Below are 277,274 nucleotides of genomic sequence, written 5' to 3' on the forward strand. Positions count from 1 at the left end.
ATAGTTCAGCATGAGATGTTTAGAAACACCTAGTTGAGACAGTCCTGGGCTTAACAACAAGGAGTTTGTGATTTGGAAAATAAGCACCACCCCCATCTCCCACGGCAGTATGTTAATTACATTGGCAGTTGAATCAAAGACGTCACAAGCACAGGCATGCATGCACACACAGACACGCACAAAGCCTATCAGTCCCCCAAATCTGACAGATTCCAGCATTTTGCAGTTCTCTTTCATATGTTTTGAACACTTACTTAATATATCTTGCAGTTAAATACCTTGTTTTCTAAATATCTTAAACAAAGTACATCTTAAATATGTTTCATAAACTGTGAAATATATTATCCTGCAGTCTTTCTGTACTTAGAGACTTCTGGATTCTTATCTCTCTGTTTGTGTAAAATATAAAACTTCTCTGGAAGTCTATGGGAAAACATCACTTTACAGCAGCAAAGAAAATGGTTGATGCTATGGATTGTGCCCTCCAAATTTTTGCATATCTTAAAACACTCTAATTTCTCCTTCAGAGAATTCACAGCTCCATCTTCAGTAAATGAAACAAGAACTGCTTACTAATACTACTGACAATATTTGTTTGAGAAACCTAATTTAATAATGTAAATTAAGTGGAAGTAGCTCTTAGCAAATATATCCCTTAAAGGCTATAGAAAGAGAGCTGCCTATAGACATAATATTTCTCTGTAGAATGACAGTTTTAAAACGACTGCAATGATTTGTAGGGTAGGCTATTAAGTTGTACTATTCGTATACAATGGTTGCTCTTAACAGCCTCACAGCATCTATTTGCAAGTAATTACCCTTACTGTGGTATTTGCCATGTGCCATCAACTTAGCTTACCATTACTTCTACCGGTAATACATACAGCTAGTGAACTCTTAGGTAAAAGGTAAATGTTGAAAGGTTTCGTTGTGGACCACCACACGCAAAATAACTGAGAGTAGAAACAGATAATGCTGGTGAGGTGTTTTAAGACTTCATTTCTTAACAATTATATCCCATTTCTTAACAATTTTCCAGTGACGTAAATAACAGTTGTTCTGTACCTCCTCTTCAATACTTACTCTGTTGGCACAGTTGTTGAATATTAAGAACACATGGCTCTAAGGCTTGGGGACAACTTCTGTTGTGGTATGCTTCAGGAAAACAGGTTGTTTCTTGCTGCCAATCCAGAAGGGGTTTCCAATTGACTTGTAAACTCAGAGTCCACCTATCTGCAGCAATAGAAACCTGAGACTCTTCAGTTTGCCTTATGGTACATATTATCATTCTGTGCACAGATTCACAGAGCAATGGTACAGGCTTTTTCTGGAAGGACATTATAATGTAAGTCAGCTACAGCCATGAATTTTATTAACTTTTTTTGTTAGGAACTGCATTAAATGGCAACACTAATGCACAGATGAGCTCTGCAATGTTCCTAATCCAAGGCTGAGCAGATGGCTGTTTCGATGTGTGCTTGCTTTCATGTTCTCCATTTCATGCAGTGTCCCTTATCTTAGGCAACCCACTTATATTTATGCTGCTGGAGAGCCTTTAAACTTGCTGAAAGTTTATGGAGTAAAGGGATGGTATGGTGGAAAAGCCAGAGGGAAAACTCAGATAAGACTCTGATCGTGCTTTCTCCTCTACTTGATTAGCTCAGGAAGCTGCTTAGATTTCCAGTCTCTTTTGTGGCGATGGAGGAACTAATTTGGTAGGGAAAACCCAGCTGAACCCTATTTCAAAACTAGAACAAACCAAGGGTCTAAAAATTTCCAGTAACACTTGCCTTCTTTCTCTCCCAACGTAATTTTTGTTACCTTTTTTCCTTTTCTTTTTTTATCTCTGTACAAAGACCCAATTTACATCTAACTGTAAAATAATTTTTGGAAGGAATAAACAATTCAAACAGTAGAGAACAATAAGAACCACAGGTGCACAGGTCCTTTGAAAAGTAAGTTACTGATGTTACAAGAGAGGTATTCAGACTGAACCACTGAACCTTTAGAGGCCACTGTTCTGTTCCCATTGCAGCTGGTATTTTCCTTCTAATTTGCATTTAAATGCAGGCAGATCCAGATATTCACTCTTCTTCCCATGACAGGCTTCTATTGCAGGTGGTGCAAAATGCCCAGCTTTTTTTTTTTTTGGATCAGTCTCCCACTAGTGCTCTGACATGTTCCTCAATGATACCTGGAATTACGGAGCTTTCCCATCTTCCACGTGGCCCAGCTCTCTCGCCGCTAACGGATGACCTTACAGCAGGAAGCCTGTGGATGAGGAGCTGTTACTTTGCCTTATTACCCCAGCACCTGACTGATTGCTGTGACATGAAATGGTCTGGTGCAACTTGCATACACTGCCAACTTGTTAGTGCAGACGGAGGCTATGCAAGCACTATGAGATGAGTGTGTTATGCAGCTCCCCAGAATCTGGCTTTAGTCTGTGGAAATCTGCACAGGCTGCAGATTACTGGCAGTGTCTGGTTAAACTGTCTCCTGTTAGGATTTGAGAGTAGAACCTCAGCCGCAAGGAAATTAAATGCATAAAACAGTGTTAAACCGTGTTAAATATAAAGTATGCTTAAATTGTAAACAGTAATGCTTCACTTTCCACCTGTGCACTCCAAATGTTGTACTTTATTTCCTTATTATCCCAGTTGAAGAAGTAGCACAAGAATGCAATAATTATGAGATTCAACAGCCAGTGAGGAGCTAGTGAAGGAATCGGTTACCAGCTCTGGATCCTACTATGTTTCAGTTTAACTCTAAAGATACTCTAGAAAAACATGCATCTTTCACTGGAATGAGCGTCCACAGTTCTCACCAGCTTTTTTATGCCATTAAGACTTTATATCGAGGAGAAGAAAATTTTCAGATTGCAGAAAGGAATATGGAGCAAATCATCAGTAAACAGTGCCTAACTCCTATTGCCTTAAACACTTCTCTGGCTTGAACTCCAGCCAACGAGCAGTTGTTAACTAGCATTTGGCTTTTATTTTTCTTTAAGAATCAAACTCCCAATGTCTCTTTATCCGTTCTGACACTCGTGATCCTCTCAGTCACACATACCTACTCCCCTTTGCTTCATTTCCTACTATTTCATACAGATAAAAAAGAAAAAGATTCACAACTCCTTGCCAAGGCCTGGAGAAATTAAACAACTTATTCAAGGTATGAAAAGAAACTGATAGAAAAGCTGACTGAGGAGTCTAGGTCCTGTGCCATAATCCCCATTTCAATTCTCTCCCTGACATACATGTATAACATATGTCATCAATATGCATAAATACTTTCTTTTATTTTAATTTTGAAATACTAATTTACTGTTTTAGCATGGCAGGTTTTCAAATGATCTTTTTCTAGCTAAACATCATGGATATGAGCATTAGTTGCACAGTAAGAACAGACAGAAAAGGCTAAAGGCAGTGCCAGGGAATCAAAACTGACACCCGTTACGATCCATATTCCTTTCTATGTAAGGGGGACAGTCTTTTATATGAGCTAAACTCCTTGAGGTCTTGTTCAGACGTGAAGCCCAATCAGCCAAAAGTAGCAAGGGGAGTAATGTCGTGTATTTCCAAAACTCCCTACAGCTGGTTGCGCACCCTTCGTATCACACATACGCAAGCTTTCACAGCCTAATTTAGCCTCTTTTTCATTTTAATATTTTTAAATCCAACTAGAAAAATTGTATCATCTATGCACAGCGGGATGTCCCATTATACATGAAATAAGCTTTACTGGTATTACAGAAATGACAAGTTCATTCTCGACTCTATGTACAAAGCGTAATTCAGTTCCATAAAGCTTATTGCATTCAGACAACCCAATAGCATATGTGAGCCTTATGTTATTCTGCCCTTTCACAACATTTACAAACTGATACATATCTCTTCAAGAGGATAAATGTTTTCCTAAGTCAGAAAATGTCAGCTTTAGCTTGGACTGCATTAGCTCTATTGAGTTCTTCAAATACACACCAGGTTAATGAAGACTAAACCATGGTGGGCTATGCTTTTTGATAAATATTGAAGTGCTCTTTGATCCTGATAACCCACAAATGTTCAGCATGAGTGAGTTTTCACGGTCAGCATGCAATGATTTTGATATTTGACTTAATCTGTAGCCCAGTGTGGTTTATTTTCCTTATCTGGATGGTATGCTTAGAACAAGAAAAGACGGAGAAATTAAAAACAGCACAGTAGTAGTGTTCAAAAGCCTTTTTTCTTTTTTGCCTGTTTTGCAAGAATTCTGAGTCAAGCTGACCCATGGCTTAAAGACATCTCTATACACGAGTCTTCGCAAACAAAAATGCACTGCAATGCCCCTCCTTATGCTGGACAAACTATCTCCACTTTTGCACTGGAGACTACAGTTCAGCTTTTCATTCACTCAGTGGCTTTGTATCAGACTGGGAATTAATAATAACAATATTTTGTACTTGTATCAGTGCTTATATAGCACCTTTTTATCCCAGGCTCTCAAAGCACTTTACAAACATTAATTAATTAAGTCTCACAACAGCCCTGTGAGGCAAGGAGCTATTAGGTGAAATAATTCCTTTTGGTTTCTTGCCTTTGCCATAGGGAAAAGAACCAGCATAAAGAGCTTAGTTTGTGCCAAAAAAATATGGCCTAGAAATAATGCTGGCAGGGCTGTATGTCTCATCACTGCAGGAAGCAAGTACTCAAAATCCTTGCGCATTAGCAGAACAAGGAGCAGTTCTACAATCCATGAGCTGATGGAGAGGCAGGGGCCAGTAGTCTTCACTAGCTGAGCACAGAGCCTTTGTAGGCATACAGGTTATTATTTTAATTATAAGAAATAAAAAGTGAAAGCTTGCCTGCTAAGTTTTCCAATGCTCTTGTGGATCCTCAGTAACAATGCATGACTCCTCAAATGGCAGTTAAGGACAACTGGTACATAATTGAAAAGAATGAGAGTTGCCACATCTCTAGGCATGAAGAATTACCAACACAAGCTGAAGTTGTTTCCTGGATCTGATAAAATTAGCAGTAACCAGGTTATTACACAGATAAGCCAAACATGAAAGAACACAAAGATAAAGGATGACGGATAAACATGTGACAAAGTGGTGTTAAAAAACGAACATTGATGTTTCAGGCAATGAGTTCAGATGCTGAAGCACAAAACCTCAAATACAGTGATCTTGATGTCTCATTTAGGGGCACATTTGGTGGTTTCAGGTTTTTTTGTCATTCTAAGAGGGTAGACAGGGAAAACAGACTTAGAACTTACAAAGAAAAAACACACAGTTTGCAAAAAAAAAACACTTCTAAAGCTAGACTTATAGCTTGTAAAAAAAAATAATGCCGTCTGAATTTAATGTTTAGCCAAGCACTGTTTATCAGAGTTCCATTCTGTGCACTAAGAACATAAATGGTTTCTTTTTTCCCGGGGCCAGATTTGGATCACTAACTTGAGTTGGGCCTGAGGGAGAAACACAGCATGTATGATGAGCTGATTAATTACCAGAAATCAAATGCCTTGCAGTCAGGAGCAATGTGCTTGAAAGAAAGCACTAGTACTGTAAAAGTGGTGCATATCTACATGCATGCATGGCCAGGCAAGAACACCATGGGGATTAGGTTTCACTGTAGCCTGAAACAAAGGATTTAGGAATGATTGTTTATCCTTGACAGTGTGACCTGTGCCAGTCTTTATTAACAAGGGCTTTCAGTATATGACATTTAAAGTAACAGAACCCTCTTAAATAAACCTCAGGATTTTACCTTCTTAAAACATCACCAGGATTTCAGCTGCTTTTCAGAAACCGTGGCAGTGATTCATAATTAAAGGTTAGGATATGTCTTATTTCAAGCCGTGTGTGCATAAATATAATCCTTTTGAGTCTGTCTCTTAGGAAGAGCTCATTTAAAGTGGAGAGCAAATCTACCAGGAAACCATAAATGAAGGAAGAATCATATTAAATATTAGGAATATTATATTGGTTAGCTTGCAAAGTTGTTGAAAAATAACGGGATAATAGGAGATGGGTCAGACCATTTCAGTAAATTTTCCCTGTCTCTGAAAGTCATGTGTATATGTATGCAGATGCCTACTAGTATTTTATGGTTTCTGTACAGGATTATTTCAGAATTACTTTCTCAATCACAAAACTCAGAGAAATCGCAAACACACCCGTGCCTTCTAATATATCATTTCATGCAGTCCTCCAAAACACAGAGTCATCTTGTCTGGGTGGAAGTTTTAATGGATGGCTTAATATAAAACATTGTTAGACTGATTTAAAGTGTTCTGTTTACAGTTGTCTGTTCTGCTATTTATTTGTTCCTTCCACTACTTGCTTGCCAGACAATAAATCGTACATTGTCATCTCACTAAGAGTATTTCTGCAGTTGGAACGTTTTTTCCTGTACCTATGAACTACCCTTTGAACCAGCAAATGTTTCAAAATAATATGGGTGCTGTAACCGAGGCTGTAGCAAGGATATGACAGGTTGACTGGGAGGCAGCAGAAGACCAAGCCAGATGATGGCTTCCTAGATACAAACCCTAGTTATATAACCCTGAAGGAAATTCTTGCCTAAACAGAGACCGGCATGATATGCCACTATTTTCAGCTGGATTTGTTTAAAACTAAACGGACTTTTATTTTTATTTTCTTTTTTTTCTTTCCCATGTTTCTTTGTCCTAACAGAAATATTACTTAAGAAAGGGCGTTTTGTCCAAAAATTCCCATTTCCCTCTGCTATATTATCTGAGGATAACGAGGAATTTTAGATAGCTGTCAAAGCTCCCCATCTCTCTTTCTAACTTTTTATGCAATAAACATTTATAGGTGAATTTTGCTTTTTTTTTTTCTGTCCTGATGACATATTTTAAATGGCTGATTTTGAAAACAAGTAATACTCTAATGCAGCCAGCCACAACTGAGAACATGATTCATCGTTTGAATATTGCGTGCATGTGTCTTGCTTTCAGACCCCATGACCAACATGTTGACCTGAACTGGGAAATCAACACATTTTTTGAACTTCTTTCCTCACCTGGGAGTAAAGAATCATCCAGCAGAATTAATTTGGCAAGTTTCTCCACTAAGCATGCACAGAAAGTGATGAGAGAACAGGGAGATCCTTGGGATCCCAAGGTCATGGTTCCCTGAATTCAGGGACACTGGGAAAGTTGAGGACAATCTTGGCTTTCACTGAAAAAAATCCAGGCAAAATACTGCTGCAAGACAGCCATGAAAATTATTATTTATACCTCACTAGTACATATGTGCCACCAGGTATATCTTTTCCAAATGAAAGCAGGTCTGTATGGCATGGCAATATGTATAGCAAAATATAAAAAAATTCTGAGTAACAATGGGCACCCCTGCATGTGGAGCAGCCATAAACACCCTCCGAAGTACTGGAGGGTCTCCTGAACTCAGGTTACCTTGTCAGCTACGCAGGCTGTGGCCACAAGCATGGAAGCTCTGTAGTATCAGCAGCAGCGCTGGGATAGAAATACTGACATTAATTTTCGTAAACCACTTCCCTTCTTCCTTAGCTTCTCCTTATACTGGTGGAAGAATAATAATAACATAACACCACTTGGCAAAGCTGTGAAATAAATGGAAGCAAGGCCTTCAAACATCGTTGGACAACATGCAAACAGAGAGAGAAAGGTGGCAAGAAAGAGAGCAGTTTCTCCCCACCCCCAACGACAGCAGTGTTGGGGTACAGAGCTCAAAATCTTCAAAGTACGCAAAACCTCTTATCTAAAGATATAATTTTCTTCCCCGAGAACTAATGCTAATTCTATTAGCATATTAGTGTGTGATCATGGCTCTAGAGTTACATACAACATTCATACCGAATTTGAACATACTGTGAAAGCAGCTGTGAGGGCTTGATGAACTCAAGATAAAAAGAGCCATATTCATGAGCTGCCGGCAGCAGCCCCACGCTAACGGGGAGACAACGTGGAGAGGAGCGGGGGCTGCACAGCTGCGGCTCCAGCAGGTCACCTTGACACACGAGCTGCTCTCGCTGGTGATACGTATCGGGCTGCAACAAGATCTAACGCTCTTCTTAACTCGTTGGTAAACATACGCTTGAGACCCTTCCTCCTGCTTCAGCATCTCTGTAATCCAGACTGCAAGTCCCTTGCAAAACTGTGCCACAGGTACGAGGACTGCGGGAAGACAACCTGAAACTAGGCACAGAGATAAGCATCTGTATTCACCTCCGTGTCATAATGTCATCCAAAGTCAAAGTCTGCTGAGATGAAAGGCAGATGTAAAGCCTTAGATAGATAGACATGCAACAGCTCTCACCAGGGTGGGGAGGGGAGCTGCCAGCAGTAGCCTGCGATTATCTTTATTGAAGCAAGTATTTTAAATTTTAAAGAAATGGTTCCAAAAAAGAATAAGAAATCTTCTTAATACATGTTTTATTCCTTTTTTTTTTCCCATTTGTTATTTAAATTTCCACAATTAAAACTGCTAAATGCCCATCTCAGCTCTCTGGTTTGGACACTTTTATCCTTAGTACCTAAGCAGCTGTAGTGATGATGCTTCTCCATAGGAGTTTGATGATGGAATGAGTCTTTGACTCACACCATTAATTACAGCAAATGTGGGGATTGCCTACAGCTCAGACATTGCCTCCCAGCCACCACCCTCTTCTGGCTCCTCACCACCATCACTACCACTTATATTTTTTGGCAAGCAGTCCATTTCATGAAAGAGTGCCTGTGTCCAAGTGTGAAACCGTGGCACTCATCTTGAATTTCTTCCACTGTTATTGTGCCACTTATCTCCCAATGAGAGTCTATGACATCAGCTAAGTGAAACAACACCTGTTATTCTTTTTTTAATACTTCTTTATTACTTAAAAGTGGAAACATCGAAAAATAATATGGAAGGTGATTTTAACCTTTATTATTTCTGCTTATTATTACAGAACTAATATGTTGAATCCAGTTGGTATCTCATTCACTCCCTCAGGCTTTGTACAGCGAGTGTCTGCTATTTCAGAGAAAGACTCTGTAAAGAAGGCATTTTCAGGATGCCTTACCCAAAGGAAGGGGTTTTTTTCTGCTCTCTCCCCTCCAATGTAATGGGTTTGCAATGAGACTTATATATGATTTACACCTCAGCACTATCACTTTGGATACTCTCACCATCCATATGATTTTTTTTTATTTGTTTTTGATCCTGCTAAAACCAATGCTGCCTTTTGGCAAAGAGTTCCATGGTACAATTCTTCTTCATTGTGGAGACAAATATTTCCATTCCTCAGCTTTAAATTTCATCTTTTAACTGAATATCCCTTTGTCTGTGTAATATGAGAAAGCTGGAGCTGAATATTCCACTCTCTGCTCTCCATGCCATATATTATTTTATAAAGCTTTATCTGGCCTCCCATGTATTTATCTTTTCTCTAAAATAAACAGTTCTATTCTTTTTACTCTCTTCAGAGATTTTTTTTCATGCGTTCAGTTATCCTCAGAGATCATTGCCAACTGTTTTCTATTTCTTCTTTCCCTCAGCTTTTTCAACAGAGGTGACAAAAATTTTTTACCACAAAGCTTGTCAATGGTTCATATAATGACATGAAATATTTGCCACTCTGTTTTCTATAATTTATAGATGACATTCCTTAAGGTACACTGGGCTTGATTAACATTGCAAAGAGCATTATTGCCTTAAACACAAATAAAAGGTGGGTTTTTTTAAACTATTATTTTATTTTATACCTGCATGCTTTCTTGAATGTGTCATGTTTATATGTATTTATATGATACATGTTTATATGATAACATCGACTGCCTGTAGCTCTTTCTAGGACCTGCTAATTCCAGGTAAATCAAAAGTTTACACTTTATTGATACAAAAAATTGAATTGCATTTGGAGTACTAATTTCTACAGACACAAACTGTCTATGCTGTTTAGCTATATTGGGCTATAAGATTAAGAGAGACAGAGCGACATTTCAAAATTCAGCTGAGAGGTACATTTCGGTACTTGCATTCATACATGTCTGGCCTTTTGGCTGCCTCCTCTTCTCCCCATCTGCCGCAATGGCTGGCTGCCTGCTCCCGCGCTGGCGAAGCCCTGGCCACTGTGCCGCCGTGCCACTGTGCCGGGCGATGGAGCCACCCGGGCAGTGCCCTCCCTGCTGCAGTAGGTCCTTACTGATGTTAATGCTGAAATATTGCCTTCACATGCCCCTTTAAACATTGTCACACCTGCCTGACATTTACATGCCAAAAGTACAAAATGGAAGCACAGGAAAAACTTGAAACACAAAGAGTGAAGTGCAGTTCATTACGCAGTGCTTTGGTCTTGAGAAAGCAGCCAGCTAACGGAAGAGGACTAACTCCTGCCGAGCCGTGGGGAAAACTGCAGGGACAGTGTCGTGTGCCCAAGAAATATCCTGGTATTTCCAAGCCCACTGGCACAAGCTATGGTCATAGGACTATTACACCTTCTCGATAGATTATAGACAGCACAAACCTGAGTCAGGCATGTTTGCCTGTAACCCTGTGCACTATTGAACCAGGCTGACTGGATTTGAAAAAACCTTAAAGACTTAGCTGGATGTTTCCTGTCTCTGATATCGGTGCATGACGATGATGGATGTATATATGTCTAGACATACTCTGATATATATTGCAGGCGGAAGAAGTGAAAATGAAATTCCTTGTAAAAAGGAGCAAAAAATGATGGTATTCGTTTCCACCAAGATAACGGACAAGGAGAAAAAGAGAAAAGATGCACATACGCTTACATGCATGTACACACGTACACACATACATACACATGTCTGCACTCACATTCACATAGCCTTTGTTGGCTCTGCCACCTCCTGGTCTGCTTGTCCCAAAAGAATGAAACACTGTTCAGACAGAAACCTGATTTCCAGTTTAATTGTTCTCCCTTATGTTCTGCAGGATATTTCTAAACAAAGTTCTGTTCGTTATCTGCTACAGCTGGTTAGCTGTATGCTATTCCATGCTGTTATCTTATCCTATTTATTTAAAAATAAATTCATCTACAAAAATTACTCTTGTTATAGAATCAGAGAAGCCAAATCAATGTGAAACACCTGTTTATATTTCTCACTATTTTTATTATTACTTCAGCTCCACTGTATTTGAAAAGCTGGTATGCACTGGCCACTGTTTTTAATAACTGCCTAACTGCTCAGTTGAAAACTTCCCAGACATCTTGTTAACACTAAGGCTCCCAACTTCGTCAAATCCAGATATTTTCAAGGTCTCAGTGAAAACAAATGGACTTATTCAAGAAAAAGGTCTGTAGTTTTTCTACCATCTTCGAGAAAGATCAAAAGTCTATTGAACAATGTTTCATGAAAAACTCCGAACATTTTTCCTCATTCTTATCACTATGATGTCCATCGTTTGCTTTAGTGAAACCAACCATTGCGTTAGCAATGGTGGCTATGTAAATCCTGAGATTATTTGGTTAGATATACTCCTCTTTTCTAGCATTCCCTCTTGCTTATATAACTAGTGTCTTTGAACGCCACACCATCGTGACTGGGCACAGTTTAAGTAACAGGCTCTGTTTCCATATAGGTCATGTTGACGTTAAAAAATTTGATAAATTCTAAGTAAAATATTTCTTCTTTCCTGGGAAGAGATGACAAAGTCCTTAGAGAGAAGTTATTCATCCAAGTAATCCTATTTATTTCAGTGGAATTGCTTGTTTGAGAATGTTTTGAACAGAGAAATCGGTCTACAGCACGGCCCATGGTGATTATAGCATTTTTTTTTAATATTATCACAATTTCAAGTATATGAGAGGGGAAGACTGAGATTTTAGGAGAATGCTGGTTTCCTTCCTCATTGCTGTAAAGTGTGATGTTACCTATGAAAGCAAAATAACCTCCATGGCTATCATGCGAAAATTCTCCTTTGTAGGGGACAAGACAGATAGATAAAAATTCGTGGAGCTGCTAGTTGCTATAATGCACTTGGTTCCCAGAAGCCACAGTTTGCAAATGAAGCTGTCCACTGGCCATTTTCAAATGTAACAGCTTTGCAACTCAGGAATTAAATGGAATCAATAAATGTTTGTTTGGGAGACAAAAATGTACACGCACAAGCACGGAGACACACATACGAGAAAGTTGTTTTCCTGGGACCATCCACCTGCCTGATTAAAAGGCTGGGAGGATTTGCCGTGCCTTAGAGAACTTGCTGATAAAGTGTAAGTTACTCTGATGATTAGTAAAAACTTTTAAAAAGAGCAAGTGTCTCTCATGGCCTTCCCTTTCCTGCCAGTTTCTTGTTAACTGTATTACAGCTGGCCATCATCTATGTCCCTCAAGAGAGACTTTACTTTCCAAAAAGGACTTCCAGGGAAAAAAAAAAGCCAAAAAACAAAAAAAATCATGCTCTATTATGAGACAGGGAAACAAAAAGTTTTTCTTGTGTATAAGTTTTTCTTATTGTATAAGAAAATATCTTTTACAAAAAAAGGACAAATCTTGTTTAGACACATCTCAAGCCATGTGTCTATGAATCTTTTCTTATGTGAAAATATATATATATGAATAAACTTATCTTAAATTGATACCATTCTAATGTTTTCACCATATTGCAGGATGTCGTGGTTTAACCTGGCAGGCAGCCAAATACCACGCAGCTGCTCACTCACTCCCCCCACCCCCAGCGGGACAGGGAGAGAATCGGAAGGGTAAGAGTGAGAAAAACTCATGGGTTGAGATAAAGACAGTTTAATAGAACAGGGAAAAAAAAAGGGAAAATAATAATGATAATGATAAAATATACAAAATGAGTGATGCACAATGCAATTGCTCACCACCCACGCTGACCGATAACCAAGTAGCGATCGGTACTTCCTGGATCACGCCTACCCCTCATATACTGAGCATGACATCACATGGTATGGAATACCCCATTGGCCAGCTGGGCTGGCTGTCCTGATTATGTTCCCTCCCATCTTGTGTACCTAGCTCAGTCAGTAGGCATGGGAGGTGTCCTTGGACTAGGAGGGCACTTAGCAACAACTGAAAACATCAGTGTGTTATCAACATTCTCCTCATACTAAATCCAAAACACAGCACTAGGAAGAAATTTAACCCTATCCCAGCCGAAACCAGGACAGTATCCACCCCTTATTCCATACCATTTACGTCGTGCTTAGGTCTCACATCTTTTTTTAATACATTTCAATTAACCACCACTATCTTTCTTTATATATACACACACATATATATATGCATGCACAGATATCATTCCCTCGGTCTATGGACTATCCCTCTAAAATGTCCATTGAGTTCATTTAGTCCATGACTTTGGGCTCCATCTGTTACAACAGTCTTTCAGGGCCGAAGAGATGGTGTGCGGTGTTGGGCCGTTGCATCCTGAAGCCAGTTCTCATTTCGGTACTGCTGCGCTCGTCCAGTTCTATCATCGTTGCACTTCGCTCGGTTTCATCGGAGTTAGTTCATTCTTTACTAATCTGGGTGATTTTCACTGCTATACCACTGCTATATCATAGAAATAATGATATACAATATCATGTAACAGTTGACATCAAAATTCAGTTCATTGGCTATTTTCACCCAAAATCAAATCCCCTTGAGGTACACACCCAACCTCCCCATCCTTTCGCATCACCCACCAGGTGTACCCAGGTCCTTGAGCAAAAACAATCCCACGGATGGGTTTTCCCTTGCCAGAGACAGGAGTAACCCAGACTGTCTTCCCCAGCATATTTCTCATATGCATGACAGGGACTTTATCTCCATCTACAGTACGTAAGAGTCTTGATTGGGCAGGGCCAGCTCGATTGGCAGATCCCCTGGTATTGACTAACCAGGTGGCCTTTGCTAAATGTGTGTCCCAATGTTTGAATGTCCCACCACCCATTGCTCTCAGCGTAGTCTTTAGCAGTCCATTGTATCGTTCGATTTTCCCGGAGGCTGGTGCATGATAGGGGATGTGATAGACCCACTCAATGCCGTGCTCTTTGGCCCAGGTGTCTATGAGAGTGTTTCGGAAGTGAGTCCCGTTGTCTGACTCAATTCTTTCTGGGGTGCCATGTCGCCACAGGACTTGCTTTTCAAGGTCCAGGATGGTGTTCCGGGCAGTGGCATGGGGCACAGGGTATGTTTCCAGCCATCCGGTGGTTGCTTCCACCATGGTGAGCACATAGCGCTTACCGTGTCGGGTTTGTGGGAGTGTGATATAATCAATCTGCCAGGCCTCCCCATATTTATATTTCAACCATCGTTCTCCATACCAAAGAGGCTTTACTCGCTTGGCTTGCTTGATTGCAGCACATGTTTCACATTCGTGGATAACCTGTGCAATAGCGTCCATGGTTAAGTCCACCCCTCGATCACGAGCCCATCTATATGTTGCATCTCTTCCTTGATGGCCTGACGCGTCATGGGCCCACCGAGCTATAAATAATTCACCCTTATGTTGCCAGTCCAAATCCACCTGGGCCACTTCAATCTTAGCAGCCTGGTCCACCTGCTGGTTGTTTTGATGTTCCTCAGTGGCCCGACTCTTGGGTATGTGAGCATCTATGTGACATACTTTTACAGTCAGGTTCTCTACCCGGGCAGCAATATCTTGCCACAATGCAGCAGCCCAGATGGGTTTACCTCTGCGCTGCCAGTTGTTCTGCTTCCACTGCTGCAGCCACCCCCACAGGGCATTTGCCACCATCCATGAGTCAGTATAGAGATAAAGTACTGGCCATTTTTCTCGTTCAGCAATGTCCAAGGCCAGCTGGATGGCTTTCACCTCTGCAAACTGACTCGATTCACCTTCTCCTTCAGCAGTTTCTGCAACTTGGCGTATAGGACTCCATACAGCAGCGCTTTCCACCTCCGATGCTTTCCCACAAGGCGACAGCACCCATCAGTGAACAGGGCATATTGCTTCTCATTTTCTGGTAGTTTATTATACAGTGGGGCCTCTTCAGCACGTGTCACCTCCTCCTCTGTGGATATTCCAAAATCTTTGCCTTCTGGCCAGTTCGTGATCACCTCCAAGATTCCTGGGCGACTGGGGTTTCCTATTCGGGCCCGTTGTGTGATCAGTGCGACCCACTTACTCCACGTAGCATCGATTGCATGATGTGTAGAGGGGACCCTCCCCTTGAACATCCAGCCCAGCACCGGCAGTCGGGGTGCCAGGAGGAGCTGTGCTTCAGTACCAACCACTTCCGAAGCAGCTCGAATCCCTTCATATGCTGCCAATATCTCCTTCTCAGTTGGAGTGTAGCGGGCCTCGGATCCTCTGTATCCCCGACTCCAGAACCCTAAGGGTCGACCTCGAGTCTCCCCTGGTGTTTTCTGCCAGAGGCTCCAGGTAGAGCCATTCTCCCCGGCTGCGGTGTAGAGCACATTCTTTACATCTTGTCCTGCCCGGACTGGCCCAAGGGCTACTGCATGAACTATCTCCCGTTTAATTTGTTCAAAGGCTTGTCGTTGCTCAGGGCCCCATCTGAAGTCGTTCTTCTTCCGGGTCACTTGATAGAGAGGGCTTACAATCTGACTGTAATTTGGAATATGCATTCTCCAAAAACCCACAACGCCTAAGAAAGCTTGTGTTTCCCTTTTGCTAGTTGGTGGGGACATGGCTGTTATTTTGTTGATCACATCTGTTGGGATCTGACGACGTCCATCTTGCCATTTTATTCCTAAAAACTGGATCTCCTGTGCAGGTCCCTTGACCTTACTTTGTTTTATGGCAAAACCAGATTTCAGAAGGATTTGAATTATTTTCTTCCCTTTCTCAAAAGCTTCTTCTGCTGTGTTGCCCCATACGATGATGTCATCAATGTACTGCAGGTGTTCTGGAGCCTCACCCTGTTCCAGTGCGGTGTGGATCAGTCCATGGCAAATGGTAGGGCTGTGTTTCCACCCCTGGGGCAGTCGGTTCCAGGTGTACTGGACGCCCCTCCAAGTGAAAGCAAACTGTGGCCTGCACTCTGCCGCCAAAGGGTTGGAGAAGAAGGCATTAGCAATGTCAATTGTGGCGTACCACTTGGCTGCCTTCGACTCCAGTTCGTATTGAAGTTCTAGCATGTCCGGCACGGCAGCACTCAGTGGCGGCGTGACTTCGTTCAGGCCATGATAGTCTACTGTTAGTCTCCACTCTCCATTAGACTTTCGCACTGGCCATATGGGACTGTTAAAGGGTGAGCGAGTCTTGCTGATCACTCCTTGGCTCTCCAGTCGACGAATCAGCTCATGGATGGGGATCAGAGAGTCTTGGTTGGTGCGGTATTGCCGCCGGTGCACTGTTGTGGTAGCGATTGGTACTTGTTGTTCTTCAACCCTCAGCAACCCCACAACAGAAGGGTCCTCCGAGAGACCAGGCAAGGTGGACAGCTGTTTAATTTCCTCTGTCTCCAGGGCAGCTATACCAAAAGCCCACCGGTACCCTTTTGGGTCCTTGAAATACCCTCTCCTGAGATAGTCTATGCCAAGGATGCACGGAGCCTCTGGGCCAGTCACAATGGGGTGCTTCTGCCACTCATTCCCGGTCAGGCTCACTTCAGCCTCCAATACAGTTAACTCTTGGGATCCCCCTGTCACTCCAGAAATACAGATGGGTTCTGCCCCTTTATAGTTTGATGGCATCAGGGTACACTGTGCACCAGTGTCTACGAGAGCCTTATACTCCTGTGGCTCTGATGTGCCAGGCCATCGAATCCACACAGTCCAGTAAACCCGGTTGTCCCTTTCCTCCACCTGGCTAGAGGCAGGGCCCCTCTAGTTCTGGTCATAGTATCCATCTCTCACTTCTTGCAAACGTGAGTCAAGAATTTCTTCATTACAATTACAATCCAAAGTAAGATCAGCCCTTCTACTCTGTCTGGGTTCTACTCTGTTCACTGGAAACTGGACCGTCGTGAGACAGGTTTTTCCTGACAACTGGAGCAGCATTTTTCCTGGGAGAACCCCCTTGTGTGATTGTTTTTCCTTGCAACTCACGTACACGTGCCTCTAGGACGAAGGTAGGTTTTCCATCCCACTGCCTCATGTCCTCTCCGTGGTCACGCAGGTAAAACCACAGGGTGCCCCGTGGTGTGTACTTTCTATATCCTCTCTCCTGAGGAGAAAAACACTGACTCCTAATGGCTGAGATACTGGTCCGTACAGGTGGAGAATAGGACATATCCTCTTTGAGTTGCTGGACCTCCCGGGACAGTTTCTCCACAGTCGAGACAAGGGAGGAGGAGATAGTTTCTTCAAAATCCCGAAGTCTGCTAACTACCTCATCCACCGTTGGTGCTTCTTCCTCTTTCCAGCACAGTACTGCCAACGAACTGGCATACGATGCTGGTGCGCTCCGTACCAACTTCCGCCACATGGGTCGGGTGCACTGGACGTCATCTGGATCTTTGGGTGTTCGGGTGTCATCCAGGTCACTATAAACCACCTCCAGCATGCCTAGTTCTCTCAGGTACTGGATACCTCTCTCCATAGTGGTCCATTTGCCTAGGCGATATATAACATCTTCCTTGAAGGGATACCTTTCCTTCACGCCTGACAGCAGTCGCCTCCAGAGGCTGAGGACCTGTGTTCCTTTTCCGATTGCTTTGTCAATACCTGCTTCCCTAGCAAGGGATCCCAGCTGTTTGGCCTCCTTCCCCTCTAATTCCAGGCTACTGGCCCCATTATCCCAGCATCGGAGCAGCCAGGTAACAATATGCTCGCCTGGACGACGGCCGAAATCTTTCCGCATATCTCGCAACTCATTCAGGGATAAGGATCGGGTGGTTTCCGTCTCATTTATGAGTTCTTCCTCTTCCTCCTCCCCTCCTCGTGATGTCCCTGCTTTTCCATCATCCTTTTCTACACGACCTGACTTCTGCTTCAAAGATTTCTTCTTCTGTACAGGGGCGACGGATACCAGCGACGGTTGGTCCTCTGGTTCAGCTGCAGTACCTGTCGCGAGGTTTTGGGTAGCTGCAGTGCCTGTCGCGGGGGTTGGAGTATTTGTAGTGACTGTTGCCGGGGTTTGAGTGGCTGCAGTGCTTGTCGCACTGGTTGGAGTAACTGCAGTGACTGTTGGCGGAGTTAGAGTAGCTGCAGTGCCTGTTGCGGGGGTTGGAGTAACTGTAGTGACTGTTGCTGGGGTCTGAGTAGCCATAGTGGTTGTTGTGGGGGTTGAAGTAGCCACGGTGGTTGTCGTGCGGGTTGAAGTAGCTACAGTGCCTGTCGTGGGGGTTTGAGTAGTCACTGTATCTGTTGCCGGGGTTGATCTCTGGACAGTATTCCTGAATAGTTGTTTAACTCTACACAAGGCCTGAACCACATTCAGGAGACATAGCAATATGACCATGCTCGTTTGAACATCCCAAGGATATTCAAAATTCTCAGGGAATATTGTGGACGTCTTCATGAAGAGGATAGAAGAAAAAGGAGTTTCTGAAGATATGGAGGGGAAGGTGAACAAGTGGGAGAAAGTGTCCCATCCTGTCTCCCCACTAAATTCATCCTCTGAGGTGAAGACGTAAGAAGTGTAATTATTAATAGTTTCCAAAAGATAGCTCCCAAAGAACAGGAATGATGGCAGCGCTAAGTACAGGCTCGTGACCAATAATTTTATCATAACATAAACCAGTGTCACACAGTATAGCAAAGCAATGACCTTAATCCATTTCCCAGAGATGACCAACCCCACATACAAACTGATAATCAGCAGTATAGACAGCCAGTAAGGTGCTACATACCAAAACTGCAAGAACAGATCCAAAAACTCTGAGAGCAAATAAATCAACATTGTGAACATCGAGTACTAAACTGATATAATGAATGCTTATAACAAATTTGTTTTAACGCGTTCGGGTCAGATGTGTCGTTATCTCAACCCTTCGTGCCCCACGTTGGGCGCCAAAAAGGACTGTCGTGGTTTAACCTGGCAGGCAGCCGAATACCACGCAGCCGCTCACTCACTCCCCCCACCCCCAGCGGGACAGGGAGAGAATTGGAAGGGTAAGAGTGAGAAAAACTCATGGGTTGAGATAAAGACAGTTTAATAGAACAGGGAAAAAAAAAGGGAAAATAATAATGATAATGATAAAATATACAAAATGAGTGATACACAATGCAATTGCTCACCACCCGCGCTGACCGATAACCACGTAGCGATCAGTACTTCCTGGATCACGCCTACCCCTCATATACTGAGCATGACGTCACATGGTATGGAATACCCCATTGGCCAGCTGGGCTGGCTGTCCTGATTATGTTCCCTCCCATCTTGTGTACCTAGCTCAGTCAGTAGGCATGGGAGGTGTCCTTGGACTAGGAGGGCACTTAGCAACAACTGAAAACATCAGTGTGTTATCAACATTCTCCTCATACTAAATCCAAAACACAGCACTAGGAAGAAATTTAACCCTATCCCAGCCGAAACCAGGACACAGGATGTTAATGAAATGGACCTATAGTAAGGTTCCTTATATCATATGTTTGAAGTAAAGTGATTTACAGATATTAACTGATCTTCAAAACACTTTGGAAACCGAAGCTGAAATTTTAAGTCAGTGTCAGAGGCTGGATTAAGTCTGAAGAGCTAATGAGAACCTTTAGACCAGAGGAATTAAGGAAGTGCTTTAGTGCGTTCTCTCTATAGGAATGGACTTAATTGAAGTAAAGCCTGCGTGGAGGTATCTGTGGAGAAGAATTCTGGAATCGGGAGTTTCAGATAGGACTTTGGCAATGCTACAAAATCATAAACAAAAAAGGGGGAGATGTGGAGAAGAATTAAGAGGTGGCCTAATGAGTGCCAGCTGATTCAAGAACAGAAACAGATGAAGGGAATTGTGAGCAGGCATGTGATTGTTGCTGGAAGGAAGATATAAGAGAGGCAAGGGAGAGAGGTGCAATGGAGAGAGAGATGGTGGGGCTGCCCTGTTTTGATAAAGGCTGTACATGTATTCAACAGTATCTATCCTCTTCCCTGGTCTACCTCCCCTCTATCCACTCAAAAGACTGATTAGTTTCGGAAGTAATTTAAAACAGATAAAAAAATATAGTCAGATTGAAACTGCCACATTGATTAAAGTTGTATCTTTATATTTTAAAATATTCAGACTAGAAATTAAAATATATACCGGTCTCATAATTCTCATTTACTTACCACATTTCTTTCAGCAATTTCTCTGCTGCCCTGGCTAATTTTTCCTTATGTGCAGTTAGGCATGTCACCCTGCATCATTCCTCCTTTCAATCTGCCTAATCAAATATGGTAATTTTTCTTACTGGTTTCTGTGTGGATTGAAAGGATTATAATTCTCAGTAGCATATTGACCACTTGAGTCCAGTATATACCAGTCAGGTCTCAGTGATATGTTGATAGTTCTTCTACATTTTACAAAAAAGTCTCCACATACAGTAATAAGCTCACCTAAGAGTACGTTTGCGTATATGATTATGAAATCTGTTAACTGCTTGAAAGGAAAATAGTATCTAAAATCTATATAAACAAGTATGCAGCCTCTTTATGCTAACTGCTGTACAAAGCCTCTCTAAGCTGAAGATCCTGCCATTCAAACAGAAAAGCAGGACCAGGTAAAGGGAATGGATAGGGATGAGATGGAGGTGAGAGGATGGTAAGAGGATGCGATTGCCTGATGTAGGGAAACTCTATGGCAAAGACATGGGACTGTGTTCCCCCAAATCTCAGCCTGAAATCTTTGCAATATGATTCTCTTTCTACCTCTCTCACATATTCCTGGTTACCTTGACCCCCTTACCGTCACTTTCTGACAGAGGTGCTCTATCAGTAACTCTTTTAGTAAGGAGTCAGAATTTCCTTTAATGGGAATGAAAACAATTTAATTTAAGTTGTCAAAACACAACACAATTCAAAAGATGAATTCTTGTGTTCCCCAACTAACATTCACCTCCTGAGTGTCTTATAATTAGATCGACAGTGAACCCTGGGAAAGGATGAAATTTAATGATATGAAGGGTGTGGGGGAATTGAGCATCAAGTTGTTAAATACTGCATTTTCTCTCTGGATTTTAACCTTTGGAGGGTACAATGCACATGTGAAATGTGATTGCAAAGAGAAGTGTGAATAGAAAAGCCTATTTAGTTAGACTATAATATTGTAGCTATATTTAAAATTCCTGAAGTGCTCCAGAGTTCTGGCTGCAGGATGTTTTCCCCGAAGTACCTAATGTAAACATAAGCCTGTTTATATTTCGGTAGGTGTGAATAAACTCAGCCAATACTCAGTGCCAAGAAAATGAAGCACTTTTTTTTCCCCATCACAACAATTGATGTAAGTAATCAACTTGCTGTGTGTTGTGAACGAGGCCTTCATTCTGCTGTTTCCAATAAACAATATTAATGCATAAGTGTTTGAGAAGCTCAGAGCGGATAATTTTCTACAGAGAAAAATCTTCATTTCTCAGTGTTTTTGTAGTAAAAGGAACCCAACAAAATGTTTTACAAGACCAACTCCCTGATGTTGTGATGATTTTAAGGGTTAATTCTTAATCGTGCCCATGTTATGAAAAGAGCCATTGTCCCAGAGGTGGCAGGAGGAGCAGAGGCAGGGGAGTGATGGTTCATAGCAAAGAAAATAGTTTTAGTAGCCTGTGGAGCTAGTGGCTTTTTCTTTCTCTTGGGACACTGCAGAGACAAGCCAGCCACAAAAACACGATTGAGCTTTTGATGGCGCTGCGGGGAGAAACTTGAGTGGGAGTGCAGGGCACGGGCAGGATTTTTCTAACATGTGAGGAGGCAATAGCATCAGGTGGAACAGAGTTCCCTGGGTTTGCAACAGCTTTTTTTAAATGAGATGTTTCTGGGGAACTGAAACATTTAATCTGTAGCCAAGAGCACAGAAGGGAGGTGGCTTTGTATTTTGTAAAAATAATGAAGCCATAGATCCAGAGCCAAAATTTGAAGAGGATTCAAAATGCTGTTTTGGGGAAAAGATTATGGAAAGAATTACCAGTAGCTGTTGTCACTTCCCAAAGCACCACTCCTGAAAGAAAGTACTGAATAGCTTTTCTAATCTTTTCTCTCATCCCTTTCTTTTGGATGAAGTCAAGCAGAATGTAGTTAAAGGCTCTATTTCCACTGAAATCTTCTGTGTTAAATTAGACCTTCTGAATCCAACCTTTCCCAGCAGACGCTCTTTTTCTTTTCTTCCCTTTTTTTTTTTTACAGTAAGTAATCAGTGTTTAATTACTTGACTTTTACATGGTACAACCTTTGAGACCTTCCTGACTTGCTGAGTATTCAAAGTGTACTGCTCAGAGTGTTCAACAACTCCAATTGCCGTGTTAACACTTACGATATGGGGGAGGAAAGGGAAAAGGTTCCAGCAGCTGCAACTCACACAGGTTTGTTACATGTCTTGAAATCAGGGACTGCACCGAAATCAAACATGAACTGACAAAGGCCTTTATGATTTGCAGCTCTGACCTAGCTGCATACGCATACACGTTTATGCATACCCGCTTTTAGTTTGCATTAGGACTCTGCACAACTTTCTGGCTTTGTGCAAGCAGAAAGATAGGTTTCAACCTGTGTGGGCTCACACCCACTTCTACCCTCAAATTTGACTATGAGGTTTTGAGTTCAAGCAAACTTAAAATTGCAAAGTGAAACACCATCAAAACCAATGAGTTTTCTCTGGCTTGGTGTCAAAATTGAGAGAAACTGCACATTTTGAATGCTTTTGGAATATGGCTTCATGGGAACATTTCAAAAACATTAATCATCCTTTCAGAAAACTTCAGGTCTCATGTTTTACATTCACTAACACATATAAATCACAAATCTGGAACACCAGTTCTGATCTCAATTATATTTGACACAATTCTCTTGTCATCAGTTGGGTTAAATATGTTTTATACTGGGTCCCGATCCTATAAACAGTTTAACAATACAGCTTTAAAATTAAGTATATGCATAAATGCTTGGAAGACTGCAGTCTCAGTTTCAGGCTGTGAAACTTCAGTTTTCAGAAGGTAAAATTGTTGTATTATGTGATCATTTTTCCAGTTTTCTTCTTATTGTTTTCCCTATCTATTTATAGCTTATAAGAATTTCAAGTAATGTCACACTAAACTTCAGCGGAAGCTTGAAACATTGCATTGTTTGACTAATTAAGACTAAAAAGTTTCTCTTGAACAAAATGTCATATCCCTCAATTATATCTAATGAGGAAAAACATAATTCTTAATAGGCCTCTTGTAAATCAAATAGCTCCTTTTGAAAATAAGTAAGAGGTGTTAATTATTTGATAGAAACGTGAGCTAAAACCCTATTGAAATTTATATAATTTATATATTAATAAAAGACTACTATCTAAGGAAAAATGTAATTAATAATTATTTAAAAAAAAAGGAAAGGTTGTTTCAGTTCAAAAAAGTTAATGCTTTTCTGTGATTCCTTATAGAAACACAGAAATAGGAGATATTGTCATAACACTTTTCTTAACTATAGAAAAAATTAAGATATTGTGTTTCTGCTGCTTCGCAAAAGAGAATTTACAAGCTGTACTTAGCATGCTGTAGATATCCTAAACATGCAGAAGAACCTTAAAAGCAAATTTTGGAAATACATGAGTCAGCAAGTTCACAACCAAAAATTTAGAGTTTAACCAAAGGCAAGTTGGCTTAGCTATGACAAAGGTAACTCCCATTTTACTGACCTCAGTTGAAAAAATCAAGGAATTGATCAGAAAAAGTAGTAATTCAATGTAGTTTTTCATTTCAAATCTGATTTTAACACTAACTGAAGAACATTTTGCCTGTCTTCTATTTCTCCCAAACTGTTGGAAATTGCAGTGGTTGTGTAAATTATTTAAATGTTAATAATATTAACATTTATTTATTAACATTTATAATTATTTAAATGTAGTAGTAGTAGTAGTAGTAGTAGTAGTGTTTATACAATGGCACTTTTTACCTGTATATGCACACAAAATCTTTGAAATAAAATCTTTAAACTGGGGACCTGAATGTCACACTATAGTGTCCATGAAATGTGTTCCATTTATGCTGTTACATAAAAGCTTCTGGGACTGGTCAAAGTTCCCTAAATCTCAAAATAATTTCCTCTGCAATAAGCTGGAAAAATTTTTCAAGAGTTTCTTCATCTACTGAAGAAATTACTTAGTTCTCCTCCTCCTTCCCAACCAGAAGCAAGGTTACTTTGCTATCTGCTCATGATGGATAAGAGCAGGAGCAATTTAACTACTCAAACATGTCTGATTTGTAGTCTGAAAGTAGAAGTCATTAGCAAAATGCTATTTGGCTAGTGGCAGCTTAAACAGTGATATATGATATATGATTTTCACTCATTTTAAGTCATTTCTGCGCAATTCTTAGCTCCTATTTAAGTGAATCTAGGAAATTTTCTCTGTGAAATGGAAAGATTTGTGCATGTTAAATGAGGGATTATAAATCATTGTTTTTGCAGCTGTCTGATCTCTTGTTAATTAACACATTTTTCATACACTTTCTCTTCTCTGGATTCTTGTGTGCTTCAGACACTAAACAGTTTCTCAGTTTACTCTGGTCTGGACCTAGAAATAACTTTTAGGAGTAAACAACTGACCTAATTACATATACAGTGAAGGCATTAAAATGCATATGGTCTGCAAAATGCAGTATGGTCGGCAAAATACTAGAGACTTCAAACAAAAAAGGTGCAAAACATAAAATTTGCTTCACTACAGACAGACACAGTCAGGTTAGTAATAACAGTGTGGTCTTAAAATCTAAAGGCAGCTATGTTTCAATTCAGGAGTCTGGAGAAAAAGAGAACGGCAGAGGGAAACCCCTGAAAAACGTACCTTCCCAGGAGAAGCAACTTTGTTTTCTGGAGGGAAATTAGTTATAATACCCTGGATACTGTAGTGAAATGCTTACTAAATAGGAACGAACGCTGTACTTCAAAAACAAATCTAACAAACAATCAGCATATTTTTTTTTTACGGTCACCCTTTTATAGTCTCCCAAAGAGATTTACAGTCTCTATAGCTGTAAACAGTGTGACTGAGTGATCTCTCAGTGAGAACTGCCATGGTACTGTTGCTTCCCAGCAGGCAGTCCAGTCAGATGATGCAGAGTAGGCACAGGGAGACAGATCCCATTTGAATGCATGAAAAAAACATGATGCTGAAATTTCGTAGCTGTTGTAGAGTATATTCTAGAGGCCTGATCCTCATTTTTTGCACTCTTGGAGCTTCCATTCAAACATAATGCTGGATTTGTGCAAAACTGCGCTCTGTCACTTGTTTGAATTTATCAGCATTTAATTTATGCCAAGTCTGAACGCACTGCAGGGCAGCACAGAAATCACAGGAACCGCACGTGGCTGATGACCATGCTGCTTTCGTTCCTGTATCAGCCGGGGCTGCAAAGCTACGCACCCTGGCCTTTCGGAAAGGCAGAGGCAGCAGCAGAAGTACTCCTGAAATTTCTTACCACAGATGCCTCATCTGTAAATTGGGACTAATAACACTTCACTGTTTTGAGCAGTCCTTAATGTACAGTTCAGACCTCTCTAATAGATTCCACTCTGAGCCTCAAGTGGTTTCTCCTGTGTCCAACAACTCGCTTCTGCAAAAGTTGCTGACTAGCTTGATAAGGAGCTGGATTAAGCTATTTGTTATCTGCCTGTATTGTACCCCAGATACTTATCTATCTAAGGTACTTATATCAGCACCTTTACACCTAAGCACTTCCCAGTCTATAATGGAAAGTATTTTCTTTATCATAGTTCTGGAAATAGTATTCTTTTCAATTTATAGATGGGGAACTGAAGCAGAGAGAGTAAATGACTGTCCTGCAGTTTTAACAAGAATCCTGGGGCGGAGGAAAGACCTGCCCCTTGCCTGGCTGTGTGTCAGGCTGTGCAACAACCGCTTGACAGGGGCAATGAGAGCAAGTCGGGGGAGAGGGAGGAAAAGATGTTTTAACAAAATGTATTATTTTGGTTATTTATGAGCCATGTATCCAATTCCATAAATTGCCCTGATCAAAAGGGGTGCGGGAAGTTCATTAAAACCAAGGTGGGGTTTGAGGGGGGGTTTATATGTTTTGGATCATATCATATCCATAATCGTATAATTTACAAAAACTTATCAAGAATGTGAGTATCTATTAGGAAAAGTTTTTGTTGCAACCTCTACATATCCCCTTGTTGGGGAAAAAAAAAAAAACAAACAAAACAAAGCAAACCACACATTCAAGTTAAGTAAGGCCTAACTAATTCTTTTGCCATCATATGTGCTTATGAATCCTCACAGAACTACTTTAAGTTCACGATATACTCTTTATTGTTTCTCAAGACAGAAGAAATTTACCTCAATTAGGGAAATTAACCCTACAGTAGAGAGAAACACCATCTCTTTTTACCAGAAACAGTCACAATTGAAGAGATAAGTATGGTTATTTTGAAGTATATTCTGATAGGACAGAATTCTGAATTACATTGAGAATAAAACCAGCTATTTTGAAGGAATTGGTCAAAAGCAATTAACAATTAACCAAACATTAATGCCTTTTGTTCTAGCTGGTGATTAGTAATTAGCCACTAGTTGGGACCATATATCACATATCTGCTAAGGAAATTAAAATGACTGACAAAGGAAATATTAGAATGACTGGGGTCAGTGATTATATTAGCCGACTGAGTATGGGCCAAGTTAGGGCGTGTGTATAGCATATTTTGTTTTATTTGAAGTGTGCTTGGAGCTAAGGGAGAAAGGCCCTGGGAGGGATGGGAGGAGAGAAGGAAAAGGCTCCTTCCCTAAACGCAGCAGTGCATGTGCAGAGGGGGCTCTCCCAGAGCAAGCTACTGCCAGGGAAGCTACTGCATGAGAATCGGAGAGAAGATACATGGCTAAGTCTACGAGCTAGGAGCTAGGGAGACATTTTTCTAGGGACTTAGTGAATACTGTGGAGAGTTTGGGCAACCTTTAAAGCCACTGAAAGAGTGAAGGATTGGTCCCACGAGGACAGACTGACAGGGAAAATATTGGTTTCCTGTCTTTCTTGTTTAGTCTTTCCCCTGTGGCATGTCTGAGATTTCTTTATCTGAAGTGTTTTCTATCTTATAGTTTTGTTGCCTCTTCTTAGTGGCCTTTTGTTTTATAGCCTGGGTAGCCATCTAGGTGTTTTATGTGCTTATTTTAAAGAAAAAGGGCAGGCAGTTCCACGCCGAGCTCTGGCAGGCATGTGGTCCCGCCACTAAGTTTCTTTGTATTGTTTCATCTCCTATAGTTAAGCAGTGAGATAGTATTCCATGAGAAGTTAATCTCTAAAGAATGACAAAGGTGAAAGATTTTTCCCTGGGGTGGGGTAGTAACTTTCTCTTCTGAGAGATGATACCACAAGAGTCAGAAAAAGTAATCCTGATGATGGGCAGGGTGGCTGAATACATGTAGGTGACTCAGTGAGATGTGAGATATTTCATTCACCTCCTAAGAAAAGTAGATTCAATTCTGTTACAAAATACTTTTATTTTCTTTTTTTTTTTCTTTTAAATAGTAGAATGGGCTATGAACTGTGAGCCATTCAGCAGAAATTTTAGTTTGATTCCTACCAAAATTGGTTTTAAATATAGAAAGGTGTCAAATTATTCCCTAATGTAAATAGAAAATACAGGGCAAAAAAAACCATGGCAAAGTGTAACATATGACATATTTATTTCATAACTATTTAAACTATTGCCATAAATTCTATACCAGACATTTGTTGTCTGAACTAACAGCAAGTAACTGATCTAGAGAAAAAGGAGTTTCTCTTTTATATCATCTCTATCACTTCATATTAAATGTCCCTGTCTCACTCTGTTGTAGGGGAGAGCACTGGCTAGTGTTCCATTGCAACATAGTCTAGGTGACATCATGCAACAGGACAATTGTGATTTAAAGAAAAAATGGGGTTAAGATAAATCAGCCCTTACTACAAAGGTTTTTTAGCAGGATTATAAAAGCAAAACTGTTTCTTCAATTACAGTAAACTGTAGTCCATCCTCTGACTCTTCTCTGGCTGAAGGTGCAAAGCGAAGCATTTGCACAGGCTTTGTTCTACAGAGAGGTTCCTCTGAAGGTGACCCTTGCACACGAACCAGTCCCTGGACACTCCCTCACTTATTGCAGTTAATATTAGCTGGAGAGCCTCAGCTTAGCGGCTTATTCTTTCAAAAGTGCTCAGGCTCTGTCGAGAGCTAAGGCGCCTGAGAGAAACTGCAGGTAGGAGTAATGATGCTTCCTTGAAGTGAAGCCCCTGAGGAGAGCGGCTCCTTTTCACAGGGGATTACATAGCCCGTGCTCCTCCTTGTATCAAGCCAGCTGGGCTGCCCGGTGCTTGAGGTGGCACTGGGCATAATCAGGCTTATTTTGGCTAGTACATGGATTGGCTTTGTGTCAATGACCATCTCCAGTATCTAGGTGATGCACTGACAGTATCAAAGGTAAGTCTCACAGCTAGATATCTTCAAAAGAATAGCGAGATTACTGTTGGCCTTGATGGTATGTGGAGAGAAGAGCAGGTCAGATGGGCAGAAGGCCCTAAGGAGGGGAAGTCCTCTAAACAAATCTGCTGGAGAGCACAGAGAACTCTATGGATATGCCAGACCTCATTTATATGATGGATATGAAGTATTTGTGACATTTTTGTTAAAACATCACTCTAGGTAACCCTGGAGTGAGCATGATGTTTGTATTCTTGTTTGGAAATGTTTGTACAATGTTTGGGGTCACCAAAAGCTCCGTCAAAGTCTTCAGCTATTGCAGAAAGGAAGTAGCGAGAAAAGAAAAGAGCAATGGAAGAGTTTTCTTTCAGGTTTTCCGTGTTTTATAGCGAGAACTGAGAGAGGGTCTGGAGTGTCTCTGATGTCTCCTTGAAATAACTATAGACTTGATGTATGGATTGTTAAGAGAAAAGGAGGAGAAACAGTTGTGGTGAAGCTCACAGGAGTGAGGAAACCAAAAATGAGATGGAAAGCAAGTGAGATCCCTTGGGCTGATTTCAGCAGTGAAGAGAAGGAACGCTGGAGGGGCCACAGCAGCCCTACCGAGCTCTGATCACTGCAGCAGCTCCAGGTAGATCCTGCTTAACACTTACATGTTCTTAACAGATATATGAACCCAGTGAACCACATGCAAGTTTAATCAGAGGAGGAAGTATCATCTGATATACCAGCATCTCTGTCCTGCTGGAATAGCCTGGGGCAGGTAGACTTGTTAATCTTAATTATTCAAGTTTCCCAAGTTACTGTTTTCTTGTATCTCCTTCTCATTTGTACAGCTTCCTGTTGATTAGTTCTGCTTAATAGTCCCCTGGTTTGGGGGGTTCATTTGTTCTTGGTCATAGTTGGAAAATTAAGAAAGATTGCTCATTCTGGAGTACAAAAATAGTTTAATCTCATTTTCTTCCCTGGATGTGGCTTGCTCTGTTATTCACATTTTGTTAGGAACACAAAATATAAACCCCTTTCCTCTGTACTGTTTGGCACAGGGTACCAGTGGATCCAGCATTCTTCCACTGCTGAGGAAACTGTCTTGGAGCTTATCATTTTTTAATAAAATATGTGAATAGTTATTCATGTAAATGTTCTACTTTAATTATTGATGGGATTTCCATCCTCCTAATGTTATACCTAAGGCATCTTTCTCAGTTCTTTTCTATTTATCACTCTATATAATATATAGAGAGAATATACATACTTCTCACTGTCATCTTCCTTCTCTATGAAACAACATCAAGTGTTGGTCAGCAAAGGAATAGAGACAAAATAGCACTGGCGTCTGTTGACAAGTTTTTGCTTTCCTAGTAGGAACCTTTGCTTGGTTTATGCTTTATTATTTCAATTAATGAGGCAGCCATATAACCCAAATATTAGTTAGCTTAAAATAATGTTGCGTTTATATGAGTCCCCAATTTTACGTTAAAAAGTGAAGTATTCTGTCAGTGATTTTACAAGAGTAGACAAGCATGAAATTAATTTTATATATTAGCACTAGGTAAGCTTGCAGCTTGCTCACATTGGTAGGAAATTTTACTAGAACTGTAATATAAGGCTGTGGGGATTTTGCCCCCTTCAGCTAGGTGAATTTCTTCAGCAATTCAAACCTCTAATAACTTTTTAAAATAGGATATCTAAATTTCTGTACTGGGACTTCCTAATCTAATTCTACTCTGCTGCCGTGTGTGTATGTGTAGCTGTGATATAGAATATATTTTTGTATACATAATACTATTATGGCACTATATAGTTAGATTGGTGCCATGCTGGGAAGTTTAAGACTCACTGAATTAGAGAAAGCTTGTTTTACAGCTCAGTTTAGACGGTGAAAGCAGGGTGGAATAAACATGGAGATGTTTGTCCACAATCCTAGTATATGGGCTCCTGTTTTAAAGCAACTGAACTGCCAATACAGCAGAGCTCAGGATATTCTTCAGAAACAGCTGTTTCCCTCTTCCCGTGGATACGCAAGGGAGAGGTTTGTATTCTGTGACTGATTTCTACCCACTGGATGGCTGGGTTCATCCTGACACATCCAGGTGTGGCTGATCCAGATTCTTGCACAAACCATTCAGCCAGCTGCAGCTGGAAACGGCTCTACCTGAGAAGCACCATGTCTTTATTATATCTTTCTTCTGAAGTCATTCTTTATTTATATGATTGTCTACTTGCATGCATTCCAGTACAACCATTCTAGGAATTTGTTCTGCAAGTTAAAAGCCAGATTATATTTTTATATCAGTGCATTTCTACCATGATGTATTTTGATAATGTCTGTCTTTCAGCAACAAAGCAAGCAGGCCTAAGTTTAACAGTAGATCAAGAAGTACTTGTAACTTGCTACTACAGTGTACCTTTGCATATTTAATTACAGCACATAAGGACTTGTAATAGGTCTAGGCACGGTACTAGCCAGCTTCTAATATAGTTGTATAATCTCATCTTTTTCTTTTCTCTTGAAAAGATAAAGTAAAATAATTTTTTTCTGCCTTTCATTGTAAATTAGAGTTTTAAATGATGTGACTGTCATCTGAATATGCTAATTATGCTGTATGATTTTACAGACCATTAGACACGCCTATAAAAATGTGTCTTAAGTTCTAAGCCTTTTGATTAACTTGTTGAGACTCAGTATTCCCCAGTACTTGCTTAAGACTGGTAATTGGCATTCAGAGAGGTAGCAGAATGCACCTGCCATTCTGACCACTGGTGACCTTCACTATGAATTAACTGCAAAATCCATGTCAGGCAGTTAATTGAATGAAGCTGTGAACTTGTAAGTGGTAATGGTTATGATTAGTGTATAACATGCCATAACAGTAATGATGTAATCTTGGTCTCAAGAGACTTAGGGTTGAAGTCGTGGGGGTTTTATGTGCCAAATTAAAGAGGGGATAAATGACAAGTGGGAAGCTTGAAAGGGTGGGAGAGGGAAAGGAATCCCTCTTCTCTTCTTCCCAAAGACAAAAATATTTAATTGGATTTGAGAGGTTGGTGAACTTTTTATTCCCATCAAAGTGCTTCATCTGTCTTTAAGGTAGAAAGAACTGTCAGCAACCCTTTCATCTGGGCTGAGAGGTATTTGTCACTTGTGGTTGGATGTGAGGAGTAGCATTAAAATGACTGGGTTTTGTCGTTGTTTCAGGGAGCCGGAGAACATCCGTGGCTCATTGGGGCACATGCTGCGCATAGTATGTACGAGTGGATTGGCTTATATGTTACTTTTTTGTTGGATACTTTCATAGCCATTACAGTAACGAGATTAGTGATGCAAAGCTGCTCATGCTTTCTTTAGACTTTACATTTTTGTATACTGGTGACAAATATGAACTGAGCAGCCAGAAAAAGACATTTGGTAAGGATGATGTGGGTATATCTAAGCACACCCTGTATGCAAGGAGGAAGAGCTTTTGTAAACTGGATGGATCCTGCTGGGCTTTTAGCTTTAGAGCCCAGAGATAAAAAGGAACTTGTCTTTTGTGAAATTTGCTTCTGACTCCATGCCCTGTTTATATGCTTGTTAGAATATGACATCTTGCAAATATATTCTACAAGGCATGTTGCTGAACCAATAAATGAGAGAAATGAAGTCTTTCATGGCTGTTGTATCAGGTCAGTAACTAGCCTGCTCATGACTTGAAATGGAGCATATGTCCAGAAATGCAAAGAAAGGCTTTGCAAAGTGCTGTCAGTCTAGTTCAAGCATAAGTTTAACAATAGTTGTACTACTGAATCACAAAAAGCGTATTTCAGAAATCTGCATATTTACACTAACAAATTAATTATGTAAATGATATTTAATAGGAAAGAATTATGGGAACGAAATTTAACTAGAGTTTAGGAAGAGTAATGGTGTAATAATCTAGCTATTAAAATGGTCAAAGATCTGCATCGTAGGAGCTATATTAACCTTACTAGTAATTTAGTGCATCGTAATGGAGTTAGGCTTTCTCTTGTCAGTACATTTGCGACCTAGCTATAATAAAACTCATATTCTGGCAAGAGAGACTAAGACATAACCATATGCCTTCTTTGTGTAGTCCACATGAAAGCTTCATTGTGATTGTGTTAATACATACAAATGCATGCACTGAGTAACATGACTAGACTGTATACCTGTATGTTTACGCCAAAAATAGAAATTAAGTATTAGGTAACATGATGAATCCACTCTCATGCATTACAGGAACACAGATAGGGTACACTATTTCCACCTGTTATCACCAGAGTGAGGATGGAACTATGCCTCTCTGGGGATGTTACTCTAAGCATTTTTTGTTGTTGTTTTTTTTTTTTAAGAATCTATCTTTTACATCTATCGTATCATCATTTATATGATTCTGAATGTAGTTTTTAGAGGTTTGTAATTTGCCTCCAATCTAGCATGACAAGCCTAATTTTATCAAATGTTTTTTTTTTTTCCCCAAACACCTTCCTTGTTCATTATTTGATCCAAAAATTATAAGGCAGTATGTGGTTTTCTATGCTCCCACACTTAACTCCAGCTTTGTTCCTTTTTGCTGAAGTTATTGCAGTTCCATGAGGTCTTGGTACATCTTGTAATGTAAGATCCTAAATAAAAGCTCACTCTTTGGTCTTGTTTCTGAGTGAAATGAGTTTAGTGCAGTTATACTACATGTCTTTTTGCAACCTTCCTGACAAATTTGATTGAAACTGACACGTGTTTTCACAAATTATGGACGGAAAAAGTCAGTTAATACAGGTCTTGTGATGGTAAGAGACCAGGTAGAAGAGAGGGGTCTATTAGCAACTTCTTGGAGGGAAAGATCACATGGAGCCTATATTAGGCATCAGAGAATTCATAAAGAGAAGAGATTTAGAAATCTCCAGACCTGGGAGATGCTTCAGTCAAGATTCATGTTGTCTTGGACATCCCAATCAACTAATCTGTAGGAATCCAGGTTGCCCTATCTGCGGGTCCCAGAGCATCACTTCAGCGGGTGTGCTCATCCTGTGAGGATTTCAGGGTCTTCAGTCCTAGAAGTGTGAAATTATGGCAGAGCAGAAACTGAACATGGTAGGAGCTTGGAAAACTAAGCATTATTTAAGATTGGGGCTAGAAGGCCAAAAGATATTTAAGCTTTGGGGCCAACCAAAGCTAAAAAGATATTTAAAAGAAAATGAATGCGTCAGGCCAAACCTGAAAGCTTGAAGAAACTTTTTTGGCTCTTTAAAACATGGGATTCAGATGACTTCTTTCCAAAAAGATTCTGAGACAGAAGTGCAAACCTATGCATGGGTAACTCAGTGTTCAGGAGTCCCGTCATTTTTGGCCTGTGTAATGCATGCACACATATCAATGTTCCATTTTTACACTCCAACAGAATCCAAGTCCATTACTTTTGTATGTTCAGACAAAGCTTTTGGCTTCTTTGCTTTATCAACAGACATGGTACAGTTAGTTATCATATGGCTGATAATTTTTCTAATATTTAAATTTTACATCATTTAGGTATCTATATAATAGCAAACATCATAACTGTTAAATGCAGTGAGCTGACCCCTGAAGAATCTAGATCTCAATTCTGATTGTACCACTAAAGAAAGATTTTTTTTTTTTCGGAGCCAATGTCTTTGTCCTTAGGACAAATGTCTGTATTTGACAAAGTTCATTTTTGGTTTAATTTCCAGCTCTGCACTAGAGTTTGAATGCCTGATCCTGATTCTGCCAAACATGGAGCTCGCCATGTGAAGTTCTTCTGCTGTTGTCATCGGTGAGAGCCGAGGGCACTCAGCACCTGGCAGGAACTGGCACTTTGATGGTAAGCAGGGATATTGCAAAGCAGGATTAAAGTGCACTTGCTGACAGAGCTGTTTGAAGAAGCTTTCAGAGCACCTGCCCATGCTGTGCCTGACTCTAGACTTTGCTATCAGCCCCTCAACCTCATTAGCACCAAATTCATTATCAAAATTAAATAAATAAGAGACTGTGACAGCACTATTTATTTCCTGCAGCATGCCTAAGATATTCCCAAGTAATAAAACATAACATCTTACTGTTCTTTCTCCCACAGGGCAACTTAAGGAATATAGTTTTTCTGGACACCTTGGCCCAGAACAAAAAGAGAAAGGATAAAACATTAAAAATGACTGAAGTTTCTTTAGTTTTCACTAAAACATAGTTTGTTTGTTTTTTTTTTCTCTTTTCTTTTCCCCAAACCAAGAAAGCAGACAGAAAACAAAGTAAAATTCATGGTTTGAGGGTTTTGCTTGTTCTCGGAGTTTTTTTTTTTTACTATATTTTGGTGGTGACCGTTATCATATTAAATCAAAAGGGGCAAGAGAACAATACATTCTGTATAGGTGGAATTGCTCCCTACCCTTTGGACTTATCTTTGAATAAAAAATTATTTCTTTGAGCTGATGGGTGAATTCAAATTTCTAGAGGCAAAGAACATTGACAAGGTAATTGGTTTTCTATAAAAACTTTCAAGATTGAGAAGAAACCTTGCCATAATAAATGAAACTATTTGGGCAGAAAGGAAAACAAAAGGGAAAAAAAGAAACATGAAAAACTGAAAAACAAGTACTTTGAGAAAGTTACTACTTTCCTGTAATGATGAATCTGTAGTTTAGGAATATTCCATTCATTTTTAATGAAAATTTCATATGCATGGTATTTTTGGTAAAAGACTACTGGAGACATCTATCTTTTTATAGAAAAGGGAGTCTATTCCACTGGTGACATAGAAACAGAGCAGTACTTTCATATGTTTTAGTGGTTATCATTGACCTCGGGCAAGAAAATAAGTTACTTCCCAAATTAACTTTGATATTCACTACCACCTCTTCTACCCTAGCAAGAACGGCACCCTCTTTACCCTAACACATCACACAGCTACTTTCCATAGAACTATCCCAGCTGAGACTCCTACCCCAAAATCCAAAGTTTTGGTGAATTCATAACTGATTTGCTGCTGTTATCTGAAAATCTTCCATGTAATTTTGATACCATAACAATGAAGAACAGAATAAACTTGATATATCAGGGAGGGGTGCAGGAGGAAAACTCCAGACTTAATTAAATTTAAGTTTCTTACATAAATAAAGTGCTTTATTTACAGATTTTTTTTTTTTATGGCACCTATAAAGCTATATGTAGAAAGGGATCATTGTTTGTTTCGTGTGATTTGTGAAGTTGCTGGTGCATGTGTGTCCACTGACTGGCTCGACGGCTCCTGCAACGTCACTGGATAACTGCTAGAATCAATTTAAATCAAATTACATGCATAAATCTAATTATCTGCTATTGTTTATAGAAGCGAGCCCTGAGGGATTTAACAGACAGGAAAGCAAAGTGTGAAATAAAGCTTTGAAGTGGGTGGTTCTGTTCCACTGCCCCTCAGCTTTCAGGTGTTCAAAACTACAGGAAATTAAAAAAAAAAATCACTATGAATATCACACAGTAAATCATTACATCAGGCTTCTGATTGGTTCTTTTTATTTATTTTGTGCTACAATGCCACTCAGACTAAAAATTACTCATTCTTGACTGGAACATATTTAATATTTGAATCACAAAAATAACATATAGCTTAGTCTTCCCCTTCCATCTCTCCTCTTATCCACTAAAAATATTAGGAAATAAAAATGAAATTTTAATTTTTATTTCATTAGTTACTATTTTAAAGATGGTTTTGTCAGGATTTTGTCTGTTTTGAACCTTTCACAATGTTATTCTTGTTCTCATTCTGTGTTTTTCATTGATGTATATAATTTCAAATTCTTCAATAATTTAAGAACATCTTGGGGATTGTCTTCTAACAGTGTAAATCAGGAGTAAATCAACTGAAGTTAATTTAAAACAGATGCAATGGGCTTGAAAATCAAATCTTTTTCTTTACTGTATTATCTTTTAAACAAAGTTGTTGTTCTTGTTTTTAACTACATGTGTTTATTTCATGTTTGCTCTGTGTTGATTAGATCTCTCTGGATGGCTAAGACAAGCCTTCTCAAGTTATAACAGGAGCAGTGCCTATGAGCCCAACGGATAGGAAATGCTTTCCAGTCTTGCTGACGATGGCAAGTCTTTTACCAACACTTTGTTGTCTGCTACAAGACACAACAGTTTTAGACAGAATTGCATTTCTAATTGATAATATCTAATTCATAAATTCAAACCTTAGAGTACTAAAAACTCATGCAGTTTATATGTTATTCTCTTGTTTTCTCTGAAGTTTTTTGTGCTGGAACACTATACCATGAATGTTTTCATGAACTTTCCTGTGAATTACACTGCTTGCTATTCAGAGATTGCTTTGTTCCTTAACAACCTTTGAACTTTTTTCTTCCTCAGCAGACTGGTGTGTAGTGCTATAAATTACAGTTCTCATAAGCTGTGCTACTCCTCGTTTTTAGAGAAGAATACTTGACATAGAACTCTAACACATGAATCTTAAAAGGAGTAGAGCATTTGCACTATTTTCTCCCTTGCTGCTTAGTGGAATAGGTGTGAAACCAATCCAGGGAAGACAAAAAAGAGGTGGTCAGCTGCTCTGGACATGATTTCTGATTTTGAGAGTTCTCTGAACTTTGCTATTCACTCTTCTACACTATAAACAAACTTTTATTGTTCTTAAGTACTTAGGTAGCTGTTAACAAAAATGAAATAAGTCATTGCTCAAAAAATGTCTGTAATGCTTCTAGCAAGGCTTTATCTTTATGACACTAACGATAATCCCTTGTGTAATTAACTGTAGAGTGGTTATGCATGCAGTATGCAGTCCATGACAAGCCTCATAGAAAATACATCAGTATTAGCCACAGGTGAATTCATTTAGAAAGATTAATGACTGCACCTGAATTTTAATGTCTGAAAAGGGATGGAGCACTGAATCCTTAATTAAAAAGTTGAATGACTGGTATGGTTTGTTTAACATCACAAATTTCAACAGGAGATTTTTATATTCAAATGAAGCCTGCAAAGGAAAACTTTCGTTAAAAGGTGGTGAAGTAAGGGTGAAAAGCAAAAATGTTTTATGTGCTTTACTTTATGTAAATCGATACATGGATCAGTAGCTTTGATATGGATCAAATGAAGTATAATTATGGCTCCTCTCTGTTTACAGTGAATGTGGGGCAAAGAATTCTTAAGAAATGCAAGGCTTTACTACGCTCCTACCAATATAAATTTAGATGAGAAGAGCAGTAAAATTGACGAGTGATCTTATTCTTTCCTTAATGAGATGACTTCCTCTTCATTATTATTTTACAAAGTTTTTAATGAAGAGAAAGTAACCTTGAAAAACACTGTTACAATCCCATTCCCAGAAGATGCTTAACTCACTTTTTTCAAACTCAGCTTTCAATTAGTAAGTTAGTTAAAAGTAATTCGGAGAACCACCATTATCAATGCAAACAGTGTCTTTCAAAAATGTCTTACATTTTAATATTTAATAAAAAGAGAGGCTAGATTTTGAGAGGAATAAATAATTGAAGTAGAACTCTCATACCTGTTCAGAAATGTTAACATAAGGGACATCTGGATGTACTGTTGCTATACTGCCTAAAATACATCTTTAAAAACCCTCTGCTGACTACTTTCAGTTAGTCTTAATCATGGGAAATGTGTTCTAAAAACTGGAGCCCTGGTAAAGCTTATTTGAACAGCAAAATGGATGACTGTTTTCAAAAGCAAGACTGTGACGTTTATCTACTGACCTGAATAGATACTGAAGGTCAGTTGTTTTGCTGTCTTATTCTTAACAAATGAGAGTCATCCAAACTTTATTTTTAATGAGATCTCCTTCTCCTTAACTGCAGTACCAGACTCCAGGAAAACAAGTTTCCAAGCAAAACCAAGAAAACTATTTCAATTGAAGATTGTCTTCCTAATAACCTAATTATATTTCCCATTGCTCCACTTTTATCCACTCGGAAAAGGAACACTTTGGAACTAGAGAGAGAAGAAAGAAATAGGAAATCAAAAGTCAAGGAAGGAGTGCCTGTGATTTGTCCTGGGAAGCGCCTGTGACTACTACTCGCAGCTGTAGTAAAGCGGATTGCGATGCTCTTCAGCTGCAGCACGGTGCCTGCTGTACCGCTTTTACTGCCAAGCAGAAGCATGGCTTTATTCTTGACCACTTTCCAAGGAAGCATATTTTTAATGAAATGTCATCAAAAAAAATGTGTACCTTCTTGTAAATCTTCAAGGAAGGGAGGAGGCATTTGGAAAGCTGCATGGGGGATGTGTGTACATGTGTGTGTTTGTGTGTGTGTATAAACACTCTTTCAGTCACTCATGTAAACTACCTGCAGTATTCGCCAAGACACAGAAAACTAGAATATTATACATACATACACATATCACATATATATGTGTGTGTGTGTGTATATATAATTTTTAGTTTTCAGGTATGTCAGCTGTTTGAATGCTCAGGTGAAGAGGAATATGTAACAAACTGCTAACATCTCCGGTTTAGTGTTCAGCTTGTTTATTGCTCCGTATTTCCGTATTCTTTGCTGCAAAACAATCACTGGCATATGAACTGTAAATATTTTTGATTCACAGAGTTTAATTTCCTGGAATTAAACACTGACATCGGAGGATAAAAATAAAACTGGAAAGACATTTTGAAACTTCAGGATCCTTGTCTTGATGAACTTGGTTAATCCACTCAGCAAAAGTCAATCGCAGGATACACCTTTGAGTGATTTAAAGCAATGATTTTGTTAATACCAGCTAAAATCAGTTGCAAAAGGTGTTATTAAACTTGTGACAAGGAAATAATGACTGACAGAAGCAGCAGGTCAAGTCCTCGGCTATCCAAAATATTTTGCATAAAACGTCAGCTGATTTGGGCAAACCTCAAAAAGCACAGCAGTTGTATTGAGCTCAGATGCTAATCTAAATATTACAATCGAATGTGTTTGGGACTTGACCCAAAACCAATAGGATTCCTTCTATTGACTTCAGTGGAATTTGGACCATTATAGTCTAGGTAAATAAGGTTAATAAGATCTTCTGAACCAGGTAACTTTAAGTTCCCTATTTTTATCTTATCAATTTTAAGGAGGGTGGTCATTGTAAGAGAGGGGACTAGAATAAGAGCTTGTCTCTTGGTCTGAACTATAGAGCACACCCTTTCCTTTAATTCTCTGGGCAGTAAATGACTCTGGAAGTCAAAATTTAGGTTGAACAAGAAAATAAGCAAGATGAAAATTGATACGACACTAAAAGAATGAAGTGTGAAAACTAGAAATAACAATTTCAAAGTTGTTCAATTTTGCCTTGAATAAGCATTTTGATATTTCTTATTTTATTCAGACAACTTTTTTCATTACTGTTCAGGGGATTCCATATGCTCAGGAGAAAACAAGCTCTTGGTAAACATCTACTATACACACTATATCAAAGGTCCCATACGGTTGTTAAGAATTCCACGTGCAGGCACGCTCTTAAGGACACGCGGACGCACATTCACACACATTCCACCTGTGCAAAACCAAACATCTCTGCACCCGAGGGCTCTCACTTTCCGAAGGAGGCAAGGAGCAGGTGTAATATGGGCACCCTTTTTCCCTTCGCTCTTTGAAAACTCTAAGGAATTTGCTCAGAAACTTCCCACAAGTCTCAAAGGTTTATAATGTCCAGAAGGTGACCATCCTGCCACCTTAATGGAGGCAAGGGTAAGTGTAACCTCCTTCCCAGAGACCACGGGGGAAAGCTCTCTAGTTTTTATGGCAGACTTTCCATTGACTATGATAATGTTCTGGCTCTGTCACAAAACCCTGATTTTTCTGTGAAAGTTTCCCTTTACGGGAATGGTCTTTCTTAACGTCACCCTTTTAACTCAGCACACCATGTTTTTAAACCAGAAATGCTTTTAAGTTCAAGTTAGCATTCAGTTTAATAGCAGGATAATTTCAGATTGCCACAGACCACTTTGTCCAGTAAAATAATTTCATGTGTGGGTGTTGCATAAGTATAACTGAAGTGATACTTCGAGAGAGAAAGAGAAACCATTTTATGCAGCTTATATCAAGTCTAGAAATCTAAAAAGTCTTGGACAATTGATATCCTTAAAGGCGCAGTGGATAACCTCTTCAGGGTGGACTGCGAGTCACAAGGTACACTGGAAATCCCCACATCTGCTGTAATCTTAGCCTGTTTATCCAGAAGCCAGACACATGCAGTGCATTACTGGATCAGATCTGAACCACTTACTTTGCTGAAAGAAGGAATATAATGCTTCTCGCCATGAACTGAGCTCAGTAGCATGTTTTGACATTTTCAGGACAATGCAAACATTTTTTAACACAATTTAGAATTGTGGCTACAGTTGTAGTATCTAAGGGGTGTATCTAAAATAGTCATGTTTCTTGAGGCAATCACTTGAACAATATATAACCTTAGAAAGAGAAGAGAAGCCCCAGCTAAAAGCTATTTGAAAACAATGTAGCCCACAGGGCACCCCGAGATAAGCTGATTCTTCTTTCATTACTTCTTAACCATCCATTAAAAGCTAAGCGCTCCATTCTGCCCCTACTTGCACCCTGTGGATCCTGGAGGTTTGTGCGATGTGAATGAAAGGCGCTACTCCAATCCGTCATTCAAACTACAATTAGACATCCATCTTCAAGAACCCAGGGCATAAAGAAAATATAAAACAGAGGGAAACAAGGACTTACTTAGGAAAGTAGGAGACAAAGAACACATGGCCCACATAGGCATGTTACATGTGTTCTCACTTCTGAAATGTTTTGTAGGCTTGGAAAAAAATTGGGTGCATAGGTTAAAGCAGTCCCTAGGCAACTTTAACTTGCACAACCAGCATTTACTGAACTGATCACCATCCGTTATCACTGACCTTGGCAATACTACAAGAATCCTATATTCACACGGATAAACTCTTCTCCACAACTTCACCAATTTATTGGGGATAAACAGGCTTTACTTCAGCATCTGGCATGTGTGATTCATATCTATCTATTTTTCATTCAGCCTCCTCTTTCCACCTCTCTTTGGACAGTGATTGCTTCTCCTTCATTTCTCCTGCTGTGTGCTATGTAAGTAAGTTTTCAAGAGATCAGTTTATTCAGGAGAGAAAGCTGACAGTGAATAATATCCAAAGAGTGCAAGCTTATGTTACCCCAATTAGTCATGAAGATGTATATAGAAAAATATGAAATGCAAAGGACCTAACTAAGTCTGGAAAAAGATCCTTTAGGTTGGGCTAAACTGTACAGAAGATACTGTTACCCATTGTATATTGTTCTCTACTTGATAATTGTTGAAGAAAAAAAACTGTGTGACTGATACAAAACTGCTTTTTAAGCACCTCTCGTTACATTTATATTTTAATTCAGAACCTAAACTTAAAGTAAAATATGGATTTCCTTATTACTGTGAAAAAGTGTGAAAAATATCCTCATGTATGTATAAAAATAATATAAGCTGATTAATATTGAGGATAAATAGCTGTGACTAGCACACTGACTTTATATTAAAGACCATCTCAGTATCATTCTTGTGCCAGACTGTACACTCGATATCAGAGAAGCACATGGCTAGGTATTATTGAAAAATAAATTATTCTTATAAATGGTGAGATTGAAGTAAACGTTGCCAGAATGAAAATGCAATTCTTCAAAGATAAGTTACTCTTTAAGATCATATACTTTAAGAAGTGTTTAGGTTTTTCTTTTTTAAGAGCTGTTGCAGATTTAATATTTCTTCTGTAATAGAATGTCTGTGGAAAAACCAAGTAGAGCACTTACGGCTAAACCATTTCTCATAGTTTCAATGTCTGTTCTGTACCTCTTGTGTACCACAAAAATTCATTGCCATTTTAGTAGAAATTGAGTATTATAGAAAATAAAGAGCAACATTAAGGCACAAAAAATGTAAAGCATTATGTAGGTATTTATTCTATATGTATATGTCCTGATTTCAAACATCGAAATAAATTTTTGACCAAAACAGACTGCTGCACAGTCATATGTTTTATGTACCCAGCAAAGCTGGAGGTTTACAGTTTTCACATTTAGCATTAATACTCTGGGATTATGCAGCTGAAGAGTTGGACCGATTAACAACAGTGCTTTTGTTTATATGGTGTTAAGGTGAAACAGTCCAGTGACAACTGTATTATTTCTTGCCTTTTCAGCTGTCCACACTTGTGCAATAAGCTCAACGTCCTGTCAGGTTTCATCATGTATCCTCTTTATTATCATATTGTGTGAATCTGTATAGTTGTAAATTAGAATGACCTTTTTTTTTTAAGTTGAATTCCTCATCACAGCAAAGATGCCATGGTTACCATGTCAATCAGGCATGGATAATCAAGTCCATAATAAGGGATGTCAGGTATGCTTGGTATCTGGCTGGAAAATTAAAGTTTTAGAAGTTAATGCCACCAGGACCGTTGCGGAAAACAGCTGCAATGTAGGACCTGGTAATTTTGTATATTTTTTTTAAGACTCAAGGGGAACGCACAAGGCAATGTCTGTTACTTTAAAAATGTTGGTATATTTCATTGTCTCTCATGTACACACATTTCTATTGTCCTTCAGAAAATTCCCTTTGAAAACATGATAGCAGGAGTCTGGTGGGGTTGATCAGGACTATCTAAACACGCCACCAGGTTTAGTGTTTGTATACTGTGTTTGTCACTGTGATGTGGGACCTGTTATATTTGCAATCTTCATAGCCTAAATTTTCTTTGAAAAGTGGTTAGCAGCACAATGCAATCCCGGAGCTTGGCTTATGTTTGTTTTCATCAGTATGCAATAATCCATTCTCATAGGATGGTTGTGTGAGCCACAAAAGCGTAAATGCCATTCTTGCCTATGTTCTCATTCCTGGTGCTGAACCAGCTATTTCTCCTTTGAAAGAGCAATGAATCTGCTAGTTGTCAGCAACCAGAGATTTAGATGCTAACTTTTCCCCTTGTGTTGCTGTGTGTTGTTCTCCTTTATCCTAATTTCTGTTTGTTTGTTGTTCGGTTCACTGTCTCTGAGTAAGCTAATCTGTTTAGACTTTTATGTATACACATGGCTCTGGTTTAGGCTTGTGTTTGCTTTAGGATGGTAGAAGTTCAAGAGTGGTCGAGGTGTCTGTTACATGGTGCAGACTCCCCGTTATACACACACTCCTGGGGATACTGGAAATCTTTGATAACTGGAGCTTCATCGTTTGGTTTTTTTTCCTTGATATCCAGATTTGGTGAAGTGCAATTAATTTAAAAAAAAAAGGGCAAAAAATTAGTAACTTGGGCATCATAGTCAGTTGGATTTCTCTTTATAGCATACCAAAAGACCCCCAAATCATCCAGCTCATGTCCTGTCCCTCTTGATGGGTCAATACATGACTCCTAGCTGCTCCAGATCTTGCCTTTGGCAGATGTGTCACTCCTCACTGCTGCTTCTAAGAGCTGTTAAGGTCAATGGGCGTTTTCGTTCTCTGCCATCTGTGTTTCTGCTAAGTATCCCAGAGGTATAAAATAAAAACAAAGAACAGAGAACAAGTAAATAAATAGAATAGATTGAATCCCTCAATCCAATATGGAAAAAAAATTGCTAATAATTGCTAGTAAATTGATGGTAATTGCTAAAACTCATAGCAATTTGTTTGCTTTCATATAAACAAATTGCTAAAATATGTTGCTGTGACTTACACGTCCCCATTTCATCTCACTCACTAAATGGTTATTGCTCCACACTTTAGAACACTGTTTATATACAATTCTGTAACAACCTCATTGTATGACATACTCACATTAACATCTCTAACTTGGTGTTTGGAGCATTTGCACTCACAGAAGGTCTGTCTGGAAGGCCCCTAAGATCAATGAGAATTTTTCCTTTGCTTTCAATATGCTTACTGTGAATCCCAAAGTGAAAAGTTGCTTGCAGGGAGCCTGGATATTGAGCAGGCTGGTACACACAAGTAGGAAGTGCCAGACTGTAAATTTCTGGGAAATGTTTTTGCTTCCGAGCCAGACTGCTGGGTCGGTGTCAAGCTTCTGCCTGTGGTCTCTCCTGCAGTTGGGGCTACCAAGCATTTAGCAACAGTGACAACAAAGGCCTGACCTCCACTCTAGCGCTTTGGCTGCCACAATATTGCTTCACCCCACATGAGTGAATTTTAAATTAAAAAAAAAAACCTAATGGTTCTTTTATGCACTTCAGTGAGCAATTTTTCTTTTAAATGTGTAACATATGCTATGTCTATGTATTTTCTTCTCCTCCTCCCTCTGCCCTCTCTCTCCTCTCCATTCTCTAAGAGAAGGGAAATGTTAACAATTTTTCCTCTGCTGTGCATGGGAACACCATTCAGACTTGTGCTGTGTCAGTCAAAGCTCATCACTCCCTATCATCTTAATCCTGCCACAAAGTTCTGACTTTCTCAAAATCTGAGAACCAAGTTTGTCAGCCAACAAACAGCATCAAATTCCTTGTTCCACATGTTGAATGATGAAATGCGTATACTTCAACTCTTTTTCTGGCTTCTAAATTCTCAGCAGTTCATATGCTTCTGTGATAGGAACTTCAAAAACTTGCATTAATTATTAGTAGCCCTGGTCAGAGAAATTTAGCTGGAATCATGTTCCTCTGGAATATGCAGGTCTGTCAACACAGTACAAGGTCAGCTCTAATTTTGTCAAAATTAGCTTTCTAAAAAAAAAAAACTGGAATACAGTTCTGACAATGTTATGGCAATCTAATTTTAACTTTTTATTTCAAAATGTTCTGTTTATAATAACAAATTAAAAAATCAAAATCAACGTAACTTTTTGGTAAATGAATTTCAGAACCCTCAGGTTTAATTTCTTGTCTCTTTCTAAATTGAAAATCATTTTATAAGACAAAATGATCCAGGAAACTTCAATATAACACTAGGCAGAGTAGACTCTAATATGTATCTCAATGAAATTCTTTGTTGTATGGTCTGCCACACATGTTAATTGTGTGTTTAATGTTTCCTATGTGATCTAATAAAAAGGTAGAAATATTCTGGAAATAATGAGCTTGATAGAATGCATTTGCAGTTAATATTTTTTTTAACATATGCTATAGAGTATATTGTGGATCGTAAAAGGAATGCAAATCAAATTAACTCGATTAGTTTAACAAAGACTAAAGAACAAAGTCAAATGCCTTTTGCAACAAAAACCAGGTAGACACCAAGCGCATTTAAAGATCCTAAAACATCCCAATGCTTTCAGCATTTCTCAACCTTACATATTTTGCAGTGTGATTATTTATATAATATATTTTAGTACAAGAAGGTAAATATACTCACAAGCACACATTCATGCACTACAAACACTAAATCTCACATCCAATGCAGGTTAAGCGGCATCTAGCTCTTCAAAAAACTTTGTGAAAAAAGATTTCATATCCGTCATAAGAAAACAAAATATAGGAGAAATATACAACTTAAATACAAGTAGGGGAACTTTAATAGATATCAGTTCCTTTCTTTTGAATGCACAGGTAACTTCTCTCATGCCTTTCTCAGCTTGCTTTTTAGTATCCTCTGTGCTGCTCTATCTACCTAACTTGCTACAAACTGCTTTTAAACACTAGCTTCTAATACTGACAGGGTTTTCCACATCCCTAAAATGAAAATTCCTTCAAACGTTAACTACGAATTCAATAAGCAAAACAATGCAAGCCTTAGTTCTAATTTCATTCACATTGACCCTTCTCTCAGGACAAACTGCATTCAGTTAATCCCACTGCTCCAGATTAAAATTTAAGAATTAAAATCTTGAAAGTCACTGCCTTTTGAGCAATTTTAATGGGGGCCCAATTCAAAATCTAGGTTCTGTCTCGCTGTTGACTTTACTGGCTTGAGTGAGCCTCCTTGAAAAGCTTTGTGCCATCCTCTAAGTGTCCTTTGGCACACAAAAAACAAATGGTGAGAAAGGAAGGTAAAATCTGTTTGCACTTTTTTTTTTTTGAATGGAGGTGATTATAGCCATTTGTTAATTCCACTGAGATGATCAAATTCTGCTCTCTAAAGGCAGCGTAAGTCCACTGAAGCCCTTTGAATTGCTCCGAATTTAACCCAGGTGTCGTGGTTTAACTCCAGTTGGCAACCAAGCCCCACACAGCTGCTCACTCACACCCCCGGTGGGATGGGGGAGAGAATTGGAAGAGCAAAAGTAAGAAAACTTGTGGGTTGAGATAAGAACAGTTTAATAATTGAAATAAAATAAAATATAATAATAGTAGTAATAATAATAAAATTGTAATGAAAAGGGGGGGGGGGGGGGAAGAGGGAGAGGGAGGGAGAGAGAGAGGAACAAAACCCAGGAAAAACAAGTGATTCAACTGCTCACCACCTGCCAACCGAGGCCCAGCCCGTCCTTGAGCAGCGATCGCTGCCCCCCAGCCAACTCCCCCCGGCTTATATACTGAACATGTCATCAGATGGTATGGAATATCTCTTTGGCCATTTGGTCAGCTGTCCTGGCTACGCTCCCTCCCAACTTCTTGTGCACCTCCTTGCTGGCAGAGTATAGGAAGCTGAAAAGTCCTTAACTTAGTATAAACACTGCTTAGCAACAACTAAAACATCAGTGTGTTATCATATTATTCTCATACTAAATCCAAAACACAGCACTATACCAGCTACTAGGAAGAAAATTAACTCTATCCCAGCTGAAACCAGGACACCAGGTAAATGCCAAAAGAATTTTTCCCCTTGGACTGCAATGGCATGATGTTAAATGCATTAAATAGGAAATCAGAACTCCAAAAGACAGAGAGTTAATTAGTACACAGCTGAGTATATAAACTAAATAAATTATCCAGGACATAATGTGCCCAAAGAAGTGGTGCCAAGTGTAGCTATTTTGAAAAGCTGTCAGATGGAGGAGTTCAGTGGTTTGCATAGCAGATATAGACTGCCGAATGCCTCCCTTGAGCCTGACACCGTTGATGTTGTAGAACCTTAATTGAGATCCGATTCCAAACTCTTCTCCCTCTTTTGCTGTTGGCAGTCACGACTACCTGTGAGTGGACAAAATTCCAGATGTAGTAACTCAAAGCTGTAACCTCCCCTCCCCAAACTGATATGTGATAGGAATGCTTAATATTGAGACTGCTTGGAAAGATTAAAATAGCATTTGTCATCTCTCTCCTGAAAAAGAAAATAAACCTGATTTTCTAAAGCGAATGAGACCTAGTATAATTATGCGAGAAAGCAAATACCAGACGCGTAGCACCAAAGCAAAGCGTCTAAAACATAAAAGCCAAACAAAACATCCAAGTCTGTCTACTTTTCTCCTTGTTTCTGTTGAAATAATTGACGTGTATGCATAACCAACCGTATGTAGCACATCTGCATTCAGAGGCCAACTGTCTCTCTAAAAATAATTGTAATACTAATTGAGAGAATGATGAAGTCTGCTAAGACATACATACCAATGACATGAGTCAGCAAAAAATACATCCAGCTGTTCTGTCCTTGAAAGAGTCCTGGGGCTTGCACAAGGCAAAGGTTCATCTTTTTTCCTTTTTTTCTTTTGTTTTCCTCAAGGACCACGGGTCACAGTTTCATTTTGTCCTTCTGATCATTAACTTCAACGGATGAGAAGAATGATTTCACCAGAACATCTCAACAGAATTACAGCCTTGGGTTAAGTTCTGTGACTCCTGTTCTTTGTACCTCTCTGAGCTGTGAAATAGACCCTTTTCTGCTCACCTCTGTGCTGCCACAGTCTTTCCCTGCTCTCCTGGCTCTTCTTCCACCTTCTGCCCTTTTGCCTATGCTTTCACATCATGTGATAAAATCTTTAGACTACCTGGCGCTTCCTTAGGATGTATTCAGCATTTTGCTTTGCTTTGAAGAATACGTCAACAGAAGGAGGAAGAAGGTAGAGTATGGTCAGGAACCTTGGACATTCAAAAGAAAATTTTGAAAAATTTCCTTTTCAGAGATTTTTGTATTTTCTCTGATTTACTCTGAATGTCATTAATCAAAAGAACTAAAAGAGAAGTTGCCATTATTCCCTGTAACAACTACGAAAATAGCACTGGAAGTAATTTTTTTCTTTAAATTTTTATTTCATACTAAAAGAAATTAATTATTATCATGTTTTGTGATGACTTTTAAATGTTATTAGAAATCATAGTCAGTAGCCTTTTGTTAACTGCAAACCAGTTTATAGTGCAGTATTCCATGGGTAAATTGGTATTTTGACCATATTACTATGACTAGCTCTGGCAGTAATTGAAAGCAAAGTACATCCCCAGATTTCTTATTTAAACCTGATGACACAATATATACCACTACTAAACTATAGGTGGATCCTTAGGCACTGTAAATTGAATTAATTCTCTTAAAGCAGCAGAGCATCAGAACCATTCATTTATTTTAACAAGCATATAATTGATTTATTTGTTTCCCTATGCATGGTCAGTTAGCTATTTCTGTTTCCTCAGTGAATTAGGGTATCACACATAACATGCACACTTTCTGTGTGCTTCTTTCCATGTCTTTCTTTATGTGTAAAGACAGTGTCTTTTCTTTAAGGACATGCCTTTGCTGTAAGTTAACAGGGATGAAACAGGCCTTTTTATAGTGTTAACAAAATCAGAAGAGTCCAGAAAGAGGAAATGTCCCTTCTTATACTGAGGACCTGACAGAGAGAAATTTGGTGGTTTTCCACAAGTGAGCTGCTTAGTTGAAGTCAGATAGTTACTTAGGTCTCATTATGTGTGGTTAGTTTGGCTAAGAATAGACACATTCAAAACCAGACATCAATGTCTTAAAAGTCACTCATGGGATAAACAACAGCTTCTTTCTTTAAGCCACTTAATTTTTGCCATCAAATTAATATTTTATTATTCCTTAGAGTCCCTGACATGGTCTTTATGGTTTTAAGATGTGCAACACACCATATACACAAATTCTAAATAGGGTCTTGCAAGTCCATTGAGAAAAGGTGCTGGAAATAAATATTTTAGTTTCCAGCAGAAGTAATTAACTGTGTATAACGTTGTAATAGTTTATATTAAGTGAGAATGAGCAAGAGAATAAAAATATAACAAAATACCATTTCTGAATTGCTTATCTATAACATTGGCTTCTGTTTTCATCCGTAAAGATCTTGTTTAAAGCTGTTGATTGAGTCTCCTGCTGGTAAGCATATATTTTATAGCCTAAACCATTCCGTATTTCACAGAAGAGACTTCATAAAGGAGACAGATTTATAATTTTTTTCACTGATCTCAAAATTATCAATTATTTTTTATAGAACTTTTTGCATCATTTACCAAGAAGTTATTCATGGTTTTATAGACCTTTTCTTTTTTCATCAGTCATTCAGAAGTAAAAGATTTATGAAGTCAAAAGTTTTTTATCATGCTCTGATTCATACAAGCATGTTGGTTAAAATTGGTGATGCTGCAGTCAAAATAAATGGTCACAGTAATGAATTTATACTTTTTTAATAATGCAGAATAGGTGAATTAAGAAATAGGATGGCATAGAAATAGAATACGTAGAAAAAGATATATTAATATTGCCCCGAATTTTCAAAAAGGACTTTAATAAATTAATTGTACTTTCTCATTTGTTTAAATATTGGGTATTTTTTCTGGATTACTGTAACTACTGGGAAAAAAAAAACCTGCCACATTTTGAGCAGTGATTACCTCAAACAAGCAGAAAGGCAATAAATTGTTTGTCAGAAATGGCTAGAACAGTTGTGGTTAGGACATGCCAATAGCAACATACAAAAGGATATTTAAAATTCTTTCATATTTAGTACAAATCAGGGGCCAAATAATTAGCAACTTGTAAACACTGTGGGATTAGACATGCTCTTAACCTATTATACACATTTTGGAAAATTTTCTGCACAGCCCCCAGGGCAGGTGCGCTGCTATTGATACACTCTAAGAAGGATTTAGTCAGGTGGTTTTTAATAACACCAATGGTATCCCTTTATGCCTCTGTAATATGTGCTTCCGTAATAACAAGCCTTTAACTAGAATTTACATGGGTCCATTTCTGTCTGGCTCCCAAGACATGTACAAGGACTGTTCACAGCTTTGTACTGATATGCTCTTACATTTTACATTAATGTGGAAGTACGCAGATAAGCAGTATAGCTTTCCTATGAAAAACATGCCAGGAAAAAGCAGCCACCAGTCTTAGTGGTCATTAACAAATACCTGGATTAAATTCCATGCGGAGGGAATCTGATTATCAAGTCAGCTTTCTACAAATGATGAGCAGACTGATTATAGAAAAGCACAGAGGATTACAGGAGAATGACCATATCGGGGCAAAAAAGAGCAGAGTTGGAGAGCTTAATCTGAGCTGAGTGGAATAGCCCAACTGCAGCCAAGTAGGGTAGGATGGCTCCATCAGAGCGTAACAAAGTAGGCCAGTAGTGCTGGCAGTGGGAAGAGGAGTGTGAGCCAACTCTATCAGGAGGAAAAGAAGAGCTGCGAAGAACAGTTCCTTTGATGAAGAGTGGAATGAGCCAGCCTCTTTAAAGAGAGAATCAGACCATGCTTAGCAGAGAAGAGAATTGTACAGCTACAACACTTAAAAAGCCTGAAATCAATATTACTTGATTGGAAAGAACTGTAAGTATTATGCCAGAAGAGGCGGCTTTAGGTTGGAAACAGAGTCAAAAACCATGAAGTACTCCATGTAAAATAGCTTGACATGCAGTATAGCATAGTGACACAGACTACTAAAGAGAAAGTGAGTGAAGCCATGGCTTACAGAGCTCTTGGAAATGTGTGTTCATCGATGCTACTAACAGCAAGATCAGTGATTCAACAAGTGCCTCTCACTATATTTACTTTCCATCAGTATTTTTGTCCTCTACTCTGTCTTCCAATGATACATTGAGAAGAGGAGATAGGTAATCACAGAACTTCTCAGGAATGATTTTGAGAGAAATAGAATCTAGTAATGCTTTCCATTTGTTGCAAAGTATGATGTAAAAGCAAAGTGAGGTGATTGCAGTAACTGTTCAGTCACAGACAAATGGAACCAAGCAGTAAAGGTTTAAGGTAATTTTTTGATGTATGTTAAAGAAAATATTTTCCATTTTATACCTCAGAAGTTTGCATTGAAGTAGAAGGTAAATTCTTTCCTTTGAATGATGAATTGCAAATCTGAGACAAGCAGATATCTCTGAATAGGTGTTGGGGAGAAGCATCATGCTTCCTGTAAAGGAATAACAATTCATGGAATAATAGCAGAATAAACATCTTTGTGCTTTAGTTTAAATATCTTTTATTTTCCTTTATCAATTTCACCGTTACTATGATGACCTTCTTCAGGTTAGAAGACTGGCAAGCAGTTCCTAAAGACAGGATGAGGCATGGCACAAAGCTGCCACTGACTTTCATGTTAATAAGTGCATGTGTATTGGTCATTGTGGCCAGAAGTCTACTGGAGTATCTTATCAAAGGCAAAGTAGTGGCTGGGATCTTGGAGGTTAATTTTTTCAAAAAGAAATAATAACCTGGTGTTGTTACCATCTGTTAATTTTTTTTTAATTTGCACTTTATCTGGGTAAAGAGTTGCCTCGTGAATCCCTCTGGAATGATAAATGGTGGATGTTTTCCTACCTCTTCCTCTCCCAGAGCTTGATCCATGGTTATGGTAATGATTAATCCCTGAGTATTCATTAGCCTTTCTGCATAATCCTGATTTAGGAATGACAGTAAGGAGGATTCCTTATAATAGAATGATGTAATACTCTGGGAAATTAGTCTCTGAGAGTTCCAGTACAATAATGTTATGTTACAGAGAGATAATCACAAGAGGACAAAGTCTTACAGTGACACAGCACGTCTATGGAAGTCTCTGGGTTACAGAATCAAAGTGTTTTCTACAACCTCCTGTCCATGTCAAGCTTTAATAACGCTTCTCATCATGACATTAGAGAAATCAGACTGAGTTTGCATTATTCTAGTACCTTCAAGCCAGAACTGCAAATCCTGGTTGTGTCTGATAACCTCAGTTTAAAAAAAAAAAAAAAAAAAAGAGAGAGGTCTCTTCTAATTCTCCATTCTATTATAAGAAAATTCAAGAAATGACGTACAATTTTTAGTACATTAACATTCCTGAGAGTGAATAGTGGCTGAATTTCTGCCAGAAAATGAAGCGACCCTAGAGACTTACATGTGATGCTAAATTTGAGCGTCCAGGCAACCATCTGATGAAGTTTCATTTGGGCCCATGTCTAAAAATAATGGTGAAGTCATAACAAAACACTCAAAAATGTATGTGTGAAAGTCTATAAGAAAAAAAACTCCCTTCAAGTATGTACAGCAATTAGCAACAAAAAAGATGCAGAAGAATAGAAAGATCACTTAGTATAATGTTTAATAGAAAATAAGCAAGTAGGGAACACTGGGAGTAAAGAAAGAAACGTGATAATATGTAGAATGCCCTCACGCTATCTCAATTTAAATCTAGCCTGAAAACTTCTCTATTTGCACTGACTATTCAGGTTTAGCTTCCTCTTTTCCCATTTTATAAAGGACTTTGAACTGACTGCTTGATGTTAAAAGCAGTATATAAATTGAAACTCTATTATGCTTCAGAGCAGATAAAGATATTGCAAATGCAAAGAAAAACTTTCAAATGAGACACACTACAGCTGGAAATGCAAACCACATTAATCCAAGAAGGTTTTGTTTTTTAGTTCTGCCAAAGGAAGAGAGAGGTCAAGGGCAAAGTTTTAAAGAATATAGGAAGGGATATGAAACAAAATCATAGAGGATAGTAAAATAGCTGAATAACAAATGAAAGCACACACTGTCAGATGAGTCCAAGAGACCAGGCAGGAAGCCAACAAATATGGTTGCAATATTAAAACAAGGGATGAAAATCATCAAGAAAATTATAGAAACATTAAATGTCTGTATGTGAAGAGGGGAGGGGGCAAAAGTAAGTGACACAGAGGGAGTCGTCAGATGACTGCATGATGTTATATTTTACAGCACGTGCAGAACACTCAGGGTTTGTCACAGTTCACACAGGGCAGCAGTAAAGGCATCCTAAATATTAGATAAATCTGGCCATATTGGAGTCAACGTGAGTTTTGACACTGACTCTGACAGAGCCAAGATTTCATTCATTAAGGGAGGACTTTAAAACCCCCCTCAGTGAAATAGTAAAAAAACTATTATTTCATTTTGCAGAGGGGAAACTTGGACTCCAGTAGAACCAAGGTCATATTCTGTAAAGATTTGTTGCCTCTGTAAGGTCTAGAGGACTTCAAATTTTAACAGTCCTGTGTCTGGCATGTAGAATGAGATCTCAAAACAAGATTTAAGTGTTCAGCTTTTTACTACAATATTCAGGTGGAATTAGTTGGGTAACTTAAACCAAGAGAACTGCCTTGAGCTAAGCCAACAGCAGTAAGCTTACATTGGACATTGAGAAAAAACTTGGGCTTCCCCAACCATGCCTAGACAAAAAGCCTGTTTTGTGTTTGGTTTTTTTTTAAGCAAAATCTCTATGAATAACTGGAAATAACTGGGAAATGTGTCTAATTAGCTCAGGCTTGGCATGACATAAACATAGCCAGAGAGCGTTGTTTCAGATCAGGAGGGGCTCGTAGTTCACCAGAAAAAATGCCAGAGGAAACATTCATCAGGTCCCCAGTACATGGATGAGGAATACCTTAGGAAATACTGAGTAAAGTCTGTAACCCAACCCTTCAAATTCAAGGTAAGAGGGAAACAACTCCTAAGCATAAACATTTATTTGTATTCCTTGAAGGAACTGTGCATGACTTTCTCTTTAAAGAGGTGCTGGAGGACTTGTTGAATATATGTCATATTAAACAATTATTGACAAAAAATCCTCTGAAATAAAATGCGGGGAGTACAACCTAGAACACTTCCCCTTTTCACTGTTGAATGCCCTGCTAAAATTAAAAGCCGTGCTCTCTCTTTTATTTTTCCTGCTGGTGAAGCTAGTCTTGCTTTATTTGCTGTTTGCATTATTTGTTATGACATAGTGTTATCAAGATAGATGTATATTAATTCCAGACAATCTGGTGACTCACTCATTGTGGTGGTTATGGTTTGTAAACCTCCTGACATGTGGAAATGAACATTGTTCAGGAACTTAAGTGCTTCCTCACCTAGCTTTTGGTTTCTGATATAGAGATTTCCCATTTACCATAGCTGTCCAAAGCATGTGCACAATGTTACAGGTAGGACAAAAAAAAAAAAAAAAAAGGTTATTTTTTTGGCTTATAAGGCCACAGATCAGAAGGGATTTTAGGCACTATTGGACCCCCAAACTCACCTAAGTCTCATTTTCAGTGTGTAGGGCATATGTGGATATTTGCTTTGCAACTGGAACATCAAAGTGCTCCAGCCGCTAGACTGTTTTTAGCCATCTGGAAGCTCACTCTGCTTCTGGTAAAACAGGGACTACGTAAGCACTCCGCTCCATCCAAAACCACCGAAGCTTCGGCTGCTGAAACCTTAGCTAAAAACTGCATGAGCTCAGTTAACTTTGGCTGAAAATAAAGGAGCAATAACAAGATCTGTCCCATTACCTGAGCTGCAGCTGCAAGGCTGTAGTTGTAGCTGGATGCAGGAAGCATCTGCTTGTGCCTCAAGCTTCTTGGACCTATTTCTAAACAATGTGCTTTTGATCTCCCAGATCTCCTGAAGTTTTTGCTTAATGTACTAACCCTCCATCTTCCTTGCTGCTGGGACTTTCCTCATGACTATTTGTCCTGGAGTCTGGCAGTTTCTCCCTAGTCAGCTTATGCATGAATTATTACAATGTTCCTACTGCAGGGATCAACAAAACACCCTGTCTTATTAAAAACATGATTTTCAAACTTATTATTTATGTATAGAGTTGCCAGCTAATATGGTTTTTTTTAGTCAGGGTGTTTGTTATATTTCATACATTCCACGTTCTGTTTCTGTATCAGCCAGGGACCACTCTTCTGGAAGGACAGATCCTTTGTAAGAAAGAAATTAAACTGGCAAGTAAAACTATTTATTCCAAATAATTTTTCAGTTCTTGACCAGCTACAAGCTTAAGGTTGTCTATCCATAAACCATTGAGCCAGAATAGAGTATTGTATATCACTCTGGAGCCGAAAATAACTGTTTTTTTCTTTTCCCATAGGAAAAAAAAACCCTTTCTATTACTGGCCTAAGTTTGTGACTTAGATTTATGTAAAATTAAACTGGATGCATTTTTCCACATTTCTGATTGTTTCTTCACCTTTAACTACTATAATTAGAGCTGTATTACAGATGACGACTAAAGTTGCTGGGGGGAGGGGAACCTCAATCCGTCCCACTCCTACCAGTTTGATGCCAGTGCCAGCAATAGATGCCCAGAGCCTGGAGAGGCAGCAGGAGAGCAGGAGAGCACCTGAAGAGCAGCACAAAGGAATTCCAGCCACTCCAGCCAGTAAGACAGCTTCATCGGGGGCCCAACTTAAATGCCTCTATGCAAACGCACGTAGCACGGGGAATAAACAAGAGGAGTTAGAGACGTGTGCACACCTGCAGGACTACGATCTTATTGGCATCACGGAGACGTGCTGGGATGGTTCCTATGATTGGAGAGTTGGAATGGAAGGATACAGGCTCTTTGGGAAGGACAGGCAGGGGAGACGAGGACCGGGTGTCACCCTCTGTGTCAATGACCAGCTGGAGTTATGGTGGGGATCTGCTACAGGCCACCCGACCAGGAAGACCAAGCGGATGAGGCCCTCTATAGACAAATAGGAGCAGCTTCACATTCACAAGCCCTGGTCCTCATGGGGGACTTCAACCACCCTGATATCTGTTGGAGGGACAACACGGCGGGGCATAAGCTATCCAGGAGGTTCCTTGAATGCGTCGATGATAACTTCCTTCTCCAAGTGGTAGAGGAGCCAATGAGGAGAGGTGCTATGCTGGACCTTGCGCTCACCAACAAGAAAGGGCTGGTGGGGAATGTGAAGCTCAAGGGCAGCCTTGGCTGCAGTGACCATGAAATGGTGGAGTTCAAGATCCTTAGGGCACCAAGGAGGGCGCACAACAAGCTCACTACCCTGGCCTTCAGGAGAGCAGATTTTGGCCTCTTCAGGGATCTGCTTGGTAGAGTACCATGGGATAAAGCCCCGGAGGCAAGAGGGGCCCAAGAAAGCTGGTTAATATTCCAGGATCTCCTCCTCCAAGCTCAGGAGCGATGCATCCCAACAAAGAGGAAGTCAGGCAAAAACACCAGGACACCTGCATGGATGAACAAGGAGCTCCTGGACAAACGCAAACACAAAAAGGAAGCCTACAGAGGGTGGAAGCAAGGACAGGTAGCCTGGGAGAAATACAGAGAAATTGTCCAAGCAGCCAGGGATCAGGTTAGGAAAGCTAAAGCCCTGATAGAATTAAATCTGGCCAGGGATGTCAAGGGCAACAAGAAAAACTTCTATAGGTATGTCGGTGATAAAAGGAAGACTAGGGAAAATGTGGGCCCTCTCCGGAGGGAAACAGGAGACCTGGTTACCCAGGATATCGAGAAGGCTGAGGTACTCAACAACTTTTCTGCCGGCAAGTCAGTCTTTACCAGCAAGTGCTTAAGCCTCACCGCTCAAGTCACAGAAGGCAAAGGCAGGGACTGGGAGAATGAAGAACCGCTCACTGTAGGAGAAGATCAGGTTCGAGACCATCTAAGGAACCTGAAGGTGCACAAGACCATGGGACCTGATGAGATGCAAATGCGGGTCCTGAGGGAACTGGCGGATGAAGTTGCTAAGTCATTATCCATCATGTTTGAGAAGTCATGGCAGGCCGGTGAATTTCCCACTGACTGGAAAAGGGGAAACATAACCCCCATTTTTAAAAAGGGAAAAAAGGAAGACCTGGGAAACTACAGGCCAGTCAGTCTCACCTCTGTGCCCGGCAAGATCGTGGAGCCGATCCTCCTGGAAACTATGCTAAGGCACATGGAAAATAAGGAGGTGGTTGGTGACAGCCAGCATGGCTTCACTAAGGGCAAATCGTACCTGACAAATTTGATGGCCTTCAACGATGGGGTTACAGCATTGGTGGATAAAGGAAGAGCAACTGACGTCATCTACCTGGACTTGTGCAAAGCATTTGACACTGTCCCGCACGACATCCTTGTCTCTAAATTGGAAAGACATGGATCTGACAGAAGGACTACTTGGTGGATAAGGAATTGGCTGAATGGTCGCACTCAAAGAGTTGCGGTCAACAGCTCAATGTCCAAGTGGAGAATAGTGATGAGTTCCTTAGGGGTCAGAATTGGGACCGACGCTGTTTAACATCTTTGTTGGCAGCGTGGACAGTAGGATTGAGTGTATCCTCAGCAAGTTTGCCGACGACACCAAGCTGTGTGGTGCGATCGACGCACTGGAAGGAAGGGATGCCATCCAGAGGGACCTTGACAGGCTTGAGAGGTTGGCTTGTGTGAACTTCATGAAGTTCAACAAGGCCAAGTGCAAGGTCCTGCACATGGGTTGGGGCCATCCCAACCACAAATACAGGCTGGGCAGAGAATGGATTGAGAGCAGCCCTGAGGAGAAGGACTTGGGGGTGTTGGTTGATAAGAAGCTCAACGTGACCCGGCAATGCGTACTTGCAGCCCAGAAAGCCAACCGTATCCTGGGCTGCATCAAAAGAAACATGACCAGCAGGTCGAAGGAGGTGATCCTCCCCCTCTACTCCACTGTCGTGAGACCCCACCTGGGGTACTGTGTTCAGCTCTGGGGCCCCCAACATAAGAAGGACATAGACCTGTTGGAGCACCTCTCCTATGAAGACAGGCTGAGAGAGTTGGGGTTGTTCAGCCTGGAGAAGGGGAGACCTTATAGCCTGGAGAAGGCTCCGGGGAGACCTTATAGCAGCCTTTTAGTAGCTGAAGGGGGCCTATAAGAAAGCTGGAGAGGGACTTTTCACAAGGGCATGTAGTAATAGGACAAGGGGTAATGGTTTTAAACTGGAAGAGGGTAGATTTAGATTAGATATAAGGAAGAAATTCTTCACTATGAGGGTGGTGAAGCACTGGAACATGTTGCCCAGAGAAATTGTGGATGCCCCATTTCTGGAGGTGTTCAAGGCCAGGTTGGATGGGGCTTTGAGCAACCTGGTCTAGTGGAAGGTGGTCCCTGCCCATGGCAATGGGGGTTGGAACTAGTTGATCTTTAAGATCCCTTCCAACCAAACCATTCTATGATTTTATGATTCTATGAGGGAGACAAAAAGGTTAAGTACCAATACATTAAAAATAAAAAACCCGCTTCAAAACACTTCTCAAATACGTAGAGCACAGGTTACATGAAAGTAATTGATATAAAAGTTTTATTTATGCTAATATTGGCCAGGCTATATAATTCACCTTAAGCTGAACCATTCAAGTCTTGTACTCTGAGTCTGATAGTGGGTGAGCAAGTGTTAGTGCATATATAACATACAAATAACTAGTCAATCAATCAGCTATATTCACCATGTCATTATGTAAGGTGTTTCATCATCTGCCTCCTTATATCTACGCTTATGAGCTAAGTCTTGAAGTTGTCCTCACCATCCGTACCACAGCTGCACCAACAATGCAGTGACTAAGGTGTAACCTATCCTGCAAAGGGGAAGCCTCTAGGAGCCAGTCTAGTGGTCTCTCCTTCTAAGATTGTCCCCATTTGTTGCTAGAAGAGACGGAGAGACAGATGCAGAAAGCTGGAACAGGATGCTCTAAGCTTGATGCTCATGACTGATGCTCAGTTCACCTTGAAATTCAGTAGTTAGATACAGAATTTGCTCATGTTCTCTTGATATTAATACAGTTCCAATGTGGTAAAAGTTGAGAGGTATCATAATGGAAAATCAGTTAAAGAAAACAACACATTTTATTTTTATAAAATCAAACTATAACTCATTAAAAAATAATAACATTTTAAAACATAAGGATCTGTGAAATACATAAAGTAGCTGAAAGAAATTCTTTATTGGTATGTCATAGTCATTCATTGAATGGGTTATTAGCTTAACACCTCAAAGCAAGGCAAGTCTCCTGAGAACAAGATTTGGTTTTGCTGATCCTAAAGCATCTATGCCAATAGGAAATAAAATCTGAAGGAAAAAAACCCTAATGATGACACTGATTGCATGGTAGTTTGTATGTAAAATATATTCCAGCATTTTATATACAGGACAAGACACAGATATAAATTAGTTACAAAAACAGAAAGGAAAAATGTATATTTAAAAAATAAGGGCAGTAATATTTTATAAACATGGAAGTACAGATGGGCTATTGCATGCTGGATAGTCACTGTCAGCAACTAGCAATATTGTTATTTATTTTTAATCCTCAGTTGTGCCTTGAAATATTCATAGAATCACAGAATAGTTTGGGTTGGAAGGGATCTTTAAAGATCATCTAGTCCAACCCCCCTGCAATGAGCAGGGACATCTTCAACTACATCAGGTTGCTCAGAGCCCCGTTCAGCCTGACCTTGAATGTTTCTAGGGGCATCTACCACCTCTCTGGTCAACCTCTTCCAGTGTTTCACCACCCTCACCATAAAAAATTTCTTCCTTATATCTAATCTAAATCTACCCTCTTTTAGTTTAAAACCATTACTCCTTGTCCTATCGCAACAAGCCCTATTAAAAATTTGTCCCCATCTTTCTTATGAGCCCCCTTTAAGTACTGAAAGGCTGCAATAAGGTCTCCCCGAAGCCTTCTCTTCTCCAGGCTGAATAACCCCAACTCTCTCAGCCTTTCTTCATAGGAGAGGTGTTCCATCCCTGTGATCATTTTTGTGTCCCTCCACTGGACCCATTCCAATAGGTCCACGTCTTTCCGTCATTCACGTAATTATTCTTACTAACCCTACTACTGTTAAAAGCTCTGCTGATCTGAACGGTGGTAAAGATTCAAGATCTGCAAGGTTTGGGTTGGTTGAGAACCAGATTACTTGCAGCATCTAGTTAAAAATTGCTTCTCCATTGTCTTTATATTTCTTCCTTTTTTTTTTTCTAATAACTGGCTCACAAATATTGGCTATATTAGATGACAATTCCCATATTCTAGGAAAATGCATACAAGTACGTGAATAATTTAAACATTGAGTATACTTGTAAGTAATCGGTCCTTCCAAGATCAGGCCATAAACTTGCACAATTAAGAATTAGCCAGTGCCTCAAAACTAGTATCATTCTATAGTCTAACACAAAAGGTGCTTTTTCAGTTTTGTCTATAGTTCAGGCTGAAAAGAATATGCCTAGAATCATGTATTTGAAAAAAAAAAGGCATTAGATTAGAATATTTCATTGAAAAGCATCTTATTACTAGAAAAGAATGCAATAAATCTGAAGCAATTTTCCTCTGAAGAAAAATTAAAAAGGAAACAAAAATCTATAGAGAACTTGGGACCTGATATGCAATGGGAAATGCATGTTTTTCACAGACCAAAAATAGATTTTATCTCCTATGGAAAGTAAATAGCTGTCCTTGTCCTTCAGCCTCTCCACCCCTTGCATAGTGCAGGACTTAGTGTGGTTCTAGCATTTGGGAATTCCCAAATTCTCTATAATTTTCTCTATTTCTCCACGCCTCCCAGTTCCTCCCATTCAGGAAACTGTTGTGGAAGAACAGAGGACGCGTAACAGGTTTTAACTAATGAAAATGATTAAATAAAGTATTACCATTTGCACTTCTTTATCAGTAGTTCCAAAATAAGATAAGTAAATAAAGTTGCAGCCTAATTAAACCATATTAATTTTATCTTATCTATTTCTCCCTAAATGTCCTGGACAGCTGTACCTTACAAAACAGATATCAAAGATGCCTAAAGAGTAAAGTCTCATTAGGGAGGTGCTATTAAGCATGCATCTTTTTGTATTCCATATCCACCTACAACATGCAGTTTTACAACTCCTTTTGTACTGAAGTACAAATAAGGTACTGTAGAATAAAAAAGTAAAACAGAATAAAGATGTGGTGCCTGTTCATTGCTAGCATGAGATATTTCTCCAGTGACAAAAAGCAAGGCAGTCCCGCATGGAACACTATTATTTCTGTGTTATCACCTCTCGCTGAGATAGCATATTTGTGTTTTCCTTACCATCCCTGCTGTAGTGGTCACATGCCTATATAAGAATCCCAGATTTCACTCTAAAAAAGAAATGCTCTTGCACTCATTTTGGGGTGAGAATTGATTCGTTACTGTTCACAGCTTGGGTTGCTGGTACAGTTTCTAACCTACTTCAATGTCATTATCTAATAGCAGTAAGGGATTTTGATAACAAAAACAACTTCTCAGAAGTGTAACTAGCTCGTCCTACAGAAATTAGTACAAAAAGTTATATTTCAAACACTTGCCATGGCTGCTGTTTCAAAAACCTGTGACTAGCACCTTATTTCATCCCCAAACATGTCATTTTGACTCATTCATCAAAAACACTTACTTCAGTCTCAGCCAGCTGCAAAACCATTTGAGGTTATCTTGCCAGAGAAGGAGCCTTCATATACTGCTCGACTTGAAAAGCACCTTTGCTCTTTACATATGGGAAGGTAAATACACTATAAAAAAGCCAAGGCCTACTACAGTTCAGATATTTGAGAGCCTCATGAAGAAAAGGCACACAGAAAACCTGAATAGGTGCTGCCCATGAACTTTTCAAAGAACGCAAGAACATAATTCTTGCCTCTCTGAGGTGAGCTCACTCCTAATTCATTCCTCTCTTAACAACCTTATAGAGCAAACCACCACAGAGAAGAGCGTGCTTTAAAAAGAGATCAATGGCAACTCTGCTCCCCAGCTGTGTTGTGAATCTTCTCAGGAGACAAGAGCTATGCATGGCCTTCCTTATGGAGCAGTGTAGCATTTAATATTAAAAGTAAGTGGCAGAAACAATATATAAAAAATTCCTTTCATTTCTTTTACTTTGCAAAGCAAAAGATGAACAGACTTTAACAATGTTCCTAAGAAGAAAGCAAATACCTAATCAGGCTCCAGAGATGGCACCTTTATAGTAAATGTTATGTCCATGTTGAGATCTCCCTGCTCATGAAGATAGGGATTCCTACCAGAAATGACAACAGATGCTTGTATTTACCAGCATTAGCAGATGCCACTTTATTAAAGCCAGCATTGGAATGAACTCCCCGAGTTTGAATTTCATAAAGTTTGTTAAGGAAATATTTTTGAAAAGAGAGGGAGAAGCTACGTTTTAATGATCTTCACATGTTTCCCCAAAGAGTGAAAGCTGATATATGCAGGCGTCGAAAGTATTACATGCTAATTTCATTAAAGTGGGGGAGGGTATCTAGAAAAAGCACAAAAGTAAATGCTGTCGACCTCCCTGGCAAGAGGCAAAAAAGGAACCTGCTCTGGGAAGCCAAGACTTTTTGCCTCTATAACAACTAGGTAGGTGATGGCTGTCTTGGAATATTTATGGTATCATTTTATTTATAGCAGATGTCCCCTAAAAGCAAACAGTTTTGCTTTATGCTACACAAATCTTATGGATAATTACAAAATTTAATGTGGAGGTTCAGTAATGCTGCAGACATCAACAGTATTTTCTAAAATAGATGATGAATGAAAAGAGAAAAAAATGTCCTGATAGTGATCTAAGGCTTGAAGATAAAAGGTTAATCAAAAAAAGACTTTTGCTGATGCTTTCTAGAAACTTGTTTTTTTAAGGGGAAAAGGTAAAAGTTGAAACTGTGTATGGAGCCCACTAATTAAATTATCATTTACCAGAAACGAGTCTTGCAGTTCCAATAAAGATGATCAGATGCCAAAATAAGCCTGAAGTAGTATGAGTAGTTATGGTCAGAGACCTATAACCCAAGAGTTTATTTTGGATATGTAACTTTTTTTCAAGCAGGGAAACATCTTGCATCTCTTGCTCTACCTAAGTAAAACAAGTTCAAATCATCAATTCCATTTTCTTAGTGGAACCCATATGACAGACCTCCCGTTCATTTAAGCTATGGTGCTTTTTTTCCTAAGAAGGCATTGCTGAGCTGCATCTTGCAGAAACTTCATCATCTCAAACCAACTAAAAGAATCAAGAACAATTAAAGCACACATTGTAGACCCACAGAAAAGTTTTACCAATAGAGAGGCTGATTAAAGAGAAAATGCTACCTTTCTATATCAAAATTTTAATTTCCCATGTTAAACCCTTTCCAGTTTCAAATATCTAACTTGATGTTTCAAGCACTTGGACATGAACAAAACTGCTGTTGATGGGGTGTTTGCTTCCCTAATTTTTTCCCCTAATTAGCAAAGTTCAAGGTGGAAATAAATGAATTTTCTGAAAACGAAATACAAATGGACAGAAACAATACATCTGTGAATTCACTGTTCATTATGCATGGTTTGTAAGAATGCATATTTCAAAAAGAAAGTCATTAAAGTAATTCTGCTGTTCTGTTTTGCAGGTCTTCGTGACAGTTTAAGCAATAAAATGGTTTAATCTCTCTGGATTGCAAAAGCAGAAACCCCTGACAAGGACAGGAGATTGACAGAATTTGTAATAATATATTTTTACTTATGTCACATATTTGTAATTTCAAGGACATGATTGCAATGACCCTATTGCAATGTTGTGTAGGCATTGTTCTACATGATTTGCATTAATATCTACAGAAGAGTTTTCCTCTCTTAGTACTGCTTCAGAGGATATGTTTGTCATTAAAATTCTGGTCACAGATGTGGGTTAAAATATCTCTAACCTTTACAAATGTATTATGTGGCACTACTGACATAGCTTTTATTGCAGATAAAATCTATAACAAATTCTCTCTGTGACAGGAGAGGAACATGATTTTGTATTAAACTCAGATGATAGAGATGCATTCCTTGCTTGTACTTTTAAAATGTTTTGGATATAGTAACAATGAGTTAGGTTTTCTACTTCATTGTGGTTAGAAAGCCATTAAATCTATTCATTTTGTTTTAGCTTTGGTATTTTAATAAATTTTTCTTAAACTGACTTTCATAAAAGGACAAAAAAAATAGGGGAAAGATTTCAACTAATTTCCAATCTTGGTTGAATCCATCAGAAGTAAGCAAAAAATCAGTTTATTAGGACAGACTAGCTAATATCTATCATTGAAAATTTTTTATAACCTACATTAAACACAGCCCACCACCCTCTGCTTCTATTTCCTAACTTCCATTGGTATCTGCATGCCTAAAAGGGTCTCAGATTAACGTATTTATTTTCCAAGTACTTTTTGCACATCCCTCTGCATAAACAGCATCCTGAACATCACTTCAACTTGCTCATACATGCACTAGAAAGGTAGTACTTTCCCCATTGGTTATAGTAACAGTCCCCATTGGTTATCGTCACAGTATTGTCATCCTCGATATGTTTCCACAAGAAAGTCACATCAGTTCACAAACAGAAGGCATGCATTTAAACTAGTGTCTAACAGGTACTATTCCCTGATAATTTTTTTTTCTGCAGGACCAGTACCTTTTTTGATTATATCGACTGGGGCTGATTCCACCCTTGTGCAAAATAATGGTTTCCACTGGATAAGGTGACGGTTTCCATTGGTAGTTATATTGGCATAACTATCACTGAAATCTTACAACCAGATCTACCACTGTAATTCTGTCATTAAGAATGGTGAGGCTGTCATTGTGCAGCTGGAGGAGAGGACTTGCTGCTGGTCGAGACCCAGACATTGTAAGCTTATTGTTCTTACCTTGTAGAGCTGGACACTTAACTGGCTTGCAAGGTCAGGATGAGCCTGTCCTAATGAGCACAATGCAATACGGTCTCCATTTCACAACATAGTAGACATCTGTATCAGAGCTTGTGACCATATTCATGTGTTATCCATGTGCTTATATTAATACAAAAGCTTGCTACATTTTTTTTCCTTTTTTAAAGAAAAAAGGATCACACCAAGTGACTGTTGCAGCTTCAGCTGTCAGGGTGGACTCAGAAAATATACTTGAATCTTATGTTTACTGGTGGAGAGGGGTATATTTATGTTAGTGGATGATCTTTAACTACAATGTGTTTTCTTTGGGGAAAAGAATTGGAAAATGGGGGGAATTTAACCAAAGAATAAAATAAAAGAATATTAATTAAATTAAATTAACTAGTAGTGGTTATGACATCTTTAGTTTCTGTCCTGGTTTCGGCTGGGATAGGGTTAAATTTCTTCCTAGTGCTGTGTTTTGGATTTAGTACGAGAAGAATGTTGATAACACACCGATGTTTTCAGTTGTTGCTAAGTGCTCTCCTAGTCCAAGGACAGCTCCCGTGCCTACTGACTGAGCTAGGTACACAAGATGGGAGGGAACATAATCAGGACAGCCAGCCCAGCTGGCTAATGGGGTATTCCATACCATGTGACGTCATGCTCAGTATATGAATGGTAGGCGTGATCCAGGAAGTACCGATCGCTACGTGGTTATCGGTCAGCGCGGGTGGTGAGCAATTGCATTGTGCATCACTCATTTTGTATATTCTATCATTATTTATTATCATTATTTTCCCTTTTCTGTTCTATTAAACTGTCTTTATCTCAACCCATGAGTTTTTCTCACTCTTACCCTTCCGATTCTCTCCCCGTCCCACTGGAGGGGCGGGGGGAGTGAGTGAGCGGCTGTGTGGTATTTGGCTGCCTGCCAGGTTAAACCACGACACTACCCTAGGAACCCAGGTACAACATCAGAAAAGATATAAGATATCCTAGTCACAGAGCTGGGCTACAAGGATGTGATTGGGGCAAGGGGGGCATTTCTGAAATGGAAGCCAGAGCCGGGGCTTTTCAGATCGGTCCAAATGGGTGTGTGTGGACTGGAGAAATGCTTGTAAGAGGCAAGGAGGATTTCATTCAGATGCCACCAGATCTCTGGACCTTTGATTCTCAAGCAGTTTTGTCTCCTTGTACAGTCCCCAGCACCTTGGACATCCAGGGACAGTCTAGGGTTATGGAGTAATTCATTGCACACTCAGGAAGGAATTGAAAAGTTGACACAATTGCCTGCAGACCCTTGGAGAAGCAGTTTGTGATGAAGATAGAGAGAAAATCGCACAAAGTTTTGTTATTTAGCAATACTCAGTGATGAAAGTGTGTGGGGAAGAGAACCAAACAAAAAGGAAGGAAAAGGTGGCATGGGAAGTTACAAAATTACTGATTTCTGGATGGGATGAGGGGTGGGATTTGGCTGTTTAAGATGATACACACTTGATTTTGAAGGCTTCCAATGCCTTTTTTCATACAGAAAGGAGGTATTTTGAGAAGGAATTCTCAGTCTGTGTTGTATCAAAAATATATGGTATTCAGCACGGAGATGTTGTTTAGTGTGTACTGCTCACCACTGCTGACATGGGACAGGGGTTGTTCAGAGCTAGAAGAGTAACCTCCAGTGCACTAGCTGTACACTCAGAATACAAGCAGGGAAACTGAAAGAAACCACTCACTGTTTTTAACTGCTATGCTCTTCTTATTTAACCCTTCATTAAGTGCAGCGAGAATTTGTCACAGTAATTGGAGACTGGATATTCAAGTGTAAGAGCTGGGATATGGCCCACCACTGAGTCGCCATCTGCACCTCTACATTCATTACAAGGCTGCTGTATGCCAGCACACTACTGAGAGCTAAGGAATAGGTCATGATAACAGATGCTTCGGGCCCCATAAGTGGGCAGTCAATTCTTCCCAGTGCCCTCTCACAGTTAATGCTGGCTTGTAATGTCTTAAATCAATTTCTGTTCATAGCAAATCCTATGTAAGTATGTATATATTTTGACATTCTGATTTAGACACAGCAGAATGTATACTTCGTGACTCATTTCCTTGTCTGGAAAAGAGTGCATTAAAATCAAGAACTCTCAAATTATTTCAGTGCTTCAAATTATTTAATTGATGAGTTTTCAACCCCTCTGAACTCAGACCAATAAGGTAGCCAGAGAGCTGTAAAACAAAATCTTTGTAAAGTATTTGACCAGTGATAGCAATGAAATGTTCCTTTTGAGAATTGCAAGAATGTGAGGGGCTTCTTGATGCAAAGAGGATTATGTAGATTAAAGGTCCCCAACCCTGCTGCTGAATTTTCTCTGCAATTCACTTACGTAATAAGATTACGGGAACAGATACCAATTTTTTGTTGTTTTAAATTTGTTTAATTTAGTCATGATGCTAAATCATTTCCAGAATCCTACATGGAGTATAGTAATTTGAGATGTGCAGAGAATACTAGATGAGGCCTTTTCTAAATACCAAATTTCCCTACTTCTAGAATGGGAAGAATGATGTTAAAGCTACTTTTTTTGAGAAATTCTAAAGTTTGAGAAATTCTAGAGAAAAGTGTTATATGAAGGGTATACATACATAAAGTTTGTATTACAATACATATCCAAACAATATGTTTATATAAACATACATAATATTAATAATAAACTTCCTGATATTACTGCGTTTTAGGTTAAATCTTATTAATGTTGTTATTAATATACATTTTAATATCAACACCAAAAACCTGATGAAAAATGCTCTTAAGTTTCCCATTTACTGTTATTCACTTTCTGTCACGTTCTAACACCACTGACAGCAATTTCATGAAGACGTTAATGAATTTTACATGATATTCATGAGAATTAATGTATTTCCCATCAAAAGAAATGTACAAGATTCTGGCCAGAAAAGAGTAACTGAGTTTGCAAAAATGTTAAAATGTAGTACATTTCTGAGAGAACAATTTGCAGTATGCATGGGAGAAAGCTGATAGCATTTGTTCATATTGTAAATTATATCATTCTTCTCCGTGTAGTATACTTCTACTGAAAGAGGAGAGGGAATTTGCCTTGCTTTAATGCCTTTTTGAGGGGTGCTGAACACAGATGGATACATTTGTATCAGTCTAAAATTATGTGGCAAATAAGATAGAAATCTGCTATAGATAAAATTCCAAGCCATTTCAATCTTCACTGTCATTAAATGCGGGATGAAAAAATCATTTAATGTTTTTTCATCATAAACCACTACAATAAAAACTATTTTTACTTCATTTTGTTCTGGTAGAAGCAAATGCAGAAAAAAATTACTGAATTTCTTTCTATTTTTAGCAAAAGTATAATTTTATTTCTTAATTATAACAAATCACTTTTTCCATTTTCTACTTGATTTTCAGTAATCTGTTTCTTTTAAATACAGTCTATCTTTATAGCTACAAGAACAAAATCAGCCTGATTCAGATGTGTGACATACCATTGAAGTCAACGGAGCTGTCTCTATACGACATGGATTTTTCTTTCCGTCTCTCCGCCTGTCATATACAGTCATGTCAGTGTGATTCAAGATGAATAAGCTCTCAGCGCAGGCCAGATCCTGAGAGGTGCTGAGTGCCCTAAACTCAAACCAGCTTCAGAGGAAGCACTCATTACCTCCTAGCATATCTGGCTCTATACAGTATTTCCTTATATTTCTCCATAATTACCCTAGGAAATACTTTGAATAGTACAAATATTGAGTTTAGCTCACTGCCAGAGCCAGCCATAGTGGCTTTGGATAGATCTGTGAAAAGTTGCATTTGGCTCATTGTTTTGTTTTTTGACGCCCTTTTTCTCTCCACTCCCTTCTCCCCCATGCACACCTAACAATTTTTATTCACGCGACCGTGTCCACTGAACACAAAATGGGCCTTAGAGGGCTTTTGGAGGGTATGACATAGACTTATGCTACACACAAAGGCTGAATGCACGCAGAGTGCACGTGTGTGCCTCTGTCTCTCAGTGTTTGTTTAGGGGCAGACGGTATTTATATTCCCCACAATGCTTTCTTTCTGCAAAAACGGAACCCAGCTGCCTTTAACTGTCATCAGCTTGAAGTAGTCCCTGTCATCATAAAGGAAAATGTTAGCAATAAACTTATTTCCCCCCTCCATGAATTGAAGTGTTCCTCTCCTTTCCCAGCCATCCCACATCAGTCGATGTTCATGGCTGCCATTCCTCCCAGAGAAAATTTTTAAAAACTTGCCAGGTACATCCAATGGGACAAATCTTTATAAATTAATAGTGGTCCTGCACGGTGAGTTTTGGAGCTAAACCCACTGAAGTAGTAAAGGCTTGCTTACAGATGTAGATAAGGGAAAGAAGCAGAGCTGGGTTATTTCAGCCTGAGCCAGGACTGGCAGAGGAGAGAGCTCTGCTCTGCAGCCTATGCTCTCTCTCCGTAGCTTGAAACAGCACCTAGACGTGACACAACTGAACCTGCCCTCAGCTTCTTCCAGCTACTCAGTACTGTCATAAGAGACAGCACCTTTGACAGTCCGACCCCAAATAATCCAAGTTATATTTGAACTGATAAATATATCTAAGGGTTCTGGATGAGAACAAATGAACATAATCCTGCTCACTCTTTCACAGGGTTTTGCAGGGAGATAAGATGCCTGCATAAATCAGAGCTGCTGAATAAAGTGGTGGTGCTGTAATAAAACCATGAATATTAATAACAGGACAAAGCACACAACAAAGAGTCACGAGAAAGTGACACAGTAACGAAAAGGTGGATAAGCTTTACACTCTTTATGAAACAATTTCTTTGCATTACCTAACCCAGCAGAAAAGGCTAAAGTGGTTGCTTAAATTCAATCTTCAATATTGCTTCTCTGCAAAAATAAATGTGATGAATTAAAAAGTAAGACTTGCATGAAGAATAGGATTGGCTGAATTCCTGAGCAAACAGAAAACTAACCCAGAAAGATTTCTTTAAAAACCGATTTACTGATTTGTTTGACCTTATTAGCTCTTCTTTAGCAAATTTGTTGATTTTTGCCCATCAGCCCTCTGTTTCAAATCAGCTTCAAGACTTAGAGGGAACACAGTTTCATAGTATGCAAATCACTTTTAATGAAAAAGAGCTTCCTGAAGGCAGCCAGAGAATGGAAAAATTTAATTCATCCAGGTGCTAAAATTCATGTCTGGCTAAACTGTTTTCATTCACTTCTGAAAGGGAGAAGAGGATTTGGGTTGCTAAAACAAGAAGTGAGAAGAAGTAATAAAAATAATTTAGGAAACAGGAGTCCCTGGTCAAAAAAAAAAGTAGCTAGATTTTCCATTCAAAACTCCTGGGATGAGATTCTCAAAACAAACTGCCACTAATTGTAATGGTAAATGGGTATCATCATCCATTAGCTGCTTGTGAAAAAGATCTCAAAATAAATGTGTTCATCTTTGGCACTGCAATCCCAGCACTGTTCCCGGTACTCACTTGGAATAGAAGACCACAGATCCATTTAATTAATCCATCTCCTATGGAAACCTGCTGTTGCTGCTTCACAGGTTGAACCTCAGTTTAAAGGTAAAATGGGGGCTTGGGGGTCCCGCCTACCTTAGGTGACCTGGATTGCTCTTTGAAGGAATGGCTTTTTCTCTTTCTTCCTTTTGAATATAGAGATAGTTAGAAAGATGAGGCTTCCAGTTTTGTATTTAAATTAAGTATTTAATGCTGGGTTTTATTAATATGCTCCAGGATCAGCAAGTGACTTAAAATTCCTAGTCTTTAAAAATATATTTCTTTATTCAGATCTTTGGCCTTAATCCCATAAAATAAATATATATGTTTAATTTTATGTACTATGTACAGTTACACTGGAATTATTAGAAATAGAAAATAGGAAACTAAAGAATAGCCTAAACCTTTCAGGAATGGGAACATTCTCAGTTGAGTGTTATTTAATATACTTGATTATGATATTGTTCCTGAAATTAAATAGCAAATCTCAAAATGGTACTTCCAAAATGAACATTTCATATATTAAAATACTGCATTGGTAATTGGGGAGAAGAGAGTAGATTGCTGTATGATGTTGGTACAAACACTATTGCATTCACTCGACTAATATTCTGTTGCACTGCATGGACCAAAACCAACAGAGTCTGCTGGGGGGAGTCAAACAGGAAAAGAAACAACATGAACTAATGCCAGGAAAATACCAAAAACCTCCAAGTGAATCAGTCACTGAAAATGCCTATCTGTCATGTTAACAGACCTCTTTTTTCAATTGCAAGGACAAAGGTCATAAACGGTGAAATCATTTCTCAGTCCTAAGCTGCAGATCCAGAAAGAGCAGTGAGCAGCCTCTGCGAGAGGACCTGGTGCTCCGGGGAGATGGTGCGAGGTGCAGAACTTGCAGCAGGGAGGAGAGTTAAAAGGGCTTACAGGGGAGCATGTGGGGGAAGCCCTGGCACAGATAAGGAGGCAAAGACCCAGGGAAGATGATTTAGATTTCACTGCCACTCAAAAAGCATATGAGGGAATTATCAGATATCCAGCTCACCCGTTGAGCCATTCTAGCAATTAGAGGCAGAAACACTAATACTGTATTTACAGAGAGAAGAAACACTTGATTTTTTATCATTACAATAGACTGAGTCTTTTCTCTTGTTTGATGACATTATATTCATAAAACACAAGTGGAAGAAGCCCCAAGTAACTTTGAAAATACAGCTACACTTACATGAATACTCACAAATCCCTTTCTTTCATGGAGTTTAGCAGATGTGATTTCAGTTGGTCGCTCAAAAAAAAAGATGTGATAAAGCTGTACAGAATGTCATACTGTAATATCAAGCCATGGCATCAGATGTGATGACTACAGTTTTAAAGAACTCACTGTGAATTCTGATACATAATCTTGAATACTAGTAGATAAAACTTCTAAAATAGAGGGTTTCTGAAATTTGTGCTAATCTTGGTAAAACAGAATCCCACATTAAACAAAACAAATGTCTTAGATTTTTTATTTATTATTCATCAATGCACATGCTGGATTTTTAATTCTTTCTTGCTGAACTGATTTATATACATACAAGTTTTCACTTTAAAAGAGCAAAGCATCAGGCACTTTTGAAATTTAACATAATTGTTGTTGCCAGAAATAGCTGGCCCTCTGAGGTGGATAATAAAGACAGAATAGTTTTATGAAAAGAAAATCAAAATCTAAAATTATTTTTGTTTCAGATGATTCCAAAACATCTTTAGATTCCACAGATTTTGTAATATTTGTTTTGAATTTGCTCTAAAAAAATGTATTGGGAAGTGAATAAGAACATAACTATTAATAGAATAAACTTTCCCATATTGCCTTTTTTTCCTCTGTGATGATGATGTTTATGGGTGGAGTTACATACTTGTATTTGGAAGTCTATGGTATTCTACCTTATTCTGTCACCTGGTATTTATGGTAGTTTTTTGTTTCCCTATGTGGTGTTCCTCAGAGTCCTTTTTGATGCTCAGAGCCTCGCAAGATATAAGACTTTCTCATAATAAATTCAGAGGGTCAGTTAGCATAATTATGCATAACAGTATTTATGTGAAGGCATTCTGTCTTTAATATGGAGGTATATTGTGGTATTTTATACTGTTTCTTCTGCTTTCATTTCTTTTTTTGCCTTCTCTCTTCCATATCCCCTTTTCAACCATTTCTTAATTTTACTAGACTGTATTTAAAAAAATGTTAATACTATTATTCCTGTTCTTTAACAAATGAAACTAAATGAATCTCCTGTTTGACTATTTCTTGCCTTAGTCTGGTTAAAAAATGTGTTTTGTTTCCTTTTGAGCAGGGTAACAGACTGGCACCGAGAAATGTGCTGAGGCCATTTATATGCAGATGATCTGCTGTCCTGCTTCTTTCAGTAGGTGCCATAAATTAGCATTCAAATTTTGCTACAATTTTGTCAGGGGTTTTTTTTTATTCATTTCATATGTATTTAATCCCACATCAGTCTCAGTTGTTCTGCAATATGTGCCATATTGTAGCAGCTTTTTAGCTGCCACTGATGATTTTCACATTCCTTTAATGTGAGGTTTTAATTCTACTAACACTTTTGTTAATGAAATACATTTCACTTAATGGAATTAAATGCATAGCCTGTCTATTGCTTATTACACTATACAGTCCTAGAGTTTGGATTTAAATTTCACCCTTCTTCTATAAAGATTATCCGCCACATTTTGGCCTAACAGGCACTCTATGCTTTGTATAAAGTGTGGGAAAGCTGTCATTACAAGTAAAATACAGTAATAGTTTCAATGTTCTCTGGAATGTTCTATTTTATTCCTTTTTCTTCTGTTACTAAATATGTTTAGAATGTATTTTCTACCATTTCTTTACGTGGGGTTTGAAAGGCTGAACTAGCAATTTGATCACCTACAGACATCATAGGTAAACCTCAAACTATTCAGAGCATCAATTCTTCCATTTTTATATACAAATTATGAAACTACTTCAGAGATTCTCTCCAAATTGAGAAAAAACTCATACATATCTGCAAGCATACAGAAGAATTAAAGTCATACAGGAATTTTCCAATGAAATTGTTTCTCATCAGACACCAACTTTCCTTTTTTCATAGACTGCACATTTTGTGAAAAATCTATGGAACATTTTTACGATTAAATTTTTTGTTGGAAAGTGGATTCTCAGCTTCTGAGTGGCTTATTTTGGGGCTGAATTCCATATGTGTGACCTAATATCTTCTTGGTGGGTTAGATTTGAGCTGTCTCCAGATTGGAACCTGAAGACTGGTTGCCCTTAAGCCAGGTTGTTGCTGAGGTGGTTCATTTTGTCTTTTATGAAGATTTTGGTACAAGTTTGGGTAAAAAAAGAAAAACCTTTGGAAATTGCAGGATTAGTTGTAGTATTCTTTTCTAGCTTTGTCCTGGACCCACAGACTTTGTGATAAAGGCCTCTACAGAATAGACCCTTTGGACTTCTTACAGGTAGTTGAAAAGCAGGGTACCTACCTCACAGAATTAAGAGAGGATTGGTTGGGTTTTTGTTTAAATTAATAGAAGGACCACTTTTTCTTCTGTATGGTTTCCCAACCCTACAGCTTCTCAATGAAAATTATGTTCTTGTCAACATCTTTGTTATTATCAGTGAGTTTATCTGAAGCAGAACAGTGTATATATTGCCCATAGTTACATACCTGAATCAGGGTCCAAAACTCGCAGCCAGCTGCACCACTGCTGCATCACATTTCTTCACCTCTACAAAAAGACCTACAAGGGATCAAAGGTTTCCTCAGAGCCTTCCTTGGAATCTACAACACTTTATCAAAAGTTATTCAGTTCAGCAAAGCAGCTTTTCTCAATGAAATTTCTTCAGCCAGAAAATCTCTGACTGGCTCGGCTTCCTTCAAGCAAAGGCTTAATTTAGAGGGTCACCAAGGATCTTGTCGTGGTTTAACCTGGCAGGCAGCCAAATACCACGCAGCTGCTCGCTCGCTCCCTGCCGCCCCGCAGTGGGATGGGGGGAGAACTGGAAAGGTAAAAGTGAGAAAAACTTGTGAGTTGAGATAAAGATAGTTTAATAGAACAGAAAAGGAAAAATAGTAATAATAATGATAATGATAATGATAGAATATACAAAATGAGTGATGCACAATGCAATTGCTCACCACCCACACTGACCGATAACCAAGTAGTGATCGCTACTTCCTGGAACACGCTTACCATTCATATACTGAGCATGATGTCACATGGTATGGAATACCCTGTTGGCCAACTGGGCTGGCTGTCCTGGCTGTGCTCCTGCCCAACGCTTGTTGTTGTGTTTTGGTTTGTTTTTTTTTTTTTTAAGCTGAATATCCTTGACTAGCAGGGCACTTAGCAACAACTAAAAACATCAGTGTGTTATCAACATTCTTCTCATGCTAAATCCAAAACACAGCACTAGGAAGAAATTTAACTCTATCCCAGCCAAAACCAAGACAATCTGTTTTCTTCTGCTTTTCTCTTTAGGAAACCTGATCATAGGCTCTTCTTTCTGGAATTAATCAGCTCTGACTCTGCCGGAAGTACTTCAGGTAGAACCTTTTGATATTGATTATTTCAGATATTTGGGGTTTAGTTACAGTTTGTATATATGTTTATGATAAGTTATGAGAAATCCAGGAGCTCTTATTTTATCTGAATGTGTTTGGTTATTGTTGATCTTCACATCTGCCCATATTGGAAATGGGAATAAACAAAAATAGTACCAACAGCAAGAACATTCGTGCCTTTGCATATTAATCTGACTTTGTAGGTACTGAGTTATATCTGCTGGACTTTCTTTTCTGGGATATGGCAATGTCCTGTCAATGTGATAGCCAGTTGTTAGAATGTATTTGGCTTTTCTGCCGTTATAACCTTGATTGGTTCTTTTCTGCTTTTCCATTGTCTAATCAACAGAGAATTGTTAACAGGTTGTACAATTGTAGAGCAAGGATATTCACGTGGATTTAAATAAATCAAAGGGCCCTCTTTTATAAGTGAATCAAAATCAAGCCTCTTGTAAAGTTAAAAAATGTTTTTGAATTTCTTTGTCCATTTTCTCTAATCTTTCCTACATCCTTCACTCTGACTCTGCCTGACTTGCTCTGTGATCTCAGTCATGCTAAAAGATAATATGCTTTTCTCATTCCTTTTGCTCCAGTAATATTTTCCTCGTAAACTGCACTCTTGTCTTTTCCCGCCAGATTATCTTGTTCCTTTCAATGTTCCTTTTCTTTTTATTATTTATCTTAGATGGAGGGCCTAACAGATTCTGTACCGGATGCTAAAATAATTGGTATATCTATGAAATAATCTTTCCTTATCAGACGTGTTTCAAAATGAAGGGTAGAAGTGGGAAGAATGCACAGTGCATCTACGGACAGCGTATTCTAAAGTGTGACAGACACACCATTGAATCTGCTCGATTCTTCAGCAACACCAAAGACACTGATTGGCACTAAAAAAGGGGGAGGGAGAAGACACATGACAGGTCACCAAGTTCAATGGAATATATTACAGAAACTGGGAACAAAAGGCAAGGAATCTCTCGAGTCTAGTCTTCTAATTGCATAGGCAACCAGGTGAGATGACTGCTTTAATAAAAGAATCATCCTCCATTAAATTCAGTTAATTTTTTTCTTACCCCTACTACAGCTATTGGGAGTCTGGAAAATTCACTTTTCTGATGGTTGGAATCATCTCTGCATTTCTTATCTAAGCATGAGCTGCTTTTCCATTTGTCAGCCTTGTCCTATAGCTTTATATGGCTGTTTTCCAGCCTGGTGTTTAATAAATACATTTATAGACTTCAGCCATATCCCCTTTCAGCTTTTTGCTTAGCCAGACAAAAGCAGCAAAGCATTTCACTCTCCTCCCTGAGTGGTGGCTCTCCAGTCTGCCAGCAGTTGCAGTTGCATGTCTCTGCAGTTATTCCAGTTTTAGCATATTTTCTTGACTCCAAGTGACAAAGACTGTGCACGGAATTTCAGAAAAGGCCACACTCTCAGGCCTGTGGATGGCATGAATATTTCTTTTTTTATTGCAGAAAAATATAATACCATATTTTATGTGTGTGTGTAAAATATTTGGGTAGCTTAATGGAAACTACAGATTTCATATTACTTCTCTTTATGCCTGGATCTTAAAAGAAGATTGATCCCAAGACTGAGTTTTGAGGATTCCTACTAGCAAACTTCCTACATTTTGATGCTGCTTCTTTCAATACCATCTGTTGCCATCTATCCATTAGACGATCTCTTATCCACTTTACAACTCTTCTCCTAATACCCCGTTTCCTATGTGATGCTGTATCATATGCAGCACAGATATAGATAAGATGTATCACAAATCCTTTGTCTAGAAAATCAGTCAACTTATTAAAGAGAGATAACAAATACACTTGGCACGATCTATCTTTAGTAAATCCTTTTTTTATGTAATCCCATTTTCCATTTACCTCCCTGTCTTCAATTATTTTTTCCTTCAAATTTTTTTCTAAAGCAACTGAGGTCAAACTAATGGGTTTGTGGCTACATAGGTCTCCGTTTTAGAAATGGGTAATATACTTGCTATTCTCCAGTCAGCCAGTATCATGTCTGAACTGCTTCCTACCAGGTTTGGGATTTCATGTTCCCTTTGTTGTCAGAATTTATTTGATATCTCTCCCTGGCCTGAATGCAGTGTGCTTTTAGCTTTGCTTTCAGTTTGGTAATTTCTATCATCATGACTTATTTCCCATTGTATATCCTGTTTCCTCTCTAGTCAATATTACTGAAAACATACACAAAGTAGTCACTTAGATTTTAATTGTAGATAGATTTTCTTTATTTCCATTGACTCCCCCTTGTATTGAAGTCCCATGTTTTATCTGGTCTCATTTTATCTGCATGAAGATTGTTTTGTTGTTTGTTTCAATATCACTTCCAAACTGTAGTTCAGTTTAACTATTGAAAATTTTCACTTTATCTTATATTTTGATCTCTAAAACACATCTGTCTCTGCTGAGATGTCTTTTTTGTTTCCTCCTGTGCCCTGCATATCTCTAAGAATCTTCTTGAAGGTGTTCTTCATTTGCGTGGAATAGCTTGACCACTTTCCCATGCACTCTCTCCCCTCCATCAGCTACACATTCCACATAGCTTTCGCACCTTTGATTTAATGTAATTCCAAGGCTCTTCCACATTCAAGGTCTTGAATACATCAGTCTATTTGATTTCACTAACAAGACCTTTTAGGCTATCAAAATTTGCCCTTTGAGCTATGAAGTCTTATTTTTACTGATTGTTTCATTTCATTTAAATGGGTTTAACTCATGATCAGCTTTTGGACCAGTTTTCTTGTAGTATCTGTATTGCTTATTAAAACAAAGACAGTAATAGTTTCATCTCTTGTTGGCTGTTGATTGCTTGGTAAACATATACATTAATTTGGCCCAAACATATTCTGCTTGATGCATGAGGTCCTTTCTTCTTTCTTTTTAATCTATCAGATTATTAGAAGGCAGTTACGCACGGTTATTTATGCTTTCTTCATATCCTTCTTGGGTAGCATGTACACCGAGGCCCCAATATATAATTTTACCTTCTCTTTCCTCATCATCCACTGGTATTTCCTCAACCATAGCTCAATTTTCATTGAGCAGATTTTCTTCTTGTTTTGTACAGTAAGAAAGCATGAAGATGACATGAACCTCTGCCACGGTTTCCTTATGTTTTTTAACGTTGTTTTTTTAACAATGTGGCTCTCAGTCCCAATTTTTTCCATGGATATTCAGCCAGATACCATTCCCATGAGCCTTCTCTTTTTAGGCATTTTTCCTCTACCTAAAATGAAATGATCTAATGTAATAATCTTTGATTTATTCCAGTGGGAATTTCATAGCGTCATTTTCCCACTGTGAAGAAAATTAAATTAAAAAAAAAAAAATTCTTCTCTATTCCTAGCAGAATCCTTTTTTCCTTTTCCACCCACATCCCACATCCTCCTTCTTGGGAAATGACCTCGCATCCTGTTCTGTGGAATCAATCTAGTGACAACTTAGTCGTTTCTGTTTAACACAGGCTCCCAGTTCATGTAGACACTATTTTTTCCAGTAGTCCACTTTATCTTCTATTCACACGTGATCCTGCCTTTTGTTCTTTCACCCTCACAAACTTCTCTACCATTCTCAGTCCTCTTTGGATCCTAGTTTCCCACAATTTTTGGTGGAATTAACTTTTCCACTTTCTTTCTACCTTCTGTTTTGGTTTTGTCTGTTGTACTTTTTCAGACTCCCAGATGGCAAGCATATTCTTTAGCTTTCCTCTGTTTCCCAGACTGTTCCGCTTGTTATTTTTGTGGCAGGCTTCCCTGACTCACCAGTCTCCTCTGAGCTCTCTCTTATACGACCTCTCACTCAACAAGTGTCTGTAAATCCCCAGTTGCCCATTCAGTTTGCTTTTTCTTACACCATTTCCTCAAATCCACATCTTCATTCAACATTGCCTCCAGGCACATCTCTAGTAAGGTCTTCCCTTCATGAACTTTAGAAAATGACACTTCAGGCATACATATATTTCCAGAGAATAAGATACATCCCACAGCTTCTGCATCCAGTTCATATTGTCCCTGCAATTTGTCTTGTACCTCCATAGCTGTCTTTATTCCTTACATAGTCATTTCCTCTTACCGGTACTTTTAAGGTAGAAATCCCTCTCATTGCTGGTTATTTCTTTCTTTTCCTGGGCTTCGCTGCTGCCAGTGACATACGGGTTGGTGGGACTGAATAGTTATGCCATTATCAGCTTGGCATGCTGCAGGACTGAGGAGTGTATTGCAGGGTGCAGAGTAATAGGAGCAAATTTGGTTCACAGTCCATCTTTTTCAAAGCCTTCTATCAACCAGGAGGTTGCTTTCCACAGCTATCATATACAGGTTTGATATTGAGACTAGATTTCTGAGTGCCCCGCTGGAGTCAAATTCATCTGTTATTACCTGGTGAGTGGTGACTGGAAAAAGAACAAGCGAGAAAATAAGAAATAAAACTTGGGGTCCAACCTACAAGTAAGATATGCCCAAAGAACAGAGTTGAGAAGTTCTGGAGAGTGCACAGGGAAGGATCAGATTTCAGTCAGTTTAAATATTATCTGGGTAAATATTCAGATATACAGAGTCTGGTGGAAGGATCCTCCCCCTCTCATACTAAAATAATCAAACTCCCAAGCCTTCTCCAGTGAACCAAGAGCATTTCTCAGACGAAGCACTTTATGGGGCTCAGGCAGGCACCAATAACTGTGTCACATAGCATTTATTAGAAAATCCAAATATATTCTCCATTACTTTGTCCAATATCTATGTGATCATTCATCTGAAGCAAATTTTACTGTAAATGTGATTATTTCCAAGAAGCAATTTCTCATTACTAGATTAAGTATAGTACTTACCATATATTCTGTTCAGATAGAGGCATCATTCTGGAATCTGTGTTACAAGTAAACGCTCGGATCCTACAAAGAGAACTCCTAGGCTTTACCCCAGAAACATGGATCAGGAGCAGGAAGACAACAGACTCATGTTGGACTCAGCTTGATCTGCAAATGAGCTGGAGACAGAATTTAGCCCTGTTTAGCCCTGACAGTTTCATTCTGTTGATCTCTGAACAAACAGTATTTTACAGTAAGACATGCTTCTTACAAGACAAAGTTCAACTGTTTTAACTGCTAATATAGGATATTTTGTCCTACCAAATCTCACCAAATAATAATTCTCAAAGAATGTTAATTGCATCAATTCTTATTTTCAGCTGGTAACAAAAGGACATGTTACAAGCCATTCTGCTTTCTTTTCATGACTTTTGGTCTAATTTCTGAGCAGAATGTGTAGATGTTTACAAAATTCTATACCATGGTGTAAAAATAACTTATTTGAAGTACTCTAAACAAAAGAAACAAAGTTTAGTTCAGGTTCCTGTTGGATTGGATGCAGGTTCAAGAGGGTTGAACATATTCTCATATTTCCCTAATCAGCTTAAGTACTGCATTTAAATCAAATCAGGAATGTGCAACAGGTAATGTTTGTGGTATTTATGGTAATAAGGGAGAAATTCTGAAGTGGTTGAATGCAAATTTTTTGTCTCTCTTTTGTCTCGATAGATTTTAGATAACGTTGGAAATACTGGCTGGAGCACACACCATCATCCTGTTAGTGGTCCTCCTGCACAGAAGTGCTTTGAATGCTGCCTTCCCTTAACTATTTTAAAGACACCTGCACACTCACAAATAATAAATCTGTCAAGGCACACTTGGAAATATCCCATCTCCATTTGTACAAGTTGTTCTGTCCAAAATATTTCCATGTTTAAAATAATTTAGCGAGGTTTACCAGATTTATAATCATTTGAGGCTTGCAGTATAAAACCCTAGCTGCGTGACAGACTGAGTTATAAAGTGTTTATAGAAATCTGATCAAATGGACCGTCAGAAGCTGGGGGGAGCAGAGGGAGAGGGGGGAAAATCTGTTTTAAACTCGATCATAATGACAGCTTTCCTCATCTTACAACTGTGACATGAAGAGGGAGCTGTAGCTCTTCTGAGACACAGCTCTGCCTCAGCCAGCGTACCCATCCAAGCGCCCCGATCTCTCTCCTTCCTCGCTCTCCTCCGCTCCTCTCTCTCCTTCACTCACTCACTTACTCTTCCTTTTTTTTTTCTTTTTTTTATCCCTGTGCCCCTGTGCCAGTTAATTTAAATGTATCTGTTCAAGTGGAGATAATCCATGCAAATCAGAGGCACTGGCTCCCAGTGCTTGATTCACAAAGAGAACTCAGCTTCAGGAGGTCACTCGTTCACAGCTGCTCCTCCCATTATATTTTTCCCTTATTGCAGAACTGCTGCATGTATACAGTGACTGAAAGGACTCAATTTACTGCAACTGCTGCCTGGTTTTACTTACAACTTTCTTTAAAAGGGGACTTACCTTCTATCAGTCTTACTAAGGTAGGAAGTCTGATTCTTCTAAAGACATGTAATGCCTCCAGTGTTTGCTCATTATCAGATCCCACTATAATGATGCATATTGTTGTCAGAATTAGGTCCTAATAGAATTGCGCCAGGTGCCTGATGCTTTTGTTACTTGTGTGTATAGGTGCAACTATTTAAACGGCTGTTTTACTGTTTATTTAGGCAGCTATGTATCTTCCCCCTCACCCCCCCCCCCCCGTTTTCTTTTCCTTCTCATAATGGCAGGTAGGATCTTGGCACTGCAGCTTTCTAATCTACAAATCTTCAGACAAGTTTTTATTTTCTTTTAAAAATGTTTTCTAATGTCTATGTAAGTTAATGCAGTGCTCTGTACCCCCCAAAGGAAAACAGTATCAAGAGAGCTTTCTGGCCTGAAACCTTATTAAGGTGCTATCTTTGGAGCAGAACAAACTACTGAAAGGTTTTAAACAAAAATAAAAAAGGTCACCTTTCACTTTGCAGTGTTGTAAACAAGGAAACTCCAGGCCTCACTGCAAATGGGCCTGTCATAAATTTAGACCACAAGATAAACATATAGTTAATAGAATTGCCAGCAGAAGTGGTGAAATGGAACCCTCACAGTTCTCTGTTAATATCTATTGTTTAGAAAGGTTGGACAGGCAGTGCTTTCTCTACAAACAAAGTGCAACTCAGAAATTATTTGGTTATGATTCTTAAAAAACTCCTTAAGAAAAAGCAAGTTAGGCACTACTTCATTAGTTACATTCTAACTTTGAGCATACATCACATGAAATATTGAATTAATGCATCTGACAGCACACACTGGTTTTATGAAAGCAGACAGTAAATCTTACATTTATTTATGTATATTTCTTTGAATTTGTTGTCAGAATTTAGGGATGCAAATAATTAAAATAACTATAAAAACAACTTTGGATGTGTTAAATTGCAAATAATTGATTTGAAGAGTAATATATTGAAAAAACTAGAATTATTCTGACTTGCAGTTGTCCCACAGTAAAGTTCTTGTTTGTTGTCTTGCACAGCTGGAGTTAAGAAATGACAATGATTAGATTTGGAGCCACCCTGCTTTTGTACAGACTTACTATCTAACACATCCAAGTTAATCAAATAACAATTCTGTGAAGCTTTAGACAGAGTTTACAATTAAAATGTAGTTGACCAGACAAGACAGAAAGGCATAGATATTCCTAAACTTATCCTGTCTAATTTCTTCAAGAACACTTGAGGCATAAATTTTCTGGTTTACCTTTCTGGATTAGATAATTTTAGTTGGCATGCTTCAGGAAAGAATACTTGCTCACTATATTAAGTATTTCAGTGCCTAAAATGTGCATCTTTTCTCTTTGATATACAGTCTGCTCTTTGAAAAAAATGCATTCTGATTTTGGAGTACAGTACACGCCTAGAGACCCTTGTCATTGTTAGCATAAAGAAGACATCTACACAAGTATTACTGTGCAGAGGGCAATCTTTCTTTCTCTGGCATTTGTTAGGTTACTGTACATAGAATTTAACAGATAAATATATTTTGCTTCATGGCATTTTGGAGATCCTATTGGTATGCAGGTTACCCTGTGAGGATGGCAACTGAAAAAAGAAATATGTTTTATGGCAGTGTGTAATAAAAGCCCTTCACAATGATGTAAGTGGAGTCTGACCTTTCTTTCTTATCCTGTAATTAGAATTTTTATTAACTCTTTCAAGTGCAGAGTTTTTTGAGTAAATTAATGTTACTTAGGGAGAACAAGCATGTATTTTTGATCTATGAGTTTTAAAACTATAATTTTAGAATGCTTTTTAGATGGGGAAAAAGAAATATATTCTTCCCAGCAACTTGCTCCACACAAAGCAATTTTGATTTATAGAAAAGAAAGACTTGATACAGGCATCCTGCCTCCCCCTAGAAGAAAGAAAAGAAAAAAAAAGAAAGAAAGAAAGAAAGTATTTCTAAAAAAGACTTCTTTCATTTTGTGAAAGAGGAAGGGAATGGATTTTAGAGAAGAGAGCTGAACTTAAGGAAAGACATTAAGGATCTTTTGTCTGACTGAATCTCTGGCCAGGATACAGTTGGGAAGTAAAGGTGATCCCTGTGGAGTTTAGCAATATACAGAGATGAGATTAGATGACTCACCACTGGAGGTATGAAAAAGGGAGAAAAAAGCCTTTCTGAGGAAGATTTTTTGTAAATGGATTAAAATATTGTTGCAGCAGACAGTTATTTCCTGCTTTCTTTCCACCTTTTACCCAATGACCAATATCTTACAGGGACAAGCGTGTTCCTTAGTGAGTCATCAGCAGCATTTCATACAGTTACTTCCAAATCATGTACTCAATTCTCCTTGTAAGCTCACCAGGTTTACCTGACATAACTCAGTTTAATTCCTTGGTACACTAAAATAAATGAGGAGAAATTAGGTGTTTATATTATTGAGGCCTCTGAAAGTATTTTCAGTAAACTCTCAAAGGAGTGAACCTTTGTGTTTCATTTCAGGCTAGTTTATACTATACAGTTTTCTAAACAAGATTGTCAGTGCCCTCCTACAGCCAGTTCTTTTTTTCTATTGGTTTCTTCCTCTGCCTCTGCAAACTTGCCATTGCTATAGTAACTCAGTCAAACATCTCTTCAAGATAAGTTACCTGATACCCCGCTGTGGTGTGCCTTGCAGCAGAATCTATAGGATGCAGTAAACCTTGTAGCTGTGTATAATGCAGGGCTCTTACTCCCATCAGGCTCTTTTCTGCTGGTTTTACAGAAGAGACTTAAAAAGATAAATTATCATCTTAAAGGGATGCTATAGAGATTGTTAATAAATTCCATCCAACTTCTTAAAGGCCTTAGTTGTTTTCGGCTCTAGGCAGGTACATTTGCTCAAGATTACCTTAAAAATATTCTAGAGAAGAAAAAAAAATTGGGAATCCTAAAAAGTAAGTGCTAGAGCCTTTGAGAAAATGTACAGCTATAAATGGGAAATCTAATTGTCAACAAAGTTCTTGGTCAATGATTTGTCATTAGTATTCTCTAGAATTGAAATAATAGAAAGAATAAGTTCCCCACAGCTTCTCATCAAATTATGTACACAATTATATCATATTCTCCTTTTTTATCATTGCCTTGGATTGTAGAGTAGATTATTAAAATGTAACATTGCAAAGTGGAGACCTTGTATTTCTTTTGCAGATAAAGCGTGCTTATACCTCTAGGGGTTAAAAGCTGAATCAGATCTGTAACTTGCCTACTGACAGCCTTTAAAGTTACTCTTTATTTACTTATTTATTTATTTATTTATTTTGGTATAAAGATTTAGATTGACATCCTTTTATACGTTTGGAATTCTTCAGCAGATGTAAAATGCTTGGTAATGACTGAAATTAACCTGAGGCTTTATATATCCACCTTCCCCAGGAACTGCACTGAAGCTTTAGTAACAGTTGAGAATTTTATGCAAACAACTATTCTCATGAGAACATTTCATTTTTCTGTCCTATCGTACTCCCTTTATAATTTCTCTTGGAGTTTTAAGTCATGTTGGACCCTTTTGCTTCGCTCTCTCCCCAACACTTGTCCTGGGGAGTCTACCTGAAAATTTTCACAGATGAAATACACCAAAAGAGGGGCAGATAAAAAGAAAACAGGTGGAGTGGAAATGAATCTTTAAATGGCAAGTCTGTGAAACGTTGAACATGGTTATCTGACGTTATGTCAGAGAGTGTTATCTCCTGAGGAGAAATGAGCAAGAGCAGTCCACACCGGAAAAGTAATTGTTGCTTTACTTCTGTCTGTTTATTTGGGATAGCTTGAACTGTCTCCCACTTTTTTATTTCTCTCAGTGTGAAAAGATTAACTATCAGAGATGCAGCCAGTAGGCACCTGACTCAAAAGCAATGCTCATTTGACCTTTGGACACAAAATATTTAATGCAAACAAAAAACTAAGCAATCTCAAACATCACTGAGCACAAGAAATACGCAGAATGTGGGTCAGTAGAAATTCCACACTTTTAGAAATAAAAATAAAAACCCCTCCAAAATCACTTGGTTAGATTAACATTTATTTCTCCATTCCACATCAGAGTATCAGATGCTGAGGCATTGTCCAGTGTACCTGAGGCAAAAGATCTGTAGCAAAATTCTGCATTAGTTTTAACAACAGTGACTGAAATGTTAGGGAGAGGAATAAAGGGAAAAAGGAGGGTAAGAGGTGCTTAACCAATGCATATTTCTCAAAGGTTACGTTTTATAAGAGACAAAGAGCACATAGGAATTAAGATGTATTTAAAGTCTGTGTGATGCTGCCATTTATTTATTTAAAGGTTACATTAGTCATGTAAGGGACTTCATCCTCTCACTGTTTTAATTCTGCCAGTTTGGTTGGGGGGGGGGGGGGGTTAACCTTAGGGGGAATGTTACATGAAAATGCATGAGTGTGAATGGATAAAAATTAATCCCTCAGTAACCAGTCACTATTTCTTACTTCTCTTCCTACCAAGTCATGAAGGAGGAAGCAGAAGAGACAAAATGCACCCCACATGAGACAAAGGACTGAAAGAGGGATGCAGGTTCTATCTCTGGAGAAATAAAGCTAGTCACAACAGGCCACTGGAGCCAGGACTTTGATATCTGACTTGTCCCTACAGAATAGTCTATGACTTAGAAACTGCACTCCGAGGAAAAGGATGAAATACTTGTTAAAGTCAAGTAACAGCCCCCATGCAATTTCTGTTACCTAGTCTTTGCACTAGCTGTGTTAGGTGAGTTCATAGAAAGTAATAGTGTCATGTTAATTGACAACCTAAAATTTTAAAAAGGAAAGAAATTTCAGAATTTGCTCTAGCAAACCTGAGGGTATATAATTCCCATCACCTTTACAACTGAGGCAAGAATGCTTTACTTGGAGGATATAGGGGAGGTATATTAAGTTTTTCTTACTAAAACTTCATTGTCCATGTTGAGTCCAAACTTGATCACTGCAGAAACAGCCAGCGGAGGGAGCAGGCAGCTCGGAAGGGGGGATCTGCAGGCACCCCATGTGTAAGTGACCTTGTTCCACCTTCCTGCAGGTCACAGAACGGGTCTGCACTAAACTTTTCCATAGTTTCAGTAGCTTCTGCACTTCCTGTCCAGTGAGTTATGTGTAACCTGGTGTCTCCTTTTTCAGGGGAGGGAGGGATGGTCCACAGAGAGATGCCTGAAAGTTAAAGAAGGTAAATGTTGAGCTTGCCAGAAAATTATGCAAGCAATGCTCGATATTATTGGTCTGCCAAAGTTCATCAGCCAGCCTCAAAAATATGTCTATAAGTGGCAAGATCAGAAGTGTTTCACAAATGTGTGTTATGTGGTTAGTTTTTATGTGGAGCAGACGGGACAGACAGATAGACAGACACAGAAGAGTACTGAGGTAATATGAGGGACAGCCGCGGACATTATAAAAGGCTGCTCAAAAGTACAAGATATGGTTTACAGCCAGAACATTTGGGTTTAATTTATTTAGAAATTACATTAATAGATTGTGAAAAACTAAATACAGCATGGCATTTCTGGGTATCTTCCCTGTCTTGTTTGGCATGTATCTTTTCTCTAATGTTCCAGTCTCTCCCTTGGGCTTTCCTCTATCCCCCCAAAAAATCCACCAAAAGTGTATCATAAAACCTGTTTAATTTCCTACAAAAGATTATACTAAGTGTGCTTTTAATGTAATGATGTCACTGGCAGATGATAACATGTATTAGGTAGTGCAAACTGCTGATTATCTGTCAGGATAAATCTGTTTATTTCAGAAATAGCAGTCTGACAACCCCCTGTTGTTAATCATGAAAGTACATGCTAATGCCAGGTACTGTTTGGTTGGAGTCTCTCAGAGGAATGCGTTTGTTAGATTTTTGCTTTGACAATCTTTACACTGAGTTTTGCAAATTTTCTGTATATATATTTTTTCAAAAATTTTTTTTTTTTTTAAGAGAGAGGCTAGAGCAAAGCCACTGATCTACAACTTAAGTTCACAGCAATTCAGAAGAAGGAATGACTTGTGAAAAGAGAGTGGATTATAGGATTACACAGCAGTTCAGGCTGTGCCCATTGCTGGGTTCATCTTCAGTAATTTCAATGCAGACCCATTAGTGATGAACAGAAAAAAAGCAAAAGGAAGGCTAGGAAGATCTTTTTCCCCAGGAGTCACTTGTCTTATATTTGTTTATTTATTTTTCAGCATTTACCGCAGTTCCTAATTATATTCTGAACTAAAAAGACCATCTCCAGATGATGCTCATACCATTCCTCTTTAATGAGATAAATGGCAAAGTGAACCAGCCAGCTTTTATAACGTTGTGAATTTGATCCAGTTTTTGTGTTGTAGAAAATTAATATTATGTATTTTGAGTGAAACATAAATGGAATACTGAGGTACAGTTTGCCAAATCTTAAGTGAAGAGGTATTTAGTCTGCCTTTATTTCATTTTGATCATTCCACGAATGCCGTAAAATGTTGAATGGTGTAGTAAAAATTGATATTTATATTGACATTTCAGGATTCTAAATAGAAACTGAGAAAATCTAAACAGACTTCAGTATCTCCGCAGCTGTTCCTCCAAACCCATCTGAGTGCTGGCTAATTCACTTTTTCTCCCCACATACCCTCAATTGGCCCTAATATAAACATCTCTCTCTAAAGCAATTTCTCCCTGGAAGATTATGCACATCTTCATCTTAATTCAAAATTTACATGTGTACTTTGCATATTTTTGCATCAGTATGTGTGTTTTAAATTAGATAAAGGTCACTGTCATTCATAATCAAGAAGAAGGTGTATAAAAGGTCAGGACTCAATAAAAAAAACTGATTAGATGTAGAGGTTTGTTCATATGATTCAGTATATCATTGGATAAGTGGAAATCATGAGTCAACAAATTAACCTTGGTATAATGGGTTACTTGCTTCATTAGGATCAGAAATGAGATTCACAATTTTTTTTTCCAATGTACTCCTTGTTTGTCTCCGTAATAAGAAGAAATACTGTGATGTTGATAGTTACACAACTGAGTATTTTTATAATTTAACTTGACTTAAAATGCAACACAAATGACAATTCTTATGTTAAAAAAGGAACTGAGGCACCAAATACAGCTGCTATGAATATAAATATTGATGAAATGAAAATTATCCACTGTAAAAATAGATAAGTTAATTTAAAATAATGGCCTGTATGTTTCATATAAGCTTTAGCTTAAACGTGTTAAAGAACCTGTGATGAGTCAGGCTTTCAAGGTCCAGTGTCAGGAGGAGGTCCAGATGCAAGTGAGTGTGAACTAAGAGCAAGGATAAACTTGCACTCCACATATTGGTTCTGCCACAAACTTTCCACATGTTCTTCAGTAAACCACCTACATTGACTATGCCTCCACTGCTATCTGCAAAAAAGGAAAAATAGTAACACTGTTTATATTGCAGGAATGTTTCTGTTTCTGCAGACGTGGATTTACCAGGAGGACTAAGGAGATTTTAGGATTTCCACCACTGCCCTGTTCAGTACATCATACTCCCAGTCACTTACTGCAGTCAAAATGGCAGGGCCGTGGATCTCTGCACTTGAAAACATCTGAGGATTCTTCAGTAATATTCTCCAGGCTAGATGCGAAGTATCAGAAGGATTCCATACTTACAAAACAATCTGGCCTAGGAAAGACAACATCATTTATACAAAATGATAATACCATATTTTCAACTTCAGACTGTACAAACTTGGTGCAGTTTTTATGATTCTACCATAAGCTTTTCAAAAGAGATTTTTTTATGGGTTTTTTTTGGGGTTGGGGGTTGGTTTTGGGGCGGGGGTTTTTTGGCTGGAAAGTGTTGCAACTATTTCAGCCTGAACCATAGCAGAAAAGTGTATAAGAAAAGCAACATTACAATTAAAATAGTTATACATGTCAATGTTTCAGACATTGTGTATTTCTTCAAGATTTCTTCACGTCTGTGTAGAATAAATATCAAGTTACTACTTGTTCACTTTTTTCCCCTGGGGCAGCATTCTGTACCTATTAAATCCTAAATATGAAAGAAAATTAGACTTGCTTGTTATCACTATAAACTTACACCCAATGGTTTTCAAATAACATGTAGGTAATCTCTGTTCTGTAAGCATAGAGGCTTGGGGTTGCTCAAAATTAAAGCTGCAAGCATCAAAATTTAAGCTGACTCTTTTCTGATGTTCATATGCCTCATACTCTCCCAAAATGTAATGGAAAGAAAATACACTGAACCATGGTAAATTTTCCTTATTTACGATATTTTTTGGATTTTATGCAGTTTTAGTACAGCTATAACATTAGTCCATTATTTCATTCTTTCAAGGTCAGCTGGGTATGATCAGGACTTTCAGATGGGGCTTTAGCAAGTGAGATTGTAGTATCTGTTCCTGATCGTTAAAAGGATCAAACAACTTTTTGTAATAACCGGGCTTAGATTACTGTAACTCTCAGCTTCTACCTCTCCTCTCTCCTCTGTTTCACAGGTTTATAGGCCCAAGCTTTTTGACCAGTGCCAATCTTGATGAGTTACGCTGTAGGCAAACTCCTGATGTATGCCGGCCCCGGAAGTACCAAGCTACAGAACCAAAATAGGAGTGCATGGAGGGTGTACCTCCATGTGGATGCACATAAATTAGGAGTGTGCTCTCGAAGCAAATCTCCTTGTCCTCCCAAAGCACTGAACTTTGGCCCAGACCCAAAAATAGCCTTGTTCTTTCTGGATATCACTAAGCTAGAGGACGTGTTTCAGGAGTGCCTCTGATGGGATTTGACCAATCGTGGGCATTCAGACCACAGGACCAAGCTAGAACCAGCCCGAATTAAAATACCATGAAATATGCATGACATGTATGTTGGGTTCTCAGTGTTTGACAATTCACACTACAAACTGACTTCTATTGAGTGGCAGTACTTACTAGATTAGGCATATCCCAAGACATATCTACATAGAGTGTTGGCACTAGACAAAATTCACCAGCTTTAGCTCTTATTTCAACTTTAGGGAGTCATAGTGTGTCCAAGTCATCACTTCTTGGGTCTTGTGCAGACATAACATAAAAGGGAACTTTGGCCACCTCATCAAAGCTAGGAAGTCACACAGACCAAGGAACACCCTTTCTGTACTGTGGGCATCTCCTGTGACTATCAGCTGATGAGGAAGATGCTCCTCATAGTCTCTCGTCTCTCAATAATATCTGCACAGTAACAACCAGAATTTGGCTCTATGTATGTAGAAAGAAAAATACCTCATGCTCCACTGAAACTGAGGAAGTGACCTTAGGACACTGGTCAATGTGGTGCATAACTTCTAAGAAGTGTAAAGAAAGCTAAACCATAGGAGTTCTGTAGATGATAACACAGCCATTCCAGTCAGTTTTGTGAGGGCTTTCTCTGTAACATGGTAGGACGTAACATGGAAGTGGGTGAGAGGAGGAGTTTATGTAAAATGACCAGACTTCTTAAGAGTCCTCTGCCTGAAGCAGTGTTGTATCAGCTATTTTTGCAATTAGACTGTTCTGGGGAAGGGACATTTCTCTTGTTCTTGCAGTATCTCACACAAATCTTTGGACTATGATAGCATGCACTAGTCCCTGCCCACCCCAACTTACTCTAGCTGCGTAGATCTATCATATTGTAAGAGATTCATTTAGCCCATAGTGTCTGTGCTGGAATCTCTGCAAAGACAAGGTGTTGGAAATCAAGAATCTCCTAGTTCTGACACTGGTTTGTAAGGTACCTTTGGAAAAGTCACCTAGGCAAATTTTTCCAAACTTAAACTTACGAATTTAAATTTCATGTTTAAGCATCTAAATTAGTGGTCTGATTTTAATGTGTGCTGACACTCACATTTTCAATTGACTTCAAAGGGAGTTGTGAGCGCTCAGAAGTCTAAACCTATGAAAATCAAGCCAGTTAGACACTCAAACTTAAAAGGTTTCTCCCATACCATTATTGTTATTTGCATTACTTTAGTAGCTTGAAACCCCAGTTATAGGACTAAAGAGCTAGGCACTATATTTTGTATATCTTTTTTTCTTCTCAGTTCTTTGTGTGTAGCACACAAGGGTGTTGTGATGATTGTTTGGTTAATATTTGTATATAGCTTTGAAAAATAAATGCTGTATGAGCACAGAAAATAATTATTCATGGAATAAAATGGTATTCTTATTTTTGATTCCTTTTTGAAATAAGTTCCATGGATTTTGAACCTATCCTTAAGAACCAGAGCTGATACTGCATGCACAATACATACAATAAAATATAGGGGCCAAATTCATAATTTGCTGTTAAAATATATGTTATATCTGTAGTAGTTTGAACATAAACAGAAATTAAATAGTCATATACTGTGTTTAATTTGAACAGAAATCCACAACATTTAACAACTCTTACATAATCCTCAGAGAAATTAAGTAGGATGATGAACCACAAAGCTTTCCTTAGAAACTTTTGTCTTATACATACTTCTTTATTTTAGTTATGCTGATCCCTGTCTAGCAAACAGTAGACTCGTCGTAACTGGGACCTACGTTAAACTCGCTTTTTTCCCTGTGGATTCAGTAACTAAGCTGCTTGGAACAGCTTTGATGAAACCATCTTCTTTCATAGAATGCAGTTCCGGCAGTGCTGATAAATTCCACAAAATGGTGTCAATTTAGTCGATGGGTTTTTTTGAAACAAAACCAGGAGGGAAACTGGTAACTTATTGGTGTTTTCAAAACAAACCTTTATACAGAAGTGATTTTTGTTTACATGTTTTCGATACCACAATCTTATATAACACAAAATTAAAATGAAACATTTTCACTTTGTCAAAATGTTTTGCTTAAAAAAAATGGGTTTTGCCCGCAAATAATTAAAAATAGTTCAAAGACCATTTTTAGCTTAGAACTTTTTAAATATTGAAGTGTTCTGTGAATCAGAGTTTCCAACCTCTGAAAAGGTAATGAGGTCAGTAGCAGTGTTCCCACTGACTTCAGTAACATAGCACAATTGCTATATCTGAGGAAATGCAATCATGATCTGCTTGAGTTTTTGTATGCTTAAATGCAACATGCATATGTATAAACCATCAGATCCCTAGTCTTAGATTAAAACAGTATGTAACCATTTCTCAAGAAAAATAAAATTGTTTTTTTTATATTGGAGCTTTTACTGTTTGTTGGTGGTATGGCCCATGGTTATGACACCTTGACATAGGCACTTCCCAGTGCTATCAAATCAGGAGTGCAATTTTAATATATGTAAAAGTGCAGGTTGGGTTTGTTTGGTTTTTTTTTTTAAGTAAGACAGGTGCTTTAAAGCCAGGCACTAACTGATTAATAAGTTTGTTCATGCAGACCTTCATTCAGGCATCAGGAATAAGTGCTCTGCCTGCTTGATAAATATCCAGGCTAAACACAAATGTTGTTATTTGTCAAATAGTAACTGTTTTAATGGGTAATTCTTCATGATCTTTAACAGCTATAAATTGATCTCCAGAACTCAGATGTCACAGTGTAGTCCCAGTATTTCTAAGAATCCAGCTTTAAGGAAACTACAGTACAAAAGAAGGAAATGCTTTAATTTACTCCAGAGACAGAGTATATTAGGCATCATAATGAAGATTTTAGCAACAGGCAGCAAGTCAAGGATATTATTTTTCTACAAAGCAGATAATATTATAATCAATCAGACAGCGATTGTATATCTTCCAATACTCAGGATTTTAATAAAAGTAATCATCAGGAATTCTATTTAGACTTTTAGATCTTTACATCTTGAACCATTAAAAATAATGATACATGATTTTAATCTGTTTGGTGTAAACTGATTGATTTCTTGCTTGTAAACCGCACACTCTTCAGATAGATCAATTTTCACATTTACCATATCTAATTATTTTCTGTTTCCTTCTTGCTCTAAAAGGCACAGATTATTTGGGGCTCCCTTTTCTTAACTGACAGTTTCTTGACAGCTAATACAAATAACAAAATAAAGCCTATAGAAGAAATAAGTTGTATTTTATAAAAGGTTTAGCACAAGTGTTTATGTCCTCTGAGTACAAAGGGCTGTGCACGCTTCCTTTATCTTGTAGCCTTAGGTGGCGGCATTAACAAACCAACATTTTCTGCATTTCATACATAATGTTCCACGTGATTACGAACCTGCACCTGGATAGCTGAATGAAGTTTGCCCAAAAAGAAAGACATATGCTCCTGAGAAAAAGGACCCAGACCCATATCTTCTGTGAGATCTGGGAAATTCACTCTTTTGGAAACTGCATAGAAAGATCAAATGTGATAATAAAGGCTCACAATTCTAGCAGGTTTCCCTAGAATAGTACTTCAGAAATGTGAGGTGTGAAAGAAAGGCAATCTGTGCCAGATACTGATTAAATTTCAGTCATCTATCCAAAGCAGTCCCTAGTTGCTTGTAAAATGCTCCATGTAATTACAGTAACTACAGTTTTTAAAGCAATTTACACATTAGCCTTTATCTTGGGTCTCTCTTTGTGGGTGCATTTCTTCTTTGGAATCAATATCCTTAAAATATATGTTAATAAGTTATACGAATTTGTAGCCATATAGACTCTTTAAAAATTCCATCTCTAGTATTTTCTTCATGGATCCCTCTTGGCTTCTGGAAAAGCTTAACTCTAATCAAATATCACACTCTGGATGTTTAGCTAACATTGTTCAGTGACCCCAGTGGTAAGTCACAACCATATTTAAAACTGTTAAGGAGTTACGAGTTGAGACGAAATCAAACCAGGATATATTAAAATGCTGCCAGGATAAAATAATATTAAGGGCTAAACTTTGTCCTTTGCTAGTTACACAGGTGCAAATGTCAAACTTGGCAAATCCTTTCAAAACTTTGTGTGTCCTAATCTTTCAAATCTTCTTCCCGTCATTGGGCATGGAATATTTTGCTAATGCAGGAGCCACTTATGTAGTTACAGGATGAACACTGGCCAAATAAAAGGGGTCTGGCTCATTGCTGTGATATTCCAATTTTAAACTAATGTAAGTGTGAATTTTGGAAGGAAACTAAACTGGCTATTTCATTAAAGTTGTACTGGCTAAAAACAGAAGAAATGCAAGGAGTGAATCAAACTCCTCACAGTCAGTAAAACTGTTCCCACCAGAGTTGCACGGTGCAGCTGCAGGTAGCTTTAAATATTTTTTGTTGTTGTTTTATTCTGTTTGTTCAAGGTGCCTTTTGTAACTGCCAAGCACACTAAAGCTCCTTAGTTATTCTGCATCTCATTGTTACCAAGGCTATTATCCCAACTGGGGCTAATAATATGAAGCACATTTATGTTTGTGTAGGAAAACTAGGGTCGCTAGAGATAATCCAAAAAGTTGTTCCACAAGGGATTATTTAAGATGCTGTTTTCCAAAACTGTCACATATCAGAAAAAGGGCAAAGCACTTGTAACTCTTGTGATTGATCCTCTGTCAAGTCATGATTGCTGTCACCAGCAGGTTACATTCCTTCAACAAAGCAGTAGGCGCTGCTGCATTTTAAGCTAAACCAGTTAGGCTTCCAGTGTCATATTCCCTTCCTTACCTCTTTCCATACTTCATTCTCTCACATTAAAAGAGGTAAATTTGCAACTGAAAAGAGAAGATGACATGTGCAAGATCCTTGTGTAGTACATATTACTATATCTTAAAATTAGTGCCCCTTACATGCTGCCGTTAGGTTTATTGTTCTTAACAGTTATGTCTGGCTAAGGATCGGGTTCTGCACACTCTAGCTATTATGTGGGGAAGCAGAACTGTGTGTGACATCAAATACTATATTTGGGCCTGAAGAGTTTTCATAATTGGGCTTATAGGCCCTGAAATCCCAAGGCTAAAGCACTTAATTACTTGAGCTGTGAGGGTATGGAATGATTCTTCTGTTAAAGATTAAATACAGGCTTTAGTGGCCTATTGGACAAAACTGTACATTTAAGATTCTCAGGAAATAATAGATGTTTTTCAACCTGATCTTGAAATTAAGTGCTTGTATATGGTTCTGTCCCAAGACTCTGAAGCCTCTCTTGCACCATCAAATACCATTGGTTTTTTTAGGCTGTGGTCAAGGATATACAGGGCTCTTTGTCTTTATCTATCCAGAGGTCTCTCTGCTTTTTTCTTATTCCCTGTTGTCTTTCAGTTTTTGAAAGTGTTCAGTGGATAGACCCATAGTTCTCAGATATTTCCATGCATTTTTCTAAACAATGTCAGAGATTTTGTTGAATTTTCCAGCGAATCCTGGCATTCGTAATTTATTTACATGAATTAATTTATTGTAATTAAATACCTAGTTTTTTTCAAAGGCAGTTACTTCCAAAGATATCTGTCAGTAAATCTGGTAGATTTCCTGCTTTCATATCCATATATTAAGGTGCAAGCAAGATTTGAATTAAACATTCACTTTTTGTTTTTGAAGTTAACAGTTTTTCCATGATCAATTCTTGTTTAAAATGGTTGTCAGTTAACTGTTAATTTTTGCGAAAGATTCTCCACTGAGTGCCAGTCTTTACAAAATCATCTCAAGTAGTTTCTTCGGGCTAGATTTTAGTTTGCCTTGCATAAAAGGTAGTGCTCTACCTGCTTTGACTTAGAGTTCATGGAAAAGCATTCCTGAGCAAGCAATGGAAAATGTCTCTTCCCCCCATGGTTTGTTGCCTTCTTCTGCCAGAAGCTGCCATCCTCCCATCTCTGCTTGTGGACGAGTTTGTGTACACATTCCTTTGCACTGCAGGCAAAACGAGCTGGGAAAGCTTAATGGACTTGGTTGAAGGTGAGTATGAGCTAACCCAGCTTGTTTTGTTTGAAATGGATTGAAAAGCACTCACATGACCTTCTTCCTCTGTCAGAGCTCTGGGGTAGTAGCTTCCCGTGATGGAAAACAGCACCAACCAATTCATTGAGATCTTGAAGATGACTTTTGTCTGTGTCCTGAAAAGCAGGTTCATAAGTCACATTACCTTTTCTCCAGCCTTTACAGAAAGACTTACATCAACTGTAAATGAGGAGTTGACTTTTAAGGGAAGCTAAGCAACCAGCAATGAATTACAAATAGGCAACACAGGTTTTTTCAAAGATACGGCCATAGCCTCTATTGGTTATTTCAATTACTGAATGTCTAGGGGCAAAAAGTCCTGGCCAAATTTAGCAAAATCTGTAAAAGCAGTAGTAAAATGCTGTCTCTGGCAAATTCTCTCTTCTCTAGATGGTGGTTCATTTTTAAAAATTATTGTCTAGATGGTTGAGTCTTCTATTATCTTTAGCGAAGAGACTTCTGGAGGTGAAAGGCCCTTTCAAATAGCCATATTCCGACTCCCAATTTTTAACCCATCTTTCTCTTTATAAATAACATGCAGAAAGCTGGAGAACCTAAAATGCCCACATAAATATTCCAAAATAATCTCATGTTCTCCATACTCATGAATGCAGCTGATGCCTCCATTATTTCATACATTAGTAAGGCAACTGATTCATCTCTGCTACTCTTTTGCCCTCTAATATAATGTTTGAATCAGGAATTGTTAAAGTTCTCATTAGGTTTGTTGTGGGGTTTCATAATGAATTCTTTTTTGCAAGCTGGAGAGTCTTTTGATTTTTGCTTGCATATTCATAGAAGAACTATGTCATAAACGAAGTCTAAATCTGGTACTACTCTCTTGCTAAGCCACATTAAGACTGTGTTGTATCTTTCTATTCTTTACCTCGTAAAGAAAACAATGTCAATGCCAAGTATGGAAGGTGAAGAAGGTTGCTATTTAAAGAATAATTTTCTGGCACATGCAGCACCATTGGAGGCACATCATAAACAAAAAGAAAGTACATTGCTTTTCTTCCACAGTGCAAAATTCTGCCTTGGTCTATCCCAACAGAAAAGATAATACACTTCTCCGTGCAAGATTGTTCAGTACAATCCAGCTGCTTAGTAGGAATGCATCTCTTCCTATATTTACATATATAGAAATAAGTAAAAAATACACATATTTTCAGAGTCCTTTTTTAACACACACTCTCCGTCTAACACAAATGCCCACATGAATCAATGAGATTTATCCTGTCAACATGAAAAGAAAAACATTTATTGATAGATAATGTACATGAATACACTGGTCAAGCAACAGATTCAAGTTAAACTGATATGTTTCATTCAGTGGCAAGTATATTTGCTTAGTGCAGCAAAAAGATCCTGTATCTCCTAACGATGTGGAACTGAATTCTTTATCTCCCCTGCTGCTAGCTTGCTTTTAAGGCAGAACTGGAGATATCTATCACAACTAAATAGGTATTTTGTAAATTGTACTTAACTTAGCTACCTTTAAGAAAAGTTCCAAACCACATATTGTATAACCATTGCCAGAGATTTTATCTAGCTTTGCTGGAAAAGCAACTTAATGCTACATTCTTCTTGCCAATCAGCAGAACAGAATTTTGGTTTTTATCTACTCTCAGCTAAGACACCAGTATTACAGGTAGAATTTTGACTTCCAGTTGCTGTTTTCTTTTATACCATGGGCCTGTTCAGGGTACTCACAGAAATGTCAACAATAATACATAAAATCACTGTCATGTGAAATAATTGATTAGCTGATCAGTTTCCTATTCTATTTCTTTAATACATTTTTTCCAAGAATAATGATTATATTTATAGTAATATAATAATTTTCCATGCTAAAGTGAAATAGTATTTGACATTAAGAAAAGGTCAGGTGTCATACTGTAAACCACAATGAGTATTGCTTTTAAAGATTATTGAATTAAGAGGTACATATATTTGACAAAGTATAGAATTCCAGTAACTGCCATAGTAACAGTGCCCTTTTACATGCCATGGATTTATTGACATTTGCTAACTGTAAAAATTCAAAACAGTTTGCACGTAATAGGCACTATCAATTTAAAAAATAAAAAAGTCTCATTGAAGAACATGTCTATTTTCAACAATTCCTCCTAATTTTGCATGCACATGTTTGGACACTCAAATACCTGTTTGTGCATCCCACTGTGATTGTGGTTCATGTGAACAAATATATGTTCACTTTTTGAAGGCACATTCGCATTGTGCATCCTTATGCAATAAAAAATCATATCTTTTTTTTTCTGAAAAAAATAAGTGATACTGCCCTGTAAACTTGATTCAAGACTTTTCAGAGGAGTAAGTTAAAATGAGTGTGAGGGCAGCATCATAGCCTCTCCATGGTATTTGCCCACACCACAGATCTGTCATGGTTCGGTGTGATTGACTGGCCTTAACTGAAGTCCCAGGTCTTTTAAGGGTCAGAATCACTGTTGGAATTATGCCAGAGCTTGTCTGGACGAAACACCAGTACTTCAAGAACTGCCAGTGTGTTTCAAGCTGTGAGGGCAGATTAGCTAAAACGGAATTTTAGCATTGATAGGTTGGAATAATAATATTTTGCAAACGTAGCACGTTTTATGTGTGCTTGCAGTTAGTAATAATAGAAAAGCTACAGAGAAGGAGGCTCCTTCTGTTCCACAAAGCTGTCCACACTACTATAAAACTCTTACAAAGTTAAACCATTTATTAACCAAATGAGTTAACTTTCACTTTAAAGGGATGTTACATTCAAATTCATCTGTATTTTCAAACAACTTTAGCTGGTAATATCAGATGAGTTTCTTATAATAGAAGAGGTCTTGAGGTTTTGTTGTTTGTTGTTGTTGTGGTGGTTTTTTTTTTAATTTGCAGCATATCTTTCCATATTTACTGACCCAGCCTAGCCAAAAATCCCGCGCTGGTCAGTTACACATTCAATGTTTAAGAGAGAGATTTTCACCTAAAAATCTGCCTTCTAAATCGTTTCCCATATGAGAATATGTATTCAAAGGAAGGCGGCTATCTAACAGCTTTTCATTAGTCATCATCCACTTGCCATCAGCAGGAGTGCCATTCAGGGTACCCTTAGCTCTTCCTTCCTTTGTTCATCCTTTCTGGACATTTTAAGCTTCTGGTCTCGCTACTTCTGCTAACTGCAGGGCTGTTCTCTGGTCTTTTTGCTGGAAACTCACATCAGCTATTATACTCGAGAAATGAAGACTTAATTATAAAGGAACAATTCAAATTGAAACAATATGTGTGGTGCTTTCCTGTAAAATGAGTTTAAAAAAAAAAAGACCAAACAAAAACCAAACGCAAAACCTGCATGCAGTGTAGCATCTGATAGGTTGATTGTGTACAGTACCTCAGGTTTTGATGTGAGAATTGGCATGATGGATAGGTAGAAGACGTGTTTTCACTGAACAGCGGCACAAATATAGTCACATATAATTCAAAGTCAGCACTCAATTTTCAAACATGGGTGCCTTAACAATACTGCCAAATCTTGCATTCAGTCTATTAAATCAGCACTTAGGCAAATAAAACAGTAATTTGAGTGACAATTTCAACATACTAACGAGGTATTCAGATGTCAGCAGTTGAAAAATACACATTGGCCTTTTGAATTTAAGCCAAGATTGGTTCTGGGTTATATTAAGAAGGTTTAAGACTTTATAGAAGGATCAAAATAATTTCTGAATTTATTTTAATCTTGCTGGGAGAGAGGCAGATAGGATCAGGTTTCTTTGTGAAGTCTCCACTGTTTTCCTACCTTCCACCAGTTTTTGATGTAAAACTTTGCTTTGTCATTTTATTATTTATTTATTGTATTTTGGTTCATAAGCAGGTCAAAAAGCATCCTTATGCAGACTTCTCACTTTCACTCTTATTCACTACAGTTCTCACCACGACACAATCTGTTCCTGTACAAGTGTCTACATCACTTCTGCTGCCACAAAACTGTATTGCTATAGCTGTATTCCTTCCTTTTTTGCCCTGTGTCTCTCTCCATCATCAAAACCAAGTTTAGCTGAGCCTAAAGGGATCCATGTTGGATATGAGTTTTGGCAGACACTCAGACCAGCTTTTGTTCCATCTAAATAGTTTTGTTCATATAGATATCAACTCTTTTATTTTTGTTGTTCTTTCTTTTTTATGTATTCATCCATTTCCTAAAAAACATTAAGACAAGGAAAAATATTACAGATCATATTTATCACAGAGACGAAAAGTCTCTCTTATGCTTTAATTTTCTTAGAAAACTAGCTAGAAAGTGTATCTTTAATTATGACTGTGACATTCAAGAACTAAACCAAAGTATGAACTACTCAATGCCATGCTTGCTATTAACTTATTAGTAGTATTAGTGTGCTGTCTACAAGCCCTTGTTCTTACTAGAAGCCCACTGTGCTAAATTCTTTCTAAACAGATTGGAAAAATTCCTGTGCTATATGTAAGTGCAAGATAGTACAAATAGTACAAAACAGAAGACAATGAGACAAAATTTGCCAACATAATAAGCAGTATTCTTTGCAAACTGTAAGCCTTACCATACACAGGTGCAACAGAGCAAAGAGGTTTTAAGGAGGAATTTGAAGTGGAACAATGATATGTTATTTAACAGACAAATTAGCTCTGATATTATTGGGCATGTTCTCTGTCTATTCTGATAATGTAATCTATTTTAGCTTATTTGCTAGCTCCTTGAAATTGCTAGGTATCCATTTACTGGATTAATTAATTAAACATATTTAAATTATGCATTAGTCATGGCTTTAGAAAGTTAGAGTAAATAACATAGGCTTTATTAATTTTTTCCCTCTCTTGTAATTCTCCTATCCCCAGTCTCTAATTTTCATCAATTTTACCTTCATTTTTTTCCTTCCTTTTAATTTTTTGTTAACTTTTTAATACTGCCAGTTGTGTCACCACTGGCTGAGAAAGGAGCGGGTGTCTTTTCTCTGAAGTGACACCAACACTGATCTGTGGAACAACTGAGAACAGAGTTGTCCCTAGGGATGGAGCGCACCCAGTTTTTCCCATGACAAGCTGTCAGGGCTGGAGGCTTAATAAATTAAAGGGATTTTTTTTTTTTAAGCAAAATATTTTCCACCACTTTCATATTTTCAGAACATTGTCTGGCCTTGTACAAGAGACAGGGAAATGTAAATGTCAAACATTCACTTCTGTTTAAATGGGCTCATTATACCAGAACATGTTGAGGTTTTTTCCTTACCGGTTGGTTCTTTTCACTGTCGTATCCTGTAAGCACTTTCCTTGCACCTGCCTGAGGAGACTAATCCTCTATTAAAACATGTTCAAACTGAGCAAAGGCAGAAATAGCAGCCATTTCGCTCAAACAAAATGAATCAAAATCTTGTAAAAATAAATAAATCGGGATAGTTTTGGTGAATACATTTGGCTGTTTGGTCTGTAGTTGAATCCCTGTTACATCACTATTTTCCATCTGGAGAGTAGGCTTTGCCCTTAGGGCATGGACCTGTTTTGAAAACAGTGCGAAAAAACCTCCCCCAAACGTAGGTCCTCGGGTGTGATACGAGTATGAGTGCAGTACAGACCTCACCATTCAGGGGGCACAGTCTTCCTTCAGTAGTGCACTACCCAAGGATCGGCCATAGTCTCATTTTCTTCTTCAGGATCATGGCTATTTATTTAGATGGAACCATATTCATGGGTGATAATATGGATAACGTGTACTTCTCTCCCCGCTTTGGTTCGGTGTTAGACTCTACAGGGAGCTGCGGAAACATTGCAGAGGATGGCGATGTTGCTGACTGGTTCACTGAGGAGGGAAGCTGCTTCTACCAGATAACAAAGAACTACAGTCTGACAAGGCAAAAGAAGAGGGAAAATCTGTTCTGACATGGTAAATCAGCGGGCTAAATTCTGTGTGCCTGAGCTGCACTATCTAAGAAGAGAAGTCCTGTGGGGGAGCCTTCATCAGTGTAAAGTACAGGGCTGAGCACATTCACGATGTTCAAAAAACGACCATATTAAAAAAAAAAAAAAAAAAAAACCCCAAAAAAACCACACCAACAACAAAAACAACAAATCCACCCCCCTTCCCCACCCCCTCACCCCCCCTGAACAACTCATTGCAACTGCTGCACATAAAGCCAGGGAGATAATTAGTGATACAAGGTCACATTTTTCTGTAGCCAAACCCATCTCTGCTAATGAAACTGGTATAAAGATCGAGGATAAACAGTGAACTGTTTTATTTGAAGACAGTCAAATTATATGAATAAATGTGTTCATGCTAGTTGCAATGAATTTTCAACTCCTTTCAACTCCTAAGCATTTTCTGTCTTTCTAAGTTGGATCTATGAGTGGATTCTGTTGACATTTTATATCAGTAAATGATTTATAACCAAAATAGTCACTTGAAAATGCAATACTGACAATGTTCTCTCCTATTTGTACAACTTTTGTTCTCATTTGTTTTGTAACATCATCTTTCACAAGATGGCTTTTGCTGTGTGTTTCACTAAGAAATTTGAAATCCCTGTCTTACGAACATATCCCTCCCAAAACCACTCAGTGATGTTGTCCCTACAAGAAAGGGAAAAGAGGTCTGTGCTGTTGCCGAGAGACACACCATACAATCTTAAATCAAGACAAAAGAGAACTGGATTGATGCCAGGTATTTTTCTGGAGGCCCAAATGTATCTAGATACTTCTCAGATAAAGTTGTTGTGGAACAGTAATTTAGAATAATGTACAGCGAAACCAGGCATAATTAAATCTACAAGCAACTCCCTTTCCCTTTCTGAAACATTAGGGCTCGAGTGGCACGTTATTTTATTTTGGTCCCAAGTACCTTAATATATATGATCTGGTATCTATCTGCTGAAAAGCTTCCTTTCATAATGCTAACAAAATACAATTAATGCTAACATGTTTCTGAAATAACATTATATGAAGCACTTCAGCAGCTGATTGTGATTTTGATTACAGATTTCCACAAATGAATAAAAATGGAAAGAACTCCTTTACACTGCTTCACAAGTTTCAAGTAGACAAAGAAATTGTATAATACCAGTCATTCGCATTCTGGAGCAGAAGCCTCTTAGTATGGCAGAATGTCAGTTTTCTGCTTTTCCTGTTATGTGTTTGGGCATCTCAGCTAGTTTCTAATACAAAGTAGCACAAAAGTTATACTCCAGCAATGAAAAGAAAGTAGAGAAGTTCAACAGACTGCTGAATTGTAAGACCTGCTGAGGTTCAAGAGGGACAGCTTATATACATTAGCTTGTGCTAATGCTTGTTCTTTAAGACAAATTCTAGCCTTTAGAGACTACCTTGAGATTTCAAGCCTATACAATAGTATAACTCAATCTATGAAGCAACTTGCTACTAGTAGGAGAAAACATTACTTATGTGGAACAGTGGAAATTTTTTAGACCCTGGGAAAAATGCATTACTAACATTTCTGAATTATTGAGGGTATTTCTAGCAAAATTAAATCTTTCTTTCAAATGTCACACTATACAAAGGATATAGAAACCATAAATAATTTAACTTGCAGATTACACCAAGGATATCTGGGTACAGTAGTTATAACAGCTTAACAATTTACTTTTTCTAAAAACTTCGCTAATAGTTTTCTGTGGCCCATTTCTAAAATATTGCCTATGATTTTAAAATCTGGCTCTTTAAATACTGTACTATTCATTCCTGAAGCTGCAAGATCCACAGAATTTCAACACAATAAGGCATACTAATTTGTGATGAAACTCCACTGACTTTGTAGAGCTAACCCTGAGGTGAATTAAACATGACATTTTATTGTTCTGGTCATCTTGTACAGCAGCCTTTTTTCATTTATAAAGCAATATGGTTTAATATGTTCTTCTTGTCCTCAGTCCTGCTTTTGAATTACTTTAATAACGGTTGTAAATAAGCAAAGCTCATATGATGGTCCTATTACCTCCTTATTAGCTTCAGATCCCACAATGGATTGTACAGCATATTGGGAGATATGCACTTTAGGGGACCTGCATCTGATATATGTTAACATTAATGAGAAACATAGATAGCATATCTCATTTAAACATCTTGTATGTAATATGAATAAGCGAAAGACCTTTTACTCTTTATTCAAAAAGCATGGGACAGAAATATGCATTCTCATGCCTGGACATGAGAGGAATATATAGATTATAAGATACGTGGTGAGAAAAATCACAGATTCTTTCCAATCCATTCAGTTTTGAAGGCCTGTAAATCACAGATGTCCTACTATAGCCAATTTGAGAGACTACAGGGATACAAAAGACTTGTGCTGATACTGTCTTCAGGGATAAACGCAAAGCTCATTCTCAGCCAGGTGATCTGTTCATGTAATACAGTCCTTTTTCTACACTGTACGTGTACAGCCTTTCTCAGTCTCCCTCTTCCAGCCTACAGTTCCCCTTTACGTTCCCCTGAAATCCTGGTCTTCAACTCAGATCTCTCAAAGTCTGTTTGGCCGAGGAATATCCTGACTTCCTGCTGTTCAATACCCTGAGCAGAGCCCTAATTTGCTGCTTGAGTTAACTTCATCCAAGCCATTGGGCTCTTGTAAATCCCATCAGACGGACTTTATGATATTCTTATTTTTATTTTATTCTGAAAACCCCAGTGCCTAAGGTTATCAGATTATGGGAGTTTCATTTCTCAGCAAAAACACAAACCCCAAAAGCTAAAAACACAAGAAATAAATAAGACTCTAAATTATAGTTGTTGAAGGGGTTTTAATCTTATTATTTCTGAGACAAGCCCTTGATTTTGCAAGAAGCATAAATCACGATTGTTAAACACTTAGCTATTCTGTACCACTCTGCGAGGAAAAACATTATTTCAAGAAAATGAATTTTATGTTTCATCTTAATCCATTATTCCTTGTATTTCAAAGAAAAATGTCAGTGCTCCTCATGCTATTAATGTCTATCATTTTCTGTTTGGTCACGTCTAATATCTTAAGCATGGTACTGTTGAAACCAACTGCGCAGTTCATAAATTCTGTCTACCTAACGACATGTAATGCTTTGTAATGCCTAAAAACTGTTGTGGAGGCTTAACTGACAAATCTAAGGATAGCATTCGTCTCTAAGAAAACACACAGAATGACAGGAATGTTTAAAATCATCTCATAACAAATGCCAAAAGGGGACGGGAGGGTGGTGTATTTTTCCTTTAACTGAATCTCTTCAGTCTACTCCATAGACTATTGTTTGTTAATTTCATAAAAACACTCAAGAAATTAGAATAGATTTTGAAATGAAGATCCAGCCAAGCTTCTCTAGTGTAATACTCAGACATAGTAAACAATTACATTACATAAACCAACCATCTGAACAGAAATGATAATTAAAGTAATGCATCGGTGTGCTTCATTGATTTATGAATTTGTTTAATGATTCCTGTTAGAACAGCAGAAGCCATTATGCATTCACTGATTTTAAGAGATGGTATATAGTTGTGTGACCTTTCACTAAAGAAGAAAAGTAATATCCCTGAGCTATCAAAAAAATTATAAAAGAAGTGTTGTTATGACAAACTTCACAACAATTTGAAAATAACATCCCAAATCCATTAATTTTCTGCATCCACAAAGCTGTTCCCATTTTCCACACTACTATTCAGAAAAGAATAGAGGAATCTGCCTAGTTAATGCTTGCATGTAGCTTCCTGTCTGAAACAAATAAAAGAAAAGAATCCAGGGCTGAATTTATCTGAATTTGAGTCAGATTCAACCCAAGTACCTCATGTTCTTGGCTGAAAGGTAGCAGCCCACACTCCCTACTCAATTACTGTTATTCATTGGCATTTGGAGTGCCCATCCAAAATCAGAGCTCCGCTGTGTGAATTGTGGTTAACGCATACACTGAAATACAATCTCTGACCCAAAGCGTTTATGATCCAGACAGACAGTTGGGGAAAACCCAAGCATACAAATGAAAGCATACAAATAATAACCTCCTGCTGAAATCCAGGGAGATTTTACCCTCTGTTTCAAGCTAATTCTCAGTGATATTGAAAATCTCACCCACAAAGAACAATTATGCTGTTATGGAGATGGGGAGCTTAAGCAGAAAAAGATGAAGTATGTTATCCAGCTCTATGCAGGAATTTTGTGGTAAAATTGAGTCTGAAAAACAGGATCATAGTTTTTTGCAGCAGGTCAACATACCTGCTTCCCTGCCACAAACATATCCTCTGCCTACAATAGTTTTGTGAAGAGGATCTCCTCCCACCCGTAATATGCATCCATTAGCGCTGTGAAATCCACACCAGGTACTAAGAGTAAATAGTATTGGATGCCTTTAAACCTTGACACAGCGGGAGGCATCCTGAAAGTAAGGAAGGAGGAGTCTTTTAAATTAGCTGTTGTAAAACAAATGGAAGGGTCCAGAGGGTGCATTTGACATTTATCTGTGTATTTCCTCGCTTTTGTTGTTTTCTGTTATTGTCCTATCATTCCATTCCCCTTGATTTTTGTGTAAACTTCCTTGTTTGTTTGCTTTTCTGATAACTTGTAAAGTAAACTACTCCTTCACAGGAGAAAATGCAGCTGGGAGAATAAGACGGAGGAAGGGTTTCTGGCTGGAATACTTTCAACATGGCATCATAGTTGCTTGTGACTTTGAGCACTGTGAAACATTTGTTTGTCTTGCTTGCTTTCCTTGATTTTCACAGTCCTCTTCAATCTCCCAAGCAGCTGATAGAAAGAGAGGGAGAATCCCCTGCAACACTAAACACATTTTCTTATTTACTGTTAAATCTACATTTTCACACATAGCAGAGATTGCACATGTCAATATATCTTTTTAATTGAATGTGGAACTTGTCACATCAGGTTGTAAGTCCCTTGAAGTCCCAGAGCCCGTTTTGGACTGGGTTGACACTTCAAAGAAGAGAGGGAACAAGAATGGAAAGCTCTTTGAATCACAAAGAACCAAATGAAAACACTCTATCAGACTCCAGTCCTCAATTATGCTTTTTCCTTGTGTATTTTGTCTGCCACAATCCATAAATTACTTTCAGAATGGCAACATGATGATCTAGAGACCATCTCTTTATGTCTTCTTATCATTTTAGCAGCTCAGCTCATTCAGGCAATTGGACTTTTTTATATGACTACAGAGGTGGACAAGAAATTGTGAATTTAGAAAAGGGACAGACCCTCTGTCCTAAAATTGGACTTTGTCCTAGTGATAGTTTTTTGTCATTAGCTGAGACTGCCATTCACATTCAGTAGGTGAGGAACAATAAGGTTTACAGGTGGAAGCATGGGATGATGCTACTACAATTGTTAGGAATCTTTTAATTTTGTGTTGTAACAAACGTTACTGTTACTCTAACAGTGGCCCGTAGTTTCACAAATCTTAAAAGAGAGTATGAAGGTAAGGAAAATGGATATTCTGATTTACATTCTTTCAGGTCTGGATACATGATGACCATCACTATATGAACCCTTTATAATACTGATAATAAGAAAGTACTGTGATACCATAAACTGTTGAAGTATTTAAAAGATGTGCGATGGAGCAAGAAAAATGTACAACAGTGGGAGGATGAATTAGGAGAAGAAAGAGGTGAGAGGACTCTGTTGCTACATGAGCATCCAGCCTGCCCTGCAGAACCACAGTGCCTGGGGAAAGCCAGCACCCTCCCCCCTGCTCCACAAAATTACCTGCATATAGAAAAAAGTCAGTTGCCTCCCCAGCCCTTTGGTCACCAACTTGGTGTGAAAACAAAGAGTTAAAGGAACAAAAGAGTCTCTGCTCTCACCTCAGAAATAGTGCAGGAGCTGACACCCACTACACTCCTTAAAGGCTACTTAAGTCCAGAAGTGCTATGTTAAATTTGGGTATCTTTTTGTACTGCAGGCATATAAAGCCAGGATAGATATTATTCCAGGATTCAAAACATGGTCCAACAACAGTTTGGATGTGAACTCTTGCTTTAGTCACTATAAGTTATCGCATAGCTCGTTGCCTATCTTTGGACCATTCTCAGGTAATATGTGGATTTTACGTGACTCCCACACATGCTTATCTTTATGCATTGTAGGGAGGCCCACTGAAGTTAGGAGGGCTTTCTAATTTACTGTGTATCAGGTTAAGCACTTTCATAATTCCTTGATGGATCATTGAGCAAGCAGCACCAGTGTAAAAGTTTATCACCATTACTGGCAGTAATTGGCAAACTCTTAGCAGTGCCGGTAGAGACCACATTCAGAGGGAGACTGTCTTACATCTAGCAATAAAAAATCTGACTGAGGTTCCACTTTAAAGAGCGGTTTGGAAGCAGAGTTTTGAGTGAAAGCAGAGTATCAGTGTGAGTCTGAAACTTATTCAAGCTGTCAATCTCGATGCCTTGTGTTGGTTAGCATGCCTAGCTTTATTGCTATTGCTTGTTTATATGTTTACAAAAATATAGGCCTACTTTTTTCTAGCATACACATGCTTCTAGTGGACAACTTCTGTAATCAGATGTAATTGAATGGTATGTGGCAGTTAGCTTATATCAAGTGAAGCTTTAAGCATAGGCCGGTGGGGCTGATTTTGCATGTGCCTCCCCTCACCTCTTCAGGTAGCAGATGTTTCTGTATCGCTCACTTACTAAAACATAGACCGTGCTGTTGGTAAGCTACTTAAATACAGAAAAATGCATCTAGGTAGGTTTGCCAAAGCAGTAAAAACAACTTAATTTTAATGTTTGACAATTTACTAGCTGTCAGCCTTATGTAATGAGGAACTGCACAACCTGCTTCAGAGATAGCAGCATCTCTTACATGTCTGGGCCAGTAAATGAAAACAAAGTTTAGTGTACATGATGTAAAATATGAAGTCTAGGAGCAGTGAACCAAAAGAGGGGAAAAAAAAAACCACTATTAAATAACAAAAACTTGCAGCATACTGACGAAGGAAAGAGATTTGGGAGATTACCGTAGCAGAAATGTTGATGTCTTCCACTATGTGGCTGTATTAGAAAAGGCAAATATGAAGGATAAACCAACCCTAGAGACAAGAAGGCAAAGCAACACAGAGAACCTGAGGTGTATAACCACAATCCAGTTTAGTATAAATTTGTCAGGGAGAACAAAAGGCTTTAAGGTAAGATTATGACTTTAGGCAAGGCATATTTTATAAACAGCATCTGCCAAGAACAGACACAGAAAGCATTTTGCACTAGAGAGCCCACTGAAAAATCGCTCTTCCTTCCACAGCTTCACCCCCATAGAAGAAGTTGAAAGGGGGCAGTAATTAGGAGCAATTAGGAGTAACGAGGAGCAGCTGTGGTCCAGCTGCTGGGGCGGGAGCAGAGCCTACTTCTGCCCCAGCCCACACACACTCCCCAGTGTCTGGGGTGCAGGATGTATGTCAGGAGAGTATGGCTGATTATGGTCTCCCCAGTGCTTGGCTGTTTCCGTGGCAATGAGTGAGTCTGTGCAATTTTCTTTTTTTCCCCCTGATTTGGGTGTAATGTCCTGGTCCTATAATGTCCCGGTCCTAGGCTGGGGAAGGCACTTGAAGGAGCATGAGCTGGAGTTACTCCTGAGGCCACAAAATGGCTGCTGTACTCTCACAGGGAAAGCAGCCTGCTGTAGGAGTGGAGGGTGGTGGATTTAACTGCTTGGAGAACTGCTCGGTTTAAGAAGAAACCTTGGTGTTTTTCCTGTGTAAAACCCTCTTCTGAAAAGTATTGGAGGAGGTGCTGAAGGCAGCTCTGCAATAGGCTTTTTCTGGTTAATTCTTACCCTCTGACAGAACTAAAGATTTGCGTAAAGGACAGCACTTGTTCTTCCCGGATCCTTTTCCTGACTGAAACTTAAATTTAGGGACTCACTTTCATTAGTTTTGTTTTCCCTTCCTTCATCATTCCCTTCCCTAATGTCAGTTGTGTTCCTCCTTTTCTCCCTGTCTCAGTTTTCCCTCTTTCCGGAGGGTCTGCCTGAGGCCTGCACGCCCACCTACCAGGCTGGGTCACACTGCTGAAGGTGTTGAGTTGTTTAGGGTTGGGGCTCACTTTACCTGGAAAAAGGGAAAAAAAATCAAAGAAAATAATAATTTTAAAAAAAAAAAAAGCCAACAAGAGAAAAAGCAGGCAGATATGCCTAAAAAAGGATTTGTAAAGTTTGGCCCTCAGTGTTTAAGATGGAAATGTGCTATGGATAACTTAAAAAGAAATGAAAAAAAAGTGAAGACAGATAATTAAATCTCTAGATGAAAAATGGCTGCTGAACTTAAGCCACCAATGTTTTCAGGGTGTTTGTTTCCCTGCAGTAGTAGAATAGACCATATACTTTCTTATTAATAAAATCCAGTTTTCATACCTCTTAGCTCTCACATACAGCAAATTACACAAAGCTGAAAACTAGCATGCTTTTTCAGCAGCACAACTTGAAATATTTTTCCCCAAAAGATTGTTTTAAACAGTAGACCTTATTTTGATTTCTGAAGTGGCAGAGAAAGGGAATTACTTAGAATTTCAGATGCATGTTTGCTCAAGATCAAAATGATGATGAGTTACAATCGCCCTTAGAGGCGCTCAGGTCTTTTGTTACTAAAGAGAGGAAGAAAGTCCAACAGCATCATTAAAGACACTGCTATTATGCAGTATTTTTTCATGTGGTACTGCAATATGTCATTTGATTGTGCAAACCTGTTCGAAATAAGTGGAATTCGTGCATCGCTAATTCCAGCAGAACATAGTATTCTCTTTATGGTATGTATTAACACTCTACAGAAATAGTAAGAATAAAATGTTTACCAGAGCATTTGTATGATTGAGGTTGCTTTTGAGTAGCTTTGGAAATACTGAAGCTTTTTTGTGGACTAATTTTATTATTTAGTGACCTATTAAAAAAAAAAAAAGAAAGAGAGCAGCACATCACTAGCTTCATAAAGTTTACATGGACAATTTGCGTATGAATGCAACCAATATGAAAAACAATTAAAGAATTTTCAGCTGTTGAAATAGGTTGTAATATGCAGCCCTGTAGTGGTGCAAAACCCCCAACCTAACTGACTCTTGTGTGGTCCTAGATATTCTGAAGATGAGAGAGTGCAGCTTGTTTTTCTCTGGAGAAACAGAATAAAGATGGAACAAATAATCCATAATAACTGTTTAACTGCTTGGACCTGCTTAAAGGGTAAATTTTACACTGGAGAAAGAAGGGAAACTAAACTATGCAGATACACTCCAAGTGTTTGATATGCGTTATGGCCCAGTATGTGATACAGTTATCTTCTATGTCTGTGTGCTTAGTATTTCTGGCTGATGAGCTGTATGCCCTTCAGAGCATCCAAACAATTTCAAACACTAGGCACATAGAGAATTGAGGCCAATCAAGTCTGAACCATAATATTAAAAAAACAAAACAAAACAAAAAAAAAAAAAACCAACCCACAAAAAAAACCAAAAACAAACAACAAGCACTGTTCCCAGGGAAATAAGCCAAGATGGGATGATAGTCTTGGGTAGACTGATAGTGCCCTTGAAGTCTGTTTCAGCAATTTTTTGTCTACTTTGACCAAAAAGGGGAACTGCACTGAGTTCTCTTCCTGACACACACATAGCCATGATATGTGACTTTGGCAAGAGTACCTGGCCAAAAGTTTACAGTGCACCTGGATTCTGCCTGAGCACCTGTTTTATGCTGATTTCAGTGGGGATAAAAATTTTTTCAGGGAGTTTATACGGCTGAGTATATTGATATTCATAAAGCATGAAGGATAGCTCATATTCAACACTTCTAGGGTATTTTTATTCAGGACAGGCCTTTGTTTTACAAAACAATGTACAGACATTTCAAGAGTGACTCAAGGAGGGATGTTCGTATCTGTATTGCCTTGGGAGTGCTAGGAAAAAATGCTGGCTTTCTCCTCTGGAGAGTCTGACAGCTGGAGTGCTGAAGTAGTTATTTCCTCTGCTGAGGATGTGAAGTTTGCAAGCTATGGGGGACTAAATGTGAGTAATGCTTGATATATAAGGACCAGTAATAAAACGTTCTTCTAATGAATTCTCGTTCTCTCTCCATCTCACCAGCTCCCTGCTTGTCCACAGGTATGGTACATGGCCAGAACATGACTTTGACGCAGAAACCTCTTAGGAAACCTGAATTGTATAGCTCAGAGTGAAATGGAAGGACAGGCTACACTTTCTGATTTCCCATAGCCCAATATTTTTTAGCTGAACATACATTTAAAGACCCCAAAGAATCTCTGCTTGGGTGCAGTAAGTGGTAGTAAATTTGCCCTCTTATTACATAATCTCACTAGATACTAATGTAATTATCTCTTCAGTGCAAATATTGCATAATTTGTTGGTTACTTTAATATATATTTGGTGGGATTAGAGGTAGATGACTTTACCTCCTGAAAGCTTTGTGTCTCTGCTGGTACTAGCATGCTAATAAAATGACTAGTTGCAGTCCTGTGGTTAAAGACTGTTTTTCCCCCTCCATGTCCCCGCACCAAAGGAAAATCCATCCCTGGTGTCTGTGATCTCTCCTAGTCTGTAAAGTTGTGTTTGTTCTTGTTTAGTGCAACAAGGTGTTGCATTTTTCTTTCCAAGTCTGTGGCAGTACATTTTGCTCTTGTTTCAAATTGTGTTTTTAAGCTGATTCTTGTTTGATTTTTTTCTCTGTTCAGATATTGTAATATCATTATATCTACATGTGTACTCAAATAATTCTCTTTAACATTCGGTGATGCTTGAGCTGATGTGGTGTCAGGACATTATTGTCATAAAGGGCCTTTGACCTCAAAGCTGTCTTTTTTTGGCATTTAAGCTTAAAATACATGTTTCTTTGGCAATGAGTCAGACTTCAAGAACGTTAAATTCAATAGTGTTTAGCACTAAGATTTTCCTGCCACTAGTATATTTGGGTTAATAGTTCTGTGTAAGGAAAAAAAGCACTGTAGATATTGTCCATAAAATACCAAATGATAGAATTATGCATTGCATCATCAAGGAAAAATGAATAAATAACACAAAAATGTCAATAAAAAGCCACTCAGTCTGTAAGCCCAGTAATATATCTTGTAAAAACACACAGTGCATGTTTATAAAAGCACCCAGAAATTCCAATACATTGCAAGCATGATGATTACATCAGAAGGTAACAATGATCAGCTAATAATTACTGTGGCAAATTTGGGCCCAGACTTGGCCCAGCCTGCAGAAATACTGCAGGTAGTTTGGACTCTAACCATATAAAAGCAGAAGTAGTGTGTGCCATTATTTGCTCCCACAACAAACACTCTTCTGTTGATACTGTCTCAGCTGCGCAACCTCACAGTCTCTTCCAGTCAGAAATACTTCAGTTTGGATGAGGTGAAGGACTTCGGTATTGGAGACTTGTCTGTAACAAGTCTCACTGCTGGTTTTCAACAGGCAAAGGGTATTTGCAGAATACAGGTATCTACCTATCTTTGAGTTCTCTTACCAGTAATCGGTTGGGGAACCTCTAGTTGTCCAAAGTATGTGTCTCACCTGTGAGTGCTGGGGAGAGGCTTGGCAATGCTGTGCTATGCAGCAGTTTCCCTTCTGCTCTTGGAGCTGTATCCACAGGGATAGTGAAAAAAGATTGATCCGAGAGTCAGATGAATGTACTTGGAACATTAAATGTGAACTCTGAAGCTCTGAAATTACTTAAACATGTGTATGTTCAAAAGTCTTGCCGATTTCAACATTTGAAACTAGATAGAAATCATATACCTTAAGTTATGCATATTTTGCAGCATCCTGCTGAACTGGATGATTTTGCAGCATCCTGCTTACTTTTCTACTCTATTTCGAGTAGATTTCCTTATTCACAATTCTCTGCTAAACTGTGCCGTCTCTTTAAGGAGGTTGTAATTGTCTATATTGTGATTTTTCTGAAAGACAACTGAGGAGGGAAGGTACAGGAATTTTTATTATACTTGTGATATGATTCTCTTCTAAGTGTCACTTAGTATTATTTTGAACAGGAATTAAAACTTAATAAAAACAGTCTTTAATAATATACATTTCTTTAATATATTTTGATACTACTTTGCACAAGTAATATCTACTGGACTTGGACAGTGGGCTGTAAACCTAGAGCTTTGAAGGAGTCATTTCAACACTCGCCAATACCATTGCCAGGCCAGATCTGTAGTTACTGTGGAGGTTTCCTGATGCTAGTGTACAAGAGAAAAGGATCATTCCACAGTGTAAGCATCCTCTAATTTGAAGAAATGGCTTTATCGCGGCAGTAGTTATTGGAATAACAGCTGGTACTGTCAACGCTGCTGCACGGGGAGAGCTGTAGTGGTAGAGATTTGGTTCTCACCTACAATAGGAATTAGCATTTGAGCCTCTCACACCTTTTTTTTCTTTTTATTTTTTCTCCAGGAGAATTAACTTAGAGTCACTTTAAAATATAAATGTTGTACATACAGAAAGATCACAAGGAGAAACCAAGAGTAGATTTAATTTAGCCTTTTGCCATAGCTGTGTATTTTGAGACCGAGAACAATTGCACTACCTACTTCTGGGAATGTAAGAAACCACAATGTGGAATAATTATTTAAGTTTCCAGCTAGCATTCATTCTTTGCAGAATGAGATGCTAAACTGAGGATTCACAAAAGGAAAAGGCATCTCAGTTAAGATGCCAGATGTTTCAAAGCAACAATTTATTTATTTCACTATCTACTTCCAGATCATAATTTACTTACTGATAGATTGATTGCCATTGGATTTTTTTATTTTAAAAGGTAAATAAAAAGATTATGGCAGACTTCAAAAGGAGGCATTAATGCATTCAACTAAATCTTTTTATAGCACTTATGTCACACCCTTATATAAAGGTCACAGATTGAGGGAAAGAAAAATGTGCCACCTCCCCTGTCAAACGCAGCAGTTCTTGAGACTAGCAAATTGTTCTGTTACCTGAATCTTGTATCCATTTGGGATTAAACAATTGTTTCTAGAAAACATTCAAATGTATCTTCTATCTGGCAGAATATATCCATCACTATACTGGGACTATTGTTCTAGCTCTGAAAGCAGTTTTCCTCCATGGATGAGCTTATTTTAAAGTGCCAGTTCATCTGAAAAGCCATATGCCTGGGGTTCTTTTGTGTTTGGGTATGAAGCAGGGGGGAAGAAGGTCAGGGAAGGAGGGGTGCATGTCTGAATGTTTGTTTTTCTCCAAGACATGGGCATAGGCAGACTAAATTGATTTTTATTTCCAATAAAGGGTGGAGACTGGAGGGAGGAGGGAACTGTCAGAGAAAGTGCATGGAAGAAAAATGCATTAAATAAAGCATCACTAAAATGTGTATAACTCATATGTGGAGTATGTAATCACGCAGGAAGGACTGGACCAGGCTTCATATTGCAATTATGTATTTTAGACTTTTCCCATCCCCGTTGTTACTGTGACCTTTGCTGTTATGATACTGGTGACTGAAAGAAGCTTGTTCAGACTTGCAGAGCTAGTCGCACGCTGGATGGTTTCCCCAAAATGGGGGTGTCATTGGTTACACAACATCTTCTGCACCCCAGTTGTTACCAAGAAGTTACTCTTGATATTAGCTGTACTTTCACCTGCCAAGAAAAGAAATGCATAGCTTCCTTTATTCTATGGTGAAACAAAGTGGTTTAAACACTACTTGTACAATATCTGCCAGAAACAACAAAAAAGACTTTAACTTAATAACATTTCCATATATTTAGCTGACCTCTAGAATATATGACTTTAATTGATGTCTATCTTGTTTTGGACTGCAAATGGTGTGACAGAAGTTGTCCTCTGGCACATTACCAAAAGTTATGGGGCAGGGGGAAATGCTGTTTTGTTAAAGCTTAAGCCATTAGATCGGTCTTTTCCATTGCCATTTTGTTTTTAAAAAATAATCTTTAAGGAAAAATACCTCAATCTTCTCTGAATAATGCTTTTTTGTCTGTATTATCTGTGACACAGACCTTCATAGTGTAACTGTTCATTAAAATGCTGTTGCATGCTAAGTAGACTGAAGTTCCTGCTATCAATTTCCTACAAAAATGAACTTTTGATAGTGACCTCTTTGTTCAAGTCTTGTCAGATAACTTAAGATTTTGTTTTCTTTTAAAAAAGATGACTTTCTTGAAGAAAGTTGATCTGTAGTTTACAAGTAAAGCTGTTTAAAATTGATCACTTCAGCAATGTTGTGCCACAAAAGTCTTTCAAAAGATTTTTTAAATGATACTAGCTATTTTACAGAAGCCTTTGAAGGTCTTAAAATAGTATTGTGTTTTTATTAACTACAATTTTTCTCCCTGTGCTCTATCTTAAAACTGTCTTTTCTTTGTATGTTTTTAAAAGTGAAGTCACTCTCCTTTCAAACTAAATAAACAATTGCCATGTTCTATTATTCAGTCTACAGAACTAATTCTGGCAATAAGGAGGGAAAAAATAAAACAGAAATGCAGGGGGGGAACCCTACATGATCCACACTTAGAGCTGAAAAGGAGGTGCTAACAGGGACTGGAGTTGAAAGTTATCCAATTTCTCATGTGGCTCCACCTACTAAAGACATTCTTACATGAAAACCTCTTCTAGAGCTTATTTTATAACAAAGTATTTATCTGGTACTGTCTGTGTCATTTACAGAATGAATCAGTATGGCTCCTTATGATATATAAAGGTTTTTCAGTGTCTAAATAGTCTTAAATTATTATAGATGAGATTAAGGCCTTCAGAGACTGTTCAGTTTAAATAGCTAAAACCAGCTTTTTGTTACAGTAGGACAGAAATTTTCCTTAAAACTGTTTTTGAGGGAGGAAACAGTCCTGGGTTTCAGTGAAGTGCTTCGTGGTTTTTATTATTGTTTTTTAATCATACATTCCAATGACTGAAACAATGTGACAGTTCTCATTCTTCAGGCTTTCCATGTATCTCCAAGCCACGTCCTGCTGCCCTTGCACGTTGCCACAGCTCCTTTTGTGGGGTGGCATTAACCTGGGATCAGCACAAGGCTTGGGGAACATTGCCTGCAGGAAGAGCTCTGCATTGGTAACAAGTGTCAAGTTATGCATCCAGTACCTTAAGCTTTAGAAAAATTTAGCTTATTTTAGAACAGTACTACTTTGCCACCTGTTTCACCAAGAATCAAAAATGGCAATGACAACATCAAAATATTAATGAGGCTTTCTTGTCGGTTGTTATATGGTTATAGTAAAATGATGCTTTTAATCATGATTTATAGGTGCTTCAGTGCTTGCAGTAGAAGTGCAAGTTTTGCCATTTATTGACTTCATAAAGACAGCCTATAAAAGATTAAGGTCAACTTTCTCAAAGGCTTTAATTTTCAGAGGTGCCATACATGCACATGGTCTGACTTCTTTGGAGTTCCATGTGTGTAACTTGCCCAAAAATCTGAACTAAAGGAGACTGACACAGGGGTTTGGTTAGCTCTTGATATTCTCTTGGAAGAGATTAGGTGCGCTTTGTCAGATAGACAAACTTAATGTCAAGTAGCTATTCTCTTGGTTCGTTCAGCTGCATAAAAGTTGGAATTAAAGAGAGTCGTTAATTTCTCTTTTAGAAGAGCAGTTAAGGCAAGATTTGAATTCAGATGTGATTTAGAAACTTGTATCTGTGCTTGTAATATAAACAGCTACAACTTTTGGTAATAACTTTCCATAGTGCCTTTAATTATTGGAAAATGATATTTACACAGGTGAACTGAATGTACAAATCAAGGTATATCTAAAAAAAAACTTTTTTCAAAAATTCAGTTGAGGATTATTTTTCCAGGCTTTTTAAAGGCATTCATGGCACCTGAGTATCGGAATATTTTACTTTCTTCCTACTACCAGATTTTTTACAAATAAAGTCACTTAATAGCTTCTTTATAACTCTGCAGAAAGTATATTTCTATCCCAAATTTCCTAATACAACATAATATGATATTCAGTACAGTTATTAGTATGAAATTAGATAGCTTCTAGAGCTAATTAATGTGCTGTTATTTTGCTTTTGTAAGTAACTGCTGGCTTTAAGGATCTGTGCATGGATACATAAAAAAATACATGCAGTATTTTAATACTGTTTCATTTCTAAATATCTGGCATCTGAGTGTCAGGCCAGTATCATGTAGTCAAATTATTATAGAAAAATTATTTTGTTTTCATGGAAAATTCTCCGGTTTTACCACAATGTCAACCCAAAGGTAAACCAACACATTACGAAAATTTCAATATCCAAATAAGGCCATGTCCTGGTTTTGGCTGGGGTAGAGTAAATTTTCTTCCTACTAGCTGGTACAGTGCTGTGTTTTGGATTTAGTATGAGAAGAATGTTGATAACACACTGATGTTTTAGGTGTTGCTAAGCAGTGCTTAATAGTCAAGGACTTTTCAGCTTCCCATGCTCTGCCAGGTGCACAAGAAGCTGGGAGGGAGCATAGCCAGGACAGCTAACCCAACTGGCCAATGGGGTATTCCATACCATATGATGTCATGCTCAGCATATAAAGCTGGGGGAAGAAGGAGGGGGGGGGCATTCAGAGTGATGGCGTTTTGTCTTCCCAAGTAACTGTTATGTGTGATGAAGCCCTGTTTTCCTGTTCAGCCCTGAGATGGCTGAACACCTGCCTGCCGATGGGCCATAGTGAATGAATTCCTTGTTTTGCTTTGTTTGCGTGCGTGGCTTTTGCTTTACCTATTAAACTGTCTTTATCTCAACCCACGAGTTTTTTCACTTTCACTCTTCCAATTCTCTCCCCCATCCCACTGGGGGGAGTGAGGGAGTGGCTGGGTGGGGCTTAGTTGCTGGCTGGGGTTAAACCATGACAGTCCTTTTTGGTGCCCAACGTGGGGCACCAAAGGGTTTGAGATAACGACAGGTTTGACTGGAATGTGCTAGATGGAATTTATAGCTGTTATTGCTGGTTAGCTATTAATTGGCAGGCTCCTGTGCTTGCCATGGGGCTTGCTTGCCTTACTGTATATTAGTCTAGTGCTCGTTAGTGGCTGCTTTTTGCTTTCGCTGCTTGTTGTACTGCTGTACTGCTTATCGTCTTACTGTGCTGTGCCTGGGAACACTTCGATAACAGCAATGGCCATGTGCCTGGGCTGGCAGATGGCCAGGGCACCGCTGCTGTTTCTGTGCTGCTGTACTGGACAGGCTGGAACTCCAGTGTGAACTCGAGTCAAAGGGATCGTGACCTGTGATGAGTCCATGTGGGAGCAGAGTCTGTGGCCATGGATAAGTCCATGCCTGAGTAGGTACATCTCAAAGTGTCTGTGGCCGTGATTATGTCCGTGCCACAGCAGGTATACCTCTGAAGGGATTGTGGCCTAAGGATGAGTCTACACTGGAGAAGATACACCTCGAAGCATCTGTGGCTGTGGATAAGTCCATGCTGCAGCAAGTACACCTTGAAGCATCAGTGGCTGTGCATGAGGTCATGCTGGACCATCTCAAAGAGTGTGGCCATGGATAAGCCCATGACAGGGGAGGTACGCACCTAGGGGGATTGCAGCCATGGGTAAGGCCACATTGGAGTACAAGTTTTCTCACTTTCAGTCTTCCGATTCTCTCCTCATCCCAGCCGGCGGGGAGTGAGCAAGCGGCTGTGTGGTGCTTAGTTGCTGGCTGGCGTTAAACCACGACAAGCCTATATCTCTCAATATCTGGATAAAGTAAATAGTCCTTATTTGGCAGACATCAATATGATTGCTATTATATTTTAGATCTATATTCTTCTACCTAGTTGCTTAATTGATGGTGATAAAATCTAAGTCATGACAGTAGCCCTGAACCAATTTATCAGCACATTATTTGTGTGCTGACTTCAGTCATTATCTCTGGATTTGTACTGTCTGGTTTCTCTTGGGGGTAGGGGAATTGAGGATTCATAGTACATGGAAAGGAAACATAGCTAAGACAAAAGTTTGATAGTTCTAGAAAACTGGAGTTCGTACATTTGGCTCTGGATTTTCTTCTCATATGCTGAAAACGATTTGACATAAATTTAATTGAGTTTTCACATGCCATCCAATAATACTTTGCTCCCCTAGGGTTGTTCTGCAACTCAGTCTCATCTATTTTCACCAACTTCCACTCACAAATGCCAGAAGACCAACTTAATGCTAACAAAGTGTCTAGCCTGGCAGATAAACCCTTAAGGAGGCAAGAAAGAATTATCTATATTAGAGTGGCATTTCAGAACTAATCCCACGTTCCAAAAAGTGGCATATTTGGCTTTAGCAATCTGCATTAAATAAGCAGGAGGTAAATTTGCAACAGAAGACTTATTCTGTCCTCCCTGAAGGAGTCTGTTATTTGAGATGCCTTGCCCAGTAACGTGGTGTGGGTCTGTGGTCGAGTTGAAGTACTTCGAAGTCCAGTGGGGAACAGATAGCATCATCTTGTTTGATTTCTTTTTATTAGTTCTGCCTTTGAGTTTGTAATACAAAGAAGGATGAAACGATGAAGGTTATCTAAAGCTGCAGGATTTGGGAATTTAGATATAGAGGAATTCTTCTATGTTGTTTGGTGGTTATTTTTTTTTTTTTTTACTACGGGGACAGGGTGGGGGCAGCAAGGAGAAAAAGGAGAGTTGCCTACCTGGTGAGGAAGCTGATTTAACTGAGATGCAGTACACTAATTATAGCTAGGAAGAATTATCTAATATTATCCTTTCAAACATGGTTCTTTGAACTGTGACTCCCATGTTTTCCATTAAAATGTATGATGAGCTATCTCGTCTCTTGTGATCAATATTGACTGACTGTAACATCTCCAAGACTACGTGCTGCTCTCTGATATGTTTTCTGGCTCTGTGACAAGATCTCAAATGGGTACAAATTTGAATTTGTTTGAATCCAAACTGGGTTCCAACTAGTCTTTTCTTGGTAAGGAAAGACTGGGCCATAGCATAGCTAGTACTGGCTCAGTTTATTCTTGAATTATATGACAGTCAATAGCCTGTGAACAACAAACATTCAGTCCAACCATAATCCATTTTGTATTTGGGACCCTGCTAGCTTCTAATCCCCTATTCATCTGTGTTACTCCACAGTCTTTAGCTACCCCACCATAAAAAGCTTGTATTATGTATAATGGAACATAATATCAATCTTCAAACAACAAGCTATTTTCATCATAATACTAATATTTGGTATTAATATTTCAAATTATACCTTGCTATGAAATTCTTTTCCTCCCCACAAATTCCTGGAAACAAGTTGATGAATTACTGAAACTTTTGGCTGAGTTTGAGGAATCGGGTATTCACCAGGCAAGGTGGTATATGTAAAAGGAAAATCCTGAATATTAATGCAGGGTGGAGCAGAATTATTCCAAGTCTTAACCCAGTACTCGCTTATTAATTTCAGGTGTATGGGGAGAATTTGCTTTCCTTTTAAACAGTCTTTCTTGTTTTCATATGCTCCTGCTACCTCTTACTGCCACAATACTGGAGAAAGAAATGTAAAAGCATTGTCAAAAGGGCTACTCTTACAGGTCGTCTGCCCCAGAGAGAACTAGAGAGCTTGACAATTATGTGGGAGTAAATTTAATCTTAGATATTTCCTGAGTAATTTTGCAGACACAAGAAGGGTGGCTGGTTCAGATTAAAGCCAGGATAAGAAGTTAAATTTAGGCTGTACTTTAATATAAAATCTTTGGAGTCAATACCAATGTAAATAGTTTTTAGCTGTTCTTTGCTGTCTGTTTATGCCCTTGCAGTTTCCTTTCTCAAGCTGTACCAATATCAGCATGAGGGAGTTGAACCTAGGAACTGATCTAGATTTTTTGACAGAATTTTCTTACAACAGAGAGCTGGGGAAGGGAAAGGTTAATAAAAGGATGGCAGAAAACTTAAACTATTTTTGTTGCTGAGCATTTCATGTTGTCAAATCATGGCCTTAGAAATAGCTTTGTTTACCTATAAACAGCTGATTGCCTGTGTCCTCAATGTTCATGGAGTAGCTCTCCAAAGGAGAGTAAGAAGAATATCTCCTCCTTTTAATAAATTCTGATTGTATGGAATGATAGTCTTCCCTTGTAAGAAAGTGGGAGTTTGGTCTTCCACTGGCTGATCCAGGCTTGATCCCATAAATCATGCGGTCTGGGATTGGACTTTTCCAGTTGCGGTGTGTGATATATAAAAGGCCCATTCTGGGAACTAAATCCAATTCCAAGCTACCAGTCTAAGGAAATGTAGTGGGACCCTCAGAAATTGTCTGTGTGGAGAGAGTGTTGAATGGAAATAAACTAAATAAACCTTCCCGTATGGCTCATTGAGAACACCAGGATCTTGTGTTTGAATGTCTGAGTCCTCATCTGGATTCGCTCAGTAGAATGTGGATTTATACAAGATAGTGCTTATTTCCTACCATTTTTTAGAAACTCTCATAGTGCGAGAAGTTCATAGGGAGCAACAGTAATAGTTTTAAATGTGTTCTGATTAATAGGGACCACCCTATGTCTTGCTCGTTTGACACTTGGAAATATTTGTTATTTACTCCTGATGAAACAGATCTCTGCAAGAACCTACAACTGTTAATGGTTACTTCTAAAAACTTGCTTATTAGCATGTCCAACTGAGACTCAAGCAAAGTTGGAAGGGCACTATTTTTGTGCCTGGTAGTATTTTAATTATGTAATAAAATGTAAAGTCAATACGATTGCATTAGTGATATGATTCAAATACATGGAAACTCAGATTTCTGGAAAACTATCCTGGCTAGAGGCTGCCTGCTGTTTCAGATGATTATCACTTCCCCTGTGAAAGGGCAGGAGGAAATGGTTCAAGCAGGTAACAGCTTCTTAATTTGCTTTCTTAGAGTCTCACATCACCCACATATGGAAGAAGCAAAATCAGGTTAACACCCAAATTTAAACATAGTAGAGATTTATTCTCATGATGTCAGTAATAAAAGTATGTGCAGAGCAACATGTATATTCTGGAAAGGAAGCTAACTGTTAAAGCCAAGAAACATAGTCTGGCACAAATCTTCTTACAAGTCCAAAAAGACTTGATGATATACAGATAGGTGTAGCATAACAGCAAGAAGAAAAAGGAAAAGGAGGTTGGGCAGCTGTCTGCTGTGTTAGAAGTACCAGACAGTGCCAGCTAGTGTTTTGTATTGGGAGTAACTAAAATGGGTAGCAGTGCAATTCCACAAAGCTGTTGCTTTGTTTCACTCTGAGTTTGGAATAAGCACAGTCCAACACTAGCAAGTTCCTGTACACAGTGAGGATCTGGCACAAGCTGTGAACACAAAAATAGAGAGGGAGATTCCTCAAATTATCAGGTGTTCAGATCATATTTAGAGAAATGTAACCCTGTTGTCTTATAATTGCTATGATTTTTATCAGATACATTAGGTCTTCCTTGTGGGGAAATATTCAAGACATTTTTATGGGAAGCATGCAGTTATAGTTTCTAAAGACCTGCTGGGGTAAGATGTAAGAATTGATTGTCAGTCACTTTAAAATTCATTCAGGTAGTAAAATGCACAGTCAAATAAAATCTGTTTTAATAACTACATATTCAGAATAGGCATGTTCTGAAGGTAGTTGCCTGTTTTCTATGACGCAGTGCACAGTGTATAAGCAATCAGTAAAATCTTTCTGGTTTAATTTAAAGGACGGTAATTTTTCCCTCTGGTTTATTTATTGATCATATTTCATGTTACTGGGGTAAACACATCATACAAGGGAAAGAAAAACAAGCCTATTTATTGGCAAACCAGAGCACAGAGGCCCAGTTCAACAAGAACTTTTACAGTAGACCTTTGCAGTGCATTGGTGTTGGAGGGAGGGTGGAGTTGGTCTTCTTGAAAGTATAATTTCTTTGATATTTTCAAGCTCATTGATAAACAATCTTTTTGCCTAGTGAGAGGGATGCAGCTATTTACAAGGATATACATGTCTCCAAGAGTAAACAGAGCAAGGTGGGGGAGGGGAGGCGGGGAACAGATTAATACAATTGGCACAGGAGCTGCCCTCATAACTCTGCAGTATGAGACACCAAAAGGTCTGTCTGGTTTAGTGCTCTAGTTCTGGTAGCCCTGCACTTCTCTGAAGCTTTCCTGTCATGTATTTGAGCACCAGCCTTGAAAATCTTAACCAGCCACATTCCCAGCCCTCCCCAATGTAGTTATTCCTGGGGCCAGAGCCATGAAGTCAAAGTAGGTGGTTGCTTAGGGCAGAAGATTGCCAGAGGCAGCAAAATTAGTCAAGGCCTTGCTGCTATTTTGGCTGTCCCGGAGCCCTTGAAAACCAGTCTTATCACTGAAAAAGTGGTCTGGGGGGTGTGGGAAAACAGCTACTTTGTCCATTGCCCTTACCAGGGCTGGACTGGCTGGCACTGATTCTATCCCATCAGCCTAGGGATGGCAATTCTTTTTTTCTTTTATTACTCCTCCTCCATACTGGGAAGCTTTGAGTTAGATTCTTGCCTACTCTTTAAAGACAATAGTGGCATATTCTTGCTGTACACTTAGCTGCCATGCAAAGCAGCAACTTAATAATTCTAGTTACCTTCATGTTGTCAATCCACTGACACTTGTAAGAATTAAGAAAGTTTTCAAATCTAAACAAAATTAGGATAAGAATGAGCAAAGAAATTGCTTACTAATCTCTCCAAAGCTGCATTATTACTGCTTAGTATCTCAGCTCAGAAGTGAGGAGGGGGGAGTATGATAAATGACTGAGGAAGGACGTGCTTCGATAGAGCTCTGCTTTGGTCTGCAAATTAAGCCAAAATGAATCAGGCAGAAACATACTTTGAAACAAGGTCCTCTTGCCCCCTCCTTTTCCCCTGAGTACATTAATGATTACAAGATGTGGGATACATATCTGAGCAGCAACAAGGGCCTGCCTCCCAAAGAGGAGAAGAATATGGGAACGCACCCAGAGGAAACATAAGTTAGCCAACAGGCTCTTAACATTAAAAAGTATTATCAACAACAAGGGACTGTAATACCACACATGTATCAAAACCAGGCATTGCTTCTGTATTTTTATTGGGATGTTAAAGGTACAAAGTAGCCATTTTCAAATAAACAGACAATTGTCTTTTTTCTTTTTTTTCTGAAGACTTGTATTAAAAGGTCAAAACTTGCTGACTTTTCTCCACTTACAACATTAATATAATAGCACTTTACATTCCCTGGACATGAAATGGCTTCCTAAGTCTTAATCCTACTTTATAGTCAAGGAAACTGAGGCAGAGAGATGAAATAACTAGCATAAATGGCCAGAGTAAAACTAGGTTCCTTGAAATCAAGTCCTATGCCCAGTTCATTGATTAATGCTGTGTATCTGGTGAGCAGCCTTTTGTCAACTCTTCAGTGACTCTTTTTCTTGTTCTTAGAAGTAAAGCAAATTTAAGAGAGGCAGAAAGAGAACACTGTTTTCATGAAACAACATAAATCTGTCTTCCTGTGCCTCATTATTTTCTTCACTGAGACATCTGGAAGAAAAAGGCCATGTATTTTTTCTATCCCTTGCACTGTCTGCTGTGAATGTATTTGTTCTGGATGGATTGGGAGGGTATGGTCTCACCAAATGGCATTTTTCAGATTTATCTTGTTTGCCCTACAAATGAAAAGATTCACAGTTTTGTTTTTTTATTATGTTATTTGGCTAAATTTAATTTTGCATATGATTAATATTTTGATATCTGCACTCAAACAGTTCAAATTGTGCCTTATGTGTGGGCTCTTCCTTACAAGGACATAGTTTCTTTGGTGATATGGCTATTTTATTTCTTCCTGTCTTTATAAAAGTGCTCTTGTGGACAAAACCCTGTCTGGTATTCCCAGAGTAAAGCAGTGTTGGAGTGGGATAAATGATGTACTGTCTCTTATCTTAGTCTGGGACTAATGGTACGATCAGTGTTGTAATGATATGTTGTACTGGTCTTAACAATTGTAAGGAATAACATATTGGGATCTGTATCTTCAGTTTCTAGTGAGACTAAATACAAAGGCATTTTATTAATAATGATATAATATTGCTTAAGTTATCAACAAAATTGCAGTTGCATTTTACTACTTTATTGAGAGTTTAACTAATGGGACTATAGTGTCGTTGGATTCAGATTTTTCTCTCTGGTCAGTAAATGCATACTGCTACAGATACAACCAAAATTCAGCTTTGTGTGATTTATTCCATGGCTATTTTAGCAGCAAGAAAATGAACACTGGATACCAGTTTTCTTTAATAAAAAAAAGCCATTACTAGTCCAGGGTCTGGACAGTCTTCTTTTGTCATTACTGCCTCCAAAATGATTATAGGCTGAATTCATGTACAATCTATCACATTATCCAAGGGCATTCTATGAATTGCTTCAAGCTAGTGCTAGCTTTGGTGAAGACATAAAGGCAGAATATCAAAGTCAGCAGTAACTTTCAATAATTTGTTCCAGGGTTAGCTAATGCAGATCAAAGTATTCATCTATGTGATATGTCAAGCCACAACAAATTATATTATGGATCATATATCTTCAGCCAAAGTAAGATCCAAAAATGAAGTGTGTGTTTGTGGATGTAAACAGAGAAAATAAGTTGGTGTCTATATGATAGATGGGGTATTTCTTAGCAAATCAAGAATTTCGAATTATTTCACTTTCTCACCTCTGATTTTTTTTTCAGAAATAAAGAAATAGTAGATTTGCTATTTCCAGTCCAAATTAGATATTCACTTTGCTCCACAATAAATGGCTATTTTCATGTTTTTTTCCTTAAAAGAAATCTAAATAAACTTCCTCTGATAATTCTGCTTTTTAAAGAAAATGGAAATCTTCTAATAATTTATCTTGGTCATACTTATTTGGCTGTTAGAGATCTGCTGTCAGCTTCTTTCCCACATTTGGATAATAGAGATAAGGAAGCAGGGCTCCAAAGATTTTGTGCTAATTAGATGTAAAAAAACCAAAGTGTCAGCATAGGCTCTGATAATGTGCATTTACCCAAGAAATCTGGAAAAAAAAATCATCCCTACATAGGTGTGCTAAATGCAGGACTTTATTGCACTGGGGTTTGTATGTGAACGCACATGCACGTACTTACACACATTGATGTGCAAATGCACACACATCCAATGTTACTATAACTGGTTTTTGCCTTATCTCTTATCTCAGGTTCTCCTTTCATTGTTAGTGGCTGTCCTTCAGAAACTGACAGACCACTGATAAAAACACTTGGTGGAATTCTATCTTGATACTTGAGTTTAAATAATTTCCCTCAATTATTTTGGATCATCAGCTTGTCTTTCTCTCCTATCAGAAATACTGGTCATCCATGCTAACTTTAAACAGGATATCTTGGATATATTTCATGGCTCTCATGGAAGCATCTTCATTACCCCAATCGTGAGTCACCACTATCGTTATCTCATAGGTTTATTTGAATTATTTCAGAGGCTCTGACATTAATTTTTTCAGCTGGACTAAGAATTGACACCAAACCATAGAAGCAGGGCAAAGATATCCTCTGAGGATCTGGAAGCTTTCAAGATGAGAGTCCAGGAAGTCCCAAGGAACTTCATCAGCCATTGCTTCTCTCCCTCCACCTCTTCTTTGCTTCCCATTCCCTTCCTTTTTGAGAGTTGTTGGCTTGGATTTGGGGGGGAGTGTGCAGTCCCAGAGGACATTTATTTTGACAAATTGTGGTAGCAGCAGCAAGAGATGGGAGACCAACCCAATGAATGGGATGGCTCAGGGAGAGAAACACAATGAGCCCACAGGCAGCCAAATGCTGTTTCCTATGCTCTTAATACCCCTCCTTGGATGTGGTGGGACACATGCTGACCTTGAGGAAGGTGTGGTCTGTGCAGATGCACAAAAACCGTAGGCATGTCTGTATTTCCAGTTTCCAAGGAAGTCCAGGCGCTTCACATAGGACAGCTGAGGTGGGGTAACAAACAAAAGAAGTGATATCCCACCAGGGGATCCTTCTTCAGAAATTAGTAGCCAAGGGAAATATGGAAAGTACCAGGGGCATGGGTGCTTTGCGGGGATAATGCTGACAGTATAGACAACCAGCTAGTCAGGAAAGATACAGTGTAAACTGTGCTAAGAGCTCTGGGGGAAAGGAGGAGGGGGAAATGTTCAGCTATACAAATCCAGGGTTGGTTTTGTGGAGCTCACTGCACAAGGAGTGGGGATAGACAGCCCTTTATGACAACAGTTAAGCACTGGAGACTGGGGCGCAAGTTAGAGGAGTGTGTGTACAGGGAAAGGAGAACGTAAGCCGCTATAGAAAAGAAGGGTCAACAAACCTGAACACTTTGAATACAACCGACCTGATCCTAAATTTTAGTAGAAATCCTAAAAAAGCAGAAATCTGATATCAAAGCAGCCTGTACAGATTGAGAGTAGATAGTCCAATACTATTTTTAACTTTTTCCAGTATATGGCTTCAGTGCAGTAGACATGGGGAGGGGGCAATCTCTTTTCAAGACTGTGTCATCTCAGCTCTCGGAAAACTAAAAGGAGAGGAATACTACTACAGATTGCCTTTGGCTGAAGAAGAAAACTCAACCTAACTCCCTTTTCTTCACATAAAACAGGTCTTGAAAATCTGCATGAAAGCAAGGTCCTCTCTGAACACAAAAAATATTTTTACATCCTTTATTTATTGTCCAGGAGAGCTGAATTAATGAGAACAGGATACAGTCAAGACAGTTATGTTATCGTGACTTTGCAAAACTCTTCTACTGTAGTGGCCGCGGTAGAAATAGCAGGAACTGGCCTGTCCTAGACTTATTTTGTGGAGCGGAAATGTTCTACTGTATTAACAGGAATGTTTTCCAACTACCTTATGGGAAATGGTATCACCAGTCTAACAATAGTTTTCTATTAAACTTTCTAAGTTTAGAATTTCCTAAACAGTTTCAAACAGCTTTAAGGAAGGCTTGGCCAAACAGTGCATGTATCTGCACCTCCTGAAAAATGGTCATATTTCAGCTGAGCTTATTTGGACTGACATGTAATCAGAGTTAAAATTCTGCTTTCAAATAAGCATCAGACTAACCTCTGCAGAGATGCAACCTGATGGCTTTATAAGCAGCCTGCAACACTCCTGGCTTCACAGCAAGAGTTTCTTCCAGCCGTGGTAATGCCACAATATTGTCTTGCTGGCATTGGTTTGTTATTGTTAAAGGAACATTCATTTCCATATCGGATCATTTGGAAATTGTAGTGTTAAAAAAAAAAAACCACACAGAAAAACACCACCACCCCCCAACATTATCAATTTTGTAAGAGCCAAACACTTACCAAAGCAAAGCTCCCCGTGGACACCTGTGCACTTGCAGGTAAGATTTCACTAAAGACTGTGGGAGATGCTAAAGACTGCAGAGAAGCACAGCTCAGACCAGTACACAGTGGACGCAAAATGATTAAATACTCTCTATGTTTGTTTGTTTTTGTCAGAACAGAGCTGGCAATTATTGTCCAAAATTTAGAGATGCTTTAGAGCCCACAGTAGAGTATTAGATAATGTCAATAACCTCTCTGCTCAAGGTTAGTGGTTCACTGAGTTTTGTCTAGCAAGAGACATCCGTTTTTGTTTTATTACACCTTGGGATGCCTTCTTCCTTTAGCTGAGGTAATTTCATAGATGAAGTGCTGACCACGGTTGGTGCACTGCAGTTTGTCTCCTGTTTGGGAGTGTAATATGTGGTGTCTCTGCTGCCTGTTGTTGTGGCCTTTAACCCGTTTGTGCTCCTGTGAGTCTGCTGAGGAGCAGCTTCAACAAAACCCTGCTGCCCCTCTGTGACCATGGCAGGAGGCTTTGCCACCTCTGTGGCCAGCTGTGAGCCTGAGCGGCTGCCGAGGCGCTCTCGTGCCCTGCAGAGTTTTGAAATTCCTGTTGGCAAAGGAGCACTCCAAACTGAATTATTCTGGCTGCTGCAGGAAACGAACGGTGGCTGGAGTCTTGCCACCCTTTTGGTTATGCAAATCGGGAATTATGCAGAAGAGCTATTTGAGTCTTGTTTTATTTTTGCTTAATCAGTTGTCAACATGTTTATACAGTTCAGACACTGTCACTTGCCATTGTTTTGCTCTGACTCCACATTCGTGGAGGAGTTTATCACAGGGAAGGGCGGGTAAAGGGGCTGCTCCTTTGAGAAGCAGCCGGGTGAGGCTTGCAGGCGAATGGCATTCCCCAGAGGTACAGGGAAACCACCTTCCTAACCAGGCACTGCGAACCCCATGAGGCAGAGAAGAAAACAGAAATTGCCAACTCATAAATCTGCCTATTAAGCCCGTGCCAAATCGGTCTCATTTCATGTTGGCTTGTCCTAAGAGAGATTCCTGTCTTAATGAAAGTTGGGCAGATCTAGAGTAACTTTATCATCTGTAATTGAGTTATTCTGAATTTGCTCCACCCTAAGGTTGGTATGTGGTGCAGGACCCCTGAGGCAGAGCCTCCCTCATGGTAGGAGGAGGGAAGGATGACAGCAGCAAGAAAGGAGCTTTAGTATCTGCACTGCCACCTACCTGGGTGCTGTGGCCAGGAAAGACTGAGACAGGTATAAGTAAGAGCTAATCCCATCAGGCAGACACAGAGTATAAACCTATCATCCTTATTGGGAAATGACTGAATGAAGCTAGCAATGTTGACCCACCTGTTCTCATTAGGATGGATCCCATTGGGGCTCGGTGCTTAGGAAGCTATAATTCATATTTCACAACACTAGCTCTTGTAAATATTATGTAGAAATCAATAAGTTGATTTTTTTAACTCATGTTCCAGTTTTCAGGTTATTAAGTTCCTCAAATCCTACTTTATACAGATCTTACTGTGTGTTCTGTCATATCACCTCTAATTGTGTGCTGCATCTTAAAAAGACACATTCGCTTCCTTTCTTGAATTACAGAAACTCTGAAAGAAAAGATTATTTAATTCTCAAATCACCATGAATCATGACAGCTGTGGTAGCGCATGGAGGCAAATTGATAGTGTGTGTTTTTCTGGGGTTTTGGGTTTTTTTACTCAGGTAACTTTACCATAATATGCAAGTACCTTCAAGCAGTGTGTAAATGATGCATCCAGTGTCTACTAAACACTGGTCTCCCACTAAAGAATAACTATGGATTTATACCTACTAAAACTGGGGCTTGCAGAGTATATGGAACAATATTCCCATTCCTCAGCTAAAAAGTGATGCTCCTTTTCTTTATTTTTCTTTTTTTTCTTTCTTGAAAATCATAGAATTGGTGGCAGGTAGAAACAGCGCTTTGTTCTCATAAATGAGAAGAGCTGTAAACATTGATTAATCTTCATGTAAATTCCTTTTGCCACAGCCCTGCTGACAGATCATTATCCTCTCGAATGCCTGTCTCTTTAGCCATACTGCCTTGTGACTTTGTCATACTCTATTAAGTAAACTGGGTTGTGTGTGGCTTGGAAAGGAGAACAATAGAGACTTGGGTGTTGCAGTAAGGGCTGTTGGCAAATTAATAGATGACACCTCTTGCCACTTACAGAAGCAAGAGGAGTGCTAAATCAGTTCATCAGCACAGGGCCCATCAGTGGTGTTTTGGCTGTGTTTACCGTGGCTGATGAGACACAAAACTAAACTGTAACAGTTGCTCAGCTCCTTGTATGATTGTTAAGCCTGGTATCTTGGCCAAGTTCCATTTTGGGTCATTATGTTGTCCTTTCTGCTGTTCCCCTGTAGTTTCAGCTGGATTAATTCTTTTTTACTTCCCTTCTGGAACCTGCTATGTGGCACTGCTGGCACTCTTCACTGGCATCCCAAAGGCTGACTGCACGTCAGTGGTAGGTGGATGTGAGGGAGTAATCTTCATCTAAAGCCTATAAAGCACTTGATCTACAAAGATGAAAGGACCCTAAATAAAGGAAGAGCTATCGCTGTTATTCGATCACAAATAGAAAGTAGTTCCTATTATCATCATATTGAGGTTGACACCTGGTGTTCAAGGAAAGGAAAAAAGTCTTTTGAGTTGGTTTTGGTTTCCCCATTCTCCCATTCATATTACACCTGAAAGCCTGCCTGACAATATTGCTTTTATCCAGTCACTACTGACCAATAATGCATTTATCACATTGCAGTATTGCCAGCTAGAGATGAAAATCGTTGGATTCAATTTCCTCTGCACAAATGACATTCCTCAGTCAGAATACACATGGTAAGCAAGTTATTGTCCATCCAGCACTGAGGAAGGACACCACCCTGAGTTCTCAGTAATGGGAATTTGTATATATGAAACAAAGGCAGACTCACAAACCAATGTTTTCCCAATGTACTATGATCTTAAGTGCAGTGAAACAATACTAGTTATTATCTACTGTAGGTAACATATGAGAAATAGCAGATTAAATAGAAATTGTTCCAAATACAGCTATGCCAAGTAATTTATATATATTTACAGAATATTTCCTTTGTGTAATCAAATACTTCACATTATCTAAAAACCTTTTAGCTTTCAACATTGTCAAATGCCTTTGTCCATTGTATTATGTTGTTAAGCAATCTCTGTTCTGTATTTTCATAAGCTTCTTGCTAATACTGTGCAGTAATAGGCTTCGTCCTTTAGTTGAAGGTGTGGGACTAAGTATTACTTGGAAAAAAAACAAATGAAATTAACATGCTGACCTCATTACAAAATAAGTGGTTGCCAAACAAATATTTCTAGCTTCTTCCTTAGAAACAATCTGATAAGAAACAGACAAGTATGACTTCTGTTCAGCCTGTAAACACTTTGCATAAGTGTAATTAAGGTCAAACTCTTTTCTTTTCCCACAGTCAATTTTAATTATGATAGTCTTCTCTTCCAATGTCTGTAGATTTCTTACTGAGGTCACCAGTTGATTCTAATATTTGGAGGGGATAACAACAGAACTGAGATCCTCTATGAAAACTGAGATGTCAGATTATTTTTATCATAGGCCACTTTTTATTTTAGAGCGAAGATCCAAATAGCCAATCTTAAGAAATGGCATTGCCAAAAAAACTTAATACCACTACTTCCCCTTTTACTTCCAAGAAATCTTACTGTAACATAATGTCTTCCTTGAGAGGTACCAGAAACTTACAGTACTTAATACTTGGGAGAGTAAATTTATTGGGAGGGAGGAGAGTAAATACAAATGTTAAGATGTTAAACACCATTTTGTTTGTCTTTACTTTTCTCGAGTAAAGTTATAATATCAATAAAATTCTCTTTTGATTAAAAATGTTGCAGAAACTTAGCACATAGGATAATTTAGTTTGGAAGGAACCTTAGCATACACATACAATTTTAAGAAAATATACTCTTTGGGCAGTGATTATATGAAAATTTTGAGCTGATCTTTAGGACTCGTTTTTTCTCCTAGAAAATGGAAAAGTATGCTACTTGTCAAGTAATTCTAGTATGCAATTAAATGCAATGACAACTTGCATTTAATATCTAATTGTAGAAAAACAAGGGAACAAGTAGCAAAGCAGTGGACAAGATCATGATTGTAATGTGATTAGAAGTTTAAGAAAAAAAAACCTAACAAGACATAATTCTTTATAAAACCATGTTATATATATTTACTAAGGTGCTTGCATTAGTGTGTTGAGGAATTTTCTGAGGCTAAGTGTTTTACAAAAATCAAAATTATATCACTTAATAGTCTTACTAAATCACATATGCATTAATGAAAACTGATGTTTTTTGAAATCTGGCTGAAGGGTTAAGGGTTTGGCTTGAAGTCTCTAGAAAGGCTTTATAAGGATGTATGGTGGGCTAGTAATTTCATTTTGCTTTCTCGAGGAAAGAGTAATAGCATAGTCTGAATTTATTAATACATATATTCGGTGGGGAAATGTCGTGAATGTTGCTGAGGGCAGAGGAATAGTTCTTAGGAATAGGACATAAGAACTTCAAACAGAGGCAGAAAAAATAAACTTGGACAATGTTAAAGCTGATATATCTGGCAAAAATATAAAGCAGCACAAGAGTATTTAAAGCAGTTGGCATGTGTGTCAAATCAGGTGACTTAGTGCTTAGATGGTCTCTCACAGCTGACACATACTCATCATATGATAGGGGCATACTTATGTGTTAGTTTGCAAGAGGTAATCCAGGTCCTAGGTACTATTTTCCAGATAGCATTTGCAACCTTGATTCATCTTCTGGAATTAAATGGCTAGGCCCTTAAAAGCAAAACTATTTCTATCCCTGTAGCATTTTTTTCCTTCTTTTATCCAATAGTTTCAGCTTTTTCACTCCCTATATATGAGATATTAAGTTCTCTTCTTTGAGTTGCTGCCAGAGATACAAACTTGTATCTTTCTGCTGAGGAGGTCATAACAGGACCTCAGCCCTTACATGTTTTTGGTGACTTTTATAATCAGGGCAAGTGTTGTTATTCCCCTTTCAACTAACTCCTTACGGATAAATCTACTAGGTCTGTCTAGCTGTGAAGCTGGGAAGTACCTACTTTGAAAATACAACTTAAATATACTTGATCACAGCTAGCAAAACCTGGAAGATACCAAAATTCCTGTAAGCTAAGCAGCCACCAAAGCAACCAAAGTTCACAGAACCCTGGACAAGTGTTGGGTGTGTACTGAGAAGGCATTTTGTTGCATCAGAAGGATTTGGGGATTCAGAACTTGGAGTCCTTCTCCATGAGGAAAATTTAGAAATCCTTAGGGCATCAGGGTGCTTTAATTCCTTTGGAAGGAACTTCATGGATTGCCTCAACTAGAAATCTGAAAGATCCGAATTCCCTGTGTGGACTCAGCACTGGCTGCCATGTGTAAGAAAAACTTCTGGCATCTGGGGACTTCTGCTGCCCACCTGCAAATGCCTCCAGACTTGAGGTGCTCCAAGACCTAGGGATCACCTGAGCAGGTTTTTAAGTTTTGGGCAAGGATAACTAAAACAGAACTTAAACTGTTCTTTAGCTCACTCTGCATGGAAGAATTGGCTGCGTAAGACCCTTAGGATGCCAAGAAACAGCAGGAAGGAGAAGAGGGTCTGCTTTCTTCTGCAGTCTTTGTTTACAAACACTGGCAAGTATAAGGCCTCTTGCACCACAACTATCCAGTTGAAGCTGCTATTCACACCAAAAAAAGCATTCAAAGAAGCATCATTTCTTAATTAGAGTACTGACTTTTGGAAGCTACCAGAGGAAGAACCATGGAGGATGCTGGATAGAGCCTCTTTATAAACCTAGTTCCTGGCCTTTTCCTGCTTAATGCCACTTCCTAAGTGGTGTTAAGTGGAATATTTATTAGGTATTGTCTCTTTGAAAGAAAACAATCAGCCAAGTATCCCAGGGATTCCTACAAACAGCATAAACTTCTGGCCTCCAATTGTTCATTTGTATGTGTGTTTGAAGGATGAAGTTTAAGAGAAAAACAGGACAGGGGGAGGCTTACAAAACACAAGGAAAGTAGGCAAGTTTAACATAACCTAATTCTGGAAATATAAAATTGATAAAGCTTAACAAGGAGTTCTATGTGGTTATCCTGTTTAGCTTTTAAGGGAAATCAACACTTGGAAGTAAAGTAGTGTCTCTGAGAATCTCTCTGGACTATAAAAATATATTCTGCTAATTCAGCATAAACTTTAGATTTAGCCAAACTCTTTCCAAGTCTCTTATAAATTTTTATATCTTTGAGTCAAATACTACAATTTAGATTTAGTATTCTTGTGGAAAAAGGAAGGACTGAAAACTGGCAATGGAAAAGGGAGGTGAATTGGCTCCACTTCTCCCAATGTGCTAGGACAATAATAATATCGGGTAGAACAAGCAATGGAGAACCTATCCAGAACTGATTTCAGCATTCAGACATAATTTCTAGCAATGCTTGCTGTTGTATGCTCTGAAGAGCTTTCAGTAGTAAAAATAGCATCACCAAAATTATAGTCCGTATTGAGACTGAATCCTGTAATAATTTTAAAGTGAGTTCATGTTCTTAGATGTGGAGCGAAACCAAAAAGAAATGAAGTTGCATGTAAGTGTTGACATAGATTCCTGTATTTTAAAATTGTATTGTGCTTGGATACCTCTGCTTTAAAAGCTACTGATAACAAAAGACACCTACTTTTACAGTTAAGATATGAAAATTTCTTTGGTCCACTGTGGGCTATATTAGCTATAATGATAACAACAGCAGGTGTTGTTCTGCAGCCCTGTAATTGTAATGAAAGTCCATAATCTACTTCTTTTCTTGCAAATCCTAATTTACAGATATTGGTAGGAATTGGAGGTAAATGTAGTTCTGCCATAATCTCCTTTCTGTCAGATCTCCACAAGAATAAAAATGAAAATAGAAGATTATTGCATTAGGAAAGGATTTTTTTATTTAAAAGGTTTTTTTAAAGCAACCTGTTTGATAACATTTCTAGCACTTGCAGGCTTTCTCCTTCAAAGTAATGGAAAGAGAAATTGAAAGCACCTCTAAAGGCTTGCATTTCATTTAAGTTACTGGAGGAGGGGAATACTACTTTAGTTAAAGCACTTGGAGCTGGGGTATTGGGGAACAGCAAGCCTCCTGCCTCAATAATGCAAGTCTCCTACTAGAAAGAGACCATACAACAGCTTCTGCTGTATCCTACAAGCCTACAAACTCTCCCTTTCCTCTCTCCCCCTTCTTGTTTCAAAATGGAGGTAAATCAAAAATTAATCTTTCATTTCCAGAAGAAACTATTTTAGAAACACTGACCCAGTTTCCTCATGATCAGACTTGGGGATGTTGGCATTAAAAATTATTTCAAGTAAGTATGATTCCTGTTTTTATATGTTTCTGATTTCATCAGAGTGTTCTTTAGATAATAAGATGGATTAAATTGTTTTCATCCACCAAAGTTTGGGAATGTGTTGTTAATGCAGCTAGTTTTGACTGGAAAGCCTTCATTCTGAATAATTATGCATTCTGTTCAGGACGTCAGTGATGGGAAGCAAAGTGTTTCTCTCCTTCATTTGCAGTACTTAAGTGAAGAGCCAGATGGGTCCAGTAGCTAGAGCTATAAAAGAAGCTCTCCTATACCTTTGGTTGGAAGTTCAATACTGTTGCATCCCTAATAGCAGCTGCTTCTGTTTGAACCTGAGGTTATGAAAGATGAACTGCATTAAATGGTAAATCATTAAATATCAGCTGAGTAAAAGTACTGTGATGTGTTGGCCTGCCTAAATCACCAGTATCTGTCTCCTCACATGCAAAGAGTTGCTCTTTAAAATAATGCAGTAAAACACTGACAGAAGGGACAGTACTCAAGCAACACAAAAAAAACCCCTCAAATAGCATTTTTTTTTAGGGTTTCAGCCAGTAACTGATGATCAGCATTATACCCAGCTGAAGAACCAATAAAACAATGCTTTGTTAAAATTCCCAGCATGTGTGCTTATGTGTGAATAGACATACATATATAGAAATTGGTAATTCTGTTCTTGTTCAACTTTCTCCCTGTTATGTGATTGTCCTGCCTTAAAATCTGTTTAAATTGTACCTGCCTGATATCTTAGCTTTCTTGTGAATGCTGCATTTGCTAGTTTTATCTTGCTTTTATGCAGGATGTGAAGACCACAAACAGAAAAACATATGCTATTTGAAAATCAGATCAAATCAGGAAGGATGCTGATGGCCTGAATAAAATTGTTCCAAACTAGACCTTTATTTGTCTGCAAGAATTAGTTTCTATAAAATGTCAGAACAGATTAGTACTGGAAAGCTCCCTATTGTGTGTAGTCTCACAGTGCTCAAACAGATCAGCTGTGGCTTCTGAATCTTTGCAGCATGAATTTTTTGCTCAGCTTTGCTATTTTGTGTGTTTGCAGAGTGTTTGTTACTGTTTTTCCCAGCGTTTATCCTGTCAGTCCTTTATCATTTTGCATTGTCGTATGCTCAAGAATTATAGAATCATAGAATCATTAAGGTTGGAAAAGACCTCTAAAATCATCAAGTCCAACCGTCAACGCAACACTACCATGCCCACTAAACCATGTCCCTAAACTAAACCATGTCCCTTTTGTTATATAACAAAAGAAGTAACCATTACCATACGGCTCTCAGCAGAAACTTCTATAACCTCATCTATACTAAAAGCCAAGAAAAACATGAAATGATGACCCCCTAAGTTAATGATGCTGAAATAAGGCAAAGTCATGTATATATGAAAGAAAGGGATTACTTTTACCCTTTTTTACAAGGAAAATTATTGTCTTATGAGGTGACTTATAGCTAGAATTTGTATGAAAACTTTCAATGTTATGCTGTTATTTGTATGAAGTGCATAACAGGTGGTTCTTGGGTTTTTAACTCAGAATGCAACTATAACCACTTGTAATGTTCCACTCATTAATATAGCTCCATGGAACTGTGTGGGATAAACATATGGGATGGGAAATGCTGCATGAAACAGTAATTCTATCCAGACTTACAGATACACAGATGCACTGCAGACTTCTCCATAGCTTAAATTTATAAGTTACAGAAGAGGAGTTCAAAATCCTTCTATAGTTTCTTCTGTATCCTTCTCCTCTTTCTTGATGTAAGATACAGCGTTCTGAAGCTAGTACAAAAGAGCCTCTAAATGCAAAAAACAGTGCTGCAAAGAACTATACTTTTTTACTTCACTCTCTTCATACATTAAATAATGAATACAATGGCACAAAACAGAAAAAATAGTAAACGGTATGGCTACGGTTAGAGAACATACTTTTCTGGAACATGAGGTAAATACTATTTAAATAAGTGAGAGTACTTAAGGGAATGTGAACCTATGATAAATGTATATATTACATATTCTTTGATACTTGCTCAGGCATCAGAGAAGAGTGCTGTCTTAAAGGCAGAAACTCATATGAATCACTGTCTGCATTCTTGGCGTGGGTGCATAGTGAAAATAGGATCCAGAGGACCTCTAAGCAGTAAGAAAAAAAATTAACCCTCTGGTATACAGCATTAGCATCTCTTTCATTTCTAGTACTCAGACATACAGTTATATATGTGATTGTACCCAGCCTGAACCATGTATGTTCCCGTTGCCCTCTAAGGTCCAAAGGCTTATTAACTGATTAGTGCAGATTAGTTGACCACATCTGACTGTCCTGATCTAGCAAGGATGTTGTCTGACTGTGCAGCCCAAGAATAAATGAAACAATAGACACTGCTAAGCTAAGATGTCGGCATTAGATTCTCTTGGTAGCTTGGTGTCTCTAAAGGTGCAATTTGGGAATTAAAAGTTCAATAAATGAAGCTTTTGTACAGGCAAACCATGTAGTTTTTTTATGTTGAAAATAAGTGGTTGTGATCTTATTGATCTTATTGTTTAATTATAGGCTCAGGTATAGACTGAGTGCTCCTTTCCCTTACTGTCTTAACAGTTGAAGGATTACAGAAAAGAATACGGTATGAAAAGTAATTGAAATTGGCCTATCTTCAGTCATTGCCCTTAAAACTGACAGAGTGAAAAGACAGCAATCTGGAGGTCCTTTGACTAATTTGAAATCTGTAAGCAGTTATATCAGTCAGCTGCGTTCTGTAGTAGCCAAACATGGCTAGTGTTAGTAAATAATAAGTTGTGTTTGTGGAAGTTAATTTCTATTAAGATTATTTAAGGGATCTTAATAACTTGTGTAATTTCACACAGGACATAATCTACTGCTGAGCTGTAAAAAGTAAGTCCCGCTTCTGACTGTACCCTCACACTGTCATGGCATCATTCTGCTATTACTTCCAGTGCTAAATCTAAGTTTAGGCTTGAAGAATTAAATCATATGTCCTAACACTGGTTTCCCTTTCATCACACTATAAGGTGTGTCTTGCTTACCTAAGTACTTGGTTAAATATCTCCTGGCTGTTCAGCAAGGAATGTTGACATAGCGATGTAGCCCTTACATTTTCTTTCATCACTATTAGGGTATAAATTAACTTGTAAATCACATCGTTCTTAACAACATTAAAAAAATAGGCCTTATAGTGAAGGGCATCATCAAGTGTTTGTGCAATTAAACACATCAGCTATGTTTGCAGTGATAGTCTCTGAACATCCTGTATTTAGGATGAGTTGTGCTGGAAACAGTATGAGAAAAATGTAGCCACCACTCCTAGGTCAGGACAAAATACCAGTACCTGTCATTCCCAAGAAGTCTTTCTTAATCCCTGTGATTAAGTACATGAATTTATCCACCTCTTCTCTCTCCATCTCTTATCTCTCATTTGTTTTTATATCAGGAACCACAGTGATTGGGATTGAACCTGGGAAGCACGAAATGTAGTCCTCTATGTGGGACATACACAGGGATTGTCACAGTCTCTCCATACCAAACAATTATATTAGATGGTACTATTATAAAGCTGTTTTAAAACAAACAAAAAACCCAAACAAACACAAAGGCAGTCTTGTCTTCCATTCCACAAGCTGCTGCTTCTTCCAATTTGACTCTAACTATATCAAAAACGCAATAGCAATAAGCTTTAAAAACTTAATTTAAGATAAAACACTAAGCAGCATTTACTACCTGAAAAACTCAAAGATACTATGTATCTTTTAGCTGTTTTCCTTTCTTTTTAAAGAAGTTGTGCTAATCAATTTCTTTTCAAAGCACTCTAGTTCCTAGCAGTTTCCTAAAACTGGAGAGAAATTGCTGTTCTTTGTAAGCTAAATCAATCTCTGAAGAGCCTTATAAGAATAAAATAGCTTAAGGATGAAACAGCACTAAGAAAGGAGATCCATCTACCAATTTATCAGTCTATCTATTTTCTAGCCATATCTATCTATAATGGTTAAAAGTTTTAAAGGACACTAAATTTAAGTATTTTATATTGCTTTTCATAAGGGCAGTTCAATTTATCTCTATTCCTTTGGAAAGATGAATATTGTCACTGCACGTTGTAGGCTTGTGTTGGCTAAAAGGAATCAGGGGCATGACAGCATTTATAGAAGGCATGAGCTCAAATGTCAGTAGAGCATCCAAAAATGGATGAAGCATCACCCAGCCACTGCCATCTGTTGAGTGTTTCATGACAGCTGTATCTCCTGACCAGAGCTGGTGCAGATAATCATGAAAGGCACAGAGGAAGCATACAACAGTTATACAGAGAGAGGGGAATTCTACCTTTAACGTTGTTTTTAATTGCACCATAATGATTTTTTAACACACACCATGGTATGTAGCTTAGACCCTGGCCTTATTTAAAGCAAACAATAAACCACAGTGCAGCTGAAAAGCAATTGAAAATTCCTCTGCAAGAAGGTTTTGTCCAGGCTAAGTATTTAATAGTGTTTCTCCCAGAGACTTTGCCCTAAAGATACTCTGGCCATAATAAAAAAAAATAATAAAACTGCTTCGACTATTGTGTGTCAACAAGACTATCAAAGCAAATATTCTTGTTATTGACTTACTAATGTGAATGTGTGGGTTTTAAACATTCTTTCTCTTAAAGAGGGGGGAACTTTTGGCCATCAAAATTGAGGTATTAACACTATAAGGTACACTTAAATGTAATGCCAGCTAAAACATTAAATGACTGTGGAATAGAGTAAAATCATTCCAGTTTTTCTATCACTTTCCCTAGTGTATGGATCTACTCTCTCCCCAAAGGCATACAAAACTGCCATCTAACTTTATTGTTTCTGATATAACCTCTCATAAGCTGGGGAGCCTTCTAGATGAACTGGCAACTTAGACAAGTCATGAAATCAATGGCACAGGCAGTAGCAAAGGGTAGGTGTCATTGCGAAGCAAAGTCTTTGATGTGAAAGTCTTCTCTTATCCTCTTATCTAACCCTTGCCTTCCCATAGCCATGTCTCACATTGTTCTGTCACTTCAGTATGTCAGGGTCTCTGTTATTACAGCTCTAGGTTATCCGGCAGATGTTGCTGTAAACTGGTACAGCATGAACAATGGGAGTTTAGTTTGTCCTTTTGATAATGTTAATAAAGCATACTGCTTGGGAAATAGAATTGCTTAAAGATATGTCACTTATGAACATATCTGAAGTTAGGAACTGAGACTTTTGTACAAGTTTAGATAACTTTACAAGTCTGTAGCTTTACAGGCAAATTTAGATAACTTTAGGTAAACTTCAGCTCCTAACTTATCTAAGATTATAGTAATTCAGCTGTTATAAATATAGGGGGTTGAGATCTTTATGATTTAAAAGCAAATTATGAAATGACAATCATAATGTAATGAACGCAAAGAGATATGCCTGAGTCTGCAGGTAGTCTGAGATTATTCAATAACTCAATGGTTTGCTGATATGGTTGAGTCTCAACAGATTATTTTTTTTCCTTTTGTAAGAGCAAGGGAGGTTATGACTGCTGCCATGTAGCTCAATGGGGTCCTCAATATCTCTGAAGAAATAATCGCTCCCAAAGCCAGATAACAGTTGTCCATGTAATCTATCCAAAACCAAAATTGTCTTGAGGACGTACAAGCCAAAGGTCACTTGTAGGACTGGTTCCTCTGTTATTAATCCCAGAAAGATGTCAGGCTGTAGTATGGCTGTAATATCCTTTAGGGCAGCACTGTTTGTTTTTTACATCCATTCAAACACTAATAAGATGAGGAAATGCATAATTAATAATAGTATGAGCAGGGGTGCCAAAGGCCATGACTTGCCTTTGTGATGCATTGTGTTATGTAGCTCTGCTCGGCTAGTTCAAATACCTTACACAATGTTAACATTATCTGCCAGCAAGCCTCTGTTACTATTTGAACTAGGAGTGGGTAGGAGTAATTTCTGAGATGTGTGTGATTCCATAGTGTTGGGTTACACTTAGGAAAAAAATGAAATTTCAAATATGTATATGTATAAAACATACATTAAAGCAGTACAGGTTTAAAATACCAGTTCTACTTCTAGGTCAGTGGGAGGCTCTGGTTTACTGCTACATTAGCTTTTACAAAATTGTTTGGCATTTATATCTTTTTATTTTACAAGTTTACTCTGAAAGAAGCTAGTGAAACAAAACATAAGTCTACCCTCCCCCTGAAAGTCACTTTTATGTTTCTCCTTTTTTAACATGGCAAAGTGGTTGTAAAATGTACTCTTGATTCTTAAATAAAACAGCATGTAAGTAGAATAGGTATGGGAAGTGGGCCCCTTTCTCGAGGTTTTATAGACCGCACAGGACCTCAAACAGGAATATTGATGCTAAATGTAGATTTTTTTTTTTAAGGATTTGCATAAGGTGCTTCATATTACTAAGAGATAAAAGAGAAAGAAAGAGAGCAGATATTTCTAAGAAACTGTTAAGTCAAGTAGAACTATTTCTTTATAATCAAAATGACAAAATTAAGTTGCATTGTAATACAATTCAGGAAGAAATGGGTGATTTCAGAACAGCTATTCAGATTCCTGTGAAACTTAACAGGGAACTGGATTGCCACTGTAAGAAGAATAGGACAGACCATATAATTCGACATCTGGGATCCAGGAAGACCCCCGGTTGAGGGTACTATTGAAATTCAAAACCAAAAAAGACGTGCGTGAGGAGGAACCCTGAAATAGCCGCAATTGTGATGCCTGCCTTGTTTATGATTAAGACTGATTAAAAATGCAAAAACTACATTTCATTGTAAAAAACAGTGAACTGGAACAGGGGAAAGAAAAGGCTTTAGGATTCAATTTTGTAATTTTTAAATCCTAGGATTAAATGTGGAAAGGAATAGAGCGGCAGCATTTTGGGGATTGGGTTTTTTGTTTAAGACTGCAATTGTGTGCTCTTTTTTCCAAGGTAAGCGAATGTTAAGTACACTGAGATACTATTGCTCCCTGCTTCCATGCTAATAAGGCGTGCTTCCCACAGTGTGTGACAGAAAGGATGAATGCCATGCAGTGCTAATGGTTAATTTGTAGTGGCATGTGTGTTCCCTGAGTGTTTGTGAAGTTTCGTGATTCACCATCACACAATTGAATCGCTTCTTTTTTTAAGATATAGTGATATGTAATGAGATGAAGCAATGCTGACGGCGTTTTTGAAAGATACATTGTCCTCCACAGCCTATTCACTTTATTATAATGATACCCCTTAAATTTGTTAATTTCTCACGATTTGGGGGATAGAGTGAGTCCTCATCAAATAATTTCAGTATTGACCATGGTTTAAAATGTTAATTACTGTGGAATCTGTCACAGATAGCGTCAAACCACAGTGATGTTAATCTATGTCATGGATTTGAAACTCCTTTGGGAAGCACATATTTAGACTTACTGCTGAGTGAACATGACTGCTAGGATTACAGAGGCCGTGGACAGTGAAGAAAAGCAGTAATGCTCCTTCTGACTAGAAAGTAAACAATAGGGTGATTGTCTGCTTACACTTTGGGGCTAAACAGCCCAACTGCTGAGAAGCTCTAGGTAAAAAACTGCTATCAGCAAGGAGTCTTGATGTTTTCTTCATGGAGCTAGATGTTGTCAAGGATTCAGCTGAGCCACCCTAGTGAGTGTACAGGAAGCAAAACAGGATATTCTTGTACAGGCCCTGTTTTGTGTAATTATGCAACACTTGAACTCTTGTGTATATTCCAGGATGGGTAACACACCTCTAAAAGGAACAGGGAGCCATCAGCAGCAACTAGTGAGTGAAATATTCTTATGAAAAGTGCTCTTGATTGAAATCAGTGTGTTTACATTTTCATTTATCTTTAGTAAGGATTGTTCCATCTTAGTGCACCCTCAAAATGAAGAAATTATTTTCACCGGGTTTCATTTCCTGTGTTTGTTTCTTTTAACAAGCAATCTAAATAATTTCAGCTCTCTCTTAAAAAGGAACAATAAGGGAAATGATCAGGGAAACGTCACTTCATCAAATATCCTCAGATATTTCTCAGGAATATGCTGGATTTGATGAAACACAGACAAATTCCCTGAGAGGCAGCTGAGGATCTTGCTCCATTTTAACAGAGGCTCCTCTTGTGCCCAGTGACTCCCAGATTTGTACTGGGGAGCCTGGATACCCTGAAAATCCTAGCATGTGCACAAGGATTTTTGGGCCCACTAGGTTCCTACGTGTAATGCCAGGAGCCAGAAAACACTGGAAGCTCTGGCTGGGTGTGCATGTGTGTGCATGTGTGTATCTACATAAGTATACTATCTGCATAAGTAGTATGCTGGTTTTATTTAAATGATCTGTTTCAATTAGAGTCCCTTTTGTTCTGTTTCTGTAAATAAAAAACACATGTTTACTTTTCAATAATCTCTGGTTTTAATAGCCTGAATCCCGCCATGTCCTGTTTGTACCACAGATAGTAATGAGACTATTCTTATGAGTAAGAATCAGGGTTGAATATTGGAAACTAAGTTTTCTTTTCAGCAATACAATTTTTTTCTTTCTTATTTTTTTTGTGTCTGACAATAATGTTGCCCAAAGAAAAATCTTTGGCTAATGCAAAGTAATGGACATCCTTTTGTGGTCTGTGGATTATAGCACAAGCACAGATTTTTCCATCCCGTTATAAGAACATTCAAAAAGAAATCTGTCCCTCCCAGAAACAGAAGAGAACAAAAACAGATCCTTTATTTAAATAATGGTAGTAATGTCATGAAAACAAGGAAAGCCTAACTAATCTGTATACACAAACCCAAATTCTACTGTGAGGGAGAGCTGAAGCAGTGAATGTCAACCAGGTTGCAAGAGTGTAAATGAAGGTAATATGGAAAAGGATTTTTCTGTTGTTGATCTTCAGTCTAGCTGATGCCTGATAGCCTGCCTTGATCTGTGCTCAGTACAGTCCGTAGTGTGGAAGTCAGAGGGAAACTCAGTTCTCATATCCTGCTTTTGTTTGCAGTTTGCATAGGGGCCTATAACCTACCCCTTTGCATCATTTTTATTAATTTATGAGGAGAACGGCACTGCATGTAATAATATTTGCATTTAATGACATGAAATGGGTAGTAGTAGAATGAGCAGAACAGGCACAAAATATGAATGTCTGTCTTCTCCATAGTTCCAGGGTGAGGTTTCATAGGACTATTAAGCAGTCTCACCTACTTCTCCCAGTGCTTTTTAAAAACAAACAAAAATATCTGCAGAAGAAAATAAATATTCTTTTTTAACTTAGAGTGGAATATTTTTTACTGGGGTGTCAGACAAGTGCCGGTTTCAGCACAAGGGAAGAACTAAGACCACATGGCTGGGAACAAAGCAGGGGAGTGAGGCTGCTTCCCCAATCAACAGCAGCAAGCTGTCAAACTGGCTCAACTGTTGTGTGAAATCTCAACCTAATGGAGGATTTAGGGAAGAAATCTTTTTTTTTAATGTGTTTTTAGCTTAAAAAGTAACAATTTTGTTAAATTGAGAAAACAGAACAATTTTTAAAATAGTGTTTTGCAGATCCCCCAGTGAAGGTATGCATAAGCAGTCTTTTTGTGGTAATAGATAAAGTGAGGCTGTTGGGTTTTTTAATTGAATTTTGTTTTTTCCCCTCTTTATAATATGCTTTTTGTGCAATTTTTTTTCTCTGTCCTTTCTTTGTCCTTTCTGTATTCTTCTTTTGGATTTTTTTTGTTTTTCCTCCTTCCTTTCTATCTGTGATTAAGATTCAGGCAGTTCCTTCATCTTTGCTTATTCCCTGTGCTTTCACTGTAGTCATCAACTCTCAATATCTTAATGAAAACTTTGAGGTATTTCAGAATTTTATATTTCTTGCCCCTAGATTCATGTTCTTTCATGACCCTTTCACTGAGTCTTGACTTCTTGTTTATTTGATATTTTCTAAAGAAAAGTAAGCTCAAAAATGCTTAGGAGGTCTTACCAGGAAATAAAAAAAAAAATAAAAGAAATACAAATACACTCATCATTTTTGAATGCTTTAGATGCCATCTCCTAGGTTTCAGCAATGCATTACTTTGAGGAGTTTTGGGCTTCAAACATGAATAAGAATAGTTGGGGGGAGTGTCACAGTCTCTGCCAAATTTACTGCAGGGGCATAATAGGAAGCCTTCTGAACAAAATTTTAATTTGTTTTCAATCAAGCACAGCAGCCTGAGATATAGTGTACATTAATAACTTTTTAAAAGCTTAAAAAAAGCTTACCCTCCCCCCCTCCTCTTCCCAGAGGTCTCTGGAAGAATTACTCTGGTTTGTAATCAACTCTTAAAGTCATTGTCACTTCGTGGGCTGCCTATTCACTATCCCCAATGTTGCTCCTATGTCAGCAGCCTCCCCTGAGCATTGCTACTGCAGATTCCCACCAGTAGGTTGGTGGAAAAAGTACTTTCAAAAGGTTAATCAGCAGCATTCATTAATAACTAGGTAACAGTATCCAGCCTGCAGGCTACTGGTTGTTGGCAAATCGCTTGCATCGTGCAAAGCTTGTAGTTTTTGTTCAACTCGTTGAGTGCCTTGTTGCCAGGCTTCCTGCTGGAGGAGGAGTTTGGCAGGACCACTGGGGTTTGTTGTGCAATAGCATTCATTGAACAGCTTCGCTGCTGGCACCTCGGGGACTTCCTCGGGCTTTGCGTCTCAATGCTGAACTCGCTTACAGGAATTTGGTATTTTAAGCAAGAGCAGAATAGCCTTCCTAAGGATCCTGATTAGCTCTTGGAGTGCTTCCGCTTGTGCTGGTGTCCAGCCTTGCTAGACTGAAATACAGGAAAATTTGCTTGATAATATTTTGATTCTTTCCAATGGTTCCCTTTCATGTGATTAGAAACATGGATAAACCCTCCTACGACTCGCTGAGGAAGACATAGAAGAGATCAGCTTACAAAGGTACAAAAAAAATCTACAGTATGCACTTCTGCAGCAGCACAGCAAGTCTCCCTCTTAACAGTGTTACTGTCACGTACATATGGGTGAATGAAGCAACACGAAGACACAGTAAATAAGTGAGGGCTTTGCGTCAGGCTAATCACTGGGTAGGCCAAATAAGGTGCTCAGCCTGGGTTAATGGCTGAGATCGTGTCCTATTACATTGCTGACTAATGTGCTTTTCAGACAGAAGTTTGTACTGTAGACTTGGCCTCAGGTTTTACTGTTTTAATATCTCTGTCAAAAAGGTGCCAGTTCTTCATATATCTTTGTATATTCATTGCATTTTCTAGGGTAGACAAAACATTAATTTTCTAGCTGGATTCTATATTAAGATGAAAAACAAAACAAACAAAAAAAAGAAAATCACAAACTTCTTGTCTTTGTTTGGAAAATAACAAACCACCTCAACAACAACAAGGAACAGAACTCTTTTTTGAGGCTACATAATTATAAAAATAATATTTGAATTAGCTCTTAGGATTTTTAGCCTTAGTGTATCAGACTGATATTTGTCAAACAGGCTTATGGCTTACTCTGAGTGATTTTAGCAACTCCAGTGTGGCTAGTTATGGTATGAATTATTACTCAGCATGAGTAAGGAGATCAGAATTAAGCCCAGATACGGTCAGAAGGAGAGGGTTTTGTCTGATTTGTCTATGATAGATCTGCCCTGCTGCTTACTCCCTGGTCTTTCATTTAGTTTCTTTTTAGAGACTTTTGTTAAGACTTCCAAGGAGTCCTGAGAGGACAATTGAGCTTTCATGGGTTTTTTGCAGAAGCAGGGAGAAACAATCAAGTTACTGGCTTTCTGGTAGTGTTGATTTATTTTCTGTTCATCCTGCAAATATTTTTCTATGAAATTTATTTTTAAACCAAAACAAAACAAAAAAAAAAACTAAAAAAAAAAAAAGAAAATCAGAAAAACAACCAACCAAGTAATATAAGTTGAGCTTTGAGAGAGCAAGAGGGGGAGCTTCGAGGTTAATCTACAGAGAAGGATTTCCCAAGTATACAACAACATTATGATCAGCCCTTACAGCAGGGAGGGTTATAGCTTCTGTTTTCTAAGAGAACAGATTTCTACCTGAGCTTGTCCCTGTTCAGAAAGGCTTAGTAACTAAAGAAATCAGACTGTTTCTCACAAGATGTTACAAAAATGAAACAAGCTGGTTTAGTCTCTAAAGTTAGTGGGGCACTTGCTGGGCTCAGTGGTGCAAAATGACTCACCTGACTACCTGAAGGCTTCCCCTCAGGTGGCTTCAGCGTCCAGCTTCCCCTTTGCACAGGGAGAGGAGCCTGGCCAAACCCCTGCTGCCCCTGGCTGCATGTATGGGTGAGCCCCTGGGACCACCATATAGCAGGCTGGGGTCTTCTTAACTCACCCTGCTCTCAGAGGAAGCTCCAGTGCTGGCTATGGGAATAGCTCCATTTTGCCAGGAACTGTCTCTTACTCTCTCGCCCTTTCTGGTGCTCGTATTAAGCCGCTACAGCAAACCAGGGGATCTCTGTGTGTGCTGCAAGATGGCCAAAAGAATTTACGGCCTTTGGAGCTGATGGGACTAAGTTTGCTCAGGATCATGCCCTTAGTTAGCGTCCTGCAGCAAAAAGGCCTAGAGTTTAGTAAGGAAACTCTCTCAGGGATTTATAGTATTGATGACTGTAACCAAGCCTGGCAGCCCTTGGATCTTACAGCTCTCTCTGGGCCTAATCAAAGGCCATTGACGTAAACTAAAACATTTGACTTCAGAGAGCTGTGGATCAAACTCTACGTCTACACTGACTGAGTTTGCCCTCCCCTCAGACACAACCTCACTTTAAATTCTTTTCTTCTGACAGGCCTGTAGCCTCATTCCTCTCTCTTAAGCTGTGAGGGCATTTCACGGCTCTCTAAGATGCCCAGAAGTGACTTTTCCCTTCTCACGGTGCAGTTTCACATTATACTTAATTCCTTGTAACTGCTAGCTGACACCAAGAGTCCCATCCCTGTTTTCCTGATATCAGGTTTGCAGATCATATGATCTTGGCAGGATAACTTGACAGAAAATCAACCCAATCCAACATGCCCTCCTCTCACCCCTCCACCCCCCATCCCCACCCCCCAAAAGGAGCCACTGTCCTTTTTACAGTTTTCTACATTTGCCATGGATTAGTGTAATGTGACTCTGTGCCGCAAGTCTCAAAAACTCTGCCAGGGGCATTACATAAAAGCAAAGTTAATTTCGATTAAGGCAGAGAACCCAGACGAAGAAAACATTAAGAATTCAAATGAAAATTACATGAAAGGTATTATTACCAGCATACAAGGCCTGGTCCAGAAGTATTAATTAGATACTGATCCAAAGATAATGGTTAAGATGGATATTACAAGTGTGAAAACTATACTTAATGTATGCTATTATACTTACTATGATTCTCCTCTTTCTTTTTTTTTTTTCTCTCAACCCAGTTAGCTGTCAGTCAACCTTTAGCATCTTGTTGAAATGAGCTTGTTCTTGATTTTCAGCCAAGTGTTCCTGGGCCACTGCAGATATAATGTCACAGCAAACAGGGGAATGTCTCTCCATTCTTTCCTCTTTCTCCTACAGACCTTGGTGTTTCCTTTCAAGCCCAGTTGTTCAGTCTTTGTTAGGAAGCTGTCTTTTACTGCATTCTTTTGCCCAGACATTGATGCCTAAATAACTTTAGATTTACATGATTAGCTTAATTTTTTTCTTTACGTCAGATATAAACTCATTTTAATTTCTCTCTTCTAATTTAGATGGTGTAAATATCATCTACTCACATATTATTCCCATTTGAAAGTATACCCTTGAACCTCACTTAAAGGCTTGAACTCTTTTACTTTGGGTATGCATGTTTTGAAAATAAAAACTCATAAAAGGACAATATCTATTATTAACTTCTAGCTTTCAGTACTTTCAACATGTCTTCCTACCCCTATTGGCAGTCTAAGCAAATGTTCAGTTTCCCTTGACATAGTAATGGGAATTTTCCCTATGTGTCCTCTCTTCTCCATGGTTTGAAAATTAAAGCTCTGTCTTTAGCTATAAGATGTGCAGCACAGCTTTGTGAAAGATAAAGTTCATATCAGATTCAAGCTACACAGCTTGAATTCAAGCTATCCAGCTTCTAGCCAGCCTTAAGCTGGCACCAGCAACCTGGACACTTCATGGCAAGCTACTTCTTGGAGCTGATGTGGCTAAGAACTTCCCAACTCAATTTTCAGCCAGATCAGCTCCTCGCGCTGCTGGCCAAGTCCCAGTGCTAGCCTAGGCGGAAAGTGAAGCATAGCTGAGAGTTCTGATAGGTTTACACAGCCATGGATCCACAACATGGGAATACTCTCCTTGTTTTGGGTTCCCCTCCTCCTTTTTTTTTTTTTTTTTTTTTAAAAATCAGTCTGCTGACCTAGCTCAAGCTTCTATTCACCTGAGCTTTTTATATTCACTTCTACCTAATGTAGAACAAAATTGGTCCCTGTGGTTAAAAGGGGACAAAAAGCAACAAGAATACCAGCTAAACTTTAGTGTTCGGTTCAGAGCTCAGCTTTTATGTCAGGTTTTTGGATTTCATGAGGTTGGAAGCAGTCTTGCATATGAAAATTCATAGTAATTGTACCTTTTAGTGATACTCATTAGCAGAGGTATTACTCTTTATTTTTCAGTCTGATTTACTATTTCAAATTCTTATTGCAAAATCACTCATAAAAGATAGGAGGTTACTTAGAACAGAGCAAATGGAAGAACTGTTAATTTTTAAAGTTGGAGGTGAAACAGTTACCCCTATTCAGCTCATGAGCATCCTTACTGAAATATGTTTGAAGTTCTGCTTTCTCTCGATTAAGTATCTTACATTTGCTAGATAGTTTTCTAGTGGTTGCTTGTTCTGCTCTGATGTAAATTAAATGTGAGATGTTGTAAGTTAAGTCATGTAGGTATTGTCATTCTGAGCAAAGCTGCTGCTAGGGCCTTCATGAAAAGATTCACAGGTGATGAGAGATAACTGCAGTTTCCAAAATCACCAAGAACCAAACAGGTTTTTTATTTAGCATGACCTTTTCACATTGTATCTTCTATGTCAACTGTGACCGGCTCAAGTCCTTCCACTTTCATCAGGAAAGCTAGAGGTTTAGATTGTATGCTGTGCAATGTAGCTTCTTATTCAAGTAAATGGAAAAATATATTGGAATGTTTTCTGGTTAATTGGTTGGAAGAAGCTGAGGTCCTTTGTAAAATTGCAACAACATGATTTTTGTACACTCATGGCCCTGAAATTGTCAAGTTGGCAGTGAAATATGTAACATGAGGAGTGAGAAAAGGTACCAACTCTCAGGACAACAGGACTTTCCATCACTCTTCCTTGAGAGTTAGTTATTCCTTTGTCTTACTTCATGAAGTAAATCTACAAATAAGGATCTTCTAGCAATATACTGTTTTAAAATTATATTGGGGGACTTAAGAGATCAGAGAATCTCTAGCTGGAGTATAAAGGTGGAGGAAACGTAAAAATATTTCCTTCATTGTCTTTATATTTCTGCTTCTGGAAATTGCTGTGCAATATATTAATAACATTGCTTACTCTTCCAACTGGGACGTCCACAAAGAAAAAAAACCAGGGAAACATGAAGGCTGGAAGGGACAGGACAAGAAACACATACTTTGCAGAGGGTCTTCTGTATCTTCCATTGTCATGCTCAGCGACTCCCTCCTTAAAGGAGGAAGTACAGGGATGTCTTTATAGAGAAGTGGAAGTCCCCCAAAGGCTGAATTTTGTCTGTACCATCAGAGAAGAAAATTGTGTAGGGCTGACTTCAGATATAAGCACAATGGGCCCAGTAGCACTTTCACCATTTAACTCCAGATTGGGATTAGGACCTTTAACTCTGTTGACCTTGTGTTGTGTCAAGATCTCTGTCAAGTCCCTAGGCTTTCTCTCTCCCCTCTTTCCTGTTGATGTCTTTTCTCAGACTTTGGGGAAACGTAAATAAGTGAATAGATGCTGCTTCAGAGGAGAAACAAGAAGGTGGGGCTGGGGAGGGAAGGAGGCCTGTGCTTTTCAGGAGGAAAACATCTATGAAGGGGAGAGAAGTGGAGGAAAGAACTGCATGTTTTGAGGGGTTTGAGAAAGGCATTTTCTACTGGTAAAACGAAAAATATAAGGGAGACACCTCTCCATATATAGCCCCCAAAGCCCCTTGCAATTTCCCTAGGACACCTTTAACCAGTTTGGCCCAGTCACAACATGTGCACATACTGATCTTTCCAAGATCACAGCATCCCAAAAATCCCAGTGGTCCTGCCATGCCAACACCACCAACTTGAATTTTTGGCTACATCACTGAGGAAAAACTTGACCTGGGGAATTTTCTGTCACATGCAAAGTAGGCCAAAACATGCCATCTCATAAAATCCGAAACATCTCTATCAAACTATAGAGACTTCTATGTTCTGTGGGCTATGGCCCTGGCCTAGGAAACTTATGACTTAGGTTCAGCTTTATGTTCTGCCACATTCAGTGTGAAAACTCCAGTCAGAATAGAACATACCCAGCAGACTATATTGAGTCTCAAAACAGTCACTTTAATACTATTTTGTTTTTGCAAATCTTTGAAAGGCTTTTTATGAGCTCAAAGCAGGGCAACAAGTTTCAAAACCACAGTGTTGCTGCAAAAAGGATTTTCTACCTTCCCATCAATTCTAATTATGTGGCTTTTCTCAAAACAGGTACTTTCCTTCTCAGAAGCCATGTTAGTTGCTAAAGACATGGAAACTAAGTTTCCCAAATAGTCACTTCTATTGCTGAAAAAGTCAGATTTACTTGCAGAAATTTCCACTTGATTCTAAATATCCCCTGCTGAATAAATAAGGAAAGGAGGTATCTTGCATGCTAAAAGTTTTTCTATATCTCCTTATTTACAGGGATATGGAATTAGTGTAACATTTGCCTTTCTCAGAAATAAAAACTTAAGCTAGAATATTTGCAAGTTGCCTTGATTTTTCTCATTTTTATAGGAAAGAATTCTTAGGACTCATTCTGTGAGTGTAAATTTCACTAAGTGCAGCTGAGAGCACATTATGAGGTTTCCCAGGGTATTTTTGCTCTCCTTACCTGATTCCACTGAGTCTTCTGAATCCACATGTTGCATTCGTAGCTTCTAAAAATCCTTCCTTTGAACGTTTGCTTTGGGTTTCCTTTTTCTTTTAATATACTAAAGTTGGTTTTTTTTAATTACTGTTATATCAGTGTGTACGATCAGTGAACAAAAAGCCCTATCAATTTCTCCTTTCTATTTGCAATTTGATTCCGAGATGGTTGTTCCCAAAGCTGCTCTGAACTTTCTCCCTTGAGACAAACAAAATTTTCTCTTCAGCTATAGAAAAGAGTACTTCTCTCTTACCCAGAATGAAACAATCCCGGGAGAAATACTGCCTTCTATTCAGAACACTGCATTTTATCATCTTGAGAGACAGGCATCCAGTCTCTCTTCCAGCTTCTATTCTAAAAAGATGAGCTTTAGGACTTAGTCACGGGGCTGGATTTCCTATTGTCCTAAACCCTACACAGTCCTTCACATGAGTGCAACATGGGTATAAAATGCTACCATATCAGAATGGTTGTACCGTATTGATCTGAATATAAGGTGAAGTTATAAAAGACTGGGGTGGCGGGGAAGGAAGTCCTACTTGCTATATATCTGCATTGAACATGTGGCCTGTAACCATCTCTTCTATTCCGTACTTTCTCCACCACCCTCCCAGAAGCACTGAATTTTAAGCAGTAGGAGGTAGGAAACTAAAACTGAGTCTTGTACTCAGAAGGACACCGGGTCTCATGCTTCTTTGTTGGGGATCAACATGCCAAGCAAGCGAACAGCAAGGCAGGTAGGCTCTGGGCTTCCTGTGGGGCAGACTTGCTATGGGGAGGGTGGCAATGGAGCAGTGCCTAACATTTACTTTCTATAATAGAAATTTTCTCCCTCACTTTTCAGACTGAGGGAGATTTGCCCTTATTTCCAACTAATGCAAAGGGTACAGGTGGTACAAGGGAAGGTCCAAATTTTAAGGGGAAAGATGGTCCCCAGTTTCTAGAAGAATGAGCACAATAAAATCATTGTGTTCTATTTTTAAAGACCTGTTCACACATTGTTTTTAAAAAAGCAGTGGTGTATCTACAGCAGAATAACATAAACATAATCTTTAGCAAATTCTAAAGCTGTTATGTTTAAGCTGCAGACATCTCAATCACACTATCTTTCAGTGAAATGGACTAAGCTTTCCTCCACTGTATGAACGGATAAAGAATTCTGTGCCTTTCCTTTGTTATTAAATCTTGCCTAAAACTGTAAAATAATACACTGAAATAAGTTATACGTATTCTTGAATCATTAAAAAAAAAAAAAATCCATATAAAAGAAACTGTCGTCTATGGGCCTGTAAGTTTAATGCTGACACGACTCTTTTGTACAGTCCATTCAAGATAAAGATATAACATAAAAGAAAATAGCTCCTCTTCTGTGTTGCAGATATTTGAAAAACATAACTTTAAAATAACTACAACCTTTAATCCTTGAGGAAATTTCTTTCTAACATGATATTGTTTTAAGCATTTAGACTTTTAATTAAACTATTACAGACCAAAGTATTAAGGAAAGCTGTTGAACCCCAATGTTTCCTGTCTCCCTCACACTTTGAAAATAGACCATTTCTAATTAAGTGACCATTGCCAACCTGAGCCAGAGGGCAGCATTCACCACCTTATGGCACACTGCAACTCCTCATGATTCTCAGCTACTTTTTAACTCCTTTTTCTCCGTACAATACCAATAAATGTATTAAAAAATGGATTGCCTCATACAGCCTATTGCAGAATTGTTAAGTGAATAAATGACATTGCCATTAGTGTTCAGTTATAAATACTGAACATATAATAAACTGAACATATGCTACTTCTCTGCTTGAAACTAGCAGCTCTTGCTTTCAAAACCCATGCCACAGACCCAGGCATGCCATGATAATAATACTTAGCATTGAGGATGTCAAAGCTCCTTAAAGAAGATCGTATCAATATCTCAATTTGATCCACTAGATACAGATATTAAAGGAGTTTCTTACTTGAGGCTGCACAGTGATCAAAACTGATACAAGAATAGAGCTTCTGTGTCTTAGCTGTGAGCTTGATTTAGTTTCTCGTTGACTACTCTGGATATCAATTCCAAAATAAGCTTTTATTCATGTTTGGTTTTTGCTGCAAAGCTGTTATTCTCTTCTCTCCTTCGATAATATTAAAGATCTGTCTCAGCTTACAATCAAATTCTTATAGCCAAATTAGGCTGGAGAATTCCTTGAGTACTCAGTTATTAATAACTCTAGTTTTACGCTCTCCCCCCCCCCCCATAAACCTTATATAATCATTTCTTCTAATAAAATATTTTTTATCAGATCAGAAATGTATGAAAGAATGCAAAATATTTCTTGGCTCCCAGACACATGCAAATCACTTTATTATTTATTAATTCTTATTATTTAAGACAGTACCACAGATAAGATAAACATGTTTAAAAAAATAATAAAAATAAGTAATGAAACACTTGTCTGCTTCATTTGGCAAAGAATAAGTCTAAGGCTGTTATCAAATCCCAGGAGCGAATAGAAAAAAAAGTAAGAGAGGGAGGTGGATGGAAAGATTATGTAGCAATGGGGGTACTGTGCTCTCAGTTAAGCCTGTGGAACAATGAGCCACAAAGCCAAATCCTGAAGTAACTTCACTGAATCCAGTGGAAATTTGCTTGCTTGCATTAGCAGGGAGTCTAACATTCTCTGTGTTGATTTCAAAAGAACATCACCAGATTTGAATGAGGATAGCTGAAAGTAAGCTTCACCAGAATTTCACAGATTATGATGGTGAAAGCGGTTTCACCGTGTTTTGTTTCACAGCAAGTGATGAGGGAGTTTTAAATCTGCACTGGCTAAGATCACTTCGAATCCATTTGCAGCTGACTATTGGCCACCACTTTGAAATTTAAGAGAAACCAAACATATTTCAAGAGGTTTATTTCAACCATAGATAGAAAACAATGGGGTCCCATGGCAAGCTGAGAGCCTGCTCCTTTTAAAGGAGCACATGTCACTTCAAGAAAAAAAGCATGAAAGGAAGCAATGGTGTGCAAATCAAAATAACCCCTTTGTCTTTCTTACTGGATCCATGCTTGGGGAAGAATAGACTGTAGGGGAAGAATTCAGACCTGTCTTTATTCAGTCTCCAAAGGCAACAACTTTCCTTCTGGATGAGAAAGAAATTCAGATTTAATGGTGATGGCAGCCTTCCACTGAATGACCTTAATTTTCATGATCAATGCAGGCAGGTGGCAATGATGCCCTCTTCAAATAACTAATTGTTGAAGATTAAGAATTGATTGGTTTGGGTTTGGTGTTTTGTTTCTTTTTTTTTTAACCCCCTTCCACTGCTACATGGGATTCAGCAGTTTTTCACCTGCTCTCAGCCACCAAACTGAGCTCCTGGATTCATTCAGCCACCTTTTCCTTCCTTCCTTCCTCCTTCCCTCTCTCCCTGTCTGAACACCATTTTGGTACTCCTCAAGGTTCCTTAACCAAGGAAGAAAAGTCCCCCGCATCCTTCCCTTTGCTAGATAAATAAAGATTCATTTCTGGCCAGGGATGTGATTGAATTTATCGTGTTTTGCTTTTTTAATGCTTGTAATGTTTGTATTTTAAATCTACTAATATTTTCTGCTTGTTTGGTTTTGGTTTTGTGCTTTCTGCAGGTGACAGCACTCCAGGGACATCAATTCACCTGAAGCTGGGCACAATGAGACCTAATCTTGGGTAAGAGACCCATAAGGGATTGGAGGTCCTACTGTGGCAGGCTTAATTTGACAACTTCTTCATTGCTGTTTCCTTTTATCCTTTCCTTAAAGCATTTCTGATCAAGTTGAGATGAAGGTAGGCCCCACTAAATTTCACATGTGCATAATAGCTGAATTAACTCTATCTTTGGCAATTTTCACCACTGTCATTCAATGCAATGCTGCCTGTCAACCCTCTGAGCCTGCAAGCTAGCTCAGGACCCAGGATCAGATCCCAATGTTGCAGCATGACATACTGCCACTTAAGCACTTAATTATATGTAAGGAGACAATGATCCACATTGTACCCTTTACAAAAGAGCCACAAGGAAAAATAAAGTCCCACTGCCTTGCCAGGCAAAGGGATCTTTGCCAGCACCAGGTGGTAGGAAGCATGAGGCAAGTGAGAGGGGTGACTCCTGGCACTGCTTGTGCAGCCACGGTGACAATTTTTTAAAAATGCTGCTTTTGAGAGAGAGGCCAGTAGCATTTGGCATTTGGTGTCAAGGGGCTGAAAAGGGTGCCACGTGAGGCTGAAAAGCCTTGCAGCAGTTCCTAATGAACCATTTTCTGTGCTCTCCCTCCTACTTGGATGATTGTACTTAGCTGGCTACTGTGCTCTTGTGTCCAGGTTTTGCCAAGTGGTTATCTTCCTGCTTGCATCTGTTTATTCTGTATTCACCTCTCTGTCTGGAAGGGTGCAACCGAATATCAATGAAGCTATTGGGATTTTTCTGTCTGATTGAGCTAATCTCTCCTGGAGTTCTACCAGTGGTCTAATTTAATTACCTTGTTTTAAATACAGTTTTAGTGGGAAATGCAGAGAAATATGAACATGAAATTCATCCATACACATAAATATATACTGTGCTTGTTTTACATCTTCTGTGATATCTGTACCCAACTCCTCTTTTCTAGTAATAATGGACAATCTCTAAGTCATTGGGCAGGGACAACTGGGCAGCAAGTGAGTTTAATGGCAAGTGTAGGCCTTGCAGACTTTCTGAAGTTTAATAGCATCATGCAAGCTACAGTAGTACTCGCCTTCCTTTGAATACTAATAACATCATATTGTAACTTCATCTTAAAGATTTTTGTGTTCTCCTAATAGAATAAAACCTGTCTTTGTATAAGTTTATTTGGAGAATCAAAGTATGTTATATAAATTAATTTTGTGCTAGGTAGGTAAATTGTGTAGCTGAAAATGAATTGCTAGAATGTTTAAAGTGGTTGAAAATCTATATTCTGTCTAGCCACTGCCTCGTTTAGAAGGTTGAGGCGTTGTGATTTGCACTTCTATGTCTCTGGTTCAAATTTATAGGAGAATAATAGTAACACATTTGATGGCATATCTATAGTGGGATTCTGAAGTCATGCTGCAAGGTGTTTAAGGCAGTAATAGACAAGTGTCACTTTAAAATAGAAAGGCAAGTAATCAGTGAGGTTAGTCCTTTTCAAGATTTTGTTGTAGGTTATGTGACGAAATCTCATCTTTTTTAACTATGGAACAAAATATTACTTGAAACAAGTATCTGTCTTCAGGAAAATGTGTCTATTATGTGCTTAAAGAAAGGTTTACTTTGTATTACATGAAAGCTAGGTAAGAAAATGGAGTATTTGCTTATAAATTCTTATGGTCATTGAAGAGATTTTACCTAATTCTTTTCTTTTAAAAGAAAAAAGTATGACAAAGAGAAAGATTTTAAGCAGATGTCTGGGATCCAAAGGACAGATAATGCAGGCTCCAACTGCATTTATAATAGTTCACTTCTGTAAGTGAAATATGTTCTCTATTTAGATAAAGAATGAGAATATGAAAGATGTGTCAGTGATTCTTCAGATTTTCATTCTATTGATCAGAGTGGAAGAAAACATCTTTCCATACACCTAGCTCCTTTTTTCAAATTCCCAGTCTCAGTACTTTGTGTGCTCCATGGAGAGGCTGTATACAATTATGCCTTGCTAGTAAAACAAGATAATATAATCCTATTGCATTGTCACAGACATAGAGAATATGATAACTTATTGTTTTAGTTCATCAGCAGGGTGGCCTTTTACAATGAATTCCTGTCTCCTGGCTTTGGCTTTTCTTCTGATTCCTGAGAGACACAACAAAGAAAAAAAATAATAATAGCAGTAGTCTTTTTGCATTCACCTTATGTGAATATTGCAATAATGGAGTCTCATGACAGAAAGGACAACAATTGTGTGTATTACCTGAACATCAATGGCATCACACACTGTAGTGTGACTCTGTATTGAAATGTTGGACTTGTGTGATAATAATTGTACAGGATAATAAAAACACGTTCAATATGCAATCACCTCTAGACTGGTTATAATTGGTACCATACCTAAAGCTCTCCTGTCCTAAATCAGGCCTATTCTAAGTACTAAACATAAATACCGTAAGTTTCTTCCCTAAACAACTTGCCATTTTAATATTTTAGTTCTTGGAATGTGCTATTCTGGACTATTCCTGTCAATTATTGCAAACATTTCCACAAAAGGGACAAAAGTTCTGGATGTCATCTACAAAACTTTCTTTATCCATCCAAGGACAGCAGTCAAATCATCAAAATATTATTTTCTCAGAAATAAATAATATGCAGCTTCTGTCCTTCATGTATTTGATTTGTTAAGAGCAGTTTTCTCCTCTCTTGGTTTGAGCAATCAGAAAGCAGACACAGAGCATCTCCTGCATCTTATCTTGCTCTGCATGAAAACACTTCCCTGCTTCCAACCAGGGGTTTAGCTCAGGCCATAGTGGTCAATTTTTGAAGAAACCCCTTATTAAAATATTCTCAGCACATAACCGATAATAGGGAATTCAGAGAGATGATACAGTCTGTTCTCCATACACTCTTTTTCCCTGAGTGAATGTGAATTTCACAGGTATGAAATGTATTCACCCACCTCTTTCTTGCACCCCAGAGGCAGAGTACTGCACAAATCACTGTGCAAAACCCCTCAGAGCCATGCTCAGGAGGCCTTGAATGCCTGTGCTGCAGTCTCAGACTAGGGCTCTGCATCTTTGTTAGCAATTCAAATCAAACACCCTAAATTTTGTGGTGGATATCACAAGATGGAATCATTCAGAGAACTTGTACTGCACATCATAGTGGTGTCCTTCAAAACATTCACAGTACCAGCTGCTTCCCCTCCTCCCATCCTTCAGTAAGCAGCATAGTGGGGCTGCCTCTAGGAAGGGCTTTAAAGATCAACCTCACTGCAGTTCTTTAGGGGGAGATCTTGTGCCTTTCAGAGGCCACTGAGAAGTGGCAAAAGCTATATTCCTGAGCCTATAATAGATGCAAATTGTGCAGATGAAGGAAAGGAAGCTCTAACAGCCGTTGAATGCAATCTGTGAACACTACTGTTTCATTTATAGTGATGCTACCTAGGCATTTGCACTTAAAAGGAACAATAAAGAGGTGTCAGAACAATCGCAAGGCTGCAGAATTTAAATTCGGCAAAGACGTTTTGAGCCATGTGAAATATTGCCTGCAAAAGATCTGCCTTTTCCGTTAGTTTTTGTTTTTACTGAAGGCTGTTCTAGTTCTCCTTGTTTTATGACACCGAATGGTTCATTTGCCTTCAAAGACTCAAGATGCAAAGAGGGAGGGAAACAAACTAAGTCAAAACTGCAATGACTGGTGAAAACTGCACAAAGTATGTCACAGCTCTTTTTTATTTCTCTATTTAGTTTTGAAGTAGCTTTACTGTGCAACTAGATGGTTGATTCACTGACTTGCCAGCCAACCTCTAGCAGATAGCAGTAGAGTTGCTGTAATGTTTCAATGTTATTCTTGCTTACAGGACAAGTAATCCTCAACTGATAAAACCTTTGTAGGTATGCGTGTACCGTGTTGAGGATCTGAACTGCTGTTGCCCCTTAGTCTCTTGATTTGCAGAGGGAGTTTGGCATAGGTGAGAAATTGCACACTAAAAAATTAAAAAAAAAAAAATCTAGTGGCTGTCAACCAACAGACAGTTACCGATCAACGAAGAATAACGGGTTTGCATTTAGTGTCCTGTTAAAAGCACAATAAGCTGTGATTGTGAGCATGATTATCTGTGAGTGTTGCAACTTGCCAGCTGCAAATGTGAAAGCTATGTGTGCCTAGGAAAAACAAGGAAACAGAAGCATTTGTTATTGTACCACAATAGGTGTGTTCAAAGTGCCCTAATCCTACTGAATAAGAGCAAATATGGAGGAAATATGGAAGGAAAGGAAATATGGAGTGTAAAAAGGTATATATTCCGTTTGTACAAAAAAAAAATTGATACTCAAAAAAAAATTGGAGTTAAGCTATATGAATGTTAGGGTAAGATTGGCTTTATAGCTACAGCAGAATAAAATGCTTTATAGGACCTGTTGTCATTCTGGATCTTCTAGATTTCCTATGGGATACTATTATCTGATTTTTATTAATATCATTCATTTGAATTCCATTAGTGTTCAGAGGCCCTGGTTGAGGCTCAATCGTAGTAATATAGCTGTATCCCAAAGATCTCACAGTTTAAATAGACAAGATAGGCAATTAGCAGGTAAATGTCCCACAACTGAAGAAAATTCAAATCGCCTAAGACCTTGTTATATCTTAATGTTAGTTTGTTTGGTTTTTTACATCCCACAGTAAAATGAGTGATCTGCAAAATGAGAATGTGTTGTTCTCTTTTTTCAGAAAAGTTATAGCTTAACTAATGATAGTAAAATGCTCTAAGAGTCTTCTAATTGATATATTAGAAGTTCAAAGTGATGATGTTTTTCATATAATATGAATTTGAACTGTGCGAGTCTTGAATCAGTAGCTTTTTGTCAGGAATGTATTTCCCAGGGAAAAGGCAGGGGATCAGCAAGAGTGTTTGTTTTAATAGTTCTGTCTGTATGTGTGTCTGTACATGTGAGTGAACAAGAGATCAGCAGGGCAAAACGTACCATAAATGCTGTAAACTCCCATACAATTGTGTCAAGCAGTAAACCCCAATGAACTTGCAAAGTCATGCACTAGTTCAATTTTGGAAAGGAAAACCTGGCTTTGAAGCCAACTAAATCAATCCCTAGTTCAAATTAAATTTGGAGTATCCTGTGAAGCTCCAATACACAACTCCAATAACAATCAGCACTTAAGGTGCAGGCAAATAATGTTTCATTTAAAAGAAATTGAATGAGGATTACTGACAGAGAAAGTTTTTGATGCTGTTTTGTCACTAAAGTCAAATTATAGCATTATTGTCTTAATCCCATATGTCTTAATCATCTCTCACTCCTTCTGTCTCTCTTTAATGCACAAAAAGCCCTATGCATGGTTGGTCTTGTGTCCTTATCTCATTAAAACCTTGCCATGCAAATGTATCATAAGTGTTGCCTGAAGACTTCTGTCTCATGCAAAATTTAGCTTAAACTCTACTGGTATCAAATAATTTGTTATGCACAAACCTTCTGTTTGGTTTGCTGACATTCCTTCTTAGCTGGCTCTCATGGTGATTCATTATCTTGTGATATATATTTCCAAGTATCATCTTTGTATTGATTTTTATATCTTTAATAACCACTCCACAGAAGATGGCTCCACTTGGTGTCATTGATCGCATCAAAAATTCAAGGCTTACAGAAATACTAGAGGGCTAATTGGTAGCAGAACATTTCAGACTTAATCTTAATGCAGTCTTAATCTTCTGCACTAACCTTACTTGAAAATTTCCTTATTGAGGCTAAAGGGAAACTAGCGAATAACTGGAAATTACCTGGTGAGAGCAGGTAAGACTATGCGGACTGTAAATGTGGAAAATGGAGATAACAAAGATTAGATCTGAAAAACAACTTTCTTTTGTCTCTTCCCCTCCACCTAAGTATCCTCCTTAAAGAAAAGGCAGTACATAATTCTCCTATTAGCTGTGTGGAAAAATGCATGTTCACTGCATCACATACTGTGCAGTAGGCCAAATGGGATTGAGTTTCTGACTTAAAGAAAACTATTAGGTCTGACAAGTTCAAAAACGTGTGCTGTAGGTCACTCTTTTCAAAAAGAAGTGATCAAAGATAGGTAATTTTCATCTTTAATTTCTTATGTAAAAATTAAGGGCTCTATTTGTAAGCTTAAGGCCTCTGACAGTCGAGTCTTGGCTAGGTTTGAATTTAGAATATTTGAAAATATGGGCCAGAACCGCAATCTGGGAGTCCTTCAGTCTGTTTAATTTGCTCCAATGTGTTGTTTAAAGCTTCTATCTCTTGTTAGGTTTCTCAGCAACGTGATCTGTCAATGACAAGGAGGTGATATGTGTGTCCATATTTTTTCATGACTGCATTTGTGACACTTTTTCACTAAGTATTTTTCCAGGATTTTGCACTGCTGAGTTATATTCTAAAACTTCAAAACAACTGAAAATAAACCACACTGAGATACAAGGGATGGGTTTTTTTAGAAAATCCAGTGATAGACGAAGAACGTGTAGAGACAGCAACATGTTAAAACCAGGAAAGATAATTTCTCAAAAATCTGCCCTTGTAAATTGTTAAAAAGCTGTTAAAAAAAGTGTCTTTCAACAGCCACATGGTCTGTGGATTAAACATAGCAAGGCAGATTGTCCAGCTAGTACTAAGAGTATCAGTCAGGGCTACTCAATCAGTTCTTGCCAGTAAAAGGCATTGAGACAGCACCAAGTCTGCTAGTTCAGTCAGGCACTGCATGCCATCTGTGCAATGGGAACTGCCTGGTATGTTTCCTAAAAGATTAGGAGAACAGTTAGAAACATAGGATCTCCCATAGGAATGTGAGAGACATCATATGTCTGGGAACTGGTGAGAATAAGAATGAAATGTATTCATAGACTAGGTTGGAATAACCTTGGTCACTTTTTGACAAATTTCTGGGGAAATCTCTGTCCATACAAAGCCTCTGTGGTAAGCAGACCTCTTTTTGCACTAGACCCTATCAAGTCTGTCAGCTTAGCACTAGTTTCTTTATGAACAACTTAAATTTGGAACTGGCTGTAAGAAACTCACATTATTCTCGTAAAGCCCAACCAAAAATGCATTACACAGTTAATGCATCCATACACCCCTCATGCCTTTATTATGTTTCTCTTGTCACTCTCATACTGATAGGAAATTGTCCACATCAACCAAATCTTCTCAAACAGGAATCTAGCATCTCTTTTCATTTCAGATTTTTACTGTGCTCATCACTATAACCTGACTGAAGAATGTATGCATGGAATAAACCCATCAGTCAGGGAGATGCTGTCGCCTTATTTCCAGGAAGAGGGCCAGAAAATACAAGGTCGGTCTATGCATTGCTTATTCGCAGTGGTGAATGGTGACTCCCAGAATTTTTGTCCAGTTCTGCAGAACAATGAATAATTAGGTATGAATATATTCCTTAGCCATCAGCATGGTTGAGGGATTTATGGTTTGGCCCAGGGTCAACAGGTAGGTTGTTTGATGAGGGACAGTGATACAGCCAGAATGTAGTCTAAATCTACTGACTTCCAGCCTTGTGTTTTTCCTTTCTCTTACTTTAGAATTGGCTTTCATTTAAAAAAAAAAAAATAATAATTGCGTGCATTCACTGACATTTATTATGGACATTATATACAAGATGCGCACACTGTCTACCAATAAACAGAATTGGAAGATGCAACATACTCACAAAAATTAGATGTCTGAATACTTGTACTTGAATTCAGTATAAACACAAGGGAAACCTCTCCTCTTTGCCCCCTGCAGCAACATAATACAAAAGGCTCCTAAAAAAGTACCAGAGCAAATATGATCCAGATGTCTATTGAATCTCTGCCTTTCTGTCCTCTTAAGACTTTTTTCATCATTTTTTTTTTCTAGCTATGTTATTAATTTTTCAAGGAGGGAAAGAAAGTGAGCAAAAAAGCTACCGGTGTTTCCTGCAAAAAGCAAACACTGAACAGTAAAAGCTTAAGAGATCACTTGTTTGCTTTCATTTCTACACAAAATGTTTTTATTCCATTCATTGTTTTGTTTTCAGAAAACTTCAGGTTTTGGAAGAAAAGACCCATGGTCTCATGCCCTAGTTACATGCTATGAGAAAAAGGAAGAATTTCAAAGTATAACTTACAGCTTTTAGTAAGCATCATGCTTCAAATATATCCCTCACTTTGTCCACCTGCCAGTGTTCATAGTTCATGACATGTAGCTGTGAGGCCTGCTTGTACTGCAGGATGTAAGAGTAATTCCCATTGATTTCAATGGGTATTACAGGCATTCTGCAGTGGGAGAGTAGGGCCCTCAGGTTTCACTTAATAGTAAACAGTCATGTAAAATCCACGGGTCCTATTCTTTCATTGCAGGATATATTGAAGTCAATGGGAGTTACTTGTTAGATGCTGTGATGGGAAAACCTTATCCTTATAAGATAAAGCTGTCCATTCATTGTTGCATTTTGATGAATTTTTTTACAAAGATCCTAGTAATCTCATTTTTTCTATAGAAAATATATTAGCTTCTGACCTTCTCTATTCCACTTTATAATTAAAAACAAAGCTAACCCCTAAGAAAACACATACAAAGCAAAAGCCCACGGAAGAAATGGGAGAAAACTGAATTTATGAAATCACCATGATTTGATCATAGATGTTAAACAACTCTTTGTGAGAGACTGAAGTGTGGTTATTCTCTAGAAATGCTCTCTGCTCACACCAGCTATCCCAACACAAATATCCAGTGTTGATGCTACTGATCTAAAGTGATCTAAATAGGAACTAAAAGTTGGAAAATCAACACAAAATTTGGAATCTGTTTCTCAAACTTTTTCTTATGACTTGGATTTTGAGGCTGAGTTCTCATCAAATCAAAGTTTGCACCCAAAGCAGAATTCAAATATCACCTTCATTAGTATGTTATAACATTAGCTGAAGGAAAGGGTTTCTTCCTTTCCCCCAGCCCCCTCCTATTCCTCCACCCAAGTGCTCTCTCCTTGGTAGCTTGAAAGCAGCAAAGAACTTAAGAAATCTGGGCAGTCTATCAGTTTGCTATGGTTCATTTTAGCTAATCCAGACATCCAGCACAGCAGGGGGAAAACTGCTGTATCTAGTGAAACAAGAGCATGAATAATTAAAACTCTGTTATTAATGAACTTCCAGTCGTTATGTAAATGAAACTGATTTCAAGTCTAATTTGTCAGCCTGAATTCTTTTTCTGTTCTCCTTTTGTCTAGGACAAGAACTCATCATAATGGACTTGATAATAAAACACTGGCAGACATGCTGTGTGCAGTGCCCATCTGAGTTAGGGCTTTTAGCATGGTTAATTGATACAGTTACTGCAGGATAAGTCTATAAGGCATTTTGTATGGCTTTACATTTTACAAGCTTTCTTTTTTTTTCTTTTGACAGTGCTAGCTATTCTTTGCACATTCCTCATTACCATTTACCTTTACATGAGGGGTGGCTTGTAATTACTGGCTGGTAAATACTTTCCTTTGCATTTCGTGTGTTGTTCAAAGACAGCAGAGTTCAGAAAGGTCTGTGGGAAGGGAAGTCTGTAGTTATCAAACAATGGCTAACAATCACCAGGAGAAAAAGCCTGTCAAAGCACAAGACTACCAGGCACTGGATCCTTACCCCATTGTCTTGGATCAAGTGTCAGTCATCATCCTGCTCACTACATTTACTTTCATATGAAATAACCAGTATTGAAGTTATGTAGAAAGGACAGGCACTCCATTGGGAAGGATGAGACTAGGATCCAAAGCAAACCCTTTTTACTTCCACCGAGAACAGGCAGGATCCTTTGAAATAGTCCATACCCTATACTGATCAAGCCAGTGGTAGACAGTGGAATTTGTTGTGAACTTGATGGGGCTGAAGGGTTGCCTCCGAAATTTAATTTTCAAATAATGATTTTTTTTTTTTTTTAAAGTCCTCTTACTGTGTGTCCTTTAATTTTTACCAGTTAAGTGTCTTTTTTTTTTTTTTATGTCAATATATTCAGTATATTTTGGTCTATTAGTTCAGATTTATATTGTTGCCAGGATCAAGTATTTAACAGAAAAAAGATGCCAGTGAAGGTTCAGGAAGTAAGGAAGGAGAGGATCATGAGCATATGTTTCCATATGTACGTTGTGCTAAGAAAGGAAGAGGTTAACAAAAGAATCCTCAAAATAGGATATTAAGAGAATTTTAAAAAAAGCACCAGCCTAGGTCTGTTATCAAGGAGTGGACTGGAAACTGGCCATTTTACTCACAAGAAAATTGTGAAGAACTGTTTATTTTATCCTGTGTCAGAAGCAACCCATCTCTTTGTCTTTTGCTCTTTGGAGCTTTTTCCTTTTTTTGGTATTTTAAGCGTGCTCTTTTTGTGCCTTTTTTTTTTTTTTTAATCAGCTTGGTTTCTTTAAAAGGGACAAAAAGCAGGGAAGGATCACTGGTTCTACTCATAGGAAATTGAATAAGGGTAAAAAATTCTCTGTATAGAAGTGGGAAAACTTATATCTTAAAGGTTTCTTTTCTGGTTTTTCTTTTCCTCTACCTTAGGCTTTCTCTCTGTGCCATCTTTGTGCAGAGGTCTAACTAAATGCATACAGGGTAATGTTTAGAATTACCTTCTGAGGCATTTTTAGAGTAGACTGGCCTATTGGCCCTTCTTTAGCCTGGTGGGCCAAGTCAGAGGTCTCAACATTGTTGTGGGTGTGGAGACCTGAGGCAAAATGTGGAGGCCTGGGAGCTGGAAAGAATTAAGGCAAGAGGAAGACAAGTAGATGGTGAGTATAGAGAGAGGTAGCATTTCCTTCAAATGGTAATGCTGGGACAACAGCAGTAGCAAAAACCTGGGAAATGATGAATCTATGGGTAAGGATAATAGGGAAGCAGAGCTGAGGCATGTAGGAAAGTAGTATGAAGCAGGGACAGAAGGCATGGGAAGCTGGTCAGGCAGAGACCCTAGAGCAGGAATTTTTTTTGCATTGCTTAGAGACTGATGGCAGATTTTACAGGAATGGGGACTTGAGTGATTCCCCTTATTCAGCTTCCTTAAAGATACTCTTGAATGCGCAAACTTTTTGCAAATGTTACGTGTCAGGTATTAGCAGGATTCTAAAGAAACAACTGTTGTTAACTGGAATTATTTTTAAATAAAGCTTTTCCCCTGAAATCATGTTCATACATCTTGTCAGTGCTAACATACAAAGAGGCTGGATGTAGACTGCTACATGAAGGGGACAGAAAGGTCTCTCCAGGCTTTTGGGGCACCTCTCAGTTCTTGAGTCAACTTGTCTTGTTCAGCCTCCAAACCCCATGAAGCTCACCTGGAGCCTGCAAAGGGGAATGCCTGTCTGCCAAAACCCTGTGTGGCTGGGAGGGCTTCCAAGCGTACCCTCAACCCACTGTGTCACACACTAAATTGTGATATGTAAGTTAATGTTCAACAAAACTCTGTTCTGCCTGGAAGAGGCGCAAATATGCCAGGAAGGAAAAAGTTTGGCACTTTCTGCCTCTCACTGGGTGGGACAGACACCAACCTCAGGGTTTGCTTTGGGATAGCTGTTGGGGACATTTCAATTCTCACACTTTCTTTTCTTTCCTGTGCAAATTCTAGAAGGTAGTCAGGGAATACTGTGCAGTTACTGTCAAAGGACAAAGAAGTTTTAAAAGCAACTCCTTTCTGTCACACCTTGAGCTGGGAACTACACGGTGCTTTGAGCATTCTGTCAAAGAGGTTTGGTGTACTCAGGGTATGCATTAAAATTGCTGTGGGAATATTACCGGTAAAGAATATCTATTAGATGTATTTTTGGAGGATGTCTTTTAATATCTGCTAGCCTGACTTTATTATTTTTACAATAACAAGACCTAAAATATATTAGATACTTGCTGAAGCTTTAAAATGTTCTTGCAACATAAACATAATGTAAAATCTAATTTAGTTCTAAGGCTAGAGCTGAAAAGAAGGAAAAAGAGGAGAAGAGAGGGAAAGAGGTTCCATGTTTCAGGGAAACAGGTTTTGTACAACAAAGCAGGCGTTTATAGAATGCTTCATTTTAATTCAGTGCAGCTAATATCCCAGTTTATGTTGTTTGGAGTAATAACAGTGTAACACAGAGCTGTAGCAAAGATTTGCAGGTTTCCTTTAGGTCAGTAAAGTTGCTATAAACACATCGGGCTATTTTTTTATTATTATTCTACTCCATCTACATCCAGGAACTGGAGCGGAGGGGAAGGGGAGAAGGTTAACAGTTTTTACGGTTTAGAAGGCTTTTCTTTTTGTCACATTTAAACTAAATATACACAGGTGGCTAGGTGGCACTGTGGATTAATGTACTTCTGAATTAATGTGCCTAGAGTGGCTTGTATCGCAAAGTGAGCATATCTGAAGTGCAAGCTTGCTTCCCCTCCTGATTCACCATGTGTGCAGTCATTTGAGTTGCATCATTATTTGTATTAAAATCAGAAATGCAAAAGAATGGGCACTGTAGTCATGCGAGAAGTATATTGATGAACTTGTGTTTTGGAGCTATATACTGCTTTGCAGTCACTGTGCTGAAGCTTGTTATTTATTTTAACTGTAAGAAAGAGAAAGTCACCTAAACTGCAAAAACTGTTTAAAAAGGGAGGGGAAAAAAAAAAAAAAGCTTTTCAGGTGTTGGATATTGAGTAAAAAAAAATAAAGAAATAAAACAAGTACTTCTCCAGTACTACGGACACCGAGTGCGCTATGGGAGCACTCTAAGGCTGGGAGCTGTGGGTTCCTGTTCAAGCAAGAAGTGTTCAGAATCGCAGGCTGTAACCCTGCTAAAATCCAACCACGCCAAGCAGGCAGACACACATTGCACAAAGCCATCTACAAATTTTACCTCTTTGTAAACAGTTTTTAATGTAAATATTACCATTTTTTCAGGAGTGGTCCTTCTACCACAATAATTGGTAAACGCAGCTTCAACAGTAACTTTGGTAGAATTCCTGATTGCAGTAGTGCATAACGAAAGCCAGATGAACCTTATTTATCTAAGGAGAAGTTTCACCCATTTAAAATATTTTGCTTCTCTAAGAAATAGGAAGTAGAATGCATATTACCAATAGAAATCAATTATTGCGCATTCTTAGCCTCCTCTAGTCAACTCCAGAGGTAATAATCACTATAGGGATTTCTAAAAGGTAATTACTGTATATTGCTTAATTATAGTTTATTAAGATCAAACATACTTAAGTATTTAGTTGATGTAACAGGAAAACACAGTCTGTGTTTATAGTTTTAAATGCAAACAGTGCAATCTGCACTGAGGCTTAAAAAAAGTGGGTTTAGGGTACAGCAGTTTAGATGTCAAGACTACTGAATTAGCCACCTTCCCCTTTGTAATATAAAATACAGTTTCTGTGACCTGAGGCAAGAGTGCTTTGTGATGCGTGGTACGTATTCATCGTTACTTCTTTCTACTAAAGTTGAATGTTTTAACAGAGGGAAACTGGTCAGGTACGGACTATTAACTGCAAGATATTCTTTCATGTGTATTATTAGTCAAAGATGTATACAATTAGTTAAAGAAACAACTTTGTAAAGAACTAAGTGCCTGTAAAAATCAAACTGATTAAGAAAGAAGTACCTAACATCTGACTAGATCTGTTTTCCTGAAATTGAAAATGAAAGCTGCCACTTCTACTAAAGGCCCTTGCAGCCAAGAGATTTCACAGCAGTTCAGTTAAAGCCTAGCTAATGAATATAAGTCACTTTGGTGGATTTTAGCTGACTTTGAAATTAAAGTCTGAAACTGTTGGATGCTGCTAGCAGAGCTAGACTGTAGCAAAATGGACTTAATAAACTCCATTGTGCCATTAGATCCCTAGTGAGATGTGCCTTCCATCCATGACCAATTGGTATTATTTTTTTGGTGACTGGTACTTTTGTCTGTGAGACTGGGATTTCTGGGAGTGATTAGCACTTTTCAGCAGTGATTGACAGGTTGTAGCAGCAATGAGACAATAGGAAGAATCATTAGGAATTCAAATGCAGATTTTTGTTTGCATGCTTTAGGACTGATTTGAGTGGAAGTGAAATCTAGACATGAGGGCAGAAATCAGCTATTATTTCATCCATTTTTATAAAATACAAAAGGAAAAAGTGAAAATGTGCTGAAAGAAAAAATGGGAAAGAGAAGAGGATAGACAATAAGATCACACTGTTGAACAGGATTCTCCTACTACATCGGTTTTGATGGGGTTTTTTCTTTTTTTTTTTTGTTTCTTTCTGGGGAATCCTCTCTGAGTTTTTTGTACAGAAGTTTTGAATACATGTCAGAAGCAAAAAAATGCTGCTTCAAAACTTTTAGAATTTGTAGTTGAAATATTTTTTCCTCATACTGAAGAAAAATCACATGTAAGACAGCAAAAACTAGTATCATTTTGGAGAGGAAATGCATATGTCGGTGTTGTGCTAAGGCTTGATAAAACTGTCTCTCTTGCATCTAAACAAGAGGCCATAGGGAAATAATTATAGTGACTGATTCCAAGCATTGACCAGCAATTGATAATTGGCCATAAATAATTAGGAAATAATAGCATGTCAGTGGTGTAAATTATGTAAATGTAGTAGCTGTGTCCCTAGATACTGAATATGAGTGCTTTATAAGTGATTTTTTTAATTCAGATTATAAATTTAATATACTGTACATGACAATTTAATCTTGTTTGGCATCAAAGCTACCAAGATAATACAGAATTATACAAGCCTAATCAAAGAGGGAAAAATCAGATGAACATCATTATTTTGGAGAGCTGGTTTAATGGAAGTTGACATTTTCAAAAGAGCATGGATTCTTTCTCTTTTTTTTTTTTTTTTTTTGAGACAATAATTAATCTGAACTAGGTTTTTGAAGCAATGGGCTAACAGAACAAAACACTGACTGAAATTAGAGACGCGAAAGTGTACTTCATATCTTATAAGGTATTAAATATTTAAAGTATGATTTTGTATAGCCCATACTGTTTACATAAAATGATCATAGCTCTGGATTTTTATTCCTAAATTGTGTGCTCTTCAGGGCAAGGGCTGTATTTTTTTTATGTTGTGAATAACTTCTGAAGTTTTCAGCATCTTTTCCTTTTCTGTTGATATCAACAAAGGTCTGTAACTTTGATATTTTAATCTTAATACACTCGTATTAAAAAATACATTATATTAGCTAGCACAAATGGCACAGAAATGTGTAACGCCTCCCAAGAATAAAATTTCGAGCACAAGGGGAAGGGCTTTTGTGAATGTTTCAGCTCTATGTAGTTTGTTTTTGCTGGACTTGTTAGCATATGGGCTGAAAGGTGTTCCAGAATTACTCAGTTACTGATGAAATTTAGTCCTGGTGATATTTTACCCCACAAACTACATGATGCTCACAAGATGATCATTTAACTACATACAGTTTACAAAATGCCTGATATTAATAACAAACAGGTATTTGTCATAAAGTCAGTTAGTTCCTGCATGTCAATGCAGTGTAATTTGAAAAAGCTTCTAAAAAGTGCCAGATAAGATATTCTGATGCCAAGATGATGACCCAAATATATGTGGCTCTAACATAGTACACACATACACAGAGTAGTTGTTGCTGCAGTGTTGTGCATCTGCATTAGCGTGGGAATGGTTTCAACTCTCCTATCTACATTCAGATTTTCATTCTTATTAACTGGATTTTGTCACCCAGAACAAGCAGAACCTTTGAATTTGTTCTTAATATTCAGCACATATTTGTCTCTCACTGAAGCCAGTAACGTGTGCGTAAGGGCTTTGCTGATCCGGGACCTGGAGGGATGTAGTGACGCTAACATTTGCTCAGTAAGGATATCAATAGTTAGGATGAATAGATAAGACGGAAGAAAGGGGGAAATATGGGGTGGAGGGAAGAGCAAGAGAAACACATTTGTGAAAATGCTGTAGTTACCTTCCAGTGTCCTGCCAGCCCAGCTTGGAGCACCTGCTGTTGCTGTGTGAGCAGTAGCTCCTGCTGTTTCTAGAACTGAAACGGCCCTGCCTGTACTTGCCTGTCAGCACTGCTAAACATTTCTGCTTTTGGTCCAATTAGAACAAGATACTCCCCAAAAAAAGCCAGCATTTCAACATCAGCATTATTTAAAAAGAACAAAAAAGCACCAAACTCGCCTGCCAGCTAAAGCCTTCCCCAACAGCCTTTCTTTTCAGTGAAGAACAATTCTAAACTCAGACCTATTCTAAGCTTTTAGTTTCAGTGCATTTCCTCATTTTTTTTTCATGTGGTCTTATTCATATCTCTCATTAAGAAATAGCTATTTGCTTATTCTCACTTAGTGTTGGAAGATTTTTTTTTTTCCTTATGGGAATTAGTTATAAAAGGCATCTTTTTTACAAAAAAAAGAATTCTGATTGCTCCTTCTGCAATAGAGTCTAGACATTCTAAGAGAACTAACTAGGGAAAAGATATATCTGCATTAAAAAAAAAAAAAAGGTAATTTTTAAATAACTCCAAGATAAAGTGGACATATGGTATGAGATAAAACATGTAACCTAACCATATAGATATTTGGATTCACACTGCCTTTTTCTGGCTCTGACAGCGCTCTGTATGGAGAGATAAGGGCAGACTTATAAGGCTATGATTCAGTAGAGGCTATTTCGACAAGTTTCCACTCTGAGATTCTGTTCATCAACCTCTAATTAGCACTTCATCGCTTTCAGCTTTGTGTCACCCAGCTGGCTAGAGGAAGATGACACCTCCAACTTGAACTGGGCTTTTTTCCATTTTCTTGGAGCTCATCAAGACATGTGGTGCTTTCTTAAAGTGCAGCTGGTGCTGGCACTTTCATTGTAAATTTAAATCGCTGTGTTTGGAAAAAGGTGATAAGAACAGTTTGTTTCATGTCCCTGGTGTTTAGCCTGAGGCAATTCCCAGCAAATATATTCAATGCTCCTTCTGGTTTGATCTGCTACCCTTTTTTGTATTATTATTATTATTAATAACAATGCTAGAAAATATGTACCTAAAAGAACACCCTGCGCAGTACATAAATTTTTTCCCACAGTCACTAAAGTTTAAAGTTTAAAAGAAAACAAAAACGATTTAAGCTTCAATTTAGATAAATAGCAAAAATATGAACTTTCTCTGTGTATATGTTTTGAGAAGGAGGAGTCAGTTTTTTGCAAGTTTTTTTTTAATTATTTTATTACCAGTTACATGTTTTAGAGAAAAAGACATTTCATTTTTCTTGACTTCACATTTCACTCTATTGCTCATGCTATGGATAACATATACCTGTAGTTTATTATACATTTTTTCTGCCTATCCAATTGTTCTATTACTTATGAAATAATGCTAATGAATAATGGTATGTATTTATATTTTATATAAGAATCTCAAAGTACTTATCCTTATAGAAACATGAAAGAAACTCTAGAAAGCCAGCTTCCAACATTTTTAGCTGTGTCCATTATACTCTATTCTTATATGCTTATTTGTGTACATTCACACTGTTAAGATCTGAAGGTATACTGCTTAATTGATATATTTTCTGCTTTTTAAAGTGTGTGCCAAAATGACTACAGTGTTAAGAAAATGAATTAAGAATTTACACATCAACTTTTTTATTTTCAAAATTCTCACATTATTATGTAAAGCTTTCTTCTTTTCAATATGTACCCCGTATTCACAACTCAGTTATAGAATCAAGCAAAGTAGAGATTCCATCTCAAGAAAGCACCTATTGTATATTTACTTAGGGAAACTTGGACACTTTTCAATCTCACAATTAAAAATAATATTTCTTTTTGCTGTAGAGTAGGAATCAAAAATCATGGTTGCTAGTCTTTTTTCCTTTCTTTCAATATTTTTACTAATCCTTATCAGACACCAATATAACCTTTAGAAATAAAAATCATATTAAGAAAATTTCTATCAAATTTTTACTGGGCTTTCCTGATTTGCTGCTGTGCATTTTAATGCTGTTTAAGACCTAGGTCACAAGTACTGCTGCACCACAATAAATGGCATTAAAAGTCTAAGAACCTTCTATGATGATCTTACGGAGTGAACACAGAATTGTGCCTTTCTTCCTCCAGTAAGGCAGAAATGAAAGCATACATGAGAACAATTTAGCTAGATTCAACTTTTAAAAACTGAGCCAACACATTGGCTTAGATCTAATTTTACATTCTACTAATAGTTCTGGTGTAAATTGCCATATTTCCATTGCTATAGAAATTAAACTCTCTGATTTCTGTATGTGTGGAGAAATGCAACATATGTATATAATGGCACAACCCTGTATTTATGATATTCCATTTTTCTATAAATATACATGTTCAGTGATTATCAATAGAGCTGCTCATTAAAATTCAGACTTAGATACAAAATGATGCCATTTTGTCTTAATATTTGAAAATCTAAAAATAATTCTCCAGCTCTCTGAAAATCTGTATTTTAGCATTTACATTCAGCAGTTTATTGCAGTAGGAAATATTTCAAACAGAAGAAACAAATTGTCCCATCAAAGTACTTTAATGATTTAGAAGACCTTTTTTTTCCCCAGCAAACCAGATATTAGGAATGAAGTTTAATAAAAGATCTAGTGCTGCGTTCCCACTGTGAAGGTGGGAAATAACTGATTATTTCACTGAGTTTTTGAGAATCAGCCTTGTTAGGAATAAGATCAAGCTCAATTGCAGTCTTGCAAAATTGATGTCCTCTTTACTGCATCCCTTATACAAATGGTTTTACATTGTGAAAGGCTTCCTTTAATGATTGTTTGTTCCTTTGACAATTGTCCTAGCTAATTGTCCACTGCTCTATTCATCTTAATTCAGACTCATTACCCTTCTTTTTTCCTCTCTACTCTTCAGCAGCTACTGCTATGGCCTCACACTGCTATCATATCCAGCAACGTAAAACCATTTTGCTGTAGTGCCACAGGGAGCTTCCTTGTGCTACCTGCCAAGTAGATATGAAGTAAATGGGCTCTCTCTATTCCACATACTTTAAAAGCTCTTTCTGGAGCTTTCGCTGTTACCTTCCCACCCTAATACCTAAAATCCCACTTTGGCATTTCCTCTGTCTTCTTACTGACTGCCCTGACTACCCCTGACATCAGCACTGAGTTACCCCCTTGGCTCTCAAATTAACCCAGCGTTTGAGAGGTTGGGTATGGGCAGAGGTGTCCTAGAGAGACACCTGTGACACAGGATGAGGGTTTTTTTGACTTTGAGCCCCTGGTTTCTGCCTTCTGCTGCATGACCCCACATGCCAAACATAGCTGATTTGGTACATGCAGGCGCAGAGCACAGGGGAAGCCTCTAAACTGATTAGAAAATGCATTTGATAAAAGTCTAGGTACAGGGAGTTTCAGGCAATTGAGTGCATGAATCTCACGTTCAATATGTGGGACTTGACAGATCTGCATCTCCTTGACGCCATATTGCCTTGGTTTTCTACCATTGGTAAAAAGCTGTAGATGACAATTCTTAGTTTCTCCCAAATTTCCAAACAGATTAGTTAGATTCATATTGTCTCCTGAATTGGTACTACTTTTACACCTCCCAGCAGCTGTCACAACAAAGGTATTTTATAACCTTTCACTGTATAAATAGTTATGTGAATAAGAGTTGCTTGCAGTTTTCACGTTTTGACTCTCCCTATGTAGTGCACAGCAGTCTGTCTTTCTGAGAATGGCTAATACATAGGACTGGATGGAGACATCTTCATAGATTGACAATTGGTGATAAATGAGGATCTTCTTATTAAGTGGGGATAAGACATATTTCCTGGTGAGGGCTCAATTCTCCACATAAAGACAAGAAAGGAATGGTAGCATGGACTATCTGTTAGTTGCTAGGCATTTGATTCATCCTTAGACCTCAAGGACTCAGCATGGAGAACAACTGAGATAAATAATTTGTGTTGGCTGTGTCATCTCTTGCTTTTGCCAGAAAGCGTCAGTTTTTCCTTGCCTAGTAATAGCACTGATGGCAATTATTACATTCTAGTATGTTTGGTACAGAATATCCATGTATTTGTGTATAAATGTATATTAAATAAATGGTAAAAAAAAGATTATGATCATGAAAATGTTTGTGTGAGCCATACCCTATCAGATAAACAGATATGGGTTTTTTAAGTGTAATTCAGCACCACAATGATAACCCAACAATAAAACCAATGTAAGCAGAGACATAAAAGTATGAAACAACATATTGTCAGAAGCAATAAAAAAGATTTAGCAATGTGTAAACAGGATAGATCCGCAAAAGGCCAAGCATGGCAGTGGTTTATACACACCTACCTACTGAAAGCCATACTGAGCAGAATGTAAAAGAGAAAGAAGTGGTAAATTTGTGATGGTTGTTTTCATTATTCTGCTCTTTAAGAGGGATCTAATTTGGAATTTGCTTTCCACAAGAGTTCTGAATTTTTTGAGAGTTTGATTTTAAGAGCATTTAACATTTATGTAACTCTTAATTCATCAATGTACAAACATGAACTCTAAACAGCTGCCGTAGTGGCTCAGATGAAATGTGTGAAGGTATGCTGTTGTGCTCTAGGTTAGTACAGCACTAAAAATGGAGTGGGCATGGAGATGCGTCCCTTGTCCCCCTGTGCGAGAACCAGCTTTGGTATAGCTATGTGCAGCCACTGTTCACTGTTCTGTATCGGCAGCACAAACCTCCCTACAGCCATTGCAGAGATGTGGGACGACAGTAAGACAATTGCTGCTTTTGCTCTCTTTAGTGTAGTGAAGCTAGCTTAGTAGTTAAAAAAAAAAAAAAAAGATCACTGACTGCATGCTTTCCTGAAGCTCTTTCTCAGCGTGCATTCGCTCAAAGCTCCAGGAAGAAATCTTACCAGTCCCAGTATTAGCAAATAAAGCTGGCACATTTATGCATTATGAGATTGGCTTAAAAATCATGACATTACAGAACCAGAGGAAAAAAAAGCAAGCTGTATTCCTTTTTTTATTGTTATTTGCTTTCATTTTTATGAACTTTTAGGATATACTAGGATCATATTTTCAAGCTTTTCCTGAGTTGATATTTTAAGAAAAAAAGTGAGTATTATGAAATCTCAATAAAACTGTGAGTCGTCACTGCACACTGCAGCTGAAATGCTCCTATGGCTTCTGGGGCAGTGCAGGCTTTTAAACAGTCGCTGCCATTCTGCCACATCTAAGTGAGGCTGTGTATTTCTGAAACCTTTGGAGACCTCATAGAAAACCTGAAATTTACCAGTCGTGGTGAACAGAGTTATAAGAAACACGCTGAAAGCATACAATTGCCGTTATTTTTCTCTTATATCTTGCTGAGCATACATACAGTAGTAAAGAATCTAAAGAAAATGGGTACAATTAACTTACAAAATAATAATAATACAGCCTTAATTGTAAACTTTAATGTGTGATGATGATTTTGAAAGAATTAAATTTAAAGCAAACACCTTTGACTTTTGGAGATTACTTTTGGAGTACTTAGTACTTTATTTAAACCCACTGGCTAATGTAATCTTGGTCCTGTTCAAGTCAGCCATACGGATTTCAGTGGGACCAGGATTTAACCAGTAAGCCTTCCAACTAATTAAATTTTGTAAAAGTTTAGAACATGTTCTATCCTATTCTTCTGCTCATGGATTATATTATGCTATTTTTACTGTGATCTGGGTTGCAGAAGAATTTATTTTCTGAGAGGGGGATGAGAAGTTGTTTGTGTTTTCTCTAATAATGTTTACTATCTTAGCGCAAAGCATGCTCTACTTAAACTTGGTCATCTGATATGTGTTTTACATGTATACATCCTGCTGGGGAATTAGTTATGCGTATACAGAGGAGGAAAACTCCTTTCTTTCCCTGCATTGTTTTGCTCTTAGTAAAGCTAAGCTTCTGCAAATAAAAACTTATATGTTGAGTATTTAGCTGTTATGCACATTTACAGTCTGTGTAAAAAGATAAGTATTCTTAATTCTGAACTCTTTCTGTTTCATAATGTGATTGCCTTACAAACCAGAAACAAGCAGTAGTGGCTTAACTGTGCCAACAAAGCACTTCACATGGGGCACAGGTTTGGAAATGAACTTCAGCACAGACCTTGTAGACATCTGAACTCTATAAATCCACAGGTGTTTAAGTAGCCCTAAGGGCTAGGTCAGATAACAGACTTGTTTCAGTATGACTTTACAAGGATTTAGTACTGTGTAAACAACACTTGCAAGGTTTTGTCTTTACTGCTGAGTAAAACCAGTAGCAGGAAGAGCCACCTTTGATTTTTGTACCATAAAAGGTATAGTGTTCTTTTATTCCATAAATAGTGTTTGCTAGGATGTTTTTGGGCAAGACTACATAGAAAATTAAACTTTCTTAGCACGTGTGTTTTGAGACAAGATAATATAAAGTGTACCATTCTTGAAAAGAAATTGCAGGGTGACTGAAGAGTTTGTTTTTTGGGTTTTTTTTTTGTTGCTTTTGTTTGTTGTTGATTTTGGTCTTTGTTTTGGGTGAAGCATTCAAATCATTCTGGAGAGAGATAAATTAGACTGTAGTTTTATATAGCCATGCAGTCTGCAGATCTTAGGTCTGTGCATTTCCACCTAAAGTAATGTTGTTGTTAAAATTTTGTAAGCAGATGGGCTTATTTCTCAGTAAAGTAACCCCAAAGCATAAGCTAGCTTGCACAGAAATACTGCTGAATTGATGGGGGTTCGGGGGAATAAAAGACTGGCTAATGCAGAGTGCTGAGAATAGTGTTCTATTTTTACCCCCAAATCTGGTCTGCTAGTAATAATGAAGGATTTCCATCAGTACTTAAAAAAAGAAAAAAAAAAAAAAAAAGAAAAAAGACATACTAAACAACGACTGCCCAGAATAACGTGGTAAAACAGCTTGAATGGGGAAACTAGATCCTAAGGAGGAGGAGTAAGGAGCTGAAAGGAGTAAAACAGCACTCAGAGAGGGAAAACAAGATAACCGGAACCTGAGTGAAGTACAGTAATTAGGAACTGGAGAAGGAAATTAAAATCTTTAGGGAATTCAGTATCTGAGAAAGGAGCTGAGAGAAATCTACTGAGGTTTATGAGAGGACAATTACTTCAAAAGCTTAATTAACTTGCATGCAAAGCTTGGTTGAGGCTCCTCCTTGTCCTTGTTTTTACAATAGTGTATGACTTGAGAAAATACAAACCATCTCTTCAGTAGTTAACGAAAGCTTATTGATCAGTGTATTAATCTATAGGAGTGATAGCTAATGATTAATTCAATCATGTTTTCCTGCAGCGTTTTGGTTTCCGCCCCTTTGCCCCTCATTGTTTAGATTTAAAGGTATTTTGAGCATATATAGTAAGGCTGGGATTTAAAATGCGTCAATTGCCCACGTTATTTAAGTTTTCCTGTAGCTAACCACAGTATTTATGACGTGAGTTTTTTTTGTATAGTCAGCATAGAGATTTGCAAGCATATATTGTAGAGATTGCTAGATGTTTGCTAAATTTTGTTGGCAGAGGCACACAGACACAATTTTCATTACCTTCACTCTGTCCTGGATTGTGCTTTCTTACAGAAGTCTAGTCAAGTTTGTGCTATGTGGCCTTTTTTTGCTGGACTTAAGTGTTTGCCATAAATGTACACATCGAATGTGGTGTTCTCTGTGTCTTCAAGCTGTCAGCTACCCTGACATCTGTCTACTACTCCCAAAGTCAGTTTCCTTTCTCAGTCAATGACTGCCCGTAACGTACACAAAGGTATAACTTCTATCGATTCAACTTAACTGAATTACTGAAACTGTTTCTTGGAATGTGATGAGGAGAAAATCTTTGCGCTTAACTGCATATTATATAAATGAATTCTATTGAAACATCCCTACTACTGCATAAACCAGAAAATCTCAGTACTGAGAGATGTCAGGAATTTAAGAGCATAGTATATATATTATGCAGAAATTTTGTCCTTTGTCAGAGAAATGATCAGATTGTGGGTCCTGTAGTTCCCAAAAATATAACCTGAGAAAATTTTCATCTTTTCTGGAGTTGGACCCAAATTATGAGATCATTCAAAAGATTCTGAATTAAGTCTTATTTTTGTCACCAGTTCATCACTTTTTTTAATATAAAAAAATGTATATGTTATGTAGTCTGGGAAACATTTGTTTTGAAGCATTGTAAGCCAAGAATTTTATTCCTGTGGTTTTTTCCCCCCTTCTATTTTTCAGGTTATTTAAAAAACCTACCTCTTTACAAATCACATTAGGTTTGTTGTATGCATTAAATGAAAGGCTTTAAACTTCCAGAGCAGGCTGTATGAACAATTGTTTTGTGTATACATCAGCTACATCCTACCTAAGTGCAATGAATTTGGTTTGTGTTAATTACAAGGTGCATTTGACTGTATCTACATGATAGATTAACAGTTCCAAATAACACATGCAAATGAAAGGAAATCCTTTTTCCATTTTATAGCGCAGATGAGAAATACAGTGTATTCTGAAAAGAAATATAAATGCAGCTATGCCAGTGGCTTGCTAGTCTGTATATATCCACTCTCACCGATATAAGAAAACTTACATGAAATTGAATTATTACAATGTTTATGCATGGTGGTGTTATCTTTTTTGAACACTTCAAAGAATAGTTATCAGTGTAAAATCTGAATTTTAAAGAATATGCAGGAAAACATAAGCTAGTACATACCATTTTAAACTGGGCACAGGGATATTATTCTACATTATCTAAATATATTTATGAAAAGACTCAAAGAGTAAGTGTATCTAGATCTCATTTGGGTATTCCAAGATAGTTTATCTGATTTTCTAATGTTTCTTTTGGTGTTTTTTTTTCCCTTGTCATTTTGCATTCTTCATTAATGGTAAATCCTCTTCATGTATCTACCTCAAATTCAAGAGAGAAAAATTGTATTAAAAAGAATTTGCTAGTACTTGTCTATTGCTTAAAAGAAATCCTCAGGTTTGGCAGGATTCACTAGCAGTTTAGGTCTACAGTCGCACCATTTTTCTCTTTTTTTTTTTTTTTTTTGTTTAGGTAAATTATATAGTAGATATGCAACAAAATTGGATAAAAAAGTTGAAGTCTCATCTTCATCACTGGCATGTCATATGCTTGAGTTAATAATTTTAAAGATCTTGATGCTCTCATTAATGTAATTAGGACTATGTAAAATGCCTACAACAAGTGGTGTATTAATGAGTTGGGTATATTAACAAGGGCCAAAAGTTTGCCATACACTGACTTTGTTGTAAGGCAGCCTATGGAGAGCTAACGCAGGGGTATTTTGCATTTCCCCCAAGGTACCCCAAAGCTGAACTCTGTACTGTTGTCATTGCAGAAGTGGAGTTGTGGTATTTTTAACGGGGCTAAATGTAATTGGTAGATTCCTGGATTTGCTGGCTGTTAATATGGGAGCGGGTTGGACCTATTAAGTGGTGTTATTACTGTACCTTTCAGTTGGAGATATTCTGCAATTCTCTGTCAAGAATAAACATTCTACCTCCCCTACTTTCCCCTCAGCTTGTCAAGAGGGACTAGCATTTGGCGCTCTGTTTTTCAGAAACTTCTTTTTTGGATAGGTAATCAAGTTGTTGGATTTTTTTAGTAGAAATAAAGAGCTTAAAAATGGTTAAGACTACAAAGACACATTGAGGAGGAGATTAAAATATTCCTACTGCACTGTGAGGCTATGTACTTAAAGAGCCAGAGCTTCATGTGGTAAGTGGCTTTAACCATGAAATAAGCAAGCTGTATTGCAAAAAGTTTTAGCAATAAGGCATGCTTTCATTAGGAAGAAAGAGAAATACAAATGCAAGACAAGATAAAATGTTTCTCAATTAAAAAGACTTAATATTGCACTGTATGTGTTTTATATGTAATACACTTGACCAGCAAAATAGTGAGGTGTCTATGTTGTTATGAAAAACAGCACTGCTCTTCCTATGATTTCTTCTCCGCATTTCATTGACCACCTGCCTACCTTTAATTTAGTGTTAAGAATTTTGTCTTATGAATTATTAAGATAGAATTCTGCTTTTCTATTTTTATTCATGTTTCTCAGAATTGCTTGCTTTGTACAACACATCAAAGTAAAAACAAGGTTGAGACCAATCCTTGAAATTCATGGAACCACATTGATGTTGATTATAAAAACCACCATAAAAATTAAATCTGGATTTCCAGTCCTCTAGCAAGATATGGAATAGGGAATTTCAAAGATTGATACATCTTTAAACCAAAAGAAACTGTAGTTGCCGTTTCTAATCTCCAGGATAACCAAGTCACAAATGCAGTAAACCCTGTAATTTATGGTTTAGTTTAGTTGCACCTCTAATTAAAAGCAAACACAAAGTGTGTTTGTAAGTTCCCTTCGTTTCAATGAGAACAGGCAAACCCTTTCTCAAATAACTACTCTTTCTTCACACAAGTTGCAGCTCTCTTTCTGAGAGCTCTGAAAGGAGCTGAAGTTAGTTGATACAAAGTGGCTCCCGATAACTAATTCTAGCAGAGAGGTCACTGCCATTTCAGTCTTTTGTATTGTCATTCTACTTTTAAAAAGACAAGCAGAAATCAGAATGCTCAACAACAGGGGCTGCCAGAAAAAAATTATGTAAGAAAAAAATTGTAGAAATGGTAGGCAGAGGTTTTAATGTCTGTAGCCACACCAAAGGAACTGACAAACTGTTCCGTTTTAACAACAATTTTGGATTAGTTTAAGGTTCTGGTTTCAAAAGTAACAGAATGGGTCATCTCGTGCTTTGAAGATCATTATACACTGCTTGCTAATCTAAAGATTGTCTCTACTTTTTTAGAAAGGTCTCTATTTTTATAGGCGTTATGAACTAGTTACAGGACCGATTAGAGAGGCTCTATTTTTGCGTTCATTAATAGTATTTCTGAAATAAGTATAGTAAAGAAGTTTTTGATTCCCAAACACTAATTTTCCTTAACATTTCAAAGGTTACTTGCTTGTGAAAAGACTACACTTAAGTATTCAATACAATTCTCTGAATCCTGTCTTTGCATTCATCTGTTCTTAATTCTGTCGTGCTACGATGTCGTCTTCTTGCTTATTTTCCGTTACTGTTGTACAAAATGGTCTTTTGGCAATTAGCAGTGCTGTTTTAAACCTAGCGTGTACATATAAACCAGCAGAAAACTGGCATCCTATTAAAAAAAAAAAGCATGCACATCATTATCACTGTGCATGGGAAACTTTTTGTATGAGGCCAGTACTTCATTTGAGAGAACAATTTAATTGAATTTTGATACAGCTAAATAGCACCTTTGTTAAAATCAAAATGACCTTGTGTAAATGTACTTCAGAAATTCACCCAGGTAAAAGAACAGGTACAAGAATTCAGTAACCACAGTGCATTTTACAAGGTTGCATTTTCATTAAATTGATCACAATTTTGCCCTCTATTTTTTCTGTGTATGGGGGGGAGAGTAGATTAACAATTTCCATTTCTAAAATGTTCTTGCTTTATAAATTAGTTCCCTTTCTTTCAGCTTTTATACTCCACGCTCCAGATAATAAATGTGCTCACAAAAGACTTGTCTGAAATAATGAAGCTGTTAAAGAACATTGTAATTTTTTACTTTAATAAAATTAATCTGGCCCTGTAAACCATTGGAAGGCAAACTTGCTCTTAGAATACATCACAGTACCATGTTTGTGACACTGATAGATAACTATTAACTCCTTTTAAGCTTTAAAGTGCTTCAGAATGCCAGAGTAAAGAATCTAAAACTGCAGATCTTATTTAAATGAATCAGGGTAGAGCAGATGGTTGAAGAAGGCACACAAGCAAGAAGTAAATCTCCTGTTCTCCCTTTCTGATTGCTTTGCCCACAGAGGAATAACGATTCAAAGAAAATCAGTAATCATGGTGGATGTCATTAGCATATTCCCAATAAGGGAGCTTACATAAAAATTCCCAGAGAAAATGAATGGCTGGTAGTATAGATCAGTGTGCAAACAGTGCATTTCCAGCTGCCTCCCAAAACATAGATTTTCCCCAACTTTTAGAAATGAAGTCTGAAAAACTGAATTAAAAGAATTGCATGTTTGCTTAGAGAAGAGACGGATATTTTATTAACTATACAGCTATATTTAACACTCTTGTCAGTTGTAATGCTGAGCTGCATAGTCACACAAAAGTTCTGTCCTTAAAATTAAGATATCAGCAAACCTTCAATAAAATATAGGGAGAACTTTTTGCTACTTGTTCTGTCTGTTGTTTCTGTCTGGACAGGAGTGTGCAAACTGCTGTAAATCCCTTCCCCGACATGTTTTCTGATTGCATTATTGTGAACACATGTGGTAAATGTCTGCTTCCTTGTTGGTTCACAGAAGTTATTAAGTTGTTCACAAATCAGTGGCAAAGCAAAACATTTTCTCAGAGTGTTGTGGAAGGAGTACTAACCTAGACAAATGGCTGTTTTCTTGTCTGTCCATAAGCAATGGGAAGCCCATTAGCCAGTGTAAATGAGCATAGCGCTATCTGAACAGTCAAGCTGCTGCCTTTCATTTATATGGAATTAGGATTTGTCCTCTTATTTTCAGCTTTTCGCTTGGGATATTTCAAAATTATTTTACTTTTTTTTTTTTCTTCAAGGAAAATGAGCACAAATTCAAGAATTGCATGCAGGATTGTCACATTCTCCTACTTAATATAGTTCAGAAAGTAATGCGATATTGTGTTATTCCCATTCACTTTAATTCCATAGTATAGGCAAGGTCTAAGAGTAAATCATCACTGCTCTGGCCTCTGGATTAGGCAGTCAGCTGCCATTGTTGCAATTGGAAAATGCATGTCTAATTTCTGTGTGCCAGGCTGAATATTTATATCCTATTGGTTCCCAATACAACAACAGTCACTAAAATAAGTACCATCACCTAGATGGTTGATAAATTTCCTTAGGAAAGCAGCCATGAGACATGGTATTGACAGGTTTTGTTGCTGAAATAAGAGAGAAACTAGGTAAGGGTGACCATGTTCCTGCAGATGCCATCATTGATTGTGCCAGCAGGAGGCAGATGGTTAAAGGATACAATAGGAACTGTCACAATAGTTTCAATTTTATTGAAACCCAAACTTTCAGTGGCAGTGGACAGATTGCCTTCATTTTTCATCTGTGAAACATCTTCAACATTTCCTCAAAAAAAAAATCTTTTAAACTAGCACTGCAACCACTAATGTCTTTTATGTATACTAAGATGGTAGAAACCATTAATAAAATGCCTGTCAACAGCACATCTCCCTTTTCTCCTTAGCAAAAAGGGATGAAATCATTAATTACAGTTTCTGTCACACACAAAAGCCATGGGTTTTGTTCTGGTCACTTAGCACTTTAACAGCATGAATTCACCTAGTGGCCACTATTCTGCAAAATTTGAAAAGGGATGTGTCCTTATCCATCTATGCAAAACCTTCTGAAGACATTGCATGTGTCTGCCTGGGCAACAAATGCGGTATTTTGGGTTGACACTGAAAAGGAGGATTATGAATATGGATAGGATGCAAATACTCCATCTATCTTAATCAGAATACAGGAATTCAAGCTGTTGTAGAAAGAGGGGGAAGGAAGGGGGAGAAAACCTTAGAAACCTAAGCTGTAGGGGCCCAATTCTGCTCTTACTGCTATCAGCTGGAGTTTTACCACTGAAGTTATTACGGTCAGGATTGGGCAGTAAATTTAGAGGATCTTTTGTAAGGTTAGCATTTTACACACAGCTCTGCCAAACACATTGACTTTGATTGAGATTGTTCACTCTATTGAAGCTATATTTATTTTAAGTATTTGCTAGAAGGTGAACTTAAAAATCACTACTAATCATTCATTTATCACATCCAAAAAGTACATAATTATGTAGATTTTATATATAAAAATTAAACAAAAAAAATCTACATATTGCAAATTTGAAACAAATGCACAGGGAGATGTAAGTAATAACAGTTTGTTGGGGCAGACAATTGTTATTATTTCAATTTATCTAACCAAGATAATGTCAACGAAAAGGTCTTTGTTTCTAGGTTTTCCCCAGCTCACCATTTCCTATCAGTTTTAATGGATGCCTGTGGTGCCTGTAAAAACACAATACTAAGGAAATAGCTTCTTAAGAATTTTTTCAATTTAACTTATTTATTTCTGTAAACTGTGAGAATTGCCTTTTTATAGTTCTCTGGGTTTGTTCTATGCTATTGAAATATTTTGTGAGACCCATACAGAGGATTCCTTTCTCTTTTGAAAGAATTCATCACTGAAATCTGGCAAATCATAAATCAAAATATGTTTTCATTATGAGCATATGAGACTTTTTTTCAGCCTTCAGATCTAATAAAACAGAAAGCAAATACAATACTTTCATTTGCTCAGAAGGTAAACATAGGTGTATTAGAAACTTCTGAAATGTGCCATTCATGTGTTTTGATTTCAATACATGTCTCATCAATTGTAAACAAAAGGCCCAAACTGTCTATTTCGGTCTTATTCTTTCACAAAATTATCAGTTTGAAAAAAAAAAAGTCTTATTAGAATAGAAATTTAAGAAAAAATCCTCAGCTGATATAAAACTAGTGTAGATGAACAGGTTTCAGTATGTGTTTTGCATTACAAATGCAAAATATAATTCTAGAAATGGGGAGTTTAGTGCCTTATTGCCCCTATGTTTGGTGTCATCACTTACAGTTCCTTGATTAAGAAACATTAAATTTTACGTGGCTTTTTTCTGATATTGTGACTACAAGCAGACCAATATTTTTTATATGAATACAATATGTACTAGAACAAAAACCATTTTAGTATCTAGCAACTTTAATGCCAAAGTTAAATGGATTCCCAGTAAAAACAATAATAAGCACTTTGGGCCTTCCATTTCTTCTATGCTTTTGTATGGAGGACAGCCAAAACCTTTAATCACTCATAGGAATGTAAACAGTAGCTTTAGCTTACCTGTTTCTATGATTATGTGCCAAAATCTGTAGTAAGGACCCAGTCCTACAGAGCTGAAGTCAGTAGAAATCTTATAATGAATTTTAAAGTCATGGAAATCACAGCTCTATGTTTTTTAATAATTGTCTGACTCTGAAATGTATGGATTTAGTCTATTCAAAATTTGCCTGGGCTATATAGTCCTCTTAGATGGATGATTAAATTTGAAACTAGTTTAATACTTTTTTCCTTGGTAACGTAGAGTCAAATCTGTGATGTTCTTGCTCTGATGTCAATAAGAAAGTTTTGTCAGAGGATTCATTCATTTGGGATTTGTCATCTGAGTATGGATGAGCTATACTATAAGTTTTGATCGAGTAAAATACATAATTCACATCACTTAGACATATATTATGAATGCAGCTATTAATCTGTCGGTTCTGAAACATAACTGACCAGTCTGTGAGCTACATATACTATTTTTACCCTGAATGTTTTTAAACCTGTGGTGAGCATAATATTTTAGTAGCATTGGTTAAAAATGTCATGTCTGAAAAATCTGGCAACTATTCAGAATCATTTAATCTTTCACCAAGATTTAATCAGAATAGTCTTATATCTCTTTTGTGAATTGTCAAATGCTCACCACAATTTGTCTCCCCCCATGGTGGACTGACAGATTGAGCAAATAAGCAAAGAGCTGGAACATTTGACTGTAATTGCAATGTCAGCACTGTTAAACTATATTTATGAGAAGAAAGCTAACACTGTGACATTAATAATTTCATCAGTGTTACATGTGTTTGCTTCATAAACAAGCAAGCTATTTTTTATAAATTGTCTGTGACCAGTACTTTGTTCTTCTGGAAGAAGGCTACAAATTCCAGTTTTGAAAGAAAAGCAGGCACAAAAAAGTAGTTTTGGTCCATATTGCTATGTTTTGGGAAGAAAAAAAATAAGATCTTTTAAATATCTACCCAGAGCCAGGGTCTATAAATCGTGGGTTTCCTGTCAATAAGCAAAAACATAATGGTTAGAAACATACAATAAAATAGGCAGGGCTAGGAATTGTAGTATTTTGTCTAGCTGTACTGTAGCTCTAAAATCGCTTTAGGCAGATACATGAAGTCTTTTGGTTTTTCTTGACTTTTTAAACAACTAGATGCTCACCTGCACTTTCAGTGATTTATTGCACTATACCAAAGGTACTGGCTAATAAAGACAGTTTGTTACTCTCTAATTTTGGAGGGACATAACACATGAAACTGTGCAGCAATCTCTTACCTACATATTTCACTCTATAAGGGGAAACAATAAGAGAGAATATGGCACGCATTAAAGAAGTAAATTACAATGTTACACTCCTTGGTCCAATAAACTACTGTTGGCTGTCATACCTCTGACTACTGAGGTGTTGTTTTGCACTACAGCTTAATCCGCTGGGTCTAGGCTGCTCCTTGGCATTCATGTGCCTTAGGCAGTATAAATGCTGTGATTCACACGCACAATTGCATAAGCCTGTGCTCTGCATTTTATACAATGTTGAATAAAATTATTTGTTAGAATGATTGATCACATACTTCTTAGCTACTTAAGTTATGAGAAGGTAGAGTTTAAAAATATATAGTGATTCACAAAATTTTGAAGACACTTGCACGTGTATTTAAACTCAGCTTTTCATGATTCTAGCACAGGTGAGATTGACTCAATAAGCTTTGTGGCTATGCTGGAGAAAAATGAAGCTGTCCAAGTTATAGCATTTTTCAGGTGGTAGCAAACATGCTGCAAAAATGAAACAGTAAGTGATAATGTTAATTTAGTATTCTCACTGTCATTTTAATTTGTGAATAGATGTATATGTATACATGCATACAAAAAAAAAATCAACTACTTACACATATTGTGCTTCCACAAAGTTGCAAATGTTCTGAATTCACTGGCAGGGAAAGAGACCAGTCTCACGTCTGTTCTTTTTCTGTGTTGTCCCTTAATCAGTTATCAAAAGTGATTAATAGAAGAGAAACAATGAAATCAGAAGAGGAATAATATTGGGCGATCATGTATTATTAGTATCTTCATTTCACTAAGATCTGGTAATTGCACTGACCCATTAAGTTTCTTATCCATACCTCAGTCAGAGGAACAGGTAGATGACAGACAAAGACTACTAGAGCAGCGTGCAAGAGACCTGTTTCCATAGGATCCGGCATAGTTCCTTTTGGTTTTAAATCTGCCCAGATGAGATGCAGCTTCTTTAAGAGACTCAGTAGTGTACTGTGATAAACTGAGCCCTCTGGACCCAGCAACCTCCTGAGGTTCCTACAGTGACCAGAGCACATAGTGTGGGTTCAGGGATGCCTTAATTTTAATGGGGCATCTAATAACAGTAGCAATAGGATCTTCCAACAAATAGCCCACAGGAAGCCCATCTCCCACAACCTGAGGATTGTGGGAGCCCTAAGATATCATCTCATGACAACACAGGCCTCCTTGGCAGCTAACACATCCAGAGATTGCTTTGAATTTGTCCATGGCTCTTTCAAGCCCTAAGCTGCCACATATTTCTTCCCCAAATGTAAGTCTCATGCATGTCCAGAGATGGGAGACTTACTATAGAAAGGAAGAGAAATAAAAAATGATGGAAATTTCTTTAGCAAACTTTTTCTAGTGAATTACCATTCTCTATGTTTGTGGAAAGGCCAGGTACAGTATACCTCACTGATGCTGACAGGGTAAGAATAAATAATATTATGCACATGCGTTTCTTTTACATCTACATGAAACCTGGAATAGAAATTTCAGCACTAGGCAGACTGAAAAAAAAAACCCCTTCTATAAACTGAAGAAAAAACCCTCACAAAAATGTCACGAAATAATAGCTGGATCACCTTGCACAATTGTCAAATTATAAAAACAGGCACAAAGGATGTAGCATAAGTCATAGAATGGGCAAAGCACAATACACTTACTCCAAGGCCAGGATGTCTTGCTGGATAAAGCATTTGTCACTTGCCTTTCAGGTCTCTGGAACATCATCACCTCTTTTTTTAAGTGAAGACAGTTGAGCTGTCTGAAATTTGACCACATCACAAAACTAGGAAAGCTTTGCAGTATTTGGTGCAATTGATGTGTTCAGGTGAGGTCAGAATTGAGTAAGCATGAAGAATGAGTCATTTGTCACCGAGAAGAGGTTCCAGTGGGAAAGTAGAAATGTATTCAGTGGGACAGTAATGGGGAATTCACATTACAGCTGCCTGCTTTGTACCTGGCTTGTAAATAATTTGAAAGCTGCTTTCTCTGTATAAGCTTCACAATCTTCAGGCTTACTCTATCTTTTCAAAGGAAGATGGATTAGAGGCCAGTTGGTTGGAAGACTTGTTAAACTTTTACTTTTACAGATGAGTATCTCTCCAGCCAAGCAATGAGTTCACTGGCGGAGCAATAAGGGAAACTCTTACTGAGATAGTCTTCATTTCACCTGGCACATAGTAAATGGTGTTGCCTCATTTATTTCCTACTACCATGTCTGTTACTGACATAACCTTTAGAAGGTGAAATATTCATGTAAAATACAAAAACAAATTAGTTTGCAATTAGTTTCGGATCTTGATGTGAATAACTAGAGTCTTTTGAATATACTAATATATAATGATTGAGTTCGGTGGAATTAATCTGGATTTGTTATGTATTCAGTCCTGTTGGACCAGTATATATGTACAGTGTGCTTATTGTATCTGTAGTGTGAAGTTCTTATCCATCTACAGTTTATGCAATAGTAATGGTAAAATGACTCTCTTTCTCCTCTCTGCCTTAGTGGAATAATTATTATTCAAGCTATATTTTGGTTATGATACTTAGCAGACCAGTTCTGACATTTCCACATCTTAATCTTTCAAAACAATTAAACACATGACAAATAGATGACTGTACATGAATTCTCAAAACAAGAACAGGTGAACACACTGCACTGAATAATTTTAATACATGGCAGAATGGCACCTTTCCTTCTGCCTGGTGCCACTGCTCCATCCTCAAACATCATGCAGCCCTTTGCTCTGCTCCGTGTATGTTGTCTCTGTTTCACGGAAAATTGCTGAAATGAAAATGCATGTGATTGGGGGTGGGTGGAGAAGACTTCATAAGAGGAAGCAAGGACCTCCCCCAGTGCATTTCTTTCACTGTCCTATTGCTATTGCGCAATTACATTGACCTCCTCCCCCATTTAGATAACTGCTTTGTAACAGATACAGAATGAATAGCTTTTTGACAGACAGTTTTATATGAATTTACTGTAAATCTGTCTGCCTGCACTGTAGTAAAAGCCAGGTAGCCAGCAGGACCTAAGCAGTGATATTTGGTGCTGATTTCCTTCCTTCCCTGCTTCCCTCCTCCAGCTGAGCCTATTTCCACATCCTATGGAGGACCATTCAAGCAAGAAAGCCCTTTTTAACGTCATTCATGGAAAGAGTATTAGGCTGCATATAGTTGGACTGGCACACTCTCTGGCTGAGCCTCACTGATCAGATGAATTGTTTGAGCCAGCTATTTCTTACATGCAAACAGGGAGAACTTGTTCAGACAGTACAGTCACCCTAGAATGGCATGCAGGGATTTAGCAAAGTGCATGCATAGGACAGCCTTTTTAATCCTTGTTAGGCTCTTTCTACAACAGAGCACATTCAGAAATGATGAGAAATGGCTCTCAGTCTTTCACAGCCTGAAGAAAGAAACAGAATTTTAGAGTTTGTTGGGGTTGCTGTAAATGTGTTTATACTTTCTTTATGTTAATGCCCCTATTGAAATGAAAGGTTTCTTTTAACTTTTTTCTTAAGATGAACAACAATCCCATGTAATACACTCCTTGAGCACAAGGTAGTGATGCTTCCTTGAGCACAAGGTAGTGACTAGTGGCCTAATAGTAACATTAATTTTCTGTACTCTTGCAGTATTATCTTTCTTTGGAAAATTAATATTAATGTGAAGACAAAATATACAGTGATAATTGTATTTAGGAGCACCTATCTGTCAGCTGAAAACAGAGAAAAGTATACTTCATATGTACTCCAAGTAAGCAAAAATGTGATTGGAAAACTTTCTGGAAACAGAGGGGCTAACTAATGTTAAAACCACATTTGTTCACACTCTTCATAGCTGGGATTTCTCATTAATACATATAGTATTCATCTTCTCTTAAACAAGAACCACTAGAAGAGACAATGTGATATTTTGAAGAATATAAATCTGAGGTGGACATGCATTTTTGATCTTACTGATTTAAAACAAAATACAATGACAGCAGAAAAACTTGCAGCTGAAATATCATGACTGCTTATGTGTTTTAGTGACACTGAGAAGTGAGAATTACCAATAATCACAACAGCGCGGGATGGAGTTTTGTTGTTCAATTCTGTTATTGTCAAGGTGCAAAAAGAATGAAAAAATACTTTCATGTATTTCCTTTTTAGTACATTAGAACACATTAGGTTCACAATAGTTTGGTTATCTTTGTTCATAGCTTGTGAGTTTACTCAGGACACTTCTAAAACAATTTATTGTGAGAATGAAATAATTTGTTTATGCTTTGCCAAAATAAAGCAGGAAAATATAAAATTTTCAAAATAAGTAATAGTAAAGTTTATTTTTAAATTGAATGTAAAAATATAGAATGACAAACTTAACCAGCTGCATTCGAGTACTTAGAACAAAAATGAGCCTTCTCCAGCAAAATGTATAGAGTTACATTTTGATCCAAACCCCATACCTTTTATGGAAATTGAGGCACGGAAAAACTTTATTAATTAATATCATGTCCAACTTAAAGTTATGTTCAATATTTTATTTTACTGACAAACGTTGTTCCAATGTTTTGAACATTAAATCAATCCTTCAAACAAATTACAGTAGCCAATCTCAACAGTGCTGGTTCTGTGGGAATGTTAAATCTTCTGTTGAGTAAAGGGAAATGTATTTATTTGGAGCCTGTGTGAAAGAAAAAAAAAAGTAGTTGGAGAGTGAAAAGTGAGAGAAAACAAGAGAAAGTGAAATACAAAGACTGGAGTGTCAGTTCATTTATTAAAATTAAAAGCTGCTTGTTTCTTCATTTTTATTGAAACTTTCAAATGTATTCCTTCTATCTGCCACAGTCTTACATGTCAAGAAGTTCCTTGTCCAGCTCTGCCAGAAATTAAAAAGAATCATGAGGATAATTTTTGTTCTTTAAAAATAAATTAATTTTTAATTTTATCATACTCTTCACGTACTGTTTTTGTTCTGTGACAGTATCTAAGAATGTCAAAATAAATAACAAATAAAATCTGATTCATGTCACTGCTATCTGGAGTGCTTTTAAAGAACTATCTATCTTGAATTAACTTTTGCTATTAAATGTTTAGGATAAGGGCCATATCATCAATAAGTATTAATTACCATAGATTTATCAAATGATAGTGGAGTTGATCCCAATTCTCATAGAAAGAGAACCTGAATGGAAATGTCAGCCTCTGCTTGCACATTCTTTGGCTGAGGACCCCAGCTGTCTGCAGTAACTAGCACGATAGCACTCAGATGTAGTCCTTGTTGACTGGCAATTTAATTTAAGACCTGTATCAAAAGGAAGATTATTTTAATTGACTTCAGTACAGTGTCAGCATTTATAGATGTATGAAATATCTTCTTATATACTCCTTCTCTTGATTCTTGCCATTCCTTTAGATATACCTGCTCATTCTAACACTTCTGGCAGTACGCTGTCACTCTACCAGTAATCTAATGGACCTTTGGACATCCACAGGAAGGATTACAGCATTAGTTCTGACCAGATGCCCCAAAGTCCCAGACAGGTGGCTGGAGAACATGCAGAGATTGATTCTACACTGTGTGTACAACTGAGTTCAGCAAGTCAGACTAACGCTTACAGAGCTGCAAGATTCAATGAGGACACTTTGTAGTGCCCATTAAATTTTAATAAGTAAGGTGAGCATCAAATATTGTGTGTATACCTGGGAAAACTTCCAGTATGTGTACTGCATCTCTTTCCATGCGGGAGGATTTGCCTCATGTATGCATTCTTCAAATGAAAGTGAATTGTCACCTGCCATGGTGTGCTACTTGGTTAGTTCTCTCCTATGATTTGTAGTACAATGTTCTACATCAATTAAAAACAGATGAGAGAACGATTTAGCTGAAGAGTTTGTTTCCTTGTAATCAACTGCAAAAAAGACCAAGGTCATGTAACAGATTTCTTCTTCACTCTCACTTAGCAAAGAAGGCTATGTGAATGCAAATTGCTTTATTGGTGGAGGGAATTAAAATTATAAAAAGCTAGGCTTAAAGAAGTGCAAAATCAGGACTGTGTCGGAACAGGGACAATATAATTGTGGTATGGATTCCCATATGGGACTAAATTATCTAGATTTTAGTAATGTCAGCAGTTCTATGTGACTGCTGGAATGCAGCCAATGTGCCACATTTGCTTCATTTTTTAAGATGGTTCAGATTCTACACAACTTTAAATATGCAGAACGCTAAATTTGCTCTAGGTGTCATAGTGGCACTTCTGTGCTGCATAATTTTGCATGTTAATTTTATTTAATAGAAACATAAAAGTAGCCTAGAGTGTATCCTAATACAAAGTAAAGTTACTAAGATTTTGGTCTAGCTTATGGTATCTTCAGAAAAAGACTGCTTAGTTCTACGGGCACATATCAAGGTTGTCTCCCTTTACAGTGCATTCCATTCAGTAATACTATTTTGTAGCAACTCAATAAAGCTGATAGTTTTTCTGGGTAATTACCCACAGCCCCCTGCCGGACAAATTAGCATTCATGACCTGAATAATGCTTACTAGAAAGAGTTCAATGGAATTTACTTAATCAGAATCATTGCTTTCTCATGGCTACACTATTTTTAACCTAGTCCCTATTGTCTGCTAATAGCAAAAATCCTGTCAGTGCCAGGTCCAGCTTGGCACTGTGTGTATAAGGAGAGAAAGATTATCCTCCTCAAAGGTACACAGTGTATTTGTAAAGCTTATGGACTGTATTCTGCAGTCTTTACTCAGATCTGGCTTAGGTAAAATGCGTTGAAGTCAGTGGGAGATTTGCCAGATGACAGAGTGTTGAATCAGACATTATGAAAAGAAGTGTATATATGTTTGCTAGGCAGTCCATGATATATAATTTCTGGTAACCATGAAAGGCTGCTAAGGAGGACTTTCAAAGGTGATTTTTGTTTTCTGGGCTTGTGAGAGAAGGAAAAGTTCCTACCTGTTTCAAGTCGTTTTGTAGGGTCGGGTTTTTTTAATTACCTCTGATGTTTTCCAAATTATATAAAATAGAAATAGCTATTGCTTTGATGGTTTTCATGGTTCGTGTTTTGCCTTCCACTTCCTAAGACTGTGTAGTACATCAAGGTTAGTACAACCCAGGTGAGCCCTACAATGGCTTAACTAGATGCTTGCTAAAGCAGACCGGGAGGATTGGAGAGAATTTCTGAAATATTACAAAGCTTAAGTGCATGCACGCACACACACACACAACCACAGCCACCAACAAAACCAGAAAAATACACAGCAGGAAATTTATGTGAAATTGAGCTACCGCTTCCCATGGAAGAATTAATGTTTTAGCTGTTTTTGCCTTGCACAGGGTGTATCAATCACAATAATAAGAAATGAGAATTGGACCCAATTCATACAGAACTCAAAGGCTTTGCCAGTGTTGTCTGACAAGTGGCTTCAAACCACAGTCATATGACTTTCAATTCCTGGCCAAAGCTACAATGTTAAAGAACTCATTTGCAGAATTGTAGTCCTCTGATGTCCTCTGCCCTTTTAAGCAAAGGTCTTTTACTGTTCTCAGTGTGTGTTTGTGCAGTAAGATGTAGCTAAAAGCAAATTTTAATGGCCCTGCAAATGGATGTTGACAGTAGGGATGCTGGAAATACAGGAAATCTTGGAGGACTCTTCAGGGCAATAGTCTTAGTGAAAGGAGGTATATGAATGAATACCAATATACAACACGCATATAGCAAATTAGAAGAAAACTAATTTTCACTTTGGTGGCTCTCTCCAGCTCAGTCTACAGAAGTCAGAATAATCCCAGGTGAGATTAAGCAAGAAATGGGACAAGTTGAATAAAAACAATGTGAGCTGTTGAGTAAAGAGAGACTCATCGAGGCCAAATTTATCCTCAGTTGTATGTTAGCACAATCCAGTTCAGGATGATCCTGACTTACTTGTTTTTGTAATTGTCAGGAGGTATTAAGTAGTGCTGCTCTCTGAGGAATGGAGTAATAGCATTGCAGCCAGCAGTACATTCTGTTGTTCATAGGTGCAAAAAAAAGGGAGTTGTCCTTTAGGTTTGCATTTCTTTTACTTTAGCAGTAGAGACTATGCCAGGATGTTGCAGGCAGAACATTTCCTCTCTGCCATCATTGAAGAAATACAGTCTGCTCAAATGAAGCAACAACAATTGTTTCCTCAAGGAGAGTAAGTACTCCAGTTTCAAATGCATTAGATGAAATAACAGGTTAATTTCTTTTAGATGAGCATCATATTGTTTATTTGAAGAGGAGATGTAATTACAATGGAAAACTTAACACTAGCAGAATTTACAAAGAAGTCTTAGTCACTAAGGTGGAGTTTGTGTAGTCTGTTTGGCTTTGGTTGGACTGACTCATTCCCAAACTAGACTATGAAGCCTTCCTCTTGGATAATATCACCCTATCCCACACCCATCAATTATTTAAAACTTCTGGATCTTCAGGTCCATCCTTGAATTAAAACCTTTCCAGAAGGCGGCTAAAATCAGGTTCTAAAATTCTAAATTGTCAAGTTCAGTTTTTTATTTTTAAAATTCCTTTAATAGATTAATTTAAATTTGGTTTCCCCAGCTTTATATCCATATACAGAGAGGTTTTGAGAGACCATCACAGTTGGAGCAAGAGTTTGGTTCTAAAAATATTCCTTAGGAAGTCTGAATTTTGCATTTCCTTAAAGTAACTTCTCTCAGAGGAAGCTGGTCAGGGCAACTAGAGAAAAAAAATGGGTAAGACAGCTTCATAGGAATTCATTTTGCTGTTTCACAGCAGTATTTCCTAACTCTTTGCTTTCACTTCTGCTTTTTACAAAATGTTGCTAAATCAATCTTTCACATTCCACCGTGATATTGACAAAAATTGTAAACTATAAGTATAATGCATTTGACATTCTTTTGATTTCTAGTTCATATTATTCTAGTTCACATGGTTAAGAGAAAACCTTAAACAATTTTAAAATAAATGTTAAAAAGTAAAACAGAGTCAGCAGATGGCCAGGCTCCCAGAACCTCATTTTTTCTTTAATGTCAGTGTAAGAACAGGCACATGCAAAACAACAAATTGAAGCTCAAATTCATTTATTAAAATAATGAACTTGATCAACCACTCCCATCAGGGTTATTTCCTGAAGACAGTACATCAGACTTGTAGACGTATTGGTGGAGGAACAAGTAATGAAACTTCAGTCATTTCAAATACTCTGTTTATTGCCTGTGGATTCAAAAAAGGGGTTATTGATAGTGTTTAATATAAAACAATTATAATTCTTCCATAGATACAGGTGTGCAATGCAGAATGCTTCAAGCACTATTCAGCAATATCTATCTTTATGGGATCATAGTTCTTTGCCCAAGAACTGTTTATTCATTATGATGCAACAGCAATTAGAAGTCACCCACACAGAAACTCTGAATACCTTGACAACAATTAAACTTGCAGTAGCACTGATAACCAACAGTAACTGTGAATATTTCCTTGATGAGATTCGTAAGCCCATTTTGCCTGGATGCACTGACCTCTGGAATTAAATTCTGAGAGTTCCTTGCTACTTTCAGTTTGTGAATTATCAGACAACTTACCTTGGGCTTGAACTGAGGCAGCAGCACTCTTATCTAGTCAATGTAAGATCATCATTCTCAACTGTAGTCATGTACAAAGCACAGAATTAAAAAGAAACCTCTTAACCACCTGAGAAAAGTTTATAATTCCAAGGAATGAGGAACAGGAAGGTATCAAAAATATGGCATTTAAACTGGTAAATTACTGCAGTAGTTTGCAAGCACATAAGAATTAAAGTCCTCCTCTCTGATCTGTGCCAATCCTGGTTATATCCAGTGTCCTAGGTGGAGATAAGGGACCGGTTTTGCTTTGCTCATGAAGGAACAGGAACAGCAGGAGCACTGTGTTGGCTTCTCAGGCAGCCATAGTCTGGGAACTGAGATACAGCTGCTTGATTAGAAGTGAATAACTGAGACATTGACATGACTTCAGTCTATCTTGCACTGTGAGGTGTTGTGGCATCTGACAAGACTGAAGGAAAAAATTCCATTGGGAAGACACTGCTGTGTTTGCTGTGTATTTCAGTAGAAGACAAGTTGCCAATATTCTGCCATCCAAAATAGCCAAGGTCAGAAATAGTCCAAAAGATGAGGTAATATAATACTTGATGGTGAGCAGAACTATTCATCATGAACTAGAGTTACACTGTTCATTTATTACTGTATGTAAAGGGAGTGAGAATTTGTACAAAAGAGATATCGAGGGAGAATCAGGCCTTGGAGGCTTAGGGATTTATATTTGTGAAAACGGCACTCTGGAAGTTGTTTAATTGGTTTTCCTGTCCGTTAAATGTGTATGCTTTTTCAAGAGGGTACCGGCATCCATGTGTCTATGACTTTTTTAGAAAAAATATGAACTATCATTACTGAAATTCTTAGTTTATCTTGAACATTAAGCAAATATTCTGCTGTAATGTGAGATAAATTGTTTAATATTTTATCTCCTAAATCAGTAGGAAACTTAAAAATATATATTCAGTAGCTCTCCAATGAATTTGTTAAACATTTTTGCCAGCTAAAACCTCAGCTAAAAAGTGATGTTCTGACACTGATGTTCTTCATAAAATATTCCCTGAACCTTCAACAGTTCTATGCATTGCACAGTGGCAGGACATGGTCCTAATAGATTAAATGGTTTGATTTAGACATTTATTACTGCTGTGTGGAGATACGGACTCCTGCCTCCACGTAGTCATGATGCCAGCTTCTTTATTTTCTACGGGTTATTTCTGTAAATGGGAATATTCATGCCCTTCACCATTCTACTGCTCATAACATCCACAAACATATTTCACTAGCCTTCTTTTAACTCTCTTTACACATCTTTTGCTATGATATGACAAAAATACATGACACTGGTGAGGTCACTGGGATTCTCATGCCAATTGTGCCAACCAGTGTGATTGCACACATGCACTTCTTGTCTTTTGTCCAGAAGATTACTCTTATGGGGAAGGATGGTCACAATCTTGTCCAGGGCCAAAGGATCTGACAGAGGGGATGATGGTGGGTGGAGCCCTACACAAAAAATCTTGTATTTGCAGTGGTGGGAGATTTATGTAACTCATCCTTTCCAAAGAGTGGATATACTTAGTGTTATATTTGAAAAGCTTGTTCTGGTCATTAATAAGCTTTATCAGTGTCTGCACTGTTAAGATTTATATATATTTTGGTGAAGGTCTAAAGATACTTGAGTGGTTTTTAACAGAAATGAATGCTTTATATTTGCAGACAGGCTGACATACCATTATCTTTGAGAAAAAAATTTACAAGTCAAGCAGTGTAGTATGTCTTTTATAATATTTGAGTGGGAGCTTTTTTATCAATAATGTAGCTTTGCCAAACACAGAAGTATGCTGGAGACTGTGACCTTTGGAAAATAATGTTTAGTGACATTAATCTACATCTAATAGAGGGGTTTGTATCATCACTTTAGTTTATATCTGCATTATTGTAGCACATAGGCTGTCACCTGCATTTATATAACATGAGACTGATTATTCCTTATCATGCACAAAATGCAGACCTCAGGGAAGAGTTCATTCTGGACTATTTCCAGGGCTATGTGTAACATGTTACGAGCAGAGTACTGCTTTTAAGGCTATCGAGTGCAATTTGCACTCTTTTTCTCTTCAGTATGTCTTACGCTTGACAAGATAATTGCCCCCCATAACACACACACATCCTAGAACACATTCATTACAAAGCCATTGTATTGACATATAGATACAGATATCGGTGAAGGAATGTAGTTGATATTCTTTATACAGTATTATATATGTGGAATATATCTTCATAAGTAAAATAGAAGTTAGTGCTTGTAATAAACTGAAAATGAAAAAACAGAATTGAGAACCTTGCATGTGTAAGTATTCCACTTGTCAGAGAAAACAGAATGCTCTATTTAACATAAATAATTTTAAAGAGGTGGTGGTGATCAGAGTTTATTTTTTATTGTGAAGTTTCTTAGAAGATTGTGAGCATTCTAGATTTCAGACTATAGTGTACCTATATTACCTATGCATATATACATACATATATGTGCTTTAAGTATGTACCTTTCTGGAACATAATATATACATACTAGAATATCTTATCGGAGTAGTCTATTGTATTACAATTCTATACATTAGATATATAGAGAATTTACAAAAAAATATAAAAAGTAATCTGTCTTTGAATATTTGTAAGTTACGAATCATGTCTCAGCCTCATTACTGAGCCTGAGTTCAACACACTTTAGAGAATATGCAAAAATTAATTTCAAATTAATTTTGTTAATTTGTTTCACATAAATTGGTAGGAGACTAAGTTTGCACTAGGATTATGGTATTATAAGATATTATTTGTTATATTTACTCTTTTGCTTTTACAGTTGCTTGATGACTTTTTTTCTTTTTTTTTTTTTGTCAGAGATTATAGTCCATATCTTTATGACTCACTAGCAAAAAATTGGGCTAGGTGTCTCATATTGGATTTTTCCATCCTTTATTCTGAAAATTCTACTCAGGTCTTCATTTTCAAAGCACCTAACAGAGGTTGCTAGTCCTCTGATATGGTTGTACATAACTTAAACATTTTGTTAAAATGTAATAGAAGATCAGCTGTGTTGTGTTGTACTTCCTGTCTATTTCTTAAGCTATAGTTTTTATTGAGTGATAGAATCACAGAGGATCCTATTATAGCAGCATCTAGATCTTGCATTCCAGTTTGCTGAGAGCAGTATATATGACAAATAACAGGGCAAAGCTGGTCATGCAGAAAGCAATCATTCCCTTTAACCTCTGTGATGAATCGTGTTAGGTAAGCTGTGACCTGCTCTTCCTTTGGAAAGCAGTTTGCTTATATCCATTCATGACAGTAACAGTATATCCTGTAGGAAACATGGTTTTACATTATTTCCACAAAAGTAAGTTCAAGTAATGTGAAATAAACATATATCAAACAGAATACTACACAGTATTGTTCTACTGAAACTCATATTGCGCAATTCTGAATGTAGATGGAAAGAAACTTTTCTTCAAAAAGGGCTGTATTTGCCTCTGAGATGCGCAGTTTTCCTCTGTTTGGCAGTTATAGGAATTATACCTTTGCTCGATGGCCTTGATTTGTAGCTGCAGCTAAAAGGAGCTCTATTCAGCAAAGGTCATTTTTGTTCTCTCCTAAACCTAATACAACTTGTCTGAAATCAGTGACCCAACATACTCCACAAAATTTATTTTATAGTAAGGAGTTCCCAGCCAAGCAACCTTTATTCAGGCCTTGCATTTGCAACACCAGCTGTAACAACAATGAGCAACTGTGTTCAGACACCGCCCTGCTCACTTATTGCTACTGAGTGACAAGACCAGGGTGAACGATAGAGGGTTTCGAGGTTGCATTACATCAGTCCAGCCAAAAAAGTCTGGCTAAACACAAAATGAAAGTGAAAGATTGACGTTCTGGTGTAGGGACTCAGTGCTCTGTTCTGTTCATTTAAGTCCATATATAAAATACAGAGCAATGGAAACTTGGGGGGCAAAGAATATGTTTCTTCCATTAACGATGTTTAAAGTGACAGCTTTACAAAGACAAAGAATATTTAAACATTTTTGTTTTCAACACTGCCATCTTTAAATAGCTGTTTCTTTTTACCGATATCCTAAAATTAGAACCTTTTTCTGACTGTTTATGTTGCTGAAGTTACTGCTCTACTTCCTACATATGCAATCAGGGGAAATTTCCAAGGCACCCTCTTTGTGCTGGGCCTTCACTTGATTTTCAGACAGACTGTGTTTTTTCTTCAAATTTGAAATTTACTCATACTAGCCATAAGTACTTTTCAGTCTACCACTAATGTTTCTTTTCTATCCAGGAAAGTAATTTTTGATGCATTAAAATGTGATTTAAGATAATATTATTTACAGAAATGTGAATTTATGATAACTCCAGTGAAGTCAGGTTTGCATGAAAATAACTGAGAGTTCACACACACAAATAAGTGACATGTGGAGTTTTACATCCACAGACTATTAATATGCATTAACTGTCTGCTTGTGTGAACTTAAATTGTTAAATCCAAGTTAGCTTAGCCTCTGAAGCATAAGGTCCCAGAGCACTTTGTTAGTGAAATTTGGGGCACGTGAGGAACATTGACTAGGTTTTTATTTTGCTAGCTAGAGTATTTCTCAGTTGTAATACAAAATGCATTGCAGATCTATCCTGACAACAAAGATCTGGGAATATACAAATAGTTCAGTACTACGCATTTAATTTGCGTGTTCAGTAGTTTTTTGTGGGACCAGTTAGATGTAAAACTGGACAGTAACATTTCAAAGGTAGCTGAATTGCATGTGCAAATTGCAGTAATTATACATGAAAATTAAGACTATGCTACAAATTTCTTTCTGTACATGTAGATGCATGCATGAAGTTTAGAAAATCTGTCCAGAAAACTTAAAGCACAAATGAACCACATGGATCAGTAAGCAAACAGTCTGAAAATTCTGCTGTATATGATGTCATCCCTTTGCTGTAGGTCAGAAATAACTTCATGCTGTTAATTATAGGTATTTATCATAGTTCATATGACTTTGTGGGGCCTTGTCAGTGATCAAAGGTGGTTCTTTGGATGCCTGTCATCAAGTGAGTTAGTAATTGTAGAATAGCTTATTTACTGAATCTAATATGCCATTAAATAGACTTATTTTCCCCTTTTCAGCAGCTAATGTTGTTGATAAAAGGACAGTTCTGTTTTACTAAAGTTGATTTGTTGCAGTCAATAATTTTGTACTCTTATGTATACAAGTTTGCACATTAACACATGAAGGTTATATTACTGCAACTTCAAAAGTCTATCTTACACCATCTTACACTGGTAATAGGCAGGGAGATGTGAATTAAGGGTGAAATGGCCTGTGGAAACTTGATTTTAAAATGAATAACAAATATAACAAAAAAATAAGACAGTGAAATCACCATTATACCTGTTTACAGTGTGCCCAGACTGATTCTTGAAATTATTGTAAAAACATAAGCTGGAAATTTAGACCTCAGACAAAAATGCTGCATTTGAGAGATGGGGACTGCTTCTATAAATCATAATGAACATATGGAATACAAAAATAGAGAAGGATTTGAACTGGTAATGAAGTAGATAGTACTACTATTAGATTGTATTACAAGTGGGAACTTTTTTCCCTCTCCTCCTCTGAGCCTGAAAGTACTTTTGTTCTAAGCTTGCACCTGGATTCAACCTACCTTCTTTGAATCCACTTGCATTCTGCCTGGGAAAACCATTCATGTAAAGAATGACCTCTCTCCGGGTTTTGCAGCTTGTTTGTGGTGTAGATGAGTGTGCCAGTTCAGAGCCCTCTGTTCAGTGTTGACTAAGACCTTGAAGAGTTCTTCAGCCCCACTAGGCCACAGAAGAGCCTATTGAGACTGTCAGCCTTTTTTCCTGCCAGCTACCTTTTTTATTAGGCTGATAAACTCCTGAATTGTTGAAAAGCAGCTGCTCTGAGGAGGATTTAGTTAATTCTCAGGGCGCTTCTGGGTATGTGGGAGATATATTTGCGTCTGGACTATGAAGGTCCCTTGCATTGTTAGACCTAGGTGACCTCTTTCTAGATCAAAAAGAGGTTGCTGGAATGCAATTAAAATGTAGTGTTACTTTCTTATAAAGTGCCGGTAACCCAATCAACAGTTCTCTTTCCCCATCTTTCTATCTGTTTCTCCGCACTTTCAGATTTTATTCCTATTTCAAGTTTTGTCTGTGCTGTAATTCGGTTTTACCTTATCGGAAAATGGCTCAGATAGTATTATTAAAACTCTTTTCAAAAAAAAAAAAAGAAAGAAAGAAAAAAAAGTGTCCTGACTTTTAACAACCAGTTCTGCAGAGGTTCAAGCTATTAATTTTCACATATTGCTCAAGTAAGCAAAACTATGTGCATTTGATTTTTTCCCTAATAATCTCAGATGTAGTTTTGTTGTAATGTAGTACACAATTCATATTGATTAACATGTCTGTAAGTGAGATATGCATTTTATAGACACATTCCAAAGTGAAGCATGAAATCGAACTGTAAATAATTACATTTTTTAAAAGGGTAGGTTTTTTCAGTTCTATGGCAAAATTTGTACTTACTGAAACAAAGGTTTGATTAAAACTAAAAACAAATTTACATTTGTAGGAGTTTCAGCACTGTTGTTTGCAATTTGTTATATGCCTTTACCTGGCATGCTATTTCACCCTTCATGACACACATCAATACTTTCTTTATGTCTGGCTATTACCACTCATTTAAAAATCTATTTTACATGATTCTTTCAGCCAAAAATGGACCATAATGACATAGAATAGAGCCTGTGCTTCATAAATTCTCCAGGAATCAATACTTTGGCTGGGAATTTGTCAGTCTCTCAAAGCTATGCATCATTAAACTTTACTATTATTACAGTGGACTCTGCTTCAAAGTTCACTACTTAGCTGATATTGGATGAACCCATTTAAACCAAGGAAAAGATATGAGACACAAATGCTTCTGTACTGACATGTATTTATCCAGATAATGCTCAAATTATGAAATATAAGTAGCTCTTAAACTGCTTATTGGTTTATGGGCAAAGTTCAGCACTATCATCGTTAAAGATTATATGCTGATTACAAGTTATTGGCAAATGACTTTAAACTGAATCCATTCAGATTATTTCAAATATGACTTATTCTGCCTATAGGATCTTATACATTAATCATACAACACTGAATTTGTGAGCACAAACATCCATTTGAATTCAGAAACCGTATCCAGCCAAACTACATTAGCAGGAGTTTTTATTGCTATTAGATATAAACAGTTTATTGCCACTGTACCTATTTGTAATACAGGTTTTCTTAGTAAAAATATATGTATCTGTGCAAACAAAAGTATCTGTTACACACTATTGATCATCAGTATTTTGTGTGAAATATTTTATCTCCCTTACCAAAGAGAGAAAATTTTTACATGGCTTCCAGACAGAATAACGAATAAACAGTGAAATTCAGGAATTTATGGGTGACACACAGGAAGAGAACTATTTATTTCTACTACTCAAGATTAGTCTCGAATACTGAAAACATACCCACAAATCAGGATTAGCTTATAGAAGGGCTATAAGCAGAATAAAAGCTAAATTGAAAAGATTATTTGTATGCAATAAATAAACACGCTGTATATTTTGTCTGCCTCACATGCTTGCTTGATTGACCAGTTCCTGGATTTGAGAGCTATCAGACCCTTTTGGGTAGCCTTCCTCCTGCTCTTCCACAGTGCTCCTGACCATGGGCCAAATAACAGTCTGCTCAGCTGAGAGTACTCATGCTGACACCCATGGACATCATACTGTACCTATCATGTGCCAGTACTTGAGAAAATATTTAGAATCAGAATTAACTAAGTATTTTCTCAAGTACAAGGATCAGGATTAACTGAATTGGTTCAAGGGGCTCTTGGTTCTTCCTGCCTCAAAGAAACAGGGGCACTAGAAGGTTCCAGTGAAATCACAAGCTTCTAAAAATGCAAGTATTTTTGTTAGTCCCATGAGAAGTCACCTGCAAAAAGATAAAAGACAAAATCAATGGCTTGTTGGCAGGCACACACACAGGCACATGCCCTCTCTATCCTCTCCTTGGGGTTGCCACACCTGCCTGTCTGCTGTCTCAGCATCCTCTCTCACACTCAGGAGATCAAAAAAAGAGAAAACAAAAAGGGTCATTAGTTAACAGGCACAGGTGTGAAGAAGAGACTTTCTAAACCATAGACGTTGTGCACCTGCTCCGGGGAGCATTGCTGGGAATTGGGACAGGTGTACTAATCTCCAAGCCTTGATAGGCTTGCGGGGATTTCTGGCTATGGACACTGAATGTTGTGTGCATGCAGGAGAAAATACATAAGTGCTGGTCTCACTGCATCTTTGTGTTGTGATCCAGTGCATTCATGATCCAGGGCAAATTATGTACTGTGATCTCTTGCACAGCTGTAAATGAGCTCTCGTTTAAAGCTAGAACAAATTCTGCATGTCTCAGATGAGCTATAAAGCTTGCATTTAAAAAAATGTGCTCCTGCTTTGATTATCTTTCCCATTTCTCTTCTTCTAAGTCTTAAATACTGAAAAGAACAAAAATACACATGAGTAGGCTGGAATATTGTGCTCAAGTTTACCAGGCTTCCCTCAAACACGTTCATTTCAGTTGTTTTTTTAACAACTATTAGGTCACTCATACTTTTTCCAGAGTAGATTGGGTTACTGGCTTGTTTGCTCATGTTTTGACAGTATCTTAAAGGTATCCACGAGATCAGGTTTATCATTCTAGGCCCAAGTTTATATGAGGATTTAGTCAGATGCCAAAGTAACTGTGCTGGAATCAATGACCCAATAGCATAGTGCTAAAGATGCTGTTTGGAAATCATTAATGCCCCACCAAAACCTACAGTGTTTACACTTCATTTGAAGTGTTCTCACAGCTGAAAACCAGACATATCTCTGATCTGTCATGCATGCACTCTCTTTATATATATCTATATACACAAAATATCTGTTATATAGGTTTCTCATCACAGAGGAGAATACTTGAACTAAATGTAACTAATACGGTGGAAGTTGAAAGTAAAACATAGTAGAAAATGATATAAAAAGAGGATGACTTACAAAAAAGGGGTGCACATGGCGTGGCTGATAGAAGATCCCTATGGTTGTAGAGAAACTATTCAGCTTTTCATTAGTATTGAGCATTTCCTCAGGGACACCAGCTACACGGAATTGGAAAGATAGACTTACCCTTTCACACACAGTCCTATTCAAAACCTTTCACAGCATTTCTAAGTCAGAGGATATGACAAAGATACAACTGCTGTCTTCATTATTGTCTTAGTATTATTTCATTTATAACACATACTTACATCCCTGGTGTTTCACAGATAAAAGGCAATCCAAGGCCTCTATCTTTGGCATCTTACAACCTAACCTAATCAGCACAAATCACATCTGAAGCAAAGTCACTATAAACATAGGTATATCTCTGTGAAAAAAAAAAGAAGTGTGAAAACAAAAGAATGGTTCTCTAGGAAATGTTTTTCGTTTGATTTTTGTTAGCCTGATTGCTTTAGTAATACTGGCCTGTTAAGGAGAAAAGAGTAGCAGTGGGCTGTTCTTAAGCAATGATAAGAGGTGGAAAGGGAGGATAAAGAAAACTGAAGGAAGAAAATAATGAGTTGAAGGAGGGGGAATGAGGTCATTGGATGCACTAGGGAAATGTGGAAAAGGGTTGACTGCTCAAGGTGGAGGCAGCAGCCTGGAAGAGAGTATGAAGTCGCAAAGAGACAAAAGGAGCACAGCACAGGACAGAGTCTGCAGAGTGAATGTGGAGTGTCTGGGGAAGCAATAGGAAGCTAGAAAGGAGATGTACATGGATTAGAGTCATTACAGGGATCCCTGAATGTGAACAGCAAAAATCACTTGTTGTTTTAAAGAAACAGAAAGGTGTTTTGTAAGGTAAGTGCTGAAGTTTTGAGCTGAGAGTGCAAGAAAAGGCTTTGCTAGCTTGAGATATGTGGAAGTGTGTGGGACAGATTCTTCCTCCAAAGCACCTGTATAAATGGTGCGCAACTGTTGCTACAGGCTTTAGGTTGAAACAGTAGACGTGTCTTTGCATCAGCCTTTTGAGTCTAAGACGCTTTGTGACACATGCTGAATCTACATTGGGCGAAGCCAAAAGAAACATCCCTGCTGTCCCTCCCATAGCCTACTCACCCATTTGGTCCCTAGCTGCCTAGAAGATGCAACCTTTCAAACCTACTGTGAAGGTCATCTTTTTATGCATGAAGTACAATCCTGACCCATTTGAACATTAATAGTAAGGTTCCCATGGATGTGGTGAAACTACAGTTTCGTCTAGGCTGTCAGTGGCTACCAGCAATCCCAGTGTTTTAAAGTGTTTTTTTCTTTAATGCTACCACATAGGGGATGCTGATATACTTCTCATTGACTCCAGCATGTCTAGTTTTAGCTTTCTGCATCTATTGAAGTAGGCAGTCCTAGCAATGTTGCTTTAGTCTTTCAAAGTCCAGAATTAGGAGTTTTTAACTGTCTGCCTAACCATCTGTCATGTTGACATTTGAGGAACATCTAGCGTATTTTGAGCAAATATATTCTTATGGGAAATTCCTGTTGGACTGCATGAAGAATAATTTTTGTATAGAATTTTCTCTATTAAATGCTCTACTGTGTTTTTAAAATTCCATATATTTCATATAACTCTGTATTTTATTTTATAGGTTTTTGGAATAATTTCTTCTCAATTATATTTCTGTCCCTACAGCCTTGTTTTCTTCTGCAAGATACTTGTCTTTTAGGATTTAAGCACCTGTTTTTATGATAAACAAAATTCTCTTTGCTTTTTATTTTGTGTTCAATGCACTGGCAAAACTTTTAGAGAGAGTTATAGATACTGCATTCTTTATGCAAACAGCTCAGAATTTATAAATCCTTTTTGAGGTGTCATTCAGTAAATATGTAATTTTTTTCTCTAAAACTCATTAAGAGTAAATGGTTAGTGGGAACAGTTCCTTCTCTAAACCCATAGTACTTGAAGTCCTTTCTATGCCGCCTTTATCATCCTTGCAGAGTTCAACGATTACATATTTGACTTCAATTTACAAAAGCTTACCACTGGGGTAAAGGTAATATATTTGGTGTTTTGATATAATCTATTCCGTGAGCACTACTGTCAATATCTATAAACTTCTCTCAATACACCACACGAATGTTAACATTTTCCCTTTGACTACTATTACCTCTAAAGCAGCAAGGATGTTCAGGAGGGAAGAGGGAGAGGGATGTTTTGGATGATTTGCCAGTTACAACCCAGGGGACTACAGATGTGACTAGTCTTATTTTTATATTTATTGTAAAATTAAATGTTGACATAAGGTCTGAGGGATTTGCATGAATACAACAATGTCATTATTAAACAGCTGGGATCCCTGAATTTTTCAAAACTAATTCCAGGGGAAAAAAATGAAAGCAGAGCCCATGTGATAGAGTGTAATGAATAGTGCCTCTTGTTTTCTCAATAAATTATTCTGCACTCTTGAAAAATTATCAGCAGTGGTAATTTCAGCTTCTTTCATTTAATACTTTTTGCATTATTCACATGAAGTCTGTAAAGCCTTGTAACATGCACATTGATATCTTTTTCGCTATACCAGGTGCCAATTTTATTGCAGAATATAAATGTGTGCTATACAGAGGTCCATTTTTCTCCTCAGACAATAATGAGATATGTTTGTGTTGTTTTAAATAGGGTTGGTTGTATTAAAACTTGTGGTTACAGAGAAAGGTTGTATTAAGCAAAAGGTTGTGCCTGTCTCTCCTGGCATATTCAGGACACAAGGTCAAATTTTGCATTAAATGGGTGAATGAAGGGTGAGACGTAAAAGACAGGTGTCCCTGGCTGCACTGTCAAATACTTGAAACCTAACATCTGCTGGCAAACTCCAGCCAAACCCAGTAATGGACCAGAGCTGTGTAGTTAGTGTGTGTGCTAATTCCTTCCCCACATAGCTGATGTGTCTTTTATACATCAGTCCATAACCTTAACTGCCCTCCTCTGGTGGAACTGCTGGGCCCTGGGGAGCTGCAATGCAAAGAGCTTTTGCTTTCCATAAAGGTGGAGGTTCTCCCCAAAGGTCGAGCACTCTCACTGGTTTAAGGAGAGCTGCATCAGCCGGCAGCTTTGTGGTCCATATACTCACCACAATAAGCAACTGTGCATGAGCAAGCGCGTATATGTTAAAAGCGTGTACACTCACTGACTGAAATTCAGAAAGTCTAGTAAACATCCTGTCATCCAGACTGAAGATAATATATAATTATGCTTTTTATACTACTACATGCCACTCAAATTGTGGTTGCATCAGTGTAGGTAGTTTCATTCCTGAAAGAGTCCTGTTGAATCCCTTCCTTTTTCATTAAGTGGGCCACTGAAGGGTCAGTATAAATGAGAAGCCCAAGACAAGTGCTACTAATTGTGGAGTCAACTATTAGAAATAGAAACTCCTCTGTCCTTCCTGCAGCAGCGACACAGATTGATGTTCACAGCTGTTCCTAATGCTATCAAACACTCTTACCACTAGCACATACCTTATTCAGTAAGTGCTGCATACGGAATATGGATAATAAACGGTTCTGCTTTTCAGTAAGACATCTTTAGCAAACATTAGTAGCCACATTTCCAAATTTCTATAATGAAAGATTTGTCAAGGATTTGCAGACAAGTTTGCTTCAAGCCCTTTCTCAATTTTCAAACCTACATTTCTTCTCAGTTTACTAAAATGGCAAAGGATGCCAAATTGTTATTCAAAAATCCTGAAGGACTGACAAGAAGCAGTCTATTAATTTTTTTTTTTCTGTCTGTCTGTTGTCAGTCTTTCTTTCAAGCATAGAGTTTCAGCATTAACATTTGGAAAGCAAGGTCTCCTCATCACAGCTTGCTGGATTCCAGTGAAGACTTTGCAACTTGTCAGTAAAGCTTCCAAAATGTTGGAGGCAAGAAAGCACAATGCATCAACATCTTTCCAAATTTCATTCACTCCCATCTTTGCAGTTCTTAGGAAAATGGAAATTATGTCCAAATTCTTGTCATATCCCTTTACATGTATTCGCTATGTCTTTTACTCCTGGTTATTCAGCCAAGTAAGGGAACAAAAGCTAATGCTGCTCACTCACCTCCTTATTCCAGCTGTCTGAACTAAAGGCTGTACAGTGAGCAAGGCTATTTCCTCACGTCCATTTCTACTTTATGTGTAACTGGGTAGAAAGAAGGAAGGACGAGCCTGGCCTTTTTACCAGCACTCTTTTCCCTCCCCCAGATAGGCCCTGTTCTTCTATAGCTGATTAGGACAGCTAGCAAGCCAGATGATGGGAAAAAAATGACTTTCACAACTGCAAGAATGTAGCTTTTGTGGAGCAAAGGGAGGGAAAGGGAAGAATGACTTATTTCTTAGCAATGGAAAAGTTTCATTGCTATGTCAATTATAGAACTAGAAGAGACCACTGTAATATCCTATGTAACACAGACTATGGACTGTCCCTGAACTGATCCCTCCTTAACTGCAACAAATCTTTCAGAAACCCTTGATCTTTTATTTTTAAAATTTCAGTCTTGGAAAATACACTGCTATTACATGTTATGCCTTATTCGTGACTACACTGAAAAGTTCAATCTTGCTTTTAGGGTCCAGGAGACACATTTATCCCCCTTAGTGGTACAGAGAGTCTTTAATAAAGCAAATGCTTTTCCTCCACTGAGCAGAAGGAAAAAAGGAATGACTGGAAAAGGCCTTAGAGAATTGGGGCATGGTTCTAGGGAGGTCTCCAAGCTTCAGTAAGCAGAGCTGAGGAAAGCTGGGACGAGGTTGATCTAATGAGTGCATCATGACCCAATGAATCAATTGGTCATTCCAGCTGTGCTTTGCCTCTGCGGCTTATTTGAACTGATTTGTTCTGCCAGTTTATTGGTACAACTGAGTGATTTTCAGAATCCATCCTTTTTGTTTAGACTCTCCACAATTTCTCTCTAATTATGTCATCTCTACAGTCATCTTTATAGTTTTAGCCCCAGCATGACTGTGTTTATCCCCTTTCCTATTGTGCAAAGTGGTTAGGCCCCTATTCATAGAAATTTGCACCATTGGTTGTAAAACTGGAGGGTCTAAGTTAAAGACCAAGCTTTATTTTACTGAGGATGGTACTTAACGAGTCACAATCTTTTGAGTGTTGATAGTCTACCTCTGTTCAGCAAATCTTCTGGACAGGACACCCACAGTAGAAATGAACTTTCTTAATGGGAAAGAATTTTAGAACATTTCATTATAAACAACAGTTTGGTATGCCCTTGAGAGATGTGGAAATAGCAAAGATGTATAATACAGAAAGACCTTGCTGTGGGAATCCTTAAACTTAGGCTGAGCTAACCTGTGAGTTCAGATGTAGGTGCCAATCATTTGGGCTAGCTGTGCAGTATAAACATCCTGGGAATTAAAGTACAAGTGCTAAGGCACATCCCACTCTTTTTCTGCAGGCTTCAATTTCCACTGACTTCCAATAAAACTGTAAGATTTTGTTACGACCACATGCTTATGAAAGATAAACAAACTAATCTGTCTCACAAAAAAAAAGTCAGACTGATAGCAATGTGTCATAAAAGACGTAAAAGCAACTAAAATCTAAACTCAAGATGAAAATTAACATTAATGTCATCATTGGCTCTTTGAACATCCTTGCTGGAAAACTAAAGCAGAGATTTTTGAAGTTTGAGTGTCCAGTCTTGCATTCTTCAGGGGGAAGATGTTTCATACTCAGGCATCTTCTGGAAATTCACTGTGAGTCTTCTTACACGATTTTGCAGGATTTGATACCTCAGGACTAAATCACCACATCATACAATTCAGGATTGTTTTAAAACCTTGTAAAGGGTTTCTGCACCTTTTTAAGGGCCACTCACACCATTTCTTACATGTGCATTAATGTGAACTGTGACCCTCCCCATGAAATTAATTTTACTTAGTGTATAAGAAGTAGAGAATATTGACGCAGAAATAGTTTCTTGATTCTTAATAAGTACCAGTACAGTTCTAAAGATAATCGGATTATTCAGAATGTTAATCACTCTAATTTGCTCCAGTCTGATAAGAACTAAAGTTAGGTATTGCTTCTCTCTCTTCCCAGAAATGGCATCACTAAGTGTGTCTCTGAACTTTTAAACCTAAATATTTTATTGTTAGGATTTGTAAAAGCACTGCTTTTTACAAGGTAAATGGTGCCACTGAAAAGAGGGTGTCTTGTCTGAGTTCACACAGAGTGAAGAAAAGGGAAGAGAAAGGCAGGTTAAATGATTGATTTTCAAATCTTTCTCAGTATCCAAAATTACCCAAGTCCAACTCTCATTGACAGCCAGTGACATTATTTATATTTTATTCAAAATGCTTAAACTTAGGTTTTTAAGGTAAACACCCGAACCCATATTTAAACATCTGGAAAATAAAAGGTGATTTGGCTGCCTAAGTACCGAAATTTTTCAGTCTCCTTTAACTTAAAATCAGCACCATAAAAAGTAGTCTGGTTTTGTTTCAGTGCTAGGATGTGGACGACATTTAAATTTGGTCCTTGAGTTTGGACTTGGCTCCTACAGCATACTCTTCTCTTATTGTTTGAGCTTCTTGCAGCTTCATAATATTAAAATATAAGGAGTTGATGAGATAATAAAAATTCCAGTTAGGCAAAATTTTTAATTTATCAGTTTTATTTGGTTTGATATGCAGTTCTGTCTTTTGATTGTAGAAGAAGTTAGAGATCCGTATCTATCACTCACTAAAAACATTTTTGTTCAAGCATGATCTGTTGTTCCTGGAAGTAAGGAATTGTTTACATGCAAAAAAAGACTACCACATGAATTGTAGGAGGATGTTGCAGGTTCCTGACATTCCTTCAAAACTTTCAGAAGCTTTATTTTTTTAAGAGATGATTAACATGGAAATTAAAATCTTTTCTGTCTTCATGTGGCAGATATACAACTTTTTTCTCTTCCCGCCCCCCTATTACTGAGGTTGTACCTCCATATCTGTGTCCATTACTGTAGGAGCACGTACTACACCGGCTGATGCTAATGAGAGAGGAGGCAGGAGGTTTAAGGAAGGAAAGTCATTTAAGCCTCTTTTACCTACGAAAGCTATCAGCAATGTAAACTTCTCCATATTTCACTCTTTACATACTTTAACAAAGGTCATTTCATCTAAAAACATCACTGCTAAAGATGCAGAGTAACTAATATTTGACCTTTCAGAAGACTGCAAATAATTCTAATTGTATGATGGTTGTTTTTATGGTGGGAACACTTATTTCCTGAACTTGGATTTTGATTGACAAACACATTTCATGTTAAAATATCACCTAGCCATCAGGTGGTTAAAAGCTTTCAGCTGTTTCTAGCCTTGCCTGCATTTGAACCAGTGACCTAAAGGCAAAAAGCTTTGTCTCTCATTAGCAAAACCCTCAGCTATGCTATGCACCCATTCAATTCAATTCACTTCAATTTAAATGAAAAAATTTAGCTGTGATATGAAACATAAGAGAAGCATTTTACATTTAATTTTCTGCGTGTGTGTTTTTTTTAAACATTGGTAGATAGAGAGAGTTTCAAAAGGGAGATGAGTTAAAAAAAAATAACATGTAGCCACTGCCATGACTGTTTAAACTTCAGAAAACTCTAATCTAAGCAGTGGTATTTCCTGCTGTGACTAAAGAAAAAGCAGAAAAAAACAGCTTTGCTTCTTTGCTGTTCTAACGTATTTCTAATAATAAAGATCATTGTCTTTGAACTCTCCCAACCTTACTCTGCTCTCCTTTGCTAAAGCCATTAAAATGATTAGAACTTCAAGCAGGGTTACAGTGTTAAAATGCTTGACTCTTCCTTTTCTCCAAACAGAACAGGCTGGTTTTAAACATGGCACACATCACAGTAATCCAGTCTAACTCTTCTATCAGTCTGGCTAAATTTCTTCAACAGATTTGCCTGAAATTGTGTTAAAAAACATAAATCACTGGATTAAGCTTGTAGAGAATGATGAAAGCTGAATTCATGTATATACATGTGGTGGTACAAATGGACTCTTTTATTATTTAACCTGAATGAAAGCAATAAATTTGAAACAGGTTTAACTGATGATATTGGTAATCCACAACAGATTTCATGAATGTTGTTGAATGAACGTTGGTTTCGTTGAGTAATCTCTCAGATTAAAGAAGGGACCGATAACTCAAACAGTCTGTTGAGATTCATATTGTTTTCATGTTTAACTTTTGCTCTGAATGAAAATTATAGTGGTCATTGCATTTTTTAGTTATTAATAAATAGAATACTTGCTTTAAATAGCTATTAAAAGTCTAGAAAGCCCATATTAATCCTCTCCAGAACAGACATTCTCAAGAGCAGAGAACCTTTTCACTGAAGTTAGTTTAGCTCCATTTAAATACAGAATTGAAATTCAGATTGGTAATTTTGGGGAGTCTTTACAGACTGTTAATTCTCCCCTTGGATTGTAGGGATTCTCCTATAATTTATTCTGTCCTATAATTTAGGAAGCCCTTTCCTGGCAATTATATGAAAGCAATATTTAGCTTCAGGGAACCTTTAAGGTGATTTGAATTTTCTAGATAAGAAGGATTTGAGCATAAGCAATTGTGGGTGTGTGCTGACACAGGCATCATTACTACCTTTGTCTCCATTTATAATGATGGAACATGTAATACACATATATGGCAACAATAGGCTAATCAAGAATATTTCACCAATGGGAAAAAAATTATACTGAAGACTAAATCTTATATCAACAGATTACTGAGATACCCAAGCTGGACTGAAAAATTCAAACTGAAAACTTTAAAAAATAATGGTTAAGACTTGCCCCTGCTGAAATTGGTGAAAGAGAAAGTCAGAAGCAACTTTTGCAATGACTGCAGTAGAACTAGGAGTTCTTCTCTTCTGAGTCTTCTACATGGGTGTAATTTGAATAGGAGGAGAAGAGATTTAGAATCAGCCCTATGGAAGTTGATTTTGTTAAGGAGCTGTTTTGACATTCTTATCCTTCTTTGTCATGTTTGGGTTTTTTAATGAAGTACACAATACCATGCTTCTGTTTTTATATTTTAACCAACCCACTTGGCTCTCGCATCTGAAAAGATAGGTTGGTATGTAATCTGTGAAAAGAGCAAGGCAGATTGATTGCTAGTAAAGTGCAGATGGATATGTACACATATTCATGCACACTGGCAGGGAAATCAGGAAAAGGAACTGCAAACATAGTTGATGCATTGAGCTTTAAATAAGTATTCCATCACATATTTTATGTATTACCTTAGAATAATGTTCTGCACATAGTCATTCCTGTGCTTCTCATCAAATGTCATTGATGCGTATATTTAACATATTTAGTTATTTAGATGTATGCTTATTTGACAGTGAAAAAAATCACTCAACTACATTTTTCTGCAATACCAATTCAGCAAGATATTTAATCGTCTTAATTTAAAATATCCATGTTTTCTTATCTCGAACAATAAGAATCCTCACATGGTTTAAGTTAGGCAGGTGCTTAAGTATCTTCATGAGCTCAGTGATAACTATATAAGTACGGCACAATATTTCCAATGTCATAGACGTTCCTTAAATTTTACTTGCCTGTCACTAGGACTAAAATTTGCCCCATGCTGCTTTTTCTCCTGCTGTGTATGTTTTAATTCCTGAACCACACTCTCCACATTAAATATTTCTCTATGACAATTCCAGTAACATTTTCTAATCACAAAATAATATTTACCATCTTCCCCCATGCGGTTTTCAGAACAGAGGGAGCTGCTGCAGTTCTGTAGAGGTCGTGAACCTGCTTGATGAAGCACAGATGAATATAAAGTATTCTACTGAGCTTAACAGGCTTTATTAATGTGCAGATCCAATACACATTTTTATTTAAATTCATCTAAAGGCTAAAGGACACATTTTTCAATTGTTATTTTGCATTTAGTTTTGTGAGATTAGTTTTGCATGTTTTTAAAAAAGAAGTGTGATTAGATATCTACAAATTACTTTCCATTAATTACAGTCACTGCATCTCATAGTGCTTTTGGACTTTTAGGGGAAGAATCAACTAGCAATTTAATTTGAAATAGATTTGCACAAAATTCTCTGCTTCTTGCCCCTAATCCATACATTCAATCTCAGTTTTGACTAAGACCCAAACTTTACACTTCTTTTTCTTTGAAAAGTCAAAATTCATTCTTTGAATATAATTTTTTCCTTTATTTTCTACTTCTCGTCCTCTAATAGAGTTCCATCCATAAACAGGAATATTTTCCCCCATTGCCATTGGGGAAAACATTTTCAAAGGGTCTAAGTCAGTTCGTCTGAGCCTTTTCATACTTGATGTGTGACTAGTTTTTTAAAGGTACTTAAGTAACTAAAGATTTAGAGAAGGGATCATTGAGATTTTTCATAAATATATGTTGATTTCAGTGAAAGACAAATGTCTTAATTCAAGTGGATAGTCCTGTAAATTCTCATATTATATGTATCTTTAAGCACCTAAGCCTTTGGCACTGAAGTCTTTGGCACACATTTCCTTCACAGTACAACTGCTGTGTGAGATGTTATCATCTTCCACCGTTTCCCCACTGCTGGAGATTGCTGCTCCCACTGGAGAGCGGGCAGGTTGGGACACACACCCACATCTCAGTCATGTCAGTAAGGAGTCTGAGGGCTTTAGTTTAAACTGCTGACCAAGGCACCTTTAATCTAAGCTCTGAGACTTTGCATTTAAGCAGCTGAGAAGCACGTATGCATTCCATTCCCTGTACTCAGCAGAGGGGCAAAGCAGATAGTGGAACAAGTTATCTGGCAATTTTCTGCAATTACATTTGCTGCAGCCTATTGGTAAATGCCCTTAGTCATCTGAATTCCCATCTTCAAAAATATCCTAGGCATTCCTAACGGATTGGGTCTTCTTAATATATTTAGGTGCTGAAATTATAGCAGGTCGTTGCCAAGGACTGGCATGTTACAGATCGTACTGGTAAAACACAGCTGAACAGGTTTTAGCTGTCATTTCTCTCTTGGTGTTCAATCTTAGAAAGAAATGGAGTATTGCTTCCTGAAAAGTAGTAGCGAGATGCCCACTGAGCAACTTTGCAGATGCCAACCCTGCCATCTGGCACAGCCCCACATATGCATGCCAGCAATATATCCCAGACACAAGCTAAAATGAATCGCATACAGCATTCCAGTGCTCCTTTTATTTATCAGTAGAGAAAAGATATGTGTGCCGATTAAGATTAAGCTGTTGTTTCTATAATATAAAGGAGCCAGCCAAAACAGCAGGACTTCTGCTCTATAACCAGATCCATTTTCTGAAACTGAAGCTTCAGCTCCACCAGTCCATTTTTCTGATGCCCTGATAGGAGCAAACTGGCATTCATTTAGCTTTCTCCCATTGCCTTCTTATTTGTACTGAATCTATTGCTAATAAACATACTTAATTTCAGTATGTGAATGTTTCATTTCAGTGAAGTTTTAGCTGCTTACACTTTAAGTCTGTATTTGTGAACTCTTGGCACTGACATCTGGATACTTAGATTATAGGACCAGATCTTCAATTGCAGAAGGAGTTGGCACAGCTTGGGGATTTTAAGTCATTTTTATACTTTTTGATCCTGAAGTATTCTAATTATGAAGCATGTCAGACCTGTTCTTAGACTGCTCTGTGGCATCAAGGAGTCATTGCATCAGCCTGAAGACAGCATAGGTGCAAAGTCATCCTCCCCTCTAGCCCTGTCATCTTTGCTAGTTGTAAGGTTTCACAGGGAAGTAAAAGGGTTTTGTTGTCAAAGGTGGTTTTAGAAGAGCTTTGCATCAATGTAGAAAAAAAATCTTCCTTTGTTATCAGAACGTCCAGCTGATCCTTGTTATGCTGCTATATACACTTTAAGAAAGAAGTAGAACGCCACTACATCTTGTTGCATATAACTGTTGCAAGCAAAACGAATTACAACAAGCTTGCCAATCTGATGAGGAAGGCTTTAAACTATGTGGACTAGGATATGGGGAAACGACCTTGTAGTTAAGTGAGGGAACAGAGGTTGGGGTGATTAGTATATAGGGTAGCTTGATAGGAGGAAAGGAACCACCAGAAAGGCTAAATCCCACGCTGAGGGCCAACCTCAAGTGCCTGTGCATAAAAGCACACAGCCTGGGAAATAAACAGGAAGCGCTGGAGCTCGACACACAGTTGCAGAACCATGACATCTTTGGGACAACTGATGCAGTGGAATAGCTTGTAGGACTGGAATGCAGCTAGGGTGGATGGTACAGGCTTTTTAGGAAAGGCAGGCTGGAAGAAGGCGGGGGGGGGGGGTGTCATTTACATGAAGGAGCCCTTCAAATCACTCTTCTAGGAGCTTTTCTAAGGAAGAGGTGGCAGGCTGGTTGAAGGAAGAATTTTGGGGGGAACTGGTAGATGGGGTCCCACAGGAGCCAGCGTTGAAAGACAAAGGAGCTCAGGAAAGGTGGTAGATCTCTAAAGACAGCCTCCTCAAAGCACAACAGCACTCATCCCAACACTCAAGAAAATGCTATCAGGAGAACATCTTAGTTAAACAAGGATGACTGAAATTAATGATTGAATTCCAGTGCAAAAAGGACATATACAGAAGGTGCACATATACAAAAGGAAGAGAGGATACTAAGGAGGAATGTAGAAGCCTTGCCTAGGTAAGCAAGGAAGGTGTTGGGAAAACCAAACCTCAGCTAGAATTACAATGGGCAAGTGAAGCTAGAGTTGGACCTGGCAAGGGATATCAAAGGCAACAAGAAGAGCTTCTCTAGTTTCGTATTAGCAGTAAACAGTAAACAGGGATAATGTGGACTTGCTGCTAAATAGGTGCTGCTAAATAGTAACAACAGATGCAAATAAGGCTGTAACTCATTGTCCCACTCTTCATCGACAGTCTCCCATGCCTCTGATTAGACACACAGGATTGAAAGAGGACAGAAACTACCAGCAGTGGGAGAGGATCAAGTCAGAGTTCTCTTGAGAAATCTTGACCCATACCAGTCCACAGGACCCGATGGGAGGCATCCAGAGGTCCTGAGAGAACTTGTTGACGAACTGGCCTCATTGTGGCCAGTGAACTGGCCTTTCTCCATCATGTTTGAGAGGTCATGGAGATCAAGGAAGGTACCCAAGTACTGGAGGGAGATAAAAGTCATATCCATCTTCAAGCATGTCAAGAAAAACAACCCAAGGAACTATAGGCTGGTCATGCTTACTTCAGTCCCTCGGAAATTAATTGAGTGAACTTGTAAGCAACTTTTGGGCACGTGAAGGAGAAGAAGGTAACTGGGAATAACTAACAGGAATTTACGAAGGTAAATCATGCTTTACCAACCTGATTACCCTCTATGACGAAATGAGTAGATCTGTAGGTGGCAGGAAGCTAACGATCTTAGCAAGGGTTTCAAAACAACTTCCCTTGTATCCAAGTTGGGACATCACAGTTTAAATGTAAAAGGGTGAAAAACTGGTTGGATCATCCAGCTCTAAAGGTAATGGCCCATGGTTACTACTCTGCTTGGAAAGTGTAGTTCCTCTGTGATCTATACTGGCACTGTTTCATATCTTTACCAGTGACCTGGAGGAGGAGACACTCATCAGTTTTGCAGGCCTAGGAACCTGGAGAGACTAGGAACTGGAACAATGGGACCTAATTAATTTCAGCAAGAACAAACATAAAGCCCTGAACCTGGGAAGAAATTACGCTCATGCCTCAGTATAGGCTGGAGACGGTTCCACAGCAGCTCTGCTGGAAGGGACCTGCGGATTTTGTTGGACAATAGGCTACACCAGAGTCATCAGTGTGTCCTGGCAGTAATGAGGACTAACAGCATAAAGGGGTTGTATAACCAGGAGCATAGCCAGTAGATCAAGGGAAGTGGTTATTCCCCTTTAATTAGCATTTGCTAGACCAATTTTGGGTCTCTCAATACAAAACAGATATTGAAAACCTGGATCAAATTCAGTGGAGGGCCTGATCAAATTCAGTGGTCAGAGGCTGGAGCACTTGGCCTGTGAGGAGAGGCTGAGGGACTGGGACTTGCTCACCCTGGAGTAGGGATGGCTCCAAGGGGACCTAACAGCAGCCCTCCAATATCTGCAATGAGGTTACAGAAAAGATGTAGCCAAGCTCTTTACGGAGATATACAACAGGATCATGAGAGTAAACAGTCATGAACTGGTATAGGGAAGGTTCTGATGCAAGAATTTTTTTTTCTTATGTAACAAAAATAATTAGTCTTGGGAGCAGGTTGCCCAGAGAGGTTGTGGGATTCTCTAGGAGAAGAGATATTCACGTCTAAATTCCTGCTTAAGGCTGAATTCTTAGTTGCTTGGTCTAAATTCAGTGTTGAGACAGCTTCAAGCTTGCCAGCTCCTTTCAAATCTGAATGTTTCTATGATTTTTGATTTTCAAAGATTAGGCTTGCAAATTCTAATTAAGAAAACCGTTAATCTTTGCATGTTGTTGACCTGTAGGGCAGATCACATGTTCAAAATCTGCAGGATCTGTTCCACTTTGCTTAAGTGCAAATATACATAAGAGAAAACAGGTAAAGAAAAACAAAATTCCAAGGGCAATAATTTGGTGGTGTTTCAGCCTACCTGCTTCTCTGTGCTTTATCATTCAGCCACCATATGCTAACATTACATTTCTTCACATCAAAGAAGAATTGATATATTTTGTTGACTTCTGAGGTGCTGAAAATTCTTGCAGTATCTTGGGAAGGAAAAGTTGTTTAGCACAAGTAGTTCTGTAATTGTGATGTGTTGGGAGAATGATCCTCTGACTAGCACTTGCTCATACATGCACTATGATGAGGGGTAGGATTCAAATTAGTACATTGCCCTGAAATATAAATTATGTAAGAGCAGAGGCTGGCTCAGGTGCCAGGTGGGTCAGATAGATTATGCTTGATTAGCCACCTGGGTCAGGTGTCCTGGTACAGATCCATTCTTAGCTGCAATACATATGAGTAGAAGTTGAATTCACAGTGGAGTGGGGATCTTATGTTGCAGTGTCCTTGTCATTGTCAGTTTAATTCAGACCTGTAGCATTATATTATTGTGATTCATTGTATTTATGCTGGAAAACACAGACAGGTGATTTAGCTTGCTGTTCGTGAAACTCAACTGTTAGGAAAAACCCCAGCCATGTGGCTTGGATCAATGTGACATTCAGTAGTCCTTTGCTACCAGACCTTGAGACAACTGAGTTTAGGAGTAAAATGAGGGGGGGAAAAACACTGATGAAGTTGTTGTCTCATCCAAAGTCTTGAATGAAAAGGCCAGTTAGGAGCTGTCAGCTGCTTTGGGGTGTCTGTGTTGCTCCTCTCCACAATTTCAGTTATGTGGGCATAAATCCATAAAATGTCCAAATGCTACAGAAGTATTTTATGCCCTACCAGCAGTTCCAGCTCCTGCTTTTCCATATTGTGGCTGAACTAGCCACCTCACAGAGTTGGTATATACATGCAAGTATCCAAGAATTTGATTTTTAGGGGGAAATCCTGCCCTATCTTTGTATGTAGTAGAGGTAATGCAGATTCTAGGGGCAGTACAAAGAAAAACCACTGTTCAAGAATCCAAATCCAGGTGGCTCTTCTCCAGCCAATTTGGTACTTCAGAACAGCAGCAACTTTTACTGCTTTGGCATTCCTTTTTTTTTTGGACATGTGTATCTGTCATGCAAAAGAAGTTGATGCGTTCTCAGGCTCATGAAGCTTTTAGAGATTTTGCCATCCATTAAATTTCTACATAATAAGTGAGATCTAAGTGCTAAGTTTGGATCATGGTACCAAACATAACTGATAGTAGCCCTGCGGCTATCCACTGACTTTAGCTAAATTTAAAACTTTCATTCATAAATACAGATGAAGAGAGCATACAGACTGTTAAAGCATAGCTACAGTCCTGGCACACAAATGAATGTGTGTGCACGCATGTGCACATAATTAAAAGGTAACCTCTAACTCAGGGAAGTTTTATACTCAGAAGGCTCTAAAGACTCACTGGCACAGTCTCTATGATTGTAGAGCTGAGTATCTGCCATGGTGTTTTATCCAGCCACTCCAGGGGAATCTTAAATGCATGCGGAAAATGTCTGCCTACACCTAGCATTCTGACTGCATCCACTAAATGAAAATGAGGATATTCAGTCTTAAACAAAGCATTTTTTATTTTTATAAAGAAATCAAAACCAGTTGCAATTAAATAGCAAACAAAGGAAGAACTGGAATCCATAAAACATCAGGGGCAATATTTAAAGCAACCAAACTAGAATCAGTTCAGTATTTCTCTGCAGTATTTATATAAAAGTGCACTTATTTTTAAAGTACCCTAACACTTAATTTTGCTTTCAGTTGTATTTTTTTATTTGGATTACATATGGCATTGTGATAGGATGTTTCAGAAAGTCATAAAGTGTTCTTGCCTGTAAAAGCAATGTCCTTTCTTGTTAATGCCAAGAATGCTTTTCCCAAAACACTCGTTCCTTGCTCAAGACACTGTAGCTGCTAATGAGGAAAACACTACAAGTACCTCATTCAAATGTTTTCTTTTGTTTATCTACAGGGAGTTTACTCTGTAATAGTGAAGAATCCCTGAGTATCAATGAGTCTGAAAGTACTTATATTCTGCCAAGAATAAAGTTGTAAAGCTTTGTGTGCCAACACTTTAAATTAATCTAAAATAATGCAAAGGGGACTTTGTCATCTTGGAAGGCTTTTTAAAGCCTCATCACTATTGTCTCAATTAATAAGAATATTCCATATCATTCATATGACTGCCTTCCTCTATTGCCAATTATAGTTTCGATGCATGATGTTCCTCTGAGGACGTATGTCAGAACTGATAGAAAGGATGATATTGGCTTGTGACAAAATATACCTTCACATCAGTAGCTTTGCAGCACGTTGCTAGTTTCCTAGGCAGCTCTGCTTACTCACAACCTTCTTTCCTAAGCATCACTTAGTGCCCAATGCTAATCAGTCCCTTTAGATGGCTTTCACGAAGTAGATAGTGCATTAATTTGGCATACAAATTGAGAGACTATCTTTGATGGTGAAACAAGATTAAAATACCCATGCTCACATTTCAGTTTCATACATAAAACATAAATAATACAGTAACCCTCCCTCGCATTACAGACAGCTTCACATATTCTCTGTTGAATAGTGTTTAAAATCTACATCTATCGCATACTTAAAAAAAAAAGAAAAAGAAAAAAGGCCGTAAACAAAATATGATGCCTGCCAAAAGACTTACTTTATGTTCCCATCCACAGGGCCCTTAGTCACAGTTCTGGCCCAAGATTTCCTCATGAGATGCTGTTTAAGAGCTTTTAAAAAAAACACAATGCCATTCCCATGATATATGCAGTTTTAAAATTTGTGTTTCTGTATGGCCAAGGCTGCTGTGTTTTGTTATAAATATGTGAAATCAATAGATTGCCCAGGTTTCCATTTTTACAGGGGATACTGCATCATTAAGTACTGAAAGAATATAATGTAACTATTCAAACTGCTTAAAATATTTCGTAACCATAAATTATTATCCAAAAATATTTTTCGAGTAGATAAAAAGAGTTGTCAATTCTGCATAGTGAATGCCTCATAAGGGGCTCATTTATGGTTGAAAACTGAATAAAAGAAGTAAATTAAGAACAGACGTAACCATAGAGAAGCTGTAATCCACAGCAGATTTCCTTGGTGAATGAAGTATTGTTGTGTGGATTTATCCTCCTTGCTTGTACAGTTAACCAGTCACATCTGTGGCCAAAGTGCTGTCTGTGCACACAGACAAGCTGGGTTCAGTAACCCCATGGAGGTAAGCACATGCTGGTTTACACTGTATTGATAAAGTGCAAAATAAACTTCACCGGCTGTTTCATTGGGGCATGCTATGCTGAAGGGCAGATATAATATTGAAACTGAATTCCTGTGACTTGGAGACATAAAAATGTTAGGACATTTGAAAAACTGGAAGCAACAGCACAATTCTCCTAGATTTTATATTAGTATTGCAGGCCTTGTTTTCTGGCAAGTTACAACAGACTTTGTCGCTGACTCACAGAATTAGTGTTTGTACTTCCTAAATACGATAATGAATGGGAGCTGCTTGAGCTATAGTGTTTGTGAAGGGAAAGCCACTTGTTATAAATATTCATTTGACAAAATGTAAATAGTTTTATAGGAGTGTAAACTGTTGCAAGTTATTTGATTCAGTACAGTTGTCTCTTCTGTATTGTTTGTCACAAATGCACATAATGAACAAGCCAGGATGACATGTAGACTTGACAATGAATTAGTTTAGCCTTATTGCTGTTTGTTTAGCTTTCTGAGTACACACCAATCAGATAACTCATCTCCTTTGTCTTGAGGAAGCCACAGCAAGTTCCATATTTCTTATGTCTCTCCATTTCTTTGCTTATTCCAGTACTTCAGCATATCATTGGACACTAATTTTGATTTTACATCAGGAGGTTGTACCTATTGCAAGATCACCAGCTTATTAACTCAGAACATACAAAAAAAAGAAAGATCCTTGCGAATTTCTTCTCATTATTGAGAGCTTTGTTTAATTATAAGGCCTGCTTCCCTGACAACAATAGATTTAATTTCAAATAAATAACCTTCTTTCTAGCCATGTCTGAAACAGAGTTAAAAAAATACAGTAAAGACAGCAACAAATGTTGTTATTTAAAATTCGTCACATCGGTCATTTAAAACCCACTGTCTTCATAAAGATTGTATTTTCTTTATCTAAGTATAAAAACACATCAAGATTTATGTTTCCTCTTTAACTCGTGTTGTAGAGAACATAGTAAATAATTATGATCATTTCAGCATCAAAAGTGAACTGTAGCACCTGTGTCTTACAGAAGATGACTAAAAAGTTTTGTAGTCTTTATAGATTCAGCCTGCGTGTGAACTGAAACCACATATGTACAAAATCAATGTCTTGCTGGTTTCAAGTACGTGCTCATGTTTATGTGTGCATGCACATGCTTAACCATTATTACTGCATACACGTGTGTAGACAGAGACATACTAAATTTCTTTTTATAATCAGGAAACATTAATTCTCTTTAGAGGTCTGATCCTTAATTTGAACTGAGTGAAATAGAACTTGCAAACTCTTGTGTCCCTTTAAATTAATCATGGACTTTGAAGGTAGTATATATTATGTTTGATTTTGCTCCTAACATAATTTAAAGTTTAAATTCATTGTTGTCATTTTGTACTGAGCAAAGAAGTCACAACTCTATACCAGCTACAATCATTTATACAACAATAGCAAATTTGGCTCAGGGACAGTTTTGCTGTTTGTTTCAGTGGTCAGGATCCTTTTATATCTATTGTTTTGGTCTAGAATGTATTTTCTCAGAAAAAAAAAACAAATCTGATGCTTTAGAAGGTAAAGTGAATGAAGTATTTTGTCTCTAAGTTTTGTCCCGAAATCTTTTCTGGGAAGTTTACAATCTGAAGGATTTATCTACATTGCTATTTTAAGGTCTGTTCCAAAGACTTCAGTGAATTTCCATCCCCTTAGAGACTGCTGGGAAAATAAAAGATTATGTGTTTTTAAACAAGAAATTTTTTTTAATGTTTACTGAAATTTATCTAAAAAACTTATTATGAAAAATTTAGAGCAGCAAACTTATTCAGTGCTCTGAAAGATAGTTTTCTGAAATGGTTGCAGATTCATTTAGAGCTATCAAATGTAGAGGGATTTGGAATTTGTATGGTTTTATTTTTTCATTTAGTAAGATTTCTTTCCAAAGAGGTCAGCAGGACTTTTCTGAAGGGATTTAATTAAAGTTAGCAAGTAATTTTGTGTTCTGCAGCATGTTACATATTGTGAAAAGGTTATGGATTCACCCAATGCAGCGCATCAACAGTGTAAAGGTGATAGGTGAAATTCTTTTTGTTGCAAGTGCTGAGATATAATCATTTAAAAGGTCACTTGCGCTCAAGAAGAGCATTTATTTAAGAAGTAACTTGTTTTGGGATATGCTGCATTTTTAAAGGTTAAAATAGTGTCTTGCTGACCAACGTGATCAGTGAGAAGTAATTTTTTTGTTTCTTTTAAAAAATTTCTGCATGTTACTTCACTATTTAGACTATTTATTCACATCCTGTGCAACACAACATCAATTTGAAAGCTCAAAATACTAAGATTTTCCACAGAATTACTAAAACTTGATACATAGAAGCTTTGAGATCTAGAATTAGTTTGTTTATATTATTACATACATTGCTATGGTAGTAAGGCTTTAACAATTTTAAGTGTAAAAATACAGGAGACAAGATTTATCACAGTGCAGAGTGTGTTACTTTGTGTATAAACTGTTGTTCTGATAGGAAATGTCCATCATCTAAAGTGAAGGGGGAAAGACTGATTTTTTCTTTTTATTAAGTGATTTGGGAGTGAAATAGATTATGTAGGTATGATAGCTAGACAAAAGTGAATTATATTTTAAATGATAAAGTGAAAGACCATAAAAGCAGAGAGAATTTTTAGCGAGCTGAAAAAGAATATTTTGTTTAAAACAATTATGTAATTCTTACGACATTTATGCAAAGGAGTTCATACGCAATGAAAATTATGTTGTGTCTTTAGAGGAGTTTTTCCCTTCTCTTTAGAAACATTTCAAATTGGCATTAAATTTCTTTAAGTCACAGTGTTTTTTCCACTTACATTGCTCAATAATCCATTGACATCAAGGAGGAAAGAGACCTTTTGTAACCACTCTTTGCTGAATAAGATGTTACGGTCACTCTTTTCCTTGATCTTAAAGATTGCCAGTACAGAACAGCATTTTGTTCATAATTTGTTTAAAATGCTTTTGTTGAACTGTTATCCTGTAGAAGTTGTGCTAGCCACGAAGACAAAACTATTTTAATGAAATGGTATTGATCACTTATATCCACTGAACATTGTACATTCCAGAGTAAATTATGTGAGCAGGAAAAAGAAAAAAAAAGAAGCATACATGAGGAATTAACAGTTAAAAATGAATGACTTACATTTGTTTCGGGATAATTTTTACTCAAATAAAGTCATCCTCCTTAATTTGCCTTGCTTTCCATTTGAAAGAGGGCAAAATCTATTTCCTGGGCAATTTTGCACAGCACAGATATTAATACTTTGGGGTTTAATTGTATCCTGTGTTTAAATACACTGTGGGTGAAACCCTAGACCTCTGCTTAATTGCTGTGAGAAAATAGCCTGATTTCTCTGAGATTAGGCACACGCTTATGTATACTTTGACCCAAGAGTGCCTCCTTCAGAATTAATCTTCTAAGGTAGTGGGATTTGCTTTTGTACGTGCAGTAGACCCATTCACGACAAACGGTGCCTAATAAACCAACTTCACCCTCCAGACCTCTCTTTTGCTGTCAGAGTTTTTCTTCAACTATTCATTTCACACATCCCTTGTCCAGTTGCTTATTAGCAAATAAACTTTAAAGCAGGCAATAGGAATAAATTTAATGATTCCTCTTAATTAGAGAGGCTTAAGGTTTAAATAATGTGCTGCGGAACTGGAAATGTAAAGAATTTCCATTTAATTGTTAGGCAAAAATATTCTGAACCCGATCCAAATATGCTAGCTGTTAGAAGACAAATTTCCTCATATTTATTTTTAAAATTTCCTCTGTGCCATAATTCAGTTGAACCATCTATTCCATAAAAAGCACTTTTCCCTCTGTCATCTGCATTAGGATTGTTTCTATAAGATGTAACAAAAAGTTCTGGTTTTCAAATATTTATATTAGTCAAAGTTAGTCCTGTTTATACTTTTTGGCAATATAACTTTTTCCTTAAAAATGAAGTACTTCAGTTTAACTAAACAAAATGTGTTGAAATGGATGGTCTTATAAACTTAAGTACACTTGGCAACAGAAAGGACTAAGGCTCCAACCAGAAAACACTGACTCAAGTGAGTAGCCCCTACTCATATAAGTATCTCATTAACTTCAAAGGAACAATCTGTGTGAATTGGAGTTTTCAAAATCTGGCACTAAAGCACCAATCCTGACTGCAAACACTGAGACAGATGTAGAAGTTTACTTCATTTTAGTAATGCCATTAAAATCAGGAGTTGGGATCGTTAGCAAAGTATTCCTTTACGTGTTTTTCTACAGGTAATATGAACGCTTGCAGCAGCATGTCCTAAAATTAGAAGATGAAGACATTTGCTTCAGTTTTGAGTTAGCATTGGATAAAATCATCTTTTTATGTTTTCATAGTTCTGGAAAGCAGTTCTCTGTATTTGCATTAGAAATATTAAATCCAACATCCATATATTAAATCTGTAAGAGTTTAGCTGCAAAGAGGTTGACTTCACTTTTTAAAATCAGTAACAATACAGCAGCAGAAATAATGATGTAGCATAAGAAGAAAATCCCAGATGAACTGATTCTTTTAATTAAATAACTGGATTGAAAATTATATGAATAAAATATTATTTAACTTCTATAAGTTTATATTTGTTCAAGCAGACTTTTCAGTAATTATCAGTTACTTTGATTTTTTTTTCTGTTATTTGTCTGTCATTTTCTAAATAAGTGATCAGAAACAGACTGAAACGAAAGGGGTTTTTTTTGTTCTGGGTTTTTTTTTTTTTGGTGGTGGCTTTTTTTTTTTCCCTTTGTGGTAAACCCTGTAGCTATTGTTACGGCAATCAGCCTTGGTTGGCTGATACTACAGCCAACTACATGGTAGGGACTCTCATAAGGGAAATGCAGTCTTCATTAAACAAGCCTTTTAACAGCAAGCCAAGCTTGATTAAAATCATATACAGATGAAATCATTTCTTTACAATTCCTTTGTAGTTTTGTGCATTCCCAATAACTCTTTAGGCTTAATAATACTTAGGAGACAGCTGGGTTACTACTTAAGATTCTGTTGTTACTTCCAATTATTCCTCAGAAGTCAAAATACATAGCATAATTTCTGTTCAAATAACTGCAAGTATATTAATGTGATATACAAATGTGAAATGGGTTGGGCAAAAGTAAACATTACAGAAGGCAAGGAATTATAGCCTGCTCTCTTATATGGAATTACTCTGCTAAAACCTTAAGGGGCAAAACTTCAAAAACAAACAGGAAATGTTCTGTGAGTTTTGTTATTGTTACTCTAATCAAGCTGTGATAGCATACGGCAATCCTAAATTACTTTGTATTGTAAAACGTAGCTACCACTTTGTCTCCTTAATTTATATTTGAACAGTCATTAAGAGTTTACACTTCCTAAATTTAGAGGCACAATGTAAAAAGAAGCAAATGTCACTAAAAGCTTAGAAACTAGGAATTCTTTTTCCTGGCATCTAGTCAGAGGGAAAATATTGTTGGTAATACTAAACAAAAGAAAACAAAACAGCTGTCTTAAATCTATTGGTTAATTTTATTAGCCAGAGTCCAATTAAGTAACTATAATCCTGTTGATCTTTATTACTGATGTGCATTCCTTCCATAGCATAAATCTCTACAGGAGAGAGCTTAGGACTTCATGGATGGCAGAGGCCCGTTGCAAATGACAATTCACTACTAAACAAAGCAAGAAAACAACTCAATCAAAAGGTCAAATTCCTTCCTGTGGGTGATGACAGAAGGATGATAAGAGGAAAGCCTTTTTCGTTCCTTCCTTCTTTTAATGCATCCCTTCCTCAGTAAAGGCAAGTCTTTAAACTCACCCTAATCAACAGGACCTCAAAAATGGGTCCACCCTACCCTGCCAGCTAACAAGGCAATCCGGGACGTTAGTCAGCAGTTGTCAGAACTGGTAGGATGAGTTGATATAAAGCTCTTTTTTCAAGTACTTGTAATATTTGACCTACTCTTTCATTCCCAGCCCATGCACACACATTTGTTCTTCACCTCACCAGCTGTTAGCTTCAATATGCTGTTCCAGTGAAACAACCTTAATGCTTAGGCATAAAAAGCATCATTCTGTGTCATCTTCCTAGAAGAAGGATTCTTGTAACTTAATCTTAAGACTTATGGGATTTTGTCCATAACTGTTACCAATAGCACATTCAAGCACGCAGAGTGCCTGTATATTTGCAAGACAACTCCCCATATTTTCTCTTTGGTAATCCAGATACTGAACTGTTTCTACCATGGGTCTGCACTCCACACTCACTCCCACAGACTGGCTACGCCTGTCTAAAGTAGAGTAGGAATTACACCTCTACTCATTTGACTGAAGGAGTTTGTAGGCAGTTCAATTGGTAGTGGATGCATTTTTTCACTGTGTGGAAAGAATCAAAGACTTGAATAATGTACGTTTCTGTGCACTTTTCAGCGGGATCAGAAATAATGCTGTGCTAATGCATAAACTCTTGTGAATCCCCAGAGACTGTGCTGAAGTTGTGAACAACCAGTGACAAGTCACAGGAGTGCAGAGAGCAAGTTATGAATCACTGCGGTCCTGCTGTTCAGTATTTCATGTATTCTTTCTTTCTTCCTTTCTTCCTGCTTAAAAAATACAGACATGGGTTTGCATCTACTAAGGCTATCTAATCTATACACTGCCAGAGTATATGAATGCTATTTCATAGGCATTGCTGTTTGTGTTTATAGCCAAAGCAATCTTCTGTTGCAACATTCAATAAAAATAAACAAGTAAAATATCAAGAATATTGTGGCAGCTTCTTTGCTACCAAAAATCAGATAACACCGCCAAAGCAAATGGAGTTGCACCAATTTATATTTGTTGTAAGTCTGACTTAAATATTTAAGGAATAATGCTTTCTGTTGTCTTCTCTACAAAACATTTTTGTATATTCCATGTCACATATATGTGCATGCAACAAACTGTCTTAATCTGGAAAGATTAAAAAAAGGAAAGGTAGGCCAAGATAGATATCAGTAGATGGGAAGATACCAGTAGATAAAAGTAATATGGCCTTTTCAAATAATTAACATGCTTTCTGTGATTCTAATTGAAAACCAAAGGAAGGGATATAGACCATTCAAATATAGCCCCTTTGTAGATGGACATTCAGTCTATCAATAAATATTAATAGCTAGAGTTTAAAGTCATAACCCAAGATTTATAACATTAAAATTAAAACTACCATACTACAGAAAACAAAGAGAAGGTAAGGCATAATTGCAAGTAGGGAGCAGAAAAAGATCATATAAAAATAGTTATCTAGCTGTTCAGTATTCAGGGAGTTTACATGTTCTGTTAATTTTCTTTTAAGTCTTTAACCCATTTATTTTACTTTCTTTCTAAATTTTCATGGTTTCCCTAGATATCTAACCTATTAGATCTAAAATCACCACTAGTACTTAATTTTTCCTAAGAAATTACTTTTCTGAAGAAACAGTCTTCTTTCAATTGGCCTATATTATCTAATAGATTATTGTTTATACAACTAAAACTTTGTACTTTTCTTTCCTTATTTATTAATGTGTGCATAAATATTACTGATCCAGGACAGTATTGATCCGTAAAACCTTTCTAGCTACGTGGTTTAAGTGATGAATGTACCTGTGTTCTAGCCCAACATAGTCTTTCATTCATTGTCTTTTTAGGTTCTTAGTTTCATGCTTCAAAAGTATTATGATCTTTTATCAGCCCCTAATAGTGAGCCTCTTCTTCAAAAATAGTCCCTGAAATGAAGGTAGATTGTAAATCGTCAGCCACTCTTAGACAAAGAATGCATTGGGGAGGGAGTTCTGAATAGGGTCGTACTCTCATGGTCTTTCAATAAAAATAATCTTTTAAGTTTATTATCAAATTCCAGTAAATTAAGCTGATCAGATCTAATTGAGAAATGTTGTACAATTCAGCTTGCCTTTAAACACATTTCAGTCTGCCGTCAACTGGGCTTATCAAAACTTACATCATTGTTTTTCTGTGTACAGCATGTCAAATGCTAATATTATTTCATTCCACAGCTAAAGTATTAATTGAATTGGCATCTGTTTACTCATCTGTGAAACATGACCATCTCTCAATAACTTTGTTACAATTTCTCTTTGTATATTGATAGAAAAATAAGACTGAGTTTTATTTGCCATACTTTTTATGGTAGGTCAGGTCAGCGGCTCATTGTCAGCTAAAGCAAGACAGCCCAAAGAATGTTGTTATTTTGAGAGCAGAACTGTTAAAAAATATTATTTTGTAGAAAATTGTTTTGTTGAGGAAAAAAATAAATTTGGAAACGGTGTTTGAAATTCTTCAAATCTTCCTCCTTCCATTATGTAGGGCTTCTTATAGTTTAACTTACACAGATACCATAATGTCATTAATAATATCTGCTTGTATTATAGAATAACAACCGTCTACATGTCATTTTTGATATTTAAATGAACAGGTCCTAGCAACAATATTTCTGAGCAAAACTAATATTGAAGTCCTTTTAACAGGACAATTTTCTTGATTATAGTAAGATCCAACTTTTTATCTGACATTTGCAAGTTCCTTTTTCTACTTAGGCTGAGTCTCCCTTTCCTACTTTTTATCAACTGAACAAAAATTTTCCTAGTCTCCTTTTTCTTTTCTCCATTTTTCACTCTTAGCATGCCTTATTCCTAAATTCAGACTGTAGAGACCATATCATGCTTTAAACCTCCTTCAGTTATCTATCCATGGCACACACAGATCTCAAATTAAAGTTATGACATAACAATCTCTTGCTGAATAGTGGCAAAGTTACCCCACACATTTACACGTCTCACTACATTAAAACTTGAACAGGGCTAACAAGCTAACGCCACTGTGCAGACAATATGTTGTCTGGTATTTTGGCAAAAAAATACAAATTTGGCAAACTAGAATATCCACAAGGTTCCTTTCCATTTATGGAGACTTCGATAAATATTACTCTTAACATCCATTTACTTTAACTGCTCTATTATCTCCAACTTCATTTCCATTACAAAAGTTTATCTATATAACATTTTTAAATTCAAGTTTATAATTATATATATATTTGAGATCTAAATAAAAAGCATAGGAAGATTTTAAGTATTTTTGAAAAGCAAACTTGAAGAGCTGTGATTATTTATCTGTCACATTTTAATTCTTGAAAAGTAGGAGTATCAAATTACCTGTCGAAAATAAATGCATTGAAACAACTTGTATATACATGCCTATTTTGTCTGCATTTGGATAAAACTGCTTCTGTTTTTCCTCCAAGACTGACAAGTTCAAATCAAATGCCATCCTCACCAAACGGATTCAAATGTCCATAAAAGTAAGAGAAACTAAATAAGACACAGTCTGGCCATGTTGATTTTACCATTTGTTTCAAGTTGTTTGCTTACAATTAGCGTAATAATTGAAAGGTTACCAGAAAGAATGCGGAAGACAGGGGCAACTGCAAAAGTGATCCATGTCAGAGCAATGTGAATACTACTGCACCTCCTCTCTAGGTGATCAGGAAAGAAGTAAGATCAATTTCCCTGGAATAGTGCAAAGTGTAGCACAGTGATTTGTAAACTACACACATTAATTTAAAAGAAAAGACATTAATTAAACAGAACAGCTCATGATAGTCCTTGTTCCCTTTTTTACGTCTCTTTTATAGTTAAAAATATATGTATTGTTTTTAATAATGTACTGATAACCCTGGTGTTATAATTTGAGGTTATTTATTTATAACATAGCTCGTCATTTGTAAGTGCTGTGTATATTAGTAAGTATTGCTTCTTATTCGGATAAAAGTGACATTCCTGTAAATTTCCCAAACAAAAGCTTCCAGTGAAGCTTGTGAAGGGTTTTCCTGTCTTTTGTAGCTTGTATGTCTGTTTTGGCTCCAAAAGTTTGAAGCTTACACTCAAATCCGTCTTTAATGATCTGGTAGAGATGGGCACCCATAACATTTACAGCCACTCAAGTACTCAGTATTATCAGACTATTGAATTTTAATTATGGAATAAACAAATTCAAAACTAGTGTTACAAAGAAGCAACAGATGAAATTATCTAGGACCACAGACCATGACGTCTCCACCGGTGTGATTCAAATGATGCCATGAGTCTCCAGCATGTGAGGAAACAGGCTCATGCTTTTTCCTCTGCCTATATCCTTTTCAGAGGGTAGTGTAGCTATAAAAGGGAATTAGATGCCAAATCTTAGGGGGCCCACACAATTGCAAATATTTTTTTATTAAAGAAGATAAAAAAATAATTTGGAATAGCAAGCACTACCAGCATACACAAAAAAACGTCTGGATATATGGTAGTGAAGGGAACCGAGAAGGGGAAAGAGGCAATAAATTGGTGACCTACTTGAGCATCAAGTAGGGTGAGAACAGCCTCCTTCAATTCCTATTTCCACATGGAATTGGAAAGAGTATCAAGAGAAAAATCAGGTAAACAGCCTGCACATCTAAGCTCTTGCACTGAGAAGGATAACTAGATTTCCACTGAGATGTTATCTGGGGTGGTGGGGGTTATGAATGGGTTTGCTACAATGGTCTTGATAAGTTTTTAGGAGGATGTTCCACAAACCTCTGTCTTATAGTAGAAGGGTAAAGCTTCTCAGTAGCTACTTTGTGTTAAGGTTTTCCCAGTAATTTCTCCTCACAACACATCTGGAGTATTGTCTGTTAAGGTTAGATTTTATAGTCCTAGGGGGAGCAGTGCACATTATCAGTAAAATGTTTATATTTAAGAACAAGAATTAAATCCTTTCCTGGCGAATACTCTGAAGTGAATACTCAGACTTCCAGCTACTTTTAATCACTTTCCTTTTAGAACTTTAGCAAGCGGCATCCCCTCTCCCAGCCCCTTTATTAATGGCCAGTTGTAAATGACTTTAGCAAATGGAGCACCATTTGTCACACTGTAACAAGTGACGCACTGTACTGTATTTCTAGCCCTACCACTTAATTTAAGCATTGAGATTTATAGCTTGTCATCATCCTCTCTATCTTTCTGTTCCTTCTTTGTGCCCTCCCAAGTGCTAAAACAGGTTGTTGGGAAAGAGGTTTATAAGTAAAAGCAAAGACATTTCTACATTGGCTCAGAGCACTGAAAAACACTCATTCGACTCTTTCACCTGTATAGTGAATTCTCTTGGTGGTTTTTCTTCTTCTATTTAATTGCTTCTCCACATTTAACTGATATTTGATGAAAAGATCCCCCTATTTTACAATTTCTCTCAAAATAATCCCACTGTAATTCCATTGCAGTCACCTGTGTATACACTATGTTTGTTTATTACTTTGAAAGACACATATGGTACAAACAGCAGCCAAGTTGTATTGCAAATTAAAAACTTTTATTTGAACTTGAAATTAGTTCTTTCTTCAATGTGCTACTATGCTCCATGCCATCAGCAAATTTCCTTGGGCTACAAATTTGTAGCCCATTCCTCTGTCTAGGCTATATAGATTTTTATATAGATTACAGACTGTGTGTGATTTATATACTGCCACATGGAAAGTGGCAGACATCCAAGAAGGGCCACCGGTTTAAAGCTCCTATGAATCAAACATCTGTTCTGTGTTTGTGTGCATTTGTTTGTTTGTTTACTTAAGAGCGTTGAGCATTGGCCTTGCACACGCTTACCCTGTCTCTTCTAAAAGCACAGATAGGTTGCTGGGTTTTACTTTTAATTATAGTAGATAGCAGACTTTTTTTCTTGTCATCCTTGTATTGTTAGCACTCAACTGCTCATTTCCCTCCAAACTGGTGAGACCACTGGTCTCTTGGCCAACACTATGAATGCCTAGCTGGATATGAGGGTCCTGAAGCAAACATTACATCTGCGGCAGTGTGTAGATTTAATACTCCCAGACTGCAAACATTTGGCCTGTTTTTCTACTGCCCAGCATCTTGTGAAGTAATTTCAGTGATGTAAAGCGAGTGCAAAGCACAAATTCAATGATACACATGCAGAATTTCCATGTACACTAGTGCTGATATTTTGCACTGCTTATGCAGAGCTGTAGCTTATCAGAAAAGGCACAGGTTAGCAAAGGATCAGGATCAGTAACATATGTTATGCATGCTGTCTGGCAGGTCAAAGACAGTGAAGTTGACAGCCCATGTCTCAGTCTTTCTCTAAGAGTTGTGTCACCTGACGTGACCGGCTCTGTTTTCTGCACTGAAAGAGTGCTGAAACTATTCCAGTGCTTCTTTCCTGAATCCTTGCAGCTACAAGCCTAAGCAGGAGCTTGTCATGTGAAAATGGGATAAGAAGCTTTCAGAAATTCTGTATAAATAATGTCATATGACTGTAACTTTTCAGAACAAAAGAGCTAAAGATCAAGCAAATTGTTTTAGCTAGAATTCTAGTTGCACGTTTCTACCTTTTAGCAGCCAGAAGGGCAGGCAGGAGCTGTCTGCTCTGTGTGCCTGCAGTAGGCTGCATCCTCAGCTGAGACTGATGAGCTCTCCATATTTACTAGTAAGGCTATGCAAATTTGGGAGTTGCCTGCAGTCTTTGAGCTAGCTAACAGTTGGGCCTGAAACATTTTCAGTTTCCCATGGGTGCTTAAAAAAACATAGCTCATAAATTGGGAAAGGAACTGAGAATAGAAGAACTGGAAAATGATTCATTGACCTGTTGCTCTCCAATGTGGTCGTCTTTAAAACTTCAGGATTAATTCCAAGGAGTTTACTAAATTTACGGGAATTAAGAAGTCACAGAGTTACTGAACAAAATGAATCAAATTCAATTCTAGAAAAAGGAGGTAAATTTTTTTTTCAATTTTATGAAGCTGCACCTGTTCACATAGCTTTGAATTTTAACCCAGTAAATCACCTTGTATATGCTTACATTAATCCATTATTTTCAACAGCAGCTTCTCAGATGCTTTGCCTCCTCTGATGCAATTCCACTGCTTCACTTTGAATGTGATCCCTTTGTATATGCTGGCCAAAATCACATTTGTTTGTTTTCCCAGTGCTGTATCACATTGCAAGCCCTTATTTAATTTGCTGTTCACTACTAGCCTTAAGTCTTTTTTTTTTTTAGTGCTTTCTAAACACTGTCTTCCTTCCATAGTATATTTGTGTTTCAGATTATTTCCCTTAAGTATTTAACTTTTTAATTTTCATTACCGAATGCTGTTTTGTCTTGTTTTTCAGATTTTCTCCCCAGCTCTTGTAAGTTCTCTAGGTCTCCCTGTACTATTTCTTTACTGTCATTTAAATAAAACTTCATAGGTAAATAATGTGCAATTAAGTTACATTAGTTTTATTTATTTATTTATTTATAAGTAAGAAAGGGGAAAATGCAAAAAGGTTACAATGAAAAAAGGGGGGAAAGGTTAGAAATGGAACTAACATCAATGCCCACAGTATTTCACTGGGTACCTCTAATTCCCTGTGTACATATGAATGATAAACGTTAGTATGATACTTTCATATATCCTCTGACATACCTTAATATACTGAAATAAACATCTGTTTGCTGTTGGAAGGAATATACCACAATAATATGGAATATTTTCTCTCTTTTGAACCTCCACGTTCTTTATTTTTATGTGTAGGAACACATTCAAAAATTCTGAATCGTTCCCGTCACACAAAACAAAAATGCCAGCCCTTGACCTCTTGCAGGGCAAAGCTGTGTATTTTAGTTAGTGACTGCATTAACTGTGCACCAGGCTAGAATGAAGCTTCAATGCCATCATGATGTTTCTTTAAGCACTGTTTTTCCAATTTCAGACACAATTCTAAGAGCATAATCTAAGACATTCCCTCTGGAGCTGCCTCCGACACAAACACACTTTAATAAGTAAGACCTCTGCCAGGGTCATCAAGACTGAAATGAACAACAAAAAAAAATCTTCGGCGCTGCTCTTATTTAGTTAGTGACCCAACCTTACCCTTTAAATATTGTAGGATCAACATACTGGGGCATGACCTCAAAGAGCTGTCATGTCACTTTTACTCTGCTTTTCTTTTAAAATGTTATGTAAGTTGGGGAACTCAGCTGCAATGTGTGCTGTATCATATGTCTAGATTTATTTCTCTGGATTACGGGAAATATCTGTGGAGTGGGTGTGTTTAATTATTTGCAGATTTATATTGGTATTTTAGGATTGAAATGGCAAAACTGAAAAATAAAAATGTCACCAGTAAATTTTTAGCAACCTTAGTGGTCACCTTATTAGTATTCTGTATTTCTGCCCATACCCTCAGCCATTCTTTATTACTGCTCTCAATCCACACCAGTTTGGTTCAGACTTGGACAAGTCTTTGGCTTAACAAGAAGTATTGTAACAGGATTGCCAAAGCCTTTTTCCCCATGTAAAATCATGTGTCTTCAACACCTCCATCTCCACCTCCACCTCCTTTTTTTTTTTTTTTTTTAATATTTTGAGGCTCAATCTGCTGCAGAATTAATGACAGGAAAGTAACTATATTTTTGTGCCAGAGGTTTATTTTGTGTGTCGCTGGCATTTTTTTCACACTGGTCTGAGGTTGGAACACAAAGGCAAAATGGTCCTTTTTGTACATTTAATCCCCCCAATATCCTGTATCTCTGTTCACCTAGCAAATAACTTGACCATATCCAGGCATAAATATGGCACGAACAAAAAATTCTGTGATTGTCTGATGTAGTTATAGTTCATGATGAAAACAATTTCTTCTGTACTAAATCTGCAAAGTTAACTTCTGAGCTAATAACTCACAATCATCCCATCTTGCTTCAGTATGACTAAATATCAACTTCACTGATATACAGTTCTTATTGTGACAATAGGCAGGAACAGCACTTGGTAGCATGAGACAATATTTTAGTTGTTGTTTTAATGTTAACTGACATCTCAAGGATAAAGGCAGAATTCCAGATGTAGAATAATACATTTCAATTTATTGTCTTTTTGAAAAAAGGTGACACTTCTGTTTAGACATTTATTCTTTTACTTTATTAACACATGGGTTTTAAAACATTGCTCTCTAATCAAAGCCAAGCACCTGTAGGGAAACAGAAAGTGTGAAATATAAACTTTCCCTAGGGTGCTTAATGTTTTTAAATAATAATAATAATAAAAGTTCCAAGACCACACTAAAGCTGCTATTCTGATACTATGGCCACTGTCATAGGCCTGGTACACATTAGGAAAGCATACTGTAAGACAAAAGATGTCCAAGGAACGGGAGAGGATGACACAATCTAAACGCACAACAAAAGTGCAGCAACACCTGTGTTTCCTTTCCCATGAAAGGCAGCAGGATCTAACATAAGAACATTTTCTTTCAGACTTTTCCCCCAATCTCCTCTTCAAACAAAGCTCAGCAACAAGGTAAGAAAAGGCAGCAATTAACTCCATTATACCACATAGAGTCTTAAGGAAACGTTCCTTTCTGTGCTGAAGTAGAAAGGGCAACAGACCAAAAAAGAGCCAGAGTATGCTCTGGGATGATTCACAGCACTGCATGGGAGTGGTGATGTTTGCTGTTTTCCACAGTGGATGTGAAAGGCCAGTGACATTTACATCTCATAGGATAAACCAAATCAGGCACAAGTATAGTTTTGAAAGTTCTCAGTTTGATTTTGTAAGAATATGGTATTTCATTAGTTTTTGCATAGGAGGCCTTTTGTCTTTAAACTACAGATCATCACCTCAAACCCCAGTGAAAGATTGTGATTCAAAATTTAGAACTTATTGTGTTTAGAAGATATCTTTTCTTCTTTACCAGTAAAGTAGCTTTTTATTTTCTCTTATAGCTAAGTTTTGATACAAAATTTGGAGTAATTTCTATGTTGAAATTTGTCTACTTCTGCTTTTTGAAGGGTGTTTTTTTCAGAGATAACTTTGAAAATGTTTTTTAAAATGCCATGAAACATTGCATAAAATGTAATAAGAATGGTTAGCTATTTTATTGGAAACAAAATTATGGCTGTGATTTTTTTTTAATATAAAAAATAAATCACCTTCAAATTTAGAAGCAAGAATGACGTAGGCTTCATTTATCCTGCCTTTAGCAGGGAGATGAACTAGTTCTGTTTTTCTCAATCTTTTGTAGTCAAAGGATCATCCAACCCTGTTCAAAAAAGTCTGTGGACTACCTTGTCTCCAACTCTTATTCCACAGCTGGGGAAGAGGGGTAATAAAGAAAATACTTAACACTTAGATTAAACTGTACTCTATGATTTAAAAAAAAAAAAAATCTTAATTTCATTGCAATAATTACAAATATAGGTTCCCAACTTGTCTGCCTGCAGATACTAACTGCAGTGGGAAGCCAGCTCTGGATTATGCCCGCCTGTGGGTATTGACAGCAGTCAGGAGCCAAGTTTTGCTTCTGCCTGCCGGGAGGCATTTGATAACAATTGGGAGGCAGCTCCTGACGACGCTTGCTAGCTGGCACAAGCATCAGTCCTTCTGCAGCTCACCAGTGGTCTACAGGCTGTTGAGTTACACTGGATCAGATTAACCTCCAGAGTTAACCTCCTTTCCAGTACTCTTTTCTAAAACAGTAGGATAGGACTTGCAATAAATTTCAGGGATGTCAACAGGATTTTAGGAGAGGCTTCGTTTTAGAAGATGCTACTGAGCTCTGCTGATAGATTATCCCACTAGAGAGGATGTCAACTGGAGACTTTCTAGACTGACTTTATTATGTCAACTCGAGACTTTTCTAGAAAGTTGTATAAATTTAAGAGCTCTGTGAATTATCCTCTACTAGTACCCTGAGAAAGGACCATTAACTGAATAAGTTGTGTAGGAACCTCTCATGACGACTACGGAAAAGTCTATCCGTGCCCATCTCCACCATCAAAAACAAAAATGCTGCACTGGTGCTGTGATGGCTCATGAAGGCCTATTCAGATATTCAATGACTGGAATTAACTTCACAAAGTCAGTCAGGGCTGAAGTGTGAGAGGGTAGTGGGGGGAATATAGGCGCTCCGGCTCTGCTCCCTCTTCCGTCTGCCATAGGTTTTGTCATGGAGCCCTTAACCCAACAGGTGGCAGGAGGACAGCTCAAATTGAGTAAATGCTAATGCATTTCCTACCTTGGTAGAGCTGATAAAAGGCATGTTTGCACTCAGTGTCCTGAAGCAAATACATATGAATCCAGGCAGTTTTTAATTCTGCATACTATATGTTGGACTCTAAAGAACAGATGTTCTTGATGGAGGGTACAGTGTTGGTTTTTGCTTCTTTTCTGAAGGATAATCAGTAACATTTTTCCCCTAATTAAATGTGATCAGCCTCCTCTTTTCTAGATGTAAATGTTCTGCAAAAGCTGACACAGTTGAGATAACTGGACTAAATGCTCTCCTCTGGTCCATGGTTTCAAGACAGCTAATAAGCCTGATTCTTCAGAACATGCTCAGAGAATAATAAGCAAAGTTTACATCCAGCTCTTTAAGTTCGTCAATGGTATCTCTGTCTTAAAAGTCACTCAAGGGTCAGGATTTATTCCACAGAATATGTGGCTCTCAGCAGTTGAACATCAGTATAATTAGATGCTTCTTCAGCTATGAGCCTGAAATCTAGCTGGAAAATCTTCTAATAATGGCAAGTAACAGGTAGCAGGTTTTATATAATCATATTCAGAATGAGAGGATAATAAACAGCAGTATTTGAAAGTAGGAATTGTGAGGCAAGAAGGACCATTACATTTTTCCAAGAAGTTGGTAAAACAGCTTCCAATGAAGACATTAGTTAGTAATAGCTCATGATATTTCTGACTAGGCCAAATAGACAGCGTCTCTTATTGCAAGGTGAAAACCATAAATGGCAGAATGATTTCCATTTTGTAATAATTCTGTACCTCAGTCAAAACCAAAAATTTAAAGCAGAGGCCCTAATATTGCAATAACGCTTTAGTTTTCTGTCAGTTTGGACTAAACAATGCTGTACAATATATGTACACTTACTATAAAAGTCGTCAACTGTTAATCAACTCCTGTCTTAATGAGATTCTACAATTTTAAGGGACAAACCACACAACTAGAACTCATTGAACATTTGCATGGACAAGAGAAACTTGCCAAATTTTTGAAGCTCTGAACTTGTATTTCAAGCTAAAAGGAAACATTGATTTGAAGAAAAAGGTTTTGTTCAAAATTGAGACTGGAAATATAATTTTAATGTAATTTATTTTAGAATATCAACTACAAATGCACAGTGTTTTAATCTCATATTTCCAAAGAAAATTTATTCGTGAGTTAAACTTCACTTTCAAATGAAAATGGCAGAAGTTTATGTTTTGAGATTTCCAAATTATCATTTCTTTTAAAAAAAATAATTAATCTGTGTTTATTCATGTTATATATTTATTTGATATGTTTCAACTTTTAAGATTTCAATTATCACAATTTCCTGCAAGAATGAATTTTGTTTTGTTTGAAATTCTTACAAGTTAATTACTGGAAAGTACTTAAAGTACATAGATGAAATAAAAAACAGTAGTGCTTAATACATAACAAACTCTGAGTAGTTGAATGTACAGACTGAATCAACCTTGTTTCTTCCGGGGTTAATATACATATTGAGTTATTTCCAGGGCTATGATTTCTGCCAAGCCATCAGTTTTGTGCAGGCTTGCAGATTTAAAGAATATTTATTTAAAGAATATGGTATCAGGAATAAAACTACAAATCTGCCAAGTTTTAGTCTTGAGAAGTGAGACTCATTTTATTGTTTAGAAAAAGTCCAGTCTTAAGTTGTCTTACTCCTTCAAAAAGACATTCCCAGAGTGCTTCAATCACGTATTAAAATTTCATTCTTTCCTTCCTTGCAAGTTTCCTTCTTCTAGCAGCAGTTGCCTACATAGTCTGAAAACACATCACATAAAATTAAACTAATATACTCCTATTGGCTGTAATTGTCTTGGGAGACGATGCTTAATAAGGACACGAATTACAAAAGATTTGTAGTAACTGAGTTAAAAGTCTGTTATTCAAAAACTATCAAGAAGTTTCCAGAAGAATTTGGTGTCTTTCTTTTTTATCCATTGTGGTTAAGTTCAAGACAATCCTTGAGGGCATTTACTTTCACGTGTATAAAATAATCATTAAGTATTTTGAAAGCAATAGAAATCAAAGGCTGTTAAGTTTCACAAATATAACAAGTATTTATCTCGCTGAGTTCAGAAAAGAAGCAGATGGAATGTATTTCCAGTATTATTAAGCATTACAACTTGTTTAAAAGCTCCCGAATTTGCAGTGCAGTGTACCTGAATCACAGATTGTATATTATTCCCCAGTCTCATTAGAGCTTTCAAGGAGAAAGCCATCCTTACTTCTACAAGCTACTAGTGTGTCTGCTAGTGCAATTTATGGTGCAGGAGTGACCATTAACTCCTACTCCTTTAAAACATATTTTCTCTTAGAGACCTTGACAAGTTAGACATAGGACAAAAGTGTAGTTTATTGACTTCTGATTGAAGAAGATGGAAAAGTAGTCTACTAAAAGAAAAGAAAGTAACAAAAATAAAGCTTGAATTATGTATACTGTAAGGTAATAAACAAGATGTCCTAACTACTAAATCCTCCCCTGAGCATATATTGTTATTTATTACTTGTATTACACTGGAGAAGTTAAAGAAGGAGTAGGGCCCTATTGTGCTCAGTGTTGTATGGACAGAACAAAAGCATATTTGTCTGAGAGAATTTACAAAACACATTTTCATTAAATCATATATTCATAATCCTAACTCTACCATATATTTAAAATGTTAGTCACAGCAGTCATCTATTATTACCTATCAAAATGAATAGGTACCTCGCCTCCCAAAGCAATATCTGCATTCCATTCATATCCACAGACCCTAAACAAGATCAGGGCAGCAATGTGCTGTCCCTGCACTGTACCAGAGCATTAGCATGTCAGGACTCAAGAGAAGCAACATGAGTGGCTAAGCATCCCAGAGTAGAGCATGTCAGAGGCAAGTAGAGAAAGTGCAGCCTTCCTTCCAGAACAGTTCCCTGTTGTCTAGATCCCTGTGACAGTAATGAAGCCTTGCTTGGTCCAACACTCATTTCCTCATGCAGCACTTACTCATGGCAGTGGTCCTACTCATTCCAGTTTGACAGACAGCTGCCAGCATGCCATTTAGTTATAAATATTTGCAGTATTTGGCTTTATTCATGACTGAATAAGTTTAGTTATGAAAAAATGCAATTGATACTTAAAGGGACGCTAATTTTAACAGTACATTTTCTATTGTAAGTATTTCTACGGCTATCAGTGGGAATAATATTAGATCTTGTTTCAGTTCCAGTCCAGAGAACATGACTTCATTGCTGAGTTACAGCCACTAACATGTGGCTGTGGGATATTTACAGCATGTAGTGGTATTTCTAAAGACAAATACAGAAAAAATAGTAATAGGAAAAAAAAAAAGGATATAGTGCACAGTTTGATAAAGATGTGAAGCCTAAAATACTTAGCTATCATCTGATTCACTTTCACTGGAAAGGGCTTAATTGTGCTTTCAGTCACATTGCACGGCCTCCCTGTGTTTCTTTGTTCCCTAGTATAAGGCTATTCAGACTTTTTCATACAGAATTCAAAAAAATTCATTGTCTTGCAAGCAGTCTGATTTTGATACTGGATGAGATGGTGAATACAGCCAGTCTAAATCTTGTATTATGACTTTGCTGTCTCTTCAAATTCATTACATCATGAATTTCTAGTGAAACGTAGATGTAGATTCCAAGGAAATGTTGTTCAAAAACCTAGGATCTACAGATAGGAAATGACATCTTACCCTCTTTTGTCATTTAAAACACTCAGAGATTTGGCAACCTTGGTAAAAATGTCAAATAAAAAATTGAAACTATTTCAAATGAAAGGTTTAATCAAAGCTTTGAAATTAACCAATAGGAAAGTCAGAACCTTTATACTCTACTACTGTTATGTTGCATCTCAAAAGCAGAAATTAAATGTCAGAAAAGAATTGATTTTCCCGTCTTGGGACTGACAGCTTCTTAATTTCTTTGATATTAAATATAGTATTTAAGTCATAGGAAACCCACAAAAGCTCCTTAAGTTTCACAGAGATTTCTTTTTCTATTTGTTTTGCTTGCCTCCATTCTTTCTAAGCAGTAAATGAGAAACCACAAATCCCACAAATCATGAAAGATCCATACAGATCTTGAATATTGAAGGTCTTGTTCCTGTGTCCCAACTCAAGGGCACATACAAGAAACAATCCGAACTTTACTTGCAGAATGGCTGAGCGATTCCTGCTGAGGAAAGAGATCTTGGAGTTACAAGAGTTAGCTCCCTGAAAAAAACAAACCAAACCAAACCAAAACCAAAACCACAGCTCAGTGCTCAGTAGTGAGCAAAAACCATTAAGAGAGGAAGAGGAGCAATCATTACATGAGTCCATGGTGCTGTTGCAAACCGAAAACCCACTAAACCTTCCTCCCTCCCCTTGTTTTTTTTTTAAAAAGTGATACCAGAGCCTGAAAAGATACAGAGGAAGGCAGGTAGGATGATTAGAGGTGTGGAACAGTTTCTGTTTAAGGAATAACTAGATGCTTTTCAGTCTGGGACAGATGACTGATGAGGGATATGATAAAACTCCATAAAATCAGAGTAGCATGGAGAAGGTGATTAGGGAACAATTATTCACTGTCTCTCATAATACAAGAAAAATGGGCATCAGATTATATTGTCAGATAGCAAGTTAAAATCTTGCAACACATAATAATACATATAATAGTACCTAAGTATTTCTGAGGGGGCCGTAGATAATAGAATTTGCATGGATTCAAAAAGCAATTAGACAAACTCATGAAATCCACCAAGAACTGACTCATAATATATCTGACTGCAGATGACTGAGAGATGGAATATTGTAATAGAGAAGCATCACTAGATGGCTGTCCTGTTGTTATACTCTTTTCTAAGCATCTGCTACTGGGCACTGGGCTATAGTGACTTTTGGTCTGAATAAATAATACTACATATTAGATGGTGCTTCCAAAAAATACAGCCATGTTGGAATCCTCCTGCTAGGATTTTCCTTTTCTTTTCTTTTCTCTTTATGTCTGAGACATAGAATACCCACAACTTCATGGTGATGGTGCTCAACACACCTGAAGACCAGTCCCTAAGGTGTCTTCTAAAGGGATTCTATACACAGCTGCACTAAAATGTGGTCACTCTGTCCCCTATGCTAGACACAACAGACCACCTCAGTTATGCTGTGTTTATCAATTAAATTACAATGGCAAATCGGATATGGATTAACCAAGGTATGGAAGAAAGATGTACAAAGAATCCAAAGAGAACAGACTTTTTCCTTCCCCTGTTAGTTACCATCTGCGCAGATTTTTCACATCCAGTGATGTTGCTTTGCAGGTGCCCCCAAACATAACTGATGTCAGAATAGTATCAGAGACATCCAGAGGAGTTTTTTTCAAATGGTATGGATTCTCTTTCAGTACTTTTTACCAATGCTTTTCTGGTCAGTTGATCCAGGACATCCAAAATCTTGAAAATAAAAGGGAAAGCTGAAGTAGTTCTTGAAGTTCTTGAACTAACCCTTTGGATTTATAAGTTTGGTTGGTGTCTTTTGCCTTCCTTCTCTCCCTCTCTCCAGTTATACTAATGTTATCCCACAGGCTGGTGTTCTTGTATTGCTACTGCAATACTCATGCCTCGTGTTGGTTTTGCCCATAATCTGCCACATCATGTATATGCACAGACAGTATTCTTCCAAGAGGAGCCCAAGGGCTCGCAGTGAAGGGACAGTGCAAAACAAGTTATATTTTAACTCTATCACTGTAAGTGTACAGAAAATCCTCACTTCCAAAATTTTCTCTCTTCTTGCTGTAATCTGTCCTCATTTCTCACTTCTTCCACCTTCCTTCCACTTTGGCTTGTGTTTTTAAGGTATGATTTGGTAGCAAAGAGGGAAAATACTGAGAGTGCATAATTTAAATTAGAGAGTGTACTGTGGCACACTTTCATTAAAACTACAGAAAAAAAACTTAGCTGTGTGGCATATAAGATCAGAAGAGTCCCAAATCCTATCATTACATCTTACCTTTTTTTTGCCTCTAGTGCAATAAAGCACATGTCCTGCATTTATAAAATAGAGTTGAAAATGTCTGTAGCAAAAAAAAAATGCAAACAGTACAAGGTCCTTTTCCCATTCCCACATTTCGCTTCATGTTTTTATAATACTCCATTTTTATTTCTTCAAAGAGTTCTCATGATACAGTATAATATTCTTCCCCTGTTCTTCCACTTCTTTTTACAATGCTTCCCTGAATAGTAACGGGAATTTACTTACTGGCTTGAAAAACAGGTCCAAAAGCTATATGAAATTTTTCAGTGTCTGAAATGATATACAAAATGCTGAAGATTAAGTTTCTTCAGAAAAATATAGCAGTTATGCCTTCTCTTGCCTATAAAATATTCCATACCTGTCTTTGGAGACCAGAAAAGGCTGATGTTTGTAAGTCTTTTGCCTCATTGGTAAATAGAAATAAATAAACTAAATAAAGCACACCACGAGAGCCTATTCCATCATTCCTAAATCCACTTTCTCTACAAATAGGCAGGTGTTTGCTCCATATACTCTGTCAGGATAAACATAGTGCACTCTAAAAAAGTCCAAGGTATTGTTCATACTCCACATATACTGTAATGCCTGAAACACAAACTGAGATGTAAAACACAATCCAAATTTTGCTGACTTTTTTGGATAGATATATATTCTGTGATATGCACAGCAGCACAATTTCACCAATCTTTTCAATATAACTATGAGAAAGATTCAGGGCAACAAGCCCTGTTCTATTTGGTGTCACAGTGGTAGCCTCATGGTCCCCATAAAGCATCCTTCCTCCTGACATGTAGCAAAGGAATCAAAGCTTTTGCATGTCTTACCAATTGCCAGCTGCTGGTTCAATTGCTTGTCGCCTTCACGAGCTATTACTTATTCAAAGTTATACGCCCCAACGTGGAACAACTCAGGACCAAAGAAACAGCAAATTTTTCTTGTGTTGCCCCTCACGCTATGTGTAGTGCCACTTAGATGTTGTTGATTATTTGGATTCATACCTTTTTAACTCACTGCCTCATGCACATTTCTTATACTCTGGCCAACTTTGTTGCAGCTTGTTATGTCTCATCATGTTTTCTTGCAATTCATCACTCAAGCTTCCAGCAGCCTAATCGGATGCCATGTAACTGAATTTAACACAACAGAATGTATAAAAAATATTTTTTTCAAAATGTTTTCATCTGCCAGCATGTTAGGTACTGAGCCATGAATCTGTGCATAATGGGGAAATAGAAGCTGTATGCCCAATGAAGTACGTCTGCTGTTTGTGAATTAATAAGCAGATCTCTCCAAAGCAAAACAGTATTTCAATTTACAAACATTTGCTGTAGCTATTGGCATGCCATTGCTTCATACTCCTGATATTCACAGATCTTCAAGAGTGTCTCCCTCCCTCCTTGCCCATGACCAAAGGCATGTGTCAAACATCTCTTTTCTGAAGGGCAGTAATGCTGCCATAGTTTCAATTTCTGTTTATTTTTATGAAGTTCCATTTTTGCTTTGTTCATTTTTCTCTTGTTTCTGATATTGCTTTACTAAAGTTAAGAGGTAATTCCTGTTTCAAAGGAATAAATTAGGTGCAGTGCACAAATCAGCTATACTTCGTTTTTTAACTAAACATCCTAAGGCTTGGTACAAGTTTTAAGGTACTTACATTATTGCAGTTGTTGTCCACTTCACTTTGTAATGGATTTTTCTTAAAACAGTGTATGATGGAAGTACTGCTCTTCACATTTTAGGAAAGGAGACAAAGGTACAGAAAGGCTAAGTGTCTGAATAAATTTTATACATGAACTGTGTATCACAGGATAGAAATGAACCTAATACTTCTGAATGGTAGTTAAACACTTTAACTCCTGGAACACGTTTTCATCCTATCTTAACTCTAAGTTTCTACTACCCCCCTATCTGATCAGTTGATTGTCTTAAAGTGTTTGCAGCATCAGAAGGATAAATACAGAGCAGTTGTCTGGTCGAGGGAAGTTGACAATATCAGACTTAGGAGAAAAATTAGGAAGGGTAGGCGCAACCATTGGAAAAGTAGATGAAATAACCAGAGAGAGGAATAAAAAAAAAAAGCCAGTGTATTTTAAATGTTGTAGAAAGTTGAAGATAGGGAAGCAAGTGGAAAACACCAGAGATGATGTGGTCAAGGCAGCAGGTTGATGCAGCAGGTTGGTTTCAAGAGCTGCCCTTTGTTTGTGGGGAGAGAGATTATAAAAGCTGCAATGGGGAAGAGCGGACAGAGAAAAGAGATTTCCCTAGACAGAATGAGAGAAGCTATAGACATGTTTCAGCTGGAATGAGCAAGAGTGGGTTGGTATTTTGGATCTACTCTGTTTTAAAAAATAAATTTTCTTAAGAACCTGGAAAAGGAACAGCTGAGTACAATTTTAAATCTAAGTGGTACTAACAACATCTACAAAAATGGAAAGTAAGGGCATTCTCAGCAAATATCAAGCTAATCTTTATGCCTTTTAAATGCCACATACATTAATACTGGTGAGAATTATTCCACATTTGCTGGTTTTACATATATTACCTCCTTAATACAAAAATACAAACAAAGGAGTGACTGCATATGTATGCAGCTGTAGATAAGTAGTGGCCCCTGGACCTGCTTTATCTTATATCCAGCTTTAAAATCAGAGTCTCCAGCACAAATAGCAATGCTCTGTGCCATTGTGCCTGCTAAAACACATTTACTTCCAACAACAAACATAGGAAAACTCCATGTGGCACTTCGATTACACAAGGAACCCAAATCACTAAAGAGATGCAACATCACAAATAAGTATTTATAAAGATTTGTCAGCTCCAATGAAGTTATACTTTTCTAAACTCTGCTTTTTCCATGCACCTCTGCAATTACTCACTTCACAGAAAAAGGATGATGCCGCTAAAATGATGAAACCTTAATATAACCTTTTCAGCAAGAGATAAAATATATTGATTGGCGACTGCTGAAGGACATCATTAAGCAGTTCAATGTTTGATTTCATTTCTTCTTTCTTTCTTTCCCTTTTTCTTATTTATTATTTGGTTGCCCGGCAGGCATCTCTGTACTGACTGACCCTGCCAGTTCAACTATTAAAGAATTTATCTCTCTGAGGAGGCCTGATGTAAACATGATAATCTGTTTGGCGGCCCTTATGATGGCCTATGAATAAAACATACGACAACACAGTTTGAGCTGAAGAGCTTGCTATCTGTTACCAAAGAGAATGTTTGGAAGCTCCCTGATGGCTCGGCCATTCTGAATCCCAAAGGTCGTCTACTTTATACTCTGGCTAACCCACTCCGGCTACCCACAAAAGGTGTAGTTAAGTATTTTTCCCTGCCAACATCTATATTTCTAATGGCTTATTAAAAAGGAACTAATGCAAGAGACTGGAGATTTTAATTGTGTATCTGTCCATGATGAGAGATAAAGGATTTTCTTCAAGCAAAGATTTCTTGGGAGAAAAACAACAAAGAAAGAAAGAAAGAAAGAAAGAAAGAAACTAAAAACATTTATTTTCTTTCGGGAAGATCCTAAATTCCTTATACTAGAGTGTTAAAATAGCCACTTGAGCTTGCATATAGAATACAAGCAAAAGTATGGCAGTTGAACTCACAAAATATGTTGCTCAAATGCATTGTATTTGTGAACTACTTTAAGTGAGTGAACCTTTTCCTTTGATTACCTGTTGAAACCAAGAAACTCTGATTCATGATTCTACCCACAAGGCTGAGAATCACATCTTGGCAAGTTAAAGAGGCAAAACCTGTTCCTAGTTCTTAAGGCGGATAAAGCCAGTGTGGAATTGTTTAATGTGACCTTTCCAGCACAAGAGAACTGTTGTTTTTCTATTTTCAAGTTTGTTTTTAAAGTCTAGTCATTAAAAAATGCTTATAACACACTTTTTTCCTGGAAACGTGTCCCTTTATGTAGAAGCTTTGGCCATTAATCCTTTAATTATGTTCCTGCATATATTCAATTTTTGATCTTCTGTACTAGGAACCATAAAATGGGCATTTTATATAAAGGCTGTTTTATACTACTGCCTAACAGCTGCTACTGGCCAAAAAACTTTCCAGAGACTGTCTCTTGTCCATCGACGGGTCTCTTCAGCAGCAAACAGTACACTGTGCAGAGCACTTTTTATCCTGTAGCTTCCTTATTTCTTGTTAGTTGTTATCAGATGCCACTTACTTCTTCATGGTAGTAATGTCTGCATAAAACCCGAGTAAGAATAAATGGGTTAACTAGATGAGGAGGTTGGGGTTTTTTTTAGTAAATTCAGGCCACCAAGCTGTGCAAGTGAAAAGTTATTTGAATAATCAATGCAACACAGTAAGTGAATGTCAAGGAAACGTCTAGTTTAAAATAAATAAAATTAATGCCTAACTAAATTTGGTTTTGATCACCTTCCTGATGAGGCTAATTTATAATATGAGATATTTCTGATGTTAAAACTCTCCAATTAGTATTTCAGATGTAAAACCTTTTATTCTAGATTTTGCTTTTAGGAACACACATTAACATAGAAAAGCTCTAACTCCAAAGCTTGCAGAGGTAATTATTTTTAATAAAAATATAAATGAAAATGACATGCAAGTGATTGACTCACCTTTATGGGGTTTTTTTTACTCCATCTTCATTTGGATCATGGATGGTTAGAATGTTCATTCCATATTTATTATGTATTTTCTAATATCTTGCAGGGTCCATTTTTGTGATCATTGTTAATAATTTACCTGAACATATGGCTGGTTATCTTCATCAGGAACTTTGAAATCAATGTGAAATATGCTTCAGTTACGAATAAATAAAGAATATTTCCCCTCAGATCTGAGTCTACCATCGATTTCAACAGTATCAGGATTTGATACTCAGGGCAATCCACAGCTAATATATATTGACATCAAAGGACCTGTAAGGATTTAAATCAACAGAGAACCAACACTTGTTAAGTGTTTGAGAGCTACTGGGTTTTACCTGTCTAGGTTTTCCATAGAATCATAGAATCGTAGAATCATTAAGGTTGGAAAAGACGTCTAAGATCATCAAGTCCAACTGTCAACCCAACACCACCATGCCCACTAAACCATGTCCCTAAGCGCCACATCTACACGTCTTTTAAATACTTCCAGGGATGGTGACTCAACCACTTCCCTGGGCAGCCTGTTCCAATGCTTGACCACTCTTTCAGTAAAGAAATTTTTCCTAATGTCCAATCTAAACCTCCCTTGGCACAACTTGAGGCCATTTCCTCTCGCTAGTCCCATCGCTAGTTACTCGGCATATCGTCCTATCGCTAGTTACATAGCTCTTCCTCTCTCTTTGTTTTCTTCTATCAGGTGTATTTATTTGTTCAGAAAATGTAGACTGCCTTAAATATGCTTTGGAGTCTTGAAGAGAATAGAAAATAAGTTTCTGAATCTTGTTTGCCAGTTTCCAGCGATCAGGGACTTCTTTAGGCTTTTTTTTTTTTTTTATTGAAAGTCTGTCTCGTCTCCTTTAACTCAGGAAAATGACTGTTTGTCACCTTCGTAACTTAAGTCCCTCTGCTTTTCAATTTCAGCCAAAAGAAAGCATAGTGGATCCCACCTTGGGCAGGGGGTTGGACTAGATGAGTTGTAAAGGTCCTTCTCAATCCTATTTTTAAATCATAATTTTCTAACATCAATGTAAGTGACACATACAACTATATGGAAATACATTACTTTCATTTTCATTCTGAGGTAGAACTCACGCTCAAAGATAGGAGACCCTATCAGTGAAAGCTTTTATAAGCCAGCAAAGTTGGAATGTGACTCTGCAGAAAATAGATACTATTTTGTATGTTGTCAGCAGCAGTAAGGCAAAAAAAAAAAAAAAAAAAAATAAAATGGAAGATAAAGAAATTGTTTCTATTAGTCTGACCCAATGCAAATAATGTTGTAGGCTGGATTAAGAATGAGACATTCCACTTCACAGCAATTACATGTGGCACTTGCAGGTAGATTTGAAAGGAGTTTCCGTGCCTGTGGACAATTAGTGGGCTCCAGATTATTTCCGTGTTTGTGAAGTTTCTTAACATCATGGTAGTAAAACTGAAAAATGAAATCCACTTAATAATTAATGTTTTAAAAAATTTGACGTGAGGGGGGAAAAAAGTAGATTTCATGCTTATCATAACTCACCTTAGAAGAAATCATTCTGTTCACTTAGAGTTTATAGTATCTGACAACTGTCTTCTGTGTCTTCCTCTTCTACATATTAATATAGCATCCATGATGTAGCAGAATATTTTTGTGAGGACTCTCATGAGGTGCTTCAGTGATATTTTGAGACACAGCAGATTTCCAAGGTATATATCAGAGTAAAGGTAGGAGTAAAAATTTCATGGAACAGAAGAGCAGTGGGTTTTTTGATGAGATATGAACAGCTGTCACCTTTGAAATTTCCCTCTCCAAATCACTTTCAGCTCTGAATATGCTTTACACAAGCTAAACGATGCTAGTGCCACCCATCTAACTACTAATGTTAGGCATGAACTGCTGCAGGGAACTGACACTTCAAAAACTATTTAATGAGCATCTTTTTTTACAACAAGCAAATTAAGTTTTGAAAATTGAAGAGAATCCAGCTGAAATCTAAGAAAACAGTATTGAGTGAAAACATTAGATATAAATTAGAGAATATTCATTTAGGACTAGTCTTGTCCTTCAGATACACTCTATAGTGTCAGTTTCAAAGTGCCTGACAGTGACAGGAAAATTACTGGTGGCATATGCCAAAGGAAAGCACACTTCCTCCAGAGAAGGTTTTGATCAGGGAAGCATCTTTACAAGACATTACATGAGCAGTCAGGGCTAGCTCCACTGCCTAATGCAAAAATAGGGAGCAGGCACAAGATGTCTCTTTGTGCTTATTGTGTACTCAGGAGAAGGTTTTGTCTGAGCACGTCTCAGCTCTTTCCAGCTCTTTTACAATTTTATGTGTCCCATCCAGTACAGTTTTCAGTGTTACACACTCAGTTTACAGGACATGAACATTTATTTCTTTCTATCCTATAAAATATTAAATACCAGTAGAGACTTTACTGGAAGCTTTATGATAACTGCTAGCCTATGGTGAACTTACATGATCCATGCATGAAAGGCAAGACAACTTGCTAGCATGTCAAAAGGAGTCTGATCAAGATTATTTGGGTCCTACCTACACACATGCAGTGGCTAACACCCTGAAGGTTTGTATTAAGATACGTACTTTTTTACAGACACGCAACCATGTGGACAGTTAATGGGATGTTTACTTCAGAGTAACCTGGATGAGTTTATGGAAGATTGCTGTTACCTTATATAAACCATCCATGTTATGTGATCCATACAATTGGATTTTTGGCTGTTTTTTCCAATGTTGACAACAACTATTCAGTTTTTCATAGTTACGCTGAGAAAAATAATATCCAGTCTTTAGATCTGGCTGGGACAATAACACCTGCAAAATATAAATCTGAGACTACAAACCATAGTGAGTACTACTTACACCTGAGAATGTTTTATTTTAAAAGTACAGTACTTTTCTTGCTGTGGTCTCCTTTATGAAAACTAGAACTGTTTATGAAAATCCTAAAACTTGAAATAATTCTGTCACAAATGATTTTGTTCTTTTCATGAGGAAAGCGCTGATTTTTTTGCCCCTTCATCTTGAATAGACTTAACATCAATATAGCTGTTTTGTCTAACTTCAACTTCTTGAAGTGAACACCTTATCATGCCAGAAAACCATTTTTTGTTCGTGCACCTGCACAATGATTAATGGAGGTGCAGCCCTGGAAATAGCATTTGGCAGTTAACAGCTGCTACCAACACTCTGGAGAGTGCACAGAACCTTGCAAAATTAAAGCCACAGATTTGTTCTCCTCTAAAAAGCCAAACAGAACTCCTGAGTCATGTGTGAGGTGTAGATTGTGCATCATAATTTCAGGTATGCTCTTTACCTCTTTGTCTAAGACTGACAAGTTCAAAGCCAGCTGATATATGACAACAAAAGACCTCTCAGAAAAGTGTCAGCATACACCCGGAGAATATTGCCAACACAAGCAAAGAATTTTAAAGCAGTCAAATTAAAACAAACTAAAAAAGTTGCAGTATGAAACATAACCAACTGGCACACCTCAGCCAAGATGAAAGCACACAGTTAGTCTCAAGAGAAAATATATAAAAGTTAACAAAATAAATTATAACTAGGACAGCAGCACTGAACGATCCCTTCTTGCCACGTATTGGTAAACATCAGCTCAGTATTGAAGCCGCAGCTATACTTCTGTGGAGCGAACGACCCTATTGAACTACACCAGTAGCAGAACAGTTGGTAATAGATAGTAAAGGACAGTCAGGCTTTCCGATTACATGAAGCATGTATGACCAATTCTTGGATTTACTATGTATTCAGTAGTAAATCATAGACTCATAGAATCATAGAATCATTAAGGTTGGAAAAGACGTCTAAGATCATCTAAGTCCAACCATCAACCCAACACCACCATGCCCACTAAACCATGTCCCTAAGAGCCACATCTACACGTCTTTTAAATACTTCCAGGGATGGTGACTCAATCACTTCCCTGGGCAGCTTGTGCCAATGCTTGACCACTCTTTCAGTGCAGAAATTTCTCCTAATGTCCAATCTAAACCTCCCTTGGCACAACTTGAGGCATTTCCTCTTGTCCTATCGCTTGTTACTTGGGAGAAGAGACCAACACCCACCTCGCTACAACCTCCTTTCAGGTAGTTGTAGAGAGCAATAAGGTCTCCCCTGAGCCTCCGCCAGTTCCCTCAGCCGCTCCTCATAAGACTTGTCCTCCAGACCCTTCAGCAGCTTTGTTGCCCTTCTCTGGACACGCTCCAGCAACTCAGTGTCCTTCTTGTAGTGAGAAGCCCAAAAATGAACATAGTATTCGAGGTGTGAATGATCAAGGTGAGCTTCAAAAGAAAACTGGAGCTATTCTTCTTGACCCTAAAGTGACCTGTAATATCATTTGCAACAGTAGCACACTAGACAAGATACCAAGAAAACTCATATATAGATTGTGATAACTTATCTAAAGTAAATCTTCTCAGGCCACAAATTCAGCACCTGGAGGTTTTCTAGAAAGTTAGAAAGTTTGGATTTGGCACCAATTTGGTTCCCATCAATTCATCAAAGGCTTATTGACCTAGACCTTCAAGTGGGTTTACATATGTTTCCAATATCCATTTAGCCTCAAGGAATTTGTAATTACCAAGGGACTGAAGGGAATGTGAATGCTGATGTAAGTGCCAGAGGTGACTATCTCAAGAAATAAGAGACTAAAGCCAAGTTAATCTAGTTTTGATCTAGCACAGCTACATTGTGAGAGTGCTGTGCCAAGCCTGCTCCGTTGCTACGGAGGATGTTACATACATGTTAGGTGCTGATGTCAAACTTGTGTTGGACTCCCTGGAAGTCTGCTCATTGCTGGCTCAAGAAAATCTAGCTGTTTTGTATTAAACCTGGGCCTTGTCTTGCTGTACAGATTGCTATAAATAAGCACTGTTGTTTATTCAGGTCAAAGTGTGGCCATTCTCATACAGCTTGTTTTCCAGTTCTTGCCGATCCCTAACAGTGGTAGTAAAAGGTTGGAGAGAAAGCTGGCTCTGTGCACTTGTAGACATCTCACTCATGCTCTGAAGCTTTTTATGGTTTATTAAATAAATAGATTTAATGGATGCGCTGGCCCTCTGTTCCTTCTTCTTTATCTAATACCTTTGAAGTACTCCCAGTGCTAGCTGACAACTAAGAAAAAAATATCAGTCGAACTAATGAATAGGCCCAAAGTTTCCCTCCCTTTCTTCTCCCCCGAGAAAAGGCCATGGCATATTGTCGAGGCAGTACAATCCAGATTTACTATTCTCCTCATTCACTCTCAGCTAAAAAAAGCTTGCACCAAATTGCAGATTAGTAGAGCATCTGAGAACAACTACTTGTCAGGAAGAGAAAGTCAGAGTAAAGACTTGGCCATGGAATCTTTCGGAAGGGAAAGGAAGAATCTCTGCTTGAGAGGTCAAATTCAGAAAATGTCTCTGCTAAGGAATTTGTGCCAAAGGGGCAATGGTAAGACACTGAGTTACAAAAGGAAACCAAAGGCTAGAGACACTGAAAGGAGAGGCGTCCCACTGTGGAATGACTGGAATGCCCCGAAAGGGAAGACTCTGTATTGACCGTCTTGCTTGATCTGCATGTCAAAAGCAACTTCTGCCATATAGAAACATACTGCTGCTCAGAAAAATGCTGTGATAAACAAAGCACTCGAGGCCATGCCATTGTTCTCTTCCTCCACAGTTTTCAGGACAGGTATATGGCACGAAATAACATGTCTTTCAGAAAACCCCGTGTACAAAAGGGATAAAGAAAGTAAACAGTAATGGTCACTTTGTCATGATTGATTCTACCAGAAGTAGGAGTAAAAGTCACTAATGTATCATCACATTTTTTAACTGCTAAGTCCCATAAAACTAAATATGATTTTTCAAATTATCTTACAGTTTCACAAAATTCTCCAGGCAAACTCAAAAGTATTTGAGTCCAAGAAGGAGAACACCTTCCCTAAAGAACAGCTTACATAAGTTAACAGGTATTTTTTGTGTAGCAAGGATGAAAGATGCTGGTAAACAGACAACAGTGGAAAAATGTTCTGTTGCTTGAATTGTCCAAACATTTACTACACATGATGAGTGCCTTTTGAGCACTTCCTGACATACAGAAAACAATGTAGCTTTTGGAGATATGCTCATCCATTAAATAAATATACGATGAGAGGATTCATTCTGCAGAAAATTTAGAAACATACTGATTTTTGTCATTCTGCCTTCATATCCACTCACACTAATTTGTTCTTTTCCATTTCATACTGTGTCATATAGATTGAAATTTGTGTGAGAATATAGAGTAATTCCAAAGCAAATACTCTTAAGTAATTTTTTTTTTTTGATAAAACTCTTAGTTTTTCACTTATCAGTTCTGCTTCCCTTTCTGCTTTTCAGGGCCTTGAACCAACCCCATTAGATAGGATCTTTGTCACTGGCATTAACAAGAAAGTTATCATCAAAAAGCAATGGCTTTTCAACTTGTCTGCTAAGGTTGGTTTCAATATAAGCGAGTTGATGCCATTCATGAAAGAATCAATAGCAAATTGATCAATGAACCATCAACAGACATAGTTTTGTGCCTGTTTCATCCATAGTTCTGTCTAAAGGATAAATCTGTCCTAAGCATCACTTAATTTTCGCTCAAGGTTTCTGATACCAGATAGGTAGGTATAGATATAGATATAGGTATAGTTATGGATACATACTGTTTTTCACTAAATAAATGAAGGTGTCTTGAAACTAATAATTCATTTGCTATAGTTAAAAGGCAAATACATTTGTCAAGATCTTTAACGAGAACTGAAGAAAAAAGTTTTCATTCAAAGATGAATGTTTTAAACTTCACTTAGTGGAAAGACAGTAAGCCAATTTACAATTGTTTCAGTGTGCTTCAAATGGCATAACCAATGTTAAAAAGAAGAAAAAAGCTTTGTACTTGAAGTAGATTGACATAAAATATAATTATCTCTGCAACATCTTTTTTACCTCCCCAAAATAAAATAAATACTAAAGAAATAGAAACTGTGAGTTCAGAAATAGGGATTGTATTACTAATTATTTTATAAGAAGAAAGCATTACACCACCTAACGACTGATTCCAAATGTTACTATTGGAGTACTGAAGGCTGCTGCATGATACAAACTTTCCCAAAACGTAAAGCTTGAGAAAGCAAAACTTCTGAACACAGTCCCACAAAAGTAAGACAACTTGTAGTCAGCATTATGGATGTATCCCATATGGTAATCATTTGAGAACTATCATTATCAGCAACCAGGCACCATGGCTGCTAGAAGAGTCAACAAGATGGTACTATGTAAGATGGCATCTCCGAGACTGTTAATTTTAAAGGCTTATTTTAGTTAAAGAGTCAGGCATGAGCTCAGGAGGTGATGCATTTGGTGTGATTTGAAACACACTGAGTCTTGGTGAGAAGGCTTTTACATTTAAAAAAAAATTTCTTACTACAGATGATATTTGTTTCTTATAAATGAGACCAAATTTGCTAATCATCTAAGTTCTGAACTGGGCAGAATCTATCTTTGCCAGCACCTTGTAGTAGTTGCTTGCATGATTAAATCAACATTTATCCCTGAACCTTCCACATTTTGCCAGTCCTAGACATTCCCCCATATGAAATGGCTTTTCAAACTCACAGGGAGAACCAAGGTTGGGTTTAAACAATATGCAGGGCCAGTCTGAAACCTCTCCTTGGATTAGTGACCCTCACTGAGTCTCAGTTTGATGCACAGAATATTAGGCAGCAACACAAGGCTAGTAGCATATGCCTTACACATCCATGCATGTGAAGTGTCTGGGCTAAATCCAGATGTTGTACCAGTGAATTCACCTCCTCTTGCCTTCAGTGCAGCCACACCCACACATCCAGGTGGGAATTTGTCCCAGGGCATTAAAACTTTCCAGGGAGTAAGACAAAATTTTAAAGAGCCAATTTGTTAGTAACAAGATAGCCAAGATATCTAAGCAAAGGATATTTTGTATTGGACATAGTGTTGTTAGCTGAACAAAAGCAAACGGGACAGACTTGACTTAAGTTAAGAGAGGAAGCCGGGAATGGTTGTTTGTTTGTTGGGGTTTTTTTTAAAAGTTATCAGTCATTAGACAGAGACAAAAAAAGTCACAGTGGGAGACTTGTAAAATGGTTCTTGCGATCCTCAAGGGCATTTCTTTCAGTCTTTCAACAACAGAACTGGTCTATATCATAAGTCTTATTTATAAAGAGGCTTTCAGACAATTTCACACTGCTTTTCTCTGATGCCGCCCAAAAAAACATGTAAACCCGAGGGATTAGTAGTGACTTAGAGGGAAAATAGTGTAAAGTTACAGGATGAACTGAGCCAGTGCAGCTGGCTTGATGTACTGTTCCCTTGGGCTACTGCAATGAATGAAACTTATCTAAGTGCCCCAGTCCACTCCCACACCGCCAGTGTACTGACTCTTTTGTTATATTGTGCACTAGAATTACTTATTCTCAGGGGGCGTCAAGTCTTTAGTGGCCTGTAGTGTGGAAAGAGAGAGGAGTTCACTACCTAGGAACAGAAAGTTAACCTTCTTTTATATTTCTTTTTTGACAGTAACAATTGAGGAGCACGGTAAACAAAATGTTTACTCACGCACTGCGGTTGGTAGCCTATTTTGATTCAATTATTTTTATGTTACAATATCTTAGCATGCAAAATAAATTGTGACATTAATTATCCATTGTGGATCTGTCCCGAGTTACAGGTATTAATTGTATTGTGGTGCAACTGGTTAATAACACTGTACATCCCAGAGATTTATTTTGAGAATATATTTTCTCATTTATTACATTTTATCTGCAGAGGAGCTATTGAATCCGTAAGAAGACTTATTTGTTTTCATCCTTTGTTTACTATATTAACTGACTTACATCTAGTTAACTCACTTGACATTTAAACTGTTACTAAAAGTCTCATATAAGCAATTGTCTTCCTGTAAACACAGCGAATGAAAACCAACACAAATTTCACTTCAATCTTCAATATGCATAAGCTCTATTTTTAAATAAAGGTCTTAAAAACCCAACACCTCCAGAAAAATAAAGTGTATATAGCTCACTCCCATTTGCTAAACGAAATACTGTTTTGTTTTACATTATGTTTACAGTTGTGCAGACACTTCCAATAATTCCATACGTTGGAATATTTAGCATTCACTTCTCAGAAAGAAGCATTGTGAAAAAAGGTAGGAATATATATTTAGGCCCTTCTACTATTGAATTCAATAGCAACATTGTCTGTCACTTCAATGTTGGAACTGGAATGCTTTTTAATAGCTCTGTAGTCCTTGTGATCTATGTTCCAATGTTCCTACTCACTCTGTTAGTGAGTAAAAGGCTATTGAGGGTGGATAAGAGTAGAGTTTTGCTTAGTAAATAGTGCATGATCAGACTTATTCCTTTCTCACTGAAGTGCCGTGAGGATTAATTTGTTAATGTCAGTGCAGCACTTTGAAGACATAATAAAGAAAATAAAGTTACTCTGGTGATGAGTGCCACAGAAGTGTCTATAAATGAATAAAGTGCTGTCTAAGTGCTAAGTATTATTATGATTACTGCCTGCATTTGCAAAGAAGTGGTTAAATACAGTGGGATGTGGGTGTAAAATTACATTTTAAATGGATCTATTTTTGAGATTACTTATCAGCATGATTAGTGTGATAATAATTACATTTATCATTAATAATACATTTTTGAAAAGTTAGGCAAAAAAAGCTAACAAGTTTGATTTTGATTTTGCCAGAAATGCGCAGTGCTTTCCAAAAGCAATCTGTGGAACTTGTCTCTGGAATGCAGCTGTGTAAGATTTCACTAACATCTTGCAGGTGGAGCCTAATTTTAGTTCAGCCTTGAGAAGGGGGAATTGTTTTCTCTGATATGCACAGCACCATAACAGCAGCAAAGCAGGTGGAGCTTTAGACAAGTACTTGTTTACTTTCCTGTTTAAAAAAAAAAAAAAACACAGATGATTCATATCATTAATCATACAGTTTTGATTTGATTTTAACAAGTCTAACAAAATAGTCTGGAGCACATTTGACCTACTGATTCTCAAATGTGGAACAAACCCAACAGAATGGAAAATGTTCAGAAAATGAGCATTCAATCCTAAATATAGTGGAGAAGGAGCTGGTAAATGATGGGAAGGAAAATTTAGAAATACATCTGCTCAGTCACAAAGAGTGAGATGCAGAATCAGTCTCAACAATTTCTCTGTCAGCTTCAGCAGTCTCTTATTAGGACTCTGAAGTTAACTTTTTGTAGAGCTTTGAGATTCTTGAGCTGCAAAACATGGAAATGAACCAGGAGATAAAAGCTAAGCAACAACTCACTGCTTTTAGTCAAATTGGTAATATAAACTCAGTATAATAAATCTCATTCATTTATTTTTGATCAGTTTATGCTTTAAGCTCACCAAAAATCCTTATTAACGGAATGATCAGTAACTGGTGACTTTTTCATCAGTTGTTATGAAACTTCTCGGTTTGTACATGGCATGGTAGAGTAATCCCATAGTGTCCGAGGGGTAAACAGTATATTATTTGTTTATAATAGAAAGGCTATTTTGCTACACATATTTCCTTTCTAGGCTTCCACATTTTGGATTAATGTACAAGATATATTGAGGTTTTCAATTTATTGCCTCGAAAAGCCAAGGGTCCTTTCCAGGCCTGTGTTCCGCATTCTCTTATGTGGTAGACCGTGGAGGTGTTGGTCGCACACATGCTGTATCTGGTTGTTCTTTGTTGTTCCTTTCAGATGGCATTAGCTGTGATTTTTACACCTCGGGTTAACTTTATGCATCTCACTTATTTAAACTTATTCACCATAACGTCAGTCCAATGTAAGGTTTTTCAGGACTACCACAGAAAAAACAGTTGTCATGCTCTAGGTCACGTGTCACCTGGAAGGAAATCATTGCTACTGGATTAGAAAATCTGCAGCTCTCTGACTCTTGATTTCTAATAGTTCTTTTAAAATTAACTGAGTGGACAGGAGCTGGATCCATCAAAGAACTGCTGTTTCATGTGTTGTTACTTCCAAGCATCATTTTGGGGAGTTCATATACTTACTACTCTTGACTATATAGACCTTGCCTTCCAAACATCTCTTTTAATGAACAAGAAGAGGTGAAAATTTGTCTCTATCAACTAAACATGTTTTTAGTAATTTCTCAAGAAGCATAAGCTGCTCCGGCATTAACAATTAGATGGGCTCGTTAAAGATCTATATTCAGAGTTCTTTTCTTTTGCTCTAGACAGACGTGGCATATCTAAATAATTCCTGAGAAGGACAATAGTTTACTTAATCAATTCAGTGATAACAACATAATTCTTTCTATCCAATGGTCCCATCATGCTTATCATTTTTTTGAAGTGGCTCAGCCACCTCTGAAATGCAGCACACTCTGGAGCATAATAGCACAGACTGTTGATTTTTCTCCAAGTAATTCTAGTATGAAATTGATTGGTAGTGACATGCCTGTGAAGCTCAGAGATGGCAAATAGAGCTCATCTCATCTTATATCTCACCTTATCTCAGCACTTACGAGAGGTCTTCTAGACATCAGAATAGAAGAGATCCTTATACTAAAGGCATGTTTTGTTGAGTTGCATCTGTCATCTCCTTCTTCTGTATGTACAGGGCCTGTGTGATGGGTCAGCAAAGAGGTCTGGGTATCAGCGACTGACCTCTAGTCTCATTCCTGTCTGTTCCAACTCATGCAATTGCACCTGGCTAAGAATGAGGTGTGTGCTAATCTGAGGATCCACCCTGAACTGATCCTGTTTATGGACGTTTCTAAAGGAAGACCTGGCAAGAATTAGCAGACTAAGGATGTGAGTTGCATTTTTGAGAAAGCAATAATACCCCAGGAAGGATTCTGTGGTTAAAATCCTGTTCTTACTCTGCCACTGAAACTGTGCTGCCTCAATTGTAGGGCCAATTTATCCCTGATGCTGAATGTCTTCTTCTGAAATATTTAGTAGAAATTATAGCATTTATAGCCAGTACTATAAAACTGAGCTTTCAAAACCACCAAGAATGATATCCCCAGTGTTGGAGAAGGAAGGTTGCACAATAACTCCCTTTAGTCTATCATTTTTTGGTATTGATTTATGCCTTCCTTAGGAGCAAACTCCAGCTACATGTGTAAAAACGTTTATTCTCTCCATTGGAGTACTAGCAATGTTGGTGCTTAAGCCTCTATAGATTAGGACTGTAGACATGACTCAAAGAATATTATTTCCATGCTATAATAAACAAGAAACTCTACAAAATAATGTTTGTTTCTAATACTATCTGAACTGCAGCAATGCTGCTAAGGGTGATATTCAGATTGGCAAAAGAGACAAGTCCTTGGGCCTGGCATGTCCAAGTAAAGAACAGAAGTATGTGAATATACTGTAGCATTTGAAAAGAAGCCAACATTTAGAAACCTACTACCTGGGAATAGTTTTTGCCTTTTCCTAGTTTCACTGTTTCTTGAACTTAATGGGAACTCACGGAATGTATGGCCTCTGCTAAGTTTTAAAACATTATCAAAGGCATTCTAAATATTCTTACTGTTTAAGCTCAATTGATTCTGCAAATATTTGCCAAGTCTATATTTATACCCCTATATTTCTGATGTTTTCAGTTTCTGTTAACCCAAAATAAGTCTTTCTAGGATTTCCATGTTGTTACTACATCAAAGCAACTTGAGCTGACACGTCTTGTTCTGATTTATTTTTTTTATACGTGATAGAAATGGACCTCAAATCCAGCAGAAGCTGAACATGCTTAATACTGAAGGGATGAGCATAACAGCCACAATGGTGTTTCAATTCAAGCTAAAGAAAGTGGGTTTTGCTCTCCTCATGGTATTTCAGCACTTCCCGTGTCAATTGAGAGAAGATAGGTTACTATGCTGATTAATATTGTTAGCATGCAGAAGTCCTCCTTCTGAACCAATGTTTGCCGGTGTAAATCAGGGTAACTCTTTTCAAGTGATGCAGCAGCATGATATCGAACCAAGCCTTTTGTCTTTACTGCCACAGTTAACTGTATTTGGCAAACAAGAACTGTCTGGGGCAGTTAGACCTTGTGCTTTACAAAAATAATGGTGTTGTGTCACAGACTTTTTCCCAGCACCTCACGTTAAAAGTAATTAAAAAAGACCATATCCTTCCTTTATATTGTTGACAAGGACAAAAGTAATCAGTAAATGCAATGCTGCAAAGAACTAAGTGATCACTGTAGCTCTAATGGGGGGAATATCCTTTTTCGTTATCCTTTTTGGACAACATCAGCTACTTTATCAGGATATCCACTTGTGCATTTCTCTTTTGTCATATTTTGAAGGAATTGACTCTGCCTTTTCCTGGGGCCAGGTTATGTGGAGAGGAAAGATCTCATCCTACTTCAGAGTGCGCTTTGTAGTTTAGTGGGAGAGTTAGATCATTTTTTTAAATTGTTGGTGTCCCTTGCTATGGTTAATCTACTGGTACAAATAGGAGAAGCTCTCAGGGAGTGGCTCTGAACCAAGAGCAGTCTATGGCTCCAAGGAAGTAAAGTCACAAACTCTCCAGGAGTACTTTAGTTCTGTAGTTGAAGAAGCATTCTGGATGAAATTTTGTAAATGCAAAATACCAACGGGCTTGATTATATTATTTTCTGTTTCTGATGGTTTTAGGAGAATGGTCCTACTGCAGACATATTTGTGAGATAAAAGATCACTATAATATTTTAATTTCTCAGACAAGTTCTCAGCTGAAACTTCTTTCAGCCAAATTATAAAACCAGAGCAGACAACTTTATTATGAAAGAGGCTGGAACTCAGCACTGCCCCAGAAGTCAGCATTTATGGATCTGTGCTGCGAAGAACTGTCTCTGCTACAGTTCCACTCTATTTGATGAGGGGTCCTGAAATCTTAATCAGATCTAACTGTCAGCTTTTCTGCTCTGCCTCCCCAATTCCCTATTCTTAATCGGCAAGAGAACGCCTTTTAAAAATAAAAAGCCATTTTAGGGAAAGAGAGAAAGAGAAGGAGTTTTTAAATTAACATTGAAATTGTCAGAGACTAATTGTATGTTAGCATCAAACAAACGCTGTTGATGTTGTTGTTGGGTTTTGTGTTTTATAAGTTTTCTGTAACCCCTAATCAAACACGGGCAAGTATCTGTTGAAACAATGTATGTAATTTGTTTACATTGTTAGTTGAGATAATTACAAAGCAAGCACAATGGAAATAACTGGTTTCTTACTTTTATGTGGAAAGTGTCGGGGGGGAGGAACTCAACAACTAACCAGCGGTTGTCAGCTGCTCTCTAAAATATTGCCTAATTTACAGTTGTTGCATATTAGCATTGCTAAGAATGCTAGGGACATAAAATGTCATGTTGAATATAGGGTGATGACTTCATACTAGAGCAAGTCTGGGGATATGACCAGTTTGCAGTCACAGAGAAATCAGTTTTAATTAATTTGAGTGCCAGCACTGTGTATAATTACACAGCATGAGAGTTTGCATGCAAATTCTAAAATGCTGATTGTTGAAATACTTGCACTTACTTATTAATACATTGGGACTAAGCAATCCTGGCCTGTAAGCAAGGTATAGAAAGAACACACAGTGTTGTCAGGGTAATTTGCACTGCCCTATAGCTAGCAAGCTGAATTCAGATAGTTCTGCTTCTTAAGTGATAAGCATAACATATTAGTCATTCTTGTGGGTGACATACCTTGTAGCCCACTCTCAGTGCGCAACTAAAACAAGATGATCTATTACTATTAAAGTTGTCAGAAACATAACAACAGGATTTAAGCTTCATTTATTGTAGACACTAGCTACAACTCAATCTCGCTTTTCAATTTCATTTTTTGTTTACTTATTATATATTGTCACTATTCTCAATTAGAAAAAATGGCTTGAGGCAAATGTAATGTAGAAATTGTCATAGCAAAATTAGCCCTTTTGTGTGATGTTTTGTACCTTTCGGAGACAATGACAAAAGACCATATGTAGCTTTTTCTCCCCTACCCAAAAATTGCTTACCAGTGCAAGGCTTTTTTCTGGACTTTATAGTTGCCAGCCTTATGTTCTGAGGCATCAAAACTGATAGCCTGAAAAATGGAAGTTGTATACAGTCCTGACCAGTTTTTAATCAGTATGTTGGTCTTCGCCATGTGTGACTAATTCTGTTTGCAATCAATTTATCTCAGTATTTTACTGCAGCAGTGAGTTTCACTGATTAATTTTATGCTGAATAATGAAATAGCAGGAACACTAAAAACTGTTCCTTAATTTGGATGAAACTCTTTTGTCTATTGATATACACAGGGAAAAATTCAGAAGTCTTTTCTTGTCATTCATTAATTTATACCTCAGCAACATCTGCTGCTACCTTTCTCCTTTCTAAACTCAGATAGTCCACTCTTCTTTAGTATTTCACCATATGGAAGCTTCTTCATATCTTTAATCATGCTGTTGACCTTCTCTGGATCTTGTCAAAAAACATTCATAATTCAGAAAAAAAAAAAGGTTGAATGTACTTACTTATCACACAATGATTTTTGTGTACTATCTAGGTAGTATAACAGAGGTTAATATAGAAGCTTACTTTGTATGCATCTGAAAATTTTCTGTTGTTTCTTAAAGAATGTTTTTCATTTGCAAAACATTAACATTTGTCAGGGTTATTTCCAGCCACACAGAAAAATGTTCCTTTGTGTATTTTGATTATTTAAAGCAATTTTGTTTCTCTAATGCATATGTGCATCCAGCACAGCATGTTCACTGCTTTGAATGAATATGTGGGGAATGCTGTTAATTTCCTCATGTGCATGTACAGGAATGCTTTTATTGTCTACTGCACATGTTGAGATGGGGTTGCTTTGTCTTCTCTTTCGCATTATTTAGTGCAGACTTCTTTATATTTGAAATGTAATAACTACCATATATTACAAAATAGACTATAAACAGTATATGCTAGATGCAGTTATGGTTTGGGGCTTCCCAGGGTCCCCAAATGAATTCCAGAGTGCTCTGTTAGGCACCGGGGCTTTCTATGATGCTTAGGGTGCTGGGTGGTTAAGCGGGGAGTCCAATATAACTATATGGTATCTGGAAGGTTTTACTTAGATTAGCTTACAGTGAGGAAAAATACTGATGCTGTAAGAAAAGTTTTTGATTACTTGATTTCATGAGTTTAAGAATGCTCTAGAAAGCATTAGTTCCAAATTCTTCCCCCAAGACATACATTTTTCTGAGCACAGCAGATTCTGCCACATAGCCAGCAAAAAGTGCTCAAGGAGGTCTACACCTCCAGCATGCTGCAAAGTCATCTTCCCCATGGACCCAGAGTCTAATAGCTTGAAATGAGTGTCACAGAGACAAGATTGGTAAGGTGTTGTGAATTGCTCTGTGACCGTACGTGTTTTCACTTGCCAAGCTTCAAGTACAACTTGAAAATATCATGTTGAGAGCATTATGTGCTTCATCCTGCCTTACATTTAAGCATGTGTCTAATTTTAAACACATAAATAGTTCCATTCACTTTACTGGGATTATTCTTGTACATAAGTTTAAATATGTGGCTCAAATGATTTAGTAAATTGTGTTCACAGAAGGCATCAGAGGCAGCAGTAACAATCAGTGTGATGGGCCAGCTGGAGAGCAACTGTCCAGTGGAAACATTTCTTCTGTGTCAAAACCACTAGGACAATTCTTCTCCAGTTTAAAGAAAAATCCCAGTTTCTCGGAATTTCTCACATCTTCCCATGTAAGGTCATTGTAGGGTTTTTCCTTTGGAGAGAATTCGTCCAAGCAGCGCTCATGAGTTGTCCTAGCTATGAAGATCTACTGTGCTGTGGTCTCAGTTCAAGTCTCATCAAATGGTTTATCATATTTATACTGTCCCTCACTGTGTATTTCAAGCAAACTCAGGTATTTTTAAAAACAAACAAAAAGACATTTTCCCATTGTTTTCAGGAGATTTCAGTAGAGGCCAGTGCTGAATAAATAATTGACAGTATAGAAAAATGTATTTTTCTTTTTCTGAAACACAAGTCAGGTCCAAGACTACAAAGCGGATAGCTATGGTTTAGAAAACTATAACTCAGTATTAATGTTTAATGGATGTGGCACGTTCCTTGCTGTGAAATGTTATAAATCACTGATTGAAAGAAAACAACAGAATATTTGAGGAACATGTTGACGAGGTTTTGTGTGGTTCAGAGGTGACATGGAAACAATGACCACCTGAAGACAGTATTATATCTCTGTGACAAAGAGCAACTCAACTCTGATCATTTCCTAAACACAGAAAAAAGAGTGGGTTTTTATCGTTCTTTTGATTCTGCTATATCTTGGGTATATTCTTATTTATTCTAGCAGGAAGAAATAAGATTTTTCACTCTTCTATCATTCTTAATTAGAAGCTTTTCTCCATCCCAGTTTTTAGTCTATCAGAAATGAATGCTCTTCACTGTGTTTGACTATAGCATTAAGAGAACTGGCTGCTCCCAGAAGACTTGATTCTGCCATCCTTATTCCTGTTGAGATTGATTTTGATACTGACTTTACCCATCCTGAGTCGTATCTTTCTTCTCAATAATTGTATTGAAATCAGTGGGACTATTCAAATTAGTAACTGCTCACCGTGTAATGATGTTCAGAGCATGGCCCAGGAGGACTAACTGATGGCTAGTACGTTAGTCTGCATGAATATAGGTATCCGAATCTGGTCCACTGAGTAGTTAGCTTAATAGCACTTTCCAGAGTAATTACTGCTTAGTATAATGAAGGCAGAGCTGGATGCTAACGTGTTTTCTCTGTGTCTTCTCACATTCTTTTTTACTCCTGAAGTTAGAGTATTTGGCAAAATGTTTCCTTAGAAAAAGCAAGGTATGTGATTATAACCAAATGAGCAACTTGGAACCACAAAAAAACCCACAAATCACATTTGTTTATAACTTGTTGCTGCTTTTGTTTGTTCCAGGAAAGCCTATTACATCTACTCTTAAATGATACAATATGACCAGTGTGATCTTGTGGTCTAAACAATAAGAATAGCTGTTTCTCAGATTTTTCTTTCTGCAGCTTCTCAATGTTTTTCATTAAACAACAGAACTTGTAAACTTTAATGCATAAATTCACCTTTTAACCTCATCGATCATCATAATGAACCTTAATAGCTAGATGTTCACATCATACAAACTCTGTTGTGGTTCAGATCTTGGTTGATTCCTTTTTTGAAAGATTTTTGGAAGACTAGTTAGTTTCTATTTTGATGATATGTCTTGAAGAGAAACTTTATTGTGAATGTTCCATGAGATTTGTTTTATTTAAATAAACAGATGCTTGTTTGAAAGAAAACTTACTTAAACCAAAAGGTCATGGGAAGCTTACTATTTTAGACATAAATGGCCCCGGTATTTTATAATTCCTGAATTTTGCTAACCTTTCTACATGTGTAGTTTAGATAAATTGCTAATAATTTCCTTCTTTCAGCTCCTAAGAGTGGGTGTTTTCCCCTTTACCCTAAGGGATGAATTTATATCAATAGGCAAGTTGTGTATACAAACACAGAGCACTATCAATATTAGCAGTACAGTTTTGCCTTGAATGTTGCTGCTGAATAGATATTCCTGTTGAGCACTGCGAACCTGACTATCACTAATAATAGGTTAATACTAAAATTAACACACAAACCCCAGAAGAGAACTACCCAAAGCCTTGCACAGTTCTTAAGTAGTACATGTGTATTTTGTTCTGTGCTGGCCCTCCCATGATGTCTTTTGTCTTTCTACTATTTAAGCTGATTGATGAACCTGATGGCATGGGTACTTTAATGCAGTGGAATTATTCTCACTGCATCATCTTTTACATCCAGAGGTTTTCACATCAGCTGAATTGGAAGAAAGGCAGAACTCAACACTGTGAGAGTATTTCTGGTCTAAAAATGCTTATTGTGTGCTTGCTTACATATGTTAGGTCTTCATCTATGTACACTTTTTCAAATATCTACACATTTTAATTTTGTAATCAGTAAACATACAAATTTGAAGAAATATCGAAGCATTCGTCCAGGTTCCAGTTCAAACACACTATGATCAGAGCAAATACTGACAAGTTAAATTCTATGTCATGCAGGAGAACAGAGTAGAAGATCATGGTAATGGCCCCTCTTGACCCCAGACTCTTCTTATTTGAAGCTCACTGATAACAAGGGCTGTGACATATTCACAGACAGTTGTTTAAAGCTGTTGAGTTGAAAATATTCTTTTTTCCAAAAATATTTGGCTGATTCTTTGGTAAAAGTTGCCTTCAGGCAAACACATGGAAAATGATACTTATTAGAGCTTAAACTGAGAAAAACTCTTGATAGCTAATGTTCACACATTACTAATAACCTGAAAAGCTATGGGTTTTAGACAGTGGTATTAAAAACAAATTCCATGTGATACATTGCACAAATGCCAATCCTATTCATACAAGGGTCCAAATGTTAAAACTGTATTAAATCAGCTTTCTAAATGCCCCTGTTCATTATTTTGCTGACTTGGAAACCTTGGAGTGTTTTGTACCCATTTCATTATCTCCAAAAAGCATGAATTGTAATGGAATTTACATAAAAATCCTGCTGGAGAGTGGAGACTTTACTGCACAGTCAGCTGCCCCTCCTAATCCAATCTTCTCCAATGCAGTTGGCCTGGCGGTTGCCAAACTCTAACAGTGGGGATCTCCTTTGTTAAGAAAAGTATGAATTTGAGCTTTAAAAGGAGCAGAAGTCTTTTCTATTACTCAGGATGCCTCCTCTTGCTGAGTTTACATGAGATGTCTAGCAGGAGGTGTTATTAAAAGCCTCAAAAATTAGGCAAAAAAACAATTCTCTATAAAAGGAACACAAAAGGCTTAAAGAAATGAGCATTTGAATTTTCATTATTGAGTATCCATGGGACACCACACCACTATTTGAATTTTGTTATTAACCCTTTGCTTAAAAAGGATTTAATACTTTTAATCAGTTTTGAATTACACTTTGAGGAAAGCACAAGTTGGGAATTTTAAAAACTCTCCTTCATTTCTTTTAGTGTTATTTCAGTGCTCTCATGTTTGCACTTATCTCAAAAGAGTTTTAACTTTGTATTAGATTTTTTGTGAAGGTTGATTACATGGGCATTTCAGTCTCACCTTCATTCTTTATTTAGCTGAAATTCCTAATCACTTCAGTGGGTGGTAGACAGGACTCAAGTGTTCCTTTAGATGAATTTCAGCTTCTAAAAAAATCTTAGGGGTTGAGTAATGTATTCTTGTTTATTTTTTCCACTTTACAGATAAAATCTAGAGAGCATTTATCATCACCTGGATAGAAGTGATTTAAAGCAGTTCACAGTTTAGGCTGGCAGCCATTTTCTGAACTTCAGCAAAACATCAAAATCAGAACAGCAAGAAATAATTTAATAGTGATTTCATGTGACCCTTGCAAAAGGGATACATATAAAGATACAGATACTGCTTGGGAATTCTACCTGGATCAGCTCTTGCTTTATTAACAAAAAGCATCCAGCTGCCCCTGCCTCAGGAGAAATGCTTTTTCAAATTAACGTTAAGGAACCTATGCTCTTTTATTCTCCTGAAAATAAAGTTTAAAACAGTTCAGTCTCCCTTTTTATTCTGAAGGATCCACTCCCAGTGCCCATGTCTGGTCGTGAGAATCTCCTCACTTTCCTGGGCAGTTTACTCTCCCACTTCTGCTTCTTTGTTTCCTTCTTCTTGTTGCAGTCTTCATATTAATTTTTTCTATTCTCTTTTACATTTCTTTTCATAAGCTTTTCTTTGTTATAATCCTTCTAACAGTGATGTTCAATTTAAGTATCATTGAACAGTAAAAACAAGCCACTATGGCAGCACACATGTAAGCTTACAAGTCATACAGTCACTAACAGAAATCTTCATTTGGTTTCCTTTGGTTTTACTGGGCTCTATTGATTTCTACTGGAGTACCAGTCTTCCCAAGAGCCAGTAGGAGAGCAGTCCTTTGGCTCTCTTCCAAAATGCATTTGCCAAATAATAGCATCAGAAAACTCCCGGACTTTCTAATAGAGAAGACAATAGCAGTGTCCAAGAAGTGTACACCAGGATCCTTTAAGTCTACTATAGCCACTATACCAAACTCTATACTCATTTAGAAAGAGATTCTCTGACATCAATGGATTTACAAGGGCAGAGTTTACTTGATATTAATAGCACTGATGAGAATGACAAGCTATTACAAACTTTCTTTTACTGTTTTGAAAAAAGTTCAGTTTCCAGGCAAATGTGATATCACTTCACTTCAGACCTATATAGAAGATATATCTTCGGACGGCAGTATAATTTGGCGAATGTTGTTCTATTTATGATCCACCTTAATTTTTTAATATGCTTTTATGTGAACAGAATTTGTTTCTCCATCTGAAAGGAAAGTACAGCCTTTTTACTGAGGTAAATACAAGCTTGGCCTTTGCTCATTTTCTGACATTGTAGTTAGTTTCTGGGAGAGGAATGAAGGAAGCATACAGCCATGCATGGCCAGGCCCCCTTGAACATTACTGGTGAATGCACATGAGAATGAGAAGGAACTGAAACAACTGCCCATTTTTTTTTGCTGCAGTACTACAGAATCAACAAAATAATGTGGAAGCCGAACGCAGAAAAGCACTGTTAGAAGAGGAATCAAATATTTGGGGGCATTCAAAAAAGCTCTACAGAAAATCAGACTTAGATCTGCAAAATCACTGCTTGGGAAAAGCTCTGTTTGAAGATTTGTGGAAGGATTCATGACTGATCCTTGTACTGAAAAAAACATAACAGGGGAACCTTTAATTTTTGTGTCCATATCTTTAGCTAAGGATGCAGTTCCATTAAGTCAATGCAATTGTCCTAATTTGCACCAGCTGAGCTTCTGCTTCTTTGTTTGTGTAGCCTTGTTGGCACCCCTTCCAAGGGAAAGCAAACATTCATTGTTCTTTCCTGGGTCAAAGAAAAGTCAGTGCAGAAGGATCCCAAAATTTCCTTATCTCTTCTTTTTTCTTTTTCGCAACTAGCATTATTCACATACAAACGATTTGAACTTCCACTGCAGAACTTAATGCATGTGCTTCTGAATGTACCTGTTGCTGGCTGATGGATAAGTAATTTCCATGAGTAGAATTCACGCATTGTCATTGTTTTATGTAACATAATTCATGCTACATTAATTCAAAATGTGTAAACTGAAAAATACAGCACAATCTGAATCACAGTTCATTTCTGATGAAAGTAAAATCACCTTTTCTTCTAAAGTTTTGCTTCTTTACCTTTTATTTCTTTTAACAGTCATTTTAGACCCTTTATTATTTTATCCTTGTGGTATCACAGAACCTCTTCTCAGTGAGCTGCTTTTTCACTCTAAGTCAAGGCCATGCAATATCTGGATCCATGCAACACTGTCTGCAAACAAGCTATTAGTGATTGAGGCATGATCATAGAGAGATA

General features: G+C 37.7%; 1 long non-coding RNA gene across 8 annotated transcripts; it reads left to right on the forward strand.

Annotated features, from left to right (window-relative positions):
• The first annotated feature begins 119,827 nt into the window (after positions 1-119,827).
• Positions 119,828-242,665, forward strand: LOC142084900 (uncharacterized). 8 transcript variants are annotated; one of them, XR_012674472.1, is made up of 5 exons: positions 119,828-120,092; positions 137,250-137,326; positions 148,213-148,274; positions 158,098-158,158; positions 195,789-196,535. It is a non-coding gene; the product is annotated as an uncharacterized LOC142084900 (long non-coding RNA). The 8 variants fall into 8 exon arrangements; XR_012674478.1 differs by lacking the exons at positions 137,250-137,326; positions 148,213-148,274; positions 195,789-196,535 and adding an exon at positions 242,314-242,665; XR_012674479.1 differs by lacking the exons at positions 137,250-137,326; positions 148,213-148,274; positions 195,789-196,535 and adding an exon at positions 233,491-233,667 and having other exon boundaries at positions 119,828-120,121.
• The last annotated feature ends 34,609 nt before the right edge of the window (positions 242,666-277,274 follow it).

This window comes from Calonectris borealis, chromosome 8, assembly GCF_964195595.1.
Source record: "Calonectris borealis chromosome 8, bCalBor7.hap1.2, whole genome shotgun sequence".
Lineage (NCBI taxonomy): Eukaryota > Metazoa > Chordata > Aves > Procellariiformes > Procellariidae > Calonectris > Calonectris borealis.